The following is a 288358-nucleotide window of genomic DNA, read 5'->3' as shown; positions in this document are numbered from 1 at the left end:
CAGCCATGCATGCTAATATGGGTCCAGATTTTCCCTATAAGAAAGGTTAAGGAGTGGTTTCTGGTGGAAACAATGCTATATTTTCACCATATTTTATATGAGTTTGGAAAAGTGTTAGTTGTCTATAACTAATATTGGGAGAGTCAAGGTCTGATAGACTTCATGGAGTAAGGTTTGAGTAAGAGAAAATTACCCCCAGCCATCTGCTGGCGCCATCTGCTGGCTAATGCTTCCTAGGAAGGTCTCAATAGGCTGCCTATTTTCTGTCACATGTCCTTGCAATAAAATGCAAGTTGAGGTCCTTTTGTCACTGTATTATTTGGCAATCCAATGAATCATTTCAACCTTTTTAAAATCATTTGACCAGAAACCACAGCTTAGTGCCATGCTTGGAGCACAGCACTTGTATTCTCTTTAGGAAATAGCTATAAGCTGAGGTCATTTCAAATCATTTACTGCAAGATTTCAGCCACCAGGTGGCACCTAAGTGTTTTATTTTTTTTAATTTATTAAAATCCATTTTCTGCATTGTTGGTTTGCCACATTTTAAACTCATTTAAATTCATTCATGACCATACAGTCATTATATAGTCATTATTTATGATTATATGGTTACAGCTACCATATTAGTTTTTTATTGTTGCTATAACAAATTACTACACATTAACTGGCTTAAAACAATACAATGCATTATCTTACAGTTCTGCAGGTCGGAAGTCAAAAATGGGTCTCACTGCGTTAAAATCAAAGTATCAGTGGGCTGCATTCCTTCTGGAGGCTCTAAGAGAGAATTCATTTCCTTGCCTTTTCCAGCTTTTAGAGGCTGCCTATACTCTTTGGCTTGCAGCCCCTTTTTCCATCTTCAAAGCCAGCAGTCAAGAATCTTCAGATCTCTGATTCTGACCTCCCCCTTCCACTTATGGGAACGCTTGTGAGGATCTGGATATTCCACCTGGATAATGCAAGATAATCTTCTTAGCTCACCTGGATTAGCAAATTTCATTCCATCTGCAACCTTAATTCCCCCTTGCCAGGTAACCTAACATAATCTCAGGTTTCAGGAAACAGAACATAGATCTCTTCAGGGTCCTTATTCTGCCTACCACAGTTACCGTATGTTCTGAAATTTCTTTTTTTTTTTAATTTTTTTAAATGTTTCTTTATTTTTGAGACAGAGAGAGAGCATGAATGGGGGAGGGTCAGAGAGAGAGGGAGACACAGAATCCAAAGCAGGCTCCAGGCTCCGAGCTGTCAGCACAGAGCCCGATGCGGGGTTCGAACTCACAGATCATGAGATCATGACCTGAGCTGAAGTTGGACGCTTAACCGACGGAGCCACCCAGGTGCCCCATATGTTCTGAAATTTCTAATATGCCTTCATTTTTCATATTTTGCCCTGTCATGCTCAAGTCAAACAGTATGGTCCACATCTTTTCTGGAGTATTCAGAAGATCAATGGATAAATGGATGGGTGGATGGATGGATGGATGGATGGACAGATGGATAGATGGATGGATGCTTGGAAGGACATGCAGACAAATGTAAGACAAGTGTAGTCAATGTTTTTTACACACACAAACGCCTTTTAACTTCATGACCTGTCCCCTATCTCATTTGGACTTACAGACATGAATCATTACCATGGAGTCAAACATCAAATTCTTAGCTTTCAGTTGTGAAAAACCTAGTCTGTGGATAAAACCAAAAGATTTAAAATAGTACATGAAGAATTTATTTTCCAATTTCAAAATGGGTTTATTCCATCCACAGAGTAAATTAGGATTCTTCTGGGCCTGAGAGAGAGAAGAGATGGAGAAGAAGGAAAGTCATTCATTCTTATAAGAGGTCTGAGTCCTAGGCCCTGAGGTTAAGTCCTAGATTGACAGATAGTGTGGAAGAAATCAAATGATAAGTTTGGGGGGTTCAAGAAAAGAAATACTTTGTCTATCGTCCCACCTGAAATCTTGGAAATTGAAGACTCACAAACATTCCCTCTGCTATCCTGGCAGACAGTGTGGAGAAGACATGGCTATGAAGTTGTCAGAAGGGAGGGATAAGGCAACCTCTCTATGTTTCCCATGACTTCAGAGAGTCATGGGACAATAACTAAATCCTCTGCACACAGCTGAGGAAAGGGCATGGAAATTAGGAGAAGGAGAAGAGGAGAAAGAAAGTGGGACAAGCCATATGGCCAAGAACCAGATATATTCACAGAAGTCTCAGCAGATGCCAGCATGGAGGATGACTTATGCCCAAGGACCAGATGGTACACAATAGAAGCCAATATATGATACAGCATGCCTAAGAGTTCAAGGTTTTCTTTCCATTGATGTATGAAGCTGATGGAAGTTTCTAGAACTTAAATGCAATCTCAGGAAGATAGGAATGGGGATGGGATAAGGAGAATATATCCTGAACTGATTGAAATTGGCCTAGAGGGAATAGTTTACCTTAAATGGATATACATATATAAATATGGTTTATATGAAATATAAACTATATACAAATCATGTGTAATATATAATAACATATATTTTTACTTAAGATGAGGCAATGACCAAAAGGAAGATTAAATTGTGATTTTTAAAAAAGCTATTTCTGGTGCAGTTGAGTACGTGGGTTGAAACTATATGTCTATTAGATGTGAATATATATTAGATAGGTAGACAAACATAACTATCAAGTCATATATCTCAATTCTCAATTTTTTTGTTCAAAATTATGCAATCACATTGGCATGCTAAGTGAAAAATGATATACTGGAAAAACTTTGTACTAGTTAAAAAAACCTGACTTTTGATCCTCAGTCACTATCCCCAGCCTTCTTTCTGTAGCCTTTACCCTCTTCTTCACTGAAAGAAATAATGATGTTTTTTCCATATTTCTGCTGGTCAATAAATATCAGCCATGAAGTCAAGAAGATACTTTGAGGAGTACATATCTAATGTCCATAAACCTGAAGATTTGAAGTATTCAGCCTTATACTCTATGAGTCTTAATCTTATATATTTCCACAATTGCCCCCACTAATACTTACCCAGGTTTATTTTTTCTTTAATTTTTTTTTTTATGTTTATTTATTTCTGAGACAGAGACAGAGCACAAGTGGGGGAGGGGCAGAAAGAGAAGGAGACACAGAATCAGAAGCAGGCTCCAGGCTCCAAGCTGTCAGCACAGAGCCCGATGCAGGGCTCAAACTCAAAAACTGTGAGATCATGACCGGAGCCGAAGTGGGTCGCTCAACCGACTGAGCCACCCAGGCACCCCACTTACCCAGGTTTAAAAAGAGAACAACAGGAGCACCTGGGTGTCTCAGTTGGTTACGCATCCAACTCTTGATTTCTGCTCAGGTCGTGATCTCATGGTTCGTGAGATCAAGCCCCGCATGGGGACACTGTCAGTGTGGAGCCTGCTTGGAATTCTCTCTCCCCCTCTCTTTCTGTCCCTCCCCCACTTGCTTGTGCTCTCTTTCTCTCTCTCTCACAAAATAAATAAATAAATACACTTTTTTAAAAAAGGAAGAAAAAACTAAAAAGCGAATATCAGGATTGCCATATAGAGTAAGGCATCAGCATTAATGCTCAACTAAAGACAATCTCAAGGAGAGTATTTACTAAGATAAATGATAGTGTGCCTTTCTCTGAAATGGGGGCTGGGTGCTACTTTGTAAGACCCCAGTAATTCTGGCCTCTCCAGCCTAGTAACAAAGTGAGCGTTGGATTTACCCAAAGTTAACCGTTACTTGATTCTGTAGCCCCTATGGGAACTATATAGGCCTCATAGCAGCATAGAGGGGACACTAAGGAGGTTCTCAAGGTACTATGGCAGTGTTGACTGCAAAAAAGAGAAGGCTTGAGAAAGCTTTTTAACAAATGCAGTCTCTCTCTCTCTCTCTCTCTCTTTCTCTCTGTCTCCCTCCCTCCCAGGACCCTCCCTCCCTTCTTCTCTCTCAAGCTTCTGAGATGTTGTCTGTGCATAAAGGAATAAAAAATAAACACAAACTGGTGCTAACAAGTCTTCTGTGACCTATGCAGAATAGAACGAAACCCTTACTAATAAATGAGTCATAGAAGCTCTCCTATAGCTACACGGATCCAACTCTTAGCAACTCTGGATGCCACCCACTCCTAACGCTGGCTGACATCAGAGTGTAGGCCGCATAAGGGCCACTACTGAACAAGACTCAGTTCTAATAAGGTAAAGACAACAGAAACTTGTGAAATCAGTCAAAGTGTACCCTATGACACCCTAACTATGCTTCATTTATTCAGATAATGAAATAATATGAAAACAGTAGGGCAAGAAAAAGAAATAAAAGATATAAGTATTAGAAAAGAGGGAGGCTGTCTTTATTTGCATATAACTAGATTGCATACGCAGAAAATTTTAGAAAAAATCTAAAGATAAGCCATTCGAATATGTGAATACATTCAGCAAGGATTCTGGATATAAGAGTAATAAATCTTTTTCAATTCTTTCAACTTCAATTTTTCAAAAAGATGCAAGACGCCTACACAGAATATTATAAAACATGTAGAGAATTTAAAGAAGACCCATGGGAGCTCCTAGGTGGCTCAGTCGGTTGAGCATCCTACTCTTGATTTCGGCTCAGGTCACGATCTCATGGTTCGTGGGTGCAAGCCCCACATCGGGCTCTGCACTGACAGTGCAGAACCTGCTTGGGATTCTGTCTCCTTCTCTCTCTGTCCCTCCACTGCTCTCTAGCTCTCTCTCAAAATAAATAAATAAATAAATAAATAAATAAATAAATAAATAAAATATTTAAAAAAAAAACTTTATAAAGAAGATCCATGGACCAAAAGCCCAACATGGGAGGATGAACTCCGCTAATGAGTTAGAAGGCACCATCTTGCAGAGCCACTAAGTCTCTCCCAGGTCAATGGAAGTCCAACCAGAAGTCAGTCGGTTGTTTCCGTGTGAATCGACACACCGTACTTAGACCTGTGGTCGCACAAGATGAGGGTTACTAGTACGGCAAAGTCAGGCTGACCTGGGCTCTAAACCCAGCTCCACCCCTTCCTGCCTGTGTGATCCGGACCAAGTTACTTAGCCTAGCTGAACCTTACCTTCCACATCTATAAAGTGGAGACAACGTCTCCCTCGTAGGGTTTCGAGAATAAAATGGGCCAATGTAGATAACATCTTTTGCAGAGTTATCCACTATTAATATATTCTAGTGAATTATCTCTTTCCTTTAGTACGCGATAAGCTCCTTGCAGGTGGAGACTGGGTTTGTTTTTTTTTTCCCGCAATCATAAACACAGTGGAGATGCTCAGCAAGAGTTAAAGTAATAAATGTATTTGGAAATATTGAAATGGGAAATAGATGGCACTTCGAGCAAATACTGGGCAAGAAGGCGTTCCTGTGGAAGGTCAAGGAGGTTTCTGGGTAATGGGCAGAATTAGTGGTAAAGAACATCTGGAAACAGACATTGGCTATGGTCAGGGAGGAGCTAGAGGAAAAGAGAAGGTTGGAGAAGGTTTGGAACTAGGTGGAGACCCAGCTTTATGCGGGCCTAAGGTCAGAGAAGTCTATCAACACAGGGCACAGGCTTGTTATTAGGCCTGCTACACTGTGGAAAGTAGGTCTCAGGAGAAATGTGGACCCAGGTGCCACGACTGGGGCACATGGTCAAAAACAAAACAAAACAAAAAGACCTGTTTAGTTACTATTGAATCAGCTTGTTCACACAAGGCTTCTTTCCACTGGATTAAGAACAAAATCAGTCCTAAAGCCTAAAGCCCGTCTGATCCTAAATTGTAAGATCAGGGGACCACAGCTAGGAGAAAACACCAAAGTCCAAGTAGGTCCATCATGTACGGGAGAGCCTTGCTACCAACACTGATTAAGACATAAAATAATAGGGTCTTCTTCTGTTTTTCAAAAAAATCTATTGGGGAGAACTTGTTATTTTTAAGAACTTCTCTACCGAGCTCCGTTCTGGGACAGGGCTAGAAAGCAATAGCAGCTTGTGAAGTGGTAGGGATAAGGATTAGAAGGAAGAAAAAACTCTTTCTTGCAGTGTTCTGAGACCTCAGTAGAGAAAGCTAATGGCGAAGGAGAGGAAACAAAGCTGGGCTGGACCCACAGGGAGTGAGCAGTCATCAGATTCCCAGAGTTCCCAGGGGCTGGGTAACAGGTGCTTGACCTGGACGGTGAGCCCTAAGGAGCCTAGGATACTACAGAGGGCAGCAGCCAAACATGCCTGGCAAGGACGATCGATCCCAAGTGGCTGACCAATGAAGCAGGGCTCCAGCCAGGACAGAGGAACTGTCCAGAGAGGAAGTCAGGGCTCTGGTCCTGCAAGGTGGACAAGAGAGTAGGGAACAGTCACGGCACGACAGATGTTCGGTAAACCTGACACCGCTGATCTAGGGGATAAAGGAAATAGAACAGGCTAAGACCCTCAGGACTCAGGACTCATCCTTGGCATACCTAACCCAGACTGATAGCTGCAAGTCCCATGCCCTAAGCCCCAGAGTGCATGATTCTCCGAGCGTGCTTTCCAAAATGGTTGGACTTAGCTTAGACGTGGGGACAACTGAACTGAGAAGTAAAAGGCTTCAGTATCATAGCAACAGAGGCTGGAAGGCTGGGGCTGGAGCGGAGATCCTCTACAGACGGCGCAGGTCAGAGGTGGCCCCACTGACCCCAGTGGTAGCAGAAGTAAGGAACCTGGAGCCTGCAGCTTGGGCCACCGTTCCAAGGTTGAAAGGCAAATATTTGCTTATATTTGAGGCGCTTGTCTCCGAGTTCCTTTTAGGCATTGAGAGTCAAGATTAGAGGGGAAAGAAACCAAAGACCTGTGGCCTTGGACCAGAAAAACAAAAGGTGTCTTGAGGCTCCCAGTAACATGGTCCAGCCCACTTCCCAGGTCTGGCTTCCCTGTGGGAATATTATTGCCCATTGAAGTGCTTGTGAGGAAGGGTGCTTGGGTGGCTCAGTCAGTTAAGAGTCCGACTTTGGCTCAGGTCATGATCTCGCGGTTCGTGAGTTCGAGCCCTGTGTCGGGCTCTGTGCTGACAGCTCGGAGCCTGGAGCCTGCTTTGGATTCTGTCTCTCCCTCTCTCTCTGGCCCTCCCCTGTTCACATCCTGTATCTCTCTCTCTCTCTCTCTCTCTCTCTCTCTCTCTCTCTCTCAAAAGTAAGTAAACATTAAAAAAATATATTAAAAAAAAAAAGAAGTGCTAATGAGGAAGAGAAATAGCCAAAGCATTCCCCTTGCTTCTGAGCCTCTGACAACAGTCGGTCAAAGAAATGGAGATTTGGGATCACAGCCAACCTTCTTTCCTCTTTGTCCACAGTGACAGGTGAGGAAACAGATGAACAGGAAGGTTGACTTTTCTTAGGTCCCATGCTTCGTAGCACATGGGTGCTCTCAAGAGTTCATAGCAGGTTCGAGAGCCTGAGTTTTTCCTTGTTTGTCTTTAGTATATAGTCGCTCTAAAAATCAAGAAAAGCACTAGACTGCTTTCAAAGCGGCCTCACTCCTCGGGTAAGCAACCACATCCCAAAACGCGTTGGGTGGCCACACTCAAGGTCAGGAGCCAGGCTTCCATGTTACAGGGTCCTAGAGCAGCCTGCAAGGTCATTGACTGGCAGCTCTCTAATTATGGCTGAGGAACTTGAAATGTGTGGATCCCAGGTGACTTTGGCTGCCGTGGGCTTATTAAGAAAAAGTGACACTTCCTTTCAGAAGGCATGACATATCATTAAATGTTAAAAAATTTTCCCCATTCATTCCCTCAGTCTGCCTTGCGGAAGGCTCACACTGGCAAATACTTCAACTTCCTCTTCACAAAGAACAGCCTTTGTGCATCAGTAACAACAGGAGACCGTCTGTGATGTCATTGGTCACATGTCCAGGAACACAGCCGCTGAGACTGACGTTCGCTTGCATGAAATTTATTGGGGAACGTGCACGGAAACACCCATGAGGGACTAAGGGGAGCTAGAGAGGGCAGAGAGAGGATCAAACTGTGGTGCAGTCACAACAGAGGCCTCCGCTGATCCCACAGGAAGTCTGGAGGTAGGTAGCCCTTCAAAACGTTCCCAGTTTAGGCAAGGGGGCTGGGCCATGCAGCATCACTCAGTCTTTAGATGCAAGCGGATTCCTGCATGACCTCCGGGGAGGCAGGGCACCCTTTGCAGGGCACCGTGAGAGAGGAACCTGGCTGCGAGCCATCAGCCAGCAACACGCCTGGCGGCTAGAGGAGCAAGTGTCTCTCTCAGTCCTGAAGGGAGAGTCCCAGCGGTGCACCGCGGCATCCACGACAAATGCTCCCTTCAAGAAGGTACATGGACGACCCCTTTTCACAGCCAACCTTTTGCAGAATGGCCTCACATAGCCTTGGTCTATACCCACTCCACTAGCTGCTCTGATACTCTTCCCCAAATATTAGGATTAGATTTGTCTTAAGTAAAATCTGCCCCATTGTTGGCACTTTGTTATATTAATACTTCATTCTCCGTATGACACTATAGCGATGGATACATCTCGTTGACCATAGGTCCGAACCCATAGAATGTACAACACCAAGAGTGAACTTTAATGCAAGCTGTGAGCTTGGGGTGATTATGATGTGTCAATGTAAGTTCATCCGCTGTCACAAGTGTAGTGCTCAGGTTGGGGATGTCAGTAATGGGAGAGGCTGGCCATGAGTGGAGACCAGCGTGTATGTGGGAAATCTCCATATCTTTCTCTCAATTTTGCTGTGAATTTAAAGTTGCTCTAAAAAATTATCTTTTTTTTTTTTTTTTTTTTAATCTCTGGGCATGTGTATTAGTTTGCTAGGTGTGCCATGATACAATATCACAATATATATGAGGCTTAAACAACAGAAATTTATTTTTTTCACTATTCTGGGGACTAGAAGTTTGGGATTAGGGTGTGGCAGGGTCCGTTTCTTCTGAGGCTTCTCTCCGTGACTGGCAGTGGCCGCCTTCTCTCTACATGTTCCCTTGGTCTTGCCTCTGTACTTATCGGTGTCCTAATGGATGCTTCTCATAGGGACACCAGTCGTGTTCGTTTGGGCCCACCTTTATGACCTCATTTTAACATAACCATCTCTAAAAAGGCCCTATCTCCAAGCACGGTCACAAACTGAGGAACTGGGGGTTAGGACCTCAACGTAAGAATTTTTAGGGGTGGGGCGCCTGGGTGGCTCAGTTGGTGAAGCGTCCAACTTGAACCCAGGTCATGATCTCACGGTCCGTGAGTTCAAGCCCCACGTCGGGCTCTGTGCTGACGGCTCAGAGCCTGGAGCCTGCTTCGGATTCTGTGTCTCCCTCTCTCTCTGCACCTCCCCTGCTCATGCTCCATCGCTCAAAAAATAAACGAACATTTTTAAAAATGTTTAAAAAAAAAGAATTTTGAGGGGACGCAACTGGCCCATAACAGTATGTGGGAAGGGCTCATACTTTTACTACCATCCTGTAGCTAGAGAAACTGAGCCCAGGCTATCGATAGCTCTGCACACAGCTCATGTTACCCATGAACTTCTTAACTGTAATGAAGTGTAAAGCCGCCTCTCCCTGAAGAACCCTCAGTGCATTCATTAGTTTTAGCACATGGAGTGCCCTTACCGCTAATCTTCCACAAAGCTCGCTTTAAATTGTGGAATTAAGTGACTAAAATCATTCAAGAATGGAATTTATCTGGGTGGCTCAGCTGGTTGAACTTCTGACTTTGGCTCAGGTCATGATCTCATGGTTCCTGAGTTAGAGCCCCACGTCGGGCTTCCTGCTGTCAGCACAGAGCCTGCTTCAGATCCTCTGTACCCCCCCACCCCTCCCCCACTCATGCTTGCTCTCTCTGAAAAATAAATACAACATTTATAAAAATTTTAAAACAAGTGGAATTTATCTTCTCCATTACTCTGAAAATTATTGTTATCCAGAATCCTTCACTCTCTTGCACTGGGCTCCAGATCTAGTTTTGAATTTTGTTCCTGAAGCAGATCACTTGCTCTGAAACCCTGCCCCATTCTTATCCTATGACTGGGCCAACCCACTAGAAAGACGTTTGAAGCTCTCTTCCAGCTCTTGCTCTCGAGTCCAGTGAAAATCCTAGCATACAAGCCCTTGATTCCACTTCTCCTGTCCACACCCCCACCCCACCTGCTACACAAAGCCAAAAGCACCTTTGGAGAAAAGGCGATGTACTCACACTTCCATCCCCAGATGAATAGAAGGATGGGGAAGGGGAACTAACTTTTCTGAAGTTCAAGTCTCCCATCTGTTAAGACACTGAGGAAGGTACTTTCACAGACATCACCTTCTTCGCTGTCCACGATACCATAAGGTATAGTTTCGATTACCACGACTTTAAGGATAAGCATTTTATGGAGACCCCTGAAGGCTAAATAACCTGCCCAAGTCACCCCTTAGATGTAGAAAGGACAGAATTGAAACATACATCTGGTTGTCTTCAACACCTGTCTTCTTTCCACTGGTCTACTCTGCATATGTGTAAAGGGCATCCCAGAGCCCCAGTCCACACCTATTCTATCCAAAACTCCCCAGGCCAAAGGCTGAGATATTTACAGTCCTTACTCCCTGAAGGTCACAGCCCATGCCTGTGTCTGAACAAAGGTTCTATCCACTGTCTTAAAACGTCTTCTGTACCTTGATTGTTTCCTGTTTAATGAGTTTCAACATCCTTCATGTGTTTTATCAGCTAAAATCTTTCCTGTGCTGGCTTCTCAGGTCCTGCCCTCAGGGCTCTTTAATCTTAGCAAGCCCCCTCCCATGGGAAGTTAAGGGAAAGGGACAGGATATGAGTTCCATTCTCTGGCTGCTTCTTTTAGTGCCACTCCTTGACCGACTATGTCCCAGAGATTCTGTATCTCTCTGGAAACCAAGGCCCCAGTCCCTAAACAGATTGCTACCTTTTGAGGAGCTGGGATGGCAAAGCAAACACCAAATAAAAGCCACCCCTTCTGTTTGTCATGCAAACTTTCAGGCACACTTCTAAATGAAATGAATGGGATATGGGAAGGTGGGAAGAGATGATAAAATATCACTCGGCCACATAATGAAGTTGAAAAATGGATTTCTCAATGGAAGTACAACCATTTAGTCACTGAGTTGTGTTCAAAGATGAGCATTACCAGGAGGGGGAAATTCCTAGGAGAAAATCTGTCTTTAAGCTGAGTTGCTCAGGGCTAAGATACTTCTGCCTAAGATTCTGCCTGGATGTTGCCATATTATATCCCGAATTTCACGTTTCCCATAAGTTCTGTGGGTCTTATTGCCAATTTTGCTTAGTGTGGTGATTTTTCAAAATGAATGTGTTCTGTTATTGCACAATTGGCTACTCGTACCACAGTTTCATTAACAAGATGGAGAGCTTGGGAAAATAGGGAAAAGAAAAGAGATTAAATGCTACTATCATGAGGAAATTATTAATTTGACCTAGACACAATACCAAATAAATCTACCAAACTAAAGGCAATCATTGGGCTTGGAATTACATGAAGCTCTGGAATTCCTAAATCTCGGGGGGTTGAGAGAAGTAAGAAGTTGTTTCCATAATGGCTAGAGTCAAAAAGGAAATATGGTCAAAAAATTAATATTCAGGAAATTTTATAAATCTGGAAGTTAGGTTCATGCCCCTCATTATGAATAATTTATTTTAATTTCAGGAGAGGGGCACAATTTCCAAATGACTGAGATTTTTCATCACTAAAATAATTGCTGTTCGATTTGAAACTGTTATGCCCAGATTCCGTGATCCCCAAAGACCACCAGGGAGCCGAGTCCGATGCAAAAGCAAAAGAGCCTTTATTCAAGCTAGCTCGAGCTCAGTCCCCTACCTGCACCGACGCAGCGGTGAGATACCCGGGAGAGAGAGCGAGTTTCAAAAGCACAAAGGTTTTATAGGGGTCTAGGGGCAGTTGGTGAGGTAATGGCTGTGGCCTCAGCCGATTGGCTGGGGAAGGGTCGGAGTCCTGTTACGCAGGTCGCTGGGCGTGTTTTGATCAGGAAGTTTGAACGGGTGAGCGGGAGGTTACTCAAGCGGAGGAGGCGTGGTCTAGGTGAAGGACACAGAACAAGATGGAGTCGGCCGGCGTAGGCCCGCCCTTTCAAAACCAGTCCCTGTCCCGGTTCCAAACTACCAACACTAAAGGCTCTGAAAGCAGGCCTGCAAAGAGGTACTTGTTTGTGTGTGTGTTGTGGAAAAACAATGACTTAACAGGCCTTTATGACTTCTGCTTTGGTCAAATTGCACTACTCATGTCCACGTGGCCAGCTTCAGACCTATTGACTAGTTGACTGTTTAAAACCAAAATTGGCGATAAAAATATCACTGAGCATGTCTGAAAGACAGTAATGCTGTTTGCCAAGTTTTCCCGGGTTATCACCTTGTAAGCATATGGTAGGATTACATTCCCGGGTCTCCTGTGTGATCAAAGGGCTGAGGTCGATTGATAAAAGGGCTGATACCCAAGAATGTTGTGGTACACTGGGACCATTTACCTTGAGTGAACTCACACATGAGCCAGCTGTGAAAAGTAAATGTTTTTTATTTGTAAACTAACAACCAGAATCTGTTTTATGTATAGGGGTTTAAATACACACACACACACACACGCACACACACACACACACGCAAATAACAATACCTACAAGAATATTTTTTTTAAGTTTCACAAATGAGGAAACTAAAGCCCTAGCAGTTAAACTATTTTATTCAAGGCCTAAAATAGAATAAAATAATAAGCACGTTTAAAAGACCTTTTATTTTGCCTCTGTTGCCTATCTTTAGGAAACCTACCATAACTTAACTGTTTCCAAAGTACTTCAGTATTTCTGCTGCCACCCCACCCCCAACACCCATGCCCACCCCCTACCCCTGAAACTGGATCTAACTCCCGTCCCCCAAAGTGCCCAGGATCCCTCCAGAGTGACAATGACAGGGCCTATGGAGCCACAGAGCAGGCCTTAGGAGTGAAAGCACACAATGTCCAGTAGAGCCCCAGGCATGTTCAGCAGGTCAGAAAATGGCTCTTTGACTTAATCTTGCCAAGGCTGATCAAGAAGCCGGGCTCTTGCAAGTCATGGGCAGAGTCAGTGGTTCTACCTCCTTGAAGCCCCGTCACCAAACGGTATTCTTTTTCCTCAGCAAACATTTTCACCCTGACAGCTTAACTGTCACGCCTGGCAAGAAGAGAAAGTCTTCCGGGGAAGCACGGGTTGTCCCTGCATTCCAGTCTCCCTCTCCCAGACCTCAACTCTCAGTCCAAGACAGGGAACGTCCATGAGGAATGGAGCGGCCTAGGCAAAATGGTCAAAACTCGTGTTAACAGGAAGAACAACAGGCAATTACTGCTCATTCGAATCAGGAGTTATTTTGAATCCTTAATATGTTAGCTCATGGAGCCCTGAAACCATCCTGGGAGGTATGTGTTATTACTAGCCTCATTTTACAGGTGAGGATATGCACCGAGGCACGGACAATCTCCTCAAAGTCACACAGTAGGGAGGCTGTTCCTCCCCCCCCCCCACCCCCCACCCCCACCAAGCTTCATTTTTTCTGCACCCTCTGTCTTCTCCATGCTGCTCCCTTAGCCCTAAACTCGGGGCTCGGTGCCCTTTCTTCCTCTCCAGCTATCTAAGCTTGGTCTCTGGAATGGCTGCTACTCTGAATGGACAACTTAACACAGAAAACGCTGTTGCTTTCCTCGGGGTATTTGTTCAGTCAGTCTCATTTCCCACTGCGGAATGAAGAGTTCTGCATCCTTTGAGGTGAATTCAGGCATAAACAAATATGTGGAAGAGATTTTACAGGAACCGAAGAGACTTCCTGGTGACCCTGGAATAACACTGGGTAAAAACAGGCTCCATTTGGGTTGTAGCAAAGGCCCGCCCTTCCTATGAACAGCAGAGGGCGCTGTGCAGCTGGCTTCACCGTAAGACCGTCTTCTCCCTCCCTCCTCAGCCTCCAGGATGGGATTTCCCCAATTAGAATCTATACCTGAAGCAAACTGCCAGGTCTCCACACCTCTGCAGTCCTTCCCTGACCTCAAGACCTCCTGACAAAACTTTCTGGACCTTATTTCCAAGAGCAATCAAACCTGAGGTCACTGGGATATGAGGAGCTGCCCCCTAGGTTCAGGGTCTCAAATCTTTGCAAATCCCATTATGACTTCCGGCCCCCTTTCTCAACAATGAAATCCTGCCCATCTCCTCAGACTGCATCACTCTTTGATTTTGTATTCTGATCAAGGCCGGAAATACTACTCTTCTCCTTGTGATTGGGCCCTGCCTTGGGCTGCAACCTGACTTGCACTTACCAAACACCCTGCGTTGCTGAGCTGTAACTCTGCCCTTAACCCGTGGCTGCAGGCCCTCTGCTGACAGAACTCCCTGGTTCTGCTGGGTTTCCATTCGCTTGCTGTAAATTTCCTGTCCCTGACCTCTAACTTGTTAGGCCCCTAAGACGGCCTGCCCCAGTGACAGCTGCTGTTCCTGATCTTTCTGGTTTCACATCCATCCAGATCTAAAAGGCACAGCTCCAATTCCTGACAAAATTCAATAGGCACAGAGCCACCTGTGGAGGACACACTGAAAGAATGCGATCCTTGGTTCATCCCCCACCTCACAGGTTCAAAAACAGAAGTTGAAGGGGGAGCCTGCATGGCTCGGTTAAGCACCCGACTTCGACTCAGCTCATGATGTCACAGCTCGTGAGTTCGAGCCCCCTGTCAGGCTCTGTGCGGACAGCTCAGAGCCTGGAGCCTGCTTCAGATTCTGGGTCTTCGTCTCTCTCTCTCTGCCCCTTCCCTGCTTTCTCTCTCTCAAAACTAAAGAAGCATTAAAAAAAATATTTTTAAATAACAGAAGTTGAAGAATCATGTGCTGAGGATTTCTTTGGGGAGCTGTTAGTGCATTCCCATCTCCTTCCTACACTTCCCCCAAGTACCAGTGGAAGCTTTATGCACCTCCCCGATTCCAGGAAGTCGTGCAGCCCAGATCCTGGATTCTACTGGTTTTCTCCAGTTTTTACTACAGCCAACCAGGTATGCCCAACTGGCTAGAGATTAGACTTCAACCATGCCTGTCTTCTCTAGGATGGTTAGATTTAGTACCCCTGAGGAGGCAGAGCCTCCTCCCCTTGAGATATCTAATGAACTTCAGAAAACAGGTCAAACTGGGACCTTGATGGAAAGGTCAGCTTTTACAGGTCATCTGAATCACCTCTTGATTAGTGACTAATCAAGAATGTTATAGTCATGTTCCACTATGGAGGAACTTTTTAGACTAGGAAATGGGCAGAGGTGGGAGAGTTAACTTTTTTAAAACTCTACAATATCCCTCCTTCCCCCCTTTAAAGTTCTAATACAAAAACCCAAATGTAAGGAAGATTAATTAAGAATAGTATGGGGGCACCTGGGTGGCTCAGTCGGTTAAGCGTCCGACTTCGGCTCAGGTCATGATCTCACGGTCCGTGATCACGTTCGAGCCCCACGTCAGGCTCTGTGCTGACAGCTCAGAGCCTGGAGCCCCTTTCAGATTCTGTGTCTCCCTCTCTCTCTGTCCCTCCCCTGTTCATGCTCTGTCTCTCTCTGTCTCAAAAATAAATAAACGTTAAAAAAAAATTTTGTTTTAAAAGAATAGTACGGTGGTGTTTTCCCGGCCCCCCACACATGCCTGTCAGCGTATATGACAAAGCCCTCTTTCTCTCCCACCCTCTCCCAGGACCGTGCACCAATGTCGCACAGCAGCACAACGTGGGTTTGTGGGACCTGTAACACAGCAGGTCCCTTCATGATCCTACCAACTTAGAATGTCTTTGATGCCATGCGGTTGTTTCAACTCTTTGCTTTGCCCCATTGTTCAATAGTCGGCTGTGACTCAGAAAGAGAATGAAATGTAGAAGGAGATGTGCCTGCCGCCAGATGGTGTTTAAAAAAAAAATCTGAGGGGCGCCTGGGTGGCTCAGTCGGTTAAGCGTCCGACTACAGCTCAGGTCACGATCTCGCGATCTGTGAGTTCGAGCCCCGCATTGGGCTCTGGGCTGATGGCTCAGAGCCTGGAGCCTGCTTCCGATTCTGTGTCTCCCTCTCTCTCTGCCCCTCCCCTGTTCATGCTCTGTCTCTCTCTGTCCCAAAAATAAATAAACGTTAAAAAAAAAATTTAAAAAAAAATCTGAGACTCATCTATATCCATGTACAAGGGCCATGAAGACCTTACCAAGATTGATCACCCCTGCCCACACCCCGCTACTACCTCTCAGACTTCTGGCTGCCATGCTGCGACTAATTGCCCTTCGTGGATGCCTAATATTTGTTTTCCTTCCATTTCACCTGTGGAGAAATATGTCTTATAGGTTGGCTGTTAGACAGCTAACTTGCTACAGTTCTACCCACACCCCCTTAGGGATGATTGTGGGCTCCCACTTCATTAGGGAGAGACAGGCTTGCTGCTTTGTGATTTCAATCAATTAAGGCTTCCTTCTAAACAATGAGGTTATTCTAAGTGTCACCACTCACTGACAAGATGAAATTAGGGTGTGTGGAGTGCCGTAGACAGTAAGGGTGTTGCTACATCAGTACAGATGCGATGATATCATCCTCTCACTGAGGAAAGAAAAGGATTCCTAAGATTTGGTCATATAAGAATGCAAAAATAGTAACTCAAAGTGATACATGCACCCCAATGTTTACAGCAGCATTATCTACAACAGCCAAATTACAGAAATAGCTCAAGTGTCCGTTGACTGATGAATGGATAAAAAAGAAGTCAGATAGACAGATAGATAGATAATGGATTACTCAGTCATAAAAGAGCAATGAAATTTTGCCATTTGCAATGACGTGGATGGAGCTAGAGAACATTATGCTAAGCAAAGTAAGTCAGAGAGAGACAAACGCCATATGATTTCACTCATATGTGGAATTTAAGAGACAAAAGAAATGAGCAAATGGGAGAAAGAGGGAAGCAAACCAAGAAACAGACTCTATTAGAGAGAACAAAATGAGGGTTACCAGAGGGACGGTGGGTGGAGGGATTGGCTAAATAGGCAATGGGGATTAAGGAGTGCACTTGTGACGACACTGGGTGTTGTAAGGAAGTGTTGAATCATTGTATTGTACACCTGAAACCAATATTACACTCTATGTTATCTAACTGGAATTTATTTTAATTTTTTTAATGTTTATTTATTTTTGAGAAAGAGAGAGAGAGAGCATGAGTGGGAGAGGGGCAGAAAGAGAGACACAGAATTTGAAGCAGGCTCCAGGCTCTGAGCTGTCAGCACAGAGCCCGATGGCCTGATGTGAAGCTTGAACTCGTGAACCGCAAGATCATAACGTGAGCCAAAGTCAGATGCTTAACTGACTGAGCCACCCAGGTGCCCCATGTTAACTAACTGGAATTTAAATTAAAACTTTAAAAAAAAAAAAGATATGGTCATGTAAACTGAGATGACATAGGTTTTAAATATGTGCATATTTTCATTTATGCGCTGAGCAATGAAGAAGTTTTTAATCTCTGAAAGATATATCCTCCTGTTCCCTCCCCACCTCACTCCTGCATCACATCGTAGGCAATAGTGTGCTCACAAGGAACATTAAGGAGTTTGCCATAACTTGCAAGCAAAGCTTCTCCTTGAGTTTTTAATACTCACCTGTCATTTTCACCGATTCATTAATTTAGATCCATTGGTTGGGCTTAATGATGCATTCTAAATGGGAGGGAAAAAGGAACACTGATGTCAGTGAATAAGGGCATTGACAAAATGTATTCATATTTATGTATATGCTTGTCTAGAGATATAAATATGTAAAAATGGAAACATGAAAAGAAGTACCCAAACTGACACAGCTACACAGAATTAAATTATCATATTTCACTGAACCTAACATTGTAAGCCACATCATTATTTTTTTATTCCACTAAGAAAAAGAAAGGAAAAAAAATCTTACCAATTAAATCATGACATGCCACTGATTGTAAGACACATTCCAATTTTAGAATTGTTACAAGGTGAAGAAAATGCCTATCTTAGAATTGATGGACTATGGTACCAAAAGTCACACTCAGTAGTAGCTAACTGTAAATGCTGATTCTCAATGTGTGCAGAAAATTTTTTGTTTGTTTATTAAGAAAGTAGCTCTTATTAAGAAACTGTTGGTTGAGTAAATGGCTTCTTTCTAACTAATATAGCAATGATGGTAATTTTAGTTGGTACCTTACAAGACAGACAGCTTGGTCAAAAATCATCTTCAAGATCAATATACATGTACTTCAGCCCAAGAATGTGGCTTACTGAAGAGTCTTGAGAAAGGAGCACGCTAACTCCCATGATTCTCTGGGAGACTTCGGGCAAATCTCATAAGTACACTGGGTCCTGGTTTCCTTACCTATGAAATGACTAGGTTGGACTAGAGTCTCATTTCTAACTCATCTCTCATTTCCCAGCTCTAGTGTTTTATGAGTCTACGACCCTGGTTTCATGTTGTCCCATCTCAACGATCCAGATGTCAAGTTGAAATACATCCAAGGTGGAAAACTCTCTTGAGAGGGATATTCTACTGACCTGAAGCTTTAGCAGGATACTCCAAATTTGTCAAGTGAAGAAATGAATGATTGAATGCATGTCCTAATAATTCTCTTTGCTAACAAATCCTGAATACTAAGCTATAATATTTGTCTCTTCATGACTCTGCTGAGGACACTGACCCTTAAGTATTGAGACTGAGAGGAAGGGCTTACCTCTACCGCCCTTGATCTCCCCTTCAGTGAAGACATCCTCATCCGCAAAGCATCTCTTATCTGAAGAAGCAAGGACAGTGAAGAAACGACAACATCCCCAAAACCCAGAACTTCGAGACCAATAACCCTGGCAGAAGCAACGTCAGAAACACTATGCTTAGCCAATAAAAGCTGAGGTGTCATTATAATTGGATTTACGATTAAAGTTAAAATTCTGGTTATGGTTTTTATTCCTAGATACACTCAGACACCACCTCCTGCTGACTTGATTAAATGCAGGAAAGGAAGGAGTATAGTTCTCTGCTTTCCTCCTCTAAGCTGATGCCTGAAGCACCCCCATAAAATTCACACCCAGGGACCAGGCTTTCTTCTCAAAGCTGCTTCATCCCCCTGCTACCTGAGCCGTGTGAAAATGTTTACAGTGAGTGAAACAAATTCAAATTACCTTGTGGTCCATGATGGTTCCAAACAGCAGGATGAAGAATCCCTGTGGCAAAATTCAACCGAAGTATGAGGGACTGTTAGGCAGACAATATCCCAACTGTTATTTTAATATCACTCTTCTAGATGTCTTCAAGGACAGTTATTGGGTACTAGAAACTTCAGCTTCTACTGATGCAGATAAAAACGCATTGGCAAGTATTCTCTGTGATTGTACCTCAAAGAAAAAGGATCACCTTCATGTCTGTGCATGAGAGTTATTGATATTTATTGAGTGGCTACAGATGGAGGAGAGTATTTTCTACATTATTGTATCTGTTTACTTTCCAAACCTTAAGTAGCTGATCTTACTCATAATAACAGCAACATGACACAACATGACATGGAATCTTGTAGTTCACAGTGACAATCATGGAAGGTGTCTTGAGAAATGAAACCTGTATTATAGTTTACTTTCAGTTGGAATTAAAAGCCAAGAAATAGCAGGGCCTCTGAGCTGGTGGAATAAGTTTATATATAAAAGAGAGAAAATCACAGAAATATAAAATGCCAGGGTCTGTTCAAGTTTAAATTCTTTGGTTTCCTATGAAGTCATAATAATCGATAGTCAATCTTTCTAAATGGTGGAAGTTGCACTTTAAGAAAATTCTGCATCCTTCCATGAGAGTGGAAGGAGCCTGGGTTTCTGAGGATAGTTTCATGGCAAAGAAACACTACTCAGAAGACTGAAATTTTTAAATGTGAGTCACAGGAAAAGCTTGCTAAGAAAAGTTGGAGTGTATTTACCTAAAAGTTTTTCAGTGTTTTTCTTTTGAAAAAGAAACAGAATAAAATGTTCAGGGTTTAATTAAGTTGCAAAGTCAAAAATAAAATAAAATAAAACGAGATCATCAGTCACCAAAGTAACTTCAAGAGTTGGGGAGATTTACATGAGTCCAAGAGCTTTTGATCAAAAAAAAGAAGACGAAGAAAACAAAAAACAAAAAAAACCATAAGTCAAAGGTTTCTCCTTAAAAGCCATGCAAGGGAAAGAGTGGAATGTTCTCCACAGTTATTGAAGAATGTATGAGTAAGATATATAACTGATCTGAGCTGGCATTTCTTAAAAGCCTGCTTTCTGTTTTATATAACGTTTTAAAATAGGGTAATAGGGACATGCTATAGGAATACATTGTTGCTTTACTAAGCAGTTATATTTATATATTTAAAGCAGTGGTTGGAAATTTTATTTCTGTGAAAAACCAGGTAATGCATATTTTGAGCTCTACAGTTTCTGTTACAGCTAGCCAACTCTGCCATCGCAGCTCAAAAGCAGCCATAGGCAAAATGCAAACAAACGAGTATGGCTCTATTCCAGTAATACTACTTACAAAACCAGGCAGCAGGCCATAGTTGGCCAAGCCCTGATTAAAAGCCTAACTAAGGATATGAACTTGCCCAATTTGCTATTATTCGTAGGTATAAAAAGTGGTCTGGCTAGCGACGGCTTCCCAAAAGCACATGCACAGTAGTCACATAGAGTACAACAATTTTTAGAGGGATCATTTTGCCAAGCCAAGTGTGGTTAAAGCAAGATAAAGACAATATAGAGGATTTTAGATTCATATCTTTATCTTACTAAGGAGAAGGCCGAGGCCCAGAGAAAAGTGACATCTCTAAGATCAGGCAACATGTGCAAGATCCATTTCAGGGAATCGCAGCCTACATTTATTTCACAGCGAAAGCAGGGAAGAGGTGTAAGAGCTCCTCACTGGTTAACATTCAAAGAGAATGGCAAGGGTTCTCTCTCCATAGTATGGAAAACGACTGTTTCACTGAATCCCTAAACTCCTTGAAAAAGGATAAAAAACTGTGCTTGTTTTGAGGCATTAGATGTGAGTGTAGACTCACACATCTTTGGCCAAAGACAAGTCTTTGATAAATGAAGGTAACCTTCTTCTGACATTGAACCGTTAGGAGGGATCAGGGAGGACGGAAGGAAGGAGATGCCCACCTAACCAGCCCGATCAGCTAAATCCAACTTGACAACCAAGAGGGTAAGGGAGGCCACAGCCAAATGTCACTAAGACATGGAAAGAGTTAAAAAGAACATTTTGTATTCTATATTTTTAAATCATAGTCATAGCTTGTTGTATAGCCAGAATAAGAAATTATGAAATAAAAATATCTTATGAGTAAGACAATTAATAATAATAATTAGTAAAAATAAGTCTCCCTCTTGGAACTTACCTGGAAAGCATTGAGCAGGGCAAAGATTATATGGAATATCAAGGAAGTGCCTTCTATAAGCGTGGCTATTCCAAAACCCCAGGTCAGTCCCAGCAATGGGGTAAGGATGGCAACATTTTTGCTGATCCTCATAATTATGGCCAGATCCTGAGCCTTGGAACTGCCAATAGAGGGCCTCTGAGTGTTGACAGCAACAACCAAAACCACCACAAGGTTCACGGCCACAATGACCAAGGCTGGGATGGCAAATGCCAAAAGGGCTTTGGTGTTGTCCCAGTTAAGCCAGCAGGCGTCGGGTCTCATGTAGCCTTTCTCCGGGACTGTGATAGCAACTGTGGTGCCAGCAATGACCAACGGGCACCCGTAGCCAATGGCAAAGCCGATGGCCATCATGCGGGACTTCATCATCCTACGGAAAACAACCAATATCCCATAGATGATAAGCAGTGCTTTGAAGAACATCCAGAAAAACAGAGAGAGGTAGAAAAGGTGGCTGAAAAATGTCAGTGCGACACACCATTTGGAGTCCTGGGCCTTTTTGTGAAAGTTAGAGTTTATGATGAACCACACGTTAGCAATCAGGAGCGACACAGCTATGTTGACGATGCACACGTGACGCATGTAGGATATCTCTGTCACAACCACCCGGGACCACACAGCGGCTTCAATGATCAGGCAAAGAATCAAGCTAAAGATGGAGACGCTGAGCCCAATGCAGGTGATGTAGTCCAGGACTTTGCTGTCAACAGATTTGGGGGACATCAGAATGGAAAAGGACATCACCATGCCAGTGTAGTTACACTGGCATTTTACTTTGTTCATGATCTCCAGCGTGGTTTCACACACATTTTCGTCCCACCTCCTTTTCCTGGAGTGCCAGCCAACACACTGGGCCCGGGCATTCTGGGATTTATTGATCTTCTCAAAGGTGAGTAAGACTTGCTTCAATCTTTCTGGTAAAATCACTGAAAGGACGAGACCATTTACAGGTCTAGGAAGACTCACATTCGGCAGGTGGACTTCTCTCAGTATGGCCCCCAAGGTGGGAAAAGCTATGCTAATGGCTTGGGATGCATTTGGTGGCAACTTCCACAGCTCTTGCCTGGGAATTTCTATCATTCCTATGATACCCTCTGTCATATTGTTCATGCTCGTAGAGAAGTTGAACTTTTTCTCTGAGGTATCATTGTTGATGTGAAACCCCTTTGTCTGAATGAAGAGTTCATCTGCAATGTTCTCAGAATCCTCGTGGATGTGGAGTTGCCTTGCAAACAGATTCATTGACTGCAAAAAATCCGAGCTGGTATTTTTGTCTGGAATGAAAGCCCAATTTGAAATGGCTGCTGTATCGAGGATGTGGTTAGCCACTTCACTATAACTCTGCAATGGACAAAAGTGGAAATTTACACTAAGGATTTACACATTATTGTAGAAAGTCAATTTCTAAAATCTGAAACTTGTAAAGATCAAACGATCTGATCTTATTTAACAAATTTTTCTTCAAATTCCCTGTTTATTAGAATTTCATGCTAATAAGCCTGCAGAGAAGGCAAAAAAGTGAAACAATAATTAAACTCAAATAAAAGTCACAGGTATAGTTTACTTGCTTTATTATGTGCCCTGGGGCAGCATTTGTAAACTGCAGTCTCTATAACCCAAGATTCCCGTGAGATAGCAATGATTGTTTAATGGAGGGAATTGGGAATAGATTCTATAAAAACCTAAATTTCAGAAATACTGTGTGCCACATCCCAATATCCCCTACTCTTATAAAGAGGGCCAAACTTCGTTAACATATAAAAGGTTCTAAAAAGTCCCGCCATAAGGAAACCTGCTTAACTTTGTTTAACCCAGACTTCCTACATCTGCTATGTACAGAAATCTCCGTTAACATTTCTCGAAATAATTATGTTCTACAGAATGAAATTTGGGCAACAATAGAGTAGACACAGTCTTGTTCACAGCCATCCTTTTGTGACATTCCCTTGAAAATAGTCTGTACAAAAACATGTATTAAAAATGTGCTAACTTCTCGAACACTTCCATAAACTAGAGTGAATTGATACACCAGGCTGAAATAAAATGCCCATCATTGTTATGGTTGCCGTGGTTGGCATACCTTGTACCCTGAAGAGTACCCTTGAAACTGTTTAAATGCAAGATTTGTTTTAAAAAAAAGAAGAAGAAGAAGAAGACTGTCAGTTTTTTCAATGAAACGAACAAAGAATACCTTCATTTTCTCTGGGGTAACATTGTCGGACAAATCCATAGAAATATTTCGTAATAACTCCACTATAAATGCAATGTTTCCAGACGTGGCTTCTGATGATTTCACAACATCAATTATGCAGGCGTAATCAACTGGACAGTTCCTGCGGATTCCTTGGGCTACACTCTCCAGGGGCTCTGGAGCTCGGAAGTCAAGAACATACAGAGGGACGGATGCTGCGGCTACGGAAAGGCGTAATGCACTATTGAAGTCCTGTTTTTTAAAAAAAAAAAATAAAAAACAAAAATAAAAAAACAAAGTTTCTTTGTTCAAATGTGATTAAGAACCTAACATATATCAGAGTAAAGGAGCTAAAGGCACAATAAGCCACATGGGGAAAACAGAGAAGCAAGTGGTCCTGAAAAGTCGTTGGGATGCCCGAAAAGACCAAGAGGAAGGTGGAGTCACGCACAGACCAGAGGTTCCACCAAAATTGCCCCAGAGATCAGGATACTGACCTGTTGCTTCCAGGACAGTGATTTTAACTCGAGTATGATAGCAAGAGAGTTTTCTCCAGAGATGTGGAGAGATTCTAAAAACAAAATTTGCCTTTTCGATTTTTTTAAAGGGGGGGTCCCATGGAATTTAGGGGTGGGGTGGGGAATGGGTTTTTGGAGGTTGGCAGGTCAAAGAATTGCTAAAGTGTCATTTCAAGAAGTTTCGAGTTCACTAATTAGGAGAAAGTAAGCACAAATCCATCTTTAGAGCTCACTCTTGAACCTGTAAGCATTCACCATTGTGTGAATGAGTTTCAGATCTTATTTTTAGAAAAGATTCTGAGAGGGGCGCCTGGGTGGCACAGTCGGTTAAGCGTCCGACTTCAGCCAGGTCACGATCTCGCGGTCCGTGAGTTCGAGCCCCGCGTCAGGCTCCGGGCTGATGGCTCGGAGCCTGGAGCCTGTTTCCGATTCTGTGTCTCCCTCTCTCTCTGCCCCTCCCCCGTTCATGCTCTGTCTCTCTCTCTGTCCCAAAAATAAATAAAAAAACGTTGAAAAAAAAAAAATTAAAAAAAAAAAAAAAAAAAAGAAAAGATTCTGAGAGGGAGAAGAAGGGAGGGGGGGGGGGGGGAGGGAAGAGTAGCAGAGAGTTTGGGTAAGGAAGGAGAAGAGACAAATTTCACCCACTGAACCATTTTCCCGAGTCCAGATATGAGATTTATTGTCGTGCTGAACAGAACACATGAAGAATGCCTTTACCACATCCTGGGCTATGAGCCCCAGAAGCCAATAATATGCAAATGCATCACCTTAAAGAATGTTTCCACAGATAAGCTTGTACACGTTTCAGTTGATTTTTGCCACTTGTTTTGATGACATGTAAATCCTATTTCTCCGCGAAAGTGCTGAGCACAAGGCTGGCTGCAGTTGGAAGCAGTGAGGCAAGGTCCACGGCATTTCTCTGAAAAGGAAAGGGGAGGGGGCTACTCAGCATTTCTGCACTCTGACAGAGGCAGCTAACATTCCAGAGATTGGGGGGTTGCTTTTCAGAGGAGGTGACATTGAACAGTGTCCTCAGCACCAAGTAAGGCTTACCAGGCAGACTGCAAAGCTGATGTCTAGGCAGAGAGAACAGCACATAGAAAGTAGGGATCACAGGTCATACAGAAAGGCTAGATCAGAGCATCTGAGCAGAGTGTAGCAAGAGATAACGATGGGAGAAGTAAGCAGAGGTCAAGGCATGAAGGACCTTAAATTCTGTGCTAATATGGGGGTTACCAGAAAACATGATTGGAGTTGCTTTTGAAAGATAATTAAAGATAGTGTAGGCAGCCAAATTTTCTGTAAAGGGCCAGATAAAGTTGCCAGATAAAATACAGGAAGCCCAGTTAAATATTGATTTTATTTTTCAGATACACTCGATTCTCATTATTTGCGGTAATTATGTTCTACTGCCACAAGCATCGAATGAGGGGAAATCAAGGCAGGTTCTTACGAGCTTCTCCTCAGCCTTTTCATCAACCAGTCAGTATATGGGCTTGTTTTGTGTGTTTCTATTTAAAGACACCTTATTTATGTTGTTGATTCATTAGCATTGAACTCATGGCCAATAGCATCATCGCTCATAACAGCACAGGAACAAAGTTTAACTAACACATGCATTTACTCCTTAAGACACACGACAGTCTTCTTAGGAACACCAGAACTACCCTCAGGAGCCATTTTAAACTGCACCAATCACCAAAAAAATCACCAACAAAAAGCGCAAAAGGCAAAACATAGGGCACTACATACATCACAAAAAGAACACTTGTTTAGAGTAGGAGACCTGGAACAAGAAGGCAGAGAGCCACCTCGTTTGACTCGGAACTTGCACCTTAGCTAACTCAAATTATTTTTTTTCTGTCTGTGAATGATCCAGAAAGCATTATGAGTAGAGATTGGGGGGTTACAAATGAATTTCAATGAGCAAGAGAATTTGCAAATACAGAATCCACAAACAACAGCGATCCACTGAAAGCATTCAGTTACACAATGAATAAGTTTTTAATATACACATGACCCATGCAATATCCTTCACTGTTTGTCTGACACGAAAGCTTAACGAGGCAGTCCATATTTTTAATTGCTAAATGACAACTGTGGCCAGAGAGTAAATATTTCCAGCCTTGAAGGCCATGTGGTCTCCGTCAGAACTACTTAACTCTGCCTTTGTGGCATGAAGGCAATCAAAGACAATGCGTAAAATAAATGGGCATGGCTGTGTTCCAATATAACTTTATTTCTAAAACCTGGTGGCTGGCCTAATTTGGCCCTGGGGCAAAGTGGATTGACTTGATGCAGGGAGCCCAAGAATGAAGTTGTTGAAGTAGTCACAGGAAGAATTGCCTTAGGAGAGTGGTAGTGGAATGAAAAGAGGTAGATCATAATGAGAGCTGGTAAGGTGTTGAAATCAATAAGATGTAGTGAGTAATTGGCCGTGAGTCAAGGGATGCACCTATATTTGCGGCTGGGACAGCTCCATGGTTGACTCCATTCATGGAGAAAGGAAACAAGTAAGTTTGCATTTTTCTTTACCATCTACCCAACTGCCTCTGGTTTGGCAAGTTATTTAAGCTGAGTGCTTCTCAATTTCTTTATCCAGACAATTGGAGGCAATGCCACAGTCTTGTTACAAACATTGAAGGAAATAGCATCCTGCCCAGCACTTAGAACGCTGTTGTCATAAATACTCAATGAAGGTTACCTATCTTTCTCTCTCTTTTCTCAATTCTGCATCTATGTAGAGATGTGTTTGGGCTAAAAATATAGTTGGCCATGTCTGTGGAGAATCCAGTTATTTCTACTATTTGGGGGAGAACCACATGTTTGCACTATCATAGCATGATTATCTCCATAGTTTATCTCTGACTTCTTGAGAGCAACCAGTCTCACCAACATGATACCTATCTTACATCACTTCAGTAGACCTCTCAGAACCAGTGTTACATACATTTAAGCATTCTGAAAATATCTTTGTAGGAAGGAATGAATTCTGTCCTGTTCCCTCTTCTGCCTTGTGAGCTCATTAGTTCAAACACATTTCCCTTCGGGGTTTTAAAGTGAACACTTGCCTTCTACTCTAGAACACACGTGAATATTTGCTGAATTGCATCAGTGACTATGTCATAGATAATGTACAATTGTCGGTGAGTCTATCAATACTGGTAAACAATGAGAACTTGTTAGAGACTGTTATTCTAATTTTTTTTTAACGTTTTATTTATCTTTGAGACAGAGAGAGACAGAGCATAAGCAGGGGAGGGTCAGAGAGAGAGGGAGACACAGAATCTGAAACAGGCTCCAGGCTCTGAGCTGTCAGCCCAGAGCCCGATGTGGGGCTCGAACTCACGGACTGCAAGATCATGACCTGAGCCGAAGTCGGCTGCTTAACCAACTGAGCCACCCAGTCACCCCCTTTTTTTTTTTATTTTTTTTAACATTTTATTTATTTTTGAGACAGAGAAAGACAGAGCATGAGCACGGGAGGTCAGAGAAAGAGAGACTGTTATTCTAATTGAAAGCTTGTGGTCTGGGACATGCTTGGCCACAGCCAAGTCTTCCTTTACTCTGTCCAGTCTCCATATGGAAGAAGACTGTTCTGTTGACACATACCTTGTATCGTTCCAGTCTTGAGTTTCCCTTCAGGATGTTGATGTTTATCTCCATCCTGTAAAACATAAATTCCCAAAGGTCCGCTTTACTAGACTCTCCTCTCTCATCTCAACATAGAGGCTCCATGTGGATATGAAGTAAAAACGTGTTCAGGACTAGGCCAGAAAACTGGCATCCATGTATGACATCATGGGAACTTGCAGAGGGAAGCATAGAGGTGAGCACAGACAAAGAACACACTATTTTCTGATGAGAGCTAGAAGCTTGCCAGTGGTCACTTGGGCTCTGAAGGTCAGGTTAATGGACTGAATCCATATTTTGGAAAACTTTAAAAAAAAAAAATGAACATTACTCTTTTTTTTTTTTTTTTTTTTTTTTTTTAGTTTCTTTTGAGAGAGAGAGAGAAAGTGCAAGTGGGGGAACAGCAGAGGGAGAGAGAAAGAATCCCAAGCAGGCTCAGCACTGTCAGCACAGGCCCAGTGCAGGGCTTGATCTCACAAACCATGAGATCATGACCTGAGCTGAAATCAAGAGTCCAATGCTCAACCGACTGAGGCACCCAGGGGCCCCTGGAAAGTTGAAGTACCCAGGGAGAACACAGATGTAGCAATTGTAACACTAAGCTGGTCTCCATCTGTATTAACTGTAACTATGAAATGGAGCTTATATGACCCTCCAGATACCATTATATCCCCCAGAAAGGTAGAGATGAGCAGATGCTAGGAATAATCAGTAGGTGACAATAATAAAATCACAAACTCTTTTGTAGCTATAAAGGGCTATAAACATTATCTAAATGAAAAAAAAAAAAAAAAACACCCTGTAGGTTACAGATAAGGAAATTAAGACTCAGAGAAGGAAAGCAACTTGTGCAGCTAATGAGAAGGAAAGTTAAGGTCTGGAGCTGAATCAGTAGCTGCCAGGCTGGTACTTCCTCCTCCCAATGGCTGCCTGTCTACATTCTCTGGGGCTTGAAAAGTCATTTTCCTACTCTCTTATAGTTCCATGTCACACCCTGCAAATATACTGTTGCAAGGCCCAGCCACCTCTCAACGTTTCTTTGTTCCCTTTAAAACAAAAAACAAAAACAAAAAACTATTAGCAAGACTAAAACTGTAGTCATTTGAACATTTATTTAAAATCATGTCCTGTATCATAAATTTAGCTATCTGGGAGAACTGACAGATTTCTCTACGGGACCACGTAAGAATGGATCAAACTTACTTTTATGCGCACCTTGGATCTATAGTGGTGAGAACATTCCGTGGCCAGGAATAACATTAAACAGCAAAGCATCGTTTCCTGGGACTTCATTTTTCACACATTAGGATCTTCACCTGCAGGAGAATGAAGGTGGATCCAGCTGAAGGTGATAAGGCCGAACAATGCAAAACTTAGCCGACTAACAATGGTGACCCTACAGGATACTCTGAGATATGCACTCCAAAACGTCCTGCTCTAAGAAAGAACACCAATATCTACTTTCAAGTTAGCTAACATGTAAAAAGAGAAAGAAAGAAAGAAAGAAAGAAAGAAAGAAAGAAAGAAAGAAAGAAAGAAAGAAAGGGAAAGAGAGAAAGGAAGGAAGAAAAGAAAAAAAGAAAGACTTTTTCTCAAATGTTAACTTTTCTACAAATAATACATGGGAATGATGGAAGCACCAGGAAAGATACATGTTCACCAAGACATCGTTTCTGGTCATTTAATTGATAATTTTCTGCGATAGTAACATTTCTCAAGAACTTTTACTTCTTAGTCACTGTTCTGAGCGCTTCCTTTACTGTCTTCATTGTACCTGTGGAGAAGCTAAGGTACAAAGTGTTGAGCAGCTATGAGCCAAGTTCACTCAGATAAAAAATGCTGGAGCCCAGAGTTCAACCCAGAGGGCGCAGCTGGAGAGCAGAATCTCTCGGCAATGGTACCATTGTAGGCTGGATAGTTCTTTGTTTTGGGGGGGCTGTGCTGTAAATTGTAGGATATATAGTAGCATCTCTGGCCTCTACCCACCAGATGCCAGGAGCAGCCTCCTCTTTAGTAGTAACAGCCAAAAATGTCTCCGGATATCTCCAAATGTGCCCTGGGAGAGAAAATCACCCTCCGTGGAGAACAACTGTTCTACAGTGTACTGTCTCTCTAGGCATATGGAGTCAAGTAACTTAAAATGAAATGAATATACACTATTGTCTGCTACTGGAACAAGCACGGAAACTCTCTCATAGATAGATCAACTACTACTCAGAGAAACTGGAAGCACTAGAAGATAATTCTCTGTTCTCTATGTCTGCTTCTTGCCTGTTTGTTCTTTTTTTTAACATATCATTGACATGTAACATTACATTAATGGAAACATATCATGATTTGATGTTTGTATTTTTGCGACATGATAGGTAAGTCTAGTTAACATCTGTCACCACACATGGTTACAAATGTTTTTCTTGTGGTGAAGCCTTTTACTTGATAGTCCCACCTTGCAAAGACAGATCTCCAAGAATGCATCTTTACAACAGTTGGAATTCATGGACATCATCATGACCATCACCATCATACTTATAGGCTAGTGGAAACTAAGACCATTTATTGGAAACAAAGTTCCTTAGAATGATTTTCTTGGTAGTACAAATGCAGCAAAGTGAAAATACCATGGGTCTTAGAGTCAGCATGAGTTAAGTTGTTATCATATTTATGCTATTGATGAACTATTTGACCTTCACGGATCCAATTTTCTTTCTCACTCATTTCATAAAACGTAGGGTGATTATTTATTCTACCAATGACCCTTTTTCAAGTGCCTCCTATTTGCCAGGCACTGTACCAGCCGCTGGGGTATGGAAATAAAGGTTGCTGTCATTTCCATTAAGGATGTCCAGTGGGGAATACAGACACATCAAAGCAATAGTGAGAAGAGAGATCATCTACATGCTGCACATGAGGCAGAAACTGAGCCTCAGCAAACATAAATCCCTTTATGCTCCAATGGAGATGAACGAATTCTGATCCATCTAGGCCCACCAGGCAATCTGTAGCCAGGGAGCAAACAAAACTCAGTGATCAGGGATCAAACCCTTCCTAGGTGGAGTCAAGACTAAGATGGACTTTCATGACTCCAGTGAGCCTTTGCATGAGACGATGAGCCACAGGCATTTACAGGAAGGCTTCCAAATTATCTTTGAGTTTAAAATTCTTTGAGTTCCTAACCAATGAACTATAGGGAAAGTATTTTGACTTATACTGTCATCTTGCAGAGCAAGTCTGAGCAAGGGAAAGGAAACATGGCAGAATGACAGGCAAAGTGCGGTAATGGATTTGCATAGTTGTTGGGATATGTGTGTGGAATTCATGATCTTACAGGAGTGGTTGAAAGAAGTTGTCATGTATGCAGCAAATTGGTGGATTAATACACTAAGCAATTTGCAATATTAATATTGTTTAGGGTAGATTTTTAACTGTCATCACAAAAGGAAATACCAGAAGAACCAGAATAAGTTGTCTTAGAAGTATCCATATGTTTCACATATATACTTGTGGATTTCAAAATTTTTTTTATCCTGACACAATAAAAAAAAAAAAAAAAGATCTTACATCATGACTCATTGTGTACAGACACCTATATGTAGAGATGCCTACATAAAACTGAAAAATACATAATCTTTATATTTCAAAAACTTTTATGTAAAATTACTTATCCTTCCCATCTATGAGCAAGACACTCTGGATGTCTGTGATTTTTATCTTGCATTCCACTCTACCTGACATTCTTTCAGGAATTGGTTGCCACCCACTAAATTGACTCCACAACCTCTAATGGATTGTGACCTACAATCTTAGAGGTAGAAATACAGACTAAAAGATTCATTTTCATTATCAAATCGAAAATAGTTCACTTCTCCCACTGAAGTGGTCCCTTTGGTCTATTCTCTTTCCTATTTTTCATAATTCTGTCGAAATCTCCTTCCCAAGATGCATTCATCGGGGAAAAAAGATACCTATATTCAGGGTCAAATAATAGGACTGGTGCTGAGAGTAAATGCAATTCTCTTCCACCTGGAGAGCATGGTTTGGAATGCACAGCAAAATGGGTGAAGGCAAGCCCACAGGAGGCCACTTATAAATAAGAACGCCTGCTATCTAAGGCTTCAGGAGGAAGATTTTACTGTGTACAGTTTTCAATATAAGAAGTTTGCTTTAAACTTAATCTTGCTGGGAGAAAATCAGACATCTGGCACAATGATGTGATGTGATGTGATTTAGGAAGTCCAAAACTGTTTTCCCAACCAGTGCTAGGACTTCTAAGTCCACAGCTCCCAAAAGTGTTCAGAGAGGAAAGGATCCAATAGTCACGGCCTTTTCTGTAGATCATTATGCTCTATGTGGAACATTATGAAATAATGATACATTCATTTTTTTAAGAAAAAAATTACTAGCAGACAATCCATATGCAGTGTGAAATCACAAGCATGACCATAAGAAACATAAACTTTGAACTGAGCACAACTAGCTGTTTGGAGAGTTTTGGTTGATAAACTTGCTATTCCATCAACCACGTTCATATAGTCTGATGTACGCAACCCATCTACCATTCTGTCTGATAATTGTATGGTAAATTTCCTTCAATTATGACAAATGGGAAGGGGGGGGGATGTTTAATAACGTTACCCAAGAGGAGTCACCGCATTCTTATTTTTGTCCATTTTGATTGGCAGGGATGGGTCGGATGGATAAATGTTTTCAAGTTAGCCCCAACTGGATTGTTTCTCTTCTCACCAGAAAGAGTAGAATGGGATCCATCCTATCACAATTTGGATAGCCGAAGCCAAAATCCAGAGCATTCTGCACGGAACACTATGAGCCAGAGCTTTACGGCTCTGAAAATGGAGACTTAAAAAATAAAAAGAAGCATTTCCAGAATAATTCATAATCCGAGGCTGATATTTCATAGGACAAAATGGAAAAAACATACTTTCTGAGATTCACCATTGCTAAAGACTTAATTAAAGTGAACTTTGAGTTTTGCGTAATGCCAAGCTAAAAATTTTCTGCAAATGAAAAGTACTTCTCCAATACCCAGCACAGTGTCTGCATGTGATAAGTGACCTCTTGAAATAATGAGGAAAAGAACAAGGACACAAAATCTAAATATTAAATGTGACACGAGTGGACTGTCCAAAAGAACATCAGCAAAAACGTGGACAGTACCGAAAGAGGCAGCTTTCCAGTGTGAATCTATTCAAGGACAACTTGCCTGGCCCAAGGGTCTGGTAGTTCCTAGTGAAGAGAGCCTGGAGTCAATGCCAGGTCCTATCCTACCTGGAGAATCCAGAGTTATTCTATCTCCAGTATGCTTAAATTACCTCCGTACCATTTATTGACTTCTGGTTTAACAGTGTGTTCAGTTTAACGGCAAAATCATGTGTTTTCATAAAATCCCTGCCTCTTTAAACCCCTTGGGTATGGCGGCAGGAAAACACTTTGTTGGGAAGATCTGTCACTGGCTATTTACATCAAGATCCTAGTCCCTGGTGGGGGAACATAAAAATAGTGAGCAGTAACTCTGACAGAATAGCGCTATAACAACACATATTTATGCCTAGGGTTGACACACATCATCCCCCGCTTGCCTGCCAAGTTCGTAGCAGGCACCAGAGTTGAATTTTAAAAGAATGGAAGAAAAACCTGACGCTGAAGGCATTTTTATACACTGACTTAAGTGTTCTGTGATTTCAGGAAATCTGCCTGTTTTCTTCCTAGTAGGCAAACACTACAGAGTTTCGTGTTAATTGCGTTTGGCCGGGATACTGCGTCCTGAAGTGGGTTTCTGTGGAACGCGAGTCTCATAAAACACCAAGGGGTTCCATGGTCAAATGGTTTGGAGAACGTGCCAGCACCAGCACCCCCAACCCCTCACACATACATATATGCATGACACGGTTTCTGGGTATCCTTGTGGCAAAAAGACCTGTTTCATCCCAATTGGACCAAATTTACGCTATCATCTCAAGTGCTCTGGGGGAATTTAAGGCTGTTGTTCGAGGACCATATGTCATCTTGGAACACGTTAATTCACCCAGACTCAGGCTCCATGAGCATTTGTTGGGCGTCTACCACAGGCCAGTCCCTATGCTAATACCTTCATAGAAGGTCATTCACCGTGACCCAAAGCAGCGCAGCCGAGAGGAACAGACCTAGCCTTCAGTGAATCCTGAAAGAAGGAGGCGGTGGAGAGGTCATCTTCAACAGTGAAAAGAGTCAGAATTATCCTGAAACATAATGCTCCGGCTGGAGAGCTGAGGAAAGGCAGGCACAGATGGGGTGGGTGGCAGTCAGATGTTGGGGATGATCACAGGAAGGGGAAGGCAGACTCAGAAATGGATAATTAAAAAGAGGAGGAGAAAAGATGCAGAACTTGTGCCTGAGGCCTCCATGGTAATTAGGTAAATAAAGGGTCATCTGATGCTTAGGAAGAAACAAGGCCTGCATCTTGTTCCCAAAGTGCCTGAAAGATGACCTATTTCAGAGGTGGAAGCAACAAGCAGCCTGCATTGGCAGCTTCTCAGGTTCTAGAAAAGTAGCATCCCAAATTCCTCCCCCCTGCTTCCCCAACCTGCCTCTCTTTCCCTGTGCATCCTTATAAAAGCGTGAATTACCGGCTACCATCCACTTTTGTCTTTCACTTGAGAATAAACAGCAATTCTAGGCCATTGAATGGAAGCCAGACTCTCTGCTCTAACAGAGCATCACTTCAAAGAGAGAGAGCGAGAATAGCCTTTGCTGGCCCCAGAGGCTGATGACAATGTAGTTAGCTAGACCCAGTAGTCCCAGTGGCTCAGTCACATCAATAGATGCCTCCCGCACCACTGTGTCATCGAGGCCCTGATGACAAGGGGTTAGCAGAGCACAACACTCGATCCTCCCAGCCCCAGAGCCTGAGAGAAGTTAGCCTGCATTTGGCAGATTAGGACCAAAAAATCAGGTTGTCATTAGTCAGGAGGCGAACACAGAAGGATAACTTCTCTGTCCCCAGCACCCCGCGGACTGTGAGATGCATAATTGATACCCAATAAACATGTGTTGGATAAATGGATGGATCAGTGAATGACCCATGCAGAGAATGATGCCAATTTCTGAAGCTTTTGTTTAAAAATCACAAGGCAACTTCTCTATCTTAGAGGGGAAGATGAGCATATTTGCAACTCTAGATGCTTTTGAAACCTGGTGATTTAAGTAGAAATGCTGCCAGGGGTGCCTGGGTGACTGAGTCGGTTAAGCATCTAACTTTGGTTCAGGTCATGATCTTGCGGTTCGTGGGTTCGAGCCCCGCATTGGGCTCTATGCAGACAGCACAGAGCCTGGAGCCTGCATCAGATTCTGTGTCTCCCTCTCTCTCTGCCCCTCCTTGCTCATGCTTGCTCTCTCTCTCTCTCTGTCTCAAAAATAAATACGCATTAAAAAAACTTTTTTTAATTAAAAAAAAAAAAGAAAGAAAGAAATGCTCCTAGCCTACCTTTTTGTTATATTACCTGGAACCTTATGTGACACAGGATGGTGAGGTCCCATCCAGGTGCAGCGAAGAACAACGTCCTGCCAGATTAGTGATGTCTGCCACAGGCATGGCAGGCAGCCATCCTTTCTGCCCAGTCTCCACAGTCAGAACTCACAAAACACTTTCTTGAACAGACCTAGGGGACCCCAGCTGTTCCGAAACACCGTCTCCTATCTGTCCCACCTCCCTTGTCCTAAGAGCTGAGTTTCTGAATGACTTGGAATTAAATAATACAATTAGTCTGCCTGGGTCCTAGGGCTTGTTTCTGATATGCACTAGCATGGGGTGGGTTGTGGGGAATGACTCATGAAACGGAGGCACCCCAGACCTGCCTGGACACGCCGTGCGAGGGCTAGCATCAGGACTCTCAAAGCAAATTAAGAAGGCACAGCCTGGGAATGGTAACCACAGTCAACCAGGAAGGAACGCGCTGAAAGCCGTGATCTCTCAAACCCCTCCACACAGAACACCCTAAGGTGAGCTGGGTGGGAATATTTGCAAACGAAGTGGACCCTTTCCCAACGGGTTCCCCTCCGTGAACTTCACCCCAAGGTGAGAGGGAGGGCCTACCCACTTGTTGGCTAACCTTCCAGGCAGCAACTCACCTCACACTCCTTGGCCAATCCCTTTGATGGGAAGAACCAGTTCAGAAAGGTTAACTGAGGGTGAGGACCTTAGAGTCTGCTGACCCACATGTTGGGGTGTGTGTGTTTTGTTCCCTTCAGCTGAATTTCATAACCGTGCATCCCATCTACTGCGCTGGTGTAATTAGAACTCTGGTTATATAGTCGGATGGCTAAACAAGTTGTTTGCGTGTTCTTGATCTCAGCAATCAGATGGATTCAGTCACTCTTACCAGCTGTCCCTTGCCATGGAGGAGCTGTTTCATAAGGAGCCTTGGAGGAAAGAAAGATACAAAAGATCTATTAGAATCAGAAGCATCTTATCCCCGCCTATTTTAGATGGCTTCCAGCCCATCTCTTTGTAGCCCAGTATCTTTTCTGAGAGTTGCAGTCTGGATTCAGATGCTGTTAAGTTTCAAGAATCACTTGATTTCAGAGTCCGGAAGGGATCTAGCATCTGGCCAACTATCTTGAGATTTATATGATTTTAAAGTAATTGACAGACGGGGCAATTGCTCTGCTCCAGGAAGAAAGTTCGCTGGAGTACTGCAACACACACAAAATAGCACCTTAGGACGCACACTTGAAAGGCCACACTTGTCCTCAGAATATAAGGAAGATAGGTCATCAAAGGTACTATAGACCACTCAAAACAAGGGTAGATGCCTTTGCAAAGAGGTTTCAGCAGTAACTGAAGGAAATGTCTTAAGTTGGTATAAAGACAGCTTTATCAGCCCCATTAAAAGAAGAAACTACTAAAGAATGCTTAATTATATATTTATTTATACACACACACACACACACGCACACACAACTTTACAATGAGCCTAAAGGAAGGCAATCGAAAGCTGCTTTGCTCATCCACTTTATCCAGCAAGGGACAATCAGAGAACAGAGAGTCTAATCGCCTGGTGCTTTGCATTTTCACTCCTAGGAGTGAGCAACTGGACCCTGACAAATGCTTTTTGAAAGAAAAACAAACACAAAAGAGATCTAGGAAATACGTTAACCTTGAGCTAGCCAACTTGTAAATAATGTTAGGGAAGTTTCCTGCAGCAATCAAGCATTCCAGACAATACCACCATAAATCACACATTTTCCCCATCCCGGAATGCATGCCAAAACAGTCCGGTCTTCGGTAGGAGAAAGATTTTGTTGTGACATGTGTACTCACCGCATCCAGGAAATCTAGCAGCCCAGCAGGGAAGTCGGCACTGAGCTCCCCACCGCTGTGCCCCACCATCATGCGTGCCTGCCTTTGCACCTCTCATGGTCCCCCCTTCAGTGGCTGTGATCTCTCTTCTCCATTTTTGAAAGGGAAATCCAAGAGGCCCCGGTGCAAAACAGCCACCTGTTGTGAGAAGCCTATCTGAGAAGTAAAACCGCCCAGGGTTTCAAGGCTTGTGTAAGTGTGTGATTCACTCCACAATGGGTGCATCAAGCACGCCTAAGAGAAATTACAGGTTTCTCTCGTCTGAAGCAAATCCATTAAAATGAGTCACTTGTTTGTGCTTTAATGCCTCATCTTTATCTCGGATGATCACATGAGGCTGTGTTGCATCTACTGCACTGGTGTAATTAGAACACAGGGGACAGAAGGCGAAGTTGTGCCACTCTTGTAGATGATTCTAGAAGGCTGTCACATTTTTGCCTGTATTGATGGTGAACGTGGGGGAAAACTGGCTAGGAAATGGATGGGTAAATCATGATCTAATCCCTACCTTACGCCAAAGAGATTTTTGTTTTACTTATTTATTTTTTAAATGTTTATTTACTTTTGAGAGAGAGAAAGACACAGAGTGCGAGTGGGGGAGGGTCAGAGAGAGAGGGAGACACAGAATCCAAAGAATCCAAAGGCACAGAGCCTGACGTGGGGCTCGAACTCACAAACCTGAGCCAAAGTCAGATGCTTACCCAACTGAGCCACCCAGGCACCCCTGTTTTACTTTTTTAATAACCGGGCCAACAGTTGTTACTGAGCCTCGGGCCACGGCCACGGGAAATTCAGACACAGAAGGTACAGTCTCCACTTGCAGGAAACGTCACATGGTTTGACTTCCGACAGGATAGACAATTTGGCTTTTCTTCACCACCAAAACCCACACATCCCAATTCTAGTGCCTTCTATTTACATACCTTCTCAGCCAGAAAATCTAACGCAAACCTGCATTTAAATATTATGGGGGAAATGTTGACAGTAAGGAGAAATAAGGGAAAGACAGTTTGGTTACATCTTTTTGCCATAGTGAAGATTAAGGAGGCCATGAAATAGGTGAAAATAGGTCATTTCTACTGAGGTTGCTAATTAAGCACCGGGTCATTGGGAATCAGAAAAGCCAGTATCATCAAACCTTTGGTTGTGTAATCAAAGGACTTTATTGAACACGTTCTATGTGTAAGACGCTTTGCTCTGCACTTTGGGCGTGCAGAAGGGAGTAACATAGTGAGTAAATAAAGTGAGTAATGCTGTCCCCCCAGGTTTACAGAATTATCTGAGAGAGAAAATATATGTACACCGAAAGGGTAAAAGTAAACAAACAATAAAACAATAAATACTAAATCTAAAGTGCACGGCACAGATTATAAATATTATAGGAAATCAGGTGAGGACAACCAGCACTTCTGGCTGGACTCTTCAGGGAAGAGTTCACAGAGAAGGCAAAAAGTAAAGCAGAGCTCAGACATGGTGCACCCTCAGTAGAAACCCATGATGTATACGCTTTCTCAGTCAGGGGACTCTGTGTTTCAACCACCATGGTAACACTGAATGAAAGAATAGCCTAATGGTAAGCTCGGCAGATTTTGCTGGCCGATACCCTCGATGTTGAACAGACCGAATCAAATGCTTCATTCTTTTATTGAGAAGTCAGTGAGCTAACTTCCATGAGACTGTCTATCTCCAGACTCATGCAAAGGGCCACGGTTGTGTGTTTGCTTGGGTTTGTGTGTGTTGTGTGTGTCCGTGAATTCACAGGTACTCTAATAAAATTAAACAGCTGACATTACAATGGCCAAGTACTATTCTAAGTATTTTATCTACACTTATTCATTTAGTCTGTACAACACCCCTATGAGGTAGACTCTACTGTGTTCAATTTATGAATGAGAGAATCAAAATCTAAGGAATTTAAATAACTTTCCCAAGGATCACCATGTATCGAGTGTCTAGCAGTGAATCTGCCTTAGACACTCTTAGCACCAATCTGTCCTTGAGCCACCTGACCAAGCCCCTTCCTCCATGAGGTGTGAGTAGGACATTGAAAATGTCTCCACTCAGGGTCTTCCAAAGTCAACCTAAACATGCGGTTCACCGACACCTTTCAGGAGGGGGCAGACCAGGTTGTGGGCTATAGGAGCGAAGGCACACGTTTTTTCAAGGGAGCTCCAAAAACTCCTGGAGTTTCTCTGTTAGCATCCATGGGCGCTTTCCTGGTTAAAAAGAATCCCAAGACAGAATATCTTCATTACGGCCATCCCATCCTAGGAAGTGAGCACCTTGGAGCAGAATGTGGTCTCATATTAGATGTGACCGTCAAGTGCTTAACACATAATACTGATGGAAGACCAATCTCTCTCTCTCGCTAGTGTTCAGCGTTCCCATCTGCAAGATGAGGCCATTGGACTCCGCCTTTTCTAAAGTTTATCCAGATTTCTAATTCTAGAACTATCTAGTTTCATGAGCTTCTGTCCTCGCTTCAATACCTTGGCTCTGGGTAAGTCACGTTTCTTGGTACTGAGATCTTTGTGTTACGAAAACCAGGACTATGCCTGCCCCACTCCCTTCCCTTGGAGCGACTCTACAGAAATACCAGGAAATGTCAAATTAAAATTCCTTTCTGTCTTCATTTGAGAAAAATGCGATTATTATCACAAGATAAGCCATGCCACTGGAAAGATGACTTATTCTCCAGGTTGGTGTATTTTTCTCCCTTTGGATTGACTTCTTTATTGTATTTTTTGTTTTTTTCAAGCTTCCTTACTTAGAGAAAGTTTTTTACAGTAAAAAAAGAAAGATGGAGAGAGACCCCTACTCATTCACAAGTGAGTCTCATTTTCCCATTTGTAATATAACATCATTAACACTGGCTTTGTGGTAGGATAATTAGGGGCTACTCGCTGCTTCCTTTTCCTTTATCCACTCATGTTGGTCTCATGCATCAGCCTGGGTGCTTGCTTTATAAAGGAGCTTTCTTTTTTCCTCTGAAGGGGCTTCTATCTATTGTACTTCTCTCTTTGTTTGAATGTCAAATTTGTTTACATACAACATTAAGAAGATGAGCAGCTCTCCACTTGAAATATGATGGTTCCTCTTCCTCATCACATCACATATTGTTGGTGAGGGTTAATCTTACATCATCAGAGTTGACAGCGTCCCTCAGTGGCTCCATGTCTTCAGATGACATGAGTCCAGAGCTGGGAGCCTGCAGACTTGGGTTTCTAGCTCTGGCTTGAGCCTTGATTAGCTGTGGTCCATCACTCCAGGCTCCAGTCTCCTTAACTTACAATGAGCATCTTTCTGGTTCAAAAGCTCTATGTTTTTCACTTGTCTCACGGCCAAGTTGCCTCTAAGCCCAAGCCAGGCTAACCGTGTAATCAATTTAAATTTGGACAGGTGGACTGTGCTGGCAGTTGGATTCCTTTCGTACAAAGAACCAGCCATGACCTACTTAGAGTCAGCCCAACTGTTGGTGGCTATTCATGAGGGCCCCTCCCTTGGCAACGCACAGAATCCAGCCAGGTGACATCCTAGGCCACCTTTGCCAAGATGAACCAGACTCTCTTCCTGAGGATAAACATGACCCAACAGCATGGAGCTGGAGGCTCCACAAGACCAAGGCTCTGCTGCGGCCCACTGTGTCTTTCTGTCCCGTTGTGGACGCCCGGCATGGCGTATATATACATTGAGAGTTGGTGGGGAGAAATGTTCAGCATCACAGAGCAGCTTGGACAGAGGGGTCTTCCACCCTCCCCACACTTCACATCTTCCTCCATCAGCACCACAGCATGGGAGGCTTCCTTCATACTCCCCAGAGGCAAGAAGACAGGAGTAAGCACATTTTTCCTGGGGCTCCGCCATTCCCGGGATGTACGACCTTGTCAAGAACAGAAAACCACAACTTTAATGAACAGGTGGCAAGACCCAAAAGCCTCACAGCAACAACACTACAGGCTCACTCTTTCTGGAACAATAAGCCCCTTTGGGTAGAGCCTCCTTGGCAAATGGAGAGTCTCTTTCTTTTAAGTCACTCTGAAATCCAGGGAACAGGCTGGTTTTCCACAGCCTACAAATGCTGAGCTACAAACCTTGTCTTTCTGTAAGCAGGACCGATTCCTTTCCTCTTGGAAAAGACCCCTTTCTTTGTACATGGCCCTGGGCTGCCACCGAAGGTCTCAGCCACAGAGGCTCATGGGAGCCAGGAGGTATTGGGATGGGGGGAGGGGAGGGTCTCTGTCTATGTATCTGAATGCCTCTCTCTGCATCTGTCCTCATTTCTGTCGCTGTCACTCTATGTGTGTCTCTGAGTGAGCCTCAGTCTCTGTGTATGTTTCTGTTTCTTTCTGTGTTTTCTGGGTCTCTCTCTGTAACCGTTGGCTTCTCTCTGTATCTCTCTGACTCACCGCAAATGTGGGCATCCTGTTGTGGGTGTCTCCATCTTTCTGTCTGATCTTCTCTCTCTAGATCTATAGAGACCTGGACACAGAGGATTGGAAGACTTGCCTGCACATGTCCACATGTCTGGGTGGCTCTCTTACGACCCAGAGTCACCACGCCCCTCGGTGTCTCTGTATTTCTGTTTCCCCTGTAACTCCCGTCTCTCTGTTTCTACATCTCTGTCTCTCAGACATTACCTCAAAAGTGAATTAACTTCTGCATTATCCCTGAAGCCTCTCACAGGTGGTGTTTACGATAATTCCTTGATCTTTCAACACTAGGGAACGAGAGGGGCCACAGTAGGATGTGTGGGGATATTATTGATATCATGTCCTGGGGATGGGGAATTAGAGAGAGAAGAGAGGCAGCAGTCATGTAGAGCTGTGCAAATACCCCCCTTTAAATACACTCAGGCTAACTTACAACCATTCTCAGACACGCCTCACTGTTTTATAGCGACAACAAAAATTTCAGGAATGCAAGAATTAGAAGTGTGAATGTAACTCCAACCATAGCTAGAGGAGAATAGATTGTATAAGAAGAATCCTTTCAATCAAGAAAAAAAACATTCATGGGCACCTGGGTGGCTCAGTCGGTTAAGTGTCTGACTTCAGCTCAGGTCATGATCCAGAGGTTCATGAGTTCAAGCCCCGCATCGGGCTGTGTGCTGACAGATCAGAGCCTGGAACCTGCTTCAGATTCTGTGTCTCCCTCTCTCTCTGCCCCTTCCCCCTGCTCGCACTCTCTCTCTCTCCTTCTCTCTCTCTCTCTCAAAAGTAAATAAACTTTAAAAAACCAAAATTAAAAAAAAAAGAAACATTAAAAAAAGAAAAACAAAAAACATTCTTAATTACAATGTCATGAATTTGGGAACCCCTTCCTTTGCACTCACCTCCCAAGTTAGGAGTATAGCCGGCTGTGTTAGCTTGGCCCTTTGGTGGGGTGACCAGAGAAATCAGTAGAAAGATTCTGTTGATGACAGAGGCATAATTGCATTTATCATTAGTAGTCTTTTCAATTATCACAACTAGTCAAAGCACATAGAGAACTGTGACCCACAGCAATTTATTTTATCCCTTCACTCTAACCCCCTCCTTCTTTGTATTAGCACCACGTACAACACAGTAACAGGCCCGTGTGAGAGATCCTCCGGCTCCCACCTGGCCTGGCTCCCGGTCCTGAGGGGTCTCTAGTTTGGGAGGGAGATGGGGAGAAGGCAGCTGAGTGGCGTGGAGAGACAGAGCAACACCGGAACGCCTCCTCGCCCTCAAATAGCTTTTCTCAGCAGGCCTGCTGGAATCTTCCATGATACAGTCATCCTTTTATAATGTACCTGAGTCTAAAAGATCCTCGTGTTTTAGGTAAATGTTGCTTAAGATGCATCAGCTCTCTGGTGAAATGATTACCGCATGAGCGTGGACTAACTCACCACACCGGATACCAAAAGAACACATTTCTTATCCTGAGTCTGGGGAGCTGGGACTGATGCCCCGCAGACAGCTGTGACAGGGGAAAGAGTTCAGCCTGGCCTGTAGGAGATTGCTACACGGGGAGCAGAGGTCTGCGAAGTAGGAGAGAAGACAGACAAGCCCTACTTCCTCTGAGGAGGGCTGATAAAACCGACTTGGAACAGCCTACAGCTAGCGGGCAGGGGAAGGATTTTAAGACGTTAGGATAAATTTACCAGGTTCCTGGACCAGTGGTTCATGGCCTTGGCAGCTCTTCAGAATCAGTGGGAAACTTTAAAACAAACCAAAAAAAGTGACAGGCCCTACTCCTGCTTTAAATTTTCTTGGACGTACGTGGTATTTTTTAAAAGTTCTCTAGATGTTTCTAAGGTGCAGCCAGCATTGAAAACCACTGACTCAAACAACCAACAAACTGGTAATAAAGTTCTGGGTATAATCCTGACTTGTATTTTATGTACAGACACAAAGAGAAGTGGGCCAGATGATCAGAGAGCAATTCACCCCTGTGGTGGTTGAATGGATCAGTACTAGAAATGCATAGGGAAAGGAACAGTGACAGACTGGAAGCGACTGGAAGAGCCAAGCCTCTCCTGAGAGCAGGGGACAGACCCAGTGAGGTGGTAAGGGGATACTTATGCCAGGCAGACTGATCGGAGGCAAATATGTACAATGCTAGGTAGGGTCTCAGCATCGGCTACGTTAGAACCACCTGGGGAGCTTGTAAAACTCCCAGACACATCGCAGACCGATCCAATTAGAATCTTCAGGCGTGAGACTCAAGCAACATTTTTTGAACCTTCCTAATTGATTCTGATCTTCGGGTAATGTTGAGAACCACTGCTTTGGGTAACTATTGACGTTTATTCTCAATAAAACTTAGCTTTTGAAAATTTCAGCTGGAAAAGATATAGAGAGGTCAACAATCTGCCAGGTTTGGAGACCAAGGACCAAGTTTAGGTAAGAGTAACAGGAAAGGAGACAGGAAAATAGAGGGAAGAGAAAGGAGGGAAGATAAAAGGGGGCCTAAAGAGGAGAGAATAGAAAGGCAAAGGACATATGGGGGGCCAATGCTGCTACTCAGGGCCATGGGTACCAGCTCTACAGTGATGGGGCACCCCTCTCCATGCACATGTCCTGCAACCCAGTCCACGCACGGTGGTATAGATCCCATCCGATGTTGGCATGGGAAACTCTAGATTGCCTCTTCTCTTGTGACTCAGTATGTTCCCTGGGCCAACACTGATCCCCTCGTGCTGCCATTTAAACATTTTTTAGTTTTTCCCTCACTCAGAAGAGCTGAGGGAGCGAACCTTTGCATAACAATACATGATTTCTACACTGTAGGAAGTGAACATCAAGGAGAGGGCTTGTGGGCTACTAAACTGTAGAGCCTTCTCCACAACACCGCTGAGCAGCCCCGAACCTTCTCTGACAATTCCGGTAACCATGGCAGTCACCCTTCTTGAAAATCAAGCTATGAGGAAGTTCTTTGTGGAGGGTCAGAATTTGTTTCCCTGGACTTTCACACTGTGGATGTGGTTCAACCGATTGGAGTAATGGAGAACGAACAGCCTATCACGGGAAGCTGAGATTTTCCCTTCTCTCATTTCCCTGCCTCATCACAGGCTTGCTCTCCTGCTGCATGGGTCACGGTTTGTCCCTCCAGGCCCCCTCCCGACCCCCTGCCTGGCCACTCTCCTCTAAATGCATTTAAGCCTGCTTTCCTTTCTTTGGATGTGGTCCCACCACTCCAGAAAGAATCTGAACAGCTCAAAGAGGTGCTCCCTTGGCACTTCTGAAAAACCCATACCACAAAGCGTTAAGGTGCTTGGTTTATTAACAGTCCATACGCCAGAAATGCCAACACTGTTGTCATCTTGTCAAACGTCTAAATGCAATAATGCACATGAAGGCTTTACCTCTGAGATTCTGGAGATCCATTTTGCAGAAGTTACTCGACCCTTTAAAGCTTCTCTTATCTGGATAGAGAACAAAAGGGGTTAATAATTTAAAAAATTACGAGAGGCCATCACACGTGCTGGGGCCTGGCGAACACTCTGGCAAGGGAGGGTGTTACCAGCTGGGTCCTGTCGGTGGGTCATGGAGGGATCAGGAACTTGGAGGAGTGGTTCGGGAAAAGGTGGAGAGAGGGGGAAGCACAAGGAAGATGAGGCTGGCTCAGGACACTCATACTCAGGGGCCTTCAACATGAACCCAGTGACTAAGAAGCACATTTTGCCACGGGTTAGAGCAATCTTTGACTTAGCACTGGGAGTAGTTTTTTTGCAGCCCTTGAATAGTTGAACATTTCCCACAGCTGCCAGTTATTTAAACCCTGCTTTCTAGAGGTCAATCCAAAGCTAAAAAAAAAAAAAAAAAAAAAAAGAATCTTATGCAATATGGCAAAAGCCCGTGGAACGGAGAATAATAAGAATAATAAATAACAATTCTATTTTGTTTTTTAAATATATATTAAATAGATTTAACGTACATATAAATATGAAAGGTAAATCTATTTAATATATATTCAATACTATATAATATATGATGATATATTCTTTATTAACACTAATGTAATATATAATATAAATTAATAGAATATTAATATAGCATATTAGTGTCAAATATATTTTGTTTCTTTAATTGTATTTTATTGTATATTTATATTTTGTCTTGAAAAAGCACTTTAAAGTCCTTTTCACACCCGCCATCTCATTTTATCCAAAAACAGTCCTGTCAAATAGGTACCATTATTTCCATTTTATAACCGAGGACATTAAGTTCAGGAGATGAAGGGACACCCAAAGTCAGTTGACTGCTGAGAAAAGCCAAAAAGTCAGTTGACTGCAGAGAAGAGCCAAGACTTGAGTTCATGTCTCCTGACTCCAGACCAACCTGTCATTTTCCCTCAATCTCTCTGGCTGAACGCAGGCAGTGTCTTCTTGTTTTTACTCTGTCTTCCCTTCTACTTTACAAAATGCCACTCATCTTCCAAGGCCTTATAGTTCTGTCTTGACAGTTAATGGATGCCCAAGTCCTCCAGCTCAGAGTGACTTCACCCTTCGCAGAAAATGTGATATTCTTTGCCACACACAGGCTCCGGAGAGGAAGGAGCACCCCCCGGGGTTTGGGGGCTGTGCCCTCAAGGGCCCATGGGGATATGAGAAGACATACTGGAGGTTCTCTTTACAATTCTTTCTTTTTATGTTTCACAGTGTGCAAAATACATACTTTGTAAATTAATAATAAACACGTCTGGGGACACATGCTCACTGTTTTTTACTGATGTAAAAATTTGACTACTGGCATATACAGCTTTGTATCAATTAATCATGTATGGTCCTGTGACATCTTTGAGTCTTTACCTATTATAATTTTAAATATAAGAGGTTTTGATCTTGATAGAAAGTTGTAGGTCTTAGAGTTCTTTGCACATCTCATAACACCTGGTAAATCAGTAAGTAAAAATGTTGCTGCTGATGCTTTGACAACAAATACTAGTTGTGGTATTATGGTTAATAAAGAAAAAAAAAACCCACAATCATACGGTATGCAACTGTGTACCACCTTAAATGCTTTCTGTGTTTTTTCACTTGCAAAATCACATTGGTTCTCTACCTCATCTGGCAGAAGAGGCAGGAAAATCATCATTATCTCTGCATTCTGTTTAGGGGATCTGGGTTCCTGAGAGTGAAGGACTCCCCAGTGTCTCAGAGATAGTACATAGAAAGACTGAAACACTAATACTCTGCCACCTCTAAATAATTTTTGTTAGGTTGATATGGTATCCTCATAACAAAATGAAAGGACCGGTGTGAATTGCCCCTTTCACAAACCCCAGACATTAACTTAATAATAGAATAGCATAGATAAAAAAATAATTCATTAAACGCCCCTGCAGGGGAAGTGTTTGCATCTACATTTGAGAGGGTGGCTTGCTTTTCTCACTCCAGGAGGCAGGGGGTGAAAGAGGGTGATCTTAGAAGGCTGGGTAACCATTTGATATTTTATTCATGTTTAGTCTTTATGTGTCTTCACCACTCACCACCTATACACACTCATCCGTATTTGGGAAATTCCCTTCTCTGGGTCCACCGCTCTATAAAGTAGAACTCACTGTCCCAACTTCCCTTGCAGCTAAGGTGCAGCCATGTGACCTGGACTCAGCCAATCAGACATGTCAGTGCAAAGAAGCAGGTGCCAGGGGGCCCCAACAGGCAGGGTGAAGGTGACTTCCAAGACAACAGTAGCAGCAATTCTAGCTTATCATCTGCTACCTGACCTTGGCCTGGCAAGCTGTGCCATCTGGGCCCAGGAAAATGAGGAGGAACATTGGTGTCTAGTTCCATGCTATGGATGGGGAACTGTGCCTGGGATGTAGCCTCCAAGGCTCTAAGCCAGAGGGACGTCCCCAAAGATGATATTGTAAGATTTCATGAGTTCTCTTTCTGCTTCAACTTGTTAGAGTGGGTTTCTGTAGAGATCATGGGCAAGTTTAACCACTCTGAGTCTCAGTTTCCTCATCCATAAAATGGAATATAAGAATATCCAAGATTGTTTTAAGGATTAGAGGTAATGCACATAAAATGCTCAGCTCTGTAAGAGTTTGTAAGATAGATATTACTTCCATCATAAAAAAGAGTGATGCCCTGTTTGAGTGTGTGCACAAATAACTGAAGTCAAAGATGCTCAGTAAGGGGTCCTTCCAAGTGAGAATTCCAGGGCCAAATACAGTTAATGCAAGAGGAGGAGGAGGAGGAAGAAAATGGGGAGGGGGGGGGAGAAGAAGAAGAAGAAGAAGAAGAAGAAGAAGAAGAAGAAGAAGAAGAAAAAGGAGGAGGAGGAGGAGAGGGAGGAGGGGGGGAAGAGGATTTACAATACCTTTGGATCCAGGATTGTTCCAAACACCAAGATGAAGAAGCCCTGAGAAAGAAGAGGAAAGAAAAGCCATTTACAATAATAATAATAATAATAATAATAATAAATATTGGTATTTATCAGTCCTTTTCTAGTTTAAAAAACAAACGAAATAAAAACAATTTATTAAATCTTTGACTCTGTTAAGGCCACACGACCTGGGTTCATACACTCAATGAATATTCATTGAGCCTCTTCCACGTGCCAGCCACTGTTCTCGACACTTGGGATACGTCACTAAACCCAACAGACCAAGGTCTGTGATTCATACAAGAAGATTATGGGGATTTCTTTTTAAGTAGGGCAAACTAAAAGCATTTAGCATTGACCAGGAGCTCGCCAGAACATATATCTCACTAGAACACAATAGTCTGAGCAAGACTCAGAGGAGATGTTAGGCCATGGACAGCAGTTTTGCAGTCCTTGGACAAACTAATGAAAGAAACTTCCACACAAAAAAAGCAAAGCAGCTATGCTCAGCTTCTGTTAGCACTCTCAACTTCCTTCCCCCATCCACAACCAAAGAAAATTATAAAACTTGAAAAGAAAAATCAAGTACAGGGTGCCTGGGTGGCTCAGTCAGTTAAGCGTCCCATTCTTGATTTCAGCTCAGGTCATGATCTCACGGTTCGTGAGTTCAAACCCTGCATCAGGCTCTGTGCTGACAGTGCAGAGCCTGCTTGGGATTCTTTCTCTCCCTCTTTCTCTGCCCCTCCCCTGCTTTCTCTCTCTCTCTCTCTCTCTCTCTCAAAATAAATAACTAAACCAAAAAAAAAAAAAAAAAAAAAAAATTTAAGGAAAAGTCAAGTACATGGGCCCTAAGACATAAAACAGATTGAGCTTCTAAGCACATAACAGGTGCTCAGAAACAGGTGCTCCAAATATGACATAGAGGGAATTATAGCTCTCCTATCCCTTACCATCCATTCAAAAAGAGACCCCATTAAAGTCAAAAGGAGGCTGTTCCTCTATCATTACAGTCCATTTGAATTGGCACAGAACCCCCCTGGAAGAAGGAAGAAAAAGTATTCATCCCATTTTTCAGACAAGTAGAAAGAAACTCAGAGATTCAACTTTCAAAATGTAACAGATAGCAACATTCATTAGATAGTTTCTCCTGAAGGCGTGGTTACTTGAGTCCTGGCCCACCTGAGAGGAGAAGTGAGATAATGACTTTAATTAGCAAGGCATCCCTCTGTTAAGCTGCTTTGATCTCATAATCGAATGTGAACCCTTAGCTAAGCAGATGCCTATGAGGACACATGGGTTTAATATAAGTGGTGCCATAAAGATGTTGCAACTCAGTAACAGCAACATCAAACCCACTGCTACCTCTATTTGTAAAAGCTTAGCTGACAGGTGGAGGATTTCACAGGGACCAGTGCTGACCACGAAGCTCATCCAATCCCCAAACATACTAAATCCACCTCTCCATTCAGCCAGTCCAGCAAGCACTCCAAAGCTTGGAGACCTTCTATCAGATTGCTTTTCTGTGTGACACTCTTAGCCTATAAGATAACTATTGAAATCTGTCATTGTGTCTACCAAGAAAATGTCATCGCTAGCATGGTCATATAGGTTACAAAGCATCATTCGTATAAAGATGCCTGGAACAAATACAACCAGGTCTGGTTTTGGTACCGGGAATACATTTTAAATCAGAATCTCCATGAATTTTGCCCAGGAGTTAAATTTTTAAAATATCTAGGAACTGTACGTTTAGCCCGTTTCTTCCAAAACATGCATTCCTTTGGCTAAAGGACTAAGAGGAATTTCTCTCCTTGTTAGATTTTCAATTTCTTGAGGCTAAACCAATTATATTCATATCTGCAACATTTAGCATAATGCTTGACACACAATAAGTACTCAGTAAATGTGTGTTTCTATTTGTGTGTGTGCATCTATATCTGTGTTTGTGTGTGTTTAACTGCTTTATTATGCAACCTGAATTTGTACACTCATAAACATGTAACAGGAACATATTCCAGTAGGATCACTTTTTATTGGTCCCACCTTGGGAAAAGTTACACGAAATATCATTCAGAAAATTTGGATAGATTATTAGTCAAAGGTTTAGTATCTGATTGATAAAATACACTGGTAGTCGCTTCTTTGCATTTCTTTTAGTAGATAAAGCTTAATTTGAGCAGATAAATGTCAAGGTGTTCTCCCATGTTTTAAAATATATGCTTTACTGCTATGGAAGGAATGTTCATATCCTCTCTGCCAAAATTTGTATGTTAAATCCTAATGCCCAAAGTGGAGACATGCATTTGGAAGGTAATTAGGTCACAAGGGTGGGGCCCTCATGAAAAGGATTAGTGCGCTTACAAAAGAGACCCCAGAAAGTTCCCTTGCCCCTTCTGCTATGTGATGTTCTAGCAAGAAGATGGTATCGATCTATGAGGCAGGAAGCAAGCTCTCTCCAAACACCACATTCGTATGTGCCTTGATCTTGGACTTCCCAGCCTCCAGAACTGTGAGAAATAAATTTCTGTTGTTTGTAAGCCACCCAATCTACGGTATTTTTGTTACAGCAGCTCAAATGAACTGAGACATTTATTTTCTCTAGCCACAACAGCTATGAGGGGGTCCCCACAGCTTACCCAACCTACAGTTACTGTTATGGAAGGCATACGAAAGGAACTGTATTTACAGTTGTATTCAGTAAATACAAGAGAGGATACCAACCAGAAGTTATGGATTACAAGTGAGCAGTCAAATCAGCAATTGACTACATAATAATTATCCTCTGGTAAAGGGGATGATCGAGCTTTAAAACCAATGGAGGTGCTCACATGAGGCTAGGACCAGGAAAGCTTCAGAAGAGTCTTTCTCTTACATCTTCTGGACCTCCCAGTGTGTTTAGGAGTCTCTCTCCCCTCTCTGCTCTATCAGCCCCAGCTGCCCCTCATCTTGGCTCTTCCTAGGACTCTGCTTGTCCTGCTTCCTTCTGCTCACTTCATTGTGTCTCCCACTTCAACAGATCTGTGGCTCTCCTTTCTCTCCTCCAACACTGGGCATCCTCAGGATGCCCTGGTCCACGGGTCTGGTAAATAGCAGTAACCAGCTCTCCTAATTTGAAGCACTTACCAGTCTCCATTTAAATACTCCCACCCTGGCTGATTTAAATCTAACAACATGACATCACTGAAGATGGAGTTAGAAAGGGATGGACACATCATAATACAGGGTTTCCACCATACACATACAGTAGATGCAAATACCCTCACAAGCAAAGTAAAGTGTAGACAAATAATTAGGAAGTAATGCATTTGGAGGATGTAGGACCTTAAACAGAGCCATTGTTTTATTTAATTAAAAGTTTATATGTTTAATTTTTAATGATGTCCCTTTGCAAAATTCCTAAAAATAGAAGTCATTTCTCTTGAGCCAGGGCAAACCAGCTCCAGCACACCGGTGCCTAATACCTACCAGTCCTCATGCCCAGGGTCTACCCTTCACCCACACCCTGCTCTCAGCTTCTCACCTCCATCAGTACTGGCATTTGGATGAGCTCCATCCCCCTTGCCAGGAGTCAAGACAAAAACTGAGTTGAAATTACAAGTTGATCCTGTCATGACAGGTAAAGGAACTCATGGCACCAAAATACGAGTGCTCAGAGCCTAGTCCCAACAAAAATCACAGTAAAGATCTGCAACCCCAACACCGGGTGACAAGGAAAGGGAAATGTTGAGGAGTAGATACATCAACTCCTTAAGGGTTCCTGACAAATAGCCATGGGAATATACTGAACAGAAATTTAAGAACACTAGGTTGTTCTCCCAGCCCTATGCATGACTAGCCACATAAACATGGATAAGAGCTATACAAAAATTATAGGATACTATTCATATTTTCTATAGAAATGCATAAAAACAGAGATCCCAAAGACAAGGAACCATTATTATCATTATTATTAGCTTTGTTCTCCAAGGCATCAAAATGCTTATTATAAAATGAAATCACTGGGGGCCCCTGGGTGGCTCAATCGGTTAAGTGTCCAACTTAGCCTCAGATCATGATCTCACGGTTCGTGGGTTCAAGCCCTGTGTCGGGCTCTGTGCTGACAGCTCAGAGCCTGGACCCTGCTTCAGATTCTGTGTCTCCCTCTCTCTCTCTACCCCTCCCCCACTCACACTCTGTGTCTCCCTCTCTCTCTGTTTCTCTTAAAAATAAACATTAAAAAAACTTTTTAGGGGCGCCTGGGTGGCTCAGTTGGTTGAGCGTCTCACTTCAGCTCAGGTCATAATCTCACAGCTCATGAGTTCAAGCCCTGCATCAGGCCCTGTGCTGACAGCTCAGAGCCTGGAGCCTGCTTCAGATTCTGTGTCTCCTTCTCTCTCTGCCCCTAACCCACTCACATTCTGTCTCTGTCTCTCTCAAAAATAAATAAACATAAAAAAAATTTTTTTAAATAAAAATAAAAAAAATTTTAATGAAATTGTTTATACACAAATCTTAAAAGAGAAAAAGGAGAAAATATTTGACCCAAAATCTCTATTATCCATTAGGTAAAACATTTATTTCCGAATAAGCATACACTCAGAAGAAAGGATTATTTTAAAGGTCTTTAGAAAGATAAAAGCTTTCTTATCAACTAGTTCCTATCTACATATTTAACATTCAGTGTAATAAATTTTGGCTCCTTGGTACCCGGTGACAGAAAAAAAAAATGAAAAAAAATTCAGTCAAGTAGAGGCTTATTGAATACAGCATACTATCCTGTCATATTTCTACATGGTAACCTGGTAAGATGCTACAATGTATCTTTAAGTGAAAAAGTAAGGTGCATAATAATGTATATTTTAACCCCTATATTATGTGAAAATATATTTGTATATAAGCATAAAAAATTTGGCAAAGATACCCGTGAAACTGTGAACATTGCTTAATTCATAGAGGTGAGAGAAGAGAAGAGAAACCATCGTTAATATCATTCTGTATGATTTGCCTCATTACAATAAGATGGTTTCCAATGGGAACCAAAAATTCTAAATGGAAAGAAATGCCATGAATGTGCACATTTTAATACCTCCAGTTGGGTACCTAGATTTGGGGGAAGTAGTGGTATTTAGTTCTGAACAGTAGCAGCTCAGCCTACTGTAGTGCTATTCATGATCTTTAGGTCATTTTTGAACTTGATGCTTTCCACCCACTGTTTTATTTCAGTATTTCAGGCAGGCAGTGGTAATACCCATTTTATAAGTGAGAAAAATATGGCTCAGAAAAGTTAATCAAATACCTCAAAAGAACGTTATATATCAGTAAATGAGAGAGTCAAGATTTGCATCCAGGCCTTTCTGGGGAAAAAGAGTTTATTTCCTCACTTAATATTCTATTCCAGGGGCACCTGGGTGGCTCAGTCGGTTAAGCGGCCGACTTCGGCTCGGGTCATGATCTCGCAGTCCGTGAGTTCGAGCCCCGCGTCGGGCTCTGTGCTGACAGCTCAGAGCCTGGAGCCTGTTTCAGATTCTGTGTCTCCCTCTCTCTGACCCTCCCCCATTCATGCTCTGTCTCTCTGTCTCAAAAATAAATAAACGTTAAAAAAATTAAAAAAAAAATTCTATTCCAAATCTATTGTCTTTTATAAAGAAATATGATTCTATGGGGCTCCTGGGTGGGTCAGTCGGTTGACTTTCCAACTCTTGGTTTTGCTCAGGTCATGATCTTCCGGTTCATGAGTTTGAGTCCCACATCAAGCTCTGCACTGACAATGCGGAGCCTGCTTGGGATTCCCTCTCTCTCTCTCTCTCCCTCTCTCTGCCTCTCCCCTGCTCGTGCTCGCTCTCTCCCAAAATAAATAAATGAATTTTTAAAAAAGACAGAAATAAAGAAATATGATTCCAAAAGCTCCGAATCACAAAACTTCTTCCTGAATTCTCTCAGTACTTGGTCAGTAGCATCTAGACTTACCTGGAATGCATTGAGCACAGAGAAGATAATGTGGAAGGCAAGGTTGCTGTCATCAACGACCATGGCTATTCCAAATCCCCAGGTCAGTCCCAGCAGCGGTGTGAGGATGGCGATGTTCTTACTGATTCTCACAATGGCTCTCACCTCCTGGAACATGGAACTGCCAATGGCAGGTCGCTGGGTCTTGACAATCACGAGTGTGACTGTGACCAGGTTCACTACCACAATGGCCAGAGCTGGGACCACAAAGGCCAAGAGGGCCTTGGTCATGTCCCAGTTGAGCCAGCAGGCCTCAGGCCGGAGGTAGCCTTTGCTGGGCTCAGTGGCAGCAACTGTGATAGCAGCAATGACCAAGGGGCACCCGTAGCCGATTGAAAAGAGAGCTGCCACCAGGACCGACTTGGGCAGTGTATGGAAGACAATCAGGATTCCGTAGAGGATAAGGAGCGCTTTGGCAAGCATCCAGAAAAACACAGAAAGGTAAAAGAAATGAACAAAAAATGTTGCTGCCACACACCCACTGTGATGTGCCACTGGACCGCTAAGAAAGGAAGCCACAACAAACCACACATCAGCCATCAGCAAGGTGGCCGCAACATTAGCGATGCATATATGGCGTAAGTACGAGATCTCTGTCTTTGTCACTTGGCCCCAGACCAAGGCCTCAATGGACAAGCAAAGGATCAAGCTGCAAATAGAAATGCCCAGGCCTATGTACGTGATATAAGTCAGGATCGGGCTCTCCAAGATGTGGGGTGACATAAGAATGGAAAAAGAGGTAAACAACTTGCTTGGCCTACATTTGCAAACAGCTTGCTGGGAGTTTTCTTGAATTATTTGACAGGCCTGCTGGTCCCATCTGCTCTCCAAGGAGTGCCAGCCAACACACTGTGTCCTCTTCTCCTCTGACTTGTTGATCTTTTCAAAAATCAGTGAGATTCTTTTAAGTTCCTTGGGCAAAATGACAGATAAGACAAGCCCATTCACTGTGACGTTTTCCAAAAAACTGGCTTTTAAGATGGCCCCAAGAGTTGGAAATGCAATGCTGATGGCCTGAGAAGGAGCGGGCACCTTCCGAAGTTCATCTCTACTGATCAACACCTGCCCAGTGATCTCACTGCTGGTGTCATTAACTCTCATCGAAAAACTGAAATTCTTTCCAGTGTTGTCTGGGGATATGGCAGTGCCCATAGTATGAATGAAGACATCTGATATGTCAATCGGATATTTATTTATAAATAGCTTTCTGGCAAAGGAGTTGACTGAGTGTAGCAGGACACAGCTGCTATTTCTGTCCGGGATGAAGGTCCAGTTTGAGATGCTTTTGCTGTTAAGAATGTGGTTGGCCATGATGCTGTAACTCTGCCAAGGAAGAACCAGCATTAGTACTGAGCTGCTCTGGGCATCTGCCAGAACAGTCAAGAGTCACTTTCATCAAGTGTGGTCCTCCATCCAACAGCATAGACTTCCCCTGGGAACTTCTTAGAAATACGCAATCTCAGGGCCCACCCTAGACCCGATGAGTCATAATCAGCATCGTAATGAGATCCCCAGGGTACCCACACGCCACCAAAATGTAAGTTGAGGGATAGAGCAAGGAGTGAGTTGCCCTCGTGTCACATATGCAATGTCTCCCTGTGAGGCAGCCAGGTGGACAGCTCGTGGACATCATCGGTCCCACTTCACATCTTGGTGAAGCCAGCAACTCGCTTACCCTGCTCAGCGTACCCATCATGCAATTAACATCTATTAAATCCCAACTGTGTGCAAGACCCTGTGCAGAAACATAGCAAATTGACAAGTAACCCCAGAGGCTGAACCTGCTTTTTGTCCTCTGCCTCAAAGATCAAAAATAAGGGGTGTCTGGGTGGCACAGTCAGTTAAGCAGCCGACTCTGGAGTTTGGCTCAGGTCATGATCTCACAGTTTGTGAGATTGAGCCCCACGTCAAGCTCTATGCTGACAGCGCAGACCCACCTGGGATTCTCTCTCTTCCTCTCTCTGCCCTTTCCCCACTCGCATGCACTCTCTCTCTCTCAATAGATGATAGATAGATAGATAGATAGATAGATAAAACTTTTAAAAAACACATTATTGAAAAGAAAGGAAAGGAAAGGAAAAGAAAGGAAAGGAAAGGAAAGGAAAGGAAAGGAAAGGAAAGGAAAGGAGGAAGGAAAGGAAAGGAAAGGAAAGGAAAGGAAAGGAAAGGAGGAAGGAAAGGAAAGGAAAGGAAAGGAAAGGAAGGGAAGGGAAGGGAAGGGAAGGGAAGGGAAGGGAAGGGAAGGGAAGGGAAGAGAAGAAAAGAAAAGAAAAGAAAAGAAAAGAAAAGAAAAAAAAGAAAAGAAAAGAAAAAAGAAAAGAAAAGAAAAGAAAAGAAGAAAGGAAAGGAAAGGAAAGGAAAGAAAAGAAAAGAAAAGAAAAGAAAAGAAAAGAAAAGAAGTCCAATTCCATTTCACACTTCTGCAGCACATATGTATGGCTGTTTTCTTTGCATTCAGTCATTTTCTATTTTAGCAATCTATTATTCTGACTCAAAAATAAAAGTAAGAAAAGTCTCTGCAAGAACCAGAATGGTTCTTAGAGGTTTCCAGTGGCTAAAATACACATTGGGAAAGCTTATTCCGGTATCTGATCCAGTACCCAATAAGTGCTGTCTCTAAATGCTTACTGATGGAGCATGTTCACTTTTCTATGTCTTTTGTTCCTTGTTCAGTGAACACTTATTGAGCATTTATTGAACACTTATTGTTATGCTACGCATTACAGACACTGATGTGAAAGAGGTGGTCCTCGGACCCCAAAAAGCCCACTGAATATTCCAATCAACCTGCATTCCTTTCCACTGAGGTATCATTCTGCCAAATCAAGGCTACTCACCTTCATCTTCGCCACGTCAACATCTGTCAATAACACCGTGGATATGTTGTGTAAGAGCTGCACAATGACAGCAATGTTTCCCGGGATCCGGGGAGACTGCCGAATGTTCCTGATTACACAGGACAAATCCTTCGGACACGTTTGCATCAGCCTGTCTGTGATGGTCTCAGGCTTTCTGGCATACTCATCTACTTTTGTATTTCCTCCTAGTGGTTGGATCGAATATAAATTTGTCTACGAAGTGGCAAAAAGAAAGTTTTGATTATGTTACTTTTGTTTTGAAAATAAAAGCACCTTTACTAAAACCGAGGACAGCCTTATCACACAATTGTGTACTGCAGCGTGTTTTTCAATTTCACATCTTCAAAGTCACATCTGCTGTGGAATAACTTGCCCAATACCAAGGCACACGGACAGAAAATGAAAGTCCCAGCTTGCCAGCTGCCTGTTCCTTAATCCCCTCCCTCCAGAGAGTAAATGTTATCTTTAGCATACCACTTCAGACCCCTTCTGCGTCTCTATAGCGTATATATGTCCTGTGCGCGTAGATATATTTCTAGTGTCATTTAAGCTTATTTTTACTATTCCTGAGGGGCAGAGCATGAGGCACGAGCGTATTTTAAAAATGGAAATTCTGAACTAGATTTAGATGAATCAACTGACACCAAGACAAAAGAATGACTGAAAATAATGATCAACAGTATCGCCTACAGATTCAGGCTCTGGGGCCCACACCTCTGTGCAGGAGTGGCAAACATGGCCCCCGACTGGCTGCCTGTTTTTTGTAAATAAAGTTTTATTGGGACCCAATCTGCTCATTTGTTTAAGTATTGTCTATGGCGGCTTTCATGCCACAATGGCAGGGTCAAATACTCGCAATAGAGACCCCATGACCCACAAGGACTAAAATATTAACTGTCTGGCCTTTAACAGAAAAAAAAAAAAAAAAACTGCCAGCCCTTACTTCAAAGGACCCCTTTCCGGCCTCCTCTAGCCTGGCCCTTCACAAGACAAAAAGTCTGCGTGGGCCTAGAGGATACGCCTACTCAGAACTCATGTCCCTGCATCTAGACACTCAAAGTCCCTGCTTAGCAACCCCAAGTCCACTTCCAAGGCCTGCATGGCCCTCCATCCAACAGCATAGACATCCCCTGGGAACTTCTTAGAAACGCTACCAAGGATGGACCAAGCCACCGGGGTGCTAGCCACTAGGCCCGACAGGTGGCACAGGGACCTCTGTTTCCAGGGTTATGAACAGGTGGCCTTGGCTTTCCACCACCCTACAGGTGCAGGATGGAATCTGGGATGAAAGGTCAGCAGAATATATTCTACTTAGTGGTCTGTAAGCTTGACTGAAAGCGTTTAGATATTAAAGTGTATGGTACGTGGCTTTCTGTGAGTATCTTTGCAAAGGTCCCTCAAATTAGGGGTGGGCCGGTGACAGACATCCTGGAGAGGGCAGCCTTTGAAGTCTGCTCAGGGACTTCAGGTGAAGAATCCACTGGCACTCCCCGTGGCCACATGCAAAACCACTGAAGGGGGATGTTCCTAGATGCTAAAGCATTGGCTCCTCTGAAGGAATCAGGAGCTGAACTTCAGAAAAGGTAAAGCCCTTATGAGAAAAAGAGTACAAAAGGGACACCTGGGTGGCTCAGTCTATTAAGGGTCCAACTTCAGCTCAGGTCTGATCTCACCATTTGTGAGTTTGAGCCCCGGGTCGGGCTCTGTGCTGACAGCTCAGAGCCTGGAGCCTGCTTTGGATTCTGTGTCTCCCTCTGTCTCTCTCTCCCCCACTCATGCTGTCTCTCTCTCTCCCTCTCTCAAAAATAAATAAACATTAAAAAAAATAAAAATAAAAAACAAGAAATAAGAGGAGTAAATGAAACACAAAGAGAACAAAAAGTATTTGTCCTGATTTTATCAAACGCGATTTTTTTAAATGTGTAATTACTTAAGTATATATGGAAATGTGCTCATTTGTTTGATGACGAAGTCCTTCCCTTTAGGTCAGCTTGCTTCTCATGCTTTACTGAGCACAGAAATCACCTGAGGTGATTGATACCATGAAAATTCAGATTCAACAGATCTGGGATGGGGTCTGAATTCTGCATATCTAAAAGTTCTCAGGGTTGCCTGTGCTTCTGGTCAGTGAAAGCTATGTTAAATATCACAGCTCCGTATTAAAAGCTAAAAGCTGGGGTGCCTGGTGGCTCAGTCGGTTAAGCATCCGACTTCGGCTCAGGTCATGATCTCACAGTTCGTGAATTCGAGCCCCACATCGGGCTCTGCACTGACAGTGCAGAGCCTGCTTGGGATTCTCTCTCCCTCTCTCTCTGCCCCCTTCCCACTTGCGCTTTTTCTATCTCAACATAAATAAATAAAAATATTTTAAAAAGCTATGAGCAAAGATGGAGAAGTAGGCCATGATCCCTCCAGAAAGCCCTTCTAGCTCTGACCTCAGGATCAGGTTTCTTTGTGTCATGAAGCGTGTGGGAGACCAGAGCACAAACTTTTAGATGCCCACAGTTAGGACCTCCCTCCTTGTGCAGGGAGAGAAGATAAGCGTGTGTTTATGTATTCACGTACAAACACACTCGCCTACCAGCCCTGCCTTGTGCTCTCCCTCTCTCTTATTGACCACGCAATGCGTTGCTAACATGGGGACTCCACTCTGTGTGTGAGAGAAAGGATAGTACCTCAAAGATGTTGAAGGCATTAAGAGTCTGACAGGTTTCAGTGATCTTGTGCCATTTCTTCTGCCTGCATAAGAACCCCATATTTCCCTGTGAGTCTGGAGGGCAAGGTTGACTGCAGTGGGAGTTGTCCACACAGACGCCATCGCATACACCTGGGGAAATAAAAGGTATCAGCATCAGATGGAGAGGCTGGGGCTCTGGGCTGCACGGGCCAATCACCAAGACGTCAGCACAGCGAGGGCACATAAACCCTGCGGACATCGGGTGTGTTTTCTTTGCAAAGTGGGGGGAGATTGAAATAGATCAGTGATTGTCATACTATTTTGGTGGCAAACACCTATTGCTTCCAACAAAACATTATCCAGAACTCACACATGTAAGGCAGATAAAAGTGGAACTATCCCAGTTGAAGTGAGAAGCAAGAGCCCGTGTTCAGTTCACTAGGTCTGTCACACTCCACAGGAACCCGCTGGACACGTCCTGTAACCCCTCTAGCTTCCTAGAAAACAGTATGGAAGCCACTGCGCTCGATGTTCTTGGAGAAAGCTCCCAGCTCCGGAATGAGTATGTCATCAACGAGTTCTCACAGACCTGTTCCTAGCCACTGCTCCCATCTGAGTTGGCTCAATTGAAAGAGTTTATGGCAAAGAACTCTCAGGCCAGGATGGAGCAGAAGGTGCTGAGAGGAGAGGGGAGCAGGGGTCAAAAGTACAATTTAATAGGAGAAAGATAAACAATCCACATGCCAGCCATCCAGGCGTCCCGTCTGCCATGCCAATAAACAGAGGGCTGAGCCTGGCTATTACAATAATAAACATAAAAACTTCCATTTGATTACTAACCGCTGCCGACATACCTTGTGGCCTGGGAGACATCTCCTTGCTTTTGTTAGCAACCTAGAAAGGGAAAATCAAAATTCACATGAAAATTAATTATTGATATGCCAGCCCAATGATTCACTCTAGTCACAGACTAACAGCCACATCGGACTCAGTTCTGATGCCAAGATGCCTCCAAAAGCTGAGACCATGAAGTAAGTCCCCATGGCCCCATTCCTCATCAGCCTGGATGGCTTTCTCTCCCACTGCTACTCAGCAGGAGCAGTCCGGCAAGAAGGATCAACATTCTATCCAAGAAATGCACCAGGAGCAGAGGTGAGCTTACATGGAGATTAATGAAGGTTAGGCTGTAGAATTCCTTTTGTGTATGGGCCCCTTCCAAGCACTGAGAGAGGGTTAGCAATGTGTTCACTGATCGTGTATTTCATTAAAATTTCAAAAGCAAAATAGCTTAACCACCATCTGTTCAGACTATTATTTTTTGCCACTTCACCTTTCCTTACTTCACACTCTCCCTCATTCTGGATAGCACTAGAGAATCTAGAGAAGTAGAAGTTGAGTTGGGGATACATCTAGTTTGAATTTAATAGCATATATTTATGTAATTTGCAGTCATCAGCACATTACAAGGAGGACATCAACATATAAATGGTATTTACTTTAAGAGTAGTTACAATTAGTCACAGAACAAGAAAATTCTAAGTGTTCTGGACACTTTGCAGGTCATATATGAAAGAAACTCGTTAGATGTTTTCCCAAAGCTGACAAAAGTCTTACATATTTACATGGCGTTACTAATAATGAAACGAGAAGCTGAAAGATATTCTTCTAAACCAACAATAATAAAAAACAAATTGAATCAGCAATGCTAGAGTGAAAACTGAATAATTTTTCTATTTTCTATCCAGAAAAAAATATTACAAAATTATTGGCATGCAAGTATGCAGCTAAAAATGTAGAGACAAAAATGTGGGCAGTTCATTAATTAAAATATTGCTATTTTACTGGATTTATTACTGAATAATGCTGAGTAATTACCAAATCTAATTCTCTTCGGCATTTCTAAATTTGAAATTTGTTGCAATTACTTTCCTAAGTAGATTCTCACTTTACCCTCAATCTTGTATTTGTAATTTTGTATTCTTTTTCTTTAAAAAAAATGTTTTTAATTTTATTTTGAGAGAGAGGGCAGGAGGGGCAGAGACAGACAGACAGACAGAGAGAAAAATCCCAAGCCGACTCCGCACTGTCAGCACACAGCCAGACTCAGGGCTCAATCTCACAAACTGTGAGATCATGACGGGAGACGAAATCAAGAGTCAGACACTTAAGCAACTGAGCCATCCAGGAACCCCTGTATTCTTCTCCTTTTACAGAACTCTCTTCACATCTGGCTGCCCCCTATCCTGAGCATTTCCCACCCCTCCTGATTAAAAACCCTTCTCTAGCCCACCCATTCATCAGACTAGACCCCTCACTGAGCAGCAGTATCATATTGTGGTCGAAGGGTATAGTCTTGGAGCAGACCGCCTGGGTCCAAATCCCAACACCACTACTTGAAATCTTGAAAAAGTTCGTCTCTCTGGGCCTCAGGGTCCTCATCGATAAAGCAGGGTGAGAATGATACTATTAGAATTGTGTGGTACCTCAGAGCACTTTAATGAAGAATAAATGAGATCAGCTATGGAAAACACTTAGAATGGGGCCTGGAATATCGTAAGTGGTACTTAAGATTTAGCTCCTGTTACTATTCTCTGAATATGAACATACTATCTATTACATACAGAGCTCAAGTTCGTCCCTTCCAAGAAGTCTTTCCAGTTTCAAATGGTACATCGTTCCCTCTCTGTCTCCTGTAGGATTTGTTGTCTACACCACTATACCTCTCATTCAATGCTTCACATATACTCACCTTCCTGCCTTTGACTCTCTAATCATTTTTATATATGCATATTATCTCATTTAAATTGTATGTTCCTTAAGAACAAAATCCACGGATGGATTTTGTATTGTGTTTTTTATACCCCCATAAGATGCTAGTTCTGTGTTTTGTACATATATGTGTATATACATATTAGCTTGTATGTATATACTGACATACATGTGCATGTGTGTGTACACGGGGAGAGAGAGAGAGAGACTGAAACTTCCTGTGTTTGTACCAGAAGTTTGCTCTCTAGTGGCTGGGAAGAGCCATGGTCCAATTCTCCAACTTGCATTCCAAGATCTAAACCACTAGGGAAGGAATTAGAAATTCAGTGACTCAACGGTGTGACTAACATGTAGAGGTCATGTCCCTCTCTCCTTCACTATATTGTTTCTCTCTGTGTTATCAAGAAGCAAGCCTGACACTTCCATTTTCTCTACCAAATAAGAATTTAAGAGAATCTGAATTGAGCATTTAGGGTCTGTCTAAAGTGAAGGGTATCACTGCGGACTCGTGAGTTACAATATCCTTCAAAGCACTGAGGCAAGCTGACTTCCCATTTTACGGTCTACAGATTCAAGCCTTATTTCATACCTGGGAGACTCAAAGGCTTTTGACCCCAACAAAAATAATAAAATGGCATTTTTTTTTTTTTAGTTTTGAAAGACCTTCTTATTTTATAAATAAAGAAAGCGCATCTTTGATAGATGAGGTGATTTACACAAAACCATGCAGGGGGCTCCTCTTAGAGTTGGAACTAGAACCCAGCTCTTCTCAATCCTACAACACTGTTCTTTCCACCAAGCCATCCCAAATGCATGTGGAGACAGCAGAGGAGGATGTAGGGTGTAGGGAGGTGATGCTCTAAACTCATCCTGAGAGGGTCATGGTCTCTAATACACCACAATAAAGCACTTAAAAGTTAAATTCCGGGGGCGCTTGGCTGGCTTGGTCAGTGGAGTGTGCAACTGTTGATTCTGAGGTTGTAAGCCCGAGCCCCACGTTCGGTGTAGAAATTACTTAATAAAGCCTTTAAAAAAAAAAAAAAGTGAACGACTCCAGATAATACTTGGCCCATTATACAGACTCTAGTGAAGTCACATTATATTGATCACATATGTGGGCAGAAGACCGTGGCATGCTATTTACAAAGAATTCTAGAAATTCTACCTTCTTAAGTGAAAGATCCGATTTACTTCTTCCCAGTGAATTTGCCAAAGCACATCCATATATGACTCCTGGTCATTTCATTTCTAGGGTGGCATCCTATATGAGCCACTTGAGCTTCAGATGTCCTCAATCTTCAGGAGCGCCTGGGTGGCTCAGGCGGTTGAGCATCCAGCTCTTGATTTCAGCTCAGGTCATGAACCCAGAGTCATGGGATTGAGCCCCGTGTTGGGCTTCTCTCTCTCTCTCTCCCTCTCTCTCTCTTTCAATACCTCTGCCCCTCTTCTCCACTAGTGCTCTATCTACAAAAAGAAAAAAAAAAAGGTCTACAATCTTCACCATAACAGTAGGAAAAAGACCCTTTGAAAACCTGTAATCTGCTCAACTGAAAAGCTGCCTGAGTGCGTAGACAGGTCAGGAGAGGGGTAGCACTCAGAAACTCAGCATCCAGCAACTTCTAAATTGAGAAGAAAAGGATGGAATGCTCATAACTTGATCCCCAATAACCAAGAAAACAAAGTCAATCTCCCAGGCTCTGCCTATTCTTTAAGTTCTGCCTTGTGGGAAAATATGGATGAGGAAATGAAGAAGGGGAAGAGAACCAAACTGTGGGGTCGGGATGTCTTCTGAAAGAGGTCTTTCAGAAAGAGTCTTTAGCCTCTCCCAGAAGCCAGATACCAGTTCAGTGCTGGGGAAAAGGGAAGTCATGGAGAAAATTCCCATCCAGTGGCACACCACTCAGAAGATAAAGTAAATATCATTTGGAAATTCCCAGAAAGAATTTCCAAAGTCATTCTTTCCTAAGGAGGCTTTCGCTAAGAAGGCACTTATTAAAATGGAAAGAATAAGAAACAGAATCTGAAGAAACCGGGGCACTGGCCTTGGTCCTGTGGCTGGGTAGATATGGAACCTCAAGAAAATCACATTCCACACCATGGGCCTCAGTTTCCCTATCTGAATGTAGGAGATGGAACTCCTGTCCAGAACTTGTAGTCCAATAATAATACACTGTTCCTAAGAAGGTCAAAGTAGTCTTAGTCCTTCTCTCCCTCTCTCAATCGCTCAATGATTCTCCACACCTAATTTGAAGTAAGTAACTGTTAAGGACATTAAAATGACTTATGGTATGAGTGAAAATATTCTAGAGAGAGTCATAAGGCTCACTGCCCCACAAAACTTACAAATAGTACATTGCTACAAACCTTACCCCAGTTAAACCTTGATTAACCATTGGCTGTCAGAGTTCCTCATTTCTCCTTCTGGCCCATCCACTGTGTTCACTATCACGATTCTCATTCTGGGTGGGACAATGCCTCATTGAGCCAGACCATTCCTAGGGCCTGCCCACTAAATGCCATTAAGTATCTCCCAGTCATTGTGACATCCCTCACCGCCCCCACACTTTCAAGTGCCTCTACGGAAGTAGCACTGTCCAGCGGTGAGCAATGAAAAGTCATCACCGTCAAAGGATATGAAAAAAAAAAAAAAAAAAAGAGTTTATCAACCTTAAATCATTTGAGCCTCATTGCATCTCGGAAACTTGTAGAAAAAAATCAAAAGAAAAATAGTCTGAAGCTATTAGCTAAAACAGGTTTTGGTTACCCACAGCTGTAATTTCTTCGGGCTGGACCACTATCTTCTCCCTACACTTGAGCACAGGTAACTACGAGCTGCCGGACAGATGGGTTTTCGTTTCCATTTGCTCTCTCCCTACCGGTTCCTTCTCCCACCTCCCTTTGCTTACCTGGCATAATGTCCTGCAGGATTCTGTGGGCAAAAGAAACACTAAGCAGTAGAGCAAAAGCATGTGAGTCATCGTCTTCCACACCGCTGCCTTTCTTGCTTCTATAAAAATAAATGAAAAAGCAAAGTGTCTCCAACTGAAGCTTTCAAAGTCTCTCACTGCAGTCAGCCCGTAAGTCTGGGTTCTGTCCTGAGTGCTGTCAACTCAGACTTCTCTGCCCCAGAGGTGGCGTCCCTGTGGCCTCCCATGGACCTCACCAGGAGGCTGCAGGTGTGAGCGGCTGGTGCCAGGAAGCACAGGCAACCTGACACCTGAGGTAGGAATCCTTCCAAAGGAAGCTGCCTGCTGGGGTGTAATGAATAATAGCCCGCGTTCAGGGATCCAGAAGGATGGTTCACTCCCTGGGTTAGGCAGGCCTGAGAAACGTGTGGGTGGCTGTGGTGGAAGCTGAGTTGGGGTGCCTATGTGCAAACTCAGCCCAGAGACATCTTTCGAAGGAGAGTAACACCAGGCTTGGCCTATTATCTCATTCCCACCCAACTGGATTTTCGTAGGTAGGTAGCAAACTTCCCAAACTGATCTTAGACAAGTCCTGCTACTGTTATTTCTGCCAAAATTGATCTCAAAACTAAAATGATTCGTTGGCACCTAGAATAGCGCTGGAAACATGGTGGTGCCCACAATATACTCATTGAGGAAAGAGGAAAGGAGAGGAAGGCAAGGTGGGCAAGAAACACTGATGATTTATATCAGATCTGTGCTCTATCAGATCTGATCCATATCAGATCTCTATTTTTTAATAGTAAATTTTAATAATTTTAATATTTTTCATTTTGGGTGAAATCCTCTTTGAAATGTATTTGATATTTCTTTGCTTTTAGACGGCAGGGTTCAGAAGACTTGGACGTCATCAAGAAAGGCCGGGAGCTTTTGCAATGGCTGATATTTGCTCTTTGACCATTTTTAGCCAGAAAGGAATAGATTTTATCCTATTTGTGCATAATTCTACAGCAAATAAGGCCATTATTTTAAAGACTAGGCAAAATGTCTTTTTAGCCATATTTCCTATGTTGAAATACTAACCTAACTGAAATTCCACTGAAATCCAAAGGTTATTTACAATATTCTACATTGCCTGCTGCAGCCTCTTTCAGTGGTTTTCTAATTGTGAGGCTAACGACCAACCTATTTCTACCTATGTGCAGTCTCTTTGTTTTACTAGAAATGGAATCCTGGCCTCTTGAAAAGAAAAAAAAAGTCACCATTCTGCATTTAGCTGTATTCAGATATTGCATTTCCATATATATATATTTTTTTGTTTGTATTGTAAAAAATTCACATAATGGAGCGACTAGGTGGCTCAGTCAGCTAAGCGTCCAACTCTTGATTTCAGCTCAGGTCACGATCTCATGGTTCATGAGGTTGAGCCCCACGTCGGGCTCTGAGCTGACAATGTGGATGCTGCTTGGGGTTCTCTGTCTCTCTCTCTCTCTACCCCTCCCCTGCTCACTCCCTATCTCTCTCTCTCTCTCAAAAATAAATAAATAGTTTTAAAAAATTCACATAATAAACAATGTTGTGATATAAAAAGAAAAAAAAAAAAGGCTTTCTGCTGAAGGTCCCTAGTTCTTTAAGCACAAGGATTATGTTGTTGCTCATCAGTTTTAAGTATATTTAGTTGCAACCCACATGGGCATACAATTTCAAATAAATTTCAGCCACGTTGGCATCCTTTTTTTCCAAGTCTTCCAAACGGATAACAATTCAGTATGAAAATCATCAGTCTTACCACAATGATCACCAATGCAGTTACTGCTTTGGGTAAAACCGTCAAAATTAAAAAAAAAATTAAAAGCCACTGATGAATTTGTTAACATAATTTTCATAAAATCAGAACATGAGTCCATGTTTTTCTGATTTACACAAATTTAATTTCATTTTTTTAATGTTCATTTTATTTTTGAGAGAGAGAGAGTGAGACAGAGTATGAACATGCGAGAGGCAGAGAGAGAGGGAAACACAGAAACGGAAGCAGGCTCCAGTCTCCAAGCTGTCAGCTCAGAGCCCAACGTGGGGCTCAAAATCACAAACCTTGAGATGACGTTGGACGCTTAACTGACTGAGCCATCCAGTTGCCCCTATTTTACTTCATTTTAAATAGGCTCCGTGCCTAATGTGTGGCTTGAACTCACAACCCTGAGATCAAGAATCACATGCTTGGGGTACCTGGGTGGCTCAGATGGTTAAGCGTCCAACTTCAGCTCAGGTCATGATCTCACAATTCAGCTCAGGTCATGATCTCACAATTCGTGAGTTCGAGCCCCACATCAGGCTCTATGCTGACAGTTCAGAGCCTGGTGCCTAGAGCCTGCTTCAGATTCTGTGTCTCATTCTCTCTCTGCTCCTCCCCCACTTGTGCTCTGTCTCCCTCTGTCTTTCAAAAATAAATAAATGTAAAAAAAAAAGAAAAGAAAAGAATCGCATGCTTTACTCTAACTGAGCCAGTCAGGTGCCCCTTCATTGGTTTTATATTAAAATTCTCATTATACAGAATGTTTTCTCTTTAACTAAAACTACTTTTTAAAAAGATTTAAAGAATGATAGAAGACAACAAACTTTCACTGTTCTGCCCAAACACTCAGATTTTTCTTTAAGGGCTGGGAAGAAGTTGAATAACTAGATAAGTTCAACAAAACAATATGAAAACTACTGTTTGCTTAAAATGTTAAGGTGTTATATTGAAAAAAGATCCTTATTTTATGGTCCCATTGTTTTAAATTTTAAACACAGCTGTTTTAATTTTATCAATATGCATTTTGATTATTAATAAAATTATTTTTATGCATGGCAAAATGAGCACTTTGTGCTATATGTGGTAATGACCTTCACAGACCTTACAGTATGGACTTTTTTGATAGTTATTCTGCTATTAAAATTTTGGAGCCCAGAATTTTCTAACAACTTCTTTGCTATCCGGGACTAGCTTGTCATGGAAGGACTGGAGACCACAACTCTGGAATGCTATCTTTGCCCAAGTTTCAACAACAGTGGAACTCTAAGTACATTCTGAACTTTTTCTTAATTCTTTTACTTAGAAGAAACAGTTTCTAAAGTTGGCTTTTTTTGGCATTTTGCTTAAACACGGCTCTTTAAGTAAAGTGGACTTCAATAAAATCAATTTTCTTCCAGACTTGTTGATATTAAGCCATAGTCATTAGCTCTTTTTCCAATCCTGTGAAAGCAAAAAGTTTGAAAGAAGACAAAAGTATAGGGGCAAAACAGCAGCAAGAATCCCATCTTTGGACCCCCACCGCCTCCCACCTTCTTCCAATTTCCTTCTGAAAAGCTTTTGGTTTCTAATGGTTCAGACCTCCTTCCACCAGCTCAGCCTCACACCTTTCTGAAATGCAAGGGGTGGGGGTGGGGGGGGGGGGCGGGGAATGTAACTCTTCCCTCTGAAACAAATGTTTGTAAATGTTAGTTTCGTGTAGCCCAAGCCAAACAATTTGCTGCAGACATTGACTTCAGAGGAGGCTTATCTCTCAAGAACATACAACCTGAAAGAACAGTCATCTCATGCGATTCACACCAAAAAAAAAAAAAAAAAGCAATTACATCAGCACTGACATTTCACAAGGTAAAACGTGCCAAATACAAAATGTTACTTTTTTTTTTTATTGTTTAGTTAAGAAACCACTTCCCTTCTCCTTTATAAAGAAGGAGGAGGAGGAGGAGGAGGAGGAGGGGAACAGTAAAGGTACTGGTAACTTGGCTAGATCTGCAAAGAGATAGTATTTCCAAAACATCCAAACTAGAAGACGTTTTCCCATTCTCTGCTGTCTGCTTTCGAAATCTGAAAAAGGTGCCTAAGGTGTTTAATGTATGTTTATTCAACAGACAGAAAATGGGCTCCTCATTTGCAAGCAATGTCCTAACAGCTCGAAATTAAACAACCACAAAGATAACTTCTTTCCCTGTCTCCTCACTACCTTGGGGAAGCCACAGGCTAATGAGGCTTCTGAAACATCTCCAAGGGTTTGGGAACTTGGATGGGCTTTGTTCCCAGAAGTCCTGCAGACTCTAGGAGTCAAAGCTAGTCAAACAGGCATGACAGCAAGGATTCCAAAGTTCCAAATTTCACAAAAAGATTCTCATCTTTGCTAACAATTTAATTTCGAAATATCTCTTCCTATCTCTATGTCAAATTCCTCCAGCCCAAAGCCATACGTTGACTGGCAACAGGCACAGGTCACTAATGAAAGACAAAGCAGGCAGGAAGAGCAGGTGAGCTGCACGCTGGGACATGTTCTCTGTGTGGCTCCATCAGAAACAAACATTTGCTTAATTTAAACGCACACACATCAGCGAGGGAGACCAGAGCTATTTTATAATAGCTTGACTAGGGAATAACAAATCTTGATTAGGAAAAAACAAAGGTATACTGGAATACGAATCATGGCAATCACGAACAAAAGGAAACAGAAGTCCAGACAGGACTTTATCAGCCACTCAGGAGTATTTCAATCACCAGCTGTCAGCCGACAGTCTGCAGCTATTACTTGCATAATTAGGTTTTGCAGTGAGTTGCTGAGGCTTCCAGTGAGATCTGCAAAATGCTGTCAAAGCTCCCAAACAGCCTGGGAATACACTTCGGATGATCTCAGGGGTGGATGATCCCACTGCGTCTGTCTGTCATTTAGCCATCCCACTGTCTTACCTCCTAGTCACTCGCCAATCCCACCCGTCCTGCCTGAATCAGACATCACAGAAGGGAAGAGGAGAATAAAACAAATAGTCACTGTCTGTTTACTCTGTGTCTGGCACTATGTCTGCATTGACTCTTTTATTATTACTATTATTATTTTATTTATTTTTGAGAGAGAGCGCGCACGCACAGCAGAGAGAAAGGGAGACAGAGAATCTCAAACAGGCTCCAAGCTGTCAGCACAGAGCCCTAAACGGGGTTCAAACCCAGAGACTGGGAGATCATGACCTGAGCCGAAATCAAGAGCCTAACACCCAACCGACTGAGCTACCAAGGTGCCACTGCATTAACTCTTTTAATGTCATCAAGTAGTTCTGTGACATTGAAGTGACTTCATGTTTTTACAAAAGTAAGGGGCTAAAAGTTGACCCTGCCTAACCTCACAGGTACTAAGTGGCACACTTGGGATTTGGACCCAGGTCTGTGATTTTTTTTTTTTTTTTTTTTTTTTTTTTTGGTATGTCATATGGCTTTTCTAATAGAAGAAAGAGTTGATCTTTGTATGGGGTTAATTCTCTCAGAACATTTTCACAGGTAACTTTCATCTTGCCATCATAAAATGTTATGAGCTAGGCAGAGAAGTTATCATTTTCCTTTTTATCAAAGAAGAAATTGTCCAGATACCAAGTAGCTTCCCCACAGTGGCACCCCAAGTTATTGGAAGACCCTGACTCTTTTCACCCCGATCCAGGCTCTTTTAACTACATCATTCTGTCCTTTCCTCCTTCTTGTCATAAAGATATAAAAAGGCTGGCCATCATCTCTAGCAAAAATAATAATAATAAATTGATTGATTGATTAGATAGAAAGATAGATAAATGAGAGAGATCTAGGTTTAAATGACCTTAAATAAACTTAAAAATTAAATAGAATTGCCTTCAGAATTCCTTCTGTCCTTTTCCTGAGTCATGTCCCATGCTGTGCCCAAATGCTCAGGCTCTTGCTTTCAGCTGCAGTCTAGAAGCTCCCTCCTTGGACAAAACTCCTCACTCTGAAGCAACCTTTCTCACATCAAGGCCCTCTTTCCTAGGTCTTAAGAAATTCATTTCACTGACAAAAAGGAACAGTTAACCAATCAGATAAGCTGACTCCCAGTGAAGTGAAAATGACTACCAGTGGTGATGTGATTTAGTCATCCCAGGTAAGTATACATTTTAACAGGGTTTTTCTAGAGGTAACCTCTCCCACAGGAGGAAATAAAGGCAGGGACCCAGGTCAGTAGGCCAGATTCTTGGGAGTAAGGATGGCTCTCCATGCCCCAAACCACACCCACAGAGCTACATACTCACATGTTTATTTATTTTTTTTTTTTTTTAATTTTAACGTTTATTTATGAGACAGAGAGAGACAGAGCATGAACGGGGAGGGGCAGAGAGAGAGGGAGACACAGAACCGGAAGCAGGCTCCAGGCTCAGAGCCATCAGCCCAGAGCCCGATGCGGGGCTCGAACTCACAGACCGCGAGATCGTGACCTGAGCTGAAGTCGGCGCTTAACCGACTGAGCCACCCAGGCGCCCCCATACTCACATGTTTAGATGAGCCCTCAGGTTTCTCCTGAAACCCAATTTTTTTTAAAACTTTAAATCATTTTCATTGGTTTCCCCAAACCTTGGCCAGCTTCCCTAAATCTTTTTTGAACTGGCTGCTTTCCTCCTTAGGCATGTAGGTTTCAAGCAGTGCTAAGTAATGGATGATTACTCATACCTGAAAGATAAATAGTAAACAGGGATGAAGGTGTGCAGAGGGCACCGATGTCAAGCGCTTGGTATAGGTGTGCCCTGAGAATCAACTCCCTCATGAGTCACCACAAAACCAAGGAGAGGATTTATCTAATAGTCAGAGGCTGCCAGGATGAGTTAAAGAGATCATGCAAGTATACAAAATGTGGAAAGGAATGCTGAAAAACCTGGGAAACCCAAATCATTGTAGGACTACAACACTTCTGGGACCCTAGCATACAGAAAGAGCTGGTACGGCAAAAAGCACGGTATGCAAATTTGCTGATGGCACTTGTACAGACAGTAGCAGAAAAAAGAATATGGGAACAGTATCAATGTCAAACAACAATGAAGGGGATAGGAAATTATGATAAATCCGTGTAAAGGCAAGTATAATATTTTGTCAAACACTGGAAGGACACCAAAGTATTAGCAACTACCAAAAAAAAAAAAAATGATCGAATAATTTTCCACATACTCCATTCTTTATTTTCCACAAATAATTAGATTTATAATTGGGGGAAAATAAATTCTTTAGCATTGTGGCAGAAAGAGCATGAAGTAGGTTGAAAGTCAGAAGATCTGTGTTCTTCCTCCAATTCTGTCATGATTCATGTTCTGAAATTTGGCAAGATCTTGAACTTCTCTGAGCCTCATTTCTTCATTCATTCAGAAAACATTTATCTTGGGTCTGTTTCATGCAAATAAACTTGAGGATCCAGAGACAGTTATGAAGGAAGACAAACAAGACAAGGTTTTTGGGAATCGGAAGTCTAACTAAGGAAGATGGAAAATATAAAGGGTATACATTAATGCTATAAGTATTCCCTCTGAGGTCTACAAAATATACTTTACAAACCTATGGCAAAAAGTCATAAGCTCTCCCTCCAGGGACTTTGGGGAGCATCACAAACAAGGTGGCATTTGGTGTGGATCTTGCCAGGAGGTGAGGAAGAACAGTATTCCAGACAGAGAAATAGTAGGTCCAAAGCAGGAAGCATGAAACAGCCAGGCATGTTCGGAGATGACTGGGAAGGTCACGAAGTTGAAACAACAGGTGTGTGATGGAAAAGCAATATATGTAGCTCATCAGCTCTGATGCTCTGATGCCAAAATGAGGTGGGTTATGTGCCACAGGAAAGCAATGGGATTCTTCCATGGATGATGAGGAACCATCAAATCCTTTAGTGACAGCATCAGAAGTCATTTAAGAAAATTATTCTGGGGCGCCTGGGTGGCTCAGTTGGTTAAGCGTCCGACTTCGGCTCAGGTCATGATCTCACAGTCCATGAGTTCGAGCCCCGCGTCAGGCTCTGTGCTGACAGCTCAGAGCCTGGAGCCTGTTTCAGATTCTGTGTCTCCCTCTCTCTCTGCCCCTCCCCTGTTCACGCTCTGTCTCTCTCTGTCTCAAAAATAAATTAAAAAACGTTAAAAAAAAAAAAAAAAGAAAATTATTCTGCCAACAGTGTAGAGGGTAGGAAAGAAGGCAGAGATGAGGGCCAGGAAGCCAGTGGGGAGGCCATTCCTTAATCCAGGAGACCAATCATAAAGCCAGGACCATGGCAACGGCATTCGGATGGATTCAAAAAGAACCCAAAAGAGCAAGAAGAAGGGATGAAGAAGTGACTACTATTAAAACTTAGGTTTAGAAGAGTAAGCAAAAGTTTAAGAAAGACAGCATTCGTGAAAAAGGTAGTAGAGAAAAACGTGAGGTGGTTGTTTCTAGACTAAGCATCCAGGTGGGTTGAGGTGACCTTAATCAAGAGAGGAAGTACAGAAGGAGAAACAAGTCTGGAAGACAAGAGAAACAAAAGAGATAGCTGAGCTAATATTCAGGTAGTACAGGGGCACCTGGGTGGCTCAGTCGGTTAAGCGGCTGACTTCGGCTCAGGTCATGATCTCGCGGTCCGTGAGTTCGAGCCCCGCGTCGGGCTCTGTGCTGACAGCTCAGAGCCTGGAGCCTGTCTTGGATTCTGTGTCTCCTTCTCTCTGACCCTCCCCCGTTCATGCTCTGTCTCTCTCTGTCTCAAAAATAAACATTAAAAAAAATTTTTTTAAATAAAAAATAAAAAAAATAATAATATTCAGGTAGTACATACCTGGAAAAATATGTCTCAAAAGTTATGTATTTCCATTAATGTGAATTTGCTCCCAAAGCACTCCTATCAGCTTTCAGCTTTCAGTAGTCGTCAGCATTTTTTTCTATAAAAGCCATACTACTGTCATGGCTGTGGACCACATGGAGCCATAAATGCTTTATCCTTCTGCAAAAGCCTCCCAGAGCTGTATCATCACAAGAGTGAAGGCTCAGAAGTGAACAAGCCCAGCATAAAAGTGCATAATAACTAATCGTTATAAAACAACTCTTAGATGATCAAAAAGCATAAGTCTCATCACCTAAGAATGATTTCTGAACTATGGATGTCAATAAAAGCATTAAATTTGAATTTTGTACAATATAAACCCTCATAATTATGCTCCTTGATGAGTAATATTTCCATTTTCTTTTCACAAAATGAGAATATTAAAGTGAGAAATTTAAAAAAAATTTTTTTAACGTTTATTTATTTTTGAGACAGAGAGAGACAGAGCGTGAACGGGGGAGGGGCAGAGAGAGAGGGAGACACAGAATCGGAAGCAGGCTCCAGGCTCTGAGCGGTCAGCACAGAGCCCGACGCGGGGCTTGAACTCACGGACTGTGAGATCGTGACCTGAGCCGAAGTCGGCCGCTTAACCGACTGAGCCACCCAGGCACCCCCTAAAGTGAGAAATTTTAAAGAGCATTCTTACTCTGATCAACATGGTAGTGGAGGGATTAAAAATGTGGATTTCTTGACTCAGTGCCTTAATAATTACATTAAAATATGCACACTCATTCAACCAGAGATATTTTTCATTAGATCACAGGTTGGAGTTTTAGATTATTTTTTTTTATTTACTTATTTTTGAATGTTTTTATTTCTTTCTGAGAGACAGGAAGGGAGAGAGCGAGAGAGAGAGAGAGAGAGAGAGAGAGAGGCAGGATGTGAGTGGGGAGGGGCAGAGAGAGAGGGAGACACAGCATCTGAAGCAGGCTCCAGGCTCCAAGCTGTCAGCACAGACCTTGAACTCCTGAACTGCAAGAACCTGAGCTGAAGTTGGCACTTAACCAACTGAGCCACCCGGGAGCCCCTCTGATTACTATTTCAAACTGAAAATAGTTATTTCAGATGAAAAAGGTCTGTGTTTTTTTTTGGTGCTCTACGTGTGTCACGTTTGACATTTGGTATCTCTCATTTATATTACATTTATTTGAAAGTAATTATCTATAACTCATATGTATGGAAGAGTCATGAATTATTCTTTTCTAACACAAATAGAAAAAGAAAAATGTCCTTGAGTAGATCTTCAAAAACTAAAAAACAGTAAGAAAACAGTAAAAAAAACAAAAAAACAAAAAAACAAAAAAACACTAAGAAACCTGAAAGGGTATTTCCATCCTGTTTAGTTCTACATATTGGACAAAAAAATCTTTCTGGGGCACCTGGGTGGCTCAGTTGGTTAAGCATCCAACTTCAGCTCAGGTCATGATCTCACAGTTCATGATTTCCAGCCCTGCATCAGGCTCTATACTGACAGCCTAGAGCCTGCTTCAGGTTCTACGTCTCCTTTTCTCCCCGTCCCTACCCCACTCACACTCTGTCTCTCTCTCTCTCTTAAAAATAAACATTAAAATTTTTTTTAAAAAATCCTTCCACTTTTGGTTCCTTACATTTTACTTTCTTTCTTGTGTTACATGCCTTTTCTCTATATTCACTTCATTTCTTGCTGGAATGTATCTTTTTAAACTTCCTTTTTTTTTTTTTTTTTAAGTTTATTTATTTATGTTGAGAGAGAGAGAGAGAGACCCAGCAGCGGAGGGGCAGAGAGATGGAGAGAGAGAACCCAAGCAGGCTCTGGGCTGTCAGCACAGAGCCCACCGTGGGGCTCAAACCCACAAAGTGTGAGATCACGACCTGAGCCAAAATCAAGAGTCTGACATTCAACCGACCGAGTCACCGCGGCACCCCTTTTTAAACTTCCTTTGATGAAGATGTCTGCATTGCAAACTCTCTTAAACTTTGAATGTCTAAAAATATTCTTACTTTATTCTCATTTTGGATGATTCAATGAATGAGTAATGATCAAAGCATCAGTGTTTCCTTTTTTTAAATGTTTATTTACTTTTGATAGGGGGGAGAGGGAGGGGCAGAGAGAGAGGAAGACAGAGGATCTGAAATGGGCTCTGTGCTGACAGAGAGCCCGACGTGGGGCTTAGGCTCACAAACTGCGAGATCATAACCTTAGCCGAAGTCAGATGCTTAACCAACTGAGCCATCCAGGCACCCTAAGGCAGCAGTGTTTCTATTCAAAGGGTGATTTGTTTATAATTTGGTTCTTGGACAGAAAGAGACTTGCACCAAGTAAGTTTTGAAATGGCTTTCATGGAGGAGATCCCACAAGAAGGACAGCAGGCAAAAAGAACCAAGGCACAGGGAGTTCAGGTGAATGAGGCAGGGCGTCTCAGGCACAGCCAGCATTTTGGAGGAAAGCAAGATCTTCTGGATAAATCCATCGGGGAGGAGTCAGCACTTTCTATATTTAGGACAAGCACACCATGACCGTGATGACCATGTGTAGCAGGCACACAGTTAGCAGTCATGAAACCAGGTTGGCACGGGGGTAATAACTATGTTTTGCACTACAATTGAATGTAAACAGCACCGGAGCCCTATTTGAACCAATGATGGAAAATTTGCCCATACAAGATCAACTCATCGATTTTCAGTTTAAAGTAGGTCTCTTTTGAGCAATTCAACATTTGCTCCTTCGTTTCCTCTTCCTTTCTCCCCAGGGATGATATCCTAGCATCAGAAGAGAGGCATGCAAGGCTAAGCCTCCAGCCATGCTACTTTCTGCTGCTCTGGACAATCACGGCTGGTCTTTGGGCCTCGGTGTTCAGCCTGCACATCTGTGCCCCACTCTTTTCTCTGGCAGCCAGGTCCACAGAGATCACACTGATTATTTTCTCAATGTTAAAAAACTACCCAGATCAGGTCCGGTCTGCAACTTCCCAGGGACATGGGGAACTGCTCCTCTCTCTCCCTGCTCTGATTCAGAACACAATCTTTCTCTCCCCTAAGGTCCAGTTCTTGCTCGAAGAAGCCCAGTCTTCTTTTTGGAATCAGCTGGAAGCAGGACACCATTCAGCCATTTTGCATTGGCTTTGTGCATCTCCTGCTTTCCTTCATCAGTTATTCTCCCTCCCCAACCCCCATGCCCCAGAGCACAGAGACTCCCTGGACATTGGCAACCCAGTTCCCCTGGAGGTGACAGGACCTTCCATGGGTACTCAGGGGCAAGGAGCACTAAATGCTGAGATACCCAGCATTAGGGACCGTCACAAAACATCTGCATGACAAAGCTTGCACAGAAGTGATGGTGCCACTCTCTTTCCAGCTATGAGACAATCCAAGACTGCTTAAGACTTTCAAAATTCTTGCCAGACTCTTCAAGAGGGAACCCCTTCAAAGACAAGGCTGAGATAGAAATTGCTGCAAGACAATTGCAGGGGGAGGGGTGACTCAGAGACTGCTAACCGATTTAGAGAATTTCTATATGGAAACATGAAATCTTAAAGACCAGATGTGTTCTGGGGGAAAATGTATGCTTGCCACAACTGGAACATTATGCCCAAGAAGGGGCCTTTAATGGTATTTACTCATACGCATTGTCTAATGCATAGTAACTTATAAGGCCTGCTTTGCTATGGACAGAGTTTTCATTTTGTTGTTAAATAGATTTAATTTGTACTTTCCTATACAAAACTCTCAAAAGAACAGAATCATTCTCCATCATTCCATTCTTTTATTTTTGAGACAGAGGGAGACAGAGCGTGAACAGGGGAGGGGCAGAGAGAGAGGGAGACACAGAATCTGAAACAGTCTCCAGGCTCTGAGCTGTCAGCACAGAGCCTGACGCGGGGCTCGAACTCACAGACCGTGAGATCATGACCTGAGCCGAAGTCAGTCGCTTAACCGTCTGAGCCACCCAGGCGCCCCTCATCATTCCATTCTTTTAAAACAATGACATATAATTTGAAAAATACCAACAATAGGAAATAATGGCTTTGACTTCTCAACAGTCAGGTGTTCTTGAATGTAGCCTTTCAGAACTCAATGTGCATTTCTTTTGGAGGAATACACTGGACACCTATTATGATTATTGCTATTAATAATTTGCCTAGCCGTCCCCACAGCACTCACATACGTCTGGAAACTGCTTATGTCATTCATGTTTACTGTTCATGCAGCCATTTTGAAGATGGGCCAGGCCAGAGCTGACCCTGTCTGGGCCAATCAGTCCTCACCCCAGGGACTTTCAGGCTTCGATAGGAGGAAGGGAATGGGAGTCACTCATTTCTAGAGAAGCTGAAAAAGAAAGCCACCCATAGCAGTAATTTCTGACTTTGGTTGCACATTCCCAAAAGAACTTTTTAAAAAATTGCCAATTTCTAGACTCCGGTCTAGACCCATTGAATCAGAATTTCTGGCAGTAAGGCTCAGCACTAATATTTCTCCAAAACTATTTATTTTATTTTGAATAATTTCGTTACTACTGGAAAGTTGAAAGAATTATACAGTGAACTCTAATATACCCCTTCATTTAGATTACATTAATTATCATTCAGAATGAGTGAGTTTTTAAAAACTCCCCAGCTGATACTAATATACAGAAATGAGATCACCCCCCCCCTCCCCGCCCAGCGATCTGGAATTGAGAAGAATCCAACTACAAAAAAGAAGGACAGTACAAAATGAAGCAGATACACCAAGAAGGAAAAAGATTTTAAAACAAGAGAGTCCTGGTAATGCTCAGAATTTTGTATTTCATGCCCTGGGTTCCACGAGATACCCTAGTATCTTTATAATAAAATCACCTTTGGGACTTAAAGTAGTATGATTTAGGAGCCTGTTCAGTGCAACCAAAAAATTCAAGAATAATATGCAAAGGCAGTATGATTCTACAGACTCACCCCTAACTAAAAATGAAACCAGAGTTTATTGACTTGAGAGATCAAATACATTAAAACACATAGACGCATGCACGCACGCACGCACACATGCACTTAAGTCATGAATTCCCAAGATAACGGGATCACAGATAATGCCACATGCTAACCTAGGGTTCTGTGGAAGAAGCCACTGGTGTTCTAAAGCAGACTGTTTTTCCACTGGTGAATTAAGTCCCGTCTTGTACAATGCAGACACAGTACCAAAGGGTGGGGGGGGGTGGTGGCTGTGGGAGTACCCTGCCCCAATGGTGGGAACTAAGTATTCTATCAGTGAGGTGGTTCAGAACCACCAGAACATGCTGATAATAAAAGCGAGACTGAATTTTAGTTGGTTCTATTATTTTTTTAAGACACAGTTAGAAATATTATTCTCCATAGATATTGCAATCCATTATCTCCTGGACCAGGAACATACCACTTCCACCCCAGACCCTGTGCCTCTGCTCCCTGGTCCAATTTTAAATATTTATTTACTTTTGAGAGAGAGAGAGAGTGCAAGCAGGGGAGGGGCAGAGAGAGAGGGAGACAGAGGATCCAAAGTGGGCTCTGTGCTGACAGCAGAGAGCCTGATGTGGGACTCGAACCCACGAATCGCGAGATTCACGAGCTGAGCCAAAGTCAGAGGTTCAACTGCCTGAGCTACCCAGGTGCCCCATTCGTGATCACGTTTTAGAAAGACCAAGCTGTCACCAGGCTTGGAGCTGTTCCTCCGCCCCCCCCCCACCCCCAATCTCAATACATTTGAATAAGAGTTGTGGTTTGTATTACAGATGTTCATTCATTTTGCAAAAAAAAAAAAAAAACAATGATGCTGTAACTGTATATCATGCAAATACAGGGTTTGGACTAGTGCCATTTTAGGATACTAGCCCTACAGGCATAACGTACAAGTTTTGCAGTCTTTTAAGGCTAATTATTTGCCCTGCAATGTACTTGAAATCATTTCTCTGAGCTACAAATAAGTTGATGTTTCCAAACTAGAAGAATAAAAACAAACTCCGAAAGAGATTTAGCGCAGTTAACCAGAGATAGTGTGAGATGAATTCAAGCCTCACTCTTTCATCTGTGAGTTTACTGTAGAAACACACACTTTGTCAAAATTCAACAGATAGGAGTTTTTAAGCAAAACTAAACTCTCAAAATTCACATTCAAGAAATAGCGATAAACAATCCTTCTGGAAAAGGCAGGAAGAGCTAAGCAGCCACCACAGTAATTTACAGCAGGATGTGAAAGTCAATGGAAACAGAGGGGTTTGGGCATCCCCTGCCCACTGTGGAGACTGACGCAATGCAGAAGAGCTTATGAGCTGAGAGAAATGTCCCCAAAGTTTACAGGCCTCCTGAGAAAGTCTGATCTGAGGAAAGTAAGATTCAGGATCAAATTCTCAATGCCATAGGTTAGTCGTTGGAAGTGCAGGATCTTTTTTGTAAAAGTGTAAAAATATTCCTGTTTTCAGAGAGACTTTGAAAGCGGGTGATATCCAGTAATAAGTAAAATTATAGAGAAAACATCACAAAGGTTGATGAGGGGAAATAATGATTTAATAAACAGTGAATTCGCTTCTGTTATTTGCACTTAATCATGTTGAGGCCATTAGAAAACAAAATGATGTCTTCAAAGAATCCAATTTCCTGGACTCTGATACTTGGATGGAATCCGAGGAGCAGAGGGTAATAAAAACAAAATATTTTCTTACCGGACTGGAGCTCTAAATGAATTATGTCAAGCGCCTTCAAATGATCAAATTCCTTTTTAATACTTATTCACTGTGTATGTTATTAATTAAATCCCAAATTACAAAGCCTCTAAAGTGTAGAATCATAACGCATGGCTCATCTCTGAAATCCTCTCTGAAGGAAGTCACTGGAGGGAGAAGGAGGACGTGGGAGTACTCACTGTGGCTAGCCAACAGCAAAGTCACTGGCACACTTGCCCCACTCCGTGGCAGCTGAAGACACAGGTGTCAATGGCTCTCCTCCGTTGTATCTGGCAACAAATCAGCAGGCTCCTGTACCTCTGACCAGTCAATTTAGCCCCGAATGGCGGATACTCAAGCTGAGGCATTCAGGCTGGGCCCTGCCCTAGCGCCAGCCCCAAATACAGGGGCCCCACAGCCCGACAGACGAGTCCTGCATAGGAGTAGCTCCTGCAGTGGGAGGGGCACAGTACCGGAGAATGGATGAGTCACACACTAGATGATACACTCACAGACTCTCACAATAAGCAAAGGCTTCCCTTTTTGGCAATGGATCCAGGACTACAGTGGTGGCTCAGGATCCTTCGTTCTTGACTATAGCTATTGACATCCTTACGAGTCTGCCTCAGCCTGAAAATGGGGAATGGAAAACACAAGTATCTATGCCTGGAGCTCTGTCTTTGGCGGACTTTCTGGTCACTAGGATTATGGGACTATGGGTCTCTGCTTGTTTCTGGTTGTCCCTAGATCCAGGCACAAGGTAGCACTGCAGTTCCTAACCTCTCTGTGGGTTGATGGGGTCATGCATGTTTTTGGCCATGGTGACCAGCAATTCAAAATGGTAGCCTGGGTCACTGAATGACTGTGAAAAGCAGAGGGCCTTGCTGACCTCTGATGGGCATGAGCAAAAGTTACTCCTCATTGTTCTTAGTCACTGAAATTTGGGAGCCATTTGTTACCTCAGCATAACCCAGCTTCTATTCACTGACACAAGGACCAAGGTATTTGGAAGGCAACATGGGCAGTGATGTATCTTTCTAACTTCAAAACACTCTAATTTTTTTCTCTTTTTCAGCATTCATGGGCTTTCTAGCTCTCCCAAGCTTGTGTTTCAAAAACCACACTTATGTTTATTTATGGAGTGGCATTTTTCAAAACCCTAAGAAGTTCTTATAGTGTTGTGGAGACATCCCTTATTTTTAATCCCAGCAGCAAAGTCACTGGCACATTTGCCCCACGTTTGCTTCCTGGCTAGTTCTTGATCTTCCAGGGTGTGGCAAGAGATTTGAGAATCCCCTTTGAGGCTGAAATCCACTCGAGTCCATCCATCGAATGGGAAAATCCAGCATTTTTGTTGTGTATATACAATGTGCCCAATGTGCCATATAGTGGTGGATATATTGCCTTACATGAATATGACCCCTGATGTCTCAGGGCTCACGGTCTAGTTTGGAAGAGAAGAGACCTACACATGAAAGTGGACAAGGCCTTCTCTGCTGAGAGCTGAAGCAGTTAGTCCAGTGCAAGGGAAAGTTGATGGAGGCTGGGGGTCAGGGCCACTTCCTGGAGCATGCAGGGCTGGGCCAGGGCACATCCATTCATATGGATGAGCAAAGTTTGGGCAGCAGGAAAGAATGAGGCTTGTTCATAGTTCATTTGCTCAGCAAACTTTTATTGAGCCCCTACTAGAGACCAGGAATGTAAAGGCTGGAAGTGTTCCCAGAGATCATCCAAGCCCAACCTCACACTGCACACTGAGAAACCAACTCGGCTCTTCCTACCTGGAGCTCTTACCTTTTTAAAAGGTAAGTCCTGGCCTAAACTAAATAAAGCAGCGCTCACAAGCATGCCTCCAGCCTCATCACCAGTCATGCCCTGCCTCACGTGTTGCACGCTGGTAATGCCTTACTGTTTTCATCATGTTTCAAGGGTCCAGGCCTCTGGGCATACTGTGTCCTATGCCTAGGACAACTTACCCACTTCTGTTCGCTGGCTAACTCCTTGTCCCGAGTGAGGATTCAAACTCACTGTCTCTTTCTTGAGCAAGTCTCCTCCAGAGCCTGAGGTGAAATGAGTACGTTTCCTTCTGCGCACATCTTTATGGCTAATTTTGCGATGGCAGAATCTGAACCTTCCCCTCTGAAGTCATCTTCATCAGAGTTGCAACCTAGCCTGTCTTGTCCATCTTGCTCTAGCTGCCAAATTGGTTCACATCCCTTTTCCGTTCTATTAGCCTCTTCTGCAGCCTGAAAGGCATCCGGCTATCCCCACCCACAGCTTCACCTGGATGACTCACTCCTCACTCTCATCCCCAGTCTCCTCCACTGCTGGACCTTCCAGGACCAACTAGCCTGGCCCGGTTCCCTGCTTCACACCGCAGTGCTCCGTGGCACACAAGACCGCACCACCTCATCATTTAGGTTTCAGTTCAAATATCATCTCCTCGGAGAAGCACTCCCTGATTTGGCGGTCATTATTTACCCGTACAAGGCCATTCTGTCCTTTTCCTTGCCCAAAACCCACATCTGATGACTCATGATTATTTTGAATCAACTATGCCAATACGGGTCCCCTTTGCTAGTCACCGAATCAAATGTGGGCAGGTGACTGTGTTCAGTGAGTTTCAGGGGAAAGTCCACTGGGAGATGACAGAGTTCTAGGAAGAAGTTTCTCCTGATAAAATGAGGGAGCTACTGTAGAAGGAAAAAAAGTTAACTTTTCTCCTTTCCCCTACCTCCTTCTCTCTCTGGTTCTGGGAGCCATAAGAAGATGTGATGTCTGCAGCTATGGCAGTCATCTTGAAAACACGAGGCTGAAGAAAATGAGGAAAATACCAACATGCTAAGGAGTGGAAATGAATGGAAAAAAGCCTTGACCCTTAATGACTCCACTAAATTACTGAAATCAATAGCATCTGCCTTTTTTAAATAGTTAAGGCTCCTAAGTCTTATGTCACTGTTAGGTTTTCTATCACTCATAGCCAAAGTAGTTTAACTGATACTCCTAACTCCCTATCTTACGTAGCACCCCAATCATTCTCTATTATATTCCATTTATTTTCCTAGTATATGTCACTAGTCAAAATTATCGTGCTTATTGGGATGCTATCGGTTAATTGTCTTCCCCCACTAGAAGGTAAAGACCCTGGGGGCAGGAACCTTGTCAATTTTATCACTGCTATATTTCCGGCACCTAGAATGGTGCCTGGCACTTTGTAGGAGCTCAAAAAATATGTGTTACCCAAGTGATTAGATGAATGAATACCTCCGGGGACAACTCTGTTTCTTCTCTGTCTCATAGCAGACTGTGAGCTCCTTTAGATCAGAAATCCAGATTGATTGGTTGATTTATAATACATTTTTTCTATTTTTATGTTTTGAGAGAGAGAGAGCATGAGGGGGGGAGAGGGGCAGAAGGAGGGGGAGGGAGGGAGGGGGGGAGAGAGAGAGAGAGAGAGAGAGAGAGAGAATCTTAAGCAGGTTCCATGTTTAGGATGGAACCCAGCGTTGGGCTTGATCCCACAGCCCTGGGATCATGATCTGAGCTGAAATCAAGAGGCAGATACTGAACCAACTGAGCTACTCAGGCACCCCAGATTCTATTTTTTTTCCCCCAAAACAGACTGCTTGAAATACAGCAGGTAATTAGTAAACATTTAACGAATAGTGACATGTACTCTCTAGACCCTTCTTAGTAACCACACTCCAGTTGGGATACAACTGGTGAGTTTCCAATATGGGACACCTTGGTAAAGGAAATCTGGACTATTGTTTCATGATAGTTAATCTTACAAGAAAATTTTATGATAACGTCTTAACCCGGCAAAATATCTTAGGGATTGGCCTCGTAGACCAAACTTCCAGATGGAATACTTCCAATAATGAGGAGCAGATCACCTGAGGAACCAGTGCTCACTGTGACATATCAATTACATTATTCCCCGAGTGAGCTCAAATAGGCTTCTTTGCAACTGACAGCTATTGACAACTGTCACGCTGTTATCTATTTATGTTGTCTGTGAAACCCAACCCCAAAAGAAATGCCTTTTCCATGTCTGCACACAAGCAGATGAACCTGGCAGGGATAAAACTGTCATATGTCACTGACTCTAAGATGCCACAGATTCTAAGATTCCCATTATTTTATGACCCACTAAGAAAAAGCAAAGCTGATGATGAAACTCTAAACAATGATATAAGCCTATGGAAGTGTCAGCCGAGAGAAGGAGGCAAAACTGAAAAAGAGCAAAGACCTTTATTCGTGGCCTCAGAATTGCACTTGGGGGGAGCACAGATTCCAGAGTAACCGGAAAAGTGTCCCACTCTTGTGGGAAAAGGAAGGGGGGGTTATGAGAGAGAAGGATAGGGTAATTATACGGGTTAAATACAGAAAGGGGAAAAAAATTAATTTGGTTCCAGCCAGTTGACCCACTTTTGATTACTGTGTTATTATTTTATTGGTGCCATCAAACAAAACTGTCCCTGGCATGTATTAATTAAATGTACTGTCCTCACATGATCACAGCACCAGTTGCTTTGTTGAAACTTTATGAGCAACTGCTTGTGGAACAGGTGCTGCTTCCAGCCCAGTTCAAGAGTCCATTGGTCGGAAAAGAAGATGGGGTTTCAAAATGGAGTCTCTCCTGTCCTGAAACTCTATACAATCCCATAATACCCCCTTTCAATGAAGTTTTTTTTCTTAGAAAACGATCAGAGATCAACATTGTTCCCTCCTGGCCAGAGTCTGTTCTGTTCTGGACCTTAGGTAAGAAGCCTGTTTCGTCTCTCATTACCCACTCAGTCTTGGTCTTGAAAACAGCTCAGTTTTGTGAAACAGTTTGTCTCATTTTAGGAGGTGGTCCCACAGGTAGGCTCCCAAAGTTAGGCCTTTCCTGTACAAGTAATCAGGTAACTAACAAGAGGCATTTCTCTGGAAACAAAAGAAAAACAAAGTCTAATGTTTGGAGCAAATGATAAAACCCAGTGTCTGAGTCGTGAGCACCCTCAGTAGATTTCTAGTGTTGGGCTTGGAGCATCTTCAGATGCAGTGAGGGCTGTCACTGTAGTCTGACAGGCATGCCTGGTCTTCAGTTTGAATGTCTCTGGTGATCTTTTGTGTAAACATGGGCCGTTTGGGCAATTTCTCTGAAGTTTACCTCAAGTCACCTAGCTTCTGTTTGCAGAGCTTCTGGAAAGAGGGAAGTTTCCGTTCTCAATGATTCCAGCTCAAAAGAATGGGAGAAAATTGGAGACCTTAGCTTGGAGAGTCATAACCAGATATTTGAGGAAACCAAAGAATTCAGGATCCAGCCCAGTTTTAGAGGCAAACAACAAAACCCTCAAAGACGATCAAAACCAGAATCTAACATCCATAAAGGTGTGTTACTGAAACATGATTTTTCTCTCTAAAATCGACCTCAGCCGTAGCAATCTCTTACTCGACACATCCCCAAAGGCAAGGGAATTAAAAGCAAAAATGAATTACTGGGACCTTATGAAGATAAAAAGCTTCTGCACAGCAAAGGAAACAACCAACAAAACTAAAAGGCAACCAACGGAATGGGAAAAGATATTTGCAAATGACATATTGGACAAAGGGCTAGTATCCAAAATCTATAAAGAACTCACCAAACTCCACACCCGAAAAACAAATAACCCAGTGAAGAAATGGGCAGAAAACATGAATAGACACTTCTCTAAAGAAGACATCCGGATGGCCAACAGGCACATGAAAAGATGCTCAACGTCGCTCCTCATCAGGGAAATACAAATCAAAACCACACTCAGATATCACCTCATGCCAGTCAGAGTGGCCAAAATGAACAAATCAGGAGACTATGGATGCTGGAGAGGATGTGGAGAAACGGGAACCCTCTTGCACTGTTGGTGGGAATGCAAATTGGTGCAGCCACTCTGGAAAGCAGTGTGGAGGTTCCTCAGAAAATTAAAAATAGACCTATCCTATGACCCAGCAATAGCACTGCTAGGAATTTACCCAAGGGATACAGGAGTACTGATGCATAGGGGCACTTGTATCCCAATGTTTATAGCAGCACTCTCAACAATAGCCAAATTATGGAAAGAGCCTAAATGTCCAACAACTGATGAATGGATAAAGAAATTGTGGTTTATATACACAATGGAGTACTACACGGCAACGAGAAAGAATGAAATATGGCCCTTTGTAGCAACGTGGATGGAACTGGAGAGTGTGATGCTAAGTGAAATAAGCCATACAGAGAAAGACAGATACCATATGGTTTCACTCTTATGTGGGTCCTGAGAAACTTAACAGAAACCCATGGAGGAGGGGAAGGAAACAAAAAAAAAAAAAAAAGAGGTTAGAGTGGGAGAGAGCCAAAGTATAAGAGACTTTTAAAAACTGAGAACAAACTGAGGGTTGAGGGGGGGTGGGGGGGAGGGGAGGGGGGGTGATGGGTATTGAGGAGGGCCCCTTTTGGGATGAGCACTGGGTGTTGTATGGAAACCAATTTGACAATAAATTTCATATATTGAAAAATAAATAAAAATAAAAATTAAAAAAAAAGGTTTCAATTAAAAATAAAAAAAAATAAAATAAAAAAATAAAATCACCCTCATTACTACCAAAGATAGCCAAAATAAGACTACTTTGTTTGTAAGTCTGGTTTCAACAAACTTGGCCTGATTATTTACTTAAGCACAGCAAGAATAGTGATTGACCATATAGGTTCTTCTAAATTGGCTTTGCTAGAACTTTTCATAAAGAATTTCAGATTGAACTTTGAACAGACTCTCAAGGATAATAAGTCAAGCCAAATATTTGCCATCAGACTCACCTGCAATACCTATAGATTTGGGTGACTCTTCCCGAGGTCCCCCCAAATATCCTGAGGTTCTTGAGCCTGCCAGGAGGTGACCTTCTTTACTTATCTGGTGAGACTCCCAGAAACCCTATAGGCAAAGTATCAGGCAGATTTTTTGAAGGGATTCTATGGGCTTCATGCTTCATAAAGTCAACCTCAGTTCCTTAAAGCTGTATGGTCATATCTGAGTCTATGCATGCCTCTCTCAAATATGACATTCCAGGAGTACCTGGGTGGCTCAGTCGGTTGAGCATCGGACTTCGGCTCAGATCATGATCTCATGGGTGGTGAGTTCAAGCCCGTGTTAGGCTCTGTGCTGACAGCTCAGAGCCTGGAGCCTGCTTTGGATTCTGTCTCCTCTCTCTCTCTGCCCCTCCCCCACTCATGCTTTGTCTTTCTCTCTCTCTCTCTCAAAAATAAGTATTAAACAAAAATAATTTTAATGACATTCCAAAGTCTTGGTAATATGACCAATGTTGCTAATGGAGTCATGTTACAAGGAGAACAGATTCTTTATTTTTCTTCCAAGATTTTATTTAAATACAAGTTAGTTAACATACAATGTAGCATTTGTTTTAGGAGTAGAATTTAGTGATTCATCACTTACATCTAACATCCAGTGCTCATCCCAACAAGTGCCCTCCTTAATGCCCATCGCCCATTTAGCACCTCTCCTCCAGCAGCCCTCAGTTTGTTCTCTGTATTTAAGAGGCTCTCATGGTTTGCTTCCCTCTCTGTTTTTATCTTATTTGATTTTTTTCCTTTCCTTCACCTGTGTTCATCTGTTTTGTTTCTTAAAATCCATGTATGAGTGAAATCATATATTTGTCTTTCTCTGAGTGACTTCTTTCACTTAGCATAATATACTCTAGTTCCATTCACGTCATTGCAAATGGCAAGATTCCATTCTTTTTGATTGCCAAGTAATACTCCACTGTATGTGTGTGTGTATATATATATATATATTATATATATATATATATATAATATATATATATACCACATCTTCTTTATCCATTCATCAGTCAGTGGACATTTGGGCTCTTTCCATAGTTTGGCTATTGCTGATAATGCTGCCCCTTTGAATCAGTATTTTTTTATCCTTTGGGTAAATACCTAGTAGTGCAATTGCTGGGTTAACACAGTTAGATAAAGAAGAGAAGAAGGAAAAAAAACTAATTTGGGGCTGTCCAGTTGGCTCCCTTCTGATTACTATCTCATTGTTATATATGGTAGCTCTATCTTTCATTATTACATACGGTAGCTCTATCTTTAACTTTCTGAGGAAACTCCAAACTGTTTTCCAGAGTGGCTGCACCAGTTTGCATTCCCACCATCAGTGAAGAGAACAGATTCTTACTGAATTTATGCAAATAATTATAACTGCCCTGAAAGTAAGAATACTCACTGAGTTTTCAAATCCTAGAGGGATCAGGTAGGGAGAAAAAGAGAAATGTCTTATGTTTGTTTACAAAGGAATATTTTACCAAATTTCTGTAAGTCGTAGATAGCTTAAGAGAACACATTTGCTAAAATCTAGAAGAGCAAATGTTAGGGAACCAGCAAGGTTTCAAGCAAAAGTCACAGAAATTATAACTACCCTCCTCAGTCCATTCAGCCCCTGTCATTAATTCTTGTTCTGTTGGAATCTAGTTGCACCATTAGTTTCAGAAATTCTCCATTTAGTTTTCTGATCTTAAAGGTATTAGAAGCCTGTATTTGTCCAAAGTTTTTTCCAAGAATCTCCTTGAAAACGGAACACCTTTGCAAGACCATCAGGGTAAGACAGTAACTGCAAATGACAAAAGACTCAAAAATGGTCATGGTTACAGATCCAATGAGAGTTCACTGTAATGCAAATGAGAAGGAAATATGGTAATTTCTGTGACACACAACACTTCAATAATTAGAATTAACAAGTGGTAACATTATACCAAACATATCAAAAATTTAGGAATTTCATGTAATTTCTAGAACAGTGATATTAATAGCATTCACCTATACAGTATAATCTAAAAAGGTTTATCTTCACTTATCTGACAATGCTTTCCATGTAATTTAACATAGCAAATACATAAGCCTAATTAGTTAAAAAGACTTCATTTAGAACTTGAATTTGGGGAATTTTGTTAAAAATATCAGAAGATTTTAAAGCACATGCCTAAATAAGATCACAGATCATTGCAAAACTTAATACTTTCTAGCCAAGGTGACAATAGAACATTCTAAAGGCAAGGGGCTCCTGGGTGGCTCAGTTCGTTAAGCATCTGACTTTGGCTCAGGTCATGATCTCATGGTTCATGAGTTTGACCCCCGCATGGGGCTCTACTCTGACAGCTCAGAGCCTGGAGCCTGCTTCGAATTCTGTGTCTCCCTCTCTCTCTGCCCCTCCCTGACTTGTGCTCTATCTCTCTCTGTCTCTCAAAAATAAATCAACATTAAAAAAAAAAAAACTTTTTTTTACAAAAAGCAAATTCTAAAGGCAAATACTGAAGGTCACATAGTTGTTAGTAAAACTTCACTTTTTATTTTTATTTTTTTGAGAGATACATAGAGAGCAAATTGGGGAGAAGCAGAGAGAGGGAGTCAGAAGCCCAAGCAGGCTCCGCACCATCAGCACAGAGTCTGATACGGGGCTCGAACTCACGAACACAAGATCATGACTTGATTAGAAGTCAATAGTCAGACACTTAACTGGCTGAGCCACATAGGCGCCCCAAAACTTCTTTCAGTATTAAGATTCAGTTTTCATTCCCAAAGACCTGATCAAGACAAAACACGGTAACTTTGTTTTTCTAGGCAGATTACATTAAAAATGAAGAAAAATCTGTGTTAGCAATTTCTTACTAAGGGCAGACCAATAATCTAAGAAAATTTTGTCATTCTAACAGAGAAAAATGAAATTTTAATCTTGCACCACTGTACTTTTGATATCAAGAAAACCAAAAGAGCTCCTTCATTACAATCTTCGTCAGTGATAACCATGCATAAAATTCTTTCCCAAAGATGCCTTTTCAACGAACTTTCTACAACTTTTTTTTTTTTTTTCCCATTCAGATTTTGCCTGTGTGTTTCCTCTTAAAACAACCAACCTCACTTTAGGGTAAAATTACTCTTTTCCCTCAGCAAAAAATGCATCTCCATTGCTCCTACTTTTCTTACCAAAAAGTACACATCTTATTCTCTCTCCATACAAAGATGGTTCTCTCATCATTTCTAGTAGTTTTATTATATTTTTTAGAATTTTTAACTCTTAGAAACCTTAATTACTAACGAAAGCTAAGAAGTAAGCAATTGTGAACTGTTATACCAGCCTTCTTTATATTGGCAAATTTATGAATACATTTCACAATTTTTAGAAAGAAAGACCTTCTTATAGTACATTTCTCAACATGGCAGAAAACATGCTTATTAATTGAGTTTCTCTGTAACAGGAAGTGAAAAGGAGATAAACCCATGGTTAGGAATGTTGCAGTATTTCATCATCTTTGGAAATAACCTAAATATTTAAGGATTATCCATCACGCAATTTAACCTGGCAAAACTAAGCTTTTAAAGTTACCAAAAAATTATTTGGAGAAACTTTTAAGCGGCACAAAAGTTGCTGAAAAATTGTTATAAACTTTTATCTTACTTATATTTATCTAATTCATTTATTCTCCGTAATTATTCTCAGATTAGTTAGGAAAATTTCATGAGACATTAAACAGTTAACTGAAAGGGCGGGCCTACGCCGGCCGACTCCATCTTGTTCTGTGTCCGTCACCTAGACCACGCCTCCTCCCCTTGAGTAACCTCCCGCTCACCCGTTCAAACTTCCTGATCAAAACACGCCCAGCGACCTGCGTAACAGGACTCCGACCCTTCCCCAGCCAATCGGCTGAGGCCACGACCCTTCCCCAACCAATCGGCTGAGGACACAGCCATTACCTCACCAACTGCCCCTAGGCCCCAATAAAACCTTTGTCCTTTTGAAACTCGCTCTCTCCCTGGTATCTCTCTGCTGCGTCGGTGCAGGTAGGGGATTGAGCTCGAGCTAGCTCGAATAAAGGCTCTTTTGCTTTTACATAGGACTCGGCTCCCTAGCGGTCTTTGGGGATCACGAATTCTGGGCATAACATTAACCATCACCTGTAAGTTATCTTTCTTGCTGACAAATTCTGTAACAGAGATAGCATGAGCTTGTTTGACTTTGGGTAAACCTAAGTAGAATAAAAAGTAATGTGGTGGGAAACAAAGGCAAAAGAAAAAAATTAAATTTCCTTGCAATTTACATCCCATTGACAAGTCCTTGAGACAGGCAGAGTGGACCTTCCTCTAGAAGTTCAGCTGCCTCCATGAGGAGCTTTGCTAAGGGCAAAAGGCAATCTTAGCCTGATCCCCCAGGATTCTCTGAGTCTACTTTATTATTATTTTTTTAAGTTTATTTATTTTGAGAGAGAGAGAGAAGGAGAAAGCGAGTGAGCAGGGGTGGGGCAGAGAGAAGGGCAGACAGAATCCCGGGTAGGCTCTGTGCTGTCAGCTCAGAGCCCATTGTGGAGCTTGATCTCAGGAATCTTGAGATCATGACCTGAGCCAAAATCAAGAGTCAGACACTTAACCGACTGAGCCACCAGGCACCCCATAGTCTACTTTAAACATATAGAAATTCCTTTGGAAACTTCCTTTATCTCAAACCCCCAATCTGTATGTTGGCAGACATACTCCAAGCATATGGCCCCCTGATATACATCTGAAGGGCCTCATGACTGAGGTTTTGCTAAACAGTAACAAACGACCCTTTCCTAACAATAGCTAGCCGCCTCAGGGCCCTGGAAACCTTGTTTCCAAAATATCTTGGAGGTGTATGCCATCCCTAACCCCCTCCCAACTTGAAGGTATATAATCAGTCGCCTGTCACAACCCCAGTGCAGCATTCTCTGCCCGAGGGTCCTGTCCATGTGCTTTAATAAAACCATCTTTTTGTACCGAAGACATCTCAAGAATTCTTTCTTGGCCGGCAGCTCTGAACCCCAACATTTTCACGTGAAAAAGAATTATAATGCTGACAACTCTAAAAACACGCCAGTGTCAATTCAACCAACAAACTTCAATTTGCTTTTATTTATTAAAGGTTAATCCAGATCACATGAATTTGAAACTCACTTGGGTTGGTCTCTATTCTAATTTTGAAAATTTAATTTATACAAGTGCTTAACTTTCTTTAAGCTAATTAACAGAGCTCTTTTACAAGCTAATTTTGGCAATACCATCCAGAGGTAGAAAATAGCGCACATCCACATACAGACAGACACACACAAAAAGCTTATAGCTATTTTGTCACCTTTTTAGCCACGAGACCGGGACAATGATGCAGAACTCACTAGTTTGTTTATAAAACAACAGTTGGATCCAAACTATTTTTCTGGCAGACAGAGTAAGTTAACGTTATCTGTTCAGATGGCTAAAGCTTTTTTTTCTGCTAATATCTGTGGAGAAGACACTTAGGTTTTGTATTATCCTTGACAAGTAACCTTATAGAAGCTGTGGGCTAATTTGGGCAGGGATGCTGTATTTTTAAAAGGTCTCTTTTTTCCCTTTTGTATTTTTTTTTTTTTTCTTCAGTGTTAGGACTAGGGGATGATCTAGGTAAGGGTTCCCAGAGGGGTTACAAGACTTTTGAGACAAATGGGGGAGGTTTGGGATTGGTGAAAAGTATAGGTTGAAGGCCTTTGAATTATTTCTGGGATTGTATCTCTAGTTTTGCCAAGATTTGTAAGACAAGGACATTTTTAATCCTTTGAGGAATTGAGTTGCAATTTAAATAATACCATAAGTTGATCTATTCATCTGACTACATTATAATCAATTTCTTTCTTTCCCTCCAGGTACATAGTTCTAATTTTAATTTAGGGGAAAAGGCTTTTAAAAATTTCTACTGGGGCTTCTGGGTGGCTCAGTCAGTTAAGCGTTAGACTTCAGTTCAGGTCATGATCTCATGGTTGGTGGGTTTGAGCCCCACATCAGGCTCTGTGTTGACAGCTCGGAGCCTGGAGCCTGCTTTGGATTCTGTGTCTCCCTCTCTCTCCCTCTGTGCCTTCCCCGCTTGCCCTCTCTCTCAAAAATAAATAAACATTAAAAAAAAATTTCTATCAGGCTCTGAATATCAGCTTCCAATGACTACAGAGCTTTTTTTTTTTTTTTTTTTTTTAATTCTTGTTGATTTTCAGTCAAGACAAACAGTAAATATTTCAGTATTTGAATATGACAGTATTCAATAAATAAGTACCCACTGTCTGGAAGACAGGTTGCCAAAGAGGGTGCAAAGGGTATTACCTTCCCAAGATCCAGAATCACCCCCAAAGATAGCCAGAACAAAGAACTGACAACCTGCATGTTCAGGCAGGCAGACAAAATGAGACAAGTAGGAAGGCCACGGTTATTTCTCTTGAGCCCACAGGGTCTCGAGTGCCTTTGATGTGGTTTGAAGTTTGGGTCCATGAGCCAATGGCCAAGAAAGAATGCTTGAGACATTTTCGGTGCAAAAAGGTGGTTTTATTAAAGCACAAGGACAGGACCCCTGGGCAGAAAGAGCTGCACTGGGATTGTGCGAAGCAATTGACTATATACTTGGGAGTTGGGACAGGTAAAGACAAAGGAAGTTCCCTGTAGGATTTTCATGTGCTACAGAAGAATCCCTGGATGTGGAGGCCTAGCCATTGTCAAGGTAAGCTTGTTTTTCCCTCTAGCAAGGCACTAACGTTAAAATAATTGGGAGTTCCTGGAGGAATGTCATAGTCTGCATGCCTCAAGTATTTGTCAATGGGCTGCAGGTTATAAGGAAGTGTAGTTTTATCTACATGTCCTTTTGTCTCTTTGTTCTCCACATCATTCCCTCCAGAACAGTTTTGACCCTTAAGTGTTTAAGGTTGCTGAAGGTGGAAGGTCTTCTTTTCTGTAACTTCTTCCTGCTGGATAGGGCATAGAGAGGTCCCTACCTATGGGTCAACATTGGTGTGTTGTGGAATTTACATACAGGAGTTACCGAAGGCAGAGGCAGCCAGCCCAAGGTAGACGACATATACGAACCTCCTCGAGTAGAAAGGATGATCTGTCAGCTAGAAGTTATGACAGTGAAGGAGTCTTGTCACCAGGCAGGGAGACAGCAGAAAAGACCACGAAATAACGTTACTATTATTAAGAGAAAGAGAAGCCTGAATAAATGACCTTTGACAGTTGGCCAAAATTTTCTTCCAGTCCATGAGCTTAACAATCACTAAAGGAAAGCGGGAGATCGTGTAAAGCACCAATTTCAGTATCCATGCCTTTTAGCAATCCTGTTACATTTTTGTGTTATCTGGGATACATACACCCTTCTGTTTTTAAGATAGCACATTTTCCACCTTGTGCGGCAGTTAAAACACGTAATGCTACTTTGAGAGGCCTTTGAGACCTTAATGGTGTTAGCCATCAGATACCCTGTTTGGTTTAGCAAGCAATCAGGTAATTAACAAGAGGCACTTTTATAGAAACAAAATAAAAAATACATAGGTTAATAGTTGGAGCAAATTATAAACCCAGTGTTTGGGTCTCAAATGCTACCAGTGAGATTTCTAGGTGTCAGGCTTGAAGCATCCTCGTTTGGAGTGGGAACAGGCAGCGGGAATCAGAAGGGCTTTTCTGTTTTGTAATTCAAATGTTTCTGGTGATCCTTTTGAATGGCCCATTGTAAGGATGAATTGTCAGTATAAACAGGGGAAAGGAGAATGAAAAAAGAAAGGTACAGCTGGTGAGGGAGCCAAAGGCAAGCCTGGAGTAACGTACAAGCTAACAACCCAACTGGTAAACACCCCCAGGTGGGATATGTGTGCATTCCTCAGGCACTCCTGGCTACCCAAGAACAGAGGAAAGGGAAAAACAAATGGTTAACTGATGGAGATCACAGTCATGCCGGACAGGAGTCTCCATCAGTTTACAAATGTCTCAGTGAATTACAAGGAAAAGGCAATCTCCAGAAACCTATAGACTGTTTCCTGGAGCCCTAACAGCACAGTGATGTGGGGAACAAAGACAAAAGAAAATGTAGATAGGTAAAATTAAATCTCTTTATAACCTGCAGCCCATTGACAAATAACTTGAGGCTGGCAGAGTAAAATGTTTCTCCAGGAACTCCCTACTGTCTTAATGTTAATGTTTTGCTAGAGGGTTAAAATAACTTTAGGTCAACAATAGTAAGGCCTCCAGTATCTTGTGAGTCCTGTTTAGCATATTACAGTCCTTTTGGAAACCTTCTTTCCTTACCCACCTCCCAAAACCATAGTATATAACCAGTCACTCCTCACAACCCCAGTGCAACTCTTTCTGCCCAGCCATCTTGTCCCCGTGCTTTAATAAAATCATCTTTTTGCATCAAAGACAGCTCAAGAATTCTTTCTTGGCTGGCGGCTCTGGACCCCACTACCATTCCAAAACCACATAACAACCATCATTTTCACCTGAAGAGAAGTTTGAGGTTTTCCATGGGTTCTTAGGAATAAGAAGGTACGTTAGCTGGCACACTGGATTCCTTTGCGGAAGGTACAGATTTAATTCTTGATATGAGTCCATGAGGAATATCCTTCTAATGTTATGGTTATGGGAGTACATAATGTGACTTGATAGGGGCCTTTTCATTTGGAATTAAATCCCCTGCTGTATTAGACTTCCAATTCTTTAAATAAACAATTTCTCTTGGGTTTATAGGCTGTAGGTTGCTAATAACTGTTAGATCAAGTTTAGAGGGGATATGATTTTGCATATCATTTAGAGATTTATGAATTAACCCAGCCTCAAGTGAGTAATTTAATAAAGCACTATATTCTTTATCTATTAATTGGTCTACAGTGGGAAAAGACTTTTCATATACAATTATTGGGGGGACTCTCCCATTTTCTAGTTGTTCAAATAATCCTATGTCCATGGGTTCTTTTGATTATACCCACAGAATAATAAGCAAGAAGATTGTCTATACATGAGCTATTTCTCTGAAGTTTACGTCAAGTTGTCCAGCATCAGTTTTTTAATACTTTTAAGAAAAAGGCAGTTTTAATTATTAGTGACATTAAGTCAAGAGAATGGAAGGACTCTCCTTAGTTGGAGAGTCATAGCCAAATATGTGAGGAAACCAGAAGAATTCAGGATCTGATCTAGTTATATATAATAAGCAGTATTAAAATATAATATCTACAAAGATGTGTTATTGAAACATAATTTTTCTCTACAATTACCCTCATTTCCAGAGATAGCCAAATCAAGACTAAGACTGGTTATTTCTGTGACAGTTAACACTTCAGTAATTGCAATGTTAAGTGATAATTTTATTACGAAAATGCCTTAAAGCTTTAGGAATTAGATATATATATACTTGAACAGCTATAGCATTTACTTAAGCAATACAATCTAAGGCTAATTATTTGTTGACAATGCTTTCCAAATAACTTATACCAAATAAACAAGCCTAATTGGTCATAAAGTCTTCATTTACATTTAAATCTTGGGGAAGTTTGTTTAAAGACCTCAAAGTTACAGAGCACATGCCTGAATAGGATTACAGATCATCATAAAACTTAAAACTTCTTTATTTAACCAACGTGCAACAAGAGATTCCAAAGGCAAATATGTAGGGTTAAATAGTGGTTAGCAAAACTTAGCACCTTTCATACTGAGACATTTTAACTAAGTAATCAAAGATCTGATCAAGACAAAACAAAGAAACTGGTTTTCCAGGCAAACAAAAGAGAAAAAAAACCTTTGTTTATATTTTCTTATCAAGAGCAAACCAGCAATCCAAAACTTTTTTTAACAGAGAGAAAAGCAGCATTTTAATCTTGTTGTGCCCAGAATTCGTGATCCCCAAACACCGCCAGGGAGCCAAGTCCGATGCAAAAGCAAAAGAGCCTTTATTCAAGCTAGCTCGAGCTCAATCCCCTACCTGCACCGACGCTGCAGTGAGATACTGGGGAGAGAGAGCGAGTTTCAAAAGCACAAAGGTTTTATAGGGGTCTAGGGGCAGTTGGTGAGGTAATGGCTGTGGCCTCAGCCGATTGGCTGGGGAAGGGTCCGAGTCCTGTTAGGCAGGTGAGCAGGAGGTTACTCAAGGGGAGGAGGCATGGTCTAGGTGAAGGACACAGAACAAGATGGAGTCGGCAGGCATAGGCCCGTCCTTTCAATCTCATACCCATGTGCTTTTAAAATCCATTCATTTCAGGGTGCCTGGGTGGCTCAGTTGGTTAAACATCCAACTCTTGATTTTGACTCAGGTCATGATCTCACCGTTCATGAGTTCGAGCCCCACATCCAGCCCTGCACTGGGCCCTACGCTGACAGTGCAGACCCTGCTTGAAATTTTCTCTCTTTCTGCCCCTCCTCAGCTCATTCATGCTCTCTCTCTCTCTCTCTCTTTCGCAAAACAAATAAATATACTTTAAATAAAATCCATTCACTTCAACTATAGTCCTGACCACATATTAAATTCCTTTCCAAAGATTTCCCTTCATAAGCTTTCTACAACTTTTTTATTCAGCGTTACTTCTCTTCTTTCCATCAGTCTTAACTACATTTAGCAGAGGAATTTTTACTCTTAGAAACCTTAGTCTCCAGTGAAAACTAATTGTGAGCTGTTACACCAGGATTCTTTACATGGCAAGTTTATGAATCTATTATTAACCACAAAGCATGTTTTCCAACAGACCCAAATATTCTTAGTTTCTCTGCAATGAGAAGGGAGAGTGAAAACCTACATTCAGTAATCAATGCTTTAGTATTTTGTCTCATTTGGAAAAGGCCTAGATGTCCAACGAAATCAATCTAATTTATCATCCAAACAAAAACTTTAAAGTTTCAAGTTACCAAAGACTTTGAAAGCTATCTTAACAATTACCCATGAAAACTTTGAGACTGACAAAATTAGCCATCATCTTTTTGCCGACAAATTGCAACAGAGATAACATGAGTTTATTTGACCTTCAGTAAACCTAGTTAGAATAAGTTTCACATTTAATGCTGATAACTCTAAAGACAGACCTGTCCATCTGAATTAAACCAACAAACAAATTACTTTAAATACCAAATATGTTCCACCTGGATCTTTTAAGAGTCAGTTTGTTCCCCATTGTCAAGTTTTGCCTGGGGCACTGCTGAGGAAATCTGAAGTGGGTGGTTTAAGTCCAGGGAGGGGTGCTCTTTGGTCTTGGACAGTGAGGAGAGGAGGAGGAGCCAGTGATGCTGGAGGCACCAAGGATGCTACAGAAGCCAGTTATGCAGGCCCTGCCCAAGGTGATGCAGAAACAGGAGGAAGGGGAGAGGGAGGCAGAAGAGGTGAGGTGCCCCCAGGGAGGCTGGAGGCAGATGAAAGTCCAGAGGGCCGAGAAAGAGGTCTCCTGGTTCTAGAGCTCATTAGCTTGGACAGATGAAAAGACATACTTTTTTTTCCACCAAGAAGTGGAATTAGGCAGTCCATGTCTGGCCAGAGAAGACGGGGAACTTGGCCAAAACACGGAGCCTCGGCAGCTGCTTGGGAATATTCCTTAAAGTCCCCATCCCAAGGTAGACTAACCAGAAACAGTAGACTCCAATTCTCATAGCCATTAACTAGGGAAATGAATGAGGGAGAAGCCCTCACATACAGCTGGAGTAACCTGGATCTGTTAGAAGGAGCAGTGAGAGAGAGTCAGCGTCCCCTTTGTTAGGAGTGGCCTGTGTTTCCTCTAGAAACCTGGGTTTATTCAGAGAAGGACTGTTTGTTTTGGTTTGGTTTTAGATGTTTTATTTATTTTCGAGAGAGAGAACACAAGCAGGGAAGGGCAGAGAGAGAGGAGGACAGAGAATCTGAAGCAGGTTCTGTACTGACAGCAGTGAGCCTGATGTGGGGCTCAAACTCATGAACTGTGAGATCGTGACTTGAGCTAAAATGGGACACTCAACTGATTGAGCCATCCAGGCGCCCCTGGAGGAGTGATGTGGGAAACAAAGGCAGAAGGAAATGGCAGATAAAATTAAATTTCCTTATAACCTGCAGCCCATTAACAAATACTTGAGGCAGGCAGAGACAAATGTTCTCCAGGAACTCCTACTGTCTTAATGCTAATGCTTTTCTAGAGGGAAAAACAACCTGAGCTTAAGCCTCCAGTATCCTGTGAGCCTTCTTTAACATATGAAAATCTCACTGGAAACTTCCCCTGGACTTTACCCCACCCAACTCCACAGTGTATAACCAATCTCTTCTCATGGTCCCAGGGCAGCTCTTTCTGTCCCTGTGCTTTAATAAAATCACCTTTTTGTACCAAAGATGTCTTCAAGAATTCTTTCTTGGTTATCAGCTCTGGACCCCATGAACCCTGCTGTCACCCCCAAAAACTTCATCAGGAAGACTGTTTAGACAATTACCATCCAATATATCAGGAAGGGGTTTACTAGCCAAACACATTTCTGCAAGAGGCCTTTAGGTCAGGTTGCTGATTTAGGGCCATGAAGTCTTAGACATAGGGTACCTCCGTTCATTTGCCCTGTTTCCTACAGAAGAGATCTAACTGATCATATTGAAGTTTAATGTTCCATTAATGGGCCATTTTTTCTCTTCTCCTAAGGAGTACTGAGACCATGCAATGTTATAGAAGATCAGTCCTTTCTTAAATTTTGCAATCCGGATTGTTTACAGTTGGTTAAAAGGCATCCCAAGCGAGAATCCTTGGGGACTGAAGAAGATCCCATGCTTCTAGAAAAGTAGAAAAGGTCCATTACCAACCCCCTACCCCCGACTGTCAGGTGGCTCCCCACACAGGTTATGTTAGAGGTTCCTGGTGTCAAGGCAACTGGAGGTGTCCCTCGAACAAAAGCGCTGTGATCACCAACCTCCCTGTCATAAAGGCCCAGTAGGAGGATACTAAAGTCCCCCTTCCCCATCTAGTTTACAAATTGGTGCCGGTGAATAGACCAAAATACCGTGCCATGCCTTGCCTTGCTCTGAAGGCTGTGCTGTGAAAAACCTGCCATTTTTAACCCAGAGAAAACACTAGAAAGGTTTTACAAGGGGATATTACCCAATTTTGTAATTTAAGTAGTTAGTAGGGGACACTGACAGCAAACAGTAAAGACAGAAATCCATCATGGTCTAGAGATATTCCAACACATGCAGTCTTTTACAGCCAACTTCCCTAGGAAACCATCCAAGGTTGGGTTTTAATTCACTCAGGTACTGGTTTCGGCCAGCTCCAGGTGGAGGTCTCACTGCCAGAAGCGGCTAGAACAGAGATGTGTAGGGGATCACATTAGACCATTAGGGGGAAACCTCACACGGGAAGCTTAAGATCGGCAACCATCCTGGGGACTTAGGTGGCTGTCCCATACCCAAGAAAGACAACTTTGTTTAAGGACAGAAATGAAGGGCATCAGGTTTATGGGTCTTATTACCATTCTGACCAGGATACTAACTTCCAGGCAGACAACAGGCTTTCTCCTCATGGTAGAGTAGCCAAGGGCTAGAGGATGGCAGGCTGAGCAATCGAATGAAAGTATTCCAGTAAGACCATACTCCTTGAAAAGCCCCTGAAATGAAAAGTAAAAGGAGAGGAGAGGAGTTACTAAGTTTGTGCCAAGGCTTGGGGTCCAGATGAGAAGATGAGAAGACTCAGGCCGCCCGTTCAGACGCCAAAATGATGTGGTTTGAACTTTGGGTCCATGAGCCAATAGCCAAGAAAGAATGCTTGAGACCATTTCGGTGCAAAAAAGTGGTTTTATTAAAGCACAGGGACAGGTCCCCTGGGCAGAAAGAGCTGCACTGGGATTGTGAGGAGCGATTGATTATATACTTGGGAGTTGGGAGAGTAAAGACAAAGGAAGTTCCCTGCAGGATTTTCATGTGCTACAGAAGAATCCCTGGATCCTGGAGGCCTAGCCATTGTCAAGGTAAGGTTTTTCTGTTAAGATAATTGGGAGTTCCTGGAGGAATGTCATAGTCTGCCTGCCTCAAGTATTTGTCAATGGGCTGCAGGTTATAAGGAAATTTAATTTTATCTACATTTCCTTTTGCCTTTGTTCTCCACATCAACTTCAGCTCAAAATAGCCCACTTACCAAGGTGGCACATTTGTGAGACTTACGAACTCCTTCCGTCCTGCTTTAGAAACTTTAAAGAAGTGTCACAATCTAGAAGGTAAGTTGAACTTTCCGTGCGCTGATCTGTAATTTCCAAAACCGTTTCCTCCTTTTTTTTTAATTTAAATTTTAGCTAACACACTCATTTCCTCCTTTTGAGAGAAGGAAATATGTGCCTGATAAATTTCAAAACAAAAATTAAGAATTTAAGGTTTCTAAGAGTTATATTCTAATAAATATAATTAAACTAGTAGAAATAATAAGGGAAACATCCCCGTATGCAAAGAGAATAAGATGTATATTTTGGGGAAAAAGAAACTGAAAAAAAAAAAAAGCCTTTATCTGGGGTCTCAGAATTGCACTTAGAGGAGCAGAGATTCTGGAGTAACCAGAAAAGTGCCCCATGTGGGGAACACAAGCAGTGTTTATGAGAGAAGGATAGGGTGATTACATGAGTTAGATAAAGAAGAGAAGAGGGAAAAAAATGGCTAATTTGATCCACTTCTGATTACTATCTTACTGATTATTTTATTGGTGTCATCAAAACTGTCCCTGGTATCTATTGATTAACTCTGATGCCAGTTGCTTTGTTGAAACTTTATGAGCAACTGCTTGTGGAACAGGTGCTGCATCCGGCCCAGATCAAGAGTCCATTGGTCGGAAAGGAAAATGGGGTTTCAAAATGGAGTCTCTCATGTCCTGAAACTATACAATCCCATAGAACAATACTAGACTATATCTCAATTTCAGAGGTGTGTCTTAGAATTGATAAAATATAAAATACGGTAGTTTTACTTTAAAATAATGAATACAGAATCCCACAGCTGCTCCACACAGAGGATGCAGACTGTTATGATTCACTGGCAAGCTCTTTTTTTGCAGGATCCTGCGTGACTGATGACAATAAATTTGCTCTCTTCAAACCACTGACATAACTTCTCCCCACCCTTCGTGGGACCAACCATAGCTCACATTTCACAGAGAAAAATAGAAACCATCAGATGAGAACTCTATCCACGTCTCACCTCCAACCCCACAAGGCCCCCTGCACGTACCCGCCACGTTCTCCTCCTTCCCTCCTGTCATGTTAGAGGAAGTATCTGTCTCCCGGTCAAAATTTGTCCTCCCCAGGATTTCTAGCCCTTCTCCTCAGGGCTTTGTCAAGGATGGCATTTCTTTAGATTTCCCATTTCCTGCATCATCAATGTCTCCTTCTACAATGGATCATCCCATTAACACTCAAATATGTTCAAGTAGTATCTTCTTTCCTAAAACAACAGCCCCTCTTTGTTGCTTCTGCCCCAGGTTTTCCTTCCTAGCCATCTTTCTCCTGAGAACTGTCTCATGGCTGTCTCCACTTCCCAGCCTTCCAATCTCCCTCAATCCAGTTTTCTCCTCCATGCCACCACAGCCAATGTGGAAAGGTCACCAGTGTTCTCCATCTTAATAAATCAACATATCAACTGTTCTCCTCTTGCTTGATCTGGCAGCCCTCAACTTGGTTGACCACTTCTTCCTTTTTTTTTTTTTTTAACACTTAAAAAATGTCTTTATTTTGGTAACTGTGGTAAAAAAAAATATATTTTAAAATTTACCACCTTGCCCATTTTTGCCATTGAATAGTGTTAAGTATATTCACATTTTTATGCGATAGGTCTCCAGGACTTTTTCATCTTATAAAACTAAAACTGTACCCACTGAACAATAACACCTCATTTCCTCCTCCCTCCAGCCCCTGGTAACCACTATTCTAGTGGTCTAGAAACTCTCTGTTTCTAGGAGTTCGACTTGGCAGGATATCTCATACACTGTAGAATCATACATTATTTGTCTTTTTGTGACTGGCTTACTTCCCTCAGCAGAATGTCCTCATGGTTTATCCAAATTGTAAGCATTTGTCAGAATTTCCTTCCTTTTGAGGGCTGAGTAATATTCCATTGTGTGTACATACCACATATTTATCCGTTTGTCCACCAATGGACATTTGGGTTGCTGAAACACCTACGTAAATCCATATGCTTCTCACCGTCCTATTTCCTCTCTGGTGCCTTCTCTGCTGACCTCTAAGTGTGGGTTTCCCAAGCCCTCTCCCCTCATCCCTTGACTCACTCCACTCTCCTTTCTCTCCTCCTCCATCCTTCCCTGGAGCAGCTCATCCACTTCCACGGCCTAGATCCCCAGGCCACGTCTCTCCTCAGTTCCACATTCGCCTGTCAGCAAGTCCTATGATTTCTTCCTCAAAATATATCTTCAATCTGTCCATTTCTCTCTATATCCGTCCAGTCTACATCCAGGTCCTCTTTTCCCCTTGCCTACGCTAATACAAACACTTTCGTACTGTCTCCCTGATTTTACCTTTGCCCCCTTCCAATCTGCCTTTCAAAAATCTGCTCAAACATATGCTCAATCATACCATTGCCCGGATTTAAACGTATTAAAAAAAATTTTTTTTTAATGTTTATTTATTTTTGAGAGAGGGAGAAAGAGAGATAGAGCATGAGCAGGGGAGGGGCAGTGAGAGAGGGAGACATGGAATCCGAAGCAGGCTCCGTGCTCTGAGCTGTCAGCACAGAGCCCGATGTGGGGCTCGAACTCACGAACTGTGAGATCATGACCTAAGCCAAAGTCAGACACTTCGCCGACTGAGCCACCCAGGCACCCCAGACCTATTTTCATTGCACTTAGAATAAGGTCTGTGCGCCTCATGTACCCTCCAAGGCCAAGTTGACCTGGGACCTGCCTGCCTCTCCAGCCCCACCTTGGGCCTCTCTACCTCTTATCCACTCTGATCTAGACATAAGGGCCCAGTGGTAGAAATGCTCCAGAAACATACCAAGCTGTTTTCCACCTCTGGGCCATTGTGTATCCTGTTTCTTCTGCCTAAGACCACTGTTCCATGCCTCATTCTCCCCACACACTTGTCCTTCTGCCTTCTTCAGTGCACGTGCATGTGCGTGCACACACACACACACACACACACATGCACGCACACACATGCGCGCTCCACATTCTTGGGACTGGTTATTTCTCTGCTTCAGCATGCACCTGGGAGCAAGCCTTAAGGAGGCTCTCTCAGGGAAGTCTTGAGTGACTCTGAGAGTGAGAACCTCCTTAAACTGTGTCATGTGCAAGGCCCCTCTCCTGCTTCACTTCAGTCCAGCCTGGCTCCTCTCTCAGGTCTTCACTCCGGTAAGCATCTCACAAAGGCCTTCTTTGCCCGTTCTCTCTAAATAGGAGCCTCCATCCATCTATCCAGCTCCCCGTAATCCTGAATCACTGCACCATTTGTTTCTCTCAGTTCATTTACTCCAAGTTAAAATTATCTACATATTTCTTTATTTGGAGGTTGCCTGCTTATCCTACACTTCCCCAGGAAAACCAGAGCTCTACACACACAGTAAGTTTTTGGTTTTGAATGCATTTAATACCCACCATTACTTCAGCCATCCTCGAAAGAACACTGCTTCAAATCCTATCAGTCTCTGGTCACCTTCTTCTGCCTTCTGGGGGTAAAGGAGAGGGTAGAAGGGAGAAGGGTAGGAGTTGCCACAGGACGGATATGGGAAATACAGTTTCTGTAAGCTCTTCGAATTTCCAAGGGTGAAAAAAATTCAAGGATTTCCAAGATCCTGGAAGAATCCAAAGAGATCTCGACATTTAACCCAATATTCAAAATTTCAAGGTCATTTGGTATGATACAGTTGGCCTCATTTCTGACACTATACAGTAAAGTTTCATACAGGAGAGCAACACTTCACTTTAGACATGTCAACTGCCCAAATGACTACCAATGTATTGCTCGAACAAAGCTGATCAAAGTGATCAGCTGAACAAAGCTGATCAAAGCTGAACAAAGTGAGACTCACAGTCTCACTGTTGTATGTAGTCAGAGTATACCAGCTTGGTAGATTTAGTTGGTTTCTGAAGAGGGAAGTTAAGCGAGGATATCTATAGGGTTTTCAGGCCTCGAAAACTGGAGAACTGGCTGGGATTGGGCAGTCCACACTATAAAGGCTTGGCTGGGTGGGAACGACACAGCAGAGGTCTCCAGCAAGTCTTGATGAACAAGCTGCTGCGGTCGATACTGAGCTATTCTGTGCGGTTCGGAGCTTATCTTCCAGGAGAAAATATTGCCTGGAGAGCAAGTACCTGAGCTATTTTTGCTTATTTGTGTGAGTGTTATTTCACACTGGGACAGGAAAGAATGTTTAGTTCCAATATTGTTTCACACAGGAAAGTACTTGGTTTGAAATCTCAGCCATCAGGAAAGCTTATTTGTCAAGTTCTAAAGCTCACCCTCACAAATTTAATTTGCATTCATTCCCAGTTCTTCGCCCACCCCTCACTGTTCTTCAACTCCATTGTTTAAGTGGTCAATAACCTCATTTACCATCTTAACCACTAAATAGGCTTTTAGGTTCAAATTTGATCAGTAGGAGATCCTATTATTTTTCTCTTACAGTGTCATTATCTACCACAAAATTAACCATCACTGGCTAACTTGACGAGTCAGGTTGCTGGAAGGGACTGTAATGGTGAATGACTCCCATGGGGAGATGCTTTTCCTTTTCGTTGTATTCATCAGTTCACCTCCCGGCCCCCTCCTTGCTTTCCTTTTTAAAAGACTGGTTCTTTCAGCTGATTTCCTGTATTGTGTAATATTTAATGGCGGCTCCAGTTCTGGTTCACTTCCAGATGTATCTTGCAATGCCTTCATCGAGTGTAGTGTAGATGCTGCTGGTCTTGCTTGGGGTCCAGTGGGTCTGGGGCTCAGCAGAAGGCTTCCAGAAGCCTCTGCTTCCCTGCCTTTTCAGGGGCTGCTGGACTCATGGGTAGACACTGCTGACTTGTGGATTACAGAAACCCTCCCTAAGATTAAACAACGGTAACTCTGAAGAAGAGTTACACCCAACAGTTCATATAGGTGGCATCAAGGGCAAGAAAGGGTAATACTAAACACTCCACTTTTAACCTGCATACGTTAGAGTTTTAACAGCCCTTACAATTCAAGTTTCTAATTTTTCACTTGAAGAAACAGATCCAGAGGTGTGATAAAATCTACTCAAGATCCCTGAGATGGTGAACACAAGGGCAGGTTAGAATGCAGACCTCAACCCCTACCTCCTAGTTCAAGAGTAGAAGAAAACCTACTCAGTCGCGAATAAAAACACTGAAATGCAATCTATCCTTTGCCCCTTGCATTGTCTGTAGCTCCTGTCTTACAAAACTTTACAAGAAAAAGTCTTAGTTCTTATTAATTCAATTTAGTGCCAGAGAGGTGTCCGGGGGGGTCCCCAAATAGTATCTAATAAAATAGGCTGTAAAGACACACCAAGCCCTTGAATATATGAAAATCGTATGTGTGCATGAGTGTGTTCTTCTGAGGCAAAAGAACTGTTGAGGGATTGTCAAAGTGTACAGACCCACGGCACCCGGGCTTGATTCTCTAAAAGGCACATTTATGCCTACTCCATCACCAACCAGCTATGTGAACTTGGCCAATTATTTAATCTTTCCTTTCCAAGGTTTTCTCATCTGTAAATAGGGGTGTGGCAGACTCCTATCTGTCTACCCAATATTTATACTCCCTTTTCCTTACTAACAAGCTCTGATCTTTTTCAGAGTCGCCGTGTGCTCTGTTAGAATACACACATTCCAACAGACCCTTGCCACTAGGGCTGCGGATGTGACCAAGTTCTGGTCAATGAGATGTTAACTGAAGCCACTGCGTGATGCTCTAGGAAAATTTCCTGTTCTTTTGTACTAAAAGAAAGTGAAGGGGGGGGGGGCGGTGCCAGGAAGGGGGACAGACTCAGCAGGCACATGAAAGCAGGTATTCCCCCTTTCTACCTGGGATTCAGACGTAATACCTATGTTGTAAAATTAACAATGAAAGCCACAGGCTAAGGATGGCAGAACAGAAACAGGAGAAGCTGTGGTTCTTCACGACTTCCTTGAGCATTCTGCACAAGTTCTGGGCTGACTGCCTCCTGATTTGTGACCATTATGAGAAAAACTTACACTGCACCTCAGTTTGTTTGTTTGTTTTACATGCAGCCCCAAACGGGATTTGATAATATTACCTGCCTCATAGGATTGCTTGAGTGAATCCATTTAAAATCACTTCAGTAATTTTTTTAATGTTTTATTTATTTTTGAGAGACCGCAAGCCAGGGAGGGGCAGAGAGAGGCGGGGGGGGGGGGGGCGGGGGGAGGGGTAGTGCGCGGAGGGCAGAGGATCCAAAGCAGGCTCTTCCCTGACAGCAGGGAGCCCCATTTGGGGCTTGAACTATCAAACCGCGAGATCATGACCTGAGCCTAGGTAGGTAGGACGCTCAATGACTGACACACCCAGGCGCCCCTAAAATCACTTCAAAGAGTACCTGGCATTTCACAAGTCGTTACATGTGTTTGCTATCTTTACTACGACCTACTGCTTCAATTACTACCCTTATTACCACTATCTCTTCCACCACTGGTGCTGCTTCGGTGTAAGCTTGGAGCACACTTGCCTTGTAGGGGCAAGTAAAACAGAAGAGCAAAACAGAAGAAAAAAGCTGGAAAAGTACAAATCACACTGGGATGTGCTTTAAAGATCAGGCATCGGAGTTCTATGCACCAGCTTGTGAAGCTAATCTGCCTTCTTACAGATCTAGTGGAACGGAAAGGCAGGGGTTCTAGCAGACTATTAGCCTTAGGAACTCAATGTTGCATGATAAAGAGCTCATCCTGATAAGAAAAAAAGCTCCCCTGAGATGGAAAAGCCTGGGGCAATGCACCAGGGTCTGGAGGGGGTTCGACTAGAGCAGAGCATGAATGAACTTAACATTCTCTCATTAGATCTTCTCTAGCCTCGCTCTCCTCTCTCCTTCACCCTGGGCGTGTATTAATGGGTTTGTATTAATGTCATGTCCAGCTATAGCTACCATAGAGTTTATTACCAAGGGTAAACTCGGGATAGGGGCTCAGCCCACTTGGAACCCATGCAGAGTGATGCTGTTAAGAGAGATGTAGGGAGTATAAATTGGTACAACTCATTTAAAGGATTCTGGCCACATATATTAAAAGCATTAAACGTGTTCATACCATTAACTAAGCTGGTAATGCCACTTCTAGGTCTTTTTAAAAAAAATTTTTTTTAATGTTTATTTTTGAGAGAAAGAGAGAGAGAGAGAACTTGCGCATGCACGAGCACGAGCGGGGGGGGAGGGGCAAAGAGAGAGGGAGACACAGAATCTGAAGCAGGTTCGAGGCTCCAAGGTATCAACGCAGAGCCCAACGTGGGGCCAAACTCACAGAGTACAAGATCATGACCTGAGCCAAAGTCGGACACTTAATCAACTGAGCCACCCAGGTGTCCCTAGGTCTTTTTTAAGAGATATATCCAAATATTCACATAAAAGAAGGTTTATCACAGCCTTATAATAGTGCAAAACAGAAACCTATGTAAATGTCCAACAATCAAACAGTAAGTTATATTATATAGTATAACCATATGATGGAATAACACACAGCATGTAAATTCATGTTTTGAGCAATATTAATGATGTGGGGAAAAAAATAACAAAATGTCAAGTAATAAAATATCCAAAAATATATCCCCCCGGACATGGGCAACTATTTTTAAAAAGTTAAAATATTTGTAATTGTTCTCTCTTTCCTGGTACCTGGGCTTGTGGGAAATTTTTTAGACTCTCATATTTTCCAAGTTTTTACAATGCATATATTTTCTAAGTTTAAAAAGGTGCAAAACAAAAACTTTCCCCAGTCGGAATTCAGCTCCGAAAACTACAAGCAGTTCTTGGTATTCCGGGTACGGAGGGTTTTAATCTAGAGAATTGGAGAAGCTTCCACATCTGTCAGAAGTGGCGGCAGGGTGGGGGTGGGGGGGGGGGTGGTCAGCAATAGGAAGCTGTCACCCAAAAGGGTCAGCCCGTAGCTGCAAAGTTGCTTTGCAGCCCGCGGGTGTCAAGAGTGCCCCAGAAGTCACAGAGTCTACGCGGACTCACCTTGTCCTGGAGACAAAAGGGGCGGGAGGGAAAAGCGCCCGGAAGGACGCGGCGCCCCCTGAGGGCGTCCAAGGACCGCGCTGTGGCACGTGAAGCCCAGGCGGCAGCGGCTCTGGTGTGCGTGGGGCCCACAGGCTCCGCCTCTTGCTCTGAAGGCCGCCCCCCCATTTACCTGCGGCCCCAGCGGCCATCAGGCCACACCGTAAAGTAAAGGCCATACGGAGACGCAAAAGAGGAAAGTGTGTGTGTAAAACCAAGCAACGCAACAACAAAAGTTTCAAAAGTGATAACACCATGACAGTTTCCACTTACCTCGAACTTCCCACTTGGGGCACCAGAGTGCTGGGGGTGTACCGGGGGAGGAGCTCCTGGGGGTCTCGAGAAAAGTGGTGTGCAGCCAGTCCAGCTGTCTGTTATACGTGAAACAGCACGTAAAGGGTTCTTTGTTCGGTCCATGTTGTTTTCGTGCCAAGGGATTTGTACAGCACCCTGCAGTCTCGTGTCTGACTGAACTCTGTGAGCAACTCACTGCTCAAACTCTGCGGATGGCTTTTTAAAATACATCCCCTAGAAACATACTTTTCTCTCACATGCGAACTGAATCGTTCCCCTGAGGCCTTTCCAGCTGCTCCAAAAAGAAGAGAACGGCGAATGCCTTAGCGCAGAGAGGAGGAGGCTGGGTTATAGGAACATTTCAGTTTGACAGGAAGCAGAGAGCCTGTGGCAGGCAGAATAATGGGGTCTCTTCCCCACACCATAGATGTCCGCCTGTGAATACATCCCCTTGTGTGGCAAACAGGATTTTGCAGATGTGATTACGTTAGGACCTTGCCAGGGGGAGGTTAGCCTGGATTATCCAGGTGAGCCCAATGCAATCACAAAGCCTCTTGGAAGTGGAAGAAGGAGATGGAATGGTCAGGGTCAGAGGGAGATGTGACCACACAAAAGGGTGGAGAGATGCAATGTGAGCCCCCGCCCCCCCAAAACATTGCTGGCTATGAAGACAGAGAAAGGGAGTCTGGAGTCAAGAAGCGTGGGCAGCCTGTGGAAATTAGAAAGGGTGGGGAAGGAATTACTCCCCCAGAGCCTCCAGAAACCAACCTGGCCCTGTCAACACCTTGATTTAGCCCAGTAAGACTTCTGATCTCCAGCACGTAAGACAGTACCTTCTGTTGCTTATGCCACTAGTTTGAGTTTGTGGTGATCCCGGAAGCCACGGGATTGACTACAGAGCCCTTCTGCTTCTGGGACAGGAGGGGCCCGGAAGAGAGAGCAAGAGCAGGGCAAGGAGATGAGATTAAGTATCTTCTCAGGTCTACACTCACCTGGGAAGGAAAGGGCAGAGGGAAGCAAGGGGCTCAGAAATACACAGCTACACTTGAGGAGACCCAAGAACAAGGATGAAAGCCCTATTTCCCTCAACATGTCACAGGGAGTTTCAAACTAACCAAAGGGGTCTCCCGAGGCACCCAGCATGTTGCTTAATGTTGAGTCAAGATACAAATAGTAGAAGGAAAGGAAAGCGTGTAGTAAGACAAATGTTACGTGACCATCTGTTTTCCCCTGCCTGGGTATAACTTTACCTGGAAATCTGTGGATGCCATAGTTAGGGGAAGCTTCGAGAACTGTTAGAAAATTGGCATGGGATGAGGCAACGTTCAGAGACTCATTACCGGAGATTTTGGTGGGAACCAAGCGCATGATCAGTGCGATGCCATGAGAAACTAGCCAGGACGAGCAGCACCTCAGTGGACACGGGATCAGTGAAGATACTGCCCTGGGAGGGGAGGGGATGGACAATGATGGCTCAAAGGACAGAGCACAGACCTGAGGTCTTGTCTCCTCCTGCTGCCAAGAAGATGTATCTAATTCCCCTCAACACAGACACCACACTAAGAACAAAGGCTCTTGGGTCGGGGTAAACAGCTTGAGAAGAACTTTCATTACTACTTTATATATTTAGTAATGTAAGCTATAGAGGATTTGTTGCCTTTGAATGACAAATTTTGTCTTTTCTCCTACCATCAGCAGGAGCAAGGGCTTTTTAGATCAAGATGAAATCAATAAGCACAAAGCATTTTTGCACTACATGTACATTGACACATGCCAGAAGGTAAACACACCTTATTTTATTTCATTCTTCATTTCCTTCCCTCCCAACATGGGGCAGGTGACATTCTTGGTGAGGTTAAGGAAATGGCTTTCTACAACATAATACTTTTGTGTCCCACGTTGTTTTTGTCACACTCCGGAACCTTTATCACTGTTAAGCATCATAGATAACCTCTAGTTTTGTCACTTGCTCAAAATGACCGTCTAAGCCTTGGACCTTTGTTTCCCGCCTGATATTTGTGGAAGCTTTCTTCTCCTGGAAGCACACTGCCGATGGCTGGCTGTTCTTCTACTGGTTAGTGGAAGGGGCTACGTGATGTTCTCTCAGCTCTGCCCTCCTGCACCCTCCTGACCATGTCCTTTCTGCGGTGCTATTGTTCTCTGCTTCTGTGACCCTGTAGTCACGTCAGCACCATGAAATGGACATTTTCATTCTTTTTTGGAGAGAGAAGTCATTTTAGGCTTAGAATTTGAGCTGAAAATAGATTTGCATTTTCAGGCACAGTCACGGCACCACGGAGCCTCCATCGACCACCTGCTCCGGGCTGTCGTGCCAGACTCCAACTTTATGGCAATTATACTAGGCCTCCGGGGTCTTCACGAAGCCCACAGCACATGCTCACGATTTTGTGAGCTTGTTACAGAAGTGACCATGGAGATTTGTTCCTTTGGCCTGGTGGGTACGGGTACACATTGCAGGACCAAATGGAGATACGGGAGCAGCTCCCAAGAAGCAGGGGCTGACAGTGACAAATCACATGTGTGAGAAAGGCTGAAGACCCCCTATAGCAACCTGGGACCTGGAGCCTTCATGGTACCAACATCCAACAGGAACGACAAACAAGAGAAAGAGGTTTTGTTGCTGCTGTTGTGATAGGGTCGTTCTCGCAGGCGAAAAACAAATACAAAGCACTCAGAGCCCCCTTCCTCTCCCTTCTTGGAGTCTATGAGGCTGTTTTAGCAGTAATTTCTTTTTTAAGTCTCCTAAGAGATCAGGGAAGAGACGAGATTTGAGTGATTGGCCATGTTCACACAGCTACTAATTTTTAAAGCCCGTTTCAAAGCCCGATCTCTCAAGATTCCAAGGCCTCAGGTCCTTTCACTCCATCTTGTGGAACCCAGCAGAAGTGGCTAGGCCAAGAAAGTGTGGTGCTGGGCCCCACTTCTACATGAATTCAGTGGGCTGGAGCCCAAGGATTTCATTTGCAGCTTCTACAAGCCTGAGTGGTTTACTCAAGACACAAAAGAAGCTGAGCTTTATTAGGCTGCCATCTAGTGGGCATCTCTTTATGAAAGCTAAGTAGGATTTTTTCCTTCCCCACGTCTGCTGAAAAGCCATGAAAATCACTGAAGTTTGCAAAGATGTACACTAAGAAACCAAGAATCTTCCCTATAATCTTATGTGTTACCGTGTCACACAGAGAAATCTAAACGGACTATGGGATCATAGTCTGATTGAAAAATTTGATACTCAAAGGATTACAAAGAATGAACTAAAAATAGAAGAATTTCTCAATTCAGGCTCCTTCCTTCCTATACATTATCTATGTAGGGCTAGCACACCGTCAAGAGCACAGGCTTCGAAACCTGTCTGAGTTTACCTCCATCCCTTGTTAACTGAGCACCCTTGGCCAAGTTGCTTAACCTCTCAAGCCTGTTTCCTCATTTGTGAAGGATAATAGTACCTATCACATAAAATTGTTGAGATAGATAGGTAAAGATGTCACTTGCAACAGTGCTTGGAACATGGTAAGCACAACACAAACATTAGCTATTAGTATTTGACATGATGCCTATTTTTATAGTAAAGATAAGTTTGCTATTACCCTTAGGGTGTTAAATGGACCACCAAAAGCCAAGTACAAAATGTGTTAAAAGCATTTCAAGAGCCCAGTGCGGACAAGCCTTGGAAGCATGGCTATTTTATATCAATTGGCATGATAGTGGTTAGTCCTGAGAAGCTATTTCAACTTGAATCCTTGAATAGTCAAAGACAGAAAAGGCAGGAGGAGAGGGGAAAGACATGGGGAGAGAAAAGAGGCCACATCCTCTTTGTCATTCATTTATCGATTCATCCACTAAACACTTAGTGATGAAGTACCAGAGGCCAGGGACAACACCAGGTAATTTTAGGTCAGCAGTACTTAAAGTGTGGTCCAGGAGGTCAGAACTTTCAAAATAATACTAAAATGCTAGTTGCTTTTTTCGCTGTTGACATCTGCACTGATGGTATGAATGCTATCGTGGGTAGAACTGTTGCTGTTTCCGTGAATCAAGGCAGTGGTATCTAACGGCCATATTCTCTGCAGCCACACTCCCAGTAAATGCTCGGCCCTGCCCTGCCTGTCAGCATGATCCTTGCCCTTTTCACTCACTTCATACAATGCATGAAGATAGATACATTACCTGATACCGAATCTTTCCAAGTGAGATTGGTCATGGTGATCAGGCTTAAAGTTATGTTGGATTAATAAAATGAATTGAGGAATTTTCCATTTTCTAAAGCTGTAATTTAAAGCAGTTAAAACAGCTATGATTTCACTTTGGCTTTGCTGCCTTTCTTAGTGGTAGAGCTTTAATTACATATCCTATTTATTTATGGTATGATTAGCCAGTTAAAAATATTGATTTCTTTTTGGGTCAATATTCATTATCCTAAAGTTCCAGAACAACAAAAATGGGTCTTGGTGTTCTCCAACTTACTCCATTTTCTCCCTGGGACACCGGGATTTCTACTTGCATGATCAAGCCTGTGTTTTAGGACCATTTGTTTTACACATTTGAATATAGCACATGCATCTAAAAAGGCACTTGTGTGTGGTGTGTCTGATTACTCACCTTTGAATGGCGTCAGGGACTTGCTGACTAGCACCAGGAGGAGCGCAAGGGAGAGAACCACAACGTTAATTCGGTCTGTTACGTAAAACACCCTCTCATCAGGGCTGTTTTCTTTCCTAAGAGCACGTCTCCCTCCCCCTGGTTTTCAGCCTTCAAATTAATAGTTGTAGTTAGTTGGCTTCTTTCCGCTGCCATTCTGCTGTATCGGATTTGGGCCTAAGATAATCAGATAAACATTTCAGAGGAATCTGCGTCGGACACAAGGTCTGTGGAGGCTTATGTATGTCAGATTTCACGCTGTTCCTCCTCCTTTTTCAAATCTCAAACCATTTGGGAGGTTTTTTGTTTTTGTTTTCTAATGTTTATTTTTATTGTTTGGGAGAGACAGAGACAGAGACAGCAAGTTGGGGAGGGGGACACAGAATCCAAAGCAGGCTCCAGGCTCTGAGCTGTCAGCACAGAGCCCCATGTGGGGCTGGAACTCTTGAACTGCAAGATCATGACCTGAGCCAAAGTCAGCTGCTTAAGTCCCAGGCACCCCTGGGAGGTAATTTATTATAAATTGTGATGGTTTCCTTATTGGAGAGTGACTTTTTATTTTACATCTCTTTTTTAATCTATTAAATCTAATTTTCAACCTACTTGTTTTCAGTTTCAAGGGAGATGAATAAAAATGTCATTACTCTGTCATATATTGTATTTGCATTCTGTTCAGTTAATGTTTGAGGAATATTACTAAAAACACATTATATACCATGAAATGTTAAAAAGTGATTTCCTTATTGAAGACTTAAGTTACTCAGTACACTTAAAAAATGAGTTTTACTTTTAATGACTTTATTCACACATCTTTTTTAGGAACTGAAATGTGGCTAATAAAAACCACTTGTAATTCGATAGGAAAGAATACCACCCAATAGTTGCAAAATGAAAACCACAACACCTTCTGTGATAGAAAAGATTATTGGCTCTATACAAAAAATATTGATACCTATTTCTAAATTTATTTTCCTATATACAACAAGCATATTCACAATAAAGGTGTTAGTCACAAAAGAAAAGGAATAGTGGTTAGGATTCAAAAACAAATTTTAACATCAAGGCCCAGTCTACTCTCTAAATCTTAATTGGTAAGTAATAACACCAAATAGATCCATTTCAGTTAAACTAAACTGCTCTCTGCATTTATTTCCTAGAATAAGACTAAATGTGCAATTGTGTCTTCATATAAAACCATATGCACAGGCATCGGATTGTCCAACACCTTCAATGTCCCTTCAAATACAAAAATTCTATTATCCAAAAAATTAAAAAAAAATAAAATTCTGTAATCCAAAACTTCATCATCCTGTGCTTGTAAAGCTTAATTTATACCCAGTGTTTATAAAGGCCAGTAAGAAACATGTAGTTTTCAAACTAAAATTTTAACTGAAATGACTTGCCACAGTTTTTTTCTATAGGACTTCATCGTGGTGTCTTATTCCTTTTCGAGGATTCAAATCTTCCAGCGGATTCTAAAAAGCTAGAGTCATGTGCGTGGTGTATTTTCAGCAAGAGGACATCGGCCTTGATGTCTTCAGGACTCTTCTTTTTTTATTTTTACCAGGACTTCCAGTTATGAGTTCAGAAGACCAAAAACATTTATGAGCAAATTTATGCTTAAGGAATCCAGCAGTGGATGGATAGCTGGGACTAGAATGCTTTAAAATCCTTCTGGATTGTTTCTTTCTCTTTATGGTCTATTAAGATTTCTTCTTTCAAATCAGCTTTTTCCAGATAACAGACTTAACTAAGAGAGCAGTGCTTGTTGTTTCAAAAAAAAGAAAAAAAAAAAAAAATCCGAATTTTAAAAATCTGTCTATGAGTCAGTAATTCAATTTGGGCAAAGTACTCTCCCTTGGGTCAATCACCTCCCTGGTGGTCAGGAAGGCAGAATCTGTAGGATGGGAGCAGTTTCATTTCAATATAATGCAAATGTAAGGAGTTATCTTTCCCCAAGAAAAAGGGATGCTGGACTCCAAAACAGCAGAGGATGGGTAAGTACTATGCCTCCTTTCTTTTAATCTTAGCTGTCTAATTTTCATCATACATATCACTGTTAAATGCTGTTGAGGAGAGTACAATACAAGCTTCCACTTTTTTTTTTTTTAAATCTACTCAATGCCAAGTATTCTCTAACATACTTTAGATAAATCATTTCAAATTTTCCCAATTAACCTGTGAGGTAGAAATTACTATCTCACAGTTTCAGGGGAAAAACAGAACCACAAAGATTCAGTAAAAGTCAAATAGGTCCAGAACTTCTAAGGCTTCCATTTTACCATTTGCATGGTTTCTTGTATTGGAAAGCTCAACCTAATAGAATTTCCATCATATTGTGCAATAAACATATGCTGATGTTAATGAAAAATAACCAATAAAGACCGACACAACTGGCAATACTATTCTTTATTGTCTTTCTCTTTGAGGGAGTAGCATGCTTTTTTACAGCACCTGTAAACAAGTCAGTGAAGTATACTATTTTGAGTTTCCCCACATATATATTATTTTTATTTTTTTGGAATGTTAGAATACCACAACACCAACTGCATTACATTATAGTTACTGAAGGCAAGTCAGGCTAAAACAAGGGTAAAATTTTATGGCTAAAAATATTCATAGCAGCAACTTTTAAAAGATGATTTTATTAAATCAAGTCATTGCACTTGGTCATTTTATTGCTACAGCAAAACAAGGCCATTAAATTTTTAACGCTTCTCATTTCTGATTTTAACTGATTGTCTCATTCTGTTCATACATTTCAAGTTTAAATGCAAGCATAAAACATTTACCAACAAATCAAGAGAGCACTTGGGTTTTTTTTTTTTTTTCTGTGATCACAGTAAGAAGCATAAAAAAGAGAACCCTCTGTTCGATGAGGCCCGTTCTCTCTTCCTATCTTCAGACTTAAATTTTGTGAAGAGGTAACAGCTTTATAGTAAGACCAAACCACTAAAGTTTAGTGGTCACACACAAGCACACACACACACACAATACTCCTAATATTGAAATACAAGTAGGAAAATTAGTAGTATTATGCGCTTCAAATAGCAAACCTGAAAAATACATTCACTAATAATTTGGCAATGACAGACTCCATGCTGTTTATCTCTAGTCTGTCATTTATACTCACTCAGGAAAAACAATGATGTATTGCCAAATAAAGGCTATTATCATTACATACCATTTTGTGATATGAACTTTATGAATAAAAATACTAAAATCCCCATAACAAGAGCGAACACTGGTAAATTGCTAGACTGAAGTAATCATTTTTTCCCTTTGAGTTTGGCTTTCTTTTCTTTACTATTTGGTCAATGGCAATAAAATAGAGACACAATAATTTTCTAAAAGAGACACAGTATTTTAATTTTCTATTCTGACTGAGGAGTATACAAAGCAAATACTCTAAATGTATTTCGGCATTCATGACCATCTTCATTTTACGCACTAGTGAGAAAATGACCAAGAAAAGCTTTAAGGGTGACCTGAAATCTACTGGAAACTTCCTTCAGCCCATTATTAGGGTGAGGAGGGGTCACTTAATAGATTTTCCAGTCAGAAAGCTGGAGAATGATTTCTAGGATACAATGTTTTTATTTCTACCTAAGGACTTTCATTAAAAGAAAATAAAATCTAATTTTTTAGCAAGAAGGAAATCATTCATTTGACAAGTCATTTAAAGACATTAGAACAGGAGTAAACAATTTTGTTCAGTAGTGACCGCATCAGAAAAGCCCAAGGACTTCAAAGAGTTAAAATGTACATACTCAATGAACAATCAATGCACAATCAGGTTTCCCCAAAAGCACTAATGTAAGTTGTGAATTTAACATTAAGTAATTACTGGAATTTCTATTATTTTCTACTTCAGTTTTCTTTCATGAGACAACATGGCAAAATTTCATTTAACACAAGATTTCAGTATATAAAATTAAAACTTAAAGGGAAAATCTTGGTTTGGTGGTTTAAAATAACACAAAATGGAAGCATGATAGGTGGTATTCAAAATCTCAAAGTGTTTGTTGTGTAATAAAGCTGAAAATCAATTTGTTTTGCAAATGAAAAGTCAATTTTTCTATTTTTAATATGAACCCACATATTTAAGACCTATTACCTACAGACGTAACATTTTAAAACATTCAGCTGTTCATAAGTGACTCTGAAGAAACTACCAATTCATCCATCTTGCATTCAAAATGCATTTTGAATATGGTCAACTACATTTGGTTTTAAATAAGCTGTACTGCTACAGCTTAATATAATAATAATATATTAACACTCTTTATAAAGTTGGTACCTTTATAAATGACAGCCTAAACTATCTCCACCAGTTAGTTTGGTCTTTTAGGTAAATTACACATTGTAAAACCTGAGCATTTACATGATGACAATTTGTCAAAGTATGAAACCTCACACTGAAGTTCTGAATGTTCTTAGTTTTGTTCTCCTTGTGTTATCAGTATTAAAAATCAGAGGGAGGAGCATGAAGAAGTAAATCACAAGATCATGAAATGAGTAATATCTGAGCCTGTAAAATAAGCAGGAAAGTACAGCAGTAAGGCTGGTGTTTGCATATTATATGTGCTGTAGTTTCTAGGCACAAGTTAAGGGTTAAATTGACATTTTTAGTTCCTTAGACCTGATGATTTTTTAAAATATAGCTCATATTTTCCCAAATATAGTTAACAATCCAATACATTTTAACTAAATTCCTTTTATGAATCCTATAGTGCAAGCAATATAAAATATTCTAAAAGTTGAAATTATTTTGATTATTTCATTAGTTATTACTATATGCATGGGTGAGTAATCTGGTTTATAGCTAGGAAACTCCTATTTCATCACCCAGAGTATAAACAGCACTGCAAACAAACAGGCACAACAGTGTATCCTGGGTAAGAAGCTAAAAGTAAAAAAAATATATATACAAAGTTTATATCCCTTACATATTATGGGAAAAGTAGTGGCTATAGTTACTATAAAGCTAATTTGTCCCTCTCAAATAGTATATTTTACAGATTATTTGTAAAGATATCCCCATATTTATAGTATAGATCTCTTTAAAAATAATACTACAAGTTTCAATAAAAAAACGATTGTGAACTTTCCTTTTTATACAGATTCAGTAGTATTTTCAAGCAAACTAAAAAAAAAAAAAAAAGTTTGCAATTCCAGCACATAAGAATTAAGGCCTCTTTTTTTTCATATTGGCAAAACAAAATATATATAAAAAAAATCCACCCTCTCCCTACTTTTCTACAGATTATAGTTCAAATACTCATATTTATCAGGATATCAGCATTTGTTATTTTTAAGTAACAAGTCAGGTGAAGTTCATAGTGTTGCTTCTGAATCCCTGGAACATTAAGAACATGGGCCCATGCCATTTCAAGAAGACAGGACTGCTTTTTTCAGCTTCTCTATTTCCACCTAAAATACAAAATGTTAAGTTGATAATAGATAACATATCTTTAGTAAATTTTACTGTATTCTGTCATTAAGATCCAATCATACTTTCAAGCCTCCAGATTTTGATTTCCATTCTAAGATCCAATTCCTAATGGTGTAATCAGTATAGAACAAGTTTAATAGAAGGTCACATCACAGTGCAAGTTCCTAAATGGCAGGAAACACCAAAAAGTAACTACAGTTGTTTCAGCCAGAACAATGTTAAGTAACGTGAGTCTCTGAAAGAACTGTAAGAAAATTAACCCTCCAAAGAACAAGAGAATCCTTGAAACCAAATTAAGAAATGTACAAGTACCTGTAATTAAACAAAGGGGGGCCATATAGAACTACAAAAATAATAATAATAAAGGACCAATTTAGTTCTATGTTTATCACTTACTACCTATGTGATATTGGTAAATCACTAACCTCACTTGGTCTCAATTTCCTTATCTATAAACAGTACGTTCTAGATTAAATTATTATTTAAAACACAGGAATATACCTAAGATTCAGTCAATGTGTTGGAAATATTTTCACCTATAGGCAGAAGGCATCCTTCACTTAACTGAAATTCACAATTTAAGAAACTTAAGAGAATTAGGAAAATTCATTACATGTTCACAACTGAGAACAGAATTATTTAATTCTGACACATAACAGCTAACAGAGTTGAGCACAAGATTCAATACCATGCCAACAGCTCCACACTAGCAAGTGGTATGGAACTTGTATAGATAGGGTCTCAGACTCTGACACCTACAATTTTCTAATCCTCCCAATTACATAAGGTGCTGATGATCTCTGACCTTTCACTGCATGCAAGAATATTTAGGCCTTACCTTCTCTTGATAGCATTATCCCTGTCCACAACATTGCATACAAATAACACATTCTATGGCTAACCTCTGACAAATACTTTATTATTAAATGATAAACATTTTGTCACGGTCAAAATGTATGATTTCCATATGTTCACAATCTCCTAAGGGATTCTAACTACTCAAGAATGGTTTGTTAGTTCGTTCCAGGCTCTGAACTGTCAGCACAGAACCTGACGCAGGGCTCGAACTCATGAACCGTGAGATCAAGACCTGAGCCAAAGTCGGATGCTTAACTGACTGAGCCACCCAGACGCCCCTCAAGCAGGTATTTTTATTGCTAGAGTTTCTCTTCTAGCACTTATGTTCCTTGTTCACCTTTAGTTTTTTTATCATCCCTCAGGATAATTTAATACCATATGTTAACTTCAGAGTTCAAAGTACTACTTTTAATCTTTGGGAAATATAATTTCTCCTCTAAAGGTATGATCTTAAAACTCTAATGTCTTATTAAGTGTGCTTTTATAAATACAAGAGTCAAACTTTCCCCATTAGGAAAAAAAAAAAAATTATAACACAAATCAGTGTGAGGCTAAGTAACAGCTGATTTTGCTTAAAAATCGAATCAAATGAAAGTCTTCAAAAAAGAAATATTTCATTGGACTCTTTTCATGATTTTTATGACAAATTAAATCATATATACAAATTTAACACTCTATTAGTTTCCTCTTGCTTACCTTGTTACCTTATTTTCATGTATGTATGCAGGAAATATTTGTGTATGTAGGAAATACATATGTGTATGTAGGAAAGATGAGGAATAAAAATCAAGAAACTTTTTTTTAAATGTGTTATTTTGCGAGAAAGAAAAAGTGCGGGGAGTGGGGGGGTGGATGGGCAGAGAGAAAAGGAGACAGAGAACCCTAAGCAGGCTCCATGATCAGTGCAGAGCTCGATGTGAGGGCTCAAATCGCACAACCGTGAGATCATGACCTGAGCTGAAATCAAGAGTCAGACGTTTAACCAACTGAGCCACCCAGGTGCCTCAAGAAACTTATTATTATTTTTGAATTTCTACTATGTTACACACTGGCAATTACTGGGAATTTAAGACATTTTTAATATGTATTCTTTAATTTGAAAAAATTTATTAGCTATCTAATATGCGTAAAGCACTGTGCTCAGAGCTATGGACAAAGATGAAACAGAGATCTCCCTGGAACAGTCTTACAGTCTACAAGATGGGCAAAATAAGTCCTTAATGTCACAGTGATAAGATGCAAAATTATTACTTATTTATCCTTTTCAAAACTAAAGAACATGAATGTGGAAAAAGACAAAATTACTTTGAATCAGAGGATGACTGGTACTAACTAATGAAGGTGATTGTTGTTGGGGAGCTTTGAGAATCTGTAGAACTTATGCATGAGAAGATGACATAAAAGGAAAATCCAAGAAAATACAATAAGAGCAAAAATTCAGACAAATTAACTGTGAGGGGCAACTGAGATCAATCAGCAAACAAGAAAAGAAAGATAAACTAGGACCAGGATATAAAAGACCTCATATGCTAAGTTGAGAAGTCTGAATTTCATTCACCAAGTAACAGAAAGTTCTTCAAAGTACTGAGCAAGAAAGATTAATCTGAGATAAGAATGAGAGAAACTTAAACAGCTAAAGAGAAGATAAAGAGCAAGGGAAAAAGGCAAACACTAGAAACAAAGAGATAAAGGTGAGGGAGTCAAGCTAGCAGGCCTGAATGGGAATGGCTTTAGAATGGAAGTACCATGTCTCAAGACTTGAAAGTCAATGAAACCATCAACAGAAACAGAAAATCAGAAGATGATGAGTGTCAAAGGGGACATGAGAGTTCTAAGTTCACCCTGGAACATCCAGGGAGACTAGCAGCTGTAAACAGGACAGAAGGTGGGAAAAGATGAATTAGATTCAGAAGGGAGAGGCACAGAGCTAATCACGATAGATACTCTGTGGGCACAGGTAGGAAAAGAGAGCAGATACAGAAAGGAGGGCCGGGGCAGTTCTGAAGGAACATTTTACCTTGGTTGTTTCTGCTTTGCAATAAATGAACTTCAAACGAAAAGTGAAAACTACAGTAGATCAAGAGGGCAGCTGGACCTGAAAGGGGGCTTTTGCTTTTTCGGAAAAGGGGAAAAATAGAATATTTTCATAGGAAAAGGGAAAGTGCCAATAAAATGGGTATGTCCAATATAAGAGTAAAAATGCAGTTTGGTAATCTGCCAAATACCTTCACATGTATTAACAACTAAAGCTAAAAGGAGGTTAAACAGTATAACTCAAGTTCAAACAGTATAACTTAATCCCTAAAAGCAAAGTTTCCGAAGTCTGGCTGTTTCTTTTAAAGATTTCAGGGGGCGCCTGGGTGGCGCAGTCGGTTGGGCGTCCGACTTCAGCCAGGTCACGATCTCGCGGTCCGTGAGTTCGAGCCCCGCGTCGGGCTCTGGGCTGAGGGCTCGGAGCCTGGAGCCTGTTCCCGATTCTGTGTCTCCCTCTCTCTCTGCCCCTCCCCCGTTCATGCTCTATCTCTCTCTGTCCCAAAAATAAATAAAAAACGTTGAAAAATTTTAAAGATTTCAGCTCCACTGCTGACTTAAATCACTCTAAACCCTAGCTTCCTCATCCTTAAAACGAGAACAATAATCCTTACAAGTTGATATGTGTGTCCATTAATAATGTACAGAAGGTGCCAACCTGACTCATAGTTTAGACCTGAAAGTCACAACTGTAAGTCAGAAGAGGAGCTCAAGTTTTTCTTAGCAAGTCCCATGTTCTGTTTCACAAACAAGAGAAACAGGTAAAAACAGGGAAGCGTATGAAATACTTAAATACAGAATGGGAAGAGCCTTTGAAAAAAGGCAGAATAGGCTTTCTTTGAAATATGCAGAAAAGAAGTATACAAATGAAGACCAAAGTCAGTGAGGATGGAAAAAAAGTTAAGATAAAATAAATGAAATTGTCGGTCATCAGCACAGAGTGAAGATGTTAACATGATGGTTATGAAGTGAACTCTCAGTGAAGAAATCAAAGTCAACAAATCTAGAGCCATCCCATTATCACCCCTACCCCCCTCCACCCTTGCCTCCAGGCAAAAAATAAAAATGGAAACATTTAAAAAGAAAGAAAAGAAAGGGGAAAAAAAAGGTAACTGTGTAAAAAAGAGAGAAATAGCTCAAGAAAGCAATGTTGAGTTCAAAAGATCTAGAACTACACACTTACGAGGCAAGAATCATGTTTGTTTTATTTAAGAATATATATACCTTATGCCTCATGCACTGCCTAAGAGAGTTAGTGCTCAAAAGTATTTGCTGAATGAATGAACGGAATGTGACAGGGAGTCAACAAGAGATTAATTAAATGGCTATCAAGCAGCAGGGAGTGTCCAACTTAAGATAGCATAATTTGTAGTGAAATCAATCACCTAGCTGGGATGGTGATTTATGCTGACTAGTTTATTTATGCTGACTACTATCTCAATGTTAGGAGAAATGAATTACCTCTAGATTACTTCTCATTGCCTTCTCTTCTTCCAAATCCTTTCGTAGTTTTTCCAGTTCTTTCCTAAAAACAATTTATTATTGTTAAGTCTTTCATTTAAGCAATATATTTGACTAACAGGATCTGTTACCTGACAGACCAAAACATGGGGGAAACTTTTTTAAAGAAAATAGCCATACTGATTGAGAAAAACTTCAAATTCTCTGGTTGGAATGGTTCAACCCAACACTTAAAAGCTCAGCAATACCATGGCAAACCTATCTGCAATAAAGCAATTTTTTTAAGTGAATACAGAGCAGCTCATGATAAAATAAAGAAATAATAACTGGCCTTTAGAAGCAGCTTTCCATATTCAGTTATCATGCATTTCCCAGGCTGGACAAAACCCAAGTGATTTGGTAATGTCAAAACATGTCACAGTACAAGGCAAATGATTTAACACGATTACCTGTACATTTCTCTTTCTGTATTTTTTCAAATGAAACATTACATTAAAATTACCAAACCAATAAAAAAACATTAGCCAACAATCCTTCCTCCTTAACTCATGTTTTCATTTTTCTGTGTTTCCTTCTTTTTCTATAGTCATTTTCCCTCCACAGCTGTAAGTATATACTCCATATTGTGTCTTTTCACAAAGTATTTAAAAATACTTCCGTGCTGCTAAAATTATCATATTTCTGATAACTATTGCTTGACACTCAAATATCCAAGTTTTTTTGTTTGGTTACTTGGGTTTTGGGGAGATGGAAAGAATAGGAATTTTATTTAACATCATTAATATACCAGATATATCAAATTTCTAAATCAAAAAGTATGGACAAGGACAGACATTTTCAGCCCCTTGAAAATGATCTTCAAGAGTATTATAGAAATATGAGCTTGAGAAACACATGAAAATGCTAAGGAAGAAAGAATATATAAGAAAGGAAGTTTTCAATTACATAGTTTTGAACTAGTTTCTTCTGTGGTTTTAATGATTATAAAACTATATTGAGAGTTTCTACTGTTTCAGCTGACTATAATTTTTTAAATATTTAACTCAAATTTATCTACAGTTTATTTTGGTATATGATAGAAAATGTGCTAAAATATTAACTTTGTATTTCAAAATGTTATCACTAAATTAAATAATGCTTCCTTTTTCTAATTATTCTATTATTCTGAGTTTATTATACATTTAATTTATACCTAAATGAAGATCTATTCCTAAAATATTTATCCTGCTCTGTTTATCTATATTTGTAATAGCATTACATCATTCTATTTGCTCTTTGATCTGATAATTTAGTACCACTCTCACATTTTTATTGTTCTTTTTAAAAACACATTTATAATATAAAATTTTTATGTAACATTGTTTCCTTTTTACAGGAACAGATCAAACTATGTATCTTGTTCTGTAACTTTTCAACTAAAGAAAGAAATTACTAATATATTTGTCAATCTTTCCATGTCAATATCATTTAAATTTTTTAAATGATTTGTTCCAAACATTTTAGATTTTAATACTGAATGCATAAAGACTCTGGATGTATTTGTAAGCTATAAAGATATAATCATAAAACAAAAACCCTGGAACTCCAAGTCAGCTTAAGAAATAAGTTATTATTACCAGTACCTCTGATACTCAGTGTCCCTCAAATCTATTTCCCCCTCTCCTTCATAGGAAAAGTTTTAGAGTATTTATTATTTCTTTTCTTTCTAATTTTACCACATATATGAATATATCTTGAAACAACACACTTACTGTTTGATTTCAAACTTTACGTAAATACTGTAGCATGTCGCTCTCTGACTTGCCTTCTCCACCCTCAATCTTTTTCAGATTAATTACATGTTGACATATGTAGTCGTAATCCATTTATTTTTTATTGCTGTACACTGTATAGTATTTTGTTGTATCAACATACCAGTATGTATTTATCCATTATCCTGTGATGCCTGTATTTTTCAGATTAAAAAATCTGCTATCCATTTCATTTTCCCAGAGGAAACAAGACTTTGAAAACATTTGGCCTTTGGAAAGACTTCTAAAATATCTGATATATATGTTTTAAAATATATATAAATCATAAAGATTTTATTCATCCAATAGCTAATTTAAGAACACGTACAGGCAAGGGCACCTGGGTGGCTCAGTCAGTTAAGCATCTCCCAGTGTCTCTGTGCTGACAGCTCAGAGCTTCCAACATGTTTCGGATTCTGTGTCTCCCTCCCTCCCTCCCTCCCTCCCTCCCCCTCTCTCTCTCTCTCAAAAATAAACGAACATTAAAAAAACCCTACAGGCAATTTGTAAACATAATTATTAGTTCATTAAAAATAGCATACTTGGTATCAAAAATGTAAATGCCAAAATCAACAAATTAGGAGAGTTCTCTAACTCATACATGGGTGGTATTCAATAAATACTTACTAGATGAATGAACTTACGATTTATACTGTGTATATTGTGGAATCTGTGAAAAAAATCTGCAGGACTCAGATAAACTGAAGGATTCAAGAAAAGGCCCATCATGTGTCAAATTATAAACACACTCTCTCTAATATATACACACATAAGTACGTTTATTTAAGTAGTCATTCAAGGTAAGTTTTTTTGTTTCTACCTAAAGAGACATTTATAAAAGTGCTCTGCAACTATAAATACGTCATACTGTTAATCTCAATATTGTTTTTAATAAACAACCCAATGCAAATGAGAATTGAGGGAGAAATGATAAATTCAGCTCAGAGGTAACATGGTTTCTGGCAATGACTTTTTTTAATGTTTATTTTATTTTTGAGAGAGAGAGAAAGAAAGGGTGCCATCGCGCGTGCACGCGCGCGCGCGCGCACACACACACACACACACACACACGAGCAGGAGAGGGGCGGAGTGGGGGCAGACAGAGGATCTGAAGCAGCCTCCGTGCTGGGAGCAGACAGCCCAATGCAGGGGGACTTGAACTCACAAACCAAGAGATCATGACCTGAGCCGAAGTCAGACACTCAACTTAATGAGCCACCCAGGCGCCCCTCTGGCAATGACTTTTATTCCAGATTTCGGATTCCATCAAATACTTTTAGAGGCTACAAGGGAAGCTGAGACAGGGGAAGAGAACCTGAGCCCTCAGCCTCAGTTCAGTTAGATCAGCTGATCTCTGATTCGTTTTACCTACTGGTCCTTTGCAGAATTATGTTTAAAATGTTAACAAGTTTTAAAATTCAAATAATAATGGTTATAGAAAATATCTCTAAACCAACAGAAAATGGATTTGAGTTGTAGCTCTGCCTTTTAAGAACTGTGTAATCTTGGGGCGCCTGGGTGGCTCAGTCGGTTAAGCGGCCGACTTCGGCTCGGGTCATGATCTCGCGGTCCATGAGTTCAAGCCCCATGTCGGGCTCTGTGCTGACAGCCCAGAGCCTGGAGCCTGTTTCAGATTCTGTGTCTCCCTCTCTCTGACCCTCCCCTGTTCATGCTCTGTCTCTCCCTGTCTCAAAAATAAATAAAACGTTAAAAAAAAAAATTAAGAACTGTGTAATATTAGGTAAAGAGCTTTATCTCTCTGAACCTTTCTCTCTTTAGTTAAAAGAAGAGAGGGGGGCTATCAGAGGTGACCTTTTACATTTATTCTGGCTCTAGACAGTCCCTAACTTTCACTTAGGATCTCATCATACGCCATTACCAAAAGTTTCAGAGTTAAGAGAACAGCCTTAGAAATCACCTAAACACAACCCATTGGTTTTATTTAAATACCAATCTCAACCCTAGCAGAGACAGTGATCCAGTTCCTCTGAAAAGTAAATCTACATATAGATACACTCCAGATCTAAAATACAATTGGTGTTGGGATGAGCATTGGGTGTTGTATGGAAACCAATTTGACAATAAATTTTATATTTAAAAATAAAAAATAAAAAAAAATAAAATAGGACTTTTCCTAATATTTTTGAGACTAATTAACTCCTTTGTTTGACCAGAAAATTTGTACCCTTAAATTATACCTACATATTATACCTTTTCTATAATCAAGCTACAAGAACAAATTTTCAAATTCAAGATTTTTGCAGAGTACTATTAATGAAAATTTCACTGAAAATATACTTGCTTATACCAGAAATTTGGCAGATTACATCTCTGCTTGACATGAAAGAATTCTTTACATACTTGTAAGTAGTATTGAAAGAAAACAAGGACTACTTACCCATGATCCTTTTTCAGCGCTTCTACAATGCACAGCAATTCAATAATCTGAGCTCTAAGTTCATCCAAGGGATTTTGTTTCCCATCATCTGATTCTACTTTAGCTTTGATTTCCAATGGAGTTAAAAAAGCAGCTGTATTTGGTTTAGAAGCACTTGAAGGTGTTGAAGGGTACACAGATGGCTGAAAACATAATAGCAAATGTTAATTTATTGTATTTATACTTATAAAACTTTCATAAAAATTTTTATAGCAAGGAGATAATTAAAATAATACTTCAAGATAAATGATAAACTTGAAAATTCAAAAATCAGTTTGATAATATTCACAACTGGTAAAACCACCAAACCACCAAAGAATAAACCTGCAATCACTAGGGGTTTATGTGAGAAATGTCAAGGGCTTTATCAATAAAAAGAACAAAAAAGTGGAAAAGAAAAGAAAAATCTATTAGATTTATCTTACGAATGGTTTTCCCAGTGGTGCATCTAGAGACAAGAATATATCAGCATTTTTAAGGTGCTGTGGGGTTTTTTTTTAATGTTTATTTACTTTGAGAGAGCAAGAGAATGTGCATACACACACGAACAGGGTTGGGTAGAAAGAGGGAGGGTGAGAGAGAGAATCCTAAGCGGGCTCCATGCAGTCATGTCAGTGCAGAACCCGACACAGGGCTCAATCCCATGAACCATGAGATCATGAACTGAGTCAAAATCAAGAGGTGGATGCTTAATGGCCTGAGCCGTCTGGGTGCCCTGTGCCCCATTAGGGTGTTGTTTTGATCCTCCATATTACATATCCTAAGAGGTTCACTTAAAAGTAATTATGAACAATTTAGCAAGGCATTAACATCAATCCACGGCCTGATGCTCTTGGAGTATTTCACTAAAGTAATACGAAATAGAATTTCAGTCTAATGATGACAGTTGAGAGAATCAGACTAAATGTATCTGATAAATTTTAGCAGTAGCCAAATGCCCGGGAATGAATTTAAGGAGGAAACATGAACTTGAATTTAAGATGTGTATAGGATGTGATAATACTACCTTACATAAAAATGACAAGAGTTTAGAAGAGTCTTAACACCATGTAATAAATGGAAGAATCCATGTATTCTGCCATTATTCCAGGATATATTCAGTGCTCATTATGGTGCCAAACAACAAGCTAGGTTAGGAATAAACAAGTGATGGCCTCTGGAACACAGAGTGTACGTTTAATGGGAAAGTGAAACAGATGGGCACGCCTGGGTGGCTCAGTCAGTTAAGCATCCGAATTAGGTTCAGAACATGATTTCGCAGTCTGCAAGTTCCAGCCCTGCATCGGGCTCTGTGCTGACAGCTCAGAGCCTGGAGCCTGCTTGGGATTCTGGGTCTCCCTCTCTCTCTGTCTCTGCACCTCCCCTGCTTACACTCTTTCTAAAATAAATAAACATTAAAAAAAAAAGAAAATGAAACAGATGGATGAGCTATGCCTTAAAAAATAGTATGAAGTATTTAACATTTATATTACTCATTTACAATAAGGTCCTCTACAAAATGAGCTACAGAGGATAGTGTGACTTTCATAACTCAATTTTTTAGCAGGAATTATTTTATTTCTTGGTAGAAACAACTTTTTTCTTAAATACAATTTAAGGGATGCCTGGGTGGTTCAGTTGGTTAAGCGTCTGACTCCTGGTTTCAGCTCAGGTCATGATCTCATGGTCCATGAGTTTGAGCCCCGTTTGGGATTATCTCTCTCTTCCTCTCTCTCTGCCCCTCCCTTGTTGTGCTTTCTCCCAAAAATAAGGAAAGAAAGGAAAGAAAGGAAAGAAGAAAGAAGAAAGAAGAAAAGACACTTTAAATTCCACAATTTTGCTATTCACAAAGAATCCTACAAATTATATAAATCTTGGGCCACAATTCAGCTCACCTTTGGAGAGTAGCATGAATCCTTTTTAAATTCAGATGGCTTTAAGTTGGCACTATCTTCTTCTTTTGGTAACTTCAAGATTTTTTCTGGGCTTTGAGTTGGCTAAATGATTTTTTTAAATCAAGAAACAGAAAATACCAAAAAAGGAAAAGGCAATAAACATTTGGATAATAAACTAAGTAACTATTATCACTGTTTTTAGCAGTAGCAGCTACTATTCCAGATATTCCATCATTGTTAACAGGATAGTACGTAATTTCAAGCTGAACAACAAACTTGCATGTCTTCAAGGTAAAAATAGCCTGCCTCTTCGCAACAAAAATTTTCTCTACTTAAGTAATTTAAAAGCACTGCAACACTTAAGAGCTAGTGTATTAAGGCACTACCAGTATCCCAGGCAAAGTCCAGAAAGCATAAAAAGAAGCCACACATTTTGATACCAGCATTCATACTACCAAAAAACCACTGACTATTGCACAGGAAAAAAATGTTTTCATTCCTTCCTAAAGTGAATAGGTACCACTCAATTCTAATTATTGTTGTTAGATGGGTAGATTACACAGATACTCTGACCTCTTTTGACACTGTGCTTTTGTGGTTATGGTCTCAGGACAATTCTTTATTCCTGATTCTGTAACCTTCCATTCCAAGTCTCTCTGCAATGAACATAACCTCGTATCTCCCTAAATATAACCAACCATTTGCCACTTAAGTATCACAGCTATCTTCCTGATTTTTAAACTTTGGTGGAGGCATAAATCCTCCCTCATTCTTAGAAACTTCTGTGTTTTACAACAGCAAGTGTAACTCACGGAATGTCCACCATTGAAGCGGCCAGGTAACCTTCTTCCAGGCATTTTCGGCCTATTTGCAGTGAGATGTAGCAAGTTTTCTGAGGAAGCTATGTCATCAAAATTTAGAAGATCTGGAGAATAAAATTAAACACATCTACTAAGAGATAACTACATTTTAAAAGATAAAAAAGAATGTTTCTGGATTTTTAACAAACTATACATTAAAAAGAGTACCACTAGGACTCACAAGTTAACCTGTGCTTTTCATATGCATTTGGAAAACAACACTCACCCTTAGAAACAAACATCCTCTTTACTGAATACATTTTAGAAGACTTTATTAACAACATAGAGTTCCTGTTTCTAATAGAGACTTAGACTTCAACAAAAGTTCTTACTGAAACATATAAATCTGAACCCAAAATTGTGGCATCATAAAAAAGCTTGTAATCTTAAATCTTGCTTGTTTAAAAAATAAAAAAAGCATAATCTACTTCAACTCATAATTGATTACAATATATCAGAAACTCAACACATAAAATTTGTCTTAAATTTCAAGTAGTATCCTAATATTCGAATTTTAAGGACTCAACTGTATGCTTTCCAATTGCATTTCTCAATGTAAAGTGAAAGCATAATGAGTCTTTATATGTGTGTGTGTGTGTCTGTGTGTGCACAGCATGTTGTAGCTGGGATTCAAACTGTTCATAGTTCACTGCACTTTTGCTTAGACATTACCATGTTTAGGAACTATAAGTTACAAATCGAAGGCAAACTGGGTATCAAGGAAAAACGCTACAAGGATGGTTCACATGTTTCCCCACCATCAGAGGCTGGTTAACTTTTGATTCAGTAACTTGGGTTTAAAGCCTATGTAATTCGTATCTCTGAAACAATGGTATATAGTATCTTCCCTTTTTCTAGATGATCTAGAAAACCTTGCTGAAAGAGGTGATCTTTAATTTTGAAGCCTAGAAATCTGTAAGTGATCCAAGTATCCTAAGGATAACTCCAGACATTTCCATTGTCAATGTAATCTTCCTTTATCCTACATTCCAAACTAAGGCTATCAATCACAGTCAAGATAACTGATATGCCAACAGCTATCTTTGGTTTAGAAGACAGAAAAAATTCTGTATATTACCATTGCCTGGATATTTATAATGTTTTCTGTCGAATATTTAAATATCCAAACTCAGTGATTTGTATTTCTTAACAGACATCTACAAATAGTTACTATTACTCCCCTCAAAGCTTATTCATCAATTTTCATATTCAAAGTAATTAATTTAGAAAAAAATTTTAAGGGTTAACAAAGGTATCACTGTTTGACAATATGCATTTTATAACAAATTTAAGGATCTGTTGATCTGTTAATTCTTTTCCATTTTCACATTCTGGATTACTTTGTGTGTTCTATCTTCTATCTAGTCATGAGGTTAATACATCACAAGAGGGAATCAAAGGAGTTTAATTTTGGTCTTGAGTCTTGATAATTGTTCATATGTACTTATAAAATATAATAAACCATAATAAGAGACACAGTGGCTTTAATGGCAAATGCATTATATAATGTGAAAGACCTTGAGTTTAAATATATTTTTAAATATTTCACTTTATTTGTAAATTTCATAAAGAAAACCAATATTTAAAAGATGTTAAAAACTTGCTATGGTTTGAAGGGTTAAAAAATGCTGAGGGGTGCCTGGTTGAGCATTCCAACCGACTTCAGCTCAGGTCATGATCTCACAGTTCATGAGTTCCAGCCCTGCATCGGGCTTGCTGCTATCAGCACAGAGACCGCTTTGGATCTTCTGTCTCCCCCACCCCCCCTAACCCCTCTTCAACTCCTATGCTCTCTCTTTCTCTCTTTCAAAAATAAACATTAAAAAAACTGCTGATACATGTGAGTATTGACAACCGACACAAAAATCTAGAAAAGTACAATCCAATAATTTTGGCATGTGAAGATTATTTTCAAATGCATATTTAAGCAACTTGCAGAAAGAAAAAGAAACAAACAGAAAAACATAGGAATGAAGAGAAATGAAACTGAAAGGATAAATAAAAGGTAGATCTATAAAATTATAGACCATGCTCATGTAAAAATGCCTTCCATATGTCCAGTTTGGGGCTACAACACCAAGACAAATAATTTTACTATTCTAAAACTCTCTCAGGTCCTCCATTTAAGCCACCAGGTTAGTAAAATAGTGCACATTTTGGACTCATGATCTACTTGAACACATTTAAATTTGCCTAAGAGTGATAAGAGTAGATTTATACTGTACACATGGCATGAAAGGCATGATAGTCACTTAACTCTTGCAATTACGTTGCCCCTCTGCCAGCCATTTACATTTCTACATATTGTCTAAGAAGACATGGAATTTTAAAAAGTCAAACTGAAATATCAAATTTTGGGAGAAAATAAATGGACTTTTGCAGTTTTCAATTACAAAAAAAACTTTTACCAAAAGAATATCTCACACTAATCAGGAAAAATTTTCCAACATCAGTTTTGTTTTCAAATGGAAAACCAAAAGGGTTAGAATAGACAGACAAACATGTACACTTTTAGTACAATTACAAAGAAAAATCAATGTGCACCACCTATTTATATTGAATATATTGTTTTGATTTCTTTTATAAATTGTCATCTTACCAAAATGGAGAAAGGTAGGATAATTTCCTGACACGTAAGAAGGGAAACATGGCAAACAGGCTAGGAAACAAAATCTGGAAAGAAAAGTCAAGGATAGGAATGTCTAGAAAAAAGACTAAACCAAAAAAATTATTTTACAAAGCAGGAAAAAAGAACAGCTGTAGAATGAATAGAACCATTTAAATGTTTAGCATATACCTACTGCAGTTTATCTAAACTTACATAAGATGTGTGGTAGATTTTAGATTTATTGTCTTTTCAAAAGAAAAAACGATGACTAGTATTAATTTCAATACACCATTAAGTAGAAAGAAGCCTTTTTAAAATTACTCACTGAACACCAACACAGCTTCGAAAGGAGTTTTAGTAAAAAATTAGAGGTGAGAGTAATAAATTGATAGTTAACATATCAACAACTCATTACTATAGTTAGAACTAAAATTAAACTACCTTTCAGTCAAGTTTTAGTCTTTAGCGTATGACAGTAATTACAATGAAAAAGGCAATTTTAATTCTCTGGTATAATAAAAGAAAACTAGGACAAACAGTATTTTTAAATATCACTATAAAAATACAACTTATGCAACATTTAAAATCACATAATACATAAATGAAACTTCAATTATGCTTTATATGATACTCTCTATAAACATCAAGAAAATTATTATAAGAAAATAATTTTAATCTCTGCTCTTATTCTCCAGGTAAGTTCCACATTTTTGGGTGTGTTTTGTTTTTGTATATAGACTCATTTTTTATAGTGTGTACCACTCAACAAGTAGGCATCTTATTAGAAAAATTCCACCTTGAATTCTTTCTGGAAGAAATATATGAATAAATATTGGGAAAGCAATCAAACAAAAATAGATCAATTATCAAGCAAACCTAAAGAGAAAGAATATTTCACCATTTAACAATGTAATGCTTTGGGATCAAATAATGTTATACATCTCTACAACTTCCTTTTAACCCAAGAATTTATCACAGAAAGTCAAAAAGGATAAAATACTACACTATAAGCATACTTCATTAGCTGTGCTTTCTCACTGTAATAGGTATGTTACCACTAAATTTTCTATCTTATATTTTAAGACTAATTTTTAAATCAATGTTATGTCCCAGAAAGCTTACTACTTTAGAAATATTTAGACCATGTGAACTTTATAATTAACCAGTGGTAGCAGTGAGATTATTCTAAACTAATTTTTGATGAAGTGCTTGAAAAAGAGGGGAAAAATTAAAACATGGTTCTAACAACTATGCAATTTATAGTACTACCTTATATGTGAGAATATATACTGAAGGACATTTATTTTTAAAATAGTTTACAAATGGCTTCATATACAGGAAAGTCATATCTGAGAGGAGTGTTACAGATTTACATCCTCTACAGATGAGAGCAGAAACAGGAAACAGGATTAACAGAGGAAAGGGAAAGAATGGAAATAACACTTTATAACAACTTCCACATCACATATTCTAGTAGATACATTGGACCAATTGTTATTTAAGCTAGAAAACAGATTAAGAAACAAGACCATGATCAATGAGCTGATAATTTAAAACCCCCATTTTTAATAGCGAAGTCAGTGTCCTTATTACTGTATCATCACCTGAAATTATTTTATGTAATAATGAGATTCTAAGAAGATCTTCATGTATGTTTTAAACTTTCTGAAACATGTGAAAGGTCAAGTTTCACATACCATTTTAAAGATATGAAACCTCAAACTGAGCCAAAAATATAAATTAAAATATATCTAAACCTACTGCCAAATCTGAAGTTATCTGATGCAGGACAGTATTTTTTTTAAGGTGTCAATACCTCAAAAAAAGGATTTCAAACCCTTTTATGCTACAAATACTAAAAACATAACATTCCAATAAAAAAAGGCAATGAGGAACAGCCTGAGTTGAAGTTTGAAACATGAGCTGTATGTTATCAGCAGCCAGGCCTTTTGTCTTAGAATAGTACTTGTGACTAAAATAATACCTGGGTATACTTGCTCAGTAAATATTTTCTATGTAATATAAACAAAATTTCCAAAATTTACAGGCATATCTCATTTTACTACACTGTGCAGATACTACATTTTTTTACAAATTGAAGGTTGGTGGCGCCCCTGTGTTGAGCAAGTGTATCGGTGTCCTTTTTCCAACAGTATTTCCTGAGTTTCCATGTCATATTTTAGTAATTCTCGCACTATTTCAAACTTTCTCATTACTATTGTATTTGTTATGGTCATCTGTGATCAGTGATCTTTGGTATTACTATTTTAACTGTAATGAACCGTGCCTACATAAAATGTTGAACTGAATCCGTAAGTGGTGTGTGTGTTCTGACTGCTCCATGGAGAAGCTGTTTCCCATCTCTCTCCCTCTCTTTGAGCTTCCCTATTCTCTGAGACACCGAAATGGGGCAATTAATAACCTTACAGGCCTCCAAGTGTTGGAGTAAAATGAAGAGTCACACATATCTCACTTTCAGTCAAAAGCTAGAAATGATTAAGCTAAGTGAGGAAAGCATGCAGAAAGACGAGACAGGCCAAGAGCTAGGCCAATTATGCCACCTAGCCAAACTGCAAACGCAGAGGAAAAGTTCATGAAGGAAATTAAGTGTTACTCTAATGAATACATAAATGAGAAGAAAGCAAACAGACTTATTGCTGATAGGGAGAAAGTTTTAGTGATCTGGATAGAATATCAAATCAGCCACAACATTCCCTTAAACCAAAGCCTAGTCCAGAGCAAGGCCCTAATTCTTCAATTCTGGGAAGGTTGAGAGAGGTGAGAAAGCAGCAGGAAAAAAGTCCTGAAGCTAGCAGAAGTTGGTTCCTGAGGTTTAAGGAAAGAAGCCGTCTCCACGAAAAAAGACCACAGGCAAAGCAGCAAGTGCTGAGGTAGAAGCTGCAGCAAATTATACAGAAGATGTAGCTAATTAATGAAGGTGGCTTCACTAAACAACAGATTTTCAACGTAGATGGAACGGCCTTGTATTGGGAGAAGATGCCATTTGGAACTTTCAAAGCTAGAGAGGAGAAATCAACGTCTGGGCTCAAAGCTTTAAAGGACAGGCTGACACACTTGTTGGGGCAAATGCAGCTGGTGACTTGAAGTTGAAGTCAGGGCTCATTTACCATTTTGAAATTCCTCAGGCCCTTAAGAATTATGCTAAATCTGGGTTGGCTAGTTGGCTCAGTCAGATAAGGGCCCAACTCTTTGATTTCAGCTCAGGTCAGGACTTGGCAGTTCGTGGGATGGAGCCCAATGATGGGCTCTGCACTGACAGAACACAGCCTGCTAGGGACTGACTGACTGACTCCCTCCCTCCCTCCCTCCCTCCCTCCCTCTCTCTCTGCCCTTTCCCTGCATGTGTGGGCTCTCTCTCTCTCAACATAAATAAAGTAAAAAAAAAAAAAATTATGCTAAATCTGTGCTCTATAAATGAAACAAAAAAAGGACAGCAACACATTTGTTTACAACATGGTTTACTGAATATTTTAATTCCACTGTTGAGACCTGCTCAGAAAAAAAGATTCTTTTCAAAGTGTTACTGCTTATTGACAATGTACCTTGTTACTTCCCCAAGAGCTCGGATGGAGATGTACGACAAGATTAATGCTGATTTCATGCCTGCTAATATAACATCCATTCTGTAGCCCAAGGATCAAGGACTAATTCTGAATTTCTTCCAACTTTCAAGTCTTATTATTTAAGGAAAAGGCTTCATAAGACTATATATAGCTGCCATGGATGGTGATTCCTCTGATGGCTTTGGACAAAATAAATTAAAAACCTTCTGGAAAGGATTTATGATTCTAGATGCCAATAATAACATTCAGGATTCATGGGAGAGGTAAAAATACCAGCATTAACAGGAGTTTGGAAGATGTTGATTCCAACTCTCATGGATTAGTACTTTGAGGGGTTCAAGATTTCAGAGGAGGAAGTAACTGCAGATGTGGTGGAAACAGCAAAAGAACTAGAATCAAGTGGAGTCTGAAGATGGAACTGAATTGCTGCAAATTCATGATAAAACTTCATCCATGAGCAAAGAAAATGGTTTTCTGAGGTGGAAACTATTCCTGGTGAAGATGCTATGAAAATTATTGAAACGACAAGAAAACATACAGAATAGCAGATAAACTTAGTTGATAAAGCAGAGGCAGGGTTTGAGAGGACAGACTCCAATTTGGAAAAAAGTTCTACTGTAGGTAAAATGCCATCAAACAGCATCACATGCTACAAAGAAACTGTTCATGAAAGGGAGAGTCAATCGCTGTAGCAAACTTCACTGTTGTCTTACTATAGAAATTGCCACAGCCACCTCAACCCCCATCAGCCACCACCCTGATCAGTCAGCGGACATCAACATCAAGGCAGGACCCTCTACCAGCAAAAAGGTTGTAACTTACTCAAAGCTCAGATGATGGTTAGCATTTTTTAGCTAAAGTATTTTTTAGTTAAAGTATACACATTTTTTTTAGTCATACTGCATTGCACACTTAACAGACTACAGTATAGTGTAAACATAACTTTCAAAGGCACTGGGAAACTAAAAAATTCATCCGATTTGCTTTACTGCAATATTCATTGTATTGCATGGTCTGCAATGGAACCATCAATATCTCTGTGGTGTGTCTGTGTATTTTCTGAACTTAACTGGGTGTTAGGTGTAGTACCAAAGGCAGCCTGATCATGGGAGGAATGAAGTACAACAGTTTAGAAGTCAGATGTTAGTCTTCTGTCCTTATATACGTCTTGGCTCCTCTAACTTACTTCCTTATTCATTTGAAGAAAAAAAAATTAGGAATTTGCAAACCCTCTTTCACAAATCCTCTTTGTTTTTTAATGAAGAGTAAATAATGGCTATGGATAAAAGAAAAAATTTGGACCAAAAGCAATAAAAAAAAAAAAATTAAACTATATAACCACCAACAGTTTGACATTACTACATGTGTTATTTCTACTAAAAATGTAGCAAAGGAAACAAAGCTTGCTGGTGATTATATATAGAAAAGTTTTTTAAAAGACGAAAATTTATCTTAAGTTTTTAATAATTTCCATAACCTTGAGACAACTAAATAAAGCAAATAGTTAAGAATGTTATAAAGCAACAGAAAAATACAGGCTCTAAATATTACTCTTTCAGCTCCTGAAGAGACTCCTCAAAATGTAAGGCTTCTGTGATAAAGATTGCAGAAAATGGTAGAATTTCAAAAGACGATACAAATGGATTCTTTCATATAAAAATTTAAAAGTGTGCACTTAATCTTTTTTGCTCAAATATTATTTTTGCTGAAATATTATTTTGAAACATTTTAAATCAAAGAGAAAACAGTAAAAGCTGATAGAGTTATTTTTTTACTACTGACTTCAATAAAAAATAAAGGATATTTTTTAAAAACCTGTTATAAGAAGGATTTTTATTTTTGTTTTTATTTCACCAACGGTAAACAATTTTTACCAGATAAAACACACTAAATATATTTGAGTGAATATCTCTAAAGTATAATCAACATCTCACCACTTTCCAGAAATTATTAATGAATATGGTTTCAGTCAGAGCAGGCAGGAGCCAAATATAGAATGAAAGGATCTTTATAAAATGTTCAAGTTAAAAAAACTGAAGGAGGCCATGCACAGGTCAGAGCTTTTACATTGGCAAATGACAATATGGAAAAATAATAAGATCACCTACAATTTTCAAAAGGTAGTAAGCAGCACATCTTACAATATAGTGACAAAAAAAATCTAAGCGTAATTGACCTTTAAGTCTGAATGTATTTATGAAATGTTAACATGAAGGCTAAAAAATATATTAAGACATTAAAACTTTTAAAAGAATATCATGAGCACTTTAGGGGATTTAAAGAATTCTCTTCTGATTTACATGATCTTGGACATGTAATGTGTCCAATAGTTTGATTACTTTAGACACAAAATAGCATCTGCCTTTTGGAATAACTATAAAGATAAAATAAGAATATAAATGATAAAGTGCTTGGAAAATGTAAAAGAACTAAAAATAAATGCAAAGTACTACATAATAACTATTACCACAAATGATTGTGCAATGTTTTAATACTGAGACCTTTATCAAAACTTCTGTGTTCCAAGTTTTCCATTTTACAACTAAGAGGTATAAAAGACCAGGAGACAAAAATGATTGGTTGAAAAAAATCTGTCCTAAAACTTAAGGAACAACATTTAGCTAAGGAAGTAAAGCCTGCTTATACACGCACACACGCATACACGCAGATATAAAAAGCATATTTTCCTGAACTGGAAACAAAAGCACCTTGAGATAAAGTGAAGAAGTAAAAATAATCTTCAATGTAATCTAGTGTTGGCATTAAAAATCAATGTGATCTCTTTATTCTTAATTTTTCAAACTAAAATGTATTCCTATCTGCCTAAGTTAGATAGTACAGACGTTCCATCATGAGGGGACAGAATGATAAATGGATTATCTTTTAATCCATTTCTCAGTCCTTACGTGAATCAAGTATTTTTGCCCATTTACCTTCTTTTAGTTTTATTTTTCTATTCCAGCTTCATAGATTTTAAATAAATTTTAATTAATTTCCACTATATCTATGCAGATATAAAATGCATGCACAAATTTCTTAAATAGTTTCTGAAAATTGTATTGGCAACTTTTTTTAAATGCACCACCTTTTTACATGTTAACTTACCTGTTTCTTTAGAGCTCCTAATTGTAAATGAATCTAGGTCTACTGATTTGGGTCTAAGTGGTAACTGTTCAGAATCTAGCTTTGGTTTTGATACTGGCTCAGTTTCAAATTTTGACGAAATGGTAGAAACTTCCCCATTAATCCTGAAATGAGAAAATCAAAACATATGTAGAAATCACTTGTATATGAATAACCATTTTTTTAAATTATGAATTAATGACACTAAGGATATTATAGCATAATAGTAATTTTTTCTCTTTGTTCCACAATATTATTTCCATAAACATAAATCTCCACATTAAGACTCATCACAATAAAATCAGAAATGTAAAAACAGCCTCATCTGTGTGTATTCACCTAGTATGAATATAAAGTTAACAGTTAACAGAGAACCATCACAGTCTATAGAAAAAATCTGGAAAACAAATACTTTAGAAATGATTTTGAGATTCAGAAAAGCAGGTAATCAATAAACTTGAGATAAAGTAAATTAGCAAAAATAATCAGGTATAACTTAAAATTAGGTAAAACTTACTTGGCTGTGGGAGGTGGTGGAGGAACTGGTTTTTCAGGTCGCTTTGGGTACACGGTTCCAGGAGATCTCAATAAATTATTGGCTTTGGTGGGTGGAGCGGGCTTCTTGGGTGGGACCTGCGGAGCAGCTGGCTTAGAAGGTTTCTGCTCCAAGACTGATTTTTCATCTGATTATTTAAAAATATTTAATAAGTTATTAACAATCAAAATTATTTAGGTTCTTCTATTTCCTAAAGTTAATGTCAGGCTGGAAACATGTGAAATAGAAAGACAGAGACATTATTTGTATAAGTGTACACTGTTTTAAAGTTATAACTTAGTAAGATTAAATACCTAAAAGAGCTTATTTTGGGGGCACTTTGGTGGCTCAGTCAGTTGAGCATCCAACTCTTGATTTCAGCTCAGGTCATGATCTCACAGTGGCAGGATGGACCTGTGGGGCTCCATGTTGAGCATGGAGCCTACTTGGGATTCTCTCCCTCCTGTTCCCTCTGCCCCTCCCCTGCTTGCACTCTCAAAGGAAAAAAAAAAAAAATTAAGTTTAGTTTGGTAAGAAGGGGGACCACTAGTAAGCTTCTGAGAAACAAATAATGCCTGGTTTTTCCTGTCTTCCCAGCATCCTTTGTTTTTAGGGGTGGTATACTACTCAATACAATCACATGATTTTACTCGAAGCAGAAAGTAATATTATCTATATTCAAATCCAGACCACTTTCTGAAAGGGAAGTATAGGAAACCAGTGACATTTAATATACTTATTTAAAAGTGATCACAATGACAAAGAATGTTAACAGGATAGCTTGATTAGACACAGGAGAGAAAATTACAGGCTTGTACTTATAACCCTCATAATTGTACTAGGAATGCATTAACACAATTTCATTTTTTTCCAGTTGATTAACACACTTAAAAATCCTATGAAGTAGATAAGAAAATATGCTGGACATAAACAACACAGGGAACAGTTTTATGCCATGTTAATAAAAATAATTTTATCACCAAAAAGGCATGATACTATGTATAATGACATACTTGATTCCTGATCTTTCAGGTACTAAGAACAAGTATTAAAATTGACACGTGACCCTTAAATTCCAGAGAACAAACTGGTGGTTGCCAGAGGGTAAGTGGGTGGAGGCGTGGGCAAAAGAGGTTATTTTTTTAATTGACACAGGTGCATACATACTAGATATTCATGATAACACAGGAGTCGGCAAAAATGTGTCTAACACATATAATGCAAAAAGAAACTCTTATGTGCCATACTGAGTAATTTTCAAAATTTACTTGGTCTTTGTAAAGAATATCACAGGACCACAAAGAATTTCACGAGATTTCATACCAATAGGAAACTGCTGATTATGAATCTTGAATACTGCAAGCCACAGGTAACCCCTCATTCAAAATAAGAGATTTAATTTAATAATAATGAAAATACAAACTACCATTGTTTTAGTTTTAGTATTTATGTATAGTTTCCTTGGATCATTTGAAAATACAGCTTAGTCTATTAAAACCACGATCATCATTTGGTACAAAAATCCAATTTTAAATGGCCTCAAAACAAACAATGCATCATATAATTACATCATAATTATACCACCCAATCCTAACTATAAACCAACATAGCCATCTGTATCAGTTGAAACAGTCAATCAAATTTTTAGAAAATATTAAGAAAGATGTTTTATATAAAATATCAGGAAAAATACTGAAGGTCAAATAGAAGTTCACTGATTAACTGAACATACTTCTTTTAACAGATACATAAATAACAGCTTGAAATCAATTAAACTGTGTAGTCTATTCTAAAACAAAAGAATACATTTAATATTCATGGAAATCAAAGGTGACAAAACTAAGATTCATCATTCCTGGTACAGCCATGACTAAATCAACTACAGTATGCTGATTTATCATATATGATGTCAATGTACGAGGTTTTATTTAGTTTTATTGAGGTGGAATTTATATAACATAAAATTAACCATTTTAAAGCGAAAAATTCAGTGCCAGTTAGTACATACAATGTTATGTAACAACCACCTTTCTCAAGTTCCAAAACTCATCACTCCAAAAGTCAAGTCTGGTTCCCGTTATTCAGTTACTCCCCATTTGCTCCTCTACCCATCCCCTGGCAATCACCAACCTCCTTCTGTCTCTACAGATTTATGTATTCTGGGCATTTCGAATACAAGGACTCATCCAGTATGTAACCTTCTGTGTCTGGCTCATTTCCCATAGCACAGTGTTTTCAAGGTCCATTCTCAATGTAGTATGTATCATCATTTCATTCTTTTTTGTGACTGAGTAATAACCACTATATGCATACAGCACAACCCATTCATGTGTTGAAGGATATCCAGGTTTTTTCCACCTCTTGGCCATTATGAACATTTGCATGCAAATATTTGAGTATCTGTATTCCATTCTTTTGGGTAAGTATCTAGGAGCAATGGCCGGGTCATATAGTAATTCCATGTTTAACTTTATGAAGAACTATCAAACTGTTTTTCACAGCAGCTGCAAGATTTTACATTCACATCAGGAGTGTTGTGAGGGGTCCAACTGCTCCATGTCCATGTTAACACTTGTTATTTCCATTTTTATTATTAATACAACAATCCTAGTGAGTGTGAAGCAGTAGCTCATTGTCATTTTGGTTTGCAATTCCCTAATAATTAATGATGTTGAATATCTTGTCATGTACTTATTAGTCATTTGTGTATCTCCTTTGGAAAAATGCCTATTTCAGTCCTTTGCCCATTTTTGGATTAGGCTGTCTTTTTGCTGAGTTGTAATGACTCTTTATATATCATAATACCAAACCCATTATATATTCCTGATACCAAATATAGGATTTATGCAAATATTTCCTCCCATTCTTTGGTAAATCTTTCACTTTCTTCATAATGTCCCTTCAGTGCACAAAAGTCCTTAATTTTAATGAATTACAATTTAGCTTTTTCTTTTTTAAAATTAATTACTTTTTAAATTTATATCCAAGTTAGCATGTAGTACAACAATGATTTCAGGAGTAGATTCCAATGATTCATCCCCTATGTATAATCCCCAGTGTTCATCCCAACAAGTGTCTTCCTTAATGCCCCTTACCCATTTAGCCCATCCCCATTCCCACAACCCCTCCAGCAACCTTCTGTTCTCTATATTTAAGAGTCTTATGTTTTTATATTATTTTTGCTTCCCTTCCCTTATGTTCATCTGTTTTGTACCTTAAATTCCTCATAAGTGAAGTCATATGATACCTGTCTTTCTCTGATTAATTTCGCTTAACATAATACCCTCTAGTTCTATCCATGTGGTTGCAAATGGCAAGATCTCATTCTTTTTGATTGCCGAGTAATACTCCATTGTATATATATACACCACTAGTTTTTTTTTTTCTTTTGTTGTCTGAGCTTTTGGTGTCATATCTAAGAATCCATTGCCAAGCCCAAGGCGATCAAGATTTAGCCCTATGTTTTCTTCTAAGAGCTTTAGTTTTGTACCTCACAATTTAGGTGAAGGATCTATTTTCAGTCAAATTTTATATATGGTATGAGGCAGGGGTTCAATTTCATTCTTTTGTATGTGGATATCCAAGTGTGCACAGCAGAATTTCAGTTTAGGTAGAAATTCACCAAAAACAAGAAGAAATTTAAGAAAAAAAAGTCTTATGTTATTTCTTCAAATGCCCAAAGGAAGAAATATGTAAGATACAGATGTTATAATTTAAGATAGAGAAAAGAATTACCGTAAGAGTATAATTTTATTGAAAACAGCTAAAATATACGGCAGCTAAAAAAATGTCATCAAAATAAATGAAAAATTCCACATCTTATTACAGAATACAAAAATATATTATTAACACTGTATGTAGTAAATTAATCCATCTGTTAATTCAGATGAGGCTTAGTTCCCTCCTGCATGAGTAATAATAGATAAAATTCTCAAAAAACTAAAAACGGAAATACCATATGATCTAATAATTCCACTACTAGTTATTTACCTAAAGAAAATAAAAATACTAAAAGATAATATGCATCCCGGTTCATAACAGCATTATTTGCAATAGTCAAGATACAGAAGCCAGTTAAGTGTCCATCAACAGACAAATGGATAAGGAAGATGTAGTAGGGTGTGTGTGTGTGTGTGTGTGTGTGTGTGTGTGTGTGTGTGTGTGTGTGTGTGTGTGCGCGCGCGCGCGCGTGTGTGTGTGCGTGTATGTATACATCCCATTAAAGAAACAGTTTCCTACTCCAAGTGCATAGAAATACTAGCTTATGGTATCTTGCAAAATATTTGTGGCACCGCCATCCACACAGAACTGCCTTTTTTAATACATACTGTAAAGTAGGTAGAAGTTACTAGGTAAGGTATAAGGTAATTAGATGGTAGGTTTAAGATGTAAGTTTCACTTACTGAAGAATGCCCTTTACCACTTCTCCATAGTTGCAACTTTGGTCATAAGGCAGGTACCTATCAATCTATTTCTGGATTCAAATTTAGGTAAAATGAGAGGTAGAGGTTAAGACCTACTTCTTATATGGGTATCAGTATCACTCATTTAATTCATCTTTTCGCTACTACAATGGCAACTTTGCTTATAAATCACAAGGACTTAAAGTCCTTCTAAATGCTTCTTGTTACCCTGACTACTTTGTCAGCTATTACTACAATTAGACCAGCTTTCTTTTGACTGGCATTGGTCTGGCATATTTTTGTCTACTCTTTTCATTTAATCATTCCTGAATTCTTATCATTAAGATATGTCTCTTGTTAGCAGAATATGGTTGGATTTCTTTTTTTTTTTGTTTGAGTCTAACAATTTTTCTTTTAACTGGAATGTTTAGTCCAGTTATATTTTCTGTAATTACTTAGTATTTATTTTTTCTTGCTTGGTCTGTTTCATTTTCTCTCCTTGCTTTTTTGTATTTTCATTATTCTATGTTCTCCCATTACCTTTTTATACATTATTTTATTTTTTTGTAACTGCCTAGAGATTATAGCACATATCCTTGAAGTCATATATAAATTTTTCTACTGGCCCTAACACTTTAACTCGATTTACACCCCTGCTGCCTTGTTGCATTTTTATTTCTATAAATGCCCAGAAGGGATTATTAACATTTTATACAGTAAATATTTAGATTTACCTATCTATTTAAGCATTTTTTAAAGTGTATTTATTTTGAAAGAGGTAGAGCGAGGGAACGCACACACGTGCAAACGGGAGAGGGGCAGAGAGAGGAGACAGAGAGTCTCAAGCAGGCTCTGTGCTGCCAGCTCACTGCCCGACTCAGGGCCTGACTCATGAATCATGAGGTCTTGACCTGAGCTGGAAATCAAGAGGTGGAAGCTTAACCAACTGAGCTACCCAAGCATCCCTATTTAAGCTTTTCTGTTGCTCTTGATTTCTGGATCTCCCAGTTGGTATTTGGAATCATTTCCATTCTGCATGAATAACATCCTTTAAAACTGCCTAAAGTACTGGCATGCCAGTGATAAATTCTCTCAGATTTGACTGGCCTAAAAATGTCTTACTTCATCTTTTTTTCCCGAAGATATTTTCATTGGCAATATAATTATAGGTTAGCAGTTATTTCCTTTAACACTTTGGTGACATGATTCCATGGTCTTTCAGCTTCAAACTTTTTCCAATGAGAAGCAACTGTCACTCTTATTTTTGTTACTCTAAAATTAAATGTGTCTTATTCTCTGGCTGTTTTCAATATTATTTTTTGCTTATAGCAGCATGACTAATAGTGAGTATATGGAGTAGTTTTCTTTGTATATATCCAGACTGGGCTCCACAGTATTTCTTGATTCTGTAGCTTTTTGCTTCATCATTTTTGGAAGACTGGAAACCATTATACCTTCAAATAAGGTTTCTAGTCCCTTCTCTCTCCTCCCCATCTGGATCTTCAATTACATGTACATTAAACCTTTTCATTCTATTCTATATGTCTATTAAGATCTTTTCTATATTTTCCATCTTTCTTCCCACCATAAGCTTCAATTCAGAAATTTTCTTTTGAAAACACACACACATATATATTAACATATACCCACACACATATATCATATACAGTTGACCCTGAACCACATGTTTGAACTGTGCAGGCCTACCTATATACAGATTTTTTTAAATACAGTCCAGTACTATAAAGGTATTTCTTCTCCCTTATGATTTTAACATTTTTTTCTACTTTACTGTGAGAATACAGTACATATTATATATAACGTACAAAATATGTGTTGATCGATTGCTGTTATCAGTAAAACTTCTGGTGAACAGTAGGCTATTGGTTAAGTTTTTGTTGAGTCAAACTTGTACGTACAGTGGGCCAGCGCCCCAACCCCTGCATTGTTCAAGGGTCCACTGTATATTTTATAGTTACACAAATTCATTTACACTTACATGGTTTTTAGTTATGCCAAAATTATCAATCACATCTTTTATTATTTTGAACATAAATTAGGCATAGATACTTTATAGCCTGTGTCTGATATTTCAAATACCTAGAACACTGTGGACCAGGTTTATTTTCTGTTTCTAGTCATGTGTCGTATCTCCAAGTATGTCTGGTTATTTCTCTATGAGTAAGAGACATAAAACATTTGTGTGAAAATATACAAAGATAATTTAAAATTCTAGATGATGTCTTCTTCTCCAGGGAATAAGGGTTTACTTTGCTTCAGGCAGCAAGGCGAAGCCACGGTAAAATCCCAGAGCACCTTCTCTTCCAATCAGACTGAGACAATCAGCACGTGGGCTTCAGTACTTTTGAGAGCTAGTTCTACTTCCATTTCACACTTCTCATTAAACGGAGTCTTTTTTGGAACCCAATTAAAGTTCAAGAGTCTACTAATGTATCTCCTTTTCTGTGGGCCCCAAACTCCAATTTTTGTCTTCTCAAACCCAAAAATACATTGAAAGTTGTTTTCATAGTCTTAGCTAGCACTTTCAGAAATGGCAAATGCCTCAAAAGGAAACACAGGCTCAAATGCCAGACTCACTTTCCTGGGCTCCCCTCCTCTCCTACAACTTGAGCCTGTAATTTCTTGTACCCTTCATAGCTCTCCTATGTCTAGTATATATGTATATATTTCACACAACCTTTCCAGTTATTCTCACTCAGATCATTCTCTGCCTGTCTATATGATCACTCATCAGTTTTCTTCAAGAGTTCCAGTTCATCTAACAATTTCTTAAATGTACACATTCTAAGACTCTAAGCTAAACTCTTCCTATTCTGATTTTAAGCAACCTTCTTGAACAACCTTACCTGTATCCATAAATTTAACTAGCTAACTTCCAAGACAGCACCTTACAAATAAATGCTTAATACAAACTCTCAACAAGATTCATCCCATATTTCCTATATTCATATCAAATCGTGTATCAAAAGCTGAACTCATGTATTTTCTCCTAGAAACTGTCTTTATTTTATTTTATAAATCATATCTCATTTTCCCATCCTCACAACCATTAGGATCTAATTAGTCAACAAGATGTACTACCATAAACCTAAACCACCTCCCTTATGGGAGAGCCTGAATATATCTCAACATCTTTAGCAGATATGTAGCTGATTCACTCAAATCTATCCTACCTTCATACGATCATACCAAGCTATTAAATAGACAGCATTCTTTTTACATTTATCTGGAATTGAACATGTACCCCAAATTGGTCCAAGAAACTGAAAAGGACTTACTTTCCACAGATGTGGAGAGATTTTCCTCTTTCCTATTAAATGGACAAAATATCAAGTTGCCCTGATTGTCACAGTCAGCATTCCTGTGACCTCAAGGGAAACCAATCTGAAGACAAAGTAGACACTAAAGAGGCAAATGGAGAGATATAATCCAGGTCCATAATGAAATTATTCAATGGAGGGTCATAAGACTCCTACTTCTAGACTTCCAATTATATGAGACTGTTTCCCTATTATTTCAGTTTGAATAAGGATTTTTATTCTTTGCTCTGAAACCATTCCAATTTCCTTTTTATCCATACCATCACCAAACCTATTCAAATAGCACTAAAACAGTTTCAGAAAAACCTATCTGAACATGTCACACCAGTTTTTAAAAGCCTTCCAATTACATAGTAATTATTGTATTAAATATCCCTTATTCATTATGTATTTTGCAAGAAACTACAGAACCAATGTCAAATAAGATTCAGACACACACACACACACACTACACCTTTGCCCCATAGGGTTTAGTGGTTTAGTCAAATGTGGGAAAAAGACAATATACAAAAAATATCTAATGTACATGTAACATACAATAATGAGAAATAACTACTTTTAGACAGAGTAATAAAGAAAAGACTAATGTCAAAGAGGTGACATTAAGATGGCTGTTTTAAGCTGGAATCCGAAAAAATGAGAAGGAATCACGTATGGAAAGAATCTGAAGGAGTGCAAGATAAAGATGAGATGCCAGGAAAAGGATACTATACCATGTAACTGGGAGGGCAGAAAACTGATATTCTATGAATGTTATACACTGGGGGACCTGACCACAAACAGTTAACAAGAGAAAACTCAATAGGGAGCCAGATCACTCAAAATCTGGTAGGCTATACTAAGGCTAATGTAGTCAAGAAAGTCTGCTTTTGGGAAGAAAACACTGTAGGCTAGAGTTTTTTCCCAAATGCAACAGAAAATGTTCAAATATATTAAGTTCATGTGCCATGCATCATAATGACCAACACATACTTATATGAAACATGTGCATATACGCTTTATTTCCATAATATAAATTCTGAAATCCTTATCACTACTTTAAATCCTTTTTGGTGCAAGGCAACATGTAAACAGATAGTTAAATACAACTCTTTGCCATAGCACTTAAAGGCCTTTTATGAACTACATAAGTGGTTCTTAGTTTTATCTTCAGATTAGAATCCTGAGAAGAGCTTTAAAAATACTACTACCTGAGGGGCATCTAGGTGGCTCACTCAGTTGAGCGACCGACTTTGGCTGAGGTCACAATCTCGCTGTTTGTGAGTTCGAGCTCCACATAGGGCTCACTGCTGTCAACCTGTCAGTGCAGATCTTCTGTCTTCCTCTCTGCCCCTCCCCCGCCGGTGCTCCCCCACAAAATAAATAAATATTAAAAAAAAAATACTACTATCTGAGTTCTACCTTATAAAAATTCTGGAGAGGATCCTTAGTATCAGCATATTTTTAAAAGATACCCAGGTAATTCTAATATGCCACCAAGACCAAAAACAACTGCACCACGCTACATTTCTAGCTAATTTCTAGCTTCCTAAGTTACCTATAGCCATTTCTTGAATATGCTTTCTCTCATTCTTTTCACATTCTTTCTGTGGTCTGGAACTACCTTCTCTTTTCCAGTCAACACATTATGCTCATTTTCTAAGTCTCTGAATAATTACAATCTCCTCATTACCATGCACATGTTAACTATTCAACTAGAATTATTAGAGTATCACTTAAAATAGGAAAAAAAATTAAATCCTAGTGATTAACAGAAGCCAGTTGCCTCATACATACATATTTACTGGTTTTATGTTATTGCATATTTGACATTTATTAAAAGTCTGTCCCATGTGTGGGTTAAGTATAATAAAGAATATTTGCTACTTCTTAAGAGGTCAAGATTATTTTTAGGTTCAAACAGGAGTGATATATTACAGATACCAAAATATTCTTTGTAGAACATTAGAGATAAGTACTATTTCCTTTTTGGTAAGCATACTAAATATATAATACAATAGAGTTCTACCACAGGTCTCTCAACTCAAGAGTCTGTACTACAGACTGCATCACAGATAAAAAGGCATGCATTTGAGATCAGGGTCTCCAATAATAACTGCTGCTAAATGAGTCAAACACACAGATCTTGATTTTAATTCCATATTAAATTGTATTACACCAAAATTCCAGCACACATACTAATTGAAAAGCATATTTTGAATACTGATTTCCAAATCACTCTGTAATATGAAGAATACTATCCATAGCCAGCACATGAATAGAAAACTACACATTTTTATCACATTTCAATTCCATTAAGTTTTTACTCTGCATTCCTTTTACTGGCTCATAGGAAGAAGAGAACACTCCTAAGCAAACAAGACCTCAAGACTTACAGGCAATATGTTCAATTATGTACCAAGACCAACTTTGCCAGCTTGGAATTCAACGTAAGGCAAAAATACCAAGAATGAGGAGAAAAAAATAAACAAAACATGTTCTACCACTAGGCCCTCCATAAAAGAAATTCGTTAAAAATATAAGTATGGGGTGTCTGGGTGGCTCAGTCGGTTAAGCACCCGACTTCAGCTCAGGTCATGACCTCACGGTTCGTGGGTTCGAGCCCCACATCGGGCTCTGTCCTAACAGCTCCAAGCCTGGAGTCTGCTTCAGATTCTCTGTCTCCCTCTCTCTCTGCCCCTCCCTTGCTCACGCTCTGTCTTCCTTTCTCTCAAAAATAAATAAACATTAAAAAAAAAACATAAAATACACACACACACACACACACACACACACACACACATATAGGTAGAAAATATGAAATACAAACAAATGAAAGTACAAACAGCAATGAATATAAACAAATCCAAACACTGACTGGGAATCAGCAGAATGCAGATGACGGTTAAGCCATGAGCTTTATATATCTGACTGTCCGAAGAATCAAAAATAAAACAAAAATCCAACTCTGATAGTCTTTATTAATTTTTAGTTCAGCAATTGAGCAAATGAATTAATTAATGATGCTACTGGACCTTTGTGTGGGAACCAGCAGCAGTCACGCAACCTTCTGCAAGAGAAAATCTTACATAGTAAAGTATAACTGTTTCCAAAAGATAGGGTAAGATTCACAATTCAATCTACTGGGGTTCAGAGTCCCAGAAATCGGCCAACTAGACCCTGAAAATCTGTAGTCTCGTGTATTAGCAATGAATTCCTAGCATGTGACTACATTTCCCCAGCAACAATAACTTGTCTCCCTTAATGTCAGATACAGAGACAAAAAAACTCAAGAGGAACATCTACCAGCACAACTCTCCCTTCCTATTCTCCTAATTAGGAAACAATACTGCCAATATTAACATATTGGTGTTTACTTCCTGCCTGGAGGTGTGTGCCATCTGGTTATGTTCTGCTTATGAACTTATGAACTGACTGAAAAATAACAAACCCGGTCTTAACACCTGTAGGTATAGAAACTCTAGAGAAAAATGCTCCTCAAGCAAGTGAGCGCAGATTCACTGCCTCTACCAGTAAGTGTTGAATGGCTGGACTTTAGCCCATTATGCCTTCCTATGGATGTGACTGAGGCTACCAAGGAGAACATGTACATAAAGGTAAACACTTAAATGACTTACAAGCCTAATAGAGCTCCTACACATTTATATGCCTCACTGCCTGGCACTCCAAAATAAACATTAGTTGCTCCCTTCCTTTCATACATAGTTCATACCAAGAACAAGTCATTGAGAATGGAGTGAGTTACTGAGAGGTATGTCCAAGAAATGTTTTCCAAACAGCAGGAGGAAAAACTTCTGCTTCAAAAGTGTTGATATTATTATTCTAATGAAGCATAATATGGCCAGCATTCAGGTATCTCTGAGAAATTAGGGGGCAGAAAACTGCTAAGCAGGTTTGAGAAAATCTACATGTTGAGAGAGAGAGAGAGAGAGAGAGAGAGACAGAGCATGAGCAGGGGATGGGCAGAAAGAGAGGGAGACAGAATCCAAAGCAGGCTCCAGGTTCCGAGCTGTCAGCACAGAGCCTGACGTGGGGCTCGAACCCATGAATCATGAGATCATGACCGGAACTGAAGTTGGACACAACCAAATGAGCCACCCAGGTGCCCCTATAATAGCTGTTTTAATGTCCTTGCTATTTCCATCATCTCTTGCCATTTTTGGGTCTGTTTCATTGACTAATTCTTCTAGTTACAGGTTGCTATTATCCTGCTCCTTTCCATGCCTAATAATTTTTTATCAGATAATGGACACTATATATTTTTAAAAAAATTTTTTTTAACGTTTATTTATTTTTGAGACAGGAAGAGACAGAGCATGAACGGGGGAGGGTCAGAGAAAGAGGGAGACACAGAATCTGAAACAGGCTCCAGGCTCTGAGCCATCAGCCCAGAGCCCGATGCGGGGCTCAAACTCACGGACCGCGAGATCATGACCTGAGCTGAAGTCGGATGCTTAACCGACTGAGCCACCCAGGCGCCCCAGACACTATATATTTAACACTCTCAGGTGTTATACTCTTCCAAATTGTATAGAATCCTGTTCAAGAAATAGTTCAATCTGCTTCCAAGGTAAATGTGAAGACGACTTTAGTCTAAGGTGATATAATCTTTTATGGACTCCATCCTACACTTTATGAAGTCTTTCCCCTGTGGCTTGTGGGAACATGGACTATTAGTGAGTTCCAAAAACTGCTTCACCAAATGCTTTCTAGTAGTTATGTCTCTACCTGTGGAAGTTTCCTTTCATGTGTATATAATTCACAGTACTCAGCCAAAGCCTCATGGTAAGCTGTACTGAGATCTCAGAATGTTCTCTGTGCAGTTCCCTCTATTCTGGCACTCTGCCCCACAAACTGTAGCTGCTTTGACCTCCCTAAACTCCTTTTCTCCTGTTTCCTCAGCTCTAGAGGAAAACCAGACTCTGTTTGGCTTCTTCCTTTCTACTGCCTATAAACTGCTTCTAGACAATAAGCTGGGGTAATGTTAGGACTTGCCTTACTGGCTCAGTGATAACTTCCTTCAGTGATAAGTCCTAAATGATCTATTGCCCAATACCCGAAACCACTATTTCATCTATTTTGTCCAGTCTTCTAGTTGTTCAACTCAGGAGGGCAAATTCAGTCCTTGTTACTTCACCAAGCCAGGTTTTTGAGCAGATAAATGATCTAAAAATGGATCACCTTCCATTTTGTTAAAGGGATCCACACAACTGATTTCAGGGAATATGGGAAGTCATTACTACATTTTAATAAAATCCCTACTTACTTGATGGAGGAGACTATAAAAGGAATATCATAATGTAGGTAATGAAGCCAACAACATAGTTCTTACATTTAGTTCTCAGTATCTTTGTAAAATGAGTCTTTCATGTAGGACCGGTATTATAACCAGGCACCAATATAAACCAATCCAATGCTCAGACCTAACAATAGCCATATTACATCTGAAATTAAAAAATACTTTTACTAAGTTGTTTTTGCATGACAAATAAAACATTCTCAAACATAAAGAAAAAAAGAATCTAAAAACTTCCCATGCTGAGCACAGATAACGAGAAAGAGATAAAGCTATGAAAATACATGGCATATTCAGGGACAAGAATGTGGTTACTGTATTTAGTGAATGAAAAGGGCAGAAGATAATACCAAAATTGTAATTTGGGGTGGGGGGGGGGGGGCGTCAGTTCCCAATAACAACAAAAGCTGGCTCAGATAAGGATCAACAGGAGCTTTTATTCATTCTTGATGGGAATGCAAAATGGCACAATTTGGAAGATGATGTGACAGTTTCTTATACAACTAAACATACTTTTAACATATGATCCGGCAATCATACTCCTTGGTTATTTTTGCCCAGATGAACTAAAAGCTTATGTCCACCAAATACCCGGACAAGGATGTTTAATTATATATAGCATCTTTATTCATAACTGACAAAGTTTGGAAGCAACCAAGATGTCCTTCAGTAGGTAAATATGGATAAGCTGTGCTATAGATAGATAATGGAATATTAATCAGCACTAAAAGAAAATGAGCTATTAAGTCATGAAGACATGGAGAAAACTTAAACACATATTAAAGTGAAAAAGCTACATACTGTATGATTCCAACCATATGACATTCTGCAAAACTATGGAGACAATAAAAAATTAATGGTTACCAGGGGCTGAGGGAAGGGAGGAATGAAATAACAGAGCAAAGAAGATTCTTAGAATAATAAGACCTATTCTGTTAGACATTGTATTACACATTTGTCAAATTATACATTTGCCCAAACTCATAAAATGTACAACTCAGGAATGAACCCTAATATAAACTATGGACTTCAGGTGATAATGTGTTAGTGGAGGTCCACTCTGGTGCAGGATGTTGATAGTGGGGGAGGCAGTACAAGTGTGGGGCAAGGAGTGTATGGGAATTCTGTGTAGTTACTGCTCAATTTTGTTGTGAATCTAAAACTGTTCTAGAAAATAGTTTATTAAAAAATGAATCTGGCAAAAATATGAAATAGAAGCCAGACAAGGGACTAAAGTGAGAGAAATCAGTTAAGAGAATACAGGAACACTGCAGGCAACACACAAGGATAGGCAGAAACAATATTGGCAGTAGAAACAGAAGCATTCTAAAATAGTATTCAAGGTTTTGCTTGTACAGTCAACAACACAAGGGTTAGGGGTACCAATACCCTACACAGCTGAATACAATTACCTGAATATAACTTTTGACTCCCCAAAACTTAACTGAAAGCCTACTGTTGAATAAATGGCCTTACCAATAACATAAACAGTCAATTAACACATATTTTATATGTTATGTGCATTATATACTCTATTCTTATAATACATTAAGCTTAAGAAAAAGTTATTAATAAAATCATAAGAAAAGTACATTTACAGTGCTGTATCCTATTTATCGAAAAAAATTCACGTACCAATGGACCTGTGCAGTTCTAACCCATGCTGCTCAAGGGTCAACTGTATATATAACCTAAAATACTAGATACAACCATTGCAGATCTTTCTGTACACAAAGAGAAATAGTTATTTTCTCCAAATTAATAATAACAAAACAAAATGATGTTTTTAACAAAACAGATATGGTACCTTGGAATACTTTCCAAGTTTATATGACAAATACAGACAGTGAAAATTAAATAATACATAACAAATCACTTCCATGTTAGAACTCACTTTAAAAAAATTTTTTTTCTAACATTCATTTATTTTTGAGAGACAGAGAGAGAGCATGAGCAGAGGAGGGGAAGAAATAGAGGGAGACACAGAATCCAAAGCAGGCTCCACGCTCTGAGCAAGCTGTCCACACAGAGCCTGACAAAGGGCTCAAAACCACAAACTGTGAGATCATGACCTGAGCCGAAGTTGGACGCTCAATCGACTGAGCCACCCAGGCACCCCATAACTCACTCTTATACCTAAGAATTTTTTAAAATTTATTTTAATTGAGACTCCAAAAAAGATAAAGTATAACTATTTAATGCTTACTTTCGTTATTTTTTGAAAAAACAAATAATAATATAATGAAATACTATAACCTTACTGAAGTAATGGTTTAACTTTTTAATGAATGTAAATTGGTATCAGTTTGAATAAAACCTTAATTTCCTATCACTCTTGATAAAGTACTTCCTCCCAGAAAACTCCAAATAAATACTGAACAGTTGTTAAACATCAGTGTAAATCTGACAAATGGATAAAGAAGGTGTGGTTTATATACACAATGGAATACTACTTGGCAATGAGAAAGAATGAAATCCTGCCATTTGCAGCAACGTGGATGGAACTGGAGGGTATTATTCTAAGTGAAATAAGTCAGTAAGAGAAAGATACCATATGTTTTCACTCATATGTGGATCCTGAGAAACTTAACAGAAGACCATGGGGGAGGGGAAGAGGGGGGAAAAAAGTTACAGAGAGGGAAGTAGGCAAACCATAAGAGACTCTTAAATACTGAGAACAAACTGAGGGTTGATGGGGGGTGGGAGGGAGGGGTGGGTGGGTGATGGGTATTGAGGAGGGCACCTGTTGGGATGAGCACTGGGTATTGTATGGAAACCAATTTGACAATAAATTATATTTAATAATAAAAAAATCAGTGTAAATCAATCAATGTGGAGAGATATTATTATTCACAATGACAAATCCAAAGAAGAATTATTTTTCTAAAAGTGGAAGAATTACCCTTACCTTTTTCTTCTGGCTTTATAGGAAAATACTTCTTTTCTGTAGCTATTAGCTCAGGCTTTGGAGCTAAGGAAAAAAGCCAAAATTAGTACTTAAAAAAATTAGTTTCAAAGCACAAAAACAATTATACTACTAAGCAGAAAAGGTCAGTTTAAAAATAACATCAGAGGAAAACATGACTTAACAGAAACAACAATGTACCATAATCACTAGGCTAACTATCTAATCCTGCACCTACCACCATTACATGGCTGAGTAGTAACTCTGGTCTCAGTTCCTTCTTTGCCAAATGAAGGTGTTCATACCCTCTACAACACCACTCTCCAGTAGAACTTTTCCATGATGATGGAAATATTCTATTTTTGTGTTATCCAATACTGAGTGTGGAGACTTGAAATACTACTACTGTGACTGGGGAATTCAATATTTTATTTGATTTAACTTTAATTAAATTTTGAAAGCCCCAATATGACTAGTGAATAAAAAGCCTAGAACACCAACTTCCATAAAAATTACTTTCAACTTATGCTTTCCTTGCTCTGGGATTAAGTCAGCAAATACAAAGATGAAAACTTGGGAGTAGGAAAGGACCTGTATTATTTCTTAAAAGAGCAAATCTTTCAAGAAAATAATTGTACTTCACTTATAAAAATCAAAAATTAGGGGCTAGGGACACCTAGGTGGTTCAGTTAAATGTGGACTCTTGATTTGGGCTCAGGTCATGATCTTCTCCTGGTTGTGAGATGAAATTCCACATCGGGTTCCATGCTGACAGCTCAGAGCCTGCTTGGGATTCTCTCTTTCCATCTCTCTGCCCCTCCCCCCCCACCCCCTTGAAAGAAGAGAAGAGAAGAGAAGAGAAGAGAAGAGAAGAGAAGAGAAAAAGAAAACAAAAAAACTAGAAAGTAACAGAAGAGGAGAGAAAAGAAAAAGAGAAACAAAAAGAGAAAGAGAAAAAGAGAAAGAGAAAGAAAAAGAAAAAGAAAAAGGAAAAGGAAAAGAAAAAGAAAAAGAGAAAGAGAAAGAAAAAAAGAAAAAGAAAAGAGAAGAAAAGAAAAAAAAGAAAAAAAGGAGAAGAAATGAAATTAGGATCTAAAACTTACAGAAATAGACAAAGGGCCAGATTATGAAACTGTAACTCTGGAAAACTCTTCTAAATATACCATAATATATTCAACTGCTTAAAAAAATAAAAATAAACTCTTCAAGTTTGTTTAACCCTTCAGCATACTCTCTGAAGAAATACAAATAATTAGTATTTATATGAGACATTAACAAATGAATTTAATGTGAAAAAGTGGAATAACTAATTAGGTCAATATATTAAGTATTCTATTCTTTTAATTTTTAAAAATTATTTTTGTTTTTGAGAGACAGAATATGAGTGGGGGAAGGGTAGAGAGAGGGGGAGACACAGAATCCAAAGCAGGCTCCATGCTCTTAGCTGTCAGCACAGAGCCCAACATGGGGCTTGAACCTACAAACTGCAAGATCATGACCTGAGCAGAAGTTGGACACTTAACCAACTGACCCACACAGGTGCCCCTGAAGTATACTATTCTAAATGCATTTAAACTTGGTCAATTTTCTTAATTAGAAATGACAGGGGCACGTGGGTGGCTCAAAGTGTCCCTCTCTTGATTTCGGCTCAGGTCATGATCTCACGGTTCGTGGGTTCGAGCCCCACATCAAGCTCTGCACAGTGCAGAGCCTGCTTGGGATTCTCTATCTCTCCCTCTTTCTCTCTGGCCCTCCCCTGCTTGCTCTCTTTCTCTCTTTCAAGACTAATAAACTTAAATTGTGTGTGTGTGTGGGGGGGAAATATGACAAGTCATAACTAAAGTATACAAATTATTTTTAACATCCTATTTTATACAATTTACACTTAAAAAATACAGACTTAATGCATGTGAACACTCAATTTTTATGTATTTCTAGAATTTGTATATATTACATCATATTTGGTTTTTGCTCATATAAATAAATGGTTTACTTAAAACCCAATTTCACCATTTTATAACTTGAAAATATGAAAAACAGCAAACTGAATAATGTGTTTCTTACATACCTGGACCCTTAGCAGGAGGTGGTGGTTTCTTTGGTTTCTATTAAAATAACAATGGTAAAAATATGTGAATACTTACATCTTACAAATGCTTAAAATAACTTCTGATCGTTAATAATCTAAATTATATGAGTATCTGTTATAAAATAGTAAGATCTTAACAACCAAAAGGCCACTGACAAAAAATTTATTCTATTAGAACAAATGCCTTCTTGATCAAAATTCAAATATGTCAAAACTTACCAGTGATTATGATAAATCTAAAAAATCTTAATGATAATCAGGGGTGCCTGGGTGGCTCAGACGACTAAGCATCCAACTTTGGCTCAGGTCATGATCTCACAATTTGTGAGTTCAAGCCCCACGTCAGGCTCCCTCCTTTCGGCACGGAGCCTGTTTTGGATGCTCTGACTCCCTCTCTGCTCCTCCCCTACTCTCTCTCTCTCTCTAAAATAAAGAAGCATTAAAAAAATCATAATGTTAATCAAAAATATTCATTATTGCCTCCCCTACTTTAAGATTCCAAGGCACAATTTTATCTCTCTTTAACAGCTGAGTACTGGGGAAAAGCAGAGAGAAGAGACTGTTTTTAAAACAAACAACAACAAAAAAAAGAGTCACCTAATAAATATATCTAGCTTATACTCTTGGTTCTTCAGAACTCTCGAACAGAAGATTCAAGGAAAAAGCCTGTTTTTCTTCAATTTATTCAAATTTGTTGGGTTTAGCATTTATTCATTTTTAAGACTTGATGACATCAAAAACTTGAGACATGTCAATCAGGTCTTCCCAAATTAAAATTAACTGATAGTGCTGTATGAACACCAAATAAGCCCTCCCAAATAATGTGTTCCTTGGGTATAAAAATAAAGCACCCAGAAGGCTGAATACTGAATGAAATCGAGCAAAAGAAGGGCCTCAGACAGCATTAACCCATAGAGTAACCTCTAGTGATTCACTTAACTACATAAAGACTGCAAAGTTTAGAAATTTCAACACTGGCTTAAATAAAATCCAGCAGACTATCTTGCTCTCAGTGTCTACTCTCCAACTCCATTAGAAAAGGAGCAAGGAGGAGGCAGTCCAAGATGATGGAATAGGAAGACTCTGAACTGACCTTCTCTCCTGGACACCATAAAACTACACCTACATACAGAGCAATTCTTCCTTAAAAATTGAGGGTGGACTGAACAGCCCCTGCACAACAAACAACAGAGGGACCACACAGAGAACAGTAGGAGACAAGGTAACAACACAAACCACACCCCAGATGTAAGGACTTGCAGTAGGGGGTATCATTGAGGGTCCCAAGCAGACACACCTGCCCTGGGGCACAGAAACAAAACAGCAATTTAAAGGGCAACTAGACTATACGTGAAGAAAATCCATTTACTAACCATAGAGCTTCTGCCAAATGGTGGAAGGAACTGCTAGAACTCTCTCCAGGGTCGGAGATGCCTGAAATTGCCACTATTTCTTTCCCAACGCTCTACTTTGACAGTGCCAATGAAAGCAGAGTCCAGGCACTCTTGCTGGCCTATTAAATCTGCTCCAGCAAGTCCCAGGCCCCTAACCCAGATCAGCTTTCCCACCAAGACAGTCTATTGCCTTTGCCAGCCCCAGCTCTAGCCATCCCAACAAGGTGGCCCTGGAAGCTCCAGCATACCCCAGGCCTGCACACAACAGCTCAAGCCCTCCTGCCCGTGTGGCCCTGGCACAGAGTACATTGGAATGCCTGGTCCCATGTCCACACCAGCTCAAGTCATACACCAACGAGCCCGCGCCAGCTCTAGCCGCAGCCATCCTGCCCATTGTAGCAAGCCCCAGGGCAACCCTAGCTCAGGCCTACTCCAGCTCCAGCTGCCCAACCAAATCCTGTTGGCATACACAGTAAACAAAGGGGACACTGCTACATAAGGCCACTCCTTGAAGACCAAGAGTTAGCTGTTCTGCCAAATTTACAGACACAAATGCAGAAAGACAAACAACATAAGGAAACAGAAGAATGTTCAAAACAAGAGAACAACATAAAACCTCAGGAAAAAAAACCCTAATAGAGATAATTAATTTACTTGATAAGCAATTCAAAGTAATGGTCATAAAGATGCTTGCTCAACTTAGAAGAATGAAGAAATACAGTAAGAACCTTAACAAAGCGCTGGAAAATATAAGAAGGTACCAAAAAGCAGTCAGAGCTGAAAATTTCAATAACTGAACTAAGAAATACACTAGAGGACATCAACAGATTAGAGGATACAGAAGAATGGATCACCTGAATGGAAGATAGAATAGTGGAAATTACTCAATCAGAACAGCAAAAGAAGAAAGAATTTTTAAAAAATGAGAATAGTTTAAGAGACTTCAGAAATGACAATAATTGTACTAACATTCACATTGTAGAGGTTTCAGAAGGATAAAAATAAGAGACAGAAAATCTATTTGAAGAAATAATGGCTACAAACATCCTTAACCTTGTAAAGGAAAGACATCCATGTCCAGGAAGTACAGACAGTTCCAAACAAGATGAAACCAAAGAGAGCCACACAAAGATATATTATAATTAAAATGGCAAAAGTTAGGGGCGCCTGTGTGGCTCAGTCAGTTAAGTGTCCAACTTCAGTTCAGGCCATGAACTGACAGTACAGAGACTGGAGCCTTCTTCAGTCTCTGCCTCCCTCTCTCTCTGCCCCTCTCCCTCCCTCCCTTTCTCTCTCTCTCTCTCTCTCTCTCTCTCTCTCTCAAACAGTAAAAAAAAAAAAAAAAAAATTAATAACAAATAAATTCCAAAGACTGAAATCATAACAAGTATCTTTGCCAACCCCAACAGTATGAAATTAGAAATTAACTGCAAGAAGAAACCTGGAAAAAGCACAAACATACGGAGACTAAACAATGCTACTGAACAATCAATGGGTCAACAAAGAAATCAAAGAGAAAATAAAAAACTATGTTGAAACAAATGAAAAATAGAAACACAACTTTCAAACCTATAGAACACATCAAAAGCAGTTCTAACAGACAAGTTTATAGCAATCTCAAGAAATACGAAAATTCCCAAATAAACAGTATTAATTTACATGTAAAGAAACTAGAAAAAGAACAAAACCCCAAGTTAGGAGAACAAAGACCAAAGCAGAAATAAAATGAAACAGAGATTGAAAAACAGACAAGATCAATAAAATTAAAAGCAGATTACTGAAAAGATAAACAAAATCAATAAACCTCTAGTCAAAATCATGAAGAAAAAAAGACAGGGCCCAAATAAATAAATTAAACACAAGAAACTATAACTGACACGATAAAAATATAAAGGATCCTAAGAAATTAGTACAATTACATGCCAACAAATTGGCAAACACAGAAGAAATGGATAATCATGATAACCACATAAAAAGTAGGATTCTAGAAATGTATCCATTTCTTCTGGGTTCCAAGACTTGATTACAAAAAAATAATAAATAGACCAATTACAAATAATAAAATTCAATCAGTAATTTTAAAACTCCCAGAAACAAAGGTCCAGGACCAGAGAGCTTCACAGATGAATTCTACCAACATTTAAAGAGTTAGTAACTATCCTTCTCAAATTATTCCAAAAAATCGAAGAAGGAATGCTTCCAAACTCATTTTACAAGGCCAGCATTACCCTGATATCAAAACCAGTCAGATATCACACACACAAAAAGAAAATTACAGGCAGTATCCCTGGTGAATATAGATGTAAAAATCGCCAACAAAATATTAGCAAAATGAACTGAACGATATGTCAAAAGGATCATATACCATGATCACGTGGGATTTATTTCAGGGATGCAAGAATGACTCAACATTTGCAAATCAATCAACATAACACACCATTTTAACAAAATAAAGGATAAAAATCATATGATCATCTTAACAGATGCAGAAAGACCGTTTAAAAAAATACAATATCCATTTATAAAAACTCTCAACAAAGTGGGTATAGAAGGAATGTACATCAAAATCATAAAGTCCATATATGACAAACCCACAGTTAACATCATACTCAATGGTGAAAAGCTAAAAGGCTTTCCTCTAGGATCAGGAATAAGACAAGGACTCCCCCATGCTTATTCAACATAGTACTAGAAACCTTGGCTAGAGCAATTAGGCCAGAAAAAGAAAAGCATCAAATTGGAAAGGAAGAAGTAAAACTGTTCACTACTGTAAGACAATATATTATATATAGATGATGTATACATACACAATGGAATACTCCTCAGCCATTAAAAGAATGAAATCTTACCATTTATGACAACACAGATGGACCTACACAATAATATACTAAGTGAAATAAGTCAGACAGTAATGACAATACTGTATGATTTCACTTATATGTGGAATCTAAAAAACAAGACAAATGAATAAACAAAACAGAAATAGACTCCCATAGACATAGGAAACAAATCCTGGTTACCGTAAGGGAGAAGGTGAAATAGGGAGCAGATAAAAGAAGATTAAGGGGAGTAAGAAGTACAAACTTCCAGTTACAAAATAACGAAGTCTTGGGGCTGTAATGAACAACATAGAGAATATAGTCAATAATGTTATAATAACTTTGTATGGTGATAGATGGTAACTAGACTTATCACAGGTGCCATTTTGTAGTATATAAAAATATCTAAACCTTATGATCTACAATACCTAAAACCAATAGGACACTGTATGTAATTATACTTCAGTCAATCAATCAATCCTCAATTAGATCCATTCTTCCATGGGGGAAAAAGGGATCAAGTTGCAGAAAAGCAAAAGATCACTGATGAATGACTCAGCCTCACTTCATTCACTGTAAGAAGTGAGACAGAGGTCTTAAGTCTTGTAAGAAAGCAAAGACTGCTTCTTACCCTCCCAAAAATGCACTACAGAGTAATATAGTAAGATTAACAGTTCCTTAAAATAAGATTTTCAACAAAAGTACAATTAAAGTACAAATTCTTCCAGGCAAGTGTTAATTTGTCTAACTAGTATGAGAGACTTTTTTCTTTAAATTATAATAAAGTAATGAAGTCTAAGGTTACTTTTCAATATAGTCAGTGGGGAAAGAAAACCTGAAATAAAGCACAGAACTGAAATATTTTTTTGTTTTACTACAGCTCAAATCAATTTTACCTGAATATGTAAACTGGAAACCGCCTCATAAAGTTGTTCAGTAATAATGCAAACAAAACTGTTTGTAAAGAAATACTGGCCAAAGGTTCATTAAACAGTTATCATCATTGAAAAACAAAAGCTTACTGGGAAGTCTTTATCCAGTTCATTTATCTGAATAGCAAAATTATCTGGAAATACTCCTTCTCTCCCATTAAGTTCACCCTTCCACCAGCCAGTTTCTCCAGTCTCCTATAATGCAAATGAAGAATCAAATAATTACATTAATTTCATATTATTTAAATATATATTTACTTATTAAACATTATATAAACTTATTTATATAAATACTATAAACTATACACAAGTATTATATTTAAAATTGAAAAACAATAAATATAGCATTCACAATGCAAAATATTATATAATATTAATAATAGGTGTTATCTTTAAATAAGAAAAAAGTTCACAACAAAATATAAAAATACTGAATTCCATTATTTTTACAAGAAAAAAAAAAGGGTTGGGGAGCTTGGGTGGGTCAGTTGGTTGAACGTCTGACTGTGGCTCAGGTCATGATATCACAGTCTGTGGGCTCAAGCTCAGAGCCTGAAGCCTGCTTCAGATTCTATGTCTCCTTCCCACCCCTCCCCAACTCCCACTCACATTCTGTTTCTCTCTCTCAAAAATAAACATTAAAAAAAAATTTTTTTTAAAGAAAAAGAAAAAAAAGAGTTAAACAGATCATAAGGTCCTCCCTAAAAAGCAAATATTACCCATACATTACTTCCAGCAGTAGTTATAAAATTGGGATTTTTTTTTAATGAGTCAAAAATTTTAGGGGCGCCTGGGTGGCTCAGTTGGTTAAGCGTCAACTTTGGCTCAGGTCATGATCTCACGGCTTGTGATTTCGAGTCTTGCATCGGGCTCTGTGCGGGCAGCTCAGAGCCTGGAGCCTGCTTCCGATTCTGTGTGTCCCTCTCTCTCTGTCCCTCCCCACTCACGCTCTAGGTCTCTCTCTCTCAAAAATGAATAAACTTTAAAAAATAAATAAAAAACACATGAGTCAAATAATTTTAAAATTTGGTTTATGAGGATAAAAGGTTTTCAGCGAAGAGAAAGGACAAAGTGCGAGAAGAGGGTGGACAGAGAATATGACTTTCTAACCTGTATCTTACTTAACATTCTTAACACTTTATCTACCAAAACACAATCATATTATTCATTTCTCTAGAAATTAACAAGTTATTCTACAATTCCTTCTAAATACCACCTGGCCATGAGAAATAAGGTGCAACCAGTCCAAAACTGTATGGATATTAAAAATTACATATACTAAACCATCCGATAACAAAGTCAATTCAAGACAAGGGAAAATTTTTCAGAAATTGTGCTATATGGTCATTAACAAAAACTGTATTTTATTTATAGTTTTCTTCTATTACGGATAGTTACAGGGGCACCTGTGTGGCTGAGTCAGTTGAGCATCTGACTTCAGCTCAGGTCATGATCATGTGGTTCGTGAGTTTGAGCCCCATATCAGGCTCACTGCTGTCAGTGCAGAGCCCCCTCTCTCTGCCACTCCCTCGCTTGCACTCTCTCAAAAATAAAACAATAACAACAAAAAAAAATAGTTAAAGGATTCTGCCCAGACCCAAATACTCCTGGGTTTTCTTTTTCTTTTGCCATAATTCATTCTAAGTTATAAAACTACTTAACTCTTTGAAATAGCTGCATCATTTTCCAAACACAGTATGGTCCATAAACGTTTACAATATTGATGGAATTCTGTTTCCCTATTCATTTTTTTTTTTAATTTTTAAAGTTTATTTTTGAGAGAAAGAGAGAGAGGGAGAGAGAGTGTGGGTGTGAGGGAAGGGCAGAGAGAGAGAGAGAGAGAGAGGAAGAACATAATCCCAACCGTGCTCCCCTGTTGTCAGTGTAGAGCCAGATGCAGAGCTCTATCCGATCCCATGAACCGTGAGATCATGACCTGAGCTGAAATCAAGAGTCAGACACTTAAACGACTGAGCCATCCAGGGGTCCCATTCTTTTTCTTGTTATATTATAAACGATACAAAAAACATTAGATGCAAAAAAAATGTAATGGGGTAAACTAGGAAGTGAGAACAGAAACTTAGAGGAGTGGGGCTAGAGAAAAAATATAACAGGCTGGCAAAAGTAATCCCCAAAACATCAATTATTATACAAACAGACAATAAAAATCTACTCAAAAAAAATTTTCTGAGAATTTACTATGTGTCATGTTCTCAGGACACAGAAACAAGACAAAATCCCAGCTCCTCCAGGGCTTACATTGTAGGGGAAATAGAAGAATGAATAAATTAAATAATTCACCAAACACCTGACAAGTATCTTACCTTACTTATCAAGTGGATTATCTCTCCCTCTTTAAAAGAAAGCTCATCTTCATTAGTACCTTCATAGGCAAATAATGTTCTACAATATTCCTTAGCTAAAATAAAGAAAGGAAATAATGCAGATTAAATAAATTGGTTCTTTTAACAATACTTATTAAGCCTCTACTTTGTGTTAAAAAAAAGTACACTAGAAGCTGTTAAAGATGAATTTAATAATGTCGGCCGACACTATCTACTGAATTAAGTAACAATTTCATTACTTCATACTTTCAAATAGTTCCTAGTGCTAATATGTTCTAGGCGCTGGTTCTAACTGTAGGGAGATACATCAGTGAACAAAGCACACTGAACTCTTCGACCCTGCAGTGCTTACCTCTAGTAGGATCTAATACTCTGATCAAGTAGTACAGTGTTGATACACAGTTTCAAAAAATCTAATACATTTGAGCATGCTTCTTTGCCAACATGAAAATTTTATTCAAAAATTTACCTTTAATTTTACTTTCCGTGTCTGTTTTTGTTATCTCCACACTCTGAGTTTTGGATCCTACTGACTGTAAAATTAAGGGCTAGAAAAGAAAAGGACGGTATCAACTATTTTAAGTGAGAATTAAGATAATAGTATTAAACAAAATTTTCATTTGCAGTAAGCCAGCCTTCCCTGGTGGTACTTATAGCCAGGTTAGTAATGTGACTGAAAAGACAGAGATAACAAAACTACTGAAATGATAGCTCAGAACTTCAAATTTTTAAAACTTCCTAAGAATAATACACATTCTGATACCCATAATACAGTAGTGTCACTTAATTTTAAACCTCCAAAATAAATAAAAATAATAGCACCTGAAAATGTACTTAGTAACTCCTTAGCTAAACACTTTACGTACCTTATAACTTAATCCTCTGAATAATCTGTATAAAGTAAGCATTATTATTCGTTCCTCTTACAGACTAGGAAGCAGTTAAGAAACCTGCCCACCCTAACAGTAATTTAGTAGTGGAGCCTGGATTTGAACCTAGGAAGTCTGACTCTAGAAAGTGGGCTTTTAAACCACAGCACTAAACTTCCCTAGGATGAGATAGAGAAAAAAAAAAAAAAGGTCTTTATACTTCATTGCTGCTATCTGAATGAAAACACCTAGGTAATGTTACAACCCTTACAACTATAGTCAGTAGAAAATTTTACATTGTAATTGACTAAAGTAAGTCCTTCATACTAGTGTTTTCCTTGACTTCTCTCCCCAGAAAGAACATTACTTTTGACCTTAGCTTTCATTTAGTTAAAAATCTAAATATACTACTAACTTACCTATCACTGTGTGTTCTGTTTATCTTTTAAGATACTCACTTTAATTTTTCACAAGCCTAACCATCATTTCTTCTAATCTGACATCAATCACCTACAAATATAGCAAATGTGCTCTCTATCAATTCCTGGATCAGTATTCAAAAGCAAGGCTTGCAAGGCTCTCAAATAGGGTGATATTTGAGATGACTCTCACTAACAGTTACTCTTGAGTAGTGAACATTGTAAGTGGCAATTGAAAGAGTACTAGTGTAATCATTAAATAAAGTTATTCGTTATGAATCATAAGCTTTAAAGTTAGAAAGGAGCCCCAGATTATCTAATGTCCTTCATAATGCAAACAGTGCTTCTCCAGCATCCCTGGCTATTATATGGCTGGCTATACAGCACCATTCCAAAAACCACAAGAATTCCAATCTTTACCTTGAATCAAGGTATCGAAACCAAGAACCAATTAGGCCCCATAATCTTACTGCCAGACAGTCTCAGAGCTAGGAGAGGGTAGGGTAGAAAGTACAAGTTCTCTTTCCTGAACCCAAATCATTATTACATGAAAATGTATGTAGCAAACTGGGAAAGAAAAAATATGTGGAAACTAACCATTTTAGAAGAAAACTTGAGAATATATTTCGCCAACCGAATCAGTCTAATTAGTGAAATATAGCGGAACTAGGTAAGTAAATACTGAAATACTTTCAACTCTTAAAACTTAAATACAGACATACAACTGAGAACTAAAATGAAACAATGCCCTAAAAGTCAACAGGAAAACCTCCTAACTGAAGTACTCAATCTGTACCTCTAAGGTGTGAACCTCAAAAAACAGCCTTGAAATTCATGTTCTAAAAATTGTAGCTCTTTTCCCCCAAAACAAAACGCTATTAGTTTATTTCAAAATCTGTTACTAAAGGGGTGCCTGCATGGCTTGGTTAGAGGATCGTACAGCTCTTGATGTCGGGGTTGTGAATTAAAACCCAACACCTGGTCGGAGATTACTCAAATAAATAAAACTTAAAAAAAAAATATTTGAAACCGATTATTAGATGTTATAATTTATGGTACATTCATTTTGATTTATTTCATAATGCCATCAAAATGCTAATGAAAAACAAAGTTCTCCATACATTTAGAGGAGAAGCAAATTTCACCACTGCCAACAATCCAGAGGAGAGTTAAGTAGTACCTAATTAACTTAATACCTCATTGTGAATCCATTTTAAAATGCCCATTTTAGGTCTATTTCAAATTTAAAGAAAAAGTATGTAATTTTAGCTTTAAAAGGCAAAAAACAAAACAAAACAAAAAAACTCCTGCCCTTTCCATTTTTACCTATGGTAACTAAAAACTTAGAAAAGTTGGTATTAATACCAATAAACATTCTCATTTTATAAGAATCAAACATAAACATTAATCAGTGTAATGCTGAAAACAGTTTCTCAGTCGTCTCGATCACAACCAATTATTAGCAATCTCAAAAAAGGGTGTGTAACAGAGTTGCAAACTGACTTACACCTTAAAAAGTGCTTCATGAGAGTTAAGTAGAGTTAATCTAAGTTCACCATTATTACCTTTTCTGTTTTCTTTTCTTCTACTTCACTGCCAGATGTTCTCGTCCTCAGTTTCACAGAGCCTTCTTTAAAAATGTCTCCAAATCCAATTCCTCGAATTTTCTTTGGCTGTGTGACTGATCCCAGTGCAGCCTCATTCCCACTGCCCAGAGACGCTGAGGGTGAGGTAGGCCCAGCAAAAACGTTTTCTGAAAGAATAATGTGCTTTTGAAGAATGCAGAATTACAAAGATTGTGATATTCCCCTCCCATATTGTTTACATCCTATGCCTAATTAAAATGATAAAATAAAAAAAGTTAAATGACAGAGTACTAAAATATCCAAAAAAGTAAGATTCGCTTATATTGCATTTTTTGGATACTGTTTAAGATTAAGGTATCAATTTTAGGTATATTCCATTAGTAAAATGCTAATTAAGAAATGTAGGGGGCGCCTGGGTGGCTCCATTGGTTGAGCATCTGACTTCAGCTCAGGCCTTGAGCTCACGGTTCAGCTGGTGAGTTCAAGCCCTGCACAGGTTCGCTGCTGTCAGGCTGTCAGTGTAAAGCCTGGTTCTGGTTCAGACCCTCTGTCTCCCTCTCTGCCCCTCCCCCACTTGCACTATCCTAAAAATAGACAAATATTTTTTTAAAAAAGATTAAATGCTTGAGATAGGGTTCAGTATTTTGTGTGAAGATTTTTGATAACGAATTCAAATTTCTTCATATGCTACTCAGACTTTGTATTACTTCCATTTGTTGAGAAGTTGTACTATTCAAGGAATTTGTACATCTAAGTTATCAAATTCATGAGTATATTTTTTCATTATCCCTTTAATGTCTGATCTGTGGTGACATTCACATCTGGTTATTAACCAGACAGTAATATTTTCTTTTTTCTTCAATCAGTCATTAGACCTTTATCAATTTTGTATCTTTTCAAAAAACTCAACTGTTGAACTTGATCTTCTTGAATGTTGTTGGCTTGTTTTTTATGTCATAGTTTCTTGCTCTCATTTCCTGCTCCAAATTATTTCAGGTTTACTTTGCTCTTCTTTTATTGATTTCAGATAAAAACTTAGATCACAGACATTAGTTTTTTCTTTTCTAGTATTACCACTGAAAGCAGTAAATTTCTCCATAGGTGCTGTTTTACCTGCGTTCCACAAATTTTGATTGTTTCCATTTTTTTTCATTTGAAAAACCAGTTTTTTCCCTCACAATTTCTTCTTTGACCCACAGGTTACTTACAAATATTTAGTTTCCAAGTAACTGAGGATTTCCCAAATATCTATTGCTAAAATAATTCCATTGTATTCACAAAACCTACTTCATAGGACTTGAAATCTATTAAGTTTTCTGAGACTTCTTTGATGCCCAAACATTAAGGGTGTATCTGTTAATATTCCATGTACTCTTCAAAGGAATGTGTATTCTCTTACCAGATTAACTATCCATAAATGTCAGTTAGATCCACTTATTTGATTATTCGAGTCTTCTACATCATCACTAATTTCTATCAATTAATGAGAGAAGCGCGTTCAAATCTATGTGTGGATTTGCCTGTTTCAGTTCTGGCAGTCTCTGTCTCACGTACTTTGAAGTTCTGGTATTAGATTACACATATAGGGGTGCCTGGGTGGCTTAGTCAGTTAAGCATCTGACTCTTGATTTCGGCTCAGGTCACGATTTCACGGTTGTGAGATCGAGTCCCACATCAGGCTCTGCACTGAGTATGGAGCCTGCTTGGGATTCTCTCTCCCCCCACCTTTCCCTTCCCCTCCCCTGCTCTCTCTCAAAATAAATAAACATTTTTTTTAAATAATGCAGTTTTAGAATTGTTACATAATTTTTATGAATTGACTCTATCATTATGAAATGTTCCTTTTTATCCCTGGTAATATATTTTTTTCCTGAAATACACTTTGACATTAATGTAACCATTCTAGATTTCTTACGCTTTGCACTGAATTCCCTTTTTCTTCTTTCTTTTAACCAGTACCTAAATATTTCAAGTGAGCTTCTGGTAGGAAGCATATTAAGCATATTACCCAGTCAACTGCCTTTTCAATTAGAGTTTTTAGAGAACTTAATTTTCATGTAATCACTGATGTGGTTTAAATCCATTATCTTGCTATTTGTTTTCGATTTACCCAGTTGATCTTTGTTCCTTTCTCTCTCTTTTTGTTTTGGGGTTTTTGTTTTTGTTTTTTGCTTTAACAATAGACTTTTATTTTTTTCATTTTGGGAGTTTAGAAGCCAGATCAGTGCTGGCATGTTGGGTTCTGGTGAGATCTCTCTTCCTGACTTACAGATGGCTGCCTTCTCACTGTGCCCTCATATGGCCTTTCCTCAGTATGTGCACATAGAGACAGTGGGCTCTGTTGTCTCCTTTGTTATTAAGATATAACTGACATATAACACTATATTAGTTTTAGGTGTACAAATAATGATTCCATACATGTATGGGTGTGTGTGTGTGTGTGTGTGTGTGTACAGTGAAATGATCACCAGTCTTAATTAACATCCATCACCATACAGTTATAAATTTTTTTCTTATAAAGAAAATTTTCAACATCTTCTCTCCTATGAATTTTCAAATATACAATTTTATTAACTATATTTACCATACTCTGCATTACATCTCCAGAACTTATTTTTATATATAATAAATTTATAAATTTATATATATGTTTATATATAATTGGAAGTTTGTGTCTTTTGACCACCTTCACCCATTCTGCCCATCCTATACCCCTTGCTTCTGGCAACCACCAATGTTTTCTGTATCTCTCAGTTTAGTGTGTTTTCAGATTCTATATCTAAGTGAGATCATACAGTATGTGTCTTCATCTGTCTGACTTACTCCATTTGTAAGTCATCCATGACTTATTTCGCTTATAAGTTTTATCCATGTTGATGCAAACGGTAAGATTTCTTTATATTCTGTGGCTGAATAATATTCCATTGTGTATATATAACATTTTCTTTTTTTAATTTAATGTTGTTGTTGTTTTTTCTTGATAGAGAGCACACACGAGAGTGTGTGCACAAGAGTGCATAAGCAGGAGAGGAGTAGAGAAAGGAGGAGAGAGAGACTTCCAAGATCAGCGCAGGGCTTGATCTCACAAACTGCAAGATCATGGCCAGAGTTGAAAACCGAGAGTCAGATGCTCAACTGACTGAGCCACCCAGGTGCCCCATAATACATTTTCTTTATCCATTATGTAAATAATGCTGTGATGAACACAAGGATGCAGATATCTTTTCAAGTTAGTATTAATCTTCTTTAGGTAAATGACCATAAGTGGGATTGCTGGATCACATGGTAGTTTTAAGTTTTTGAGGAACCTTCATACTGTCATAGTGGCTGTGCCAATTTACATTCCCACCAACAGTGCAGGTCGCTTCCCTTTTGTCCACATCGTCACAAACACTTCTGGTCTTTTTGATAACAGCCATCTGAACAGGTGTGAGGTGATATTTCATGGTGGTTTCGGTTTGTACTCCTCTGAATATTAGTGATGTTGAGCATCTTTTCATGTATATATTGGGCATCTGTACATCATCTTTGAAAAAATACCTATTCAGATCCTCTGCCCATTTTTAATGGTTTTTAGTTGCATAAGCTCTCTCTCTCTCTCTCTCTATATATATATATACATGTATATATATGTGTGTGTGTGTGTGTGTGTGTGTGTATATATATATATATATATATATATATATATATATGGAGATTAATGTCTTCTAAGATAAATGATTTGTAAATATTTTCTCCCATTCCATAAGCTGCCTTTTCATTCCGTTGATGGGTTCCTTTGCTGTGGAGAAGATTTTTAGACGGATGTAGTCCCATTTGCTCATTTTTGCTTTTGTTGCCTTTGCTTTTGGAGTCAAGTCCAAAAACTCGTCTCCAAGACTGATGTCAAAGAGCTTACCACCTAGGTTTTCTTCTAGGAGGTTTATGGTTTCAGGTATTTGTTGAAGTCCTTAATCCATTTTGAGCTGATTTTCGTGTCTTTTTTTTTTTAAGTAATCTTTACCACTTCATTTTATTATTTATTAGCTATTCCTCATTGTTTTACTTTCTTCGGGGTTGCTCTAGCTTTATAATATGCCATCTTTAACCCAACAAAATCTACATTCAAATAACACTATACCACTTCACATACAATGGGCACATTTCCATTTCATCTCTTCTGTGTTTAGAACTACTATTGTCATACATACATACCTATATTTTACTTCTACATTGTTTCCCATGATATATTATTTTGTTTTAAATAGTCAATTATCTTTTAAAGAAATTTAAAAATGGGAAACTTTTATGCTTATCCACAAATTTACCTCTATTTTTGTCACTTTTCATTCCGCTTATATAGATACAAGTTCCCATCTAGTATCATTTTGCTTTTTTCCTGGACAATTTGCTTTAATTCTTCTTTAGGATGCATTCTGCTGGTAATGAATTCTCTATTATTCATTGGCTGAAAACTTTTTTTATTTTTTTAAAACAGGTTCCACGCTTGCCCAGTGCACAGCCCAACACGGGGCTTGAACTCAGGACCCTGAGATCAAGACCTGAGCTGAGAGTAAGAGTAAGACACATAACCGACTGAGCCACCCCAGGTGTCCCAGGCTGAAAACTTTTTTGCCTCACCTTTATTCTGAAGAGTATTTTCACAAAAATAGGATTCTAGGTTGACCACTTTTATTCTTCCAACACTTCAAAGATCTCATTCCATTACCTTCCACCATACTTAGTTTCTGATGATTATCTGTGGATTTATATCTTTTTTATTTTTAAGTTTATTTATTTTTAGAGAGAGAAAGAGAGAGCGGACTTGTGTGTGAGACAGGGAGAGAGAGAATCCTAGGCAGGCTCCTTGCTGTCAGTGCAGAACCCAACACAGGGCTCTATCTCATGAACCGTGAGATCATAACCTGAGCGGAAATCAAAAGTTGGATGCTCAACCGACTGAGCCACCTTTCTGTGGATTTTTATCTTAATTCTTCTCTACTTGAAGTGCCTTTTTCCTCTAATTCCTGAAATTTTCCACTTCACTGTTTATTTTTAGCACTTAATTATGATGTGCTTTTACCAGCCCTGAATTGTATGTTTACCCTTTTTGAATTTGTGGATTTATAGTCTGCATCAAATTGGACATATTTTAATATCTTTCTTGAAATATTTTTCCTGACCACCTTCTCTCTCCTCTTTTTCTGTAACTCTAGCTATGTATGTTAGACTCTTTAAAATTATCCCAAGTTTTTTGCAGTCTTTATGCTCTTTGTGCTTCACTTGGGATGCAGTCTACTACTACATTCTCAAGTTCGATCATTTTTTTCTTCGTGCTCTACTGGCAAAATTCCACAAGAAGGAATTCATTTCAGACATTGTGTATTTTGTCTCTAGTAGTCAGTTCCATTTGGTTCTTTTTTTAGATCTTCTATTTCCCTCCTCATTAAGCTCGCACTTTCGATTACCTCCTTGAGCATGCTGAGCATTTTTTTACAGTTATTTTAACATTCTTGTTGCCAACTCCATCATTTGTGGTCCACTTTCTATCAATCAATTTTTCCTCCAAATTGTCACATTTTGCTACTTCTTAGATATATAGCTGGTATTTCATTTTATTCAATGTCAGTGAGTGCTAGATCTTGTTCTAATCCTTTAAAAACCACTGGTTCTCAACCTGGGGTGCTTCTGTAACCCAAGAGATACGTAGCAATGTCTGGAGACAATTTTAGTTATTATAGCTGAAGAGTGCAACTAATATTCAGCAGGTACAGATCAGAGATGTTTATAAACATTCTACAATGCACTGAATAGACCCCAAAAGCAGAGCTATCCTGCCCAAACGTCATTAGGGACAAAGTTAAGAAACCCTATATTAAAGAAAACTGATCTTTTTCCAGCAAACAGGTAAGTATCTGCATACCAGTGTGAAGCTTTTTCAGGGTAGACCTAGAATAGCTGCTATTTGAAAACCCATCTACTCTCACTTCACCCTTCCAATGAGTTATCCATGTATTCAATGAAGTCTCTCAAAACCAAATGGAGAGAATTCAAAAATTTTTGACCTTGTTTAAGTTCTGGGAATTATTCATGTTAATCCCCAGTAATCACTACTCTTCACAAACTGTTCACGTCTAACCTCATGAGGCCACACCCCATACAATGAGAGATTGGTATTCAGCCAAATACTCAAGGTAACTCTGTAATCACATTGCTAGAGCACTTTCACTTTCACTCTCCCTCTCTCCAGGTAATCAGTTCCACAATTCTAACTACCTTGGCTTGGTTGAACTCTAATCTCTAACTCCTCAACAAAACTGACAACCTTCTGTTGAATTTCACTCTTCCTGCACTACAGTCCAAATATTACCTCCTGGTAGAAATTCAGGACAATGATAGGGTTTTCCTTATTTGCCCTTTTCTCAAGTATCTCATTCCTGTGCTGCCTATTCTCTGAAAATACTTGGGGTTTTTTTGTTGTTGTTGTTTTTGTTTTGTTGCGAGAGCGAGAGCGAGAGAGAGAGAGAGAGAGAGAGAGAGAGAAAGCACACATGTGAAAAGGGAAGAGTGGCAGAGGGACAGGAGGTGGAGGGGGAGAGAGACGGGGAGGGAGAGAGCAGGGAAGGAGAATCTTAAGCAGGTTCCATGCTCAGGGCTAAGCCCAATGCGGGGCTCAATCTCATGACCTTGGAATCATGACCTAAGCCGAAATCAAGAGTTGGATGCTCAACCAACTGAGCCATCCAGGCACCCCTGAAAGTACTTGTTTTCAATAACTTGTTCAATTTCCCAGTTTTTAAGGTGGGAAAGTAATTCCACACTGTCTTACTCCCTCACTGCTAGAACTGTGGTCTAAATATTGTAATATACAGCTTGAATAATCAGCCTATCAGACAAAACAATATTCAGACAGAATAGTATGAGGTACCTACTGAGAGGCCTTTTAAAGTGAAACAATCTATGGTATTAATAAACCATACTCTGATAAATGCAACTTCAAATGATTTTAAGGTGCAATTTCCAGTTTTTAGAATTATGACCAAAAATGAAAATTTTCTTTTAGATTTAGTGACTGTAAACTTTACTGGAGTCCTTAAAGCATATCATTAAAATAAATGCCTAGATATTAAAAGTATCTAGTACTAATAGATAGGCTGATTGCTTTCACCTCATTGAAAATTGTCAAAACTACTATATTATTAAATCAATGGTTGGAAGGCAGTATAGTATAGCGATAAAGCACATGAACTTTAGAGTCAAACTTTTTTTTTTTTTTTAATGTTTATTTATTTTTGAGAGACACAGACAGAGCATGAACGGGGGAGGGTCAGAGAGAGGGAGACACAGAATCTGAAGCAGGCTCCAGGCTCAGAGCTGTCAGCACAGAGCCCAACGCGGGGCTCGAACTCACGACCATGAGATCATGACCTGAGCCGAAGTCAGATGTTTAACCTAATGAGTCACCCAGAAGCCCCACAGAGTCAAACCTGCCTAATTCATATCACCTCCTCTACTATATGTGCCCAGTGTCTTCACCTGTAAAACAAGACTCTTCATAAGACTGCTATGAGGATTAAACTGATTCCTATGAAGTGCTCGACAGTGTCTGGCTCAGTGGCTCTTATTTTTAATCAGTTTAAAGATGTATTACTGAGCACCATTCAAGTTAAGAGACAGCATGATAACACAGAACAAAAAACAAAAGGGAAAACATCTTAAACACAAGGAAGAATGGGAGGAGAAGGGGAGAGGAGAAAGGAAGAAAGGTATATGGAGAAGGGGGTTGGGTGTGAACAGGAGGTTTTATAATCAGAGAAAACAGAAATCTTACCAAATGCCTATATACTTCATCTGTCAGACTGTCCTTGAATTGCTAAGCTTGTAGAAAAATTGTATCTACATTTTATGTGTGCCACTGTCAGAAAACGTAACAGCAAGTAAGTCTTTCTATTAAGCCTAAAACTCTCTCTTCCTTTTGTATTAAATCTCTATAGCAAAAGCCACTTAATGGCTTATACCTCCAAATAAAGTGACTTAAAATAACCAAAAGTCCTAAAATATAATTGTTGGGGAAAAAAAAAAGGAATCTTTATGTGAGCTGTACTGAGTGTTAAAGAAACGTAAAACAAAGTAGAAACTTGATGAAAATACAAAGCATTTGATAGAAGCAATCCAAGTTCACTATTTTTTTTTTTTTTTTTTTTAGAGAGAGAGCATGTGAACAGGGAAGAGGGACAGAGGGAGAGAGGGAGAATCTTAGGCAGCCACCACACCCAGCATGGAGCCTGACATGGGGCTCAATCCCACAACCCTGGGATCATGACCTACAGAGAAATCAAGAGTTAGACGCTAGGGGCGCCTGGGTGGTGCAGTCGGTTAAGCGTCCGACTTCAGCCAGGTCACGATCTCGCGGTCCGTGAGTTCGAGCCCCGCGTCAGGCTCTGGGCCGATGGCTCGGAGCCTGGAGCCTGTTTCCGATTCTGTGTCTCCCTCTCTCTCTGCCCCTCCCCCATTCATGCTCTGTCTCTCTCTGTCCCAAAAATAAATTAAAAACGTTGAAAAAAAAAATTAAAAAAAAAAAAAAAAAGTTAGACGCTAAACCGACAGAGTCACCCGGGTCCCCCGGCTCACTATTACACATTAAATGGGGAACTAATGTAGAGTATCTTAAAGTAAAACACGTAAACCAAGTAGGACTTAGAATCTAAAGTTGCTAGCATAAATTCCCCCTCTTTTTACTCCAAAGAATATCTTTCAGCATTATTCAAAGATTTTAAAAATAATCCTACATTCCCTAAGAAAATGTTGTGTGTGTTTTAAATAGTTAAAATCTGTATTCCTTAGTTCCTAAAGAGAATCTTCAGAAACAGCATCTGGCTATACAAAGACTCACAATGTATTACCAGTAAAAGTATCAAAGCCCCACAACAATTTTCCTTACAAAGCTGTTCACTGGGAGTTGTTCAAGGTGAATGCCAATGTGGGAATACAAACACCAAAGCAAGTGTGCACCACCTTAAGCCCTGCAGGCCAAGCTGCAGACCACCAAATTTCCCTCCACCACCTTTGGCACTTCCAGCATATACCACCATTCCACAAGCATCCCGTGCACTAGCAACAAGCACTATCTTCTTTTCCAGAGCCCAAATAATCAAATGAAACCTCTGCTGACTCCTTCTAAGAGAATGAACCCTCCCTACCCATAAGAAATCAGAACTTCTAAAGAACAACCCATCAGGGTTTCTTAACCATTTCGTGTCATGCATGCATCTAGTAGCCCAGTCAAACCCAGAGGAATGTGTGGCTCAAAACATTGAACTGGGAGGACCCTTTTAGTTTCCTCAAAATTCTGACCTCTCATTTTTAGCATCTCTCCTCTTTTATAGAAAAAAAAAGAAAAAACAAAAAAACTCAGACATCTCTCCTTCAGTTTCCCGGCACTAACTCTGGTGTCTCTCCAATCGAGACTAATCATGATACCTACGGTGAGAACCTCACTTCCTCTACCTTCTGGGCAAATCCTGTTCTGGTGATCAATCCCATTCTTCTGAATTTGCATCTTCAACTCCTCCCTCTCCACTTGTTCTTTGCCACTGAATATATGTTGTTCTCAACTGCTGCACTGCTTTATACTTACTCTCTCCACTGCTTCCCCACCCAATCATCTTTCTTTACTGCCCTTAGGCAGGTCATGAATGATCTCTTTGTCCCTAAATCCAAGATTACATTGTATTTGTCTTATTTTACTTAACCTCACAAGCAGCATCAGACAATACTGCCTATGTCCTCCCTGAAAAACTCTCCCCTTGACTACTGCACACTCATGGGTTTCCTCCTGGCGCGCGCTCTCTCTCTCTCTCTCTCTCTCTCTCTCTCTGTGCCTTCTTGGTCTTCTTTTTAGTAATTCTATCTCAGCTAATACCATGAATGTTGCTATATAGGATTCGATCCAAGGCTCTTTTCCTCACTCTAGACAGTCTCTCTAGGTGATCTCATCTAACTCCAAAGCTTCTGCAAAGGCTGTACAACAGGAATGTTCCTTACATCTTTAAAACTGTAAGGAGACCAACATGAACAAAGGGGCAAGTTAAATAGGAGACAAAGAGAGGTAGGGGGAGGCATATGTAGATGCCCAGTCACAGGGCTTTGTAGCCAATTTAAAAAGACTCTGGCTGTACTTTAAGTAAAATACGTACCTACTAGAAGGTGAGCACATTAACATTCAGGAGGCAGGTAACAGCAAATAACAGCCTATTGCACTTGTACAGCAAAAAATAACTTATACCAGAGTAGGAGCAGTATTTAGCAGGTGACAAAATCAGTTAATGAATGTGAGATTAAGAGTTAAAGATGAATCCAACTCTGGTTTAAATAAAAGAAAAATGGAGTTGCCATTAATTCAGATGAGGAAGACAGTATAGATCAAATTTAGGTGCAAGGAAAAGAAGAGATGATCACTTTGACCACCTTAAGTTTGAGATACTTATCAGACATCTAAAGGGAGATTTTTATAGGCTTAAGGCAGGGAAGAGACTCACACACAGTAGAAAATACCAGAAGCTATAGTCACTGGCTTTATAGAATAAGGGGGGATATTGAAATCAAGTCCTACTTAGCAAATTAAGTGGAATGTAAAAGATTACAAAGGACATCTAACAAAAATGGTTAAGTATATTTGACAAAATGAAAAAGGAGTCATTTCATTTTATAAAAATGGAAACATAACACTTCCATAGAGAAGCAAAGCTTTTCCTGAAATTGATTATCAGAAGACACTTATCTTGAGACTTTATAAAGAAATCACCAAGTAATAGAATAGATTATAAACTTACCACATTCCTATAAAAAAATGTAATAGTGACTTTCTTATATCTTATATTCTACAGTTCTTCAATGAAAACTGAGGACATAAAAATAAACTGCCCATGACCTGCCTACACTGTCTTGAGTCAGGATTACCTTCTTAACATTAATAGCTGGAGTTCAACTGGCCAAACCAAGAAGACCATCCCATATATTTTAGTTTATTAAAGAGAACAACTTTACTAAATGTAAAGGGGTATAAGGAGAAACCACATAATCAAATGTGCTGGATATGGCTTTTCAATATTATAAGCAAAAAATAACATTTTGTAATGTAGAGTCAACTATAATTCTTATAACAGCTACTATAAACACAACATACATACCAAATAAGTAAAACAATAAAAAGACTGTAAAAATACCAATTACAGAGTACATTACATTTCGTTAGGACATAGGAATAGTGGATCAATTCTTCTAATCATAATGCATAAGATGGAACTCTTAAATCAGAACTTAAAATTCTTTTATCACTAGAGGTTTCTAAAGTCCTTATAAAGCACACACTCCTTGGCATTCAAATCAATATGCAAAAACTTTCTGCCCTAAAAGTTAGAGTTTTTTAAAAAATGGAATTACAGTGTACTTCAACCACTGACTTCCCACCCCATAATCACAAAGCTCCACATTTAGAACGTGATGTTATTTTAAAGGGGTTAAGCAAGCAAGGAAGTACATTTTTAGCAGATAAAATTCTGCAAAGTTACTAAAATTCAAACAAGGCTGAATAGTGCAAGAAAGTACCCAAAGTACTTATAAAAAATTATAAATACAAAATATAAAATATAATAAAAATTTAAATTGTCCATCTTTTGCTGGTGGCCCTATATGGACTTAAACTTTTGTACATATTTTAACGGCTGAGTTTCCATGGCATCTTACACATACAAATTTTAATATTAAAAATAAATATCAGAAAATCCAGTTACCTATGAAACATAAGAAACAATAACACACGTAAGAAGTAATTCAGGGGATAGTGTTAAGTAATAACTGTACCACTAAATTTAAGCCAGATGCTTTCAGTATTTGTTTGTTCTCTAATGCTTTTTACACATCCTTAAAACATAAGTCCTGACTTTAGAATACCAAGTATTCTCAAATAAGTGTAACATAAAATATCTGTTTTCTATGACTCTTCTGTATCTTCCTATCTCATTGATTTTCTATCTTTCAATGTAATCAACATCTGCATTGAAACAGATTTCAGCGTCCCAACCCCACCGCACTCCAACTCCTAGCAATAAAAACTGCTCTGCTTAACACAACTTTATCAGGGCACTATTCAAATACAATTGACTCCACATTAAAAAAATTTTTTTTGAATGTTTATTTATTTTTGAGAGAGACAGAGAGAGCACACATGAGCGGGGGAGGGGCAGAGAGACAGGGAGAAACAGAATCAAAAGCAGGCTCCAGGCTCTGAACTGTCAGCACACAGCCTGATGTGGGGCTCGAACTCACAAGCTGTGAGATCATGACCTGAGCCGAAGTCGGACGCTCAACCGCCTGAGCCCACCCAGGTGTCCCACGGACTCCACATTTTTTTAAATAGGCAAATTAAAGGAAAGAATGAGGTAAAGAAGTAAAAATAAAACAGTGTGGTAAGAAAAGTACTAACATCCATTATGCTTCAAAACTTGCCGGGTACTATGCCAAGTTTTCTCTATACACATAATCTGAAAAATGAGGACATGCTTAAATGAGGTACTGATTAAATAAAGGACACTAGACAGACATTGACCAAAAGGCAAGTTTTTAAAGGATTCAATTATTTGTTGCTTTAATTCATACAGTTTAGAGTACAGCCTTAGAGAAATTTAGAATCTTAAAAAGTTCATTGCAAAGGAGAAAAAATACACCCAAAGAACACTTAGAAATGGGAGGCAACCTAAAAATGGAAATTTACACCTTTCACAAGGCTACTGGCCATCACCATTTCGTACTAAATACCCATGAAGTTAGTGTTCTTTTCATTAATTTTTATTACGTGTACAAAGCTAAAAAGTACACTTCAACACCTTTAAAAGCCCGATGAGTCTTTGTTTTTAGTTTATTTACCTTTTGACAGAGACAGAGAGAGAGAGACACACACACACAGAGAGAGAGAGAGAGAGAGAGAGAGAGAGGGAGGGAGAGAGAGAGGGAGGGAGAGAGAGAGGGAGGGAGAGAGAGAATCCCAAGCAGGCTTCACACTGTCAATGCAGAGCCCAATGCGAAGCTCGAACCCACAAACGGTGAGATCATGACCTGAGCCGAAATCAAGAGTTGGACGCTTAACCGACTGAGCCACTCAGGCATCCCAAAAGGCAATGAGTATTAAATAAGGGATTCTAAAAAGATAATCAATTATAGTATATGTGGCGGATTGTATTCTTATTTACATTTGGCGTCTCAGCTTGTAGAAAAATTTATATATCCCTGCTCTGTTTGATTTAGACATGACTATGGCTGTCCAATACAGTATTAGTGGAAGCAATATGTGTAAATTTGGAGCAGAAGCTTTAAAAGCCATGCTTTTTCCCTGCCTTTGCAAGCATTAAGCCATATGTCAAAAAGCAGACTCCATCAGTTTAAGTCCCTACATAACTATGTCTTTAAGCCTCCGTGATTTTTAGGTTGTTTTCACTGCAGCATATTCTGAAAAACATATTATGCTACAGTTTATTTAAGAAAGAGGGGAATATGGGACACCTGGGTGGCTCAGTCGGTTAAGCGTCCGACTTCGGCTCAGGTCACGATCTCGCGGTCCGCGGGTTCGAGCCCCGCGTCCGGCTCTGGGCCGATGGCTCAGAGCCTGGAGCCTGCTTCCGATTCTGTGTTCCCCTCTCTCTCTGCCCCTCCCCTGTTCATGCTGTGTCTCTCTCTGTCTCAAAAATAAATAAACGTTAAAAAAAAAAAAAAAGAAAAGAAAGAGGGGAATAGACAAATACATGTTTTCCTGTGTACCTGCATAAACACACACTGGGAGGATACCAAGAAAGTACAAATGCTTGCTATACAGAGCAGATGAGAAAAACCGGGTGGATGGAGACAAGTATTATAATGCACTTTTTTTTTTTTTTTTTTTTTTTTTTTTAAGAACATATAGGGGAGTGTGGGTGGCTCATTCAGTGAAGCATCCAACTTCAGCTCAGGTCATTATCTCGCGGTTCATGGGTTCAAGCCCCACACTGGGCTCTCTGCTGTCAGCACAAAGCCTGCTTCAGATCCTCTGTCCCCAGCCCCCTCTCTGTCCCAACCCACTTATGCATGCATACTCTCTCTCAAAAATAAAAATTTTTAAAAGAAAAAGGTTTTTATATTATAATGTACATTTTTATGTACTAATTTTTGATATTTTTTTTTTCTATTTTTGAGAGAGAGAGAGTGCACAGGGAGGAGCAGAGAGAAGAGGGGGACAGAGGATCCAAAGCAGGACCTGCACTGAGAGCAGAAGAGCCCAATGTGGGGCTTGAACTCACGAACCATGAGATCATGACCTGAGCTGAGGACAGACACTCAACTGGCTGAGTCACCCAGATGCCCTTATATACTAATTTTTGAACCAAGAGAATACATCTAGTCATATATATATATATATGTGTGTGTGTATATATATACGTATGTGTGTATATGTGAACTATGTACCATATCATTATATGTATACTTTCCAGAGAGTGTACAGCTTTCATGTGCTTCTCAAAAGTGAACCAAGAAACATGAAGAAAGCAATACTCTTGCCTAGAGGCAATAATCACCCTCAAATGCTGACTGATCAACCCCTGATTTTAAAAGCACAGCACTCTATGCAAGTAGGCTAACCAACTGTAGCAGAGATTCATCTACTTTCCCTAGAAAAAAAACAGTACCGTTACCTTCTGTTCCGGAAAACAGATGACATCATCAACTGGATGAGGGCTACCTGCTCCATATATAAATTATGGAGTTTTATTTATACTATTTTTCCTCAAAGGGCTGGCAGTATAAAAAGGCACATAAGTGACATGAGATAAAATATAATACTCTGGAGTAAAAATTAAACAGCTCATAAGCTATTCATTTTTTGGACCCTTCTATAGTCTCTGCCCATAAATAGCTGCCTATAAATAGCTGACAGCTTAGGGTGCCTGGGTGGCTCAGTCGGTTAAGCGTCCGACTTCAGCTCAGGTCACGATCTCGCGGTCCGTGAGTTCGAGCCCTGTGTTGGGCTCTGAGCTGATAGCTCAGAGCCTGGATCCTGCTTCCGATTCTCTGTCTCCCTCTCTCTCTGCCCCTCCCCCGTTCATGCTCTGTCTCTCTCTGTCTCAAGAATAAACGTTAAAAAAAAAAGTTTAAAAAAAATAATAATAAAAATAATAAAAAAAGAAAAGAAGAAAAACAAAATAAATAGCTGACAGCCTGCTGGAGACGAAAGTCATAAACATGTACAACGGTCGTGGGTGCCATGATAAAAGTGTGCACAGACTAGTCAAATGCACTTCAACAAGGGTGTTATGATCACTTAATGGGAAAAGAACTGCCTCTCTGTAACAGTGCCCCAACCAGTGTTAAAGGTTAATTGCTTCAAGTTTTGCACTCCTTGCTTGCTAACCTAAGTCCCTTGATTTGCAGTAGAACTAACTTACTTTGAGATTTGCAGACCACTGACCTTGAGGAGTGAAGGGACCAGAATATAAGGCCTAACTACATTCAAAAACAACTGCTGCTGCTGCCAGCAAGTCTGTTCAGGGTCATGTCCACATATGACTATACTGCCTGGGCACCTGCTTCTCCTGCAGGTTGCACCCCTGCCCCTCACTTTTTTCCATGCCTTCCCCTTTAAAACTGTCCAGCTTTGCCTGGATGGGGAAGATGGTCTTTGAGACATTAATCCACCACCATCTTCCCAGGCTGCCAACTTCCTGACGAAGCAACCTTTTCTTTCCCACCATCACTTGTCTCCTGAGTACTAATTTTCGAGCAGTGATCAACCAAAGCAGAGTTTGAACGGATCCTCTGTCCAGTAACATCTTTAACAAATACTGCTAGGAAAATTAGATATCCACATACAAAAGAATGAAGTTGGACCTTTGTCTGAAAACCATACACAAAAATTTACTCAAAATGAATTAATGACCTAAACGTAAAACCAAAACCTATAAAATTCCTAGAAGAAAATACAGGGGGAAAGTTTCATAACACTGGATTTGGCAATGACTTCTTAAATATGATACCAAAAGCACAAGCAACAAAAGAAAAAATAGACTACCTACATTAAACTTAAAAACTTTTCTACAACAAAGAAAATAGTCAACGGAATGTGAGAAAATAACTGTACATCATATATAAAGATCATGATAAAGAATTAATGTCCATAATAAAGAATTCCTACAACTACAAAAAATAATAATAATAACCTGATTAAAAAACAGACAAGGAACTTGAACAGATACTTCTCCAAAGATGATACACAATGGTCGACAAGCATATAAAGATACTCAACATCAGTAATCATCAGAGAAAAGCAAATCAAACTCACAATGAGATAACATCTCATACCCGTTAGGATAACTAATATCAAAAAACAGAAAGTGTTGCTAAGGATATGGACAAATTAGAACCCTTTACACTGTTGGTGGAAGTGTAAAATAGGCCAAACACTATAGAAAATTATATTTAGCACTTCTTTAAGAGATTAAAATAAGAACTATATATAATCCAGCAATCCCACTTCTGGGTATGTACCTGAATTGAAAACTGGTCTCAAATATATGTATGCCCATGTTTTAGCAGCATTATTCACAACTGCCAAGAGGTGGAAACAATTCACACATCCATGAATGGATGAACAGCTACACAAAATGCAGTACATACATACAATAGAATATTATTCAACAAATGAACTTTATGCTAAAAAATGGTCAAAATGATAAGTTCCATATGTTTTTTACAACAACCATTTTTCAAAAAAAAAAGAAAAAAGTCCATATAGAGGAAAACAAGGGCAAGAATGATTAGAAGGAAAAACACAGAAGTTTAGAACATAACATCTTCTAAAAAAGTTGCAGTCAGAGCTACATATTATATTTGCTTTTGTTGCTGTTGTTGTTTTAAGACAGCACACAAGCAGGAGAGGGGCAGAGAGAGGAGGAGGAAGAAAATTTTAAGCAGGCTCCACCCCCAGGGCAAAGCCTGGCTCAGGGCACAACACTGGGCTCAATGTCATGACCTGAGCTGAAATCAAGAGTCAAACCTTTAATCAAATGAGCTACCCAGGCACCCCCAAGCTGCATATTTTATTTCTAATATTTCCTGGAACATTTCTGAGAAGATGAAAACCTACAAAGTAAGTGACAAACAATATATTCCGTTTAGAACTATATTTCACTAGTACCTCTTATACTCAGATCATTTTACTCCAGACTAAAATGTACTAAAATTTGAGTTCATATCTTGTCTCATCGCCCAGAGGCCTGGACCTTAAGCTTCTGGACTGCAGAGGGGATTCTGTGCCCTCACAAAACCAAACTAGCACTTAGCACCAAGAAACTTAAGAAACATTCACTGATTAAACTGGCCTCTACTGCTTCCTAAGGTCATATATTTTATTCTAAAAGTAAGATTAGAGTTAAAACTACTACTGATTTTTTAAAAAAAATTTTAATGTTTATTTTTGAGAAAGAGACAGAGACAAGAGTACAAGCGGGGAAGTTGCAAAGAGAGAGAGGGAGACACAGAATCCAAAGCAGGCTCCAGGCTCTGAGCTGTCAGCACAGAGCCCAACGTGGGGCTTGAACTCACGGACCGTGAGATCATGACCTGAGCCGAAGTCAGATGTCTAACTGATGGAGGCACCCAGGCACTCCTATTAAAACTGAGCAGAAATAAAAGTTCTTTAGAGAAGAATGTCAAGTAATAAACAAAGATGGGATGGTGGAGTTAGAAAATCATCATTTTGCAACTATTGAACTAATAACTAATTCAGGCAAAATTTATCCATGGATGCTTAAACTGTTGGGAGAAGTTTGATGAGGAAACAGGATATTTACAAAGTCTCCAAGTATCTCCCCACAAGACACTTACCAATTATAAAGGAAAAAAAAGTACATTTATTGGCAACACAATTTGAACCAAGGAATCAAATTTCACATCACCAAAAATAAAGCACACAGACATCATGTGCCTTCTGATATAATGCAATGAGACAGCATCATTTTGTAATTCTGTCAATAAAATACACCCTAAAACTAATGATGAGGAATCCAGAGAAAAGCCCAAACTGGGATCTACTATATAAAATATCCAGCTTAAACTCTTCAAAATTGTCAAGAAAAAAGTAGAGAAAAGCTGGGAAACAATTCTCAAGAAAGAAACTTGAGAAACAAATTCCCTCCATGCTTTTCCAGGAATAGGAGAAAAAAAACAGTTATATAAAGCATTACTAGAACAATTAAATCTGTATATGAACTATGGATTAAATTATATTGTCAAATTGAACACTGTCAATATTTAATGTCTTAATTTTGATAAGTATATTAAACCTCACTACATATACTGTTCCATACAGAAAAAGAGCTACTTATCCCTGCATTACCACTTATGAATTTAATTTCTCTTGAAAAAAAAAAAAAACTAATTCCACATCAATTCTTAAAAATAAAAATAATAAAAATAATTTAAATTTAGCTTGGGATAAAATGCTCTTGATCATAGTTTTACATGGTGAGCAAATTTAAGATAAATTTGCAGGTGAGTCTATAAATGATGGCAATCACAAAATAATTAAATGACATTCTAGCTGCACAAAAAAATGTAATTATCTCAATATGGAAAAACACAAAAGCAAGTTTTTTTTCAATTCCTAAAATCTCTGAAGTAGACAGGCCATTTGCAAACTCAAATCAAAACACTGTATCAGTACATCTTAAGTGGGAAGAAATCAGAAAACATAAGGACTATCAATTCATAATCAGGGTACTAAACATTTAGTTTGGGTTGAAACAAACATCAGAGAAGGAAAAATATTAAAGTATTTGCCTAGGAAATTTAGTTCATTTTAAGTCCCTGTCATAAGCTGCTTCATAAAAGTAGAAAAACTGAAGCTCAGAGTTCAACACAAGAACAGAGTTTCAAATAATACAGAATAAACACTAGATCATATATAATTTTATTTAAATCTATTCAAAATTTTTAAACAATCTACCTGAATCCTCCTGGGCTTCATGAGCTTCACCATCATCTGTTACCTCTAATTCTTTCACAAAATTTGAGGGAAACAGTCCCAACTTGTTGTTCAGGGTTCCACTCCACCATCCTTCTTCTACCTGAAAGAGTTCACAACTCAAAAATGATAAAAATTTCCCACTGTGGGAAAATTAAGCTACATAAGTGAGCACAAAGTTAATGATGCAAAATAATCCCTTTAAATCTGTTAAGGAAATACAATGGGGAAAATATATTTTAAGTAAATTAAATCTAAATGGATTAGATTGATCATATATAGGATTAGTCATATCGGTAGTATTTTACAACATTTACAACGAGAATTTGTAATCAAGTGCAATGTATGACATAAATAATTGTTATGAAAATATCAGATAACCAAGAATAAGGTATTAATAGCAGGAAGTAGATAGCTCGCTCCTGGAATGTCACTTCTTTTAAACCCAACTAAGTCTCAATTTATAATCATTTCAATATTTATAATCTATTTCATATATTATTTAAGTACATGAAGATTTTTTATTTGGAAAAAGCTTGATGAATATAATTTCCCTTTTAAGTGACTCTTAACCCAAGTAAGAAAAAGAATCACTTATTTTTAAAATCCAGATACTAGGCTCTTCAAAACATTCCCCCCACCTCAACCAGAAATATCTTCCGGAACCAAACTCTTTAGAAAAATATTTACATTCACTAATCACAAGGTTACTCAGTTTCATGAAGTTATTTAATAATATTTAATAACTGCTTTAAGATGTAGAACTTCTAAAAAAAAATTTAAGAGTATAAACTATTCATTCTGAAAATTCACTTAACAGCAGTACATGAAATATCATAGGTAGAAAAGGCTCTTTATTCTGTTTAAAATATGTTTTAAGTGTTTTCACCTCAGAATTACAAAGCAAACTTTAATAAGGTATTCATCCGGCAGGCACTCACTAGGTATAACACCTTGGTGTTAACTACTAGGGAAAGACTGCTATTTGCATATGAGAAATCTCTGCCCTTGAGTGAAATAACCTAAAGAAAACAAACACTAAGCAGGTAGTTACAATACAATGTGTGCTGTAACAAAGCTATGAACAAAATGCTGAAAAAGCACAAGAGAAAGGCTTAAAATATTTTTTAAAAGGCTCCCCTAAAATGAAATGACAAAAGAGCTAGACATTAAAGGCTGAGTAAGAGTTTTCTAGGTACAAAGCAAATGAAAAATACAGTGACATAAAAATAAAGGACTTATAAAAAAAAAAAAATAAATAAAGGACTTATTTCTAGACTATATACAGCTGAGATACAAGATGGCTAGAATACAAGCTGTCTGAGGAAGAAATGGAAGGCGGTTACGAGTGAAGAGTTCAGAATTTTTTTTAGCAGATTTAAAGAGACTCCAAAGTTTTGAGAGTTCTTCAAACCATGGTGATGGAGATATGTAGACCAAATGGCAACTAAGAGAGAAGCATCAGAAAATGTATTACCTACACCTGCAATCACAAATTGGCAGCAAGGGAGTAGTTAGGGTAAATAACCTTATAATTCCCATAAATTAAGGAATTCTCAAAAGGCAAGACAGCACAGCAATGAAGAATAGTAAGATTCTGCTCTGCTGCATGCCGTGTGTATGGGCATGGGCAAAAATAGCTGAAACAAGATCTCCTAGCCTGCATGCTCATCAACAAGGTAATCGGGACACCCCTCCACCAAGAAGTGGTGGTCTTTGTCCCCACCGCCTTCAATCTTGCTGACTTCTGACATGTTTGTAGCCAAAAGAATAGGGTGAAAGTGACACTACCACTTCCAAGGTCTGATTATAAAAGGTCTCTAAAGGAAGTAACATAGTAACAAAATTAGGTTAAGAAAGATCATTAAAACAAGTAACAGCACTTTTAATTTACACACTGTATTTACTGCCATAGAATTTGTATGTATGAATAAAAATCAAAACATGTAGGCATTCTAAAATGTTTATTTTTATTCTTAGCTACTTTGATTACATCAATCTTTAGCTTAAAATTCAACATGTTCACTGAAATACTTACACTCAGAGCCCTGAAATGCCATGCAATAAGTCCAAGTATCCTAAGGCCCCAATACAGTGAGAAAGCCAAGCCAAGTGGAGAAGCTACATAATGGCTCTCCAGAGGCAGTCTTCAAGTCTTCTAGGTACCAATCATATTAGTAAAGGAGCCTTCCTAACATTCTACTAGCACCTAAACTTTGAGTCTTTCGACTTGAAGCCCCCACACATCATGGAACAGACAAGCCATCCCAGCTGTGCCCTATCTGAATTCTTGACTCACATAATATCCATGACCTAATAAAACAGTTGTTCTTTGCTACAAACTTCAGGATAGCATGATATGCATCAACAGTAACTAGAACAGTTAATCACTTATCTTCTATGACTCAAACTCTTCATATATAATAAAGTAGAAATAAAAATTCCTGTCTTCTCAGGCTGTTAAGAAATTTAAAGAAAATAATAAATGTGAAACACTTAGCATAATGCTTCAGACACATAGGTTCAATAAAAATTATTATTGCCACCTGATAGAAATAAAACAGAATTGTCTTTTGTATAAATACATTGGAATTTAATATAAACATTAAGGGATAAATTACATGATGTTATGATATAAAAATCAATCCTTATACATGATATACATGACTATACATGATATCAAAAGATACACTTTGAAAATGGGATCTTCAGCTGCCAAATAAAACTTTTAATATTCCTTTAATATTCCTTTAATTCCTTTAATATCCCTTGGTTAACATCTGAATATAATTCAAATAAGGCAAACCTTTTAAAGAGATTCTACTTTTGTATCCCTCTGCTATGCAGAAGGTAAAATTGATTCTATTTTATTGCTTTGTGCCTAAAGTGAATTCAGAATCAAAGAAAATGTTTATTTTTATTCTCAGCTACTTACATTACATTAATCTTTAGCTTAAAATTTTTTTATTCCTGAAGTCAATACATACAAATACAGTAAGCACACAAGACCAGGTGTAGTAAGAATGAATAAAGCTTGGTTGATGGGGGGTGGGAGGGAGGGGAGGGTGGGTGATGGGTACTGAGGAAGGCACCTTTTGGGATGAGCACTGGGTGTTGTATGGAAACCAATTTGACAATAAATTTCATATATTGAAAAAAAAAAAAAAAAGAATGAATAAAGCTTTATTCCAAAGGATAAGACAACCTTACATAAGTCATTAAAGAACCATTTTAAAACCTGTATGTTAAAATGTGTATAAAAAGCAATGAAACTCGTAAAAAAGTTCTAATGAAAACTTAATATTCTTACGAGTCAGTTTTCTATTACCTAGAGCATCAATTACAATTGCTGGTTCATCTCTAACATAGGTTTTCCTTACCTCTTCATTAATATCAATAATATCTCCCACTTTCAGCTCCAGTTCATCCTCATTTTGTGGAAGGTACTCAAAGAGAACTTTACACTGACGCTTCTTGGTCTCTAAAGGAAGTAAATTAGTAACAAAATTAGGTTGAGAAAGATCATTAAAACAACAGCACTTTTATTTACACAGTGTATTTACTGCCATATGTATGTATGAGTTTGTATATGTATGAATAAAAATCAAAACATGTAAGCATTCTAAGCAGCTAACCACAATCAGTTCTGGCTGGCTTTTCACCTTGCCCCCACACTACAATCTACTCATGCCAAAATAAATTCAAACCAACTACAAATAGCCATGAAATCTATTTATACGTGTGATCCCCAACTAGACAAAAGTAAAACAGCCAATGCCAATTGTGAGACTAAAAACACATACCATAAAAGACACTGTCGGCAAAACAAATTTTATCATAGCTAAGCTATCCTCCAAGACAGTAATTTTCAGACGACTTCCTGATCGAAGTCTAGGAACACTCAAAATGCGCTAATTTAAAAGTGTCTGTGTTAAAAAGACACAAAATGAATAAATCCACAATGTATCTTATCTTCTTTAACAGCTCTACTTTCCAACAGATAAACATAAAATTCACATAGGTAAAGATAACAGTAATTTTACTTTAACTTTTCAAATGAACTTCATTTATTTAGACAAATAATGCTAACTTATAACCATGCAGTTTGAGGTTCTCAACTTCTTTCAAACTCTAAGAATTGAGAACTCAGACTCACTCCCATCTTTAAAATTTAATCATTAAAGTACCTATGGATAGATGACCAGGTATTACCGATAAAAGGATTACTTCCTGCTAGTCAAATCCTCTATGTTCCTCAGACCAGCAGCAACAGTATCACTTCAAAGCTTCTTAGAAATGCAGGCTCCACCTCAGACCTACCTGTTCTGCACTGAATTGTGTCCTTGACTGTACTGGGAGGCAGGACCTTTAGGGAGGTAATTACAGTCAACTAACATAAAAATGGAGCCCTAATCCCCACACACACTTAATTGTGCATGTGTGCACGTGCGCACACATATACAGGAGGCTGTGTGAGGATGCGGGGTTGGGGCGAAAAGGCAAGACCTGCAAGTCGGGAAAAGAGGCCTCACCAGAATCCAACTCTGACAGCACCTTGATTTTAGACTTCTAGCCTCTGGAACTGTAAGAAAATAATATTGCTTCTGTTGCTTAAGCCATCTAGTTGGGGATATTTTGTTATGACAGCCCGAGCAGGCTGAATCAGAAACTGTACTTTAAGATCTCCTAGGTGATTCTCAATCTTGCACTCAATGATCTAATTATACTGATTTCTAATTGCTTGAAAATGACAAGCCCTATTCCTTTTGAGACTTAAATACACTGCTTCTTTTAAAAAAATTAATGTCTATTTATTTGGGGGCGGGGGGTAGGGGATGAGGGGCAGAGAGAGAGGGAAACACAGAATCCATAGCAGGCTCCAGGCTCTGAACTGTCAGCACAGATCCCAACATGGGGCTGAAACCCACGAACCAAGAGATCATGACCTGGGTCAAAGTCAGACACTTAACCGACTGAGCCACCCATGCATCCCTAAATATACGGTTTCTTTTGCCAAGGACACTTCACTTTCATCCACAAAGTCCACCTTTCGCTGTCTTCAACTCATCTTCAGGTCTCAACTTAGAAAAAACTTCTTCCAAAACAGCTTTCTGGATTAGGTACTCTTCCCTTGTGCTTATATACTTAACACTGTTTACTTCTACAACCTACCTGTTACTAACAAATCTGTTTCCTTTTCAATCTATCATAATGATTTATTTTCTTGTGTGTACTCCCTGTAGTCTGTACGCCAAAGATAAATGGGCACTGAGTTTGTTAAATGCTCTCTCCCCAGCACCCAGCATAGTGCTTATGCTAGGCCCATTATTCACATACACACACACACACACACACACACACACACACACACACATATATGAACAATTATCTAGGCCTAACCATACGGCATCAATGCCAAGAAATATGCCAAGGGTATCAACATTCCATCAGCCCTTTACCACCAACAATCCTAAGATTTTTCTTAACAATTTAAATGCACACTTAAGGAACTAACAGAATTTAGGAAACAGGAAGCAATTAGTAATAAAATACAAATACATAATGAGATGGCAAATATTTAGTGCAAGCTACAAATATCCCCAAAATTAATAAAGGATAGGTTTGGAGTGGAGCAGATGTGGAAGAATTCAAAGACGAAATGGTAACAGAGTTACACAATTAAACATGAACACAATACAATAAGGTGGAAAAGATGTAGCAGACATTCTAGATAAAAGTTTTCCCAATGAGTTGATAATACAAGGAATACAAGGATTCTAAGGAGATGGTTGTTGCTGACAAGAGACTCCTGAGAAGTAGTCTAGATAGATACAACTTAACTACATCAAATCATGTCAAAACAAGTCCAAATAAACTTTTTTATATAGTTAAAAAAAAAAAAAAAAGATGCCATGGTCTAAAAGAAATAACACTAGAAGTCAGAAGACTCGGGTTCTAGTATAGCCGTCATTACCTTGTTATTTCACCTAAGTTCTCTGGGAATCAATGTCCTGAACTACAAAGTAAAAGAGCTGGACTAGATTAACTATGACAGTTACTTGAGCTCTGACATTTATGGATCTATGAAACTGTTCATCAAGACAAAAAATAAATCCAACTGAACCTCCAAAACAATAAAAGAAGCATATTGCATGCAATCAACACCATGAAAGAGGTGCAAAACAGACACAACAATCAAGCAGAAGGATCTAGAGTCTCCAAATAAGAAACAGTTACACCTCTGTTTCTCCCACTTCATTAAGGAATTAATAATATCTGATTTTAAAACTGTTTTACAATAGAAGGAACCAAAACAAAAAACAACAACAACAAAAAAAACACTGACCATACTTTTATAAGTAACCTAGAGTTTATAGTAAAATTTTTCAAATGTCACTTTCATCACATCTCAGAGTTAATTTTTAAGTAGTAATAGTGGTTTTTATGCATACCATAAGAAAACTTCTCATCTCTTATATTATAGATAAATATAGTTCATAAATACTTCTGGAAGTTAAAGTGAGCTTGAGAAAATGAGTCCATAAATGTGTTCTCTGTCATTAGCATGATCTACATTACTGAAAAGAAATTCTCTTCTGCTCAGGGTGCACTTCAAAGAAAATTCTTCTATCATTTTGGTGATCTTAGGCCTTTAGAAAAAAATGTAGCTTGCTTCTTTTTAATGAGTATTAGTATCTTTTAAATTATTTAAAGTGGATAGAGTATTAATTAGCCCCCCTGCTCCCAAGCAGATCAATTAACTTTGAGGATCCTAGTTATATCTTAACCAGAAACTTTGAGTTTGTGGCACACCTGGGTGGCTCAGTCAGTTGAGCATCCGACCTGACTTCAGCTCAGGTCGTGATCTCACTGTTCGTGAGTTCAAGCCCTGCACTGGGGCACAGCTTGGAACTTGGAGCCTGCTTTGAATTCTGTCTCCCTTTGTCTCTGCCCCTCCCCCCCCCCTCAAAAATAAACAAACATTGGGGCGCCTGGGTGGCTCGGTCGGTTAAGCGGCTGACGTCGGCTCAGGTTATGATCTCGCGGTCCGTGAGTTCAAGCCCCGCGTCAGGCTCTGTGCTGACTGCTCAGAGCCTGGAGCCTGTTTCAGATTCTGTGTCTCCCTCTCTCTGCCCCTCCCCTGTTCATGCTCTGTCTCTCTGTCTCAAAAATAAATAAACGTTAAAAAAAAAAAAAAAATTACAAAATTTAAAAAAAAAATAAAAAGAAACTTTGGAGTTTGTGTTTTTCTCCCTGGTCACACTAAGCATAATTCACCAGAGTGTTCTCCAAAGTAGTTTGCAAAATTATTCACAAAGATTTTTTTTTCTTTTCAAAGAACCACATTAGATAAAAACACCTGAAAGGCCCCTATTATTGCTACAAAATATGAGCCATTTAAAAAAGAAAAAATTTTCATAATTCCATATTTAAATATGGTTTACTCATAAGTTGAAGTGACTGCCTATGTTGTTGAGTTCATCTATTAATTGCCAGCACAATGAAAGGAATTTTGAGATTTTTTTATACTTCAAAAGGCATACACAGTATCTACTCGTAAATGTTTACTGAATTCCTACAATGTATCAGAACCTATGCTAAGCACAAAAGAAAATAAAATAGTATGTACAAGACTAGTTAATAAAAGGATACCTGAATAGAAGTCAATTTGTAAAATAACTATAACCAGTATTTTATCACAAGCAACCTCTATATAGCTTTTCAGATCCACAATGAAATAGAAAATTTGTCAAATCAATGTGTTATAAGTAAAGCTATTGACAAGGAAGTAGATAAAAGAGATATAGGGAAAAAAAGCAGGGATATACTTTCATGCCTTTTATGTACCAGTACTATTCTAAATCCTTCACAAACATCTCCCCAGCAGATAATACAGTTTGTTGTCATCATCTTTTCCCAGTGAGAAACAGGAATTCAGGAGTTAAATAACGTGTCCAAGACCAAAGAACTAAAAAGAGGCAAAATTAGAATCATACCCACATACGACTCTTAAGCCTTTTATCTTTCCACTTTATCGATGCTGTCTCCTTTAAAAATTACCAAGTGCTTTAACATAGTTCATACAATCTACTCATGCTGGATCCTTACTACCTGCAAATACCATGTGGTTGCTTATCTCCATGGATCTTCTTCCTGAGGTAGCAATTCTACCTGGAATGTCATAATCCCCAATCTTCATGTGAATGACAAGTTTTACCTAAGAAAGGCTTAAATATATCTTGCTTGACAACCCAGTACAGAACTGCCCCTTTCTTTATTTGAATCATAGCTGCATACTTTAAAAACTATAATAGTTACAAACATTTATTGAGCACTTCTTATAGTATTTACCTGACATGTTAATACCCGTTTTCTACGAGGTAATTATTACTATCATTTCTGTTTTATAGTAACTTGATGTTTTCCCCTGTTAGACTACAAGTTCTGGATCATCATCCATACCCAGTTTTACTTGGCAGATTTGACTGTCCCATTAACACTGTTCTCATAGTCTTCAAATTCACAGGTATTAAAGCATTCAGCACATCAATGTTGAAACTTTTTCAAAAAAATCTTTTAAAAAATATTTTGTATTTTGGGGTACCTAGGTGGCTGAGTCAGTTTAAGCGTCCAACATTGGCTCAGGTCATGATCTCCAGGTTCCTGAGTTCAAGCCCCACTTATGGCTCTGTGTTGACAGCTCAGAGCCTGGAGCCTGCTTCAGATTCTGTGTCTCCCTCTCTCTCTGCCCCTCCCCTGTTCACACTCTGTCTCTCTCTCTCAAAAATAAACATTAAAAAAATATATTTTGGGTTTTTTTTGAAAAACAAAACCAAATTCTATACAATTTTACACTCAGTAGAGTTACTCTATTTTCCCTACTAAAACGGAAAATCTTAAGAAATGCAGCTGCATCAGGAATGGCAAGTATTTTCATGGTTCTGAAACATTCAGATCAAACCAAGCTCTCAAAGTATGGAACCATTCCTCACTTAAGATTACAATTTTTAATCTCCCCATCAAATACTAAAACAAAGAGCACACCACATTCAGAAGCTAGGAGGCTGAATGCTAACAATTTCACAGACAGTAGCAAAAGGACTCCTGATCCACTTTTGGTTCTGTTTGGCTCTGGAAATTTATCTTCACGTTTTACTGTAGCACTGAAAATTTTCTGATGTCAAATTTTTTTTTTTTTTTTACCAATTTCTTTCTCCAATAAGCAAAGAAAATAATAAAATGCTAAGAAACAGAGCCATTTGCTATATAGGGCTGAATTTTCCTTAATTTTTTTTCTTATCCTCAGCAATAAAAAGCTCATACTGCCTAGAGCATTAATTGAAAGATCAAGTTATCTGAAGAATCTAACTATACGGCTGATATACTTCTTTTTTTTTTTTTTTTTTTTTTTTTAATTTTTTTTTCAACGTTTTTTTGTTTATTTTTGGGACAGAGAGAGACAGAGCATGAACGGGGGAGGGGCAGAGAGAGAGGGAGACACAGAATCGGAAACAGGCTCCAGGCTCCGAGCCATCAGCCCAGAGCCTGACGCGGGGCTCGAACTCACGGACCGCGAGATCGTGACCTGGCTGAAGTCGGACGCTTAACCGACTGCGCCACCCAGGCGCCCCTATACTTCTTGATTATAACAATCAAAGCTTAGATTGTCATCACCATCATGAAGAAAAAACTCAAGTGATTAGGGATGAGGTATTATGTCTACAACATACTTGCAACTGATTCAGTTAAAAATGTGTTCTACATACACGTATACAGATAGAAGGACAATGTGAAAAATGTTAACATCAAACTTAAGTCTTAATTTAACATCAAACTTAAGAATATAAAATATTCATAGTACAATTATTCTTTCAACCTTTCTAGAAGATTTCAAAAGAAAATAGAAAGTTAGAACACGCTATCCTATTTATCTGATAAGCTGCAGCTGGAGAGGAGTCAGATGAGCCTTTTTCCCCTTTTGAGTCAGAATATTTTAATATCAAAGAGAAGAGCCTGAGCTAATATGCTCATATTTTTTTTTTAATGTATGCTGTAAAAATGTATAGACAATGACCGTATGTTGATGGTATTCAGAATTTTCATTATTTTCTTTAGCACTGACTCAGAATCAGGAGGCAAACTATTTGCTAGCAACTATTTTCTAGTAATGAAACACTAATGTTTGGCATTCTGGTCAACTAATTTTTCATGCAGCAAGATCATTTCTGTAGTATCAATTTCAATGTATCTTTTACATTCAAAGTAATTATTAACTAGATAAAAAAATCACTTTTGCAGCACTAATAATGAATACAAAGTTACAAGCAATGATGCCTTCCCTCACGTATAGCAAGAGTAGATTCACATATGGCATCAATTTTTTTTCCAAATGCAAAGTGAAATATCTACTCAATTCTTCACTGAACAGAATACAGAGTTGTGATGCTGAAAGATGGCAATTATTTATTTGCTAAGTAATATTACTCTACAATCATTATCTCTGTGCCTGATTTTACAAGGGCTTCAGCAGCAATGGGACTAGTATGTGTTTTTGCTATAAGATGTGTAAACTTGTTCTCTTCTATAACTTTAGCAACTTACAATAATTGTCCTGGAAAACATTATTCTGCGCTCACTGTAGAAAAACCTGTTTGTTTCACCACAGTTATTATGGTTAACTTATACACAACAGCAAAAGTTTCAATGGCTTTATGACTAGACTTCATTAAAAAACCAACACTTTTTTGGCTTTGGAAACTACAGAAAAATAGCTAACAATTCCAGCTTCCAAATACTTAACCCCACAGGATGTATCCGAAATTCTCTTTTTAGGTGCTTATACATTTAATACACATGCAGATTTCACTTGCCTTGGCACACAGAGATTAAAATTGAACATTCACACTGCAGTGATTATTATCAACCTTTACAATGGTTTTGTGGGGTTTTTAAAATTATTAATAATATTGGTTAGTAGTATCCACTACTATTTAACATTACAATAAACCACCTTTTGAGTAACTGGTCTATTTTGTGAATTAAGGATAAGATACAAACAGTAACCAAAAAAATTAGATTCAAAAAAAAAAAAAAACATTAGCTTGCTTTTCCTGGAAAAGCAATCAAAGCAAAAGCAACCTGCATCCTGTTTTACATGTTAGCACCAAATGACCAATTTAGTCCTTGTTGCACATGCACTTAAAAACAAGTTATGGAGCATCCTTAGGAAAAAGTCTAAGTCTCCTGGCACCAGCTACATAACAGGTTTTCTTTTACAAGGAAAAGAATTATGACCAGTGTTCTTGAGGAAAGTAAAATGTAGTGTGTCTTTTCCTATTAGGAGACAAAATGAATAAAATGATCATAACCTTGAAGCCCTTGGTCTAGCCTCTACTTAAGAAAACTGTCCCTTCTTTTAGCTCAGCAAAGCTAAAAGTGGTAAATTGATTTTACAATCGAGGTCATAAGTAACTAACTCTTCCATGGGCCTAAAAATTCTCCTGTGCACAGAAATTCTATATACAGTTTCACCTGTAGGATATGAACACACTCTCTGTAATTTGTCCCCATGTCTCTAAAGAAACAGAGTCTGAACATCCAGGACAATTAAAAGTACTGAAACTGTCCACCTTCAGGCAGTAGGCTGAAAGCAGTACAGGTAGTATCTAAATACTGGTTGTACACGTTTAGTGGGAAACAAAAAACACACAGCATTCTTCCGTCCTAGAAGAATTCTTCTGTCCTTGTCTTCTGTCAAGAAATCTTTTTCATTTTTATGAAAATGTGTTTTCATTTAATGAAAATAATCAAAGGATGACAGCACCTAGAAAGTAAAGTCTTCCCCCAAACTTCACAGACAGTAACACAGAAAGTAACAAGATATAAGGAGAAATTTAGATAATGTATGTGAACAAAATTTCTTCACTGTGGACTACTTGGTTCCACAGGGGACTTTACAAGCCACAGTATCAAAGGCACTGACATAAGATAAATGTGGTTAAATACTCATTTACTACTAACTCTCATCCTAGTAATCAGTATTCAATCTCTCAAGGGGCTTCAGATCGTACTATGTTAAAATACTATCTGCTCCCATAATGTTGTATTTTGTACACATTTAATGTTGAATACTTTTTTTAATGAGTCTTTCCCAATACTGTAAGCATTCTGAAAACAGCAATACAATCTATGTTATTTACCACTTTCTCACCAGAAGCAAAATAAAATTCAAGAGTTTAAATGATCTAAGGTCATAGGATGGACTCAAACTCATGTCTGATTTCAAATGGGGTGCTCTCCCTCTATACTAAAATGTTCTAACATATTTATAGAATACCAAATATTTAAAGGGCGCTCTGCTGGGCCAATGACCTTGGAAAACTGAGTATATGTTCAGGTGTCTGACCACTGGAGAAAACATACTATCAAAATTCTTGCATCTACACTGCTTAAAATGAACAAACATTAAACATCCCATTAAATAAAAGGTATTAAAATAAATTTAAGGCAAAGCATTAACTATTCAACAGTCTGTAAGGCTAATAAGAAAACAAAGCCTAATATTTTAATTTATAATTCCTATTAATAGTCGTCAGCAGTTCATGCTCAAATATCTTATGAAAAATGACTACAGGGCCGATAACTTAAATGTGAATATGTACGAAGTTTGTGCAGTCGGCCACAAAAGGTTAAGCTAATTTTTCTTTTCATAACTTCTAAACAGTTATAAAACATCCTTTATTTTGAATTATTTAAACAGGAAAGAAATTATTTACATACTCTTCTTAATGTTTTTAGTCTGTGGATGTGGCTGAATTCCTCCAGCTGGAAGTCCGTATGTACTTATCCGCTGTACAAGACTTGCTACATTCCCATGTCTTTCCCGTTTAATGGGCAAATTGTCATCCTTGGATTCTGGCTCTCTCTTAATTTCCTATAACAGGGGAAGAGTAAACAGGCAAATTAAGTTGTATTTTATCAAATTAAATCCTCAAATGTAAAATACCCAAAAAAACAGGTACGGTGGTTATTATACAAAACATGATAGCAACAGTCTTCAACATTTTTCTCTCCCCCACATCTCTAAAAAACGCAACACACTTTGGTAACAGTGACTCATTATGAGTGTAAGTCTTCTCAGAACTAGAGAAAGAGGTAAAGAAAGGCTAGGATACCACCTCTACCCCAAGATACAAAGAAACTCTGAGATACATAAACAAACAATAAAACAAACAATAATTTCTAAGTCAGGTTGGGCAAACTTTTTCTAGAAGAGGCCAGATAGTAAAATATTTTAGGATTTATGGGCCATATAATTTGTTGGAAAAATGAACTGTGCCATTTGTAGTGGAAAAACAGTTATATACTTACATGAATAAGCATAGCTATGCTCCAACAAAATTTTATTTATAGACACTAAAATTTCAATTTCATATAATTTTCATATGATGTTAAATATTGTTCATCTGATTTCTTCCAACTATTTATGAATTCTTAACTAGCATTCTCAGCTCATGGGCATTATAAAAACAGGCAGTTAGATGTGGCCTGTGGGCTGTAGTTTGATGAACCCTGCTCTAAGTCATAGGTATAACAGAAGATATGCAAGCAGATTATATATACTGAAAAAATATATTTTGTATTTTTCTGAAAAACAAAACCAAATTCTATAAAATTTTACACTCAGTAAAGTTACTTTCCTATTTTTCCTACGAAAATGGAAAATCTTAAGAAATGCAGGTCCATCAAGAATGGCAAATATTTTCATGGTTCTGAAACGTTCAGATCAAACCAAACTCTCAAATTATGGAACCATTTCTCACTTAACATTACAATTTTTAATCTCCCCATCAAATACCATAACGAAGAGCATACCACATTCATTATGCACACTGTCTTTTTGTTGGCCAGTTTTGCATTGATATTACCTATTTTCTAAGAGATTTTTCTCATTTGTAGGACGAAATTAAAAGGTTTTCTGAATTTGTCAATACTTGATACTCTTCTTAAGTGAGGACACTTTTTCACTGGATTTCCTGGAATCGTTTTCAAAATCAGGAAGGTAAGTGAAGCTGGTGGAAAATAGATGCTACTATGTTAACATGCGTTTTATTTACTGGCTGATTAGGTAAAAGGAAGTAAAGGGCAGAAGAAGGAAGAAACACTGGAAACTTACACTTCATAGGTGGTCAGAAAAATCTGTAGTCTGATGAACCCTGCTCTACGTCATAGTTCTAACAGAAAATATGCAAAGTATGAAATTAAAAGAAGACATACAAAAGGGAAGTCGTGTCACATTCAGTAATTAAAAACCCAATTATCATAAGGTTATCAATTCTCCCTAAAATTGATGTAATAATGTAATGCAATAAAATAGGCCAACAAAAATAAGAATAAATAAATAAGAATGCAACTACACTGATTTATTTGCTTCACAGATAAAGAATAAGAAGTAGCAAATTAAATGGAGATAAGAAACATAAACAAATGGGAGATAAGAAATATAAGCAAATGAGAAGGAGCTAAAAAGGTTGGGAAGGATATAGTTATTCTTCATCTATTAAAATAATCAAAGATATTTAACTCTGACTGCAGTAACCAAAAACAACTTAAAAGATGATCAACAAAATTCACAAACCACTTCTTCATGCTGTATCTTTATTAATAATTTGGTTATCTAATCATTGCCAGTGCATGATCATAATCTGAAAAAAGTAAGCAATTAACTTCTATATCACAGAATTAAGTAAAAGTCACAAAGAATGACACAAATTAAAGGGCAAAAACTTATTCTTATTTCTCAAATGAAAGAGGTTACCCTAAGCAGAGTGAGTTCTGCTTATGCTAATTAAAATTTAAGGAATACACAATATTTTTAATTTGACATTCAGAATTTCCAAAAGTGTTATACAGAATTAGTACCTCAAACTCTATGAAACATAAATCAGAAGATACAGAAAAGTGATTTTTATTAAAGATTTAAGAATATAAGCAGGATTAAATATTTAACATATGCCCACTGTTTTAGCTTTGACTGCATCAACATTAGACCCGCACTTGAAAAATGAGATTTCCAACCTAATAAAAATGGTTTGCCCCATTCCTATAGTATTTATTGTTTTTAGAATATAAATGATAGTGTATAAGGAATAATCCAGAAGGAACTACATCAAATCATTAGATTTTCATTTTTCTTATGACCAAATTAAGTTGTATAGTAACAAAAAACCTTTAAGTCCAAACTGAAAGGACCAACAGGAGAAAATCTCCTTAATATGAAATCAGTATGTACCTTCTGAGTGCCATCATATCAAAATCATGAAGGAAAACAACAATAACAGATATAACAGGACTATTTTGAAAGTTTCTAAGTCTATTCTCTCTCCCAAATATGCTCTTCTCCACATAACTATTGTCTCTCCAACCTGGACAAAGGGCCTTCCTATTGCCAACTATCCCTCCCCCATTTGGAAAAGGCAAAAGTAGGAAAAGAGAGGAAAAGTTACATACATTCATTTTCAGTGGCTACTCCTTTTCTTTCCTACTCCTTTCTTTTCTCCATCACAAGAATGTTAATGAGAGCCAAGTGAAGCAGAGTGGGAAAAACACTAAATAAATAACTCAGACATACCACACTGAAATGGACTGAAAATACCCCAACAATTTATAATAGTCACATTTTTCACACTAGTTACATGGATTTAAATATGATATTTGTGCTTTCAGTCCTAGGTTGAAGGGATTTTAGGATAAGAACTGCCAATAATGAGAGCTATAGTATCTATGACTCAAAAGACATCAGGCCTACTGAAGGAAGATCCTTCTCCCAAAGCTGCTAGACTCCTTGTGGCCACAGATGACATTATCAAGTAGACATTGAGTGCTTATCCAAAAAGCCAGGTCAGGAGATATCCCAGAAACCCAGGTTCTGGCACTCAAACTTTCCTGATTTAAATTATTTCTACAACTTGAGGGGTGCCTGTGTGGCTCAGTCGGTTAAGCATCTGATTTCAGCTTGGGTCATGATCTCACAGTTCATGAATTCAAGCCCTGAATCAGGCTCTGTGCTGACACTCAGAGCCTGGAGCCTGCTTTGGATTCTGGTCTCCCCCTCTCTCTGCCCCTCCCTAGCTTGCACTCTGTCTCTCTCTTAAAAATAAACATTAAAAAAATTTTTTTTTAAATAAATTATTTCTAATGATTTGAAATACCGTAGCAAGAACAAAATTTATTATTTCTCCTTAAGGGGAAAAATTAGAATTTAACTTCCCAGGTAAGTCCCAGGTGAACATTAACATAGTTTATATAATAATGTTTTGAATTTAAATTTATGGTGTAAAATATAGTATACAAATGGGGAAGAGAACACAAATAATTCAGTTAAAAACATAGGTAACAGTCTATAAGGTATCTACCAGATTCCGAAAAGTGGAAGGAGATTGGGGGAGGGCTATAAGGAAAGAAATGTACTTTTCACAATAGCCACTTCTATATTCCTTGAATTTTGTTTCAACATGTATTATTTCAGTGATTTTTTTTTAAATAAAAAATTTGGTGTTCTCAGAAATAACAGTGCTACAAGTCATATTGTCCTAGGGCATTTAGAGAAAGATCTTAGTTGTATGAACACACATTACTAAATACACATCTTAACACATCTTTTCTAGCATTACCTGTACTGAACTCTTTCTTTAACTCAGTGAATATAGTCTCCATAGTAGGATTCAGAATATTATCAAAAATATTCCAAGTCACAGAACAAATTGTTCTTAATCAATGTGTATAATGTTGTACAATATGTAATAAAATATGTATTATGATGTATCATAAGTGACTACACACAACTTTGACATTTTATCTACTGTTTTTATTGTAATTCCCAGAAAGGAAGTAGAGTTGTCTTCCATTTAGTATTCTGATACCTAATGTGTTTCAAATAGTGAAAGTAAATCAAACACAAAATTTTCTCCTGATACAAAGCCAGTTTCCTGAACTACTCTATCAAAGTCACCAATACGTCTTCTAAAACTTGAAAACATTGCTAAGGTTTATCTAAAAGAACTAACAGTGTTCATAAAATAAATGATTCAAAAAAATTAAGGTCACATAAAATCACATTGCCATTTCCTGAATTAAAAAAATAATTCTTCTTATAAGAACAGTGGAGTATCAACAGATTTAAAAACAAAATCAGCATTCTTCCAGAAAAAGGATGTGATAAAGTTTTGTTCTGAGACAGCAAGAGAGAGTGCACGAGCGTGAGCAGGGAACAGGCAGAGAGAGAGGAAGACAGAGAATCAAGGTAAGGCTCGAACTCACAACCATGAGATCATGACCTGAGCTGAAATCAAGAGCCAGACACTTAATGGACTGAGCCACCCAGGCACCCCAAAAGCTGCGATATTTAAAAAGCAAGAAATCACTAAGACTCATCCAAACTAGTCACAGATCACCATCTTATTCCCCATATTGCTAGTTTTTCTTTAAAAGTAACTTTTTAAAAAGATTTTAAATATACTTAAAGATTTAATGTCTACTTAACCATTTAATCAATGGAATATAGAAATAAAATAAGGGGCGCCTGGGTGGCTCAGTTGGTTGAGCGTCCGACTTCGGCTCAGGTCGTGATCTCACACTCCCTGAGTTCGAGCCCCGCATTGGGCTCTGTGCTGACAGCTCGGAGCCTGGAGCCTGCTTCAGATTCTGTCTCCCTCTCTCTCTGTCCCTCCCCCACTCGCACTCTGTCTGCTCTCTCTCAAAAATGAATAAACGTTAAAAAAAAAAGAAATAAACATTTTTAATGAGAGGTAAGTTGTCAAACTGCCTAAGTTAAAAAAAAAAAAAGGATTCAATGATTTTAACCTTTCTGTAAATGAGGAAAAAAAGGCTAGAAATTTAAGTCAAAATAAAGAAAAAATATCCAAAAGATTTTTAGTAACTTGTCAGCTTCCTGAAAATATTTAAGTGTTAATAACTTGTTTCCTTGTTCTTTATTATATAAAAAGTCTGAAACACTTTACCAAGCTCTGAGAACTCTTCAAAAGGGATCAAAATTTCATTTTACATTTAAAAAGGCAAGGAACAGCAATTCCTTTACCAGCACCTGAGACCTCTTCTGTGAATATATATATTTATTTTCTAAAGTAAAAATATGTAATATCATGTAATAAACTATAATACCATCGGTATAAAGCTCACAAGAAAGCTCTATCAAAGCTCACAAATTAACATCCCTTATACACCAAACACTGTACAACTAATAAAAGTATTTCTGTTAACTTCGTTTAATACCTTATTTCACTGATACTTCTCTACTTTTCTTAAGAAAAACTAGCTATTATTAAAATTTTTTTTTACATTTATTTATTTTTGACAGAGAGAGAGAGCGCGCGCGCGCGCGCGCGCACCACTGGGGGAGGGGCAGAGAGAGAAGGAGACACAGAATCTGAAGCAAGCTCCAAGCTCCGAGCCCGATGTGGGGCTCGAACTCACAAACTGTGAGATCATGACCTGAGCTGAAAAGTCGGATGCTTAACCGACTGAATCACCCAGCTGCCCCAAGAAAAACTAGCTATTATTAAACCATTTCTAAAAGAAACTCTATGTAGTGAGTTTTTAGACTTTAAGGATACGCATTACAATCTATTAAGTGCATAACCATCTATCTGATGCTTACCAGAGGGGAAGGAAGTGGGGAGATGGGTGAAATAGGTGATGGGGATTAAGGAGTGCACTTGGCGTGATGAGCACAGGGTGATATATGGAAGAGTTGAATTACTATATTGTACATCTGAAACTAATATAACACTGTATGTTAACTAACTGGAATTAAAATAAGTACTTTTAAAAACTGCATCACCAACTAGATTTCCCTTACGTAAAGATGGGACAGATGTACTTTTCCTTATTCCTCCCACTAGATAAAATGTTAAAAACTCTAGACATTACATATTAAAAATAAATAGATAAAAATAATCTGGAGGCGCCTGGGTGGCTCACTAGATTAAGCATCAGACTCTTGATTTCAGCTCAGGTAAGATCTCACAGTTAGTGAGTTCAAGTCCCGCACAGGGCTTTGTGCTGACAGCGCAGGAGCCTGCTTGGGGTTCTCTCTCTCCCCTCCCACACTCTCTCTCTAAAGCAATAAATAACTTAAAAATACAGATAAAAGTATTCTGAAAAGTGAAGAAAAGAAGACAGGTTAGCCAAGACAGCCCAGGTTCCTTAGAACCTGGTTAGTGAGTTCACGAGGTTTCTTTTTGCCTCATATATTCTAGACTAAATACTGGAGAAGCTGACAACCTGTTAATGCCAATGAGGCCGGGGGGGGGGGGGGGAAGGGACTCCAAGAAAAGCTGGGGTCTCTCCAACCAGAGGACCAAGAAAAGGGTAGCCTAGCAAGACAGAAAACTCCTAGCCGATAAAATCACTCTACTACAGTCAAATAACACAGGGGAAAAAAAACCCAAAAAACAAAACTGTAGCCCCCTCCCCACCCATGCCAGCCAAAGCTAAGCAGGGAACCTAGACTTCCACCCTCACCAGGCTATAACCAGACACCCCAATCACAACCACTACCCCACTCACCCAGCCAGGGTGGTATCAGAGAAGGCCAAGTGGAGAGCCAAGACTCCCTTCCCCACTGGAGAGGGCAGGGAACGAGTTTCCTCTCCTCCCACTGCCAGTGGAGGCCACAAGGCAATACTAATGAGGCACACCTGCCCTTCAGTCAAGGATTCAATGGAGGCCAAGTGGAGCCTGAACTCCTACCCGACCCAGTAGTAACCAGGAGCTCCTATCTCTCCAAATGTCAATGGAGACAGAGTGGGAAACTGGACTGGAGGTAGCTCTTTTTTTTTTTTCCCCAGCACAGGTTCTCTCTTTAAGAAAAATAAAGTTTCAATATAGATCCAAGGTCCTCAACCAACATTATGATTTTTTTCTGTATTTATACTGCCAATACTTCTACGAAGACTTGAACACAAATCCTCAACTTTTAATAACAAGTCTGACAAATGTCTGCTTTCTCCTTTCTCAGTATCTGAAACAACTTTCCAAAGGCATTTCATTTGAGCCCCCTCATCTTCTTAGAACTACCTTTTCCATTCCAAAGGACTTAAAAAATAAATAAAATAATAATAATAATAGTAATTTCTTCCAGATCACTCTTCTAAATATAAGACTTTAGTTCCCCAGAAAAGACCTACCAAAATTAGTTTTACCCTAAGGAGCTAGAGCTTACACAAATCCTAACACACTAAAAGCTTTTTTACTGTCTAACTTCTCACACAGCTGGCCCACTTTTAAACAGACTTGATCTGTTCCACCACAACCAACACCAAGACTACAGATTTGGTTTAGGGAAACAGGCTAATCAGGCTAACTTCTTATCTCATATTTTCCCAATTACTTTCTTCTTTATTTTTGTCCTTCCTTAAAAACCACTGGCTTTTCTTAAAGAGAAATTAGAAAAGTTCTTATTTACCTATTTTATTATTAACATTTGATTTAACAGTAGCAGGTATAGTACAGGCACGGGGTGGGGGGGGGGGGAAGGGAACCTATTTATTGACTAAATTAACAACATAGGTGATTTTCTTCTCTGATTTTCCTTTTATGAAAAGGAAGTTCCTGAGCAAAATATAACAAGATGAAATAATAAATCCATTTCATATCTACATGCAAAGTACAGACACTCAAAATCTAATTCCTACCAACAACTCAAACAGGTGGGATTCCCCACATTTACACAGTAAGAAATGCATGCTCTAGAGTGAAACATCTTGAAGGAAGAACATGCAGGAGGCATATGTATGGGTATGGGGGAGGTGGGGGTAGGAAGTCAAACAGAGGTCTATACATCCTGACTCCAAAGGCCACGTTCCTTTCCTAATGCCACGCTATCTTCTTGACATAGCTCTCGTAGAGGAGTTGGCAACCACATCTATCACAGTAAGTCTACTTTCTTCTAATATCAAGATCCTCCTCAAAAGGAATTCATTCCTTATCTCCTCTACACCTTTCTGGGTTTTTCTGACCAAATAACCTCAGAGAGGCTATCCTACAACATCCAAATTAAAGTATCAAATGCCATTTTCCACCTCCCATCACTCACTTTTTCTCTTTCAAAGCACTAATGACTATCGAAAATTATCATCTTATTCATTTATTTTTTTTTACATTTGTCTGTTTTCCTCCCACCATTAAAAATAAATTCACAAAGAGAAGGGAACTTACCTGTTTTATCCACTACCGTGTCCCTAGCATCTATAAAAAGTCCTAACACACAGAAAGAGCTTCAGTAAGAATTTGGACAAATGAACAGATCACAAACAGAAAAGAATACAATGGAGAGGCAGGGTACGTGGAGGCTATACTGCAGTACTGCCACTGATCTTACTAAAACATACCTCAAAAGAGAGTACCTGGGAAATTGGGTTTCTTAACAGAGATACTGAAGAGGCTCGTGATCTAAAAGGAACTGAAAACCCTGCTACACAAGTGCTGCAGAAAGAGACATGTGGTTGATGAAAACTACAGGCTTCAAATACAGCTGAGAAGTATCCCCTACTTGGTGCTAAAGTTGCTGCTAATCTTACTTGCAACAGAGAAAGAAAGCTCTTATTTTACTTAATTAAACATAACTCACTAGCTGGACTACGATCTGTATGAAAGCATGTATTCCTTGTGTTATGCCACCACGGAGATTGTAATGCTGTTACTACAATGTAAGCTATCCCATTCTTACTGATACGCTGGGCCTTCTACTTTCTTAACTTGTATAATTAAACCTTGTTTTTCAGCACAATTTCCAGGAATGGAGGCAGTAGGAGAACAAGAATGAAACTCTGATTTCATTTTATAAAGTTACCTACAGAAAACTGTACATGAGCTTGAGAGTCGGCTTCATTTTCTAAATATCTTATTATTTTTACATTTTTTGCATATTTTCATTCCCTCTTTAGTCTTTGAAATGCCCTCACATCAAATCTCAAGTTTAGTTTTGGGGGGAAAAAGTTTATTTCCATAAAATTTCATTCTGAGGAAGCAGTTTGATTTTTCTTTTCAAGAGTCAATTCTAAAGGTTATCAAAAGCACTTAATTTTGTCATTCTAACCTCTTTCAACTATGCTGATGCTACTGGAGAATTTCAACGGCTAAGATTCATATCACTTTGTCCTTAGATTCTTAAAAGCAGGAAATGTTACAAAATGTAATAACCAGCACCTACTACATAAAATACATTTCTCATCTAAAAACAGGCTGGTATTTGCCTGTCATAGAGCTACCTACTACCAAGCCCGTGGCCTACCGACTATCACCGGTATGATTTTGGGCATGAATAACATATTCCCTTATTTTCAAAGATGTCAGAATAAAGTGAGAAAATGGATGGGAACATGCAAAGTCTTAACATGAATAAAAGGTATTATGTCTATTAGCTATCCATTTGCTTCCACTCTCACTGGACCACTTTCACTACACTTTATAGCTTCAACTCTTTCCTCTTTAATAAAATCTTTCCTTCTCACTAAGATTAATCCATTAAAGCATTCTATCTTCCTTCTCCTGTCTCCAAAACCTGTGATTTCCCTAGTATCTTTCAAATAGTCTTAATACCTTTAAAAAAATTTTTTTTTTAATGTTTATTTATTTTTGAGAGAGTGAGAGAGAGACAGAACAGGATTGGGATGGGGCAGAGAGAGAGGGCGACACAGAATCCCAAGCAGGCTCCAAGCTCTGAGCTGTCAGCACAGAGCCCAACCTGGGGCTCAAACGCAAAAACCGTGAGATCGTGACCTGAGCTGAAGTCAAACACTTAACTGACTGAGCCACCCAAGCGCCTCAATTAGTCTTAATACCTTTAAATGACACTCAAAATGCACTGTACCACTGGCTTCAATCCATACTTTTGGCCTTAATTCCCATTATACACACTCCCATAGAAAAACTTGCATTCAGCCAAAATAGTCCATTATTTTTACCGCAAAACACTTTGTGCCTTTGACAGGCATAGAGCACACTAATTATTCATCTAACTTCCTATCTTTAAAGACCAACTCAAGTGTTACTTCCAAAATCTCTGAAAAATATTTTCTCCAAGATCCTTTAGCACCTATTATCTTTACGACATATCTGACACTCAGCCAAAAAGGCACAGCAATTTTTCCACCTATTTTCATGCTGTTACCTCCCCCAATAAAGTAAGTTGTGGGAACTCTTCTCACCACACCCCAAAATACTTCATAGTCAATCACTAAGCATTTATTTAATGGAGTATTTACTTTGTTTCATCTCAGTTACAGCAGAGTGCCAAATATCACAAATAACAACACTGACACTGAATCTCAAAGTTTACATGAACAAACAAATCAGACACTTGAGTCTAAGCTTTAGTCTAAAACACTGAAGTTGAGAATGTGGAAAGATCTGATAAACTATCAAGTTTCTTCCCAATTTTGGCTCAATTCTTAAACACTACAAATCCATAAGGAAAGAGTAGACTATTCAATATTTTTTAATGTGGAAAAAAATTTAATTAGTGCCTAAATCACAGCTGTACAAAAAATAAAGCAGTGCCTAAATCACAGCTGTACAAAAAATAAAGCAAGACTGATTAATGATTTATGCTGAAAATCAAAACTTTAAAACTAAAGAAAACTTAGAAGATTAATGTCTTTAAACCTTCCCTGCTCCCAAGTTATACTAAGACAAGTCACAAAAAGCACTTATGATGTGAATGCAAGCTGGTGCAGCCACTCTGGAAACCGGTATGGAGGTTCCTCAAAAAAAACTAAAAATAGAACTACCCTACGACCCAGCAAATGCACTACTAGGTATTTATCCACAGGATACAGGTGTGCTGTTTCGAAGGGACACATGCACCCCCATGTTTATAGCAGCACTATCAACAATAGCCAAAGTATGGAAAGAGCCCAAATGTCCATTGATGGATGAATGGATAAAGACGTGATATATATATACATATATATGTATATATATACATATACATACACACATATATATATACATACACACACACACACACACACACACACACACATACAATGGAGCATTACTTAGCAATCAAAAAGAATAAAATTTTGCCATTTGCAACTACGTGGATGGAACTGGAGGGTATTATGCTAAGTGAAATTAGTCAGAGAAAGACAAATATATGACTTCACTCATATGAGGACTTTAAGAGACAAAACAGATGAACATAAGGGAAGGGAAATAAAAATAATATAAAAACAGGGAGGGGGACAAAACAGAAGAGACTCATAAATATGGAGAACAAACTGAGGGGTATTGGAGGGGTTGTGGGAGGGGGGGAATGGGCTAAGTGGGTAAAGGGCACTAAGGAAACTACTCCTGAAATCACTGTTGCACTATATGCTAATTTGGATGTAAATTTTAAAAAAATTAAAATTAAATTCTCATTAAAAAAAAAAAAAGAATCTACTCCTGAAATCATTGTTGCACTATATGCTAATTTGGATGTAAATTTTTAAAAAATTAAATAACAAAAAGATAAAGAAAATAAAAGCACTTATGAAAGAGAAAAAGACACATAAGCAGAAGGAAGACAAAGGCCTAGTATTCACAATACGGAATTCACAGTAAGAATTCACAGTATTCACATTAAGAAGTACTACAAATCAATGAGAATGAGCAAGAACTCAATGGAAAAATGGAGAGAAATATCTGAACAGGCTAGACACAGGAAAAGAAATTTAAGTGGCCAGTAAGTGTGAAAAGATATCTAACTTCCCTTGTAATCACAAATATGAAACACTGTAACATGTGGATACTACTATAGATCTATAAGATTAAAAAGAAAATAAAAGATCTGATGGTATCAAATGTTTATAAGAACATGGAAGAAAGGTACTCTTATACTACTGGTAGGAATTTAAATATAATGGTATAATTATTTAGTGAGAAACTGTACAATGTCTAAAACAGTGGAATATGGGCATACCCTACGATGCAGCAAATTCTCAGCAATGTATATAACCTACAAAAGGATATTCACCACAGCACTGTTTTCAATAGCTAAAAAAAAAAAAAAGAAAAAGAAAATAGCTCTAAATATTTATAAAATGTGGTAAAGACCTAGAATGGAATACTATGTAACTGTTAAAAAGGAATCTCTACTATAAAACTACACATGTATTCCTAAACATCTAACCTCCGGGGGTAGGGGGAATCACACACTAAAATACTACTGGTTCTGTGAAATCAAACACACGAAAAATACCAGTGATTATGAAGGAAGGAAGGAAAGAAAAGAAAGGAAAAGAGAAAAGAAAATAAAAAGAAAAAGGAAAAGGAAAAGAAGAAGAAGAAGAAGAAGAAGAAGAAGAAGAAGAAGAAGAAGAAAAAGAAAAAGAAAAAAAGAAAAAGAAAGAAAAAAAAGAGAAAGAGAAAAAGGAAAAGGAAAAGGAAAAGGAAAAGAGGAAGGAAAAGGAAAAGAAAAAGAAAAAGAAAAAGAAAAAGAAAAAGAAAAAGAAAAAGAAAAAAAGAAAAAGAAAAAAGAAAAAGAAAGTAGGGTTTGGGGCATACCACTTTAAACCTATACAAGTTTGGAACCTGAGCACTAAAAATGAAAGTAAAAATAAATAACAATAACTGAAACCTTGGAAAGTGGGTAATAACTTAAGACTGCCCAAACAGTCATGACAAATGGATTCCTCTATAGCTATTAAAAATGCATTGGGGGGCGCCTGGGTGGCTCAGTCGGTTAAGCCTCCAACTTCAGCTCAGGTCACGATCTCGCGGTCTGTGAGTTCGAGCCCCGCGTCGGGCTCTGGGCTGATGGCTCAGAGCCTGGAGCCTGCTTCCGATTCTGTGTCTCCCTCTCTCTCTGCCCCTCTCCCGTTCATGCTCTGTCTCTGTCTCAAAAATAAATAAAACGTTAAAAAAAAAAAAAATGCATCGGGCGCCTATGGGTAGCTTAGTCACTTAAGTCTGACTCTTGGTTTCGGCTCAGGTCACGATATCTCATGTTCATGAGTTCAAGCCCCACGTTGGGCTTTGTGCTGACAGTATGGAACCCACTTGAGATTCTCTCCTCTCTCTCTGCCTCTGCCCAATAGCTGTCTCTTTCTCTCAAAATAAATAAATAAACTTAAAAAAAATTAATGCATAAAAACAACAGAGTAGATAGGTTGGTTTATGGGTACTAAGATGATGCAGAGACAAGAGGAGGTAAGTACCAGGAGTTAAAAGCTGTAACATTTTATGCTAGGACTGTTCAACTTTGAGAAAAATACCTAGGTAGATGATCACATTAACAAATAAGAAAGAAAGAAAGAAAGAAAGAAAGAAAGAAAGAAAGAAAGAAAGAAAAGGTTTCATTTAAAAGCTAAAAGCACTCCTGTTTATGCAAGCAGCCAAGCTAAGAGCCTATCCCTTTCTCACTAAATGATACTTTTACACTCTTTATCACAGCTCCCTTTTACCTAGAAAATAAACCAACACGGCTTTCTCATTGTCCCGACATCATTCCTCTATTTACCAAAGAGTTATGAGCTAACTGCACAGTGTCATAAAAACACAATGTTATGTATCACATTGAAAGGCATATTAAATTTTAAAAAGTCACAATATGACACAATAATTATGTCAATGTCTAAATCACACAAAATACTATTTGTTTATGCACAGATAAATATATATTAGAAGGATACATTTAATTTCAGAATATGGAGGTTGGGAGGAGAGGGAAATGATAAGAGGAGGTAACAAAAAACTCAATTTTATCTGTAATGTTCTATTATAAAAGTAACACTCTAAAGCAACAATGACAAAATGACAACATTCTATACCTAAGTTCATGGATCCTTGTTCTACATTCTTTGTAAAATATTTTTTAAATCAAGTAAAGATGAAATAACTGCAAAGAGACAATGAAATGAACAGTTTGTCACAAAACAAATTTAGTGTCTATAAAGTCTGTTTTCAACAGTCTGCAAAAATGATTTAACCTTCCAGCCCAACTGGAATATCAATGTCCTTCAATATAGCTATCTGAAACTATAACAGGGATGTGAATTTTGAAGCCTCAGTAGTTCTACCATCCACTTCATAGTCTCAGATTTACAAATAACATACATATCTTAAAGTAACAGTACATTAGGCATAAAAGGCTTATTTACAGGTGGACAGTGAATTATAAATTACAACTTTCTCTTGAATCTTCACATCTGAAGTCAACTATCTTATTATCTACTGCTATTGACTGCCTCTGGCTAATTTTTCAATAAAAATTTAACTTTCAGGGTGCCTGGGTGGCTCAGTTGATTAAGCATCCGACTTCGGCTCAAGATCTCACGGTTCCAGCCCCACTTTGGGTAAGCCCAAGCTCCACTTCAGGTCAACTTGAGCCCCACTTTGGGCTCTGTGCTGACAGTGTGGAGCCTGCATGAGATTCTCTCTCTCAACCTTTCTCTCTGCCCCACACTCACTCATGCGCTCTCTCAAAAATAAACTTGAAAGAATTACAAAGGTAGTAAACAGAGCTCCCATATCCCCTTCATTGTTTCTCCTAATGTTGCATCTTGCATAACCATATTACACTTGTCAAAACTAAACCAATGAAATCTTTATGATGAATTTTGAATCTTTATGAATCTTTATGAAGATTTCATCAGCTTTTTCACTAATACCCATTTTTTGTTCCAGATTCCAACCCAAGATACCATGATATATTTGATCACATGTCGTGTTAGACTCATCTAGTCAACATCAGTTTCTCAGCCTTTACTTGGTTTTCATGACCTTGAAATTTTCTTTAAGCGCTGGTCAGATATTTTGTAGTTTGTCTTCAATTTGGGTTTGATGCTTTGCCTCGTGCTTAGACTGGGATTACGGGTTTGGGGGAAGAGTAAGTATCACAGAGGTAAAGAGGATACATGATATCAACATATCACTGATGATATTAGCTTTTAACAGTTGGTTATGGTAGTATTTGCCAGTTTTCTCCACTGTAAAGTTACTATTTTTCTTTTCCACCTATTTTTCATTCCGGCCCATCCTACAGGATGTTTTTGAGGGGAGGGGATGGAGGGAAAGGAAGTATCTACAAATATTTGAAATAATTCTCTGAGATTTATTCCTTCTTTTCCATTCACTTATTTACTCAACCACTTATCTATATCAGCATGGGCTTACGTATATTTATGCTCCTCTTTGGGTAATTATCAAGTATTAAGTTATTCTGTTGCTTAAATTAGTCCAGCTCTGGACACTGGAAGCTGAGCCTGGAAAGTTTTTAGATTGGCTGCTTTCACATGGGCCATCATTTTGTGGGGTTTTTTTTGAGCACTTCTCTACCTTCTGGCACTACATACAAGATGGTCTGGGGTCATCATGTATTTTCCTTGCTCCAGCCCTAGAATCAGCTATTTGTCTAAGGAGCCCTGCTTCTTTTATTGGAGAATAAGGTTTAGAAAGCGAAATCTGGTAACTGGGGATAGTTGCTGCTACTGGTATGTCACTGTTTCTAGGCCCTCTCAGGGGAAACAGCTGAGAAATATATGGACGTGCATTAACCCAAGTGTTAACACACACATAGTTTCTGTATGCGTTGATACATATTTTAAACTGAACATGAGTTCATATTTATGTCTCCCATTCTAATTTGTTATCCTGTGGTTACTTTTTAATCCCAGATTATGCTTCCCTCCATTATTTAGCATACTCAAACTGCATCCTCCATTCTCAGGCAGTGCATTAAACTCAAGTTCTAGTGTTCATTGTCATGAAACAAGAAAGTAAAATATATTTCAAAATGGAGTCCTATGATAGTCATCTCCACTACTGGGACAATACATCAGCACACAATTAAGAGAACTATACAGGGGCGCCTGGGTGGCTCAGTCGGTTGAACATCCAAGTCTCAATTTTGGCTCAGGTCATGATCCCAGGGTCACAGGATTAATCCATGCTAAGCGTGGAACCTGCTTGGGATTCTTTTCTTTCTCTCTCTCTCTCTCTCTCTCTCTTTCTCTCTCTCTCTTTCTCTCTCTCTCTCTCTCCGCCCTCCTCCCTCCCTCCTCTGCCCCTCTCTCCAGATCGTGCTTTCTAAAATAAATAAAATGAAAAAAAATTTTTTAAAGCTATATTAATACTTAACATTTCATGTACTTTTCTTTAGTGTTCTATTACTTCAACATACTTTCTCTAAAAAGCCACTTTCCTGGTGCAGCCACTCTGGAAAACAATACAGAGGTTCCTCAAAAAACTAAAAATAGAACTACCCTATGACCCAGCAATTGCACTACTAGGCATTTAACCACGGGATACAGGTGTGCTGTTTTGAAGGGGCACATTCACCCCAATGTTTATAGCAGCACTATCAACAATAACCAAAGTATGGAAAGAGCCCAAATGTCCATCAATGGATGAATGGATAAAGAAGATATGCGTACACACACACACACACACACACACACACACACACACACACACGCACACAATGGAGTATTACTCAGCAACCAAAAACAATGAAATCTTGCCATTTGCAACTACGTGGATGGAACTAAAGGGTATTATGCTAAGCAAAATTAATCAGTTGGAGAAAGACAAATATCATATGACTTCACTCATGTGAGGACTTTAAGACACAGAACAGATGAACACAAGGGAAGGGAAGCAAAAATAATATAAAAATAGGGAGCGGGACAAAACATAACAGACTCTTCAATATGGAGAACAAACAGAGGCTTACTCTGTTGAGGGAAGGGGGAATGAGGGAAGGGGGGATGGGCTAAACGGGTAAGGGGCACTAAGGAATCTACTCCTGAAATCATTGTTACACTATATGCTAACTTTGATGTAAATTAAAAAAAATGTTTTTAATTAAAAAAAAAAAAAAAAAGCCACTTTCCTTTTTTTAAAGAGACACAGAGAAAGAGAGAGAGGTGAGAGAGCAATGTCATGGCTTACCATATAGTGACTATAAATATGCCATTTTAAGGATAAGAAAACAGATAAATTATGTGGTTTGAACTACATCAAATGACCAGCAAGGGACAAATCTAGAACTTGACCATATTTAAATCCATTTATTCTATTCAATTACCAAGGTATCTGCATTACACTCCATTTTAGGTTATAAGAAATAAGTCAATTTATTAAACAAAAAAATAAAAACAAAAGCAATCTTCCCCTATTACAAGTTCAAATCCCTACTATAGCCTTTCTCAGTTGTTTCAAGAGATAAAATGTATTTAGGTAGCATATAGTTAGTTCACCTTCTCTGAAATCAATTAGCATTACAGTATGAGTTCATATTTAGACGTAAAACCACAACTGAATACAAATCTATTCAGGGAACAAATATTATCTAAATATCCACAGTGTGCAGGTATTCGTAACAATTACTATATAAGGTGGACAAAAAAAATGAGACACATTCTAGCCTTCCCAGAAGAACTCAGAATCAATCTAAAGAGGCCAGTAGTAAGTAAGCATAAGAAAACTAATAGAGGTACCAAGGCAATTAGAAGTGAAGCATAAATATACAGATATTCTTTACTTTTTTTTTTCCTTCCCTAAACTAGTGAGAACTCTGTCTGCAAAAGACTTAAGAATCTTGATTGTTCCCTGGGGGAAGTGACTGAATATTCACTAACAAAGGGATATTTGGTAGTTAGTTGGAAACACTCCTACTTTGATCAATAACTGCTGCAGGGCTGACACTTAAAATAGGAACCTAAGATATTTGCAAAGGGGCTGCAAAATCAACAAGATACAATTAGACTTAAGTAAATGATCCTGGATTTCAGTTCAGATTCTCGATCTTAGCTAGCCAACATTGGGTAAACCATTTAACCTCTCATCTGTAATGTCACCATATTTAAAAATGGGGTCATCACCCACCCTACTTACTTTATAAGGCTCGAAGGCTCAAATGAGAATGTACACAGCAAAACTACCTTGTAAATTACAAAGTGCTACCCTAACACAAAGTACTATTTATTTTTATAAAAAGACAGGTAGATACATATATACATACATAAACACATGTGCACATACATACACATAGTGTTATTATCCACCAAGGCACCAAACAACTGTAGAGTAAAAATTCACTTTCAACATTTTAGTTTTTAAAATACATGTATTTCTTAAAGTTAAAGATCAAATCCTATGAGGCAACAGCTAAAAATTTAGGTGAGAGTACTTACCTTAACAAAATTATCAGGAAACATTCCTCTTCTCCCATTTAATTCTCCTTCTAGCCATCCTTCCTCCTGCAGTTTTTTCACATTCCTGATGATTTCACCAACTCGAATAGTTAATTCATCATCATGTACAGCATCATAGTCATACTCCACGATATAGTCAACTAAAAAAAGAAAAATAAACGTCTAAAATTTAATTCATGAAATATAATTAACCATATTAATAAACTTAAAATTAAGGAACCTGTTTAACGACAACATTACAAAGATAGCATCAAGGCTTCCTTCAATGATTTTAAATATTTGGCTACATCTGCAAATTTCTCAAATGCCTTAGTATAAAGTACAGTACAAATTTTAAGTAGAAGCCTGAATACAATGTATAATTCATATCATCAGGTGTTCTTATGGTCAGATGTATACATTGTTTGCAATAGACAATCTCTAGAGTGGTCCCTATGACACCCGCCCAATCTCTTGATATTCGTGTCCTTGTGCAATTCCCTCTCCTTGACTGTGGACATGACTTATGACTGACTTCTAACCAACAGAATATGACAAAGATGATGGATTGTATATAATGATGTAAGATTACAATGTCTATCTTGCTAGGAATCTCTCACCCTTGCTGGCTTTGAAGATGCAAGCTGTTTTGCTATGAGCTGACCTATGGAAAAACTGATGAAGGTCTCTGGCTAACAGCCAGCAAAAAACTGAGGCTATCAGTCCCAGAGCCTAGAGAGAACTAAATGATGCCAACAACCAGGTGAGCTTGGAAGCAGATCCTCCCCCAGTAGAGAACCCAGACCTGGCCAACACCTTGATGGCAGCCTTGCAGAGTACCTAGTCACTCCCAGACTTACTGAAACACAAAAATTGTGAGATCATAGATGTGTATTGTTTTAAGCTGCTAAGTTTATGGCAATATTGTTACTAAACAATAGAAAATGAATACACCCTTAAGTAAAGATTAATAAGGATCTATTTTACCACCTTTAAGTATAGAATTTTAGATTACAGGACATCATATATGCATACTATTAATATTTTACAGGGTTCAATACAAGAAAAGCTATAACAGATTGCATATTCAAGATGATAGACTAGCTATACCTCTGTTCATCTTTTTCTCCTACTACGATTTTTAAAAAGCACACACACACACACACAGAGCTACAACCAAAAAAAAGCGGTGGGGGAAGGATTATGGGCAGACACTGATTCCCTCCTCCTTTTTCCCTTCTTATTGAACCCTGATTTTGATCAGGTATTTTGAGATCCTGTACTTTCACAAATGAGGTTTCTCTCAGTCCCAGGGGTTAAGTCTTTACTAGTTTAGACCAGTACTTTTCAAATACTAATGTACAATCAAGTCATCTTGTTGACTTGCAGAGATTATCTGGTTGACTCCTACTTAAATGCAGATTCTGAAAAGGCCCCAGTATCAAATGCTGCTGGTCAAAGAGGCAAAGGTCTAAAGATAAGTTTATTTAATTTCTCTCTCTCTCTCTCTCTCTCTCTCTCTCTCTCTCTCACACACACACACACACACACACACACACAGACTGTTTTTCAAATACACATGTGACAGATGGACTCTAACCAGTAAGATATGAGCAGGGGTTCTGGGAAAGTTTTATCCAACCTTAAAAACAAAACACAAGGAAAAATAAGTCCTTCTGAAGACTTTGGATGTTCGTCAATGAGAATGTAATGCCCAAAACTGCCATAACTATTTAAGACAAGAAAAAGAGCAAGAGATTGTCTCAATCCCTTCTTAAGAAAAAGTTTAGGATGAAAGAGAAAAAAAAAAAGAAAATGACCTGGATCTTTGCTAGAACAATCAAACTGCCAAATTAACCAACCCCTATGCTACAACACCTTTAGTTTTCTTGTTATAGCAGGGTTTTTTTTAACTGTTAAGAAAAATTTTTTTTAATTTAATTTTTTTTTTGAGAGAGAGAGACAGAGCACGAGCAGGGGAGGGGCAGGGAGAGTGGGAGTTACAGAATCCGAAGCAGGCTCCCTAAGAACTGTCAGCACAGAGCCTGACGAGGGGCTCGAACCCACGAACGATGAGATCATGACCTGAGCCCAAGTGGGATGCTCAACTGACTGAACCACCCAGGTGCCCCAACTGTTAAGTAAATTTCAGATGGGATTTCTATTTACAGCTGAAAACATCCCAACCTGAGAAGAAAGCCAGAAAGAAATTTTTCAAACTTATGAAAATGGATCCATAACTAACAAAGCCACGAACAGAAACTTTCCAGAGAACTTCAGGAAACTATAACTGAGATACCACACTGCCCTGCAGAATCCCATAAAGGCTAAAAATTCAGAAAAGGAAAGCTCATGAGAAACGCAGAAATGAAAATAGGGAATTATCTTTACATGGAAGAGCTAACACCCACTGTCAACAACAAAAGCTCTAAGACAATAATGCTAAGTAGGCAGGCATTTTTCTCTGAAGACCAAAAACTAAAGGATTAATCTCCATCCTCCAACTCCGTCCGTGGCTGCTCCCCCACCCCCCCCTCCCACACACATACAGTTTGGGGAAACTAGTAAAGCTCCTATAGATGAATGCTCATTCTTAGAGAAAGGACTACTGATTCCCAGAATTTAGGTCTCCACAGCAAAGCTCAGCTCCCTGCCTGATAATTCTAAACTAAAGCTGTAAGTCCTACCTACATAAATAGTCCCCCCAGCTTGTTATTTATTATTTATTCATAAATATGAACAAATAATAGTTAATTGTGAAAAACCATAATAAAATGAAAAATTACTCCTGGATGAAACATATACCCACCTCCCCCCTTTCAACTCTCCAAAACAATTTAGTCCTAAAGTCATTAGGTATAGAAGAGTACAGTGGGAGAAAGGGGGAAAAGCCTGGGTGGGGGGTGTCTGGTATGAGAATCAAAGACCAAAAAATGTAAAAAAGTAAAAGGTATCCAAAACTGGGGTAGGGGTAGAGGCAGGGCCAGAATATGGTAAGGAGAGCATCCACATAAGGGGATTTTCCTAGTATAGCATATCAGCACTCTAAAGCAAGGTGAGGAGGGCATCTATACAAAGGCAACTTGACAAGGTGTATCAGAGCCCAAGCACAGTGGAGAGGGCATCCAAGCTGAGGAGTAGTTTGGTGAGGGATATCAAAGGCCAAATGGTATTGGAGATGGGGGGCGGGAGGGCAGATTTCCATGCAGAGGTGTAGAAGGGTAAAGCAACCTAAAATGAAGACTAACAGCCCAAGCAGAACAGGGTGTCCATGCAAGGGTGAGGGTGAAGAGTGACAGCAGGGATGAACACTGGCTAAATCCAGGGGACTGATTAAATAAGTAAATATATTAAGGATAATGGAAGTCAAGTTTCTCTATCTCAGAGAAGGGAATTGCAAACATAAGGGAGAAAAAGCTAGGTTCAATCCTGTAATGCTAAATGAGAAATATCACCATGTACTTATGGTTTCCAATACACAAACACACACATGAAACACATACACATAAACACACCAGCTGTCCTCTTAAAAAACCAGCAAAGTCCAATAGCAATGCGCAACCTAATGCACAGATCCTGTAAACACCACTTTCTCTTAAAAAGAACTAGGAATCCTTGGGAAGACAGGCAATTCCGCCTCTGAAGCAGGAAAAGTACAAGATAAGCCAGAAGTACAGTATTGTGCCACAAAGCAAGGAAGTTAAAGAAAGATAAGGTGATGCCAAAGGACAGAAAGAATATCAAAAAGGCTCTTATTGGCCAAACCAGGACAATCTGAGCATCAGAATAAACAATGACAGTAACAGAACATATCCAGTTGAATAAAGAAACCAGAGTCCATACATATATAAATAAATGTTAACTATTTAAGTCTATGGTTGGATTGTGATTAAGTAGATCCTGGTTTGTAGAAAATACACACTAAAATATTCAGGATAAAGGCATCAGTCAGGGAGAAATTTTTTGTACTGTACTTATTTCTACAACTTATCATTTCAAAATAAAAAAATTTAAACATGTACAAGTTTGTATCCTCAAGAGATGTAACAAAGTTCATAAAGTCAGCACCAAATGCTATGAAAAAAAATGAGGAAATAAAAAAGGTTTGGAAATTTGTGTCTTTCAGCATGTCTCATTAATTTTTAAGTGTATTTTTTTATTTTTGAGAGAGAAAGAGAGCAAGTGGGGGAGGGGCAGAGAACAAGGGAGATAGAATCCCAAGCAGGCTTCACACTGTCAGCACAGAGCCCAATGCATGCGGGGCTCAAACTCAGGAACCCTGAGATCATGACCTGAGCTGAAACCAAGAGTTGGATGCTCAATGGACTGAGCCACCCAGATGCCCCATTAATTTTTTTTTTTTTTCTTTTGGAGAAGTGAAGACAAAATCCAAGGAAGTTTTCCAGAAAAGGTGAAGCAAAAAGACATAAGGAAAATATAAAAAATAAAAGACAGATGATCAATCCAGACAATTCAACATCCAAATAACAGTTCTAGAAAAAAAGACAGAAAATAGAGAACTGACAATGAAATAATACAAGAAAATACTCCAAAGCTTAAACGAAACAAATCTGCAAAAATAAAGAGATTTGTGAAAATCCAGCACAATAACAAAAAGTAAGTACTCACATCTAAACGAAATTTCATAACAAAGATAAAAAATATCCTAGAAGGGTGTCTGAAAGGAAACAGAGTTAGTCTACAAAAGAATGAGAATCATCAGAAGACTTCTCATTAAGGACACCAGATTCTACAGGAAAAATAAAAAGGCAAGGCCACTTAAGTATTAAAGGAAAATGAATCCCACGGTCAGCCAAATCAGCAGACAAGGGTGTTACATTTTCACACAGGCAGGGAAAAGGAAATTAACTCCTACATATAACCTTACATGATGTTATCCAATAAAATTAAAAAAAAAAAAAAAAAAAAAAAAAAAGGAAACAAAAGAGAAGAAGACATGAAATCCAAGAAATAGTGGAGCCAATCCCAGAGAGTAAGAAAAGTGCTAAGATAGCAACCGTGCAACAAATCTAAGGAACAGTCAGGAACAGTCAGGAACTAAGCAGGAGACAAAAAGTTCTAGGAGGTATTTCAGAGCAAGAAGGAATGAGGAACAGACTGTGTATTAATTAACTACATTTTTAAAACCTAATAATGCACGTGGTAATCACTAAGATAATAAGTATAAAATGCCAAACAAAAAATAGTGGACTTGCAGTTTCGGCTCCAACATGTGAAAAACTTGGATGGTATCACTCCCACCCTTACAACCAGAAAAAAGCTAAGCAAACTGAAAGTCAGTGGCTTTTCTTGGTCCCACCATAGAACTGAGGACACAAGGCAAACTGCCGGCTCAAGATATGGAGAGGCAACGCCAAGAACTACTGGATCACCTCACACAAACAACTGGAACCATAAACTGATAGGAACATTATATGAGTTTCCCAGGGCTGTCATAACAATCACAAGCTAGGTGACTTAAAACAATAGAAGTTTATTCTTTCACATTTCTAGCTCTGGAGGCCAGAGTACAAAATCAAGTTATCAACAGGGTTGGATCTTTCTGAAGACTCAGAAAAAGAATTGCTTCACACTTGTGTCTTGGCTTCTGGAGGCTGCCAGAAATCTCTGGCATTCCTTAGCTTGCATAATTCCAACCTCTGCCTCCATCTGCACATGACCTTGCCCTTCTGTGTGTCTCAAATCTCCCTCCTCTAACTCTTAATAAGAACACCACTCACTGGATTTATGGTCAATCCTAAATCCAAGACCATACAACCTTAAGATCCTTAGTTATGTCTGCAAAGACTTCATTGTCAAATAATGCCACATTATTGTACCAGGGCTTAGAACCTGGACATATCATTTTGGAGGCAAAAAGTTAATCCACTACAAACACTTAAATGGTATTTTTCCCCTGCTTTATTTTTTATTTATTTATTTATTTTTTTTTTTTTTAATTTTTTTTTTTTTTCAACGTTTTTAATTTTATTTTTGGGACAGAGAGAGACAGAGCATGAACGGGGGAGGGGCAGAGAGAGAGGGAGACACAGAATCGGAAACAGGCTCCAGGCTCCGAGCCATCAGCCCAGAGCCCGACGCGGGGCTCGAACTCACAGACCGCGAGATCGTGACCTGGCTGAAGTCGGACGCTTAACCGACTGCGCCACCCAGGCGCCCCATTTATTTTTAAAATTTAAATCCAAGTTAGTTAACATATAGTATAATAATATCAGGAATAAATTTTAGTGATTCATTACATACATACAACACCCAGTGCTCATCCTAACAAGTGTCCTCCTTAATGCCCCCCCCAACACCCCACCAGCAACCATCAGTTTGTTCTGTATTTTAGAGTCTCTGTATTCTCTGTATTCTCCCTCTCTATTGTTACATTATTTTGCTTTCCTTCTCTTTTGTTCATGTTTTGTATGTTAAATTCCACATGAGTAAAGTCATCTACTTGTCTTTCTATGATTTATTTCACTTAGCATAACACATCCCAGTTCCATCCACATTGTTGTAAATGGCAAAATTTCATTTTTTTTTTGATCGCCAAGTAATATTCCATTGTATGTATGTGTGTGTGTGTGTGCATCTTTTTATCCATTCATCAGTCAACGGACTTAAATGGTATTTTTGAGGGGCGCCTGGGTGGCGCAGTCGGTTAAGCGTCCGACTTCAGCCAGGTCACGATCTCGCGGTCCGTGAGTTCGAGCCCCGCGTCAGGCTCTGAGCCCCGCGTCAGGCGCTGGGCTGATGGCTCGGAGCCTGGAGCCTGTTTCCGATTCTGTGTCTCCCTCTCTCTTTGCCCCTCCCCCGTTCATGCTCTGTCTCTCTCTGTCCCAAAAATAAATAAAAGTATAAAAAAAAAAAAAAAAAATGGTATTTTTGAGAAAACTTCTGGGAACCACAGTCTTAGGGGAGTCACCCATTTTTGTGGGGTTTACTTCCAGGAACATCACCAGATTCTTAGAGTGAAGAGCCCATAAAGATCTCCTTGTGCTTCCAGCAAGGAAGGTCAAAGAAGTCAGTGTGAAACAGAAAACAGAGCATTCACCCTAACAAAGACTTAATCTCCACAGAAAAGACTTTATCCACCTGTGGAAAGGTCATGTCTCTGATTCTGGTCCCCTCTTAACCTTTCTGTCTCACAGGAGGGATGAGGGAGGGACCTAAGAAAGACCTATCAAGATCACAGTCCCAGGCCACAAACCCACAAAAAGTATGAGACTTAATTATAAGATTATAGGATGCTTTCTCTCCTCTACACCTTACCACCACACCAGGGGGGCTCCAATACAGTAAGTTAATTACTGCTGAAAGAGTTACTGCCTGGTGCAGATTCCATCTGAGGAGTTGTTAGGAAAGCACAAAGACAGCCAGGGAGACAAAAATGGACACTAAAGAAATAAGCCTCTGGTACCTATACCTACAGCAAATATTAAACACAATACAACTCTAGGACAGATTAATTTAAAATCTCACACTAATGATCTGTTTATCTCAGTTCCTATTTCCTAACATATAATGTCAAACTTTCAACAAAAAATTATACATCATGCTTTTAAAAGGCAAGAAAAAACAAAGACAAAGCAAGCATCAGAGCCAGACTCAAATATAACACTTCTTTTGGAATCAAATAGGGAATTTAAAATAACTATGATTAGTAATGTTAAGGATGATAATGGGGGGAAGGGGGGGGGGGACAAGAAGCAAGAACAGATGGGAAAAGTAAGCAGACGGAAATTCTAAAATCAAAAGGAAATGAAAAAACTAAAAATCACTAACAGAAATAAAGGATGCCAGGTAGCATGTCACTGCTCCAGGAAATGAGGGGTCAGTGCTACAAGGGAAAAGTGGGCACCATGGCAACTGTGGTGTCTTGGAGGGGATCCACAATGGCAACCCATAAGCAGGAAGTTCCAAGCAAAGGTAGGATAGGTAGGATACACTGGCAGCAGCCACTGAGATGCTGGCCAGCGGGCTGGCAACCTAAACTGAAGGGACAAGTGGCATGCTCAGCATCCACACCCCTGAGCCCTTGCCTCAGTTTCCTGAACTTCAGGCTCCCTTCCACTGGACCTCCATGCCCAGGATCAGCAACTTTTTCAAACCTCTTCTCCCCTATCCTTGCCTCCTTCAGCCCCTGGAGCTCTGTGAGAAGCAGGGACCGGAAACTTCCAGCACTGAGATATGGCCCTGAGGGGTTGACAGGCAGCAAAAAGAAGGTCCCCAATGCCCAGGAGAGAATTGTATTGGGGGAAGGGGACCGGACAAAGGGACACAAGCTCTCTGTACCTCTCCCCACCTCTTCCCTCTGCCACTGCCCGTTCTGTGCAAGTAGCCCTCCTAAGCACCAGGGCCGTGGAAATGTCCTGGTAATCACCACTAATGGAAGCTGCTGGCACTGCCATCTAGGCCTCAGAGAAAGCAGTCAGCTTTATCCTGAAATGGTATGCACAGCACAGAGGCATAAGTGCTCCCAGGGCTCCTGACAGCTCCACAGCAAGGGCAACAGGCAGAGGGGCACTCCTTGCCCCAACTCAAAGATGCCACCTCCAATGAACGAGAGCTTTCTGTCAGAGCTGCATCGGTGTTGTATTGTTTGATTTCATGGGCTCTGTTTCAGCCTTGAAGATCAACAAAATTAAAAGAGCAACACTGAATGAACTGATGGAGTATGTTTCAACTAACTGTGAAGTAATTTGTTGAATCAGTGTATTGTGACAAAAGTAAAAATGATCACCGCTAACATCTTCTATACTCTTCCTCCAAGTGATAATCTAGATTTTGATCCAGAAAAGGATGAACTTGAGGCCTCTTGGCTTCACATACAACTGGTGTCTGCCTTAAGATTTTTGGAGTTCTAGCCTAGCATTACAAAGTGATGTACTGGCCAGAAATTTGTAAAACAGTTCCTGAGCTTTTCAACAGTGAAGATACCTAACAGAATAGGACTTCTGAAGACTGTTCTACACTGAATTTATCGGAAATTTCTTGGATTATGAGCATTCATAAGAAAACAAATTAACATTTTCCTCAGGTTTATGTATGATACACATTTCAAGGGTGTTGCTGAACTCCTTAAAAATTTAGTAGTATTATCAATGGCTTTAGGCGATTACCACTGAAAACAGAACATATTTCTAATGATGGCTCTTATTCTTAACCACACTGCAAAAGGATTAGCTTTGTCTCATACTCAGCTAGCCTACTGTGTTGTATACTTTCTGAAGAAAAGATACAACACTAACATAACCAGTGATTATAGGACTGCTGAAATTCTGGCCAAAAGCATGCAGTCGGAAAGAGGTGATGTTTTTTTTTTTTTTTTTTTTTTAATTTTTTTTTTTTTCCAACGTTTTTTATTTATTTTTGGGATAGAGAGAGACAGAGCATGAACGGGGGAGGGGCAGAGAGAGAGGGAGACACAGAATCGGAAACAGGCTCCAGGCTCCGAGCCATCAGCCCAGAGCCTGACGCGGGGCTCGAACTCACGGACCGCGAGATCGTGACCTGGCTGAAGTCGGACGCTTAACCGACTGCGCCACCCAGGCGCCCCAAGAGGTGATGTTTTTAGAAGAAACTGAAGAAATCTTAGATGTCACTGAACCAACACAGTTCAAAAGAAGTGAAGAGCCCTTTGTAAGCAGATATCCAAGTATGTACCCAGTTCCCAGTTTTAGGTTGGAGAAAGGGTACCATACTGCTGTAATAATGAATACATTCTTAGTTTGAGGAAAATATTAACAAAATGCTGACAATTGCATTTTGCAGTTTGTAAAAAATCTCCAATGAACACTGGAATTCGACAACTGTAGCATTCGTATACAACATGCTGAAAACCCTAATGGACATAAAAATGCTTTTCAACAACCTTACTAGCTCCGAAGATGAAAGACAAAAAGAGAAAAAAAAAGGAACTGGAACACAAAGAATTGTGGGGAATATTTACAGGAGCTAAAGCTAAAGAAAGCTTGAGAAAAGCAGAACAGTGTTTACAACATACAAAGTATTCTCAGTAACACAAGTGACAAATTAAAAACAGAAAAGAGAAGAAAAGAAAATTAAAAAGCCTACCATCACCATTGGACAGGCACAGTTTTATACACCATTTTGAAATATGTAAAAATTTTGAAACAAAATAAACCTCATCAGTGTAATTAAAAGGCCAGGGTTTTTTTCCCAGCAAATGTAAATGAAAAAAATTTGTGGACTAAACATAGCTCTGTGCTACGTCACAGTACATTGTAACCTTTGTCTAATCACTGATTTATTGTGTCACTTCTCAAGTTATGAGATAATTACGAGAGTGGTAAGAATTGTGATGAATTTTATTGTGTTGCACATAGATACAGTGGTGTGCTCTGTATATTTCTCCTTTTTATTTTTTCTTGATTTTTTATTTTATTTATTTATTTTTTTAATATATGAAATTTATTGTCAAATTGGTTTCCATACAACACCCAGTGCTCATCCCAAAAGGTGCCCTCCTCAATACCCATCACCCACCCTCCCCTCCCTCCCACCCCCCATCAACCCTCAGTTTGTTCTCAGTTTTTAACAGTCTCTTATGCTTTGGCTCTCTCCCACTCTAACCTCTTTTTTTTTTTTTTTTCCTTCCCCTCCCCCATGGGCTTCTGTTACGTTTCTCAGGATCCACATAAGAGTGAAACCATATGGTATCTGTCTTTCTCTGTATGGCTTATTTCACTTAGCATCACACTCTCCAGTTCCATCCACGTTGCTACAAAAGGCCATATTTCATTTTTTCTCATTGCCACGTAGTATTCCATTGTGTATATAAACCACAATTTTTTTATCCATTCATCAGTTGATGGACATTTAGGCTCTTTCCATAATTTGGCTATTGTTGAGAGTGCTGTTATAAACATTGGGGTACAAGTGCCCCTATGCATCAGTACTCCTATATCCCTTGGATAAATTCCTAGCAGTGCTATTGCTGGGTCATAGGATAGGTCTATTTTTAATTTTCTGAGGAACCTCCACACTGCTTTCCAGAGCGGCTGCACCAATTTGCATTCCCACCAACAGTGCAAGAGGGTTCCCGTTTCTCCACATCCTCTCCAGCATCTATAGTCTCCTGATTTGTTCATTTTGGCCACTCTGACTGGCGTGAGGTGATAATCTGAGTGTGGTTTTGATTTGTATTTCCCTGATAAGGAGCGACGTTGAACATCTTTTCATGTGCCTGTTGGCCATCCAGATGTCTTCTTTAGAGAAGTGTCTATTCATGTTTTCTGCCCATTTCTTCACTGGGTTATTTGTTTTTCGGGTGTGGAGTTTGGTGAGCTCTTTATAGATTTTGGATACTAGCCCTTTGTCCGATATGTCATTTGCAAATATCTTTTCCCATTCCGTTGGTTGCCTTTTAGTTTTGTTGGTTGTTTCCTTTGCTGTGCAGAAGCTTTTTATCTTCATAAGGTCCCAGTAATTCACTTTTGCTTTTAATTCCCTTGCCTTTGGGGATGTGTCGAGTAAGAGACTGCTACGGCTGAGGTCAGAGAGGTCTTTTCCTGCTTTCTCCTCTAAGGTTTTGATGGTTTCCTGTCTCACATTCAGGTCCTTTATCCATTTTGAGTTTATTTTTGTGAATGGTGTGAGAAAGTGGTCTAGTTTCAACCTTCTGCATGTTGCTGTCCAGTTCTCCCAGCACCATTTGTTAAAGAGACTGTCCTTTTTCCATTGGATGTTCTTTCCTGCTTTGTCAAAGATGAGTTGGCCATACGTTTGTGGGTCTAGTTCTGGGGTTTCTATTCTATTCCATTGGTCTATGTGTCTGTTTTTGTGCCATATTTCTCCTTTTTATAGTACGCTCTTCATACTGTTACAGATCCTAGTTAGTTATAGCCTACGAAAAAGAGTATTTCCTAAAATAAAACTCAAATATAATTCTTACCCATCTCTTCATTTCTTCTAGAAATATGATGAGGAGAATTACCCACCCTACACCTTCCTTCACTACAGATAGTACTTTTGGTCTAAAATCTAAGCAAAAACATAAATCTCCAAGTGTTTTAAAGCACAAAACATAAATAAAAGCTGGGAAAGTAAACAAAACAAAACAAAAATGATAGAGGATGCCATTGGTGGGCTCATCACCAGACTAGACACCACCAAGGATGGAACCAGCAAACTTGAAAATATGTCATTTGAAACTTCCCAAACCAAAATGTAAAGAGAAAAAAATAATATAAAAAAATAAAACAATGGGGCGCCTGGGTGGCTCAGTCAGTTGAGCATCTGACTTCGGCTCAGGTCATGATTTTGCGGTTCCTGAGTTCGAGCCCCACCTTGGGCTCTGTGCTGACAGCTCAGAGGCCGGAGCCTGCGTTGGACTCTGTGTCTCTCTCTCTGCCCCTCTCCAACTAGTACATGCATGCTCATGCACTCTCTCTCTCTCTCTCAAGAATAAACATTAAAAAATTTTTAATAAAAAAATAAAACAAAATAGAACAGAAATCCAAGAAGTGTGCAACAATTTCAAAAGATAAAATATATGCATAACTGGAGTGCTAGAAAAGAAAGATAATGGAGAATTTTCCAAAATTATTATCATACACCAAACCACATACATGGGAAGTTCAGACAATACAAAGCAGGATAAATGTGGGAAAATCTACACCTAAGCATACCATATGCAAACGCAGAAAACCAAACACAAATTCTTGAAAGAAGCCATAAGAAAAAAAAAAAAAACTTACGTATAGAAGAACAAGGATAAGAACTATAGCAGACTGAAAAGAGAGTGGAGTAGGGGCACCTGGGTTGCTCAGTCAAGTTAAGTGTCCAACTTCGACTTATGTCATGATCTCATGGTTTGTGGGTTTGAGCCCCGCATCAGGTTCCGCACTAACAGTGTGGAACCTGCTCAGGATTCTCTCTCTCCCCTCTCTCTCTGATTTCCTCCACTCTTGCTTTCTCTCTCACTCAAAAATAAATATATAAACCTAGGGAAAAAAAGAGTGGAGAACACTAAAGTATTAAAAGAAAAAACCTTCCAACTTAGAATTCTTAGAAGGAAGTTTACAGAGATAAAGGTCAACCTTAAGAAACAAGAAAAATCTGAAGTAAATACTTTAATTTTATATCTAAAGGAAGTAGAAAAAGTACAAACAAAGCTCAAAGTTAAAAGGAAAAAAGAAAATAACAAATCAGAGCAGAAATAAATGATACAGATATTTTTAAAAAAATAAAAAAGATCAATGAATCCAAGAGCTGCTTTTTGAAAGATAAGCAAAATTGATAAACCTTTGGCCAAACTCATCAAGAAAAAAAGAGAACTCAAGTAAATAAAACCAGAAATGAAAGAAGTAACAACCAAGACCACAGATTTATAAAAGACTACTACAGAAATTTATATGCCAACAAATTGGCCGACTTAGAAGATATGCATAAATATCTACACACATACATTCTTCCAATATTGAATCAGGAAAAAATGGAAAATCTGAACAGACTGATGACAATAAAATTAAATTGGTAATCAAAAAAACTCCCAATAAACAAAAGTCCAAGACCAGATGCCTTCACAGTTGAATTCTACCAAACATTTAAAGAAGAGTTAATACCTATTCTTCTCAAACTATTAAAAAAAAAATGAAGGAAAGCTTACAGCACTACCCTAATACTAGAACCAATAACACTATGAGAAAAGAAAACTATGGGTTAATTATATCTGATGAAAACAGAGGCAGATATACTCAACAAAATATTAGCAAATTTCACTTAACAATACATTAGAAGAATCATTCACCATGATCAAATGGGATTTATTCCAGAGATGCAAGGATGGTCCAGTATCCAAATATCAATCAATATGACACATCACATCAACAAAATAAAAGATAAAATCCCATATGACCATCTCAATAGATGCAGAAAAAGCATCTGACAAAATTCAACATCCATTCATGATAAAAACTCTCAACAAAATGGGTCTGGAGGGAACACACTTCAACATAAAAAAGCCATATATAATGAACCCATAGCTAATGTCATACTCAATGGTGAAAACTGAGAGCTTTTCCTTTAAGATTAGGAACAAGACAAAGGTACCTACTCTTGCCACTTTTATTCAAAACAGTACTGGAAATCCTAGCTATAGCAATCAAGCAAGAAAAAGGAATAAAAGAAAGGTATCAAATGGGTACGGAAGAAGTAAAACTGTCACTATTTCCAGTTGACATAACCCTATATATGGAAAACTCTAAAGATTCCACCAAAAAGACTTGAGAAAAACTGAATTCAGTAAAGTTGCAGGACACAAAATAAATATCCAGAAATTGGCTGCATTTCTATATACTAAAAACAAAACAGCAGAAAGAGAAATCAAGAAAACAATCCCATTTACAATTACACCAAAAAGAATAGAATACCTAGGAATAAATTTAACCAAGAAGGTGACTAACCTATAATGTGATAATTATAAGACACTGAAGAAAAGAAACTACAGATGACACAAATGGAAAAGTTATAATAATGAATTAATCTACAAAATGATGAAATATGATGAATTAATCTACAAAAATGCGGCAAGAAAGTACAGTGGAGCAAAGAGTCTCTTCTATAAATGCTGTTGGGAAAAATGGACTGCTACACACAAAAGAATAAAACTCGACCGCTTTCTTACAATGTAGAAAAATAACTCAAAGTGGTTTAAACACTTAAATATGAGAACTGAAACCAGAATATTCCTTTAAAAAAAAAAAAAAAAAAAAGGCAGTAGTCTCTTTAACACTGGCCCTGATAACATATTTATGGGTAGGTCTCCTCAGGCAAGGGAAATAAAAAATAAACTATTTGGACTACCAAAGTAAAAAGGTTCTGCACAGCAAAGGAAGCCATCAACAAAATGAAAATGCAACCTCCTGGATGAGAAGAGGTATTTGCACATGATTTATCCAACAAGAGGGTTAACAGCCAAAATATATAAACAACTCTTACAACTCAACACCAAAAAAACAAATAATCCAGTTTTGAAAATGGACAGAACACCTAAAGAGACATTTTTATAAAGTCATACAGATGGCCAACTGACACAGGAAAAAAATGCTCAAAATAACAAAATATGAAGGAAATATAAATCAAAACCACAGTGTTAAAAAAAAATGTGTTATAACCTCTCATTAGAGCAGCTAGAATCAAAAAGACAAGAAATACCAAATGTTGATGAGGATATGGAGAAAAAAATCCTCATGCACTTCTGGTGGGATTGTAAATTGGTGATACTGTAAAAAAGAACAGTTTGAGGTTCCTCAAAAAATTAAAAATAGAAACAATATACGATCTAGTAATTTCACTATTGAATATTTACTCAAAGAAAGCAAAAGCACTCAAAAAGACATACGCAGCCCGTGTTCATTACAGCATTATTTACAATAGCCAAGATATGGAAGCAACCTGTGTCCATTGATAGATGAATGGATAAAGAAGATGTGGTGTGTGTGTGTGTATATACGTATATGCATATGTGTATAAACAAAGAGATAGATAACGGCGTGTTACTCAGCCATAAAAAAAAGAATAAGATCTTTCCATTTACATTAACAGGGATAGACCTGGAATTATGCTAAAATGGAGATAAGTCAAAGAAACACAAATACCAATGATTTCACTTATTTGTGGATCTTTTAAAAAAAAAAGAAAAATCCAGAAAGACTGTAAATACAGAGAATTGCCAGCTGCCAGAGGGGAGAGAGATGGGAGATGGGCAAAACAGGCGAGGGGAATAAGAGGTACAAACCCCCAGTTATAAAATAAATATGTTACAGAGATGAAAAATATAGTAGTAATATTGTAATAACATTGTATGGTGACAGATGGCTACTACACTTACCACTGTGAGAACTGCATAATATATAGAATTGCCAAATCACTATGTCATGCACCTGAAACTAATATAACACTGCATATCAACCATTATTAAATATTTTTTCTTAATAAAAAGAGTGAAGGAAAAGGAATAAATGGAAGTAAACAAAGTGCTTTTTTCTTACTCTTAACTAATCTAAAAGATAACTGTTTAAAATAATAATTTACTGATTATTGCACATCGATAGGCTAATATAAGTGACAGCAACTTCATAAAGGACAAAGGAAGAGTTAGGAATACTCTATGGTATTTGCATTACATGTGAAGTTGTGCAGTGCTATTTGAAGGTGAACTCAGGGGGTGCCTGGGTGGCTCAGTTGGTTAAGTAACCGATCCTTGATTCTGGCTCAGGTCATGATCTCATGGTTTGTGGGATCAAGCCCATGTCAGGCTCTGTGTTATCAGCACAAAGCCTGCTTGGGATTCTTTCTCTCTTTCTCTCTCTCTCTCTCTCTCTCTCTCTCTCTCTCTCTCTCTCTCTCTCGTTCTGTCCCTGTCTCTCTCTCAAAATAAATAAACTTTAAAAAATAAATAAATAAAGGTGAACTCAGACCGGTTATAAATATATATAGCAAACTTTAAGGCAAATACCTAAAAAAATTCTAAGTATAATTCATAGGCTAGGAGAAAACATAAAATCTGAAATCATAAAATGTACAACTAAAGGAAACAGGAAATAAAAACAGAGAAAATAGAAAAATAGGGAAAAATCAATGAAACCAAAATTGATCATTTTAAAAGGTCAATAAAATTAATAAATTTCTAGGAAGAATGATTAAGAAAAAAAAAAAGAGAAGACCCAAATTACCATTATCAAGAATAAAAAGAGACACCATCACTAAAGATTTATACTCATTAAAAACAATAATAATAAGGAAAACTGTAAGCAACATACACATGTAGAAAACCTGAAAGTTTTGGGGCTCCTGGGTATCTCAGTCAGTTAAGGGTCAACTCCGACTCAGGTCATGATCTCACCATTTTTGAGTCTGAGCCCCGTGTTGGGCTCTGTGCTGACAACTCAGAGTCTGGAGCCTGCTTCAGATTCTGTGTCTCCGTCTCTCTCTGCCCCTTCCCCGCTCATGCTCTATCTCCATCTCTCAAAAACTGAATAAATATTAAATTTTTTTTTTTATTTTAAAAACATTAAGCCTCAAAGTTTTGGTGCTTTGGTAGTTTCAGATAATCTGAATAACTACTTTTAAAATTTTTTAAGTTTGTAGTTGGAAACACTCTAGAAAAAGAAATCTCCAGACCCAGATGGTTTTCCTGGCAAATTCTACCAAATATTTAATGATGAACTCTCCCAACTGTACACAATGAGATAAGTAAAAAATATTTATCACAATGGCTAAAATAAAAAATTCTAAAAAGGATGTGAAGCCAATGGAAATCTAGAATATTGCTGGTAGCAATACCAAAAAAAAAAAAAAAAGTACAGACACCGGTAAAGAGTTTGGCAGTTTCTTATAAAGTTAAACATACACATTTCCATATGACTCACCAATCCCACTCCTAGTTACATATACTCTGGAGAAGTAAAATACATGTTCACATAAAAACCTCTACACAAATGTTTATAGCAGCTCTATCCATAAGTGCTACAAACCAGGAAAAGAAAAACAAACACCCTTCAATGGACAAATGGATAGAAAATCGTGGTATAGTCATGTAATGAAATACTACTCAGCAACAAAAATGAACTATTGATACAGTAACTTGAACAAATCTTAAGAGCATTACATTAAATCAGGCCAATTTCAAAAGGTTACATATTGTACAAACCAATTATACGAAATTTTCAAAAAGATAAATCTATGAAGAACAGCTGGTTGCCACAGGAGGGAGAAGAGATGGTCACTACAAAATTAATAGAATTGCACACATCCAAAAAAGTCCATTTTCCTGTATGTCAATTCGAATAAATAACAGGACAACTATGTACAAATATAATCTGTCTTTTGTAATGCTATAAAGAGCAAGAGTCTAGTAATTCTGACATCAGTGAGGATAATGGTAACGTAGTCCTAGAAAGATGTTCGTGATAAATGAAAGGTATATTATTAAGTGGCATGTATCATACAATCTTATTTTTTCCAAAAAGGAAAAAAAGGGGGGGGGGGGAGGATTAAAAAATTTGAATATAGAAATCCATAAACAAAAATGTTAATAGTTATTTCTGAGTGGTGAAACAACTTGGATTTTTATTTTCTTTCACTTTCTAAATTGCCCAAATACCTGACTTTTAAAAAAACTAATTAATACTACAGCCAGAATAATAAGGCTACTGTATTAAAAAGAAACAGAACAAAATGACACATATTCACAATACTACCATCAAGATAAAAAAGTTTCAAATATACAATTTCCCTTTTGTATAAAACACACACACATTGGTTTATATACCTCAAAAAAAAGTTTGCAAAGATACATATCACAATGACGGGTAATAACTTTGGGTAAGTTTTCCCTCTCATTTGCATTATTTGCAATTTTCTTATTTTTCTATTAAAAATCCAAATTATGTAGCTTGAAGAGCAAAATTTTAATCATAAAAATACACACAAAAACCTTAGGCAATCATGTCAAACAACAGGTGACTAGTTAAATCAAATACAGTAAAACCATACAAGGGAATAAGACTCAATTAGAGACGATACAGTTTAGGAAAATATGAACAATGAAATTTCAAATGAATAAGGCAAGAGACCAAGCTACATGTAAACTATAAACCAAATCTGTGAAATATATTTATTTTTTAAGACCTGAAATACATCAAAATAATCACTCTGGAGTTTACAGATCTTTTTTCTTCTTCTTTATTCTCTCTGTATTTTCTAAACCTCCTAAAATCAACAGTTTCTACAATCAGAAAATATGTTACTAATGTTGGTATCTCAATATACTGGATTTACAGAATGTTGGTGTGGCAGATCCCCCATTATGCAACAGTGTTCCTTATTATAATGAGAACTTTTCTGGTTAGGGCTTCATTCCAAGGTGATACAGGAGGGTATCTGAGGTTATGACCCCCCGTACACATCAAAACCTTTCACCTAGTAAGTAGTAGAGCCAGTTAGAACCAACCGGGACATGTTTCAATCCTGAAGGGATCATTAAAACACAGTAAATTCCATCCACCCTACTCCAATAGAATTCCAGAATTTAGTTATTACCAAGACTAAACTCGATACAAAAAGGTTAATATCAATCTTCCAACATCACTTCACTATCTTAAAAACCACAAATTCTATAGTACAAGTCATATGAAACAAGAAATGTTCCTGACTTCCAAATGCTCTGTTTTTCAAGTTCTTGGCTATTTATTTACTCAGTTAATAGTTCTACCTGCTCTTAGCCATCTACTTAATTATAATGCCTATATTTGGACATGAAAATTGTTAAGCTTCCTTAGTAATATTCTTGTATATAATAACACACATATAAACATACACAATGTTTTTCAAAATACTATAGTAGTAAGTCATGAAGTATATGGGCAAAAAAATATGTTCCAGTGAATGTCAGCAATACAATGAATGCCTCTTTAAATTATGTTGTATACTCTAAATTATTTGTGCCATCTTGCAGAATTACAGAGTTGACTTTCAAATATTTTATCCACTTTAACAAAGTCTCTACTCAAAAGTCAAACTTCCATTTCAACAGTTCACATCTTTTCCAATAAATTCACTTATTGCTTAAAAATTAGTTTGTTGTGAAAGTTCTTTTTATACATGTTAAAGTAGCATTCTATTTTTAATTTTTTCAAATAATCAAACTACAACCAAAAACACTAACTTCTCATTTATCAGAGCTAAATAAACCATATCCTCCTAATGTCAGTAAAATTCAAAATAAATTCATCTTAGATCTTTGGGGATATTTTTGCCAATATATAAAGAGCCATCCTAACCCCAAAGACTTAAGTTATGATTATTTAACTAACCAATGAAAAACAGTAGCACTTGTATGGTTGATTAGCTCACCCAGCTATCCACTTCTAAAACATCTCAAAAGATTAAATACCTCAACGAAGCCTATCAGGATGAGCAATGAAAAATAAATTGGAGCCACAAGAGATTACAGAATACACAAAGAGATTTGTCAATTCAACACTCTAGAAAGAGATGCTGCAGAGTTGGGGCCAGACACAGAGGCCCAGAGGCATGTGAGAACCTACAACACTAGGCTGGTTCTTCGTTAGGCTATAAAGTTCCAAGCCTAAAAAAATAAATAAATAAACAGAGTTGCAAGCCTAAAAATCTCACTTACATGGATAAATTTTTATTAAACACACACACACACATACACACACACACAAATTACTCAGGGGATTAAAAAAAAAAATCAACAGCTTCATAATCCAGGAATAATATCTGAAAGTAGCCTAAAAAATGTCCTCAAAAACAGTTCTCCGAAACAGATGATTTACAAAACTTCACTATCTTAAAATAATTTATTCACTAAAACAATGTATTCATTATTTATTCATAACTTATTATTTAAACACAATTTAAATGATATTAAGACCAAAATTTGCACCCACAAATGTACCATCTCAAACACATAAGTTTATGTATAAAATGCCAATACAGGGAATTCAAATACATAATTAGCCACCACAATAGGCAGGGGATAGAGGTTTAATCTTGGAAAATCTGGGGCACCTGGCTGGTTTAGTCAGTAGAGCGTACAACTCTTGATCTCAGGGTCATAAATTCAAGCCCCACAATGGGCATAACACTTACTCTAAAAACAATAATAGGGGCTCCTGGGTGGCTCAGTCGGTTAAGCATCTGATTTCAGCTCAGGTCACGATCTCACGGCTCATGAGTTCAAGCCCCACGTCAGGCTCTGTGCTGACAACTCAGATTCTATGTCTCCCTCTCTCTCTGCCCCTCCCCTGCTCATGCATGCCCACACACTCTCTCTCTCTCTCTCAAAAATAAATAAACATTTAAAAAGTTTTTAAATAATAATTAATAAATAAATGTCTTGGAAAATCTCACTTATCATATAAATAGATAAAATACCACATGATCCACAGGTTCTAAATAGCATTCAACAAACTTCAGTCTTACTGTAATTTGTGTGAACTCAATCCCTCTTGTCGCAGTAAAAAGCTTCTAACATGAGGTCTTAAGCTCAAGCTTTGCCCCAGAAAACTTAAGCTTTGGGGCTAAATTACCAATTCAGTTTCTCTCAGGATAACTAGATTTATAACATGCAAGTTCAGAACTAATCTATATTAGGGCAATGATTCTCAACCAAGATGAATTTGCCCAACAGCTGGCAAAGTCTGGAGACATTTTTGGTTATGGCTCAGGCAATGCTACTGGCATCTCATGGTTAGGGGCGAGGGATACCACTAAGTACCCATCAATGCACAGGACAGCCCTTCACAACAAATTGATTTCTGGCCCAAAACTACTAAGGTTGAAAAGCTCCATATAAGGGGAAATATGCAACATACATATTTTCATTTCATACCATATCTGGTGGGTTCCAGTTGAGTTATTAAAAAAACAAAAACAAAAACAAAAAACACCTCTTCTAAGGGCACCTGGCTAGCTCAGTCAGAAACATGTAACTCTTATTTTTTTAAAGTTTATTTATTTATTTTGAAATGGGCGGGGGGGGAAGGGGGGAGAGAAAATCCCAAGCGGGATCTGTGCTGTCATAGCAAACCCTGATGCAGGGATCAAACTCATGAACCATGAGATCATGACCTGAGCCAAAACCAAGAGTCAGACGCTTAACCAACTGAGCAATACAGGTGCCCCAAGAGGTATAACTCATTTTTTTTTTTCCCAAGAGGTGTAACTCTTGATCTCAGGGTTATAGGTTTAAGACCCACGTCAGGTGTAAATATTACTAAAAACTTATACTAAAAAAAAAAAAAAAAAAAAAAAGAAGAAGAAAAAACCAGGGTGCCTGGGTGCCAACTCTTTATTTCCTCTCAGGTCATGACCTCATGGTTCCTGAGCTCCAGCTCTGCATCAGGCTCTGCACTGAGCATGGAGCCTGCTAGAGATTCTCTCTCCCTCTCTCTCTACCCCTCCCCTGTGCATGTGAGTGCACTCTTTCTCTCAAAATAAATAAACTTTAAAAAAAAACAGAATTCTTTCACACATACACACAGAAGAAGGAAGGAGGAAGAGGTACGCAAAGGAGGGAGGGAAGGAAATGGAAGTATCAAAGCTGGTGAGGAGACATTTCTAAACTTAGAGCAAACAAAACAATCAAAATTTAAAGCAAGCAAATTGGAAACTAGGAATAAATATCTGCAGCAAACCAGACAAAGAATTAAAGGCATTTGAAAGAACCAAAAAGAAAAATAATACAATCAAGATTGAAAAACAAGCAAAACTGTAGTATTTAAAATGTACAGCCACAAAGAATTTAAGAAAATATGTGTGTGTATATATATATATATATATATATATATATATATATATGTTTTTTTTTTTTTTTTTTTTTTTTTTTTTTTTTTTCCCCCTTAACAACTTGGCTGCAGGTAGGGGCAGTGTTTACTGGTAGTATTTTTTAAGGAGTCTACAATTTTATCTTCTAATAGTGATTTAAAAAAAAAAAACAATAAAAATAGTGATTTTTTAAAAACAAAAGAATGCCTGAAAATCAAAGTTAAAAATCTTAAAATCCAGAATTTTTAAAAAATTATACACAAAATATTGATGGTAATATTATGTTTGCAACTATTCTGCCCTAATAAATATTTATTCTTCTAATAATGAAAAGTCACTTCATAAAAAAATAATATAAACAATTTATACAAATTCTAAACAGGTTTGAACTGTATGGGCATTCACTAGGGAATATTTACTTTGGTTCTGATCAATACAGTATAGATAAATATTACAATATCTAATTAGGTCTGTCAAATTAAATATACTCTATGTCACATCACTGGTTATATTATACATTTGAGCTTTAACCTTTGTTTACTATAGCAAAGGACAAAATACAAGAAGTTGTACAAATATTAACAAAAAAAAAAATTCCACTGTAAATTCAGAAACAATTATAAGCTTTACTCCAAAGAAGCAGTAATATGATAGAAATACTTTATACCTCTTATTTAAATAATTAAGATAAAAAATAAAAAATATTTTTTGGGGGCACCAGGGTGGCTCAGTCAGTTAAGCATCCGACTTCAGCTCAGGTTATGATCTCACAGTTCATGAGTTCAAACCCCACATCAGGGTCTGTGCTGACAGTGCAGAGCCTGGAGCCTGTTTAGGATTCTGTGTCTCCCTCCCTCTGTCCCTCCCCCCCCCTCCCCCCCTCTCAAAAATAAACATTTTGAAAATTTTTTTAAATAAAAATAAAAAATATTTTTACTTTTTATTTTCAGTAATAAATATTTCTTGCCAAAACCAAAAATCTTTACCAGGAACTTATTTCCAGGGCTATTTTTACATAAATGGAGAAATGCAACTTTGATGAGCGTTGCTTAATGTTACTTGACATTTCATTATTCAGGTTCCCTAAAGTTACCCAGTCAAAATAGTAATGAAAAGCACGGTAAGCCCTAAAGTCCTTTTAGCCATATAATATCAGAATTTCTGTGCTCTCCTCAAATTAAGAGAGAACTGATAAACATGCTTTACTTTCAACAGAAATAAGTAAATCACTGGTAGTGATTTGTGCCTAATCTAAAGATATCATACACAAAATGCAACCCTCCTTTTTGTATTTCAAATAGAGTGCAAAAGTCTGCATAGTACCAAGTGCTCTTATTCAGAGTATTCAGAGAATAGAGTATGTAGTATAAGAAAATTTTTACACAGTATTACATTCCTTTTAATATTACTAAGTCAGATCCATAGGTGACAAATACCTACAAAAATAATCTAAGTTTAAAAAATAAAAGGATTTTAATCACATAAAGACTTAGTTCAAAGCAAAAATATTACCATGCACATGTAATTAATGCCTCCTAAGAACAAATATACAAAATACATCTGAAAAGCAAACAAGGTGGAAAATTCTATTAAATATTCCTCATCTAGGGGCATCTGGGTGGCTCAGTTGGTTAAGTACCCAACTCTTGATTTCCCCTTAGGTCATGATCTCAAGCTCCTGAGATCAAGACTAATGAAAGGCTCAACACTAAGTGCAGCCTGCTTAAGATTCTCTCTCTCTTTCCTCCTCTGCCCCTCTCCTTCACTTGCACATACATGTGCTCTCTCTCTAAAATAAAAATACATAAGTAAATAAAAATAATTGTTTATATAGTCCTCATTCAGATTTTTATTTCCACTATTAATTTTGAAAAAACAGTAGAAATTAGTTTTAAGCACATTTCAAGCCACATTAAAAACATACCATGTATTTGTCATAAAGTTTTAAAGAATTCATCAAAAAATCTTATGATAATCTACTGGATACATAAGTAAAAGACCAAAGTGTAACACACAGCTGAAATTTAAAATCTTTTAAGAGAAAATAGTTACCCAAATACATGTACCAAATACCAAATACATGTGGATAATACCAATCCACAATTTTAGGGTAATAAATATTTAAATTTGTTTTCTTATACCACATTGGAATAGTCATTTCAATCTGTATCACTTGCTCTGTGTAGCTCAATTTTCTCCCTCAATGTTTTAAGAAATAATTAAGAGGACATGCTTTAAAATCAGAACAATGCAAGTTCACTCCAGCCTTCTCCACATCCTGTCTCTGACCTTGGGTGAGTAACAATCTCTTTAACTTCCATTTCTGATTTTGGAAAATGGAAACAATGATGTTTAATCCCAGAATGCTCCAATGGAAATTAAATACTGAATAAAATGCCTAGCATTTAAAGCATTCCTTAAATGCTAATAATTAGCCAATATATCAGTTTAAAAGAAATTTTAGCTTACCAAAAAATGGAAAATTGCTATAAAAGACAATTTCACTCTCAAGACTTTAAAAATGTAATGAAGTGGGCGCCTGGGTGGCTCAGTCGGTTAAGCGGCCAACTTTGGCTCAGGTCATGATCTCACAGTCCGTGAGTTGGAGTCCCACGTCGGGCTCTGTTGCTGACAGCTTGGAGCCTGGAGCCTGTTTCAGATTCTGTGTCTCCCTCTCTCTGACCCTCCCCCGTTCATGCTCTCTCTCTGTCTCAAAAATAAATAAATGTTAAAAAAAAAAAATTAAAAATAAATAAATAAATAAATAAATAAAATGTAATGAAGTTATGTAAACAACTGCAAGAACCTATAAGAATAATCAGAATCATGAAAAAATCTAAAGTTATCGTTTGAATTTCTCCATGTTTCCAAGCATACACAAAAGTAAATACGTGCATTAAAAAATAACTTAAATTCATATACTCAAAGAGGTGTTACCTTCAAGTTACCAAAAAACATTATCTGGCCAAGGTTGAGAGCAGGGACTTTGTTTCACTTATCTTTGTATTCCCAAGCCCTATCACAGTGCCTGATATGTCAAATGTACATAGCTATTTGTAGCACTGAAATGGAAGATACTAAATTGCCTAGAATTTTAAATTCTTCTTTCAACACAAATATAATGATACTCCATACTCATTCAGCAAATATTTGAGGGGCTGCTACTGGAAGGTTCCCACTTGTTCCAGGTACCTGAATACACCTAATAAAGAACGAAAATTAAAAAAAAAAAAAAAAAAAAAAAAGTAGCAGCTCTGCACTCCTGGAATTTATAAATTTCTAAAACTTTGTACACCCTGTATTTACATTCTAAAAAGGTAAGGTAAATAAGCAATAAACATGTAAGTAAGGAAATTACAAAGTCAGTCATAATGTGTTAAGAATGGAGGATAAAAAAAAAAAAAAAAGTAGGGCAGGATATGGAAGATCTAAATGCCTGTTATCTATAACCTTAAAGATGCCTCTCAGAGGAAGAGTTAGGAATTAGTTCCACATTTTTTAGTGGTTAAGAGTAGCACAAGCACTGGAATACAGACACTTGCCTGGATTCAGTAGTAATTACCTACTACTTCTATGCTTCTTTCCTAATCTACAGAATGAGAAAAATAACAGAACCCAAAAACGTATAGATTTGTTGTGAGAATTAAATTAAATAATGCTTGTAAAGTGCTTAAAACCATGCCTTAAACAGAAGTACTTAATAAATATTCACTAAATGTTAACAGCCATTACAATATACTGCAACCTCCCATTAATTGTTAAACAACCCAGGGCAAGGATCTTCTCCACCTTTTTATTTTGAATGCTGCTGTCAGTGCTGGTATACAAGACCTCAAAAAATATCTAATTTAAACCAAAGTATTTACTGACAAGACAGAATTATAATTATTATTGTTCTGGGCAAAAGCAATTAGTGTGGGATAGCACTGATTACAAAGAACCAGAAATGTTAAAATGTGGAAAAGAAATCATAGAATAGCCATTTAAGAGTCTCCTTGAGAACTTTTTTCAGAATGCACTGAAAATCCAATAAAAAATATAGATCCTGTACCGAAAACAATTCCATTACAAAGGTTCATGCAAAATTTTACACATTTAAAACTGACAGGCTCCTGACATGTATTCCCATATCAACTGGGAACATATTATATCACCAATTATTATTTCTGTTATTCTTTCGTGGTCTTGACCAACAGTATTCATGTATTTGTGAAATACCACTCTTAAATCGTATCTCCTAAGTTAAGCATTATAAAATGAAAGAACTGCTAATTACTAGGCCAAACTATACTTTCAAATAACAATCCAAATGTGGTTGCAAAGCTTCAATTTCTCTATTATACCAGTAGGCCAAGTGCCAAAAACCGTATTTCATTTAGAAAGCAGAATGAGGGGCGCCTGGGTGGCTCAGTCGGTTGGGTGTCCGACTTCGGCTCAGGTCATGATCTCATGGCTCCTGAGTTAGAGCCTGCGTCGGGCTCTGTGCTGACAGCTCAGAGCCTGGAGCCTGTTTTGGATTCCATATCTCCCACTCTTCTCTGCTCCTCCCCATTAATGCTCTGTCTCTCTCAAAAATAAACGTCAAAAAAATTAAAAACAAAACAAAAGAAAGCAGAATGAAACAAACTGCAGGCCTATTATACACAATCTACTAAACTAAGTCTTTTTTCCATGAGAAAATATATTTGTTATCTAATTACAACAGATTATCACTCGTATCTAATATAAAATTAATCAGGTAAGACCAAAAGTGGTTTATCATTAAGTAACTCTAAAAGAGTACAATTCTTTATGTGCTAATTTGTAATTGTATAATAATTTTAAAATATTTTTATACTTTCATTAGATTCACAACAAACCTAAAGGCTTACATCCTAAAACTGTACTGTTCAGCTGGTAACACCTGACACATGAGACTACTGGGCACTTGAATTGTGGCTAATCCAAATTAACGTGTTATATTAATGTAAAATACACAACAGATCTCAAAGACAGGAAAAAAAATGTAAACTATGTCATTAATAACTTTTTATACTGAATATATACTGAAATAACTATTTTCCTTAAGTCAACATAGCCAAAATATTAAAATTAATTTCATCTGTTCCTCTTTATTTTTTAACACATTAGGAAACTTTTAATTATATATGTAATTTATCAGGTTAGTATGCCTCAAAGAACGTATGTACACTTGCTTCACAACACTCATTTAAGATGGTATAATTTTATAGTTCAATAAACACTGTCCAAGTTATTTTATTTATGTTTAGAGAGAGAGCATGCAAGCAGAGAAGAGGGACAGGGGAGAGACAGAGAATCTTAAGCAGGCTCCATACTCAGCATGGAGCCCAAGGTGGGGCTTGATCCCACAACCCTGGGATCCTGAGCCAAAATCAAGAGTTGAACGCTCCACCAACTGAGCCACCCAGGTGCCCTGTTCAAGTTATTTTAAACAAATTTTGAGCAAATTAAGCCTTTATGCCTACATTTGTTTAACATGTGAAGACTCATATAGAAATGTCTCTGATTTACAAAACAGATAATCTTCCCTTTATTTACTAGGAGAATGTAACATCACTGCAACACAGATGGAGCAGGCAATCAGCAGCCCACCTGACAAGATGCTTAATATCTGACATTATTGATTTCTCTATTAAAATGAGTCATATAGAAAGGATTAAAGAGGGTTTTTTGTTTGTTTTTTGGGTTTTTTTAAGATTTTAAGTAATCTCTATACCCAACAGTGGGGCTTATACTCACTGGAGATCAATAATTGCACACCACCAACTGAGCCAGCCAGGCACCCCTAAAGGGTTTATTTCTAAAAGATAAGTTAGACCTCATACCAACTTGAAACAGTAGCTCCACTAGTCAGATTTTGTTAGTCTGGTTGAGGTGGACATACTTCAATATACCATACTTAAATTTGTATTATTCTTTAGACTGGCTGGATCCCTCTCCCGTATTATTCCAAATTAAAGTATTGCTGAATCATAGATTTAGTGGATACACAGCAGACTCATAATTTTCTGCCAGTTATTAAAGGTGATAAATTTTTTTAGTAAAATAAAAGTGATGAGGCAAGTATGGTCATTCATTATATATGAAATGAAGAAAATAACAAAGGAGTTTTTATTCAGGCTTTAAACTATGACGTTCTAGCTATAAATTCAATTGGGTTTTATAAAATATAAAGAATATAAGTAATTCAGGAAATGTTTATGGGAAAGGGGTTACCTTGGGGTCTAAAATATCACCTTTACACTTCCATTTGACATTCATTCTGAAAATTCTAAACTTTTATTTTCATCATTTAAGGCAAATTTTTTTAACTGCTTCATATAATGTGTTTGCTAAGAATGGTCTAACTAACAGTTAAGTAAAAATGGAGTCTCCATCTTATTTACACACACACACACACACACACACACACACACACACACACTCCAAAACAGTAAGGCAAAATGAAAGAGGGAAACCTGCTGCAGCAGAGAAGGAATTTTGAAATCTAATACAAAACTTTGATATTAGAAGAACACACTGCTAAATAACTTGAAGTTTGTTGTTTCTACTCTAAAAAGAAAAAAAAAAAAAAAAAGCCATGTAGGAGAGAATACATTTGAAAGATCAATGTTTCCTGAAAACATTATACTCTAGCCAAGACTATAGGTCTCAATTTTACAAATATACTAACTTCTACACTTATAATCCAAGCAAACAATTTGGCACTTGATTATTACAATAATCATGATAAATGCTCTAGAAATTTCACTCATAGTAAATTTCGGGCCTCAGTACTAGGGCACTGATAGATACTAACAATGTTAAGGCAGTTTTAATTTTTCAGGTAAAAGAATCTTAAAGATATCAGTTAAAATGAAGACATGCTTCACTCTGAAGACTCAGCACCAGGAATAGAAAAAAAATTAGCTTGGCTACTGCCAAGTCCTTACTATGTCACTGGTCAAACTAATGAGAGATGAACAAATCCCACTTGCCTTCCAACTGATCTTCCTCATGCTTCTCTATTTACATTTTAACATTTCTGACATTGGAATACATCTTAATGAACTACACTCCTTCTCTTGTTTAGATTTGTAATGACTCATATGTTAAATTTTATTCCTATTATGTTAAGTCTTATTCCTATCATAACACTATAAGCCATCTCAAAACATTCATGACACTCATCAACCAGGAGGGAGGAAGAGGCAGGAGCATTTATGTTAGAATCTCCAGAGGCTATGAATTTTTTTTTTTTTTTTTTTTAAGTCTAGGGGATTCTAATAATATGCCCAATCCGTAACACTGCTATAAACTACCTGAGGCACCAAAATATATATCTGTCCTACTCTCCCTAGTGCATCGCATGACATTAATTACAATCCTCACATTAAGGCAAATACTTCTTGATTAAGCTTTCACATACAGCTCCTTTCCTTGACCATAAGACCTTGCAACAGAGCATGTCTCTTAATGTTGGTGGTAACTACTTGTTACTGTTACCATACTAAAGTATCTTCCTACTAGAAACTCCCAGTGATTAGATGCCACACAGTCACTCTCTTGGAATTAATTACCTGGACACCGAATCATTAAAAAGAACCTGAGCTACATGACACTAAAACAGATACTAGAATTTAGGGTCCCATATGAGTCATCTCTGTCTTTGTAAATTAGTTGAGAAAGAGAATGGGATCATGATGGGAAATTTAAGAACAGATACAAAATGTGAAAGATTATAAAATCCAAGTCTCCTAGAGGTACTGAAAAGGACTGATACAGTATAAATAGGTTCTAGCAAAGAAAGCATCTGTAACACTGCCATATCTGTAACAGATCAACATCTTAAACTGGATCTCAATTTAGAACAATGAATTTTTAAAAAAGCAGTTTCTTTTTAGAGTAAAAGTTTCCCTAAGTGCAAAAAACTAGTAAATATACTTTCGATTGAAGAAACCAGTTAAGAAAGCAGAACATCCAGATACCTGAGACCTTCAGAAACAAACAAAAATCCAAAATACAAAAAAGAAACAATGTCAAATTTAGTCCAAAATGCCTACTTCACTTGGAGCTAAAACCAGAGTTCTGACTGAAAAACAAAGTAAAATAGACTCTTGAAAACAGGTTTGAACTACTCAGGTCCATTTATACACAGATTTCTTTTCTTTTCTTTTTTCTTTTTTTTTTTTTTTTAAATAAATACACTATAATACTGCAAATGTATTTTCTCTCCCTTCTTTTTTAAATAAGCTCTAACCCGAAGTGTAGCTTGAACTCATGACCCCAAGATCAAGAGTCACATGCTCTACCAACTGAGCCAGCCAGGTGCCGCCACATTTGACTTTCTTTCTCTAGCTTACTTTATTGTAAGACTACAGTAAATAATACATGTAACATACAAAATATGTGTTAATCCACTGTTTATCGGTAAGGCTTCTGGCCAAAAGTGGGCTATTAGCTACGTTTTGGGGGAGTCAAAGTTATACTCAATTTTCAACTTTAGAGATGGGGGGGGCGCTCAGTACCCCTTACCAGAGGTGTTCAAGGGTCAACTGTATTATAACACAGTCTTGGGTCAGAGAAGCCCTAGTAGGATTATGAAAGGAATTTTATCTGCCTAACAATGGTAATAAATGACTCTGTGTCTAAACATCTAACATTAACCTAAAAAAAGCTGGAGGAAAGGGAGGGAAAGTATGGTGGGAGCAGTGAAAAGGGCTACAAATCAAACAAAAATCAAAACCAAAAACAAACAAACAAGTCTTTCTAATAAATAGCCTAACTTTAATTCAGTGAAAGAAACCAAGAAACCAGTAATTAGTGGTACTTTCAAATTTCTTCTTACTTGCCTGTTTAATATTACATATTGGTAGTTACAACTACTCAACTTGTTAAGGATTGTGTTCTTGTTTCTGAAACAGAAGGGTAAACTGAAACTGTTATCTGCTTTGCACTGGGGTGAAAAACAGCAAAGAAAAGGCAGATACATCAAATCCCTAGGACCAAGTAAAGAGAAAGAAGACCAAGAAGACCAAGTAAAAGAGAAAGACTGTGACCAGGAAATATCTTCTCAAGTATTTAGATAGAGAATCTCACATCACCCCATTATCCAAGGCCACTTACAGATCCAGGAACTAATGCAGGCTACTAATATACTCTCAAGACAGAAAATATATAACATCTATAGCTTAGGAGCTCAGTATTACTGCTTGGCTCATCCTACACAATTCCAATAACCAAGTTTGGTTTTGTTCCTGGGGAAAAATACCTGCCTTGTCTCTCATAAAAATCTAGACGCTATCTGATTTTGTTTCCCTGTGGCTAGGACTTCAAAGACTACTGCCAAACCCCATTTCCTCCCTTTTCCCACAAGATGTCAGTCTGAACCTCTACCTAGTGCCTGCTACCAACCAACATCCCACTCCCACCCCAAGCTGGGCCACTCTATTTGTCTATACACACCGCCTTTTACATATCGCTCATGCCGCCGACAGGCTGACTACAGACGTTTATGGATCTCTATCCAGATTCCCCACACCAGTGTTTTGGCCTCTCTTCCATGTAGAAAGACCTATATATCTTGATTTAGGTCAATCTACCTAGTAGTTAGATATCAAATCCTACAGATAAGCAAGTCACAGATCCATCATAACAATTACCTAATCTGCCTAATTTCAATCACAACAACATATTAGATTTTATTTGCCCTTTCTCTTCTGAACACAAACTGAACAATTTCAGATCTTTAATACCTTGCTTCACCAGTTTACCTAGGAAGCAGAACTGCAGCTTTGTCCTCTTCTCACCCGAATCAAGAATCATTACACCCTTCTTTGCCTACATTCAAGCCCTTCCCATGACAGCACTTTTCATATGCACATGAGAAAATCAAACATTTACCATACTTAAAATACATTTTATGTTTTTATTTTAATTCTGGTTAGTTAACAGTATCATATGTTTCAGGTGTACAATACAGTAATTCAACACTTCCATACAACGCCTGGTGTTCATCATAACAAGTGTGTTTCTTTAATCCCCAGAGCCTATTTCACCCATCCCTACCCACCTCCCCTCTGGCAACCATCAGTTTGTTCTCTATAATGAAGAGTCTGTTTCTTGCTTTGTCCCTCTTATTTTTTCCCTTTGCTTATTTGTTTCTTAAATGCCATATATGAGTGAAATCATATGGTTTTTGTCTTTCTCTGACTTATTTCACTTAGCATTATACTCTGTAGCTCTATCCATGTCACTGCAAATGGCAAGATTTCATCTTTTTACAGCTTAATAATATTCCACTATAATATTCCACACATATGTGTACACACACGCACACACATATACACACACCACATCTTCTTTATCCATTCATCAGCTAATGGACACTTGGGCTGTATCCACATCCTGGCTATTATGAATAATGCTGCTATAAACAAAGGGTTCATGCATCCCTTTGAATTAGTATTCTTCTATTCTCTGGGTAAATATCTAATAGTACAAATGCTGGATCATAAGATAGTTCTACTTTTAACCTTTTGAACTGTTTTCCAGAGTGACTGCACCAGTTTGCATTCCCACCAACAGTGCACGAGTGCTCCTTTTTCGCCACATCCTTGCCAACACCTGTTGTTTCTTGTGTTGATGATTTTAGCCATTCTGACAGGTATGAGGTGATACCTCACTGCAGTTTTGATTTGCGTTCACCTGATTGTAAGTGATGGTGAGAATCTGTTCAAGTGCCTACTGGCTATCTGTATGCCTTCTTTGGAAGAAATGTCTATTCATGTCTTCTGCCCACTTGTCAATTGGATTATTCATTTTTGGGGTGATGAGTTGTAGAAGTTCTTTATATATTTTGGATACTAACCCTTTATCAGATATATTATTTGCAAATATCTTCTCCAATTCTTAGGCTGCCTTTAGGTCTGGTTAACTGTTTCCTTTGCTGTGCAGAAGCTTTTTATTTTGATGTAGCCCCAACAGTTTAGTTTTGCTTTTGTTTCTCTTGCCTCAGGAGACATATCTGGGAAGAATTTGCTATGGCTGATGTCAAAGAAGTTACTGCCTATGTTCTTTTCTAGGATTTTTATGGTTTTAGGTCTCACATTTAGGTCTTTAACCATTCTGAATTTATCTCTGTGTATAGTGTGAGAAAGTGGTCCAGTTTCATTCTTTTGCAGGTTGCTGTCCACTTTTCCCAACACCATTTGTTGAAGAGACTTTTTCCTACTGGATATCCTTTCCTTCTTTGTCAAAGGTTAATTGACCATATAATTGTAGATTTATTTCTGGATTTTCTATTCTGCTCCAGTATCTACGTGTCTATTTTTGTGCCAGTACCATACTGTTTTGATTATTACAGCTTTAAAATATAACTTGAAGCCCAGAATTGTAATGACTCGAGCTTTGCTTTTCCTTTTCAAGATTGCTTTTGGCTATTCAGGGTCTTTTGTAGTTCCATACATACTTTAGGACTGTTTGTTCTAATTCTGTGAAAAATGCTGTTGGTATTTGGATAGGGATTGCATTAAATGTGTAGACTGCTTTGGGTACAGGCAATTTAACAATATTTGTTCTTCCAATCCATGAGTGTGAAATGTCTTTCCATTTCTTTGTGTCATCTTCAATTTCTTTCACTAGGTTCTTAGAGTTGTCAGACTACAGGTCTTTCATCTCTTTGGTTAGGTTCATTCCTAGGGATCTTTTTATTTTGGGTGTAATTATAAATGGGACTGTTTTCTTATTTTCTCTTTTTGCTGCTTCATTACTGGTATATAAAAATGCAACAGATTTCTGTACATTGATTTTGTATCCTGTGACTTTTACAGACCTGGATGCCTTTTATTTCTTTTCATTGTGTGACTATTGTGGCTATGATTTCTAGTACTATGTTGAATGAAAGTGGTGAGAGTGGACATCCTTCCTTGTCTTGTGCCTGACCTTAGGGGAAAAGCTCTCAATGTTTCCTCATTAAGGATGATGTTAGCTGTGGTTTTTCATAGATGGCTTTTATTACGTTCAAGTGTGTTCCCTCTAAACCTGCTTTGTTGAGAGTTTTTATCAGGAATAGATGTTGTACTTTGTCAAATGCTTTTCCTGCATCTATTGAAATAATGATATGGTTCTTATCCTTTCTTTTATTTATGTGATATATCACATGGCTCAATTTGCAATTAAAATACATTTAATAGAGAAGGATATTCCGTGACAAATAAGAGGAGGAAAAAAAAAAATCACAGATCTGGATTACGTGTAAATAAAAACTTGGATTTATTTTTGATTAGCAAGTGGAATGCACTTCATGTTTTATAACTTTGTTTTTAACTCAAATGCCTTAAAATTTAGATCTTATTAAGTTAACGTGACATCGTTTTACTTTGCCAATCCCCAATTTAGAAAAATATATGACAATGTGAATATCAATATCAATGTGAATTTAAAATATCAATGTGAATTTCCACCCTTAATGGGATTTTTTGGAACTATAGCTATTCAAAGTTTGAAACACTTAGAAAAATCTAATCACAAGTACTTACTAGTTAAGGAATACAACTTATTACTAGTTTTGTTAGTGATCGAACTTCGAAACAAAAAAGTTCTAATATTCCCATTTCATCCTCTGGATTAGTTTAATTAAAGTAAATCCTGAGACTGAAAGGTGAGCCTTTAGCAGGCAATTTCCATTTGCCACTACTTATCTGCATAAATCAAGATTTTCTCCAAACAGCGCAACAAAATAAGGAAATAAATCACTCTATTATAAAAGTGCATTTATCATCTCTAAACCAACTGCGTATTCCCGTCCATTAAAACTGGCTCATTATTTAAACATGTTGAATAATCATATATGAGCTTAAAAAAATAATTTAAACTAAGAAGTTCAGAACCTTACCTAAAAGTAACAGAAATTCAATCCTTAAAATCCACTTACTTTTTCAAAAATAAAAATTCACACATAGTAACTAACACTTTATGCCACTTGCTTTCTGTCTTACTCTCCCTCTAAGATGCAGATCTGTACTTCTGGAGTAAGAAAAGTAAAGTTTTACCTTTCTATTTCTCTAAACTCTCCCCAAATTCTTTCACAGAGAATACCTCAAATTTCTTTATGTTAAGTATTCTTCCATATTTAATAAATGTAGAAACTAAACACATAAAAGCTTAACATAAAATTCAAAGAAACTACTAGTCTCTCCTACTATTCATCCCATATACTTTCTCCTGAACTACTAAACTTACTCCCAATAATGGACTTTTTCAAAGTATAATCAACACTGGAAAAAAAACCCGTAAATTCCTACATAAATTTTATAAAGACGTATTACACAAAATTAAACTTCTGAAAAAAAAATTAATTTCTGCATTACTACAAAATCATCTATCTTATCTCACTCTTCCTTTAAATGCAATACGCACCTTTTAACAAAGGTCAAAAATTGAGAATTGTCTTCATAAACTGGTACAAGAATTAGGGAAATCATTGAAAATGAAAATAACAAGAATCAGCACTGGCTCTGTTCCAAACACTTTACAAGTATTAGTTCATCCAATCCCCATTACCATCTGCAAGGTTATTTTTACCCCATTTTTAGAGTAAGAAACTGAAGCACAGACAGGTTAAGTAACCTGCTCAGTTACAACAGCTAAAAGGTGGAAGAGCCAGGATTTGACCTTAAGCTGTCCCAGCGGAGAGCCATGCTCTTTAATTCTCTAGCTATACCACCTAAGTAGTACAGATGGTAGGAACCGTCACTTAATGCGTATCCAATTTATTTCAAAACAATGAAATCAGAGATTTTTCATTTTGTGACACATCAGATAAAATAACATATAAAAATACATAGAATATTTTAAGCTGCCAGCTTAAATCATAAGGAATAAAGACTGCTGATAACAAAACCAAACAAACGAGGTTTGTATTATAAAGGAAACTCCTTTTAAATGATTGGGATAACTTTAATATGAATTTCTACATGACTGATAAATTTAAAGTACACGTTCATATGGAAATGTCTGACAAATACCTTTTAAAAATTAACTACAAATGCCCGCAAGTAATCCACCTGCAAAACACATTCTGAGTAGTCGAAAGCACACGAATATCACACTTTACCTAGATAATGCAGCAACTTGCCTAACCAGAACACAGCAGAGAAGTCACTAAGAAAAGGCCTCTGGATAATTAGTAACTCCAAAGCCAAAGTTCTGACATTAATTTTCCTGAAGAGAACATCTCACACACTAAGGGTAGACTTATTTTTCCTTTATGCAGAATTACATATTTGAATATGATTCCCACTTTTGTAGAAAAGTTAGAGAACTGAGGGTGAAGAGGGCACAGTAACAAGCACATCCAATAGCAAAGCAGAAAAATATGTATTTAAATAACTTCAAAATGCAAAGGAATCTGATCAAAAGTCCTGTATACAATCCAGCAGATCCTCAAGGCATCACAGTAACTGATGGTCACAAATGATGACCCTTGGTCATCAAGAGGTTTAATTACACTCTGCACCCTATTTAAGACAAAAAAGAATTACCTATTTTAGTATAAATTTCATCCAAATCGGTTTCAGTGGTTTTATAATTTGACGCTTAAAGGAATAAACCCTCAAAAACTCAGTTACACTCAACTAATTAATTGGAAATAATCTCATTTGTAAGTTCCAAACAGCAAAGGTTTTACTCTTTGGAGGTTTAAGAGCACTTTCTGTACAAAAGTTACCTGAAAGAACATAAAAGGAGAAAGTCTAGCAAAATACAGAAGAGCTAAGCGAGGACCTGTAAACACTATGCTTAAAGCATTCCGACAAAACAATGTGTGGGCAGAAGGTGCCACATCAGCAGTAGTCTGTATTTGTCCTGCTTCTAAATCATTTGTTAGTTGCATGAATTATTAATTTCGGTTAACAGTGTGTTGATATGAAGAGTACCAACTCTCAACTACAAAAAAAGGATAGAATCCTCCTGATTTACTCTATAAATCCCAAATTGGGATTATTCTTATAGAACATGCTTATGCTTTTTGGTGGCACAAATGTATGCTTTATAATGGCACACATTTATAACAGTACAGACACTTCTTTTAAATTGCTTTTAATTTTTAAAGGATTGAGAGAGTGCCTACCTCACACCGAAATTTGTTATCAAAAGAATTGTTACACTACTTAACAAAACTCCCTTTCAAACTAGGCTGCAACACAGTCTGCTTTTGCTAGCTCCTAACAAAACTTTAAAGCACACAGTAAATAACATATAAGGCCGTGTACTTTTCTCTCCTCTCGCAAGGAAGTCTAACTCCAAACAGGAAACAGCTTCTCAAAGGGTTCAACACTGAAACCTCATCAAACCCTAACCCAGTCCTCAGGATGAGATTTAATATTTAAGTGCCAATACACTTGCCTACGTGAAAACAAAGTAAATAAGTCAAGTTTCCCTGTCCTTGAGGCATCCCTAGCAAGTTTCAGCGGAGGGAAAAATTACCTCTCGAAACAACAACAAACGGAAAACCTAGCAAAAGGCCGATCTATACAAAGCCTCGCTGAAGATAAAGAAGCTAAAAGTGCTACTTTGTCAAGTTTTTCCATCACCCTCCCCCATCCAACCAGAATGGGGGAGGGAAAGAGAAGGCTGGAGCAGGGAGGGAAGTTCGGCCCGAGGTTAGCCGGGCAGTGGGCGAGGAGAGGGGACCCGGTGCCCCCGCCCCCCAACCCCTCACCTTTCCCCAAAGCAGGATGAAGCGGGGAGGGGAGCGCAGGAGAAAGCACCCATGAGCCCTCCGACCAATTCCTCCGCGAGAAGAGCAAGGTGGAAGGCAGGGCGAGGAGGGGCGACGGGGAGGGTGCGGTGCGGCCGCGAAGGGGCTGACCCCGTCTCCTCCCCGCGGACAAGAAGGGGAACCGCCTGCCCGAATTGGGGAGGTGCGGTTGGGCGGCGGGAAGCGCCCTCGAGTCTCTTACCCATGCTGGGGGCTCCCGCGGGGAGAAGCCCGGCGCCCGCTGCTCCTCCTCCTGCCGATCGCGCGGCCGCACTTGCGGCGGGAGGCGGGCCCCGCGCTGCGCTCCTTCCCTCTTGAGCTCAGGCGGGGCGAAGTGGCGCCTCCATCCGCCCGCGGCGTTCCCCGGACAGTCCCGTCGGCGCGGCCCGCGAGCAGGAGACGGCGGCGGCGGCGGCTCCTCGCGCCGGGCCTCCGCCAAAGCCGCCGCGGCGGGAGGGCCCTCCCCCGCCCGCCCAGACGGCGGCTTTCCCAGCCCGGTTCGCTCCCGCAGCAGAGGTGGGACCAGCCGGTTCGTCCTGGCCGCTGGCTCCAACCCGGAGCCCGCCTCCCGCAGTTCCCCTCAGCAACCGCTGTTCTAGAACGCGACACCGAAGACTGAGGTTGAGACCCGACTGAGGCCGGGAAGGTGCCGGGAGCTGCACCCGGGAGGAAGGAAATCTCGCGAGAGCCCCCTCGTTCTCCCTGCCCCGCCCCCTCCGCGGCCGGGCTCACCACCCGGCACCCCAGCTGGTGCCAGGTGCGGTGACGTCAGGGTCGGGGAGTAGCGAGCCGCCCGCGTCCAGGTGCAGTGGGCTGAAGAGGAAGGAATCCGGAAGAGCTGTGGCTACTCCTCCGCCTTGAAGTTCGGCACAGCTGGGACGGCCGTTTTGTATGGTTTGTCGCCCCAGATGGATACGAAGTTTTTGCCCATAGGCAGAGTGAGCTTGTGTTGCCCCACTTTCCGCGGGAGCGATGCGGTCGGTGTTGCTCGGTGCAGAGTAGCAGGCTCTGGGGGACTTACCCAGAAAAGAGTCGTCGATAGACAGAAACTGAGGCAGAGAGACAGAGACCTCTTGCTTTCAACCTTCAGAGGCCCAGTTGCTACTGGGACCCCCGTAGTTTACCTCGCAAAGTTCCCAACGACTCACAAGCGTTTGTTCTTCGGGAAATCAAACCAAACCAAAACCCTAGGCACACACAAAAAATCATGTTTTACGGAAATAAGTGATTGGTTCATTTAGCCTCTGTCTGCTGACTACAACGTCGAAATCCCTTTACCTGATCAGGGGGAGAAATAGTCATGATTTGAAATACTGCCCGGCATTGTTTCTAGCCTCGGTATGAGGAAGGACATAGGATTGCTGTGATTAAACATAAGCATTTCTTAGAAGAGTTGGAAACAAGTATAATTCAGCCAACAAGTATAATTTCCCACTGTTCAAATAGACCCAATTCCAGACAGATGTGAGAGAGCAACATTTGTTAAATGCCAACTACTGTGCCTAGTGTTTTTTAAAGAAATTATATCATTTAATTCTTAAAACTATCAATTGTAAGAATTACGATTCTCGACACAAAAACTCCCTTGCCCTTTGGAATCAAGCAGACTTGGGGTTCTGAAACTTAGCACAGTTCTTTACTTTTTGGTGGGACCTTGGATAAATTAACTAAACCTGGCTGAACTTCAGTTCCTTGAATCTGTTGAAAGAAATCTGTATCCTGCAAAGCACAGTGTCTGTCACTTAGTAGCAACCTTCTAAATATTTATTCCCACTATCTCATACAGACCTGCTTTTGCCTTCAATTTTTTTTTTTTTTTTGGCTTCCCAAAATGTTGCATATGATACCTTTGTAATAAGAATTCGGAGTCACAATCAGAGGCTGAAAAGGAGAAAATAAAAAAAATGTTAATATGCATACCTAAATGAGATGTACATGTTCAGCATAAATGATATACCATATAATATTAGTACAGTTTGGTGATTCAACATATATACATTATTAAGTGAACACCAGGATAAATTAAGCTACTATCTCTCACCATACAAAGTTATTACAATATTAACTGTATTCTCTATGTTATACATTGCATCCCCGTGTATTTTTTTTGTTTGTTTATTTATTTATTTTGAGAGAGAGTGCACGTGTGCATGCGCAAGCCAGGAAGAGGCAGAGAGAGCAAGAGAGAGAGAGAGAGAGAGAGAGGGAGAGAATCCCAACTGGGCCCTCACTGAAACCCATGAACTTTGAGATCATGACCTGAGCTGAAATCAAGAGTTGGACGCTTACCCAACTGAGCCACCCAGGCGCCCCTTATTTATTTTTTAACTGGAAGTTGGTACCTTTTATTCCCCCTCCTCTACTTCACCCACCCTCCTAGCTCTTTCCCTCTGGCAACCACCAGATTGTTCTCTGCTTTGTTTTGTTTTGTTTTAGATTCCACATGTAAGTGAAATCATACAGTATTTGTCTTTCTCTGACTTATTTCACTTAGCATAATACCCTCTATGTCCATTCATTTTGTCACAGGTGTAAGATTTCATTCTTTTTATGGCTGAGTAATATCCCATTGTACATATATATATATATGTATATACGTATATTGTATACACACACACACACACACACACACACACCCCACATCTTCTTTATTCATTCATGTGTTAATAGATGTTGTACAGATTGTATCTGTATCTTGACTTTTGTAAATAATGCTGCAATGTACATAGAGACAAAATATCTTTCGAATTAGTATCTTTGTTTTCTTCAGATAAATACCCAGAAGTGGAATTGCTGGATCACATAGTAGTTCTATTTTTAAATTTTTTGTCAGGAACCTCCATACTGTTCTCCATAGTGGCTATACCACTTTGCATTCCACTAATAGTGCACAAAGTGTCCTTTTTCTCCACATCCTCCTTAACACAAGTTACTTCCTTTCCTTCCTTCTTTTTTCTTTTTGATACTAGCCATTCAGACAGGTATAAGGTGAAATCTCATTGTGGTTTTGATTTACCTCTCCCTAATGGTCAGTGATGTTGCATATCTCACCATGTACCTGTTGGCCATCTGTATTTGGTGTTTTTTGGAGAAATGTCTAAGTCCTCTGCCCATTTCTTACTTGATTACGTTGGGTTTTTTGGTTATTATTGAGTTGTGTCTGTTCTTTGATACATTTTGAATGTTAACCCATTATCAATTACATCATTTGTAAATATCTTCTCCCATACAACAGGTTGATTTTTCACCATGTTGATGGTTTTCTTTGCTGTGCAATTTTTTTTTTTTTTTTTAGTTTTGTACAGTCTCATTTGTTTGCTTTTGTTGCCCTGGCCAGAAGAGATAAATCCTAAACAGATAATTGCTAAGACTGGTGTCCAAGAGGTTGCTGCATGGGTGTTCTAGGAGTTGTATGGCCTCCAGCCTTAACATTTAGGTCTTTAATCCATTTGAATTTATTTTTGTATATGGCATAAGAAAGTAGTCCAGGTTCAGGGGCGCCTGGGTGGCTCAGTGGGTTAAGTGTCCGACTTTGGCTCAGGTCATGATCTCATGGTTCATGAGTTCAAGCCCTGCATCGGGCTCTACTCTGACAGCTCAGAGCCTGGAGCCTGCTTCGGATTCTGTGTCTCCCTCTCTCTCTGCCCCTCCCCCACTTGTGCTCTGTCTCTCTCTCTCTCTCTCAAAAACAAATCAACATTAAAAAAAAAAATTAAAAAAAAAAAAGAAAGTAGTCCAGGTTCATTCTTTTTGTGTATTTGTCCATTTTTCCCAACACCATTTATTATTGAAAAAACTATCTTTTCCCCAATAGTATATTCTTCCCTCCTTAGTCAAAGATTAATTGACTATATACACATGGTTTATTCCTGGACCCTCTGTTCTCTGTTCTATTGATCTAAAGGTCTATTTTTGTGTGGATAACATACTGTTTTGATTACTAGAGATTTATAGTATAGTTAGAAATCTGGAAGTGTCATAATGCCAGCTTTGTTCTTTTTTCTTGAGATTGCTTTGCTTATTTTAGGACCTTTGTGTTTCCATATAAGTTTTAAGATTGTTTGCTGCCAACTTTTGCATCTGTGTTCATCAGACATATGGGCCTGTAGTTTTCTCATTTGCAGTTTTTGTTTGTTTTTGGTGTTCAGGATAATACTGGACACATAGAATGAGTTTGAAAGTCTTCATTCTTCTTTATTTTTTGGAATACTTTGAGAAGGATAGGTATTAACGCTTTTTTAATGTTTGGTAAAATTCACCTGTTAAGCTATCTGGTCCTAGACTTTTTTTTGTCGGGAGTTTCCTTTTTTTTTTTTTTTTTTTTTTTTTTTTTACTGATTCAATTTTATTAGTAGTAATCAGTCTGTTCAGATTTTCTATTTCTTTTTAATTCAGTCTTGGGAGGTTGTGTGTTTCTAGGAATTTATCTATATCTCCTAGGTTGTTTCATTTGTTGACATGTAATTTTTGTGGAAGTCTCTTATGATCCTGTATTTCTGTAGTATCTGTTGTACTTCTCCTCTTTCATTTCCAATTTTCTTTATTTAGGCATTCTTTTTTCTTTTTTTTTTTCTTTTTTTTTTTTAATTTTTAATGTTGATTTATTTTTGAGAGAGAGAGAAGAGAGACAGAATGCGAGCCAGGGAAGGGCAGAGAGAGGGAGACACAGAATCCCTCTGTGGGATTCTAAAGCAGGCTCTAGGCTCTGAGCTGTCAGCACCGAGCCCGACATGGGGCTCAAACTCACAGACCATGAGATCATGACCTGAGCTGAAGCTGGACACTTAACTGACTGAGCCACCCAGGTGCCCTAGCCCTCTCTTTTTTCTTGATGAGTCTAACTAAAGATATATTGATTTTATCTATTTTTGTTAAAGAACCAGCTCTTATTTTCATTGATTTCTTTATATATTTTTTAATCTCTATTTCATTTACTTCTGCTCTAGCCTTTATTATTTCCTTCCTACTACTGACTTGGGTTTTGTTCCTTTTTTCTCGTTTCTTTAGGTATAAAGTTGTTCATTTGGGAATTTTCTTGTTTGTTGAGCTAGGCCTTTGTCACTATGAACTTCCCTCTCAGAGCTGCTTTTGTTATGTCCCATAGATTTTAGCTGTTGTGGTTCCATTTTCATTTGTCTCAAGGTATCTTTTTATTCCCTTTTTGATTTCTTCCTTGACTCATTCATTATTTTGTAGAAGGTCGTTTAGCCTCCAAGAGTTTGTGTTTTTTCCATGTTCTTCTTCTAATTGATTTCTACTTTCATTCTACTATGGTTAGAAAAGATGCTCGATCCATTTTAAATCTTCTTAAATGTATTAAGATTTGTTTTGTGGCCTAACATGTGATCTATCCCAGAGAATGTTCTGTGCACACTTGAAAAGAATGTGTATTCTGCTGGTTTTGGATGGAATGCTCTGTATGTATCTAGTAAGTCCATCTGGTCTAATGTGTCATCTAAGTCAATGTTTCTGTATTGATTTTCTTTCTTTTTTTTTTTAATTTTTTTAATGTTTCTGTATTTTTTGAGAGACAGAAACAAAGAGACAGAGCATGACTGGCACAAGGGCAGAGAGAGGAAGACACAGAATCCGAAGCAGGCTCCAGGCTCTGAACTGTCAGTATAGAACCCAATGTGGAGTTTGAACTCACTAGCCATGAGATCATGATCTGAGCTGAAGTCAGACACTTAACCAACTGAGCCACCAGGTGCCCCTATATTGATTTTCTGTCTGGATGGTCCATCCATTGATGTAAGTGGGTGTTAAAACCCCCTACTGTTAATGTATTGCCGTCATTTTCTCCCTTTATGTCTGTTAATGTTTGCTTTATGTATTTAGGTCCCCTTTGTTATGTGCATAGATATTTACAAGAGTTATGTGCTCTTGTTGGATAATCTCTTTATCATTATTAATCATTATTATATGTAATCATATAATCATTATTTATGCCCTTCTTTGTCTCTTGTCACAGTCTTTGTTTGATATAGGAATTGCTACCACACCTTTCTTTTCATTTCCATTTGCATGAAATATTTTTTCCCATTCCTTTGCTATCAGTCTTTGTATGACTTTAAATCTGAAGTGAGTCTCTTGGCCAACTGAGCCAGTGTCCCAAAGGTGTTTCTTGTGTGAGCTACGTGCACCCTCCTATTGTGGCTGGATCACGATTGGTGAGGACTTGCTGTTGTATGAGGCTTTGCCCTGCTGTGACAGTATGCTAGCCCCTGGTAGGGCTGCTACACACATGCTATTAAGTGCGGCTGGCCCTGAGCCTGTCTGGCTAAGATACCTGGCTGCGGCTGCTACAGGCACACTGTTGTGTGAGTTTGATCCCCTGCACGCCTGCCCAACTTTATACCCCTGGGCCTGCCGGAGGGCAGGGCTGGCCTCCACTGTGGCTGGCTACAAGGTCCAGTTGTGACTGTTGAAGGCACGCTAGTGTGCCAGCCTGGGCCCCCCAGTGTGGGGGCACTTGGAGGGACCACTGATGCTGGCCAAGACCTCCCACAAGGTGTGGTGGGGCAAGGGGAGCTGCTTAAGAGCTGCTAGGGAGGATGGCGTGCCATTTGGGAGGAGTGCTGAGCTGGGTTGGGCAGGTCGGGTAAGGTGAGTCCGTAGGGGAACGCTGGTGCTAGCACAAGAGGTGGACAGTGTCAGAAATGGCACCCACCAGTGCTGAGCCAGCTGGGTGGAAGGGAAGTGACAAGAAAATGGTGCCCACCAATCCTTCCGTCTCTGAAGAATGTTCTAACAGATCCCTGCCTCTCCAGCACATGCCTTAAAATTAGTCAATGGCTGTCCTTCACATGATACCCAGGGGCTTTTCAAACTGTCGCCATTGCACTGGAACTCAGAGTGAGTGAGATTGTGTGTGGGCTCTTTAAGAACAAAGTCTCAGTTTCCTGCTGCCCTCTGACTCTGCAGACCTAAGCCCTGCTGGTTTGCAAAGCCATTCGGGGTGCTTGTCTCCCCAGTGCAGTTTCTCTGAGCTGAGGAGCCCAATGTGGGATTTGGACCCCTTGTTCCTCAAGGCCTCCATGGTTACGATATCCCTCCACTTGTGGGTCACTGCTGTGGGTCACAGGCTGTTGGTCCTGACTGGACTGCGTCTCCACCTCTTCTGACCATCTCAGTGTGGTTTTTGCTTTATATCCTCACTTGTGTAAGGTCTGTTCTGTTAGCCTTCAGTTAGTTCATCCTCAGGGATTGCTGTCCTATACGTATTTGTCAGTTTTGGTGTGTCTGTGGGAGGAGGTAAGCTCAGGACCTTCCTACTCCACTGTCTTGATCCCCTCCTTCAACAAATATTTGTGGAGTATTATGTTCCTTGTCCCCTACCAAGCAAACAAACAGACAAACAAAAGCTGATGTACAGCCCTTATCCTTAAAGATTTTGCATGCTAACTAGGAAGTAAGACATGGACACGTAGTTTTTTGAAAGTTTGAGGTAGTGAAGGTGAAAATGCCTGAGAATTGAAAGGAAAATAAATTACCATAGGCAAGGCCAACTTCTGGAAGCCAGTACGAATGGAACTAAATCTTGGAGGAAGGCAGTAATTTCAGCCTGGAGGAGTCATAGAAGTAAGGGATGCTGGGGGATATGCAAACAGACTATTCCTGAGTTTAGAGAAACCTGTGTGTCTCCAGCTGCCCATAAGAAATTAAATGATTTAAAAATTTGAAATAATGAGCCTATTGAGAGGCAAAAGAGGATTCATGAAAGGAGACAAAGGAAAATACGATACAAAGGAAGAGAACTAAATTCCTAGGTCTCTAGGATCCCAGACATTTCAAGAAGAAAGACCAATGTGTAGAACTAAAGAGAGGTTAAAGAAAACAAAGAGAAGGAGGAAAGAAGACCACTGGATTTGACAATAAGGATACCTTTGAAGGTATAATTTCAGAGTATATATAACAGAAAAGTTAGAAGTCAGTTAAATGCTTCAGTGTCTAAATGATTGATAAGGAGACCACAAGTAGATACGGTGACCTGATTTTCTTAACTAGAAGTCAGGTCATGTGATCTGACAACAAGATAAACACATTTACAGTCAATTCTATCAAAGAAATTTCAGGATCTGTTTTATTTCCATAATAAACCAGGTACTTTACAATTTTGAAAATCGGAATAAGAAAATCACTTTGCATATTCAGAGGACAACATCCCATTGAGGTAATGTTGAGGTACTGGATCCTAAAAGAAGTTAGAAGGATCAGGGAACAGAAGCCATAAGAAAGGTTGAGAACATTGAAGTAAAGCTAAGAAGTAATCACAATCCCAGAGTTATTGCCATCTTCCAAAGGTAAAGCCAGAGAAAGTCCCAAAAGAAGAATGAAATCTACAAATTAATTTTTTAAATTTACAAAATGGCACATAAAACTGTGTTCTAAACGTTTAAGTATTAAGCAAATGTTTGCTATTAATTCCTCCATGGCGGTCTTTCCATCTTGTGAGTCTGACTTCCCCAATGAGACTTCAAAGTATGGCACTACATTTTGTACATTTTCATATAGCCAGCACTCTACTCAGTTCAAAGCCTTGCTTTCCTCAGCAATCATTCTTAATGGGATGGTAGAAAATATGGTGAAAAGATAATCTCATACTACCCTGTATTCAGATCTGACCTCAAATACCTTTCACCAAAAAACAAACCATCTTTTTGCATTTGTTTTCTTTATTGTTACCTTATAATAAATTAGGTTTTCTCTATCCATCTGTCTTCACCCTTCTTTGTATTCCCAGACAAATGGACTAATACCACTCCAACCACCACTTTCTCTTTTTCTGCTCCCTACTGAAGGTATTGATCTGGCATCAAAGAAAATATTATAATCCCTGTGAAAATGACATAACTTCAGACCAACCAAATTCACTAAACCACAATCATTTTTACCTATTTTTTTAGGAATTTATCAGAAGATATCTATATTGAAAAAAATCACCTACCATCTTTCCTTCTGGTAAAAACTGTTCTAAGCAGGAAGATTATTCTGAAGGAAATTAAATTAAGTATCAACTCGATTGTGTTATTTTTAAAAACATTCATTTAGCTCAAAACTTACAGGCAACTAATTTTGTTTGTTTCTTTTTTCTAGTTCCACAGTACTTACTAGATTTCCTGGCCAGTTTTCTTATTGTTCTCTTATTTTGGCTTAGCTAGTTTACCTTATACTTACGCACAAATTGCATCAATGTATAACCTGAATTTTTAAAATTATTCTTTAGAAAACAATTGCAGGAAATAATAATCTCAAACACAATGCCTATATTATGAGGTCAGTGAAGCTGGAAAATCTCCCTGCTCAAACTGGTGACCCATCAGCTTGCAACAAAATCCTGCTACTTTGCTAGCAATTTGGGGGATGTGCTCACACATATGATCACTCTAAACACTTTTCATTATTGCACACTAAGAAGAAATTCAATTTAATACATGATGAGCCCATCCAAATGACTCAACACTTTGCCAACTGAAATTGCCTTTTTAATAATGTTATTCACGCTTTATTCAGACAGTAGTGTCATCACAGAGCTGGTGTATAATAGGTGAGCCATAGAACTTCATAGGCTCTCAAACACAGTCTCTTTCAAGAAGAATTATTTTTCAAAAATGTTAAAGCTCATCTCTTCTGAGGAGCCAGATGTTTTAGGTAGTCCCGATGACAAATATATTTGCTTTTTTCAAATATCAGGTAATTCAGTTATACACACAATATTACGTCAAGAATTTCAAGTCATGAGTACTCGTTCATTCAACTCAACAAACGTTTGCTGATCACCCAAGATAGATCAGCACCTGCTCTGTCATAAATATAGAGATAGAAAACATAGTCCCTGCCCTCAAAGAGGAATTTTGGAGGAGCCCCAAGGGGTACATTGAAGTTGGCTGGTGAGAAGGACAAGCAAGAGGATTCAGACAGCCAGGACAACAGGCAGATGTAGAACTGAAACCCTGGGATGCCTTTGGTGGGGGGCAGGCTCAGGAAAACAGATCCAAACTCAGAGGGTTCCATGTATCATGGAAATGATTTGAGGTCTTATCCTAGAAGTTACTGGTACTTAATGAAGGATTCTAAGTAAGTAATTGATTTACTTTATCAGTCACATCCACAGTCACACATAAAAATGGACCCATCCCAAAAAATTAGGTATAAATTTTGATTCAATAAGCATTGATTAAGCACCCACTACCCTCAATCAATTGTGTGGGGGTTTTTTTCTAACATAAAAAACATCTAAGTTCATATACAAGGCACTGTGTTCTGGGCACTGTGAGAGATGCAACACAGCAAACACAAACTCTGCCATTAAGAAATCTGATTTCCAGCTAAAGTCTGAGATAAGCTTAACTGTTTTGAACATATGCTTATTTAAGTAAAATCCACCTCATGGTAGAAAATCTGCACAAAAAAATGGCACAGACCAGTGAATGGAGCACATTCTCACATTAGTAATATATTTGCAATATTCTTACTTACATCACTTTGCAAATTTTAAGCAGTAAATGCAAATGAACTGTTGCCCAATAAGCAGAAGGTGACATTCGTACACATCACAAGTTACTCTACCACAAGGTAGCCTATCTGAAAACAAAAATATTAGTCATCTGTGTTTTCTTCCCTTGTGAATTTGTATAAATGACAGAAAAGTTGTTTGTTTAGTAGTAACCCAAGGGCGCTCTCAACAGAGGGTTCTGTCTGTATTTATTATCCCTTGGGCATTACCACTCCTGCATCTGGCCTACTGTGACACTAAAAGACAGTCAACAAATTGTTACATTTCTGTGTTTCTGCTTACCTAGTGAGGAATTGTTTCTGAAACAAGAAGTGGATTTCTTTTTAATTTTTTTTAACATTTCTTTATTCTGGGAGAGAGAGAGAGAGAAATTGCGTGCATGAGCAGGGGAGAGACAGAGAGAGAGAGGGAGAGAGAGAGAATCCCAAGCAGGCTCCATGCTGTCAGCACAGAGCCTGATGTGGGGCTTGATCTCACGAACCATGAGATCATGACCTAAGCCGAAATCAAGAGTCGGACACTCAACCAACTGAGCCACCCAGGCTCCAAAAGAAGTGGAAATTTTATTTCAAATCCCTTATAACTTCCTTAATTGTTCAGATGACAATGCAGGGCATGTCCCCTCTGATACTGGAACTCTTAAACCACCCGTTCTGATATTATTTTGATGCCCAGAATTAAAATGCCTGCCAAAGCAAAAGAAGCTCATTAACCAAGACGTTCTTCTTGGCATGTTCCTGAGAGCTCACATTCTGTTCTTTTTTTTTTTTAATTTTTTTTTAATGTTTATTTATTTTTGACAGAGACAGAGCATGAGCGGGGAGGGGCAGAGAGAGAGGGAGACACAAAATCGGAAGCAGGCTCCAGGCTCTGAGCTGTCAGCACAGAGCCTGACACGGGGCTTGAACTCCTGGGCCACGAGATCATGACCTGAGCCGAAGTTGGACGCTCCACCGACTGAGCCACCCAGGCGCCCCACTCACATTCTGTTCTGCTGGTTTCTGGGCCAGGTCTCGCCACTCCCCCACCACACTACATTCTATACATGGCTCAAAGCAGCTCTTCTCAATCTCCTTGTCCACCTGCCCACATCTCCTCACCCAGCATTGCCTTTCCTCGCATCTACTTAAGTATCTGAGGGCAAGTTCGAGTGAAACATAGTACAATACTTAGGTTTGTACTAACACCTCCAGTTTACAACCAGGGAACCTAGTCATTCTAAATGATCTGCACACACACTGTCTACCTACTTTACAGAAGAGATTTGTCTTCAACGTGGACCCTGTCCCCTTTTATTCTCTTGACGGTCACGTCTCTGATTTGGACCCTCCATAATTTTATATTTGGCCTATCTTTTCCCCACCTTTAGTTTCCTAGACACTGTCTTCCTCCTTTTTCCATTCTTCTTTCCCACCCTTTTCCTCTATCTTATACCGTATCTCTTCTAACTCTTTAACACTGTGTTCAGATTGTCAGTCCAGTCTGCCTGGTCTAGTAAACCCTACATATGTAGCCTCCTTGACCTCCTAACCCTCCTTCACCATTAAATATCTTCACAGAATAATCTTGTACCTTATCGAGACTATTTTAACAGTTTTTTACACATTAATAGCACATAATCTCAATGTGTTCCTTAAAATACATCAGTGAAGTAGGTAATATTTCTTGTTTCACAATGTTAGCAACAACAGCAACATTAATAAGAGCTAACACCATCTGACCATTTTAAGTCTTGGGCAATGACCTACACACTTCATATATCTCATCTGATGTGATCCTCATTGCAAGGCTATAAGTCATAGTATCATCATCCCCATTTTAAAGAGCAGGAAACTAAGGCCAGTAATTACCTTGTCTAAGTTCACATAAGTATTAAGTGGCAGAGCCTGTGCTTGAACACAGTGCTAACGCCATAGCTAATGTTCCAACTTATCTCAAGGCCATTTGTTCCTTGAGCTGTGATTTCTTCTTTTGTTTAAGAGCAGAAGCAAAGATGGGGCAGCTGGCTTGCTCAGTCAGTAGAGCATCTAACTCTTGATCCCAGGGTCATGAGTTCAAGCCCTATGTTGGGCAGGGAGCCTACTTTAAATAAATAAATAAAATAATTTTTAAAAAGGAGAAGGGAAGAGAGAAGGAGGTAGGAGGAGTATATAAAGGAACCTTTCTTCAAAGATCTGTTGTATAGATCAACCAGGAAAGGCACAGAGTAGACACTTGATGTCAATTTCTTTCCCCACCTTTAAGCATTCATTGAAGACCTACTCTGTGCCAAGTACTGTACAAGGTGCTTGTATAGATGGGCGTAGAGAAGTGATGAAAGAGTCATGGTTCCTACCATCGTGGAACTTATGGTGTAAGGAAGGAAGCTGCATTTCCCAAGTACACGATACAAATCATCTGTATTACTTCTCATGTGCCACCTGCTACATGACTCCTTTCTTAAAAGTGTACTCCCCTTCTTCATAAACATTCTCCTTATACTCCTCCTAGGATGTTTGGTGTGCTTTCTTTTGTGATATAGCTAATATCATGCAACTTTCATTTCATGTTACCATGGTGATGTCCTTGACGGCTGGAACTATGTCCTCCCTATGTTCTGCAGTCTTGCCAGCTATTAACACACAGGAGGTACTCGATAATTATGTCCTAAATTTAACAATAGAAAGACACTGTGAAATTATGTCTCTGTGTCTTTGAAATTTCAAATCAAGGAATTACTACTTTGGTGATTAGATCAGATTTTCCTTCTTATGAATGCTGCCTTATAAATGAGTTATTCACCTCTCTGCAACAAACTCTTCCTGGAGATGATTAGCCAAGATGTGATTACCTAAGATATCTGCTTAACTCAGTGGTCCCTTATCTCTTTTTAGTGAAGACAGCCCGATAAACAATGAAGAAATAGTTTTAAGTTAATTTTTACATACCTGAATTTCTTAGAAATGTTATCTCAAAAAACCTGAAGAAGTACATCCTCTTCATTACAAGGTCGTAATTTTTTCTAATAATTATGGAGTGGGAGAGAGTAGGGAAATAAATGCTGACAGTGGGAGAGAAATGCTGGAAGAGTCTTATCTATTCCATAGTCCACCCCAAAGCAGCCACTCCTAAAGGTGAAGTCTGGGTTTCATCAGCCCCTGTGGAGACACGTAGTTGTGCTTGTACGCATGCGCGCACGCTCTCTTTCCATCAGAGATTCACCACTGTGTTCTTCAAACCTTACCTCTCACCCCTGAAGAGTGTACAAAGAATGAAGAAAACCGGTCTGTTACAACACTACAAGGTTGTGGGCAAAAAAAGTCATGACCTGCTGACTTGGAAGTTAGTCACTCACTACCCGAGTGCGGTTTTACCTCAAATGAGATTAGAAACAAGAACCCAGAATTTGGAGACAGCCTCAATGTTTCAGAATCCGATTAAACAAATAAAACATTTAGAAAGCAGCAAGATGTGATCACCACGCAACAGGGTTTTGTTAAAAGACGAAACCCAGGGACAGGATATTATGCCAATAGACACAGCCTTGTAGGAATTCCTTTTTTTTTTTTTTTTTTTTTAATGTTTATTTTCGAAAGAGAGAGAGACAAAGCTTGAGCAGAAGGGCAGAGGGAGAGGGAGACACAGAATCCCAAGCAGGCTCCAGGCTCTGAGCTCTCAGCACAGAGCCTGATACGGGGTTCAAACTCACCTAGCGTGAGATCATGAACTGAGCTGAAGCCAGATGCTTCACTGACTGAGCCACCCAGGCACCCCAGGAATTCCCATTTCTAATGGAAGCCCACATTCAGATCTCTCTTCCCCAAATGACTGTTAGTTTTTGATGGGTCTATTAGAATATTATTTAAATAAAAATAAAAGGGAAAGGAACTTCATGGCAGACACTTTGTAGAGACCGGAATTGAAAGCACATGGGGATGGTTTCCTTTGTGGGGGGAAGACCCTGAGAAAGAGGAACTCTCTAAACAAATTTATTGACAGAAATGTCAGACGGTAAGAGGCCTGAGAGGGAAGCTCTCGTATTCATTCATGCATTCATTCACTCATTCATCCATCCATTCATTCATGTTGAAAGGAGAATGTTTTAACCAGCACACAGGATGAATAAATTGAAAGTAAATAATCCAATATAAATTTTTAAATTGGCCTATTCTTAAATTCATATGCAATCATATCCACATTTTTATGCGCCTCTTCTGATTAAATAAAAAGTACATACTGTACAAAATTCAAACAATACGACAATGTGTAAAGTGAAAGGTGAAAGTCCCTAAGACTCCCACATTTCAGAACAACCACTATAACAGTCTGGTTTGTATTAACTGGAATTTTTGTTCATGTTCCTACATGTAAACGGCTTATAATTATGCTACACATATTGCTCGGCAATTGTGCTTTTTCATTCCATCAATAGGCAGAGTCCCATGCCAATGTATTTATTTCCCTATCAAGTCATTGCTTCAAATGGTATATTCCATTTCTTTCCTGACCATAACCAAGTTTATGTTAATGGTTTTCTGGATTATTTCCAGGTTGTTTTATTTTTTGGTACCATAAATACCGCCTCAGTGAACATCTTTGTACATAATGCTTTTGCATACTTGTGTGAAACTTTTCATAGAGGTGGAATTTCTAGATCAAAAGCCACCTAAAAATGCTGTACCAATTACTCATTTTCAACAGTTTATACAGCCACCAAAACTGAGTGTTAAAATCTTTTAAATTTAGTCCACATGGTAGGAGAAATATTGATCCCTATTGTTTGAATTTATATCAAGGAGGCCGAGAATCTTTGTAGATTGACTACTTTTATTTCTTTGTCTAAAAATTGCCAACTCACAAAGCCATATCCTTGGTTTATTTTTCTATTTTTGTTATTAATCATTTTCTCATTGATTTCTAAGAACTCTACCCCCCCCCCCCCAGGAATATTAGTAATTTTTCTGGTATCTATTTGCTCTTAGATCCATTTCTCCTTTTCCCGTTGGTATGTATGGGGTGGTAGAGAGATATGAGGCACTGACCCATGCACACTGCTCTCCCATTTGGCTTTTAGCTGAGTTTGGACAATGAGAGGCCCTGGTGGAAGATTGGAAGGTGTGAAAGGCAGAATAATGGCCCCTCCAAGACACCTCGGTTGTAATCCCTAGAAGAGCATGTTATGTTACATGGCAAGAGGGAATTGGGTTGCAGATGGCATTATGTTTGCAAATCAGCTGACCTTAAAATAAAGACAGCATCCTGGGTTATCCAGGTGGGGCCTATATGATCACAAGGATCCTTAAAAATGGAAAAGGGTGCTGGAAGTTCAAGAACCAGAAAGATGGCAGTAGGAGGGCTTAACCAGTCATTGCTGTCTTTGAAGAGGAAGGAAGAGGCCCTGACCCAAGGCAGGTAGCCTCCAGAAGCTGGAAAAACCAAGGAAACAGATACTCCTCTAGAGCCTCCAGAAAGAAGTGCAGCCTGCTGACATCTTTTTAGCCTCCTGAGGCCTGTTTCAGACATCTGAATGCCAGACTGTAAAATAATAAATATTTCTTGTTTTAAACCACATAATCTGTGTTGATTTGTTACAGCAGCAGAGACTAACACAGGGGTCCAGAAGAAGGGATAATCCACCCCTATCTCCTTGGTCAAATAGTATATCCAGCATTCAGTATGTCCCTCTGGCTTCTGTCTCCACCAGAGAGGCCTGCATGGTTTTGGTTTCAGCTACTTGACCTTAGGTTCTGGGCTCTGGGAGACCACATCTTCCATTTTCCTCTTGGTAACCTCTGAGGTGCATCCTCTTTTTGGCTTTTCGCCTCCTTCATCAGCAATGAAAACAATTCCTGTATTAGATTCTCTATGTTTCAGATATTTAGAGATCTCTTTTGCTGATTGGATCCTGCTTTGACAGAGTCTGTACAAGGGTGTAAACAGATGTTTTTCCAGCTTGATGTGTTTGTTTGTTTACTTTTGACAGTGTTGTCATGCCATTCAGAAGGTTTAAACTTGTATGTAGTTAACCTTATCGACTTCTTTCTAATGACCTTTTGAGTTTTATGTTACAGTTGAAAGGTCTTTTCTCCTGCAAATTTTAAAAATAATCTATCATTTAACCCAGTTTTAAAATGTTTATTGATAAATAATATATAATCACAGAACTATTTCTGTTATAAATGTACAGCTTGCTGAATTTTCACAAACCGTAAAAGCTCTAGTCAGTATAATATCATTTTTTCACTTAAGCTGAAACATTTGGATTTGGTTTAAGGTGGATAGAGTGATATTGGAATTAAGATTTGTTTTCACTTCAATGACTAGCTATTCATAATGTTTGAGAACAGTAATCCGGATTTCTCCTACAGATTTGAAATGCAGCCTTTATCATATACTTAATCCTGTATCTACTTGATCAGTTTCTGTACTCTGATCTATCTATACCTGTGCTTAATGTTTTAATATAAAATTGTGAGAAACACTCCCTCTCACCCTGATTACTCACCCTCAGAATATAATCTGTTTTAAACATTTAAAATTTCAGAAGGGCCTTGCCCCTGCAAGAAAAAGTGAGTCAATATAAAAAACAAGCCCTAGGTTAGTGAACATAGTTGTTAGTAAATCGTTATGTATAACTCTGTGCAGATGTTTGTCTTTCTACTGCTGGTTTAGCCAGGACCTGGTACATGTAAATATTCAGTAAACATGTAGTTCCCAAGCCTGACTGAGCATTAAACATATGCCAGACACATATTTTGACTACATTGCAACGATTAAAAATCAATCTTCATCAGAACTCGTGATCAAAGCTGCATATAGCCATATAAATTGAAATAATAGCATAAACAAACAAATCTGAACTTTTCCTTTTTGTTAAAAATTATTATTCTGTGGGGCACCTGGTTGGCTCAGTCGGTTGAGCGATCGACTCTTGGTTTCCACGTAGGTCATGATCCCGGGGTTGTGGGATCAAGCCCTGCTTTGGGCTAGGCAGTAAGCACAGAGCCTGATTAAGATTCTCTCTCTCTCCCTCTGCCCCTCTCCCCAGCTCACATTTGCTGTCTCTCCCTCTTTCTCTAAAATAAATTAAAAAAAAATTATTTTAATAAAAATTATGATTCCAGTTGAACAAGAAATGCATCTGTCTTGGAAACAGATTGATGATGGGCAAAATACATAATTATTCTGTGGTGAGTTTGTATGAGTAATTTGAAAATGATATATCCATAAAAGCCAATTCTTTGGTAATTGACTAAAGCAGCGTCTCCATAGATTCACAAATTATCAAAGATAATTATATCTTTTGATTATCAAAGACTTCTTTCTAAATCTTTTTCTGTTGTTTGGTTAAAGAGAAAATTGGTTGCTTCTCTCTTTTTTTTTTTTTCTTGAAACTCTTTACTATGTAAATGAAGATAATATGGATTATGTTGTGTGTGATTTTGAAGTTTTTCTTCTCCATGAAATATTGAAATGGTACAATTGATATCCTGCCTTTCATTTCTCATTACACCACGAACAGAATTCCCAAACAAGAAATTTTTTTCTTGACAGATCATTTAATTGGAAAGAAATTACTAGAAATTAAATATACTTCATAAGCCTTATTTTATTTAATGCAGTGAATGCCAACATTCCCAATACTTCTACAAAAAAAAAAAAATGCAATTAGAGGAAACATAATTTCTATTTTCTTTTTTCTATTGTTATTTAAAACCTTGCAAACAATTACAACACAACAAGGATTTAATGTTCTTTCCAAACTCCTTCTCAATATTTATTTTTTATACTCAATTCATTGCATTTTTCAGCTTCTAGAAGCCACCTAGGACTTCTTGACTTGCAGTTCCTTTCTCTGTCCTCAAGGCCAGCAACTTTGCATCTTTCCAATCATTTTTCAATAGTCATATCTTCCTCTGACTGACTCCTTCTGCACCTCTCCTCCACTTTTAAGGATCCTTGTAATTACACTGGGTCCACCTGAATAACCTAGGATACTCTCCCTATTTAAAAATCAGTTGATTAGCCACATTAATTCCATCTTAATTTCCCCCCCCCCCCCGGCTATTTAATGTAGCATATTCACAGGCTCCAAGGATTAGCACATGAATATTTGGGAAAGCCATTATTCTCTCGACTGTAGTATAAACATTTATATACATTTTATAGGCCAAGATTCAATTGCAGAGATTAGCTAGCTTAAGCAGAAAAGAATCTGTTTCAATGACCTCAGAACTGGTGGTCAAATAACTAACTGGATTTCAGCTAAGCTTCCTGGAGTCATTTCGAAAGAACAGTGCAAAACTAGGTTACTAGAGAGCTGACAATACTGATATAGTCAGGTGTATATACATGGAATCTGGAGGCTGTGGGTAAGGCGGTTGTCTGTAAAGGCAGCATCACCTCCGCTACAATCAGAAAGCTGCCTCTGCTAAATTGGAAATCCAGTGCTACCCTGCTGACTTGGGTGGCTTCTGCCATTATTCACACCAACAAAATGGATGCCTCTTGCCCTCTCTCCTCACTTAGCTCCGTTTCAAAATCAAGTGTCATGCAAGTGCACCTGACTAGAGGAACCTAAATCACATCAGGAACTCTGATTATAATGGAGTCTGGGCGATTTATTTTTAGTTTTCCAGCTTCTGCAACACAGGAAGGCATAATAGCAAGAGGTTAAGAATGGATATTGAGCAGACTAACCAAGATATCTGCTAGGAGCACTCATGGTATGTTTCTGGAAGGAAATGTAAGACATCAGTACAGTGGATGGAGTGGTTGGAGGCTGGGATGGGAGAGACACTGTTTTTTCACTGTGTGTCCTTTGTAACTATTGAAATTGGTACTTGGGACATGTATTGGTTTTTCAAAACTAAATAATTTTTTTAAAGTTTATTTGTTTTGAGAGAGAGAGAGAGAGAGAGAGAGAGAGCGAGGGAGGGGCAGAGAGAGAGAATCCCAAGCAGGTTCTGCACTGCCAGCACAGAGCCGGTTTGGGGGCTGGAACCCACAAACTATGAGATTGTGACCTGAGCTGACATCAAGAGTCAGACGCTGAACCACCTGAGCCACCCAGGTGCACCCATAGCTAAATAATTTTTAAATAGTAAAGGGCAAAACAAAACCAAGTAAACTAAAATAAAAAGATCTCTAATGATTCTGATATAGCAGCTGGTCCACAGACCAGGGTAAACACATTGATTAATATGCTGAAATTACTGTGTTTTCTATTTGATCTAGTTGAGGAAGAACATAGTTAGGTGCAGCAGTAATTGATAATTATTGGATTTTCTTTTATATTACTTTTATTATTTTGACATCACTTGTGGAAAAAAAAATCATTTCTACTGTTACATATTTTCTTTACCCTCCATTTTGCTCTCATTTATTACTTTCTCATTTCTTAGTGTGACTAACGAACATATACACAAAAGACTGACTTTCAATTATCAGTCACTTGGGTAAAGCTGACCATTTGGACTGAACTGCATAGCCAGGAACCACAGTCCCACTGTTGGCACCTGCAAGGATTAAAGACTGGATGCCAAAAAAGGAACATTTCTGTAGGATGGTCTTACAAAACTGAAATCTATTAAATCATGAAAATATTTTGAGGAGTCAATTAAACATAATGCTGAGCCTGAGGGACTAGAAAAAGGCTTTATTTAACGAAATAGGGGGAAAAATGGGGAATCCAGAGGAAGTGGTATTTTGGCTGGGGAAGATAATAAGCTGATTTATGCAACATTGGGGTTGGTAGCTGGTCTTTCCAATACCAGAGTCTGAACATTCAGTTGAAATGAGGAACTGAAATTTAAGAGAGGGCAAATCTGCTGGACGTATGCATTTAATAATCATCAAGCACATGTAAAACCTTTATTATAAAGGTCTTGATGAAATCTGCTTTACCATAGGCTCAAAGCATGATTCCAATGTATATAGTGATATGAGTCTCACTGTTAGTAATAACAAATGAAATCTATCAGTAGGAATTGAGTAGAAATGGTAACCTGAGGCTTTCTTTCTGGGAAATGTGGCGTACAGCCCTAACTGTAATCAAGTTGTTGATTCCTTTGGGCATATGTCACTGAATTGGTCTGTGGACTCCCAGGGGCTAGAGGAGTAAGTGGAAAGCTGTCTAGTCAGCTGTTGACCACAGTGCATCATCCGGGAGAAGGTACGCTGAATCCCCCTCTACACCAGTTGAGAGATTTCTGAGAAAATGGGACTTCATTCTTTTTCCAGCTTTATTGAGAAAGAGTGGTATAGAAAAAGCTGTACCTAATAAATGTATACCATTTAGTTAGTTTGAACATATGTATGCATTCTTGTTACCATCACCACAATCCAGGTAATAAGTACATCTATCACCTCCAAAAGTTTCATTATGTTCTCCTCACCTTTTTTTTTTTTAATGGGAACATGAAATTGACCATTTCAATGAAATTTTAAGTGCACAATACTTTATTGCTAACTATAGGCATTGTGTTGTACAGCAGATCTCTGGAATTTACTTACATCACTATTGACTCAATGATAGTCATATAACCCTTTGGAATTGGGTCATTAATTGATCAGGAAAAGCAGTATGTAACTTTGTGTAGAAATGCTTAAAATGAGTCTTCTATGTCACACACACACACGCACACACACACACTAGCTGCAGAGAAGCTGCCTTCAAAAGTTAATCATTGACTAGAACCAGAAAGACATTTCTCCACTGCTCTCAATATTACAATATGTGACTGTAGAAACCTGCATGTACACTCATGATTCCCTGGAGAATTCGCTGGGTGTGGAGGAAGAAACTGCTTCAAGCAGTGATCTGACCCGTGACCAGAAATCTGACTCCACCAAAGTAGTTGTAGACACTTTCAGATACAATCTCAGCCAGTTAACAGCAAGAACGACAGGAAGCAGGAGAAGGGCCACCTGCCTGGGGCCAAGGCTTCCAGGACCCCAGATGACTCAGATTTTTTCTAAGGTGAGCAGGAGGAATGCTTCCGTGGAAGCGTAGAGGTGGCTGGTGAATTTCCTGTTCTGCTTGGTACTAAAAGTTCTGCTCTATCCATCATTTTTAAGGCCAGGATGCTGGGGAACGTGGCTGTTGGCACCACGTATCAAATAGAATATCCTGTCACCGAGATATTCACCTCTGCAGTGTGATTTCACATTGCTGAGAGGCTGAAAGCATCTGCTCAAAATTACTTCCTGATCTCCAGAGGCAAGGCAAACAAAAGCACAAAGGAAATATTGGGACCTCATCAAAATAAAAAGCTTCTGCACAGCGAAGGAAACAATCTACAAAATTAAAAGGCAACCTATGGAATGGGAGAAGATAGTTGCCAAATAACATATCTGATAAAGGATTAGTATCCAAAATATATAAAGAGCTTATCAAACTCAACAGCCAAGGGGGGCCTGGGTGGCTCAGTCAGTTGAGCATCTGACTTTGGCTGAGGTCATGATTTCACAGTTCGTGAGTTGGAGCCCCACATTGGGCTTGCCACAGTCAGCATGAAGCCTGCTTTGGATCCTCTATCCCCTCTCTCTCTTCCCCTCCCCCACTGGTGCTCTCTATCTCAAAATTAATAAACATTTAAAAAAATACATAAATAAAACTCAACACTCAAAAAAGGAATAATCCTGTTAATGGGCAGAAGACATGAATAGACATGTTTTCCAAAGAAGACACCCAGCTGGCCAACACACACATGAAAAGATGCTCAACATCAGGGAAATACAAATCAAAACCACAGTGAGATATCACCTCACACCTGTCAGAATGGCTAAAATCAACAGCAAAAGAAACAACAGGTGTTGGCAAGGATGTGGAGAAAGGGGAACTCTCTTGCACCGTTGGTGGGAATTTAAAACACCAAACAAACAAACAAAGGGAAAAAAACAGAGAGGCAAACCAAGAAGTAGACTCTTAACCATAAAGAACAAACTGATGGTTACCAGACGGGAGAGGGGTGGGGGGGATGGGTTTAACAGGTGACCGGGGGCAGGATGGGTGACTCAATCGGTTAAGCATCTGACTCTTGGATTTTGGCTCAGTTTGTGAGATGGAGCCCCGTGTCAGGCTCTGCACTGACAGTGTGGAGGCTGCTTGGGATTCTCTCTCTCCCTTTCTCTCTGCCCCTCCCCTGCTCACTCTCTCTCTCTCAAAATAAATAAATAAACATTAAAAAAAATAGGCGATGGGGATTACGGTGATGAGCATTAGATGAGGTATGGAAGAGTTGAATCACTACATTGTACACCTGAAACTAATATAACACTGTATAACTGGAATTAAATAAACTAACTAGAATTTAAATAAAAACTTAAAAAATTACTTCCTGAAACTCCTCCTGAAGTTCTTTGAACACAGAGGTGCTGTGCCCTGTTTTGCGAGCCCCTAAGTGCTTCCTTATCGGGGAGGGGGTGGAGGGAATGTGTCCGACGGCAGGTAAGGGAGGGGCTGAAGAACCAGCAAGTTCATTAGGGCAATGGTTCTATTTATTATTATTTTAAGCAGTGGCGTCTCCTGTATTTTTCCTAACAAAAATTTATAGACAACCCTGATACAGAAAAGCAGAGCTAGATTATTGGCATTTCCGTTCCTCTGCTACGCCCCAAAAGTTGGCCCTCCTAAATTTTGAAACTACTGCAAAGTAGCAAGCGTTTTCCTTTAAAGTGTAAACACCCATGCGGCAACTATGTTAAGCCAGCATCTAATCTCTTCACGGTTTGATGCCCCTTAGTTTCATTCATTTCAATCAGATTTCTGTTTTTCCTTAACTGGCTGAAATACATGCACCAGAAATGTTAATTTTAATGAAATAGAGGAAAAATAAAGTTAGTTTTGAAGCGTGCCTCAGGAGGGCTTTGGGCCTGTTTTTGGTTAGAAGAGACAAAAGCTAGGGACCATGTGACCATGAGGACTGGCTTACTGCCACCTCACTAGGCACTTGGGATACTTATTGCCTGTGTGACCTTGGACAAGTTACTTGACCTCACTATTGCCTCCTTAATAACATGGCCATAATACATAGTACATGTATTATGTACATAATACATGGCCATAGTACATATCTTTTAGCCTTCTGACGATCAAACGAACTGATATTTTTTAAGCCTCAGGACACTGCCTGACACACAGTAAACATTTTGTAAGTTTGCAAAGTAACCATTCTTGACTCAGGATTCATAGTTGTGAAAGGTGGCTCTGCCTTAAATGGGACACACATTAAATCCATTACACAAAAGTCATCATTTTCCTGACAGCAGCACTTTGTTTACTCAGAAATAATGTGATAAAAGTTGGTCTGTTTCTTTACAAACACAATGTCAACAAAACCAATAACCTTTGACATCAAAGATTATTACTACAGGGGCGCCTGGGTTGCCCAGTCAGTTAAGCGTCCGACTCTTGATTTCAGCTCAGGTCATGATCTCACAGTTTGTGGGTTCGAGCTCCGCATCAGCCTCTGCATTGACAGCGCGGAGCCTGCTTGAGATTCTTTCTCTCCCTTTCTCTGCCCCTCTATTTCATGCTCTTTCTCTCTCTCTCAAAATAAATAAACCTTCAATTTTTTTTAAAGATTATTACTATAAAGCATATATATTGATGGATGAGAAATTTTGAAGGGAAAAAGTATAACAATTTTTTCATCTGCATTATAAAAGCAGAAGTTTGTCACCAAGAAGTATCCTAGCGCAAAGAATTATCAAGCGTGTGTACTTGCCAATATGAAGCAAAAATGCGCTTTGAGTGTTCTGGAAATAGAAAAGGATTTAATAGAAAAGAAACGTCAAAGTACTATGCAGGTGATCAAGAAATTTACCCAAGATTTAGAAATACTATGTAAACCTGCATTTTCTGATTACTTTGATTCTCGTCCCTGTAATTTTATAATAGAAATGTGGCAGAGTTTCATGGCTGAAAGAGGCCATAAAAGGCATTCAGTCCAACTATTAATCTGGCTCTTGAAGCTATGCTTGCCAAGTAGAATTCAGTCTATCCTTCAAGCCTACCTCTAACTGGAATTAGCTACTCCTTGAGGCAAAGAAACCTTTCTTCAGATACCTCTGAATGATGGAGTTATTTACATTAGTGTGTTTCACTCTGCCCTCATAGGGCCTGACAGAGTAAGTCTAACCCTTTCTCACTGATCCCTTGAAAGATGTGAAGAGGGAAGCGCCTGCCTGGCTCAGGGTGCAGCACGTGACTCTTGATCGTGGGGTCGTGAGTTCGAGAGCCACATCAGGCATAGAGATTACTTTAAAAAATGTGAAGACAGCTTCTTACTCCTGAGTCTTCACTTTTCCAAGCTTGACATCACCAGTTCCTTCAACCCTTGCCAGCTGATTTATTTTATATGTCTTTCCCCTCCTGGTTGATAGTCTCCATTCGAGGTTTTCCAACAAACTTTTTAAATGCATCAGATGTCCTGACTAGTAAATTCTGCCGCCTATCATTCTAGACCCTCTACTTCTACTAATGAAGCAATGAGCACTTTCAGTGACTGCCCTGTACCCATCTTTTCCTGTGGTGTAGTAGGATTTGGGGTTTCAAGCGTGATTCATTCTGTCCCAGTTAAAAGTGAAATTCAGCTTATTTGGCAATCGATTTCTTTCGGATTATAATTTACTGCCATTCACCCCACTCACTCTATCAGTTTCATGCCACCTGAAAATCTGACAAATGGCTCTTCACTAATGTAAAAATCTCTAGTAGAGTCAAGGACAAAGAGAGATCTGCAGCCTGCTGACATTGACACTACTGATATGCTTAATTACCTTCTAAATAGTAGAAACATTTTACAGCTAGACAGGACTTACGAGTAAATGAAGCAGGCAGGTGGTTTCAAAGGTAACACCAAGTTTTCCCAACCTACCAAAATGCATGCGCAGTTCATTCTCAATACTTTGGGTTCTAATAGTATCTGAGATTTTCCTTCTATTTAAAACAAGCTAACATCAAGTAGCACTAAATGCGTTGGTCTTACCTGCGTGTGAATTTATCAGCAAATTCCGGGATGGCAGATTTTCACAGGGAGTAGAGTGGAGACTGCAGGAAGGCCCAGGATATCTGAGAAGAGAATTTGAAAGGAGATCGAAGACACCCTCGCAAATTCCACTTACTTCAGTTTATTCAATGTTTTTGGACCTCAAACTCTTTTCACATCTGGTTACCTAAACTTTCATATGAATTTAAAAATAATCTCACCCTTGGGCGCCTGATGGCTCAGTCAGTGAAACATGAGACTCTTGATCTTGGGGTTGTTAGTTCAAGCCCCACATTGGGCACAGAGCTCACTAAAAATAAAAATAATCTCACCTTTTTCTATGATATAATACAAAATGTTATAATGGGTTGCGGGTCTCAGATGAGTGATAAACAAAGTAATAAAAAAGTGAATCTGGGTTCCATAACCACAGCACTACAGACTTTTTTTTTTTTTTTAATTTTTTTTTTAACGTTTATTTATTTTTGAGACAGAGAGAGACAAAGCACGAACGGGGGAGGGGCAGAGAGAGAGGGAGACACAGAATCAGAAGCAGGCTCCAGGCTCTGAGCCATCAGCCCAGGGCCCGACGCGGGGCTCGAACTCACGGACCGCGAGATCGTGACCTGAGCCGAAGTCGGACGCTCAACCGACTGAGCCACCCAGGCGCCCCACTACAGACTTTTTAAGAAACAAAAGTCAAATCCTAAAGAAGAGGTTTTAAATTTAAAATATTTTATTTTAGGTTAGCATACATAGTATTTAATATTGTATTAGGAAATTCATTTCATTGTATATATTCCTGGTGGGTTTTTGGGTTTTTTTTTTTTTTTTAGTTTTGTTAAAAAAAATTCAGACTATTCAGGAAATAGGAGTTTAGGAGTGGTGGTGATGCAAAAGGGGCAAGTCATGGGGTGGGGTGTGGGTGTTGCTAGGGCAGGTGGCAGTAGTGTCTCCTTCACCCCCATGCCTGCTGTCATCTCCTGAAGAGGGACAGATGGTCACACTCCAAAACTATGGGTGAGTCCTCTACCGTGTCTGTTCAATGCAGGAGGAAATGTCTGTCTCATCTGGCAGCTCACTAATATTGACTTCAAAGCGATCCTGCACGTCATTGAGGATCTTGGCGTCGTTTTCATCTGACACAAACATGATGGCCAAGCCCTTGGTGCCAAACCGGCCTGCTCGGGCCACCTGATGCAGGTAGGTGTCAGAATCCTCAGGCATGTCAGAGTTGAAGGCAATGTTCACCCGTTCAATGTCCGTGCCTCGGCCAAATAGGTTGGTGGCCACAAGAATTCGTCGTTGAAAATCTTTAAACTGCTGATACCGAGAAAGCCTCTCCTCCTGGGGCATCCCTCGGTGGATGGCAATGGCTGGGAAGTTCTGCTCCACTAGAAGCTGGGCCAGGGCAATGCAACACTTCACAAAGATCACCACCTGATTGAACTCAAGGACATCGAGAAGGTCAAAGAGCTTCCGGTTCTTCTCGTTGTCCTTCAGTTTCACGTAGTACTGCTGCAACCCATGCAGCGCCAGCTTCGTCTCATCATCCACGAAGATCTCCACTGGGTCTTGCATGAACTTGCGGCAGAATGGACGGATCTCTTTGCTCAAGGTAGCACTGAACATCATGACCTGCTTCTCATGGGTGGTCATGCGAAAAATTTCCTGGACATCCCGACACATGTCGAGCTGTTCAAGCATCTTATCACATTCATCCAAGATAAAGTGTTTAATGTGTTTGAGATTAAGGCTCTTATTTCGAGCCAGGGCTAGGATGCGGCCAGGGGTCCCCACGATGATATGCAAGCAGTTCTTCTTCAGCACCTCTTCGTCCTTCTTGATAGACCACCAAAAAACACCGTGACCTTGACATTGGGCATGTATTTAGAGAAGCGCTCGTACTCCTTACTGATCTGAAGAGCCAACTCCCGAGTGTGACACATCACCAGCACAGACACCTGTCCAGTACTGGACACCTGTCCAGTAGCTGTTGCAGTGTGTCCATCACAAACACTGCTGTCTTTCCCATGCCTGACTTGGCCTGGCATAGAACGTCCATTCCCAAAATGGCCTGAGGGATGCAGTCATGCTGGACTTCTGATGGATGCTCAAAGCCACAGTCAACAATGGCCCAGAGCAACTCTGGCTTCAGTAGGAAGTCACGAAAGCCAGAGCTGTGGATGGAGACATAGGAGCCCTTGGCATCCTTCTTGGCAGGGGCCTCAGCCCCGTCTCCCCCTGCTGCTGTCTCCACCTCATCTTCATAGTCCAAGAGCTCATTGTCCACATCGTTCTCTGCCATTCCTGGGCCGGCAGGGGGAGAAGGGGAGGAGTCTCTGGAAGGGTTCACGCAGAGTAAGTGAAAACAAGGGAGGAGAGTGGGGGCTTGAGCAACAGTTTAAAAAAACAAACAAACAAACAAAAACCTAGTTTCTGATAGAAGAGCTGAGCAAGGCGAGCGCATATGGCCTATATTCCTTAATAAGAATCATCATATGTAAAGATATCCAGTCTTTACCTACTTAACAAATAGGAATTATCTAATTATCTAATAATTAAATTAATTAAATGGTTATTAGATAATTGGATCATTATTAGATCACTTTAATTTTATAAGGAATATTTACTTACCAACAAATACATTTTAAAGGGCATATTATATTTACTTTGGAGAAAAATTTAACTGTTAGGGCACCAAAAATTGATAAATGCTCTCATAAATTGGTGTTTTGAATTTTTGCATTTTCCACTTAAGAGCAAATCAACTGCTCTCTTTTCTTTTGAGTTTTGTTTACTAATGATGAGGTAAGAGGGGTTGCAAGCACCTTCCTGCAAATGACACATGTGGGAGTAGTCATGTCCAATAATTGAAAAGTCTTGGTGGCAATAATCCTTGCAACAGTTTTGTATTTAAGTTTGATTTTTTTTTTTAAAGAAATCAATACATGTGGATGTACTGTTTAAGAATTTTTTTAAAATTTTTTTTAACGTTTATTTATTTTTGAGACTGAGAGAGACAAAGCATGAACAGGGGAGGGGCAGAGAGAGAGGGAGACACAGAATCCGAAGCAGGCTCCAGGCTCTGAGCCATCAGCCCAGAGACCAACTCGGGGCTCAAACTCACGGACCACGAGATCGTGACCTGAGCTGAAGTCGGACGCCCAACCGACTGAGCCACCCAGGCGCCTCTAAGAATTTGATTATTGAGTGTTTCTGTTGGATCTGGAGAGGAGCAATCTGAGACTTGGAGAATTACTGTCATGCTTATGGTCCTCATTGATAATCTTGTATTTTACCATTAGTATTTCTTTTGTTTTGTGAGTTATTAACTAACAATCCAATATGAGTATAACAATATACTCATGAATAACAGAGTGATGTAACGCTATGTATTGACCAAAAACTTCATAGTGAGTAGCAGGTCCCACCTGAGTGATAAAACAAGTAGACAGAGTAATGAACAAATGCATTTCAACACCATTAACCAAAATCCTGTAAACTTTTTAGGAAATAGAAGCAAAAGTAGATCCTGTCACTGCCCTTAACAACCTGATCTCTTCTCTTGTATTACTGGTTGGGAAACCTTTCATAATTTTTCACGTGACTGAGAGGTTCAAAGAACAGCAAAACCTTCTGAGTATCTTGACACAAGTGTGGCTAAGAAAAACACAATGCCTTTGTCGACTCTCATTTCAGTAAACCTAGTGCGTCCAAAGTCAGTAAAAGATCACTAACATTGTACACCACCGAGCAGAGGTAGTAAACTTACTCTGCAGGTTATGAGTCTTGAACTAAGTCTCAGTTAAATTAAAAGACATCTCAAAACAGTCTAGGCATCTGGTGAGTGAAAGACGTAAATGTTCCTTAGGTCAGAGCTTCTCGAACTGTACTGTACCGTTACATCATGCAGGGGAGTTACTGAAATGCAGGTTCTGATTCAGCATTTGGGAAGGGGGCAGGGGAGGTTTCTGGATTTATAACAAGTTTTTAGGTGATGCTGCTGCTGGTTCAGCCATAAGGGACTCTGAGGCCCTCTCCAGAGCTGGCAGGGGAATGCTAAATAACAGCATTAACCTTATTCAATGAGATAAAGTATACAGAAAAAAACACGCAGCCCCAAACACAAGCTACTTATTATATTAGTACAATCAATCTGTTTCCTAGTTTATTTTGGTCCCTGGACTCTATATCTACCTGGTAGGCATGAAACACCATCACCTTCAGCAACAACCAAGACTCATGCTGACCCCAAATCCATCTGTCTCCTATCAAAAAACACACCACACACTGAAACATTATTTGAGTTTTATGAAGCTGTGGAAGCTGTGGTTATATAGAAACAAAAGTCAGTAAAGAAAGATAGGTACACAGAGGCGCCTGGACGTCTCAGTTGGCTGAGCATCTGAGTCTTGATTTCCACTCAGGTCATGATCTCACGGTCCTGGGATCAAGTTCCGTGGCGAGCTTCGTACTCAGTGCCGAACCTGTTTAAAATTCTCTCTCTCCCTTTCTCTCAGACCCTCCCTCAAGCGTGCTCTCTCTTTCTCAAAATAAATTAACATAAAAAAAAAGAAGGGGGGGCGTCACTTGCGTAGCTCAGTTGGTTATGCATCTGACCTCCACTCAGGTCATGATCTCATGGCTCGTGAGATCAAGCCTTGAGTCAGGCTCTTTGTTGACAGCTCAGAACCTAGCACTTGCTTAGGATTCTGTGTCTCCCTTGCTCTCTGCCCCTCCCCCACTCACACTCTTTCTCTTTCTCTCTCAAAAATAAAAAAAAAAACTTAGAAAAAATTAAAAAAAATAAAAATAAAGGTATACAAATGGTGGGCAATGAGGAAAGGCTGGCAGAAAAGGATCAGAGAACATTCGCTAGCTCGAAAAAAATCCTGTATACTGACTCTTGTTTGCTTTTGGGTCAGACTGGGATACTCTGTTAGGGAAATGTTCATATATTTTGTACATTTGTAAATGAAAAAGCCACATATTTGCATGAAAAGATGATATAAATAAATGAATGCAATAATCTGTAAACTGTCTCTTAATGTTGGGGTGGGAATGGGGGTTGGTTAGGGTGGATGGTAGCTACAAACCATCGATTGAACACCTGCTACACAACATCTACTTTATATGGATCATATTTAATTTCCACTCAACCTCAAAAAACAAGTACAGTATTAAA

General features: G+C 39.0%; 3 protein-coding genes and 2 pseudogenes across 3 annotated transcripts; 1 reads left to right on the top strand and 4 right to left on the bottom strand.

The window, feature by feature from the left end:
* Window positions 1-12900: 12900 nt before the first annotated feature.
* On the bottom strand, window positions 12901-29340 carry LOC132666427 (adhesion G protein-coupled receptor F4-like). Its single transcript, XM_060614509.3, has 9 exons — window positions 28997-29340; window positions 27773-27827; window positions 24928-25079; window positions 23643-23894; window positions 21413-22792; window positions 19188-19229; window positions 18743-18802; window positions 17655-17711; window positions 12901-13300 (listed from the first exon to the last, which is right to left on the bottom strand). Exons 1-8 carry the CDS (start codon window positions 29084-29086, stop codon window positions 17664-17666), a joined length of 2079 nt encoding a protein of 692 aa, XP_060470492.1. The 5' UTR covers window positions 29087-29340; the 3' UTR covers window positions 12901-13300; window positions 17655-17663.
* A 9430-nt stretch (window positions 29341-38770) lies between these two features.
* LOC132667163 (putative adhesion G protein-coupled receptor F2P) lies at window positions 38771-80835 on the bottom strand. Its single transcript, XM_078446980.2, has 10 exons — window positions 80610-80835; window positions 65137-65237; window positions 60316-60355; window positions 59460-59611; window positions 56764-56997; window positions 53888-55249; window positions 47936-47977; window positions 44974-45033; window positions 42478-42554; window positions 38771-41025 (listed from the first exon to the last, which is right to left on the bottom strand). Exons 2-9 carry the CDS (start codon window positions 65206-65208, stop codon window positions 42507-42509), a joined length of 2010 nt encoding a protein of 669 aa, XP_078303106.2. The 5' UTR covers window positions 65209-65237; window positions 80610-80835; the 3' UTR covers window positions 38771-41025; window positions 42478-42506.
* A 35918-nt stretch (window positions 80836-116753) lies between these two features.
* Window positions 116754-257994, bottom strand: CD2AP (CD2 associated protein). Its single transcript, XM_060615687.3, has 18 exons — window positions 257885-257994; window positions 219597-219757; window positions 201178-201331; window positions 191778-191878; window positions 188380-188500; window positions 169353-169540; window positions 166969-167047; window positions 166479-166573; window positions 164245-164349; window positions 158989-159025; window positions 156924-156986; window positions 140958-141123; window positions 140423-140565; window positions 131078-131190; window positions 130266-130367; window positions 128353-128534; window positions 124165-124228; window positions 116754-119792 (listed from the first exon to the last, which is right to left on the bottom strand). Exons 1-18 carry the CDS (start codon window positions 257886-257888, stop codon window positions 119751-119753), a joined length of 1920 nt encoding a protein of 639 aa, XP_060471670.1. The 5' UTR covers window positions 257889-257994; the 3' UTR covers window positions 116754-119750.
* Window positions 227903-230010, top strand: LOC132667161 (serine/threonine-protein phosphatase 2A 56 kDa regulatory subunit alpha isoform-like; annotated as a pseudogene).
* Window positions 257995-284114: 26120 nt separating the features above from the next.
* LOC132667159 (spliceosome RNA helicase DDX39B pseudogene) lies at window positions 284115-285641 on the bottom strand (annotated as a pseudogene).
* Between the last annotated feature and the right edge of the window lie 2717 nt (window positions 285642-288358).

Source organism: Panthera onca, chromosome B2 (assembly GCF_046562875.1).
Source record: "Panthera onca isolate mPanOnc1 chromosome B2, mPanOnc1 haplotype 2, whole genome shotgun sequence".
NCBI classification, from domain to species: domain Eukaryota; kingdom Metazoa; phylum Chordata; class Mammalia; order Carnivora; family Felidae; genus Panthera; species Panthera onca.
This window is presented reverse-complemented; position numbering and strand designations above follow the sequence as displayed.

Bases quoted from the DNA above. Each gene is read 5' to 3' on its own strand.
- LOC132667163 (XM_078446980.2), bottom strand. From the start codon at position 65,208: ATGACTCACATGCTTTTGCTCTACTGCTTAGTGTTTCTTTTGCCCACA. The intron at 56,998-59,459 runs GTACTATCCTTT...GCCACTTCGTAG, and splicing joins ATGCCTTCAACATCTTTGAG to ACAAATTTATATTCGATCCA. The intron at 47,978-53,887 runs GTAAGTCTAGAT...CTTCTTTCTCAG, and splicing joins CTGTGCTCAATGCATTCCAG to GGCTTCTTCATCTTGGTGTT.
- LOC132666427 (XM_060614509.3), bottom strand. From the start codon at position 29,086: ATGAAGTCCCAGGAAACGATGCTTTGCTGTTTAATGTTATTCCTGGCC. The intron at 27,828-28,996 runs GTAAGTTTGATC...TATGTTTTACAG, and splicing joins GATCCAAGGTGCGCATAAAA to GATGGAGATAAACATCAACA. The intron at 19,230-21,412 runs GTAAGTTCCAAG...ATTTTGCCACAG, and splicing joins CCCTGCTCAATGCTTTCCAG to GGATTCTTCATCCTGCTGTT.
- CD2AP (XM_060615687.3), bottom strand. The intron at 169,541-188,379 runs GTAGATTGTTTA...TTATTCTTTCAG, and splicing joins TGAAGCCCAGGAGGATTCAG to AAAACGTTTTTGCTGGGCCT. The intron at 156,987-158,988 runs GTATGTAAGAAA...TTTTTTCCTTAG, and splicing joins ACCTCCTGCTAAGGGTCCAG to CTCCAAAGCCTGAGCTAATA.